We start from the raw sequence: 261,789 nt of genomic DNA, 5'->3' as shown, positions 1-261,789 counted from the left end.
GTTCCCACATGCTTCAAGAGGGCCACCATTGTTCCTGTTCCCAAGAAAGCTAAGGTAACTGAGCTAAACGACTACCGCCCGTAGCACTCACTTCCGTCATCATGAAGTGCTTTGAGAGACTAGTCAAGGAAAGAGGAATACCTAATTGAGAATGCTGTTCATCGACTACAGCTCGGCATTTAACACCATAGTACCCTCCAAGCTCGTCATCAAGCTCGAGACCCTGGGTCTCGACCCCGCCCTGTGCAACTGGGTACTGGACTTCCTGACGGGCCGCCCCCAGGTGGTGAGGGTAGGCAACAACATCTCCACCCCGCTGATCCTCAACACTGGTGCCCCACAAGGGTGCGTTCTGAGCCCTCTCCTGTACTCCCTGTTCACCCACGACTGCGTGGCCACTCACACCTCCAACTCAATCATCAAGTTTGCGGACGACACAACAGTGGTAGGCTTGATTACCAACAACGACGAGACGGCCTACAGGGAGGAGGTGAGGGCCCTCGGAGTGTGGTGTCAGGAAAATAACCTCACACTCAACGTCAACAAAACTAAGGAGATGATTGTGGACTTCAGGAAACAGCAGAGGGAACACCCCCCTATCCACATCGATGGAACAGTAGTGGAGAGGGTAGCAAGTTTTAAGTTCCTCGGCATACACATCACAGACAAACTGAATTGGTCCACTCACACAGACAGCATCATGAAGAAGGCGCAGCAGCGCCTCTTCAACCTCAGGAGGCTGAAGAATTCGGCTTGTCACCAAAAGCACTCACAAACTTCTACAGATGCACAATCGAGAGCATCCTGGCGGGCTGTATCACCGCCTGGTACGGCAACTGCTCCGCCCACAACCGTAAGGCTCTCCAGAGGGTAGTGAGGTCTGCACACCGCATCACCGGGGGCAAACTACCTGCCCTCCAGGACACCTACACCACCCGATGTTACAGGAAGGCCATAAAGATCATCAAGGACAACAACCACCCGAGCCACTGCCTGTTCTCCCCGCTATCATCTAGAAGGCGAGGTCAGTACAGGTGCATCAAAGCTGGGACCGAGAGACTGAAAAACAGCTTCTATCTCAAGGCCATCAGACTGTTAAACAGCAACCACTAACATTGAGTGGCCGCTGCCAACACACTGACTCAACTCCAGCCACTTTAATATGGGAATTGATGGGAAATGATGTAAAATATATCACTAGCCACTTTAAACAATGCTACCTAATATAATGTTTACATACCCTACATTATTCATCTCATATGTATACGTATATACTGTACTCTATATCATCTACTGCATCCTTATGTAATACATGTATCACTAGCCACTTTAACTATGCCACTTTGTTTACATAATCATCTCATATGTATATACTGTACTCGATACCATCTACTGTATCTTGCCTATGCTGCTCTGTACCATCACTCATTCATATATCTTTATGTACATATTCTTTATCCCCTTACACTGTGTATAAGACAGTAGTTTTGGAATTGTTAGTTAGATTACTTGTTGGTTATTACTGCATTGTCGGAACTAGAAGCACAAGCATTTCGCTACACTCGCATTAACATCTGCTAACCATGTGTATGTGACAAATACGATATGATTTGATGATTTGATTTGACAACATTTTTCTTGAGGCAAGCCAAAGTCGATAGCCAAAGTCTACTCCCCTTCGTCAGTGATTGGTCAACAGTAGGGATTCATCAGTAAAGTCTTTGTTGGTATTCAATGAGAGATGACTCGTTTTCATCCACATTTTACATTTAGAAATACTGCATCAAAGTAAAATGGTGACAAAAACGTCACAAAATGTTGTCATAATATATGCACAAACTCTTCCGAAATGTTTAGGCTGGGAGACTTGCAGGTACCTTTACCGGAGCAAAATTGCACAACTAAGATCTCCTTGCCAAAAATGTCAAAATCAAAGCCAGACACAGATTAGATTAGATTCATTCGGAGTATTTTAGCCTGCCAAGTGTATACAGGCTACGGCGTCTCAAAATGGACAAATAGTACAATCGGCGCTTTTTTCTCATTTTTCAAGCAGATGTCTTATGGGAGCAAACACTTTCGGTTTGCCTGGCCGACGTCGGTTAACCGCCAAACTGGAGAATGTTGACGTCTTAAGTCTCTCTGAATAAGAGCGTCTGCCTAAAGACTCAAATGTTTTAAAAAATGAAGACAAAGACCACCCAGCAGTAAATGAGTATTTGTAAAATGTATCGCATCATAAACTCTATGCTGAAGCGTATTCTTCCCAATGAATACTTATAAAATACTATAAAATTATGCATAAAAATACATGATAAAAAGTTCACAATATTTCTTCCATATTTGTGTTCAGACTTTATGCTGCCCGGGCCCTGCATGTGCCCTCCACATATTGAATTCTACTTGTTGGACAAGTGATTTTTCTCATCTCCCATGTTTTGAAGGTTGTAAAAGTCACCTCTTCACAAAATCAATCAATCTGGAGACATGTTCAGTGCCCTCTGGTCCCAACCCAGATATTTGATATGACAAGAGAACATTTCAAGTGGACAGTGGGCAGTGGTGGAGCGCCGAAACATGGACAACGATGAGCTGCTATTGATTAAAGTACTGCTAAAACAATTGGACAAATTAAACTAACGAGTATTTTGGGTAAATAGCAATACTGGAGGCATACCAGTAAGCAGATGTATTTTTGTTGGTTTCTGCAAACCTCTTTAGGAGCTGTATGTATTTGTTACTGTCCAAGAAAACAAATGTATTTCCTCTTCTTCTATCTTCCTTCCCCCATTATGTCTCTCTCAACCTCTCTCGACCTCTCCCTCTACCCCTCTCTCTCTCTACCTCTCTCTACCCCTCTCTCTCTCTCTCTCTCTCTCTCTCTCTCTCTCTCTCTCTATCTCTCAATCTCTCTACCCCTCTCTCTACCTCTCTCTCTCTCTCTCTCTCTCCCTCTACCCCTATCTCTCTCTACCTCGCTCTACCTCTCTCTCTCTCTCTCTACCCCTCTCTCTTTCTCCCTCTACCACTCTCTCTCTCCTCTACCCCTCTCTCTCTCTCTCTCTCTCTCTCTCTACCCTCTCTCTTTCTCCCTCAACCCCTCTCTCTCTCTCCCTCTACCCCTCTCTCTACCTCCACCTCTACCTCTCTCTCTCTCTCTCTCCCCTCTACCCCCTCTCTCTCTCTCTCCCTCTCTCTCTCTCTCTCTCTCTGTACTCTCTCTCTCCTCTCCCTACCCCTGTCTCTCTCTACCACTCTCTCTCTCTCTCTCTCTCTCTCTCTCTCTCTCCCTCTCCCTCTACCCCTCTCTCTCTCTCTCTCTCTCTCTACCCCTCTCTCCCCCTACCCCTCTCTCTCTACCTCTCTCTACCTCTCTCTCTCTACCCCTCTCTCTCTACCCCCTCTCCCCTCTCCCTCTCTCTCTCTCTGCTGAAACAGACATGTCTGACTAGACCAGCCATACCACCCATAAACCCACTCTCCTCACTTTATGACCTCCAAACTAATCACAAACCTGTCGAGCAGGAAGGTGATAGAACTAGAACAAAGCTGTTGACAAACACACACACACGCACACACACACACACACACACACACACACACACACACACACACACACACACACACACACACACACACACACACACACACACACACACACACACACACACACACACACACACACACACACACACACACAATCATAAAAATAAGCTTTACCAGAGAGAGGTGTTCCCAAGGGAAAATGTGCAGCCACCATGATAAAGAGGCAGATGAGTTGACTAATAATAGGTCTGTTTTGAGGTGAGTACCAAGGCAATTAGTGAGAGTCAACAGGTATTTCTGTTTACAGATAATTCACTTTGGATGCCTATAGACCCCGAACCCTCACTGAGTAGTAATCAGGTTGCTCCGGTTTATATATGGGAGAATTCCCTACGAATATTGCTGTGTTGAGGCTTAGTATTTCAGAGCGAGAGAGTGATGGAAGAGAGAGAGACAGAAAGTGGTATGGGCGTGTGTGTGTGACCATGTGGAGCCGTTTGGATATTTGTAGCAAGAGAAGAAGTCAATCAATACACAGATACTGAGAGGAAGAGAAGAAAAGGGGCAGATCAGATTCAATCTAAAGATAGCAGAGGGAGAGAATGTGAGAGACAGATATTGGCTTAGATAGTCTGTCAGAGGGAAAAGTCAATTTCATTGTCAAGTTGTCATATCACTGTACTCCAGTGGCGGCTGGTGGGAGGAGCTATAGGAGGACGGGCTCATTGTAATGGCTAGAATGGAATCAATGGAACGGAGTCAAACATGGTTTCCATATGTTTCAATATAAAGAATCTGTGATCTTTATGTGTTTGCTTGTGTGTGTGTATGTGCATACACATGCCCATACGTACTCGCTCTCAGTAAATATGTCAGTGGGCTGTCTGTGTGTTTGCACAGTGTGTACGTCAGAACATGCCTGTGTCAGTGTGAAATATAACATTTTAGGCTTGTTTAATGACTTCAGTTGCCACGGCAACAGCCTCCCATTGAAACCCATTCTACAGAGAGAAGAGAGAGAGATAGACAGGATTGGGGGAAAGACTGAGGGGAGGATGGGTAGATGGAGGGGTAGACTGAAGGGGGGTGGGTGTGTGTTGGGTGCAGCACAAAATGGATACTGTGCTCCTACCGTGTAGTGTAGGTATATACATTTTCTGGTTAGTTTGCTATGCATTACACATATAGTACAACTAATGCTTACTACAAAAACATAGGCAGACATAAAAATATGCGTGTGTACTGTGCAAGACATGGCACCAGCCAGCAACACATGAATAAGTTCCTCCAGCAGGAGAAGCGTGTGTTCAGACCAACGCTGTATGTAGACCATGGATTGATGAACCATGTGTTGAAGCCATCGGTCAGCCATATCGACACTCCCCAGTAGCACCAGCCCTCCATAGGAACGGATTTCAATTAAAAAGGACAAAATTACATGTATTGAAGTATTTTTTGTTGTAGTGGGGACAGTAGAATTAGTCATCTCTAAAAAATTATATATTGAACAAAAATATAAATGCAACATGCAACCATTTCAAAGATTTTACTAAGTTACAGTTCATTTAAGGAAATCAGTCAATTGAAATAAAATAACTAGGCCCTAATCTATGGATTTCACACAACTGGACTGAGTTTTTCCCTACAAAAGGGCTTTATTACAGACAGAAATACTCAGCTCATGAAACATGGGACTTTACATGTTGCGTTTATATTATTGTTCAGTGTACTTTGAGGAAAATGTTTATATACACTGCTCAAAGGGAACACTAAAGGGAACACTAAAATAACACAACCTAGATCTGAATGAATGAAATATTCTCATTAAATACTTTTTTCTTTACATAGTTGAATGTGCTGACAACAAAATCACGCAAAAATTATCAATGGAAATCAAATCTATCAACCCATGGAGGTCTGGATTTGGAGTCACACTCAAAATTAAAGTGGAAAACCACACTACAGGCTGATCCAACTTTGATGTAATGTCCTTAAAACAAGTCAAAATGAGGCTCAGTAGTGTGTGTGGCCTCCACGTGCCTGTATGACCTCCCTACAACGCCTGGGCATGCTCCTGATGAGGTGGCGGATGGTCTCCTGAGGGATCTCCTCCCAGACCTGGACTAAAGCATCCTCCAACTCCTGGACAGTCTGTGGTGCAACGTGGCGTTGGTGGATGGAGCGAAACATGATGTCCCAGATGTGCTTAATTGGATTCAGTTCTGGGGAATGGGCGGGCCAGTCCATAGCATCAATGCCTTCCTCTTGCAGGAACTGCTGACACACTCCAGCCACATGAGGTCTAGCATTGTCTTGCATTAGGAGGAACCCAGGGCCAACCGCACCAGCATATTGTCTCACAAGGGGTCTGAGGATCTCATCTCGGTACCTAATGGCAGTCAGGCTACCTCTGGCGAGCACATGGAGGGCTGTGCGGCCCCCCAAAGAGATGCCACCCCACCCCCACATGTGGACGTCGGGCCCTCATACTACCCTCATGGAGTCTGTTTCTGACCGTTTGAGCAGACACATGCACATTTGTGGCCTGCTGGAGGTCATTTTGCAGGGCTTTGGCAGTGCTCCTCCTTGCACAAAGGCGGAGGTAGCAGTCCTGCTGCTAGGTTGTTGCCCTCCTACGGCCTCCTCCACGTCTCCTGATGTACTGGCCTGTCTCCTGGTAGCGCCTCCATGCTCTGGACACTACGCTGACAGACACAGCAAACCTTCTTGCCACAGCTCACATTGATGTTCCATCCTGGATGAGCTGCACTACCTGAACCACTTGTGTGGGTTGTAGACTCCGTCTCATGCTACCACTAGAGTGAAAGCACTGCCAGCATTCAAAAGTGACCAAAACATCAGCCAGGAAGCATAGGAACTGAGAAGTGGTCTGTGGTCACCACCTGCAGAACCACTCCTTTATTGGGGGTGTCTTGCTAATTGCCTATAATTTCCACCTGTTGTCTATTCCATTTGCACAACAGCATGTGAAATTTATTGTCAATCAGTGTTGCTTCCTAAGTGGACAGTTTGATTTCACAGAAGTGTGAAATATATATATATATATATATATATATATATATATATATATATATATATATATATATATATATATACAGTTGAAGTCAGAAGTTTACATACACCTTAGCCAAATACATTTCAAACTCAGTTTTTCACAATTCCTGACATTTAATCCAAGTAAAAATCCCTGTCTTAGGTTCCCTGTTTTAGGTCAGTTAGGATCACCACTTTCACCATTTTAAGAATGTGAAATGTCAGAATAATAGCAGAGAGAACGATTTATTTCAGCTTTAATTTCTTTCATCACTTTCCTAGTGGGTCAGAAGTTTACATACACTCAATTAGTATTTGGTAGTATTGTCTTTAAATTGTTTAACTTGGGTCAAACGTTTCGGGTAGCCTTCCACAAGCTTCCCACAATAAGTTAGGTGAATTTTGGCCCATTCCTCCTGACAGAGCTGGTGTAACTGAGTCAGGTTTGTAGGCCTCCTTGCACGCACACACTTTTTCAGTTCTGCCCACAAATGTTCTACATGATTGAGGTCAGGGCTTTGTGATGGCCACTCCAATAGCTTGACTTTGTTGTCCTTAAGCCATTTTGCCACAACTTTGGAAGTATGATGCTGCCACACCCATGCTTCATGGTTGGGATGGTGTTCTTCGGCTTGCAAGCCTCCCCCTTTTTCCTCCAAACATAATGATGGTTATTGTGGCCAAACAGTTCCATTTTTGATTCATCAGACCATTTCTCCAAAAAGTACAATCTTTGTCCCCATGTGCAGTTGCAAACTGTAGTCTGGCTTTTTTTGGAGCAGTGGCTTCTTCCTTGCTGAGCGGCCTTTCAGGTTATGTCTATATACAACTCGTTTTACTGTGGATATAGATGCTTTTGTACCTGTTTCCTCCAGCATCTTCACAAGATCCTTTGCTGTTGTTTTGGGATTGATCGCACCAAAGTACATTCATCTCTAGGAGACAGACCGCGTCTCCTTCCTGAGCGGTATGATGGCTGCGTGGTCCCATGGTGTTTATACTTGCGTACTATTGTTTGTACAGGTGAACGTGGTACCTTCAGGCACTTGGTAATTGCTCCCAAGGATGAACCAGACTTGGAGGTCTACAATTCTTTTTAAAAAATTCTGAGGTCTTGGCTGATTTCTTTTGATTTTCCCATGATGTCAAGCAAAGAGACACTGAGTTTGAAGGTAGGCCTTGAAATGCATCCACAGGTACACCTCCAATTGACTCAAATTATGTCCATTAGACTATCAGAAGCTTCTAAAGCCATGGCAGCATTTTATGGAATTTTCCAAGCTGTTTAAAGGCACAGTCAACTTAATGTACCCACTGGAATTGTGATTGAACAATTTTTGAAAAAAAGAATTGTGTCATGCACAAAGTAGATGTCCTAACTGTCACAATCGTCTAATGAATTAACAGACCAAGGCGCAGTGTACGTAGAGTTCCACATGTTTAAGCAAATGAAACTCACAAAAACAACAAAGAAGAATAAACGATACATGACGCAAATGCAGTGCTCACAGGCAACTACACACAAACATGATCCCACAAAAAACGGTGGGGAAATGGCTCCCCAATCAGAGACAACGATAAACAGCTGCCTCTGATTGGGAACCATACCAGGCCAACATAGAAATAATTAACCTAGATAGGAACACCCCCCCTAGTCATACCCCGACCTAACCAAAATAGAGAATAACAAGGCTCTCTATGGTCAGGGCGTGATACTAACTGACTTGCCAAAACTATAGTTTGTTAACAAGAAATTTGTGGAGTCGTTGAAAAACGAGTTTTAATGACTCTAAGTGTATGTACACTTCCGACTTCAACTGAATATACATACTTCAACTGTATATATACTGTACAGATCACTGCACCTGTACATAGCCCATCTACCTACCTCATCCCCATACTGGTATTTATTTATTTATCTTGCTCCTTTGCACCCCAGTATCTCTACTTGCACATTCATCTTCTGCACATCTACCATTCCAGTGTTTAATTGCTATATTGTAATTACTTCACCACCATGGCCTATTTATTTCCTTAACTCCCTTATCTTACCTCATTTGCACTCACTGTATATAGACTTTTTGTTTTCTTTTGTTCTACTGTATTATTGACTATGTTTTGTTTATTCCATGTGTACCTCTGTGTTGTTGTATGTGTCGAGTTGCTATGCTTTATCTTGGCCAGGTTGCAGTTGCAAATGAGAACTTGTTCTCAACTAGTCTACCTGGTTAAATAAAGGTGAAATACATTTTTTAAATGAAAAAACTAAAAAAAAAAGATATGTATTAAATTATGTGAGCTAAACATAACAAAAACACACATATTATATATATATATATATATATATATATATATATATATGTGCTTTTTTATGTTACGCTCGCATAATTTACTTTCAATGTATGTATTAAGGCTAATATGGCTAATTGAGTGACTGTCAGTGACTGACATAACAAGAGAAAAACTGCTGAGGCACAACCACATTTTTTAAATGCATCTTGTGTATTCTACTATTCTAACTCTCAACAGTAATTATTTTTAATTTGTTCACTCTGATATGTCACGACCCACATTAACATGGTGCTTGCCTACGGAGCAGCAAGGGGAACTGCCCCTCCCCTCCCTACTTTCAGGCTATGCTCAAATCAACAAGGGGAACTGCCCCTCCCCTCCCTACTTTCAGGATATGCTCAAATCAGCAAGGGAAACTGCCCCTCCCTTCCCTACTTTCAGGATATGCTCAAATCAGCAAGGGAAACTGCCCCTCCCTTCCCTACTTTCAGGATATGCTCAAATCAGCAAGGGGAACTGCCCCTCCCCTCCCTACTTTCAGGATATGCTCAAATCAGCAAGGGAAACTGCCCCTCCCTTCCTTACTTTAAGGCTATGCTCAAGTCAGCAAGGGAAACTGCCCCTCCCTTCCCTACTTTCAGGATATGCTCAAATCAGCAAGGGGAACTGCCCCTCACCTCCCTACTTTCAGGATATGCTCAAGTCAGCAAGGGGAACTGCCCCTCCCCTCCCTACTTTAAGGCTATGCTCAAATCAGCAAGGGAAACTGCCCCTCCCTTCCCTACTTTCAGGCTATCCTCAAGTCAGCAAGGGAAACTGCCCCTCCCTTCCCTACTTTAAGGCTATGCTCAAATCAGCAAGGGGAACTGCCCCTCCCTTCCCTACTTTAAGGCTATGCTCAAATCAGCAAGGGGAACTGCCCCTCCCCTCCCTACTTTCAGGCTATGCTCAAATCAGCAAGGGAAACTGCCCCTCCCTTCCTTACTTTAAGGCTATGCTCAAATCAGCAAGGGGAACTGCCCCTCCCCTCCCTACTTTCAGGCTATGCTCAAATCAGCAAGGGAAACTGCCCCTCCCCTCCCTACTTTCAGGCTATGCTCAAATCAGCAAGGGAAACTGCCCCTCCCCTCCCTACTTTCAGGCTTGCTCAAATCAGGCTGCCCCTCCCTCCCTACTTTCAGGCTATGCTCAAGTCAGCAAGGGAAACTGCCCCTCCCCTCCCTACTTTCAGGCTATCCTCAAGTCAGCAAGGGAAACTGCCCCTCCCTTCCCTACTTTAAGGCTATGCTCAAATCAGCAAGGGGAACTGCCCCTCCTCCCTACTTTAAGGCTATGCTCAAATCAGCAAGGGAACTGCCCCTCCCTTCCCTACTTTCAGGCTATGCTCAAATCAGCAAGGGGAACTGCCCCTCCCTTCCTACTTTAAGGCTATGCTCAAATCAGCAAGGGAACTGCCCCTCCCTCCCTACTTTCAGGATATGCTCAAATCAGCAAGGGGAACTGCCCCTCCCCTCCCTACTTTCAGGATATGCTCAAATCAGCAAGGGAAACTGCCCCTCCCTTCCCTACTTTCAGGATATGCTCAAATCAGCAAGGGAAACTGCCCCTCCCTTCCTTACTTTAAGGCTATGCTCAAATCAGCAAGGGGAACTGCCCCTCCCCTCCCTACTTTCAGGATATGCTCAAGTCAGCAAGGGGAACTGCCCCTCCCTTCCTTACTTTAAGGCTATGCTCAAGTCAGCAAGGGAAACTGCCCCTCCCTTCCCTACTTTCAGGATATGCTCAAATCAGCAAGGGGAACTGCCCCTCCCCTCCCTACTTTCAGGATATGCTCAAGTCAGCAAGGGGAACTGCCCCTCCCTACTTTAAGGCTATGCTCAAATCAGCAAGGGAAACTGCCCCTCCCTTCCCTACTTTCAGGCTATCCTCAAGTCAGCAAGGGAAACTGCCCCTCCCTTCCCTACTTTAAGCTTATGCTTCTTTATTGAGGAAAATGTGCTTACTATGACTGTGATATGCAGTTGTCTTACCTTAAGATGAATGCACTAACTGTAAATCTCTCTGGAGCTAAATGACTAAAATGTAAATGTAGTATACTTTAGAAAGGATGCATTAAGGTGTCTAACAGAATAAATGTGACAAAAACAAATGAGGACATTACATGTATTTCTATAGCTTCCAAAATATATTTTAGTGAAGGAGTGCCAAGATGGAGGCACAGTGGCTTCAACACAGCACCCCTATCAGTCATCTAGTGTATAAATCATGGGTTCTGACAGACACAACTGTCTGTTCTTCTCTTGCATTGCTGTAAACACTGTCAGTGTAATGTGGCATTGTAATGTCAGTGTAATGTGGCATTGTAGTGTCAGTGTAATGTTGCATTGTAATGTCAGTGTAATGTTGCATTGTAATGTCAGTGTAATGTGGCATTGTAATGTCAGTGTAATGTTGCATTGTAATGTCAGTGTAATGTTGCAATGTAATGTCAGTGTAATGTTGCATTGTAATGTCAGTGTACTGTTGCATTGTAATGCCAGTGTAATGTGGCATTGTAATGTCAGTGTAATGTGGCATTGTAATGTCAGTGTAATGTTGCATTGTAATGTTGCATTGTAATGGCAGTGTAATGTTGCATTGTAATGTCAGTGTAATGTTGCAATGTAATGTCAGTGTAATGTGGCATTGTAATGTCAGTGTAATGTGGCATTGTAATGTCAGTGTAATGTTGCATTGTAATGCCAGTGTAATGTGGCATTGTAATGTCAGTGTAATGTTGCATTGTAATGTCAGTGTAATGTGGCATTGTAATGTCAGTGTAATGTTGCAATGTAATGTCAGTGTAATGTGGCATTGTAATGTCAGTGTAATGTTGCATTGTAATGTTGCATTGTAATGGCAGTGTAATGTTGTATTGTAATGTCAGTGTAATGTTGCAATGTAATGTCAGTGTAATGTTGCATTGTAATGTTGCATTGTAATGTCAGTGTAATGTTGCATTGTAATGTCAGTGTAATGTGGCATTGTAATGTCAGTGTAATGTTGCAATGTAATGTCAGTGTAATGTGGCATTGTAATGTCAGTGTAATGTTGCATTGTAATGTTGCATTGTAATGGCAGTGTAATGTTGCATTGTAATGTCAGTGTAATGTGGCATTGTAATGTCAGTGTAATGTTGCAATGTAATGTCAGTGTAATGTGGCATTGTAATGCCAGTGTAATGTGACATTGTAATGTCAGTGTAATGTGGCATTGTAATGTCAGTGTAATGTTGCATTGTAATGCCAGTGTAATGTGACATTGTAATGTCAGTGTAATGTTGCAATGTACATGAATAGCAGATCATTTCTCATTTAACTGAGTCTAATTTGGATGTGTATTTATGCATTTTTGTGAAAAGCCCTGGGACCGGTTTCCAAAAAGCATCTTAAAGCTAAGTTCATCCTTAAGGCTAAGTTCATCCTTAAGATGCTTTTGGGAAACCGGTCCCAGAACAAAGCACAAAACCTCAAGAGACATGCAGTGTTTTAGAAAACCGTGAAATTGTTCTCTTTTATTTGGCATCATGGAGTTTTTAGAAATTCTGTATTTACAATATTGTCATGTGGTGAGTTCTTTTAATTTAAGAATTTTATTTAAACGGAAATTTCATCCTTTGGATGAAAGGAAAACATGCTTTACTATCAAACTGTCAGTGTATTCTGTTTGGAATGCTGATGGTCTAGCTACATGCCTATGTGATCATCTTGACACACCCTTTGCCATCTGGCCTTCACAGGTTGCATGAGAGCACTGGTGGTAACCATGATTCTGCCAATAGAACAGTGGTGTATGTGTCTCAGTTCTGTCGGTGTATCCTCCCTTTATCCAGGCAGAGGCTCTCTTGTGTGCTCTTTGGAGGCATTGGGTACAGACTGATTGGACCACAGTGCATACAAACAGGTTCCATGCTACATCACCCAGACGGGACAGAGAACAGAAGTCTCAGTGATAAACCACCACTGTTTTACTCCCCACCCCCGCTTGTTTGGGTCTCAGACAGTGGCTCACACAGTCTGCCAGAGAACTTTGCTGTCTATAAAAGCTGAACACCTTTTGTGTGGTTAGAGCTCCCTCCCTTAGGCATACCTTTATGTATCGCTTATTACACAATTGTTGGAACGCTTGATCAGTGAAGTGATTTGATTTTACACTATATCAATACACACTGACCCGGCATGTGGTCTCTGTCATCAAGGCTGACCTCTGAAAAAGGGTCAATGAATTTACCGCCAGTCTCCCTTGCATGCTTCAGACTACACACACACACACACAGACACACACACACATAGGCAGCCAAGCATACACACACACACACACACAGACACACACACACATAGGCAGCCAAGCATACACACAAGCACACAGACACACACACACACCCGGGGGATCAGCGAAGTCACTCAAGCCTACCTATTCATCCCTGCTCTGTGAAGCGCTCAAATCAATTACTCCTGTCATCTTTTGAGGGCAAACAGCAGAAAAATAGCCCTCTTTATCCTTCCTTCCTTCTTTCCTTTCCTCCCCTTTTTCTTTTTCCCAATCTGTCTTTTCCTTTCCTTTGCCTGACTCATTAGTCTAACACTTGCATTCATGTTGTCGCCCGTTGTTCTCTTTCTTGGCTTTGCCTCAGTCACCAGATGCAACTCTGATAACTGGCACAGACTCACATGTCCTGACTCTTTGACATACGACATAACAATAGAATAACAATCCATACAGTATACATCCCTATGCTTGTTGTGACACGTCTGATACATGAGAACATATAGATATTGAAGCTGATTCCTGGGCATTATCTTTTTATGTGGGGTGTTTATTCAGTCTCACAGACATTACCACAAACTCATGAAGCAAAAACTATATTCACATGGTACATGGGAGCACACCTAGATCTTGCAGTTGCCAAATGATGCTGTTTGCTGAGGCTGTAACCGTGGCAACCCTTCAGTGCACCCCCTGGACAAAAACTATTTTGGTGCTGAGCTAAAATGCCTACATTTAATGAATTATGCATCTTTGTCAGATAAAAAGATAATCATGAATATTCCTGCATTATTCATTTTTTTACAATAATAATCAGACTCTCTAGATTGATGTTATTGTTATTTTTCTCTTTGTGTTTTTGTTTTCTAATAGTCCATCATTAGGGTGGTTGTAGTTACATTGTTCATGGTCATTTTACTGTGTGCACCTCTGTAATTGCTTGTGGGTGTTATTACTTTGAACTGTTAATCAATAGTTTGATCATTTTAATTAATACATGCATGGCTTGTTCATATGGATGGGGTGTTGAAACCATTGAGCATACAAATGATCTGTCAGCTGGTTTGCTGAATGACTGACATTAGACCTATATGACGTCAGCATATTGACGCCCGTCTCTGTTGCTACAGGTGGTGCCACCAGAGCATTGTGACTGAGTTGTGGCTGAGCACGACTCGAGATACAGTGCCTTCGGAAAGTATTCAGACCCCTGGACTTTTTCCACATGTTGTTAGGTTACAGCCTTATTCATGTTTTCCTCATTAATCTACACACAATACCCCATAATGACGAAGCAAAAACAGGTTTTTAGAAATGTTTGCTAATAAAAAAACTGATTTTACATTTGCATAAGTATTCAGACCCTTCACTCAGTACTTTGTTGAAGCACCTTTGGCAGCGATTACAGCCTTGAGTCTTCTTGGGTACGACGCTACAAGCTTAGCACACCTGTATTTGGGGAGTTCCTCCCATTCTTCTCTGCAGATCCTCTCAAGCTCTGTGAGGTTAGATGGATAGCTTTGCTGCACAACTATTTTCAGGTCTCTATAGAGATGTTCGATCGGGTTCAAGTCCGGGCTCTGGCTGGGTCACTCAAGGACATTCAGAGACTTGTCCCGAAGCCACTCCTGCATTGTCTTGGCTGTGTACTTAGGGTCGTTGTCATGTTGGAAAGTGAAACTTCACCACAGTGTGAGGTCCTGAGCTCTCTGGAGCAAGTTTTCATCAAGGATCTCTCTGTACTTTGTGTAACAGTATAACTTTAAACCGTCCCCTCACCCATACCCGGGCACGAACCAGGGACCCTTTGCACACACTAACAACAGTCACCCACGAAGCATCGTTATCCATCGCTCCACAAAAGCCGTTGCCCTTGCAGAGCAAGGGGAACCACTACTTCAAGGTCTCAGAGCAAGTGACGTCACCGATTGAAACGCTATTTAGAGCGCACCACCGCTAACTAGCCAGCCGTTTCACATCCGTTACACTTGCTCTATTCATCTTTCCCTCGATCCTGACTAGTCTCCCAGTCCCTGCCGCTGAGAAACATCCCTACAGCATGATGCTGCCACCACCATGCTTCAACGTAGCGATGGTGCCAGGTTTTCTCCAGACATGACACTGACTTTTGGCAATCCCCAAGTGGGCTGTCATGTGCCTTTTACTGAGGAGTGGCTTCCGTCTGGAAACTCTAACATAAAGGCCTGATTGGTGGAGTGCTGCAGAGATGGTTGTCCTTTTGGAAGGTTCTCCCCTCTCCACAGAGGAACTTGAGCTCTGGCAGAGTGACCATCGGGTCCTTGGTCACCTCGCTGACCAAGGCCCTTCTCCCCTGATTGCTCAGTTTGGCTGGGCAGCCAGCTCTAGGAAGAGTCTTGGTGGTTCCCAACTTCTTCCATTTAAGAATGATGGAGGCCACTGTGTTCTTGGGGACCTTCAATGCTGCAGACATTTTTTGGTTCCCTTCCCCAGTTCTGTGTCTCGACACAATCCTGTCTCTGAGCTCTACGGACAATTTCATCGACCTTATGAGCTCTACGGACAATTTCATCGACCTTATGCACTGTCAACTGTGGGACCTTATATAGACAGGTGTGTGCCTTTCCAAATCATGCCCAACCAATTAAATTTACCACAGGTGGACTCCAATCAAGTTGAAGAAACATCTCAAGGATGATCAATGGAAATAGGATGGACCTGAGCTCAACTTCGAGTCTCACAGTAAAGAGTCTGAATACTTATGTAAATAAGGTATTTCTGTTTTTAATTTTAATACATTTGCTAAAGATTCTAAAAACATGTTTACGCTTTGTCATTATGGAGTATTGTGTGTAGATTTCTGAGGAACTGTTTTTATTTTTTAAATCCATTTTAGAATATGGCTGTAAAGTAACAAAATGTGGAAAAAGTCAATGGGTCTGAATACAACAACACATACTGTCATTAGATTACAGACAGACAGACACTGTATCAGAAAGGTGTCTTGACAGTATCAAGAGAGCAAGAGAGGAGGAGAGGGGAGAATGTTAAAAGGCTTGGTACTACAGTAGGCTAGGAGAGAGAGAGAGAGAGAGAGAGAGAGAGAGAGAGAGAGAGAGAGAGAGAGAGAAACTCACCTGGAACATGACCCTGTACTGTTCCTCAGGCTTCTGAATCATACACATGTTACACCCCATGGTGTCCTGGACTCAGGCCAGGCGGGGCCAAACTAGTCCAGGAGAACAGTACCTTAAAACACCTCTCTCTCCCTTCGGTGTGGCAGTCAGAGAGCTCCCCACAGGTCCTGAGTGTCAACCCCTCTTATTTCAGGACACTGTGGATTATGGATATCAGAGTTTCTCTGTCCCCAAAAACAGGCTGTGTCCCTGTGTCCTGTTCCTATCCTCGTTCCAGATGTCAAGTTTTACAATCCAAACCTAATCCCTACATTTAAAAAAGGGTTTTGGGTGTCCTCCCATCTGTTTCTGTCCCCATTGCAGAGTACACATATCTTTGTTTGTCTTCATAAGCGTGGAGTGGTTATGTTCAGGTTAGGATTTGCGTGACTTCATCATGATTTTTGGACTGGTGAGTCAGAGGGAGGGAGGGGGGTGGGACTCAGAGATGAGTAAATTGACAAGGGAGCTGAGGATGGGTTGAAAGGACTGACAGTTGATCGGTGTTATTGGGTTGTATTGTATTTAAGACAGTCCATCATAACTATTCAATAATGATTCAATCACCTGTCAATAATAATCATGCATGTGACCTAGACCTAAAGTGTATGCAGCCTAATTCTGCATGATTTCTGTTGAACAGTCACCTTTTGAGCTGTCTCTCTCAACTAGCTGAGACTTTTTCCCCAATGGAACTCAACGTGAACTCGCCCACTCCTTTCCCTGGTCTCACGCTCAGCTCAGCTAATCCTCAGCACTCTTTTAAAGAAACTCTTTCAAAGTTTCAGATGCAATCAGGCACAGATATCAAATAACTTCTTGCCCTCTTTTTCCCCCAACACTCCCTCTCGATTTTCCCACCTTCTTCGCTTTCCAGGTTTAGAAGGATTGCTCAAGTCTGGCTTGTGTGATAAGTTATCCCTCTGACGGCCTTTTTCTCAGGTTTCACTTTTCTTTTGCTCTGGTACTTTCACCTATTCAGGATCAATGGACTCCTCAGTACTTTTTCATTGGTGCTTGGGGTCATTGACATCTTCTGGTTTACCTCCATTGAAACAGACCAAGAAGAGAGAGAGATAATCTGCCCACTGAACAATCTATCCTACTGCCTGAATCTCAAGCCCTGGCTGTTGAGCTAAGATTAGCAGTATGTATTGGCTACACGAAACCCAATAACACGCACACCTGCACACGAATCCCAGTGAGGCAACAACAGACGAGGAAACTGCTGTCTCAAATGCACCTCTCTGTTTGATGTTGTGTATCTGTCAGAATAACAGACACTAAGAACCACTTTTAGGATACAACTGTTTCACTGACACTGGTCTACATACAAAATGTTTATCATGTAAATTATCACTGTGGAGTGTTTGAGGAAACTAGACAGTTGTCTGCAGAAGGTGTGTGAGACAAACTGGTAGATTCAGCTTCAGGTGTTCTTTCAGGTTTCTAGCCAGCTCTTTTGACAGTTATGGCTCATTGATAAGCTAAACCAGGGCATTTCCAATTAACTGAAACACTGGAGGCTATTGATCTGGGGTGTCACTGAATGGAAAATTATAATTAAATTATAGGCCTGTTAGAGAACAGGAACCCTCCTACTCAGTCATGTGCAATAATCTATATCAAAACCTCTAAGGGATCAATTACATGTTGTGTTTTCAGGACTATTGGTGAAATCAGGACGAGTCAACATTAAGAACACCAATGATAAGCCATGTGTAAAATAATGGGATTTTCATTAGAAATATAAGGTTTAAGGGTCTTTGTTTTCCTCATTAAAATGTGTTGATGGAAAGTATGCCTCTTGCTCCTCTCTCATTGCTATCTATCATTCAATCCGTCCTTCACCTGTTTAAGTGGACTAATTCAGTGTATTGACTTCCATCCTGCACTCCTTCTCTCATTATCCCCTAAGATAATGCATGCTGAAGTGGAAACGTACGACATTATACTGTAACCGTGTAACCATTTACAGCCTGTATCTCTCCTGACTGTCTCGGTCTCATTACCTTTAACAGGTTAAACGTTTAAGTCCCATCAGCACTTCCTCCAGAAGGCCCTGCAATCTGGACATCACTCAACATGTTATGCTTTCAAAAGTTCACCTCTGCCCAGCCAAGCTACTGTCAAAAACAAGGTGTTAGCTGCTGTAATCCTTCCTCAAAGCCTCACTGACTGCACCTACCTATACTATCTCCAGACACTCAGTGTTATCCTTGACACTGGCACATACTCACAGTATATAACCAACTGCAATATAAAAGATCAACACACACACACAGAGACATGCACACACACTTGTAAAAAAACAACTCCCAGTCTGTCAGGCTAGGCAGTAAGCACCAGAGCCAATGCCAGTCTAGCTGTAGAACTGTGTCAGACAGTCACAGCAGGTGCTGAAAGCCAAACAGGCGTGTCAAATGTCCCAACGGTTCCTACGCTCTCTCCATGTTCAGTTCCACATTGAGCCTTTCATCGCATGAGGATGTACGCGAATTCTAATTCTGACCTGGCCACTATTGTAAAACCTCTAGTTTGAGACCCACAGTCTGTCATGTGAATGATCTGAGTCTAACAGGTATGGACTCTACAGATCCACGAAGGAAAGAAGGAGAGGAGATGTAAAATGTAGTGATGAGAAATGACAGAAAATTAGAGTATTTCCTCTTGCAGGACTTCTGCCACTCTATGTCCTCACAAACAAAAACAAAGCTTAAACTAGAGCCCAGAAAAAGAAAGTTCATCCATCTTCTACTGCAGGAAGAAAATAACATCAAATCAAGAATGTGAGGTACCAGATCTGCAGTAATAATCCACCTTTTGTCTGTTGGTCATTCTTTAAAAAATCCGCAATTAGAAACAAAAGCGTTGGGAGGGACAAAAGCGTCCATCCAGGTGGTTTATAGAGCCAGAGTGTAAAGCACACTGCCTCCCTCAGGTTGGACATAAATCCCAATCACCACACTCAGAAGATGATAGAAATCACTGACGGCTGATTGGGGGATTGTCTTGGCTTCTCCCCTCAGGCACGACAGTAAATGCACTCCCCCACTGCAGAGGGGAACACAAAGGCGTTCCTGCCCAGCGGTAAGGAGCCTGCTGATCCGCACACAGCACTATCAAGCATGTCTGCTACTGCTGAATAGGATTCTACTGGATGCAACACTGTTCTCTCTCTCTCTCTGGCTTTCCAGAGGTAGGCTCTGGCCCCCTCCCCTAGTCCCCCCATTTGCTACCCCTCCTCCCCCTCTTGCTCTCTCTCTTGCTCCCTTCTCTCTCCCTCTTTCTCTGTCTCTCTCTCTGTGGGAAACACAGGGCATGCTCCAGAAAGCCTGATGATCTGTTTTCACTATGCAGGTAGAACAGAGCTGAAGGAGAGAGAGAGAGTAAGCTACTACAATCTACATGAAATAATGAACAGTCAAGGAGCACTATCAATAAACATTTGTCAATATTCATATATAATGTGACATACTGTATGTATCCCTACAAGTATCAATTGCTTAATGATAAGGTACCAAGAATAATATGGGATAATGTACTGTACTAGACAAACAGAAATGGCCAAAGGAGGTAGAGAGCCTGTGAATTGAAATGAGTTGAAGCGCTGACACACAGAAGGAAGAAAATGAGAAGGAAAAGAGAGGGAGACAGAACAATTGGATAACAGGTGTATGATGGGATGGATTTAAAGATGGAACACAGCCAAGGAATGTGAAGTACATGACTGTGTGGGAGAGAGTGGGAGATGGAGAAAAAGAGGGGGTGGGGTGGAGACAGGGAGGGCTTTCAGCAGTACGGCATTCAAAATGCAAACAATACAAACCTGTAAATTCTAAAATCATGTGGATAACAAAAAGGTTTAAATGCTGTGTATATGCACCTGTTTTGTTTTCACAATACTTGTGTATTCCCTCAAGATATATATTTTCATTGACTTACCTTGACCCTCTCTCCCTCTCTGAATATCAAGCTGCATTTTAGTGCTGTTCATTGTCTAATTTAAATTTTAAACACAGCTCTGTCGGCACATTTGCAACAATCACACTGCCAATTCTTTTAGAACCAAGTAGAGCTATGAGATACAGACCAGGGGACGGGGCGGATTAAATCAGTGAATCCCTGTAAACTGAACACTGTAAGAAAGAACAAATATTAAAAATAAAATTATAGCCTACAAACAACTATTTAAAAAATGATATTTTTTACATTATTTCGGTATTTCTCTCCCCCTCTCCCCTGTCGTCCTCTCTCCTGTCTTCCTCTCTCCTGTCTTCCTCTCCACTGTCGTCCTCTCTCCTGTCTTCCTCTCCCCTGTCGTCCTCTCTCCTGTCTTCCTCTCTCCTGTCGTCCTCTCTCCTGTCTTCCCCTCTCCTGTCTTCCTCTCTCCTGTCTTCCTTTCCTCTGTCGTCCTCTCTCCTGTCTTCCTCTCTCCTGTCGTCCTCTCTCCTGTCTTCCTCTCTCCTGTCTTCCTCTCTCCTGTCTTCTTCTCTCCTGTCGTCCTCTCCCCTGTCGTCCTCTCCCCTGTCGTCCTCTCCCCTGTCGTCCTCTCTCCTGTCTTCCTCTCTCCTGTCTTCCTCTCTCCTGTCGTCCTCTCCCCTGTCTTCCTCTCTCCTGTCTTCCTCTCCCCTGTCGTCCTCTCTCCTGTCTTCCTCTCCCCTGTCGTCCTCTCTCCTGTCTTCCTCTCCCCTGTCGTCCTCTCTCCTGTCTTCCTCTCTCCTGTCTTCTTCTCTCCTGTCTTCCTCTCTCCTGTCTTCCTCTCCCCTGTCTTCCTCTCTCCTGTCTTCCTCTCTCCTGTCTTCCTCTCTCCTGTCTTCCTCTCCCCTGTCGTCCTCTCCCCTGTCTTCCTCTCCCTGTCGTCCTCTCTCCTGTCTTCCTCTCTCCTGTCGTCCTCTCTCCTGTCTTCCTCTCCCCTGTCTTCCTCTCTCCCTGTCGTCCTCTCTCTCCTTCCTCTCCCCTGTCGTCCTCTCTCCTGTCTTCCTCTCCCCTGTCGTCCTCTCTCCTGTCTTCCTCTCCCCTGTCTCTTCCTCTCTCCTGTCTTCTCTCTCCTGTCTTCCTCTCTCCTGTCTTCCTCTCTCCTGTCTTCCTCTCTCCTGTCTTCCTCTCTCCTGTCTTCCTCTCCCCTGTCTTCCTCTCCCTGTCTTCCTCTCCCCTGTCTTCCTCTCTCCTGTCGTCCTCTCTCCTGTCTTCCTCTCCCCTGTCTTCCTCTCTCCTGTCTTCCTCTCCCCTGTCGTCCTCTCTCCTGTCTTCCTCTCCCCTGTCATCCTCTCCCCTGTCTTCCTCTCCCCTGTCGTCCTCTCTCCTGTCTTCCTCTCTCCTGTCTTCTTCTCTCCTGTCTTCCTCTCTCCTGTCTTCCTCTCTCCTGTCTTCCTCTCTCCTGTCTTCCTCTCCCCTGTCGTCCTCTCCCCTGTCTTCCTCTCCCCTGTCGTCCTCTCTCCTGTCTTCCTCTCTCCTGTCGTCCTCTCTCCTGTCTTCCTCTCCCCTGTCTTCCTCTCCCCTGTCGTCCTCTCCCCTGTCTTCCTCTCCCCTGTCGTCCTCTCTCCTGTCTTCCTCTCCCCTGTCGTCCTCTCCGCTGTCTTCCTCTCTCCTGTCTTATTCTCTCCTGTCTTCCTCTCTCCTGTCTTCCTCTCTCCTGTCTTCCTCTCCCCTGTCGTCCTCTCCCCTGTCTTCCTCTCCCCTGTCGTCCTCTCCCCTGTCTTCCTCTCTCCTGTCGTCCTCTCTCCTGTCTTCCTCTCCCCTGTCTTCCTCTCCCCTGTCTTCCTCTCCCCTGTCGTCCTCTCCCCTGTCTTCCTCTCCCTGTCGTCCTCTCTCCTGTCTTCCTCTCCCCTGTCGTCCTCTCTCCTGTCTTCCTCTCCCCTGTCGTCCTCTCTCCTGTCTTCCTCTCCCCTGTCGTCCTCTCTCCTGTCTTCCTCTCTCCTGTCTTCTTCTCTCCTGTCTTCCTCTCTCCTGTCTTCCTCTCTCCTGTCTTCCTCTCTCCTGTCTTCCTCTCTCTCCCTGTCGTCCTCTCCCTGTCTTCCTCTCCCCTGTCGTCCTCTCTCCTGTCTTCCTCTCCCCTGTCTTCCTCTCTCCTGTCTTCCTCTCCCCTGTCGTCCTCTCTCCTGTCTTCCTCTCCCCTGTCATCCTCTCCCCTGTCTTCCTCTCCCCTGTCGTCCTCTCTCCTGTCTTCCTCTCTCCTGTCTTCTTCTCTCCTGTCTTCCTCTCTCCTGTCTTCCTCTCTCCTGTCTTCCTCTCTCCTGTCTTCCTCTCCCCTGTCGTCCTCTCCCCTGTCTTCCTCTCCCCTGTCGTCCTCTCTCCTGTCTTCCTCTCTCCTGTCGTCCTCTCTCCTGTCTTCCTCTCCCCTGTCTTCCTCTCCCCTGTCGTCCTCCCCTGTCTTCCTCTCCCCTGTCGTCCTCTCTCCTGTCTTCCTCTCCCTGTCGTCCTCTCCGCTGTCTTCCTCTCTCCTGTCTTATTCTCTCCTGTCTTCCTCTCTCCTGTCTTCCTCTCTCCTGTCTTCCTCTCCCCTGTCGTCCTCTCCCCTGTCTTCCTCTCCCCTGTCGTCCTCCTCCTGTCTTCCTCTCTCCTGTCTTCTCTCTGTCTTCCCTCCCCTGTCTTCCTCTCCCCTGTCTTCCTCTCCCCTGTCGTCCTGTCTTCCTCTCCCCTGTCGTCCTCTCTCCTGTCTTCCTCTCCCCTGTCGTCCTCTCTCCTGTCTTCCTCTCTCCTGTCTTCTTCTCTCCTGTCTTCCTCTCTCCTGTCTTCCTCTCTCCTGTCTTCCTCTCCCCTGTCGTCCTCTCCCCTGTCGTCCTCTCCCCTGTCTTCCTCTCCCTGTCTTCCTCTCCCCTGTCGTCCTCTCTCCTGTCTTCCTCTCTCCTGTCTTCCTCTCTCCTGTCTTCCTCTCCCCTGTCGTCCTCTCCCCTGTCTTCCTCTCCCCTGTCTTCCTCTCCCCTGTCGTCCTCTCCCCTGTCGTCCTCTCCCCTGTCTTCCTCTCCCCTGTCTTCCTCTCCCCTGTCGTCCTCTCTCCTGTCTTCCTCTCTCCTGTCTTCCTCTCCCCTGTCGTCCTCTCCCCTGTCTTCCTCTCCCCTGTCGTCCTCTCCCCTGTCTTCCTCTCCCCTGTCGTCCTCTCCCCTGTCTTCCTCTCTCCTGTCGTCCTCTCTCCTGTCTTCCTCTCTCCTGTCTTCCTCTCTCCTGTCTTCCTCTCCCCTGTCGTCCTCTCTCCTGTCTTCCTCTCTCCTGTCTTCCTCTCTCCTGTCTTCCTCTCCCCTGTCTTCCTCTCCCCTGTCTTCCTCTCCCCTGTCTTCCTCTCTCCTGTCTTCCTCTCTCCTGTCTTCTTCGCTCCTGTCTTCCTCTCTCCTGTCTTCCTCTCCGCTGTCTTCCTCTCCCCTGTCTTCCTCTCCCCTGTCGTCCTCTCCCCTGTCTTCCTCTCCCCTGTCTTCCTCTCCCCTGTCGTCCTCTCCCCTGTCTCCTCTCCCCTGTCGTCCTCTCCCTGTCTTCCTCTCTCCTGTCTTCCTCTCTCCTGTCGTCCTCTCCCCTGTCTTCCTCTCCCCTGTCTTCCTCTCCCTGTCGTCCTCTCCCTGTCTTCCTCTCCCCTGTCGTCCTCTCTCCTGTCTTCCTCTCCCCTGTCGTCCTCTCTCCTGTCTTCCTCTCTCCTGTCTTCTTCTCTCTCCTGTCTTCCTCTCCCTGTCTTCCTCTCCCCTGTCTTCCTCTCTCTGTCTTCCTCTCTCCTGTCTTCCTCTCTCCTGTCTTCCTCTCCCCTGTCGTCCTCTCCCCTGTCGTCCTCTCTCCTGTCTTCCTCTCTCCTGTCTTCCTCTCTCCTGTCTTCCTCTCTCCCCTGTCGTCCTCTCCCCTGTCTTCCTCTCCCCTGTCTTCCTCTCCCCTGTCTTCCCTGTCTCCCCCTGTCTTCCTCTCCCCTGTCTTCCTCTCCCCTGTCGTCCTCTCCCTGTCTCCTCTCTCCTGTCTTCCTCTCTCCTGTCTTCTTCTCTCCTGTCTTCCTCTCTCCTGTCTTCCTCTCTCCTGTCTTCCTCTCCCCTGTCGTCCTCTCCCCTGTCCCTCTCCCTGTCTTCCTCTCCTGTCTTCCTCTCCCCTGTCTTCCTCTCCCTGTCTTCCTCTCTCCTGTCTTCCTCTCTCCTGTCTTCCTCTCCCCTGTCGTCCTCTCCCTGTCTTCCTCTCCCCTGTCTTCCTCTCCCCTGTCGTCCTCTCTCCTGTCTTCCTCTCTCCTGTCTTCCTCTCTCCTGTCTTCCTCTCCCCCTGTCGTCCTCTCCCCTGTCGTCCTCTCCCCTGTCTTCCTCTCTCCTGTCTTCCTCTCCCCTGTCGTCCTCTCTCCTGTCGTCCTCTCTCCTGTCTTCCTCTCTCCTGTCTTCCTCTCCCCTGTCGTCCTCTCTCCTGTCTTCCTCTCCCCTGTCGTCCTCTCTCCTGTCTTCCTCTCCCCTGTCGTCCTCTCCCCTGTCTTCCTCTCTCCTGTCTTCCTCTCTCCTGTCTTCCTCTCCCTGTCTCCCCCCTGTCTTCCTCTCCTCTCCCCTGTCGTCCTCTCTCCTGTCTTCCTCTCTCCTGTCTTCTTCTCTCCTGTCTTCCTCTCTCCTGTCTTCCTCTCTCCTGTCTTCCTCTCTCCTGTCTTCCTCTCCCCTGTCATCCTCTCCCCTGTCTTCCTCCCCCCCTCCCCTGTCTTCCTCTCTCTCTCCTGTCTTCCTCTCTCCTGTCTTCCTCTCTCCTGTCTTCCTCTCCCCTGTCGTCCTCTCCCCTGTCTTCCTCTCTCCTGTCGTCCTCTCTCCTGTCTTCCTCTCCCTGTCTTCCTCTCCTGTCTTCCTCTCCCCTGTCTTCCTCTCTCCTGTCTTCCTCTCCCCTGTCGTCCTCTCCCCTGTCTTCCTCTCCCCTGTCGTCCTCTCTCCTGTCTTCCTCTCTCCTGTCTTCCTCTCTCCTGTCTTCCTCTCTCCTGTCTTCCTCTCTCCTGTCTTCCTCTCCCTGTCTCCTCTCCCCTGTCTTCCTCTCCCTGTCTTCTCTCCCCTGTCTTCCTCTCCCCTGTCGTCCTCTCTCTCCTGTCTTCCTCTCTTCCTGTCCTGTCTTCTCTCCTGTCTTCCTCTCTCTCTCCTGTCTTCCTCTCTCCTGTCTTCCTCTCTCTCCTGTCTTCCTCTCCTGTCTTCCTCTCCCTCTCCCCTGTCTTCCTCTCCCCTGTCGTCCTCTCTCCTGTCTTCCTCTCTCCTGTCGTCCTCTCTCCTGTCTTCCTCTCCCTGTCTTCCTCTCCCTGTCTTCCTCTCCCTGTCGTCCTCCTGTCTTCCTCTCCCCTGTCGTCCTCTCTCCTGTCTTCCTCTCCCCTGTCGTCCTCTCCCTGTCTTCCTCTCTCCTGTCTTATTCTCTCCTGTCTTCCTCTCTCCTGTCTTCCTCTCTCCTGTCTTCCTCTCCCCTGTCTTCCTCTCCCCTGTCTTCCTCTCCCCTGTCGTCCTCTCCCCTTCCTCTTCCTGTCTCCCCTGTCTTCCTCTCCCCTGTCTTCCTCTCCCCTGTCTTCCTCTCCCCCCTGTCGTCCTCTCTCCCCTGTCTTCCTCTCCCCTGTCGTCCTCTCTCCTGTCTTCCTCTCCCCTGTCGTCCTCTCTCCTGTCTTCCTCTCCCCTGTCTTCCTCTCTCCTGTCTCCCCTGTCGTCCTCTCCCCTGTCTTCCTCTCCCTGTCTTCCTCTCCCCTGTCTTCCTCCCCTGTCTCCTCTCCTGTCTTCCTCTCCCCTGTCTTCCTCTCCCCTGTCTTCCTCTCCCCTGTCGTCCTCTCTCCTGTCTTCCTCTCCCCTGTCGTCCTCTCCCCTGTCGTCCTCTCCCCTGTCGTCCTCTCCCCTGTCTTCCTCTCCCCTGTCTTCCTCTCTCCTGTCTTCCTCTCCCCTGTCTTCCTCTCCCCTGTCTTCCTCTCCCCTGTCGTCCTCTCTCCTGTCTTCCTCTCCCCTGTCGTCCTCTCCCTGTCGTCCTCTCCCCTGTCTTCCTCTCTCCTGTCTTCTTCTCTCCTGTCTTCCTCTCTCCTGTCTTCCTCTCTCCTGTCTTCCTCTCCCCTGTCTTCCTCTCCCCTGTCTTCCTCTCCCCCTGTCTTCCTCTCCCCTGTCTTCCTCTCCCCTGTCGTCCTCTCTCCCTGTCTTCCTCTCTCCTGTCTTCCTCTCTCCTGTCTTCCTCTCTCCTGTCTTCCTCTCTCCTGTCTTCCTCTCTCCTGTCTTCCTCTCCCCTGTCGTCCTCTCCCTGTCTTCCTCTTCCCTGTCGTCCTCTCCCCTGTCTTCCTCTCTCCTGTCGTCCTCTCTCCTGTCTTTCTCTCCCCTGTCTTCCTCTCCCTGTCTTCCTCTCCCCTGTCGTCCTCTCCCCTGTCTTCCTCTCCCCTGTCGTCCTCTCCCCTGTCGTCCTCTCCCCTGTCGTCCTCTCCCCTGTCTTCCTCTCCCTGTCTTCCTCTCTCCTGTCTTCCTCTCCCTGTCTTCCTCTCCCCTGTCTTCCTCTCCCCTGTCGTCCTCTCTCCTGTCTTCCTCTCCCCTGTCGTCCTCTCCCCTGTCGTCCTCTCCCCTGTCGTCCTCTCCCCTGTCTTCCTCTCCCCTGTCTTCCTCTCTCCTGTCTTCCTCTCCCCTGTCTTCCTCTCCCCTGTCTTCCTCTCCCCTGTCGTCCTCTCTCCTGTCTTCCTCTCCCCTGTCGTCCTCTTCCCTGTCGTCCTCTCCCCTGTCTTCCTCTCTCCCTGTCTTCTTCTCTCCTGTCTTCCTCTCTCCTGTCTTCCTCTCCTGTCTTCCTCTCCCTGTCTTCCTCTCCCCTGTCGTCCTCTCCCCTGTCGTCCTCTCCCCTGTCTTCCTCTCCCCTGTCTTCCTCTCCCCCTGTCGTCCTCTCTCCTGTCTTCCTCTCTCCTGTCTTCTTCTCTCCTGTCTTCCTCTCTCCTGTCTTCCTCTCTCTCCTGTCTTCCTCTCTCCTGTCTTCCTCTCCCCTGTCGTCCTCTCCCCTGTCTTCCTCTCTCCTGTCGTCCTCTCTCCTGTCTTCCTCTCTCCTGTCGTCCTCTCTCCTGTCTTTCTCTCCCCTGTCTTCCTCTCCCCTGTCTTCCTCTCCCTGTCGTCCTCTCCCTGTCTTCCTCTCTCCCCTGTCGTCCTCTCCGCTGTCTTCCTCTCCCCTGTCTTCTTCTCTCCTGTCTTCCTCTCTCCTGTCTTCCTCTCTCCTGTCTTCCTCTCCCCTGTCGTCCTCTCTCCTGTCTTCCTCTCCCCTGTCGTCCTCTCCCCTGTCTTCCTCTCCCCTGTCGTCCTCTCTCCTGTCTTCCTCTCCCCTGTCGTCCTCTCCCCTGTCGTCCTCTCCCCTGTCTTCCTCTCTCCTGTCTTCCTCTCCCCTGTCGTCCTCTCTCCTGTCTTCCTCTCTCCTGTCTTCCTCTCTCCTGTCTTCCTCTCCCCTGTCGTCCTCTCCCTGTCTTCCTCTCCCTGTCTTCCTCTCCCCTGTCGTCCTCTCCCCTGTCTTCCTCTCTCCTGTCTTCCTCTCTCCTGTCTTCCTCTCCCTGTCGTCCTCTCCCCCTGTCGTCCTCTCCCCTGTCTTCCTCTCCCCTGTCTTCCTCTCCCCTGTCGTCCTCTCTCCTGTCGTCCTCTCTCCTGTCTTCCTCTCTCCTGTCTTCCTCTCCCCTGTCGTCCTCTCTCCTGTCTTCCTCTCCCTGTCGTCCTCTCTCCTGTCTTCCTCTCCCCTGTCGTCCTCTCCCCTGTCTTCCTCTCTCCTGTCGTCCTCTCTCCTGTCTTCCTCTCCCCTGTCGTCCTCTCTCCTGTCTTCCTCTCCCCTGTCGTCCTCTCTCCTGTCTTCCTCTCCCCTGTCTTCCTCTCTCCTGTCTTCCTCTCTCCTGTCTTCTTCTCTCCTGTCTTCCTCTCTCCTGTCTTCCTCTCTCCTGTCTTCCTCTCTCCTGTCTTCCTCTCCCCTGTCGTCCTCTCCTGTCTTCCTCTCCCCTGTCGTCCTCTCTCCTGTCTTCCTCTCTCTGTCGTCCTCTCTCCTGTCTTCCTCTCCCCTGTCTTCCTCTCTCCTGTCTTCCTCTCCCCTGTCTTCCTCTCCCTGTCTTCCTCTCCCCTGTCGTCCTCTCCCCTGTCTTCTTCTCCCCCCCTGTCGTCCTCTCCCTGTCTTCCTCTCTCCTGTCTTCTTCTCTCCTGTCTTCCTCTCCCCTGTCTTCCTCTCTCCTGTCTTCCTCTCCCCTGTCGTCCTCTCCCCTGTCTTCCTCTCCCCTGTCGTCCTCTCCCCTGTCTTCTTCTCCCCTGTCGTCCTCTCCGCTGTCTTCCTCTCTCCTGTCTTCTTCTCTCCTGTCTTCCTCTCTCCTGTCTTCCTCTCTCCTGTCTTCCTCTCCCCTGTCGTCCTCTCTCCTGTCTTCCTCTCCCTGTCCCTCTCCCTGTCGTCCTCTCCCCTGTCTTCCTCTCTCTGTCGTCCTCTCTCCTGTCTTCCTCTCCCCTGTCTTCCTCTCTCCTGTCTTCCTCTCCCCTGTCGTCCTCTCTCCTGTCTTCCTCTCCCCTGTCGTCCTCTCCCCTGTCTTCCTCTCCCCTGTCGTCCTCTCTCCTGTCTTCCTCTCTCCTGTCTTCCTCTCTCCTGTCTTCCTCTCTCCTGTCTTCCTCTCCCCTGTCGTCCTCTCCCCCTGTCGTCCTCTCCCCTGTCTTCCTCTCTCCTGTCTTCCTCTCCCCTGTCGTCCTCTCTCCTGTCTTCCTCTCTCCTGTCTTCTTCTCTCCTGTCTTCCTCTCTCCTGTCTTCCTCTCTCCTGTCTTCCTCTCTCCTGTCTTCCTCTCCCCTGTCGTCCTCTCCCCTGTCTTCCTCTCCCCTGTCGTCCTCTCTCCTGTCTTCCTCTCTCCTGTCGTCCTCTCTCCTGTCTTCCTCTCCCCTGTCTTCCTCTCCCCTGTCTTCCTCTCCCCTGTCGTCCTCTCCCCTGTCTTCCTCTCCCCTGTCGTCCTCTCTCCTGTCTTCCTCTCCCCTGTCGTCCTCTCCGCTGTCTTCCTCTCTCCTGTCTTATTCTCTCCTGTCTTCCTCTCTCCTGTCTTCCTCTCTTCCGTCTTCCTCTCCCCTGTCGTCCTCTCCCCTGTCTTCCTCTCCCCTGTCGTCCTCTCCCCTGTCTTCCTCTCTCCTGTCGTCCTCTCTCCTGTCTTCCTCTCCCCTGTCTTCCTCTCCCCTGTCTTCCTCTCCCCTGTCGTCCTCTCCCCTGTCTTCCTCTCCCCTGTCGTCCTCTCTCCTGTCTTCCTCTCCCCTGTCGTCCTCTCTCCTGTCTTCCTCTCTCCTGTCTTCTTCTCTCCTGTCTTCCTCTCTCCTGTCTTCCTCTCTCCTGTCTTCCTCTCCCCTGTCGTCCTCTCCCCTGTCGTCCTCTCCCCTGTCTTCCTCTCCCTGTCTTCCTCTCCCCCTGTCGTCCTCTCTCCTGTCTTCCTCTCTCCTGTCTTCCTCTCTCCTGTCTTCCTCTCCCCTGTCGTCCTCTCCCCTGTCGTCCTCTCCCCTGTCTTCCTCTCCCCTGTCTTCCTCTCCCCTGTCGTCCTCTCCCCTGTCTTCCTCTCCCCTGTCTTCCTCTCCCCTGTCGTCCTCTCTCCTGTCTTCCTCTCTCCTGTCTTCCTCTCCCCTGTCGTCCTCTCTCCTGTCTTCCTCTCCCCTGTCGTCCTCTCCCTGTCTTCCTCTCCCCTGTCGTCCTCTCCCCTGTCTTCCTCTCTCCTGTCGTCCTCTCTCCTGTCTTCCTCTCTCCCTGTCTTCCTCTCTCCTGTCTTCCTCTCCCCTGTCGTCCTCTCTCCTGTCTTCCTCTTTCCTGTCTTCCTCTCTCCTGTCTTCCTCTCTCCCTGTCTTCCTCTCCCCTGTCTTCCTCTCCCCTGTCTTCCTCTCTCCTGTCTTCCTCTCTCCTGTCTTCTTCGCTCCTGTCTTCCTCTCTCCTGTCTTCCTCTCCGCTGTCTTCCTCTCCCCTGTCTTCCTCTCCCCTGTCGTCCTCTCCCTGTCTTCCTCTCCCCTGTCTTCCTCTCCCCTGTCGTCCTCTCCCCTGTCGTCCTCTCCCCTGTCGTCCTCTCCCCTGTCTTCCTCTCCCCTGTCTTCCTCTCCCCTGTCGTCCTCTCCCCTGTCTTCCTCTCCCCTGTCGTCCTCTCCCCTGTCTTCCTCTCCCCTGTCGTCCTCTCTCCTGTCTTCCTCTCTCCTGTCTTCTTCTCTCCTGTCTTCCTCTCTCCTGTCTTCCTCTCCCCTGTCTTCCTCTCCCCTGTCTTCCTCTCTCCTGTCTTCCTCTCTCCTGTCTTCCTCTCCCCTGTCGTCCTCTCCCCTGTCGTCCTCTCTCCTGTCTTCCTCTCTCCTGTCTTCCTCTCTCCTGTCTTCCTCTCCCCTGTCGTCCTCTCCCCTGTCTTCCTCTCCCCTGTCTTCCTCTCCCCTGTCTTCCTCTCCCCTGTCGTCCTCTCCCCTGTCTTCCTCTCCCCTGTCGTCCTCTCCCCTGTCGTCCTCTCCCCTGTCTTCCTCTCTCCTGTCTTCCTCTCTCCTGTCTTCCTCTCTCCTGTCTTCCTCTCCCCCTGTCTTCCTCTCCCCTGTCTTCCTCTCCCCTGTCGTCCTCTCCCCTGTCTTCCTCTCCCCTGTCGTCCTCTCCCCTGTCTTCCTCTCCCCTGTCGTCCTCTCCCTGTCTTCCTCTCTCCTGTCTTCCTCTCTCCTGTCTTCCTCTCTCCTGTCTTCCTCTCCCCTGTCGTCCTCTCCCCTGTCGTCCTCTCCCCTGTCTTCCTCTCCCCTGTCTTCCTCTCCCCTGTCGTCCTCTCTCCTGTCTTCCTCTCTCCTGTCTTCTTCTCTCCTGTCTTCCTCTCTCCTGTCTTCCTCTCTCCTGTCTTCCTCTCTCCTGTCTTCCTCTCCCCTGTCGTCCTCTCCCCTGTCTTCCTCTCCCCTGTCGTCCTCTCCCCTGTCTTCCTCTCTCCTGTCGTCCTCTCTCCTGTCTTCCTCTCCCCTGTCTTCCTCTCCCCTGTCTTCCTCTCCCCTGTCGTCCTCTCCCCTGTCTTCCTCTCCCCTGTCGTCCTCTCTCCTGTCTTCCTCTCCCCTGTCGTCCTCTCCACTGTCTTCCTCTCCCCTGTCTTCTTCTCTCCTGTCTTCCTCTCTCCTGTCTTCCTCTCTCCTGTCTTCCTCTCCCCTGTCGTCCTCTCCCCTGTCTTCCTCTCCCCTGTCGTCCTCTCCCCTGTCTTCCTCTCTCCTGTCGTCCTCTCTCCTGTCTTCCTCTCCCCTGTCGTCCTCTCCCCTGTCTTCCTCTCCCCCCCTGTCGTCCTCTCTCCTGTCTTCCTCTCTCCTGTCTTCTTCTCTCCTGTCTTCCTCTCTCCTGTCTTCCTCTCTCCTGTCTTCCTCTCCCCTGTCGTCCTCTCCCCTGTCGTCCTCTCCCCTGTCTTCCTCTCCCCTGTCTTCCTCTCCCCTGTCGTCCTCTCTCCTGTCTTCCTCTCTCCTGTCTTCTTCTCTCCTGTCTTCCTCTCTCCTGTCTTCCTCTCTCCTGTCTTCCTCTCTCCTGTCTTCCTCTCCCCTGTCGTCCTCTCTCCTGTCTTCCTCTCCCCTGTCGTCCTCTCCCCTGTCGTCCTCTCCCCTGTCTTCCTCTCTCCTGTCTTCCTCTCCCCTGTCTTCCTCTCTCCTGTCTTCCTCTCTTCTGTCTTCCTCTCTCCTGTCTTTCTCTCTTTTTGCCTCTCTCTCACCAGAGGGAGTCATTTGACCAACATAAATACCCTGTCAATATTCAGGACACTGTGTTAATCTAACACACACACACACACACACACACACACACACACACCTCAATGCGCTTACTCTTATAAAAATGCATAAATCAAAGCATGTATTTGTCCATAACACTGAAATACCATCACAAACCTTTGTCCGATACAGACCACACATAATAAATGTACTCATTGACTGGCTATGTATTTGGTAAATGGAGCCATAGACCCTCTCTGTCTGTCTGAGCCAGTTTGAAACAGGATTTCACGCTGTCTGTGTCTGTCTGACTGACCCAACAGGCTTACAGACAGTTCAGTTCAGCGTGTCTGAGTAAGCTGCAGAGCTCCCTACATTTTACTGAACACACACACACTTACACTCAGACCTCAGTCAGACTCGGTTATCCTCATGCGTCACCCTCTCCAAAACGTGAGGCTGCTGAAGATCTCTATCTTGACAAAAGACGTCAAAATACCAGCATAGAAAAACTGTCCAGAATATCAACTGCCTATTCTGCAAGACAGAACAAAAAGAGGGATCTATTTCATCACAGTGCATTCTTGTCTATCCTAAATATTAATGTTTGACATTTCACTATCCTTGCCCTCTTCATCTATCTAAAGGGCAGGTGTAGATAATGGGGCCTTGTCTGTTCTGCAGCTCTGACTTCTGTCTGTGGTTCATCTCATGACTTCAGTTCTTACTCTGCTCTGGCAATGCTCACACTGTGTTTCTGGTCAGTCTGCATGTCTATAGTTTGTCTGTTGGTACCATGTCCGCATTTTGTCACCATTACCTCTGGGTTCTGTATGTCTGTCAGCACTTTACCAGTCCTCTATGTGTGTCTGATTTCTATTGCCCTCCAGTGCAGTGCAATTTCAGTGTGGTGCATTGACATTGCTGTGCATTTTGCCTTACACTCTGCAAATATGCACATAATGGAACCAACTATAATGGAACCATTTCTGAATTTGCACATGCAGTACTTGTGTACATATACAGACCAAATATAGTGTGTACATACAGACCAGATGTCTCAGCGTTAAATAGGTAATGTAACAAATGCTAACATTGGGAAATGCATATACAGTTGAAGTCGGAAGTTTACATACACCTTAGCCAAATAGATTTAAACTCAGTTTTTCACAATTCCTGACATTTAATCCTAGTAAATGCCCTGTTTTAGGATTACCACTTTATTTTAAGAATGTGAAATGTCAGAATAATAGTAGAGCTTGGGTCAAACGTTTCAGGTAGCCTTCCACACGCTTCCCACAATAAGTTGGGAGAATTTTGGCCAATTCCTCCTGACAGAGCTTGTGTAACTGAGTCAGGTTTCTAGGCCTCCTTGCTCGCAAACGCTTTTTCAGTTCTGCCCACAAATTTTCTATAGGATTGAGGTCAGGGCTTGGTGATGGCCACTCCAATACCTTGACTTTGTTGTTCTTAAGCCATTTTGCTACAACTTTGGAAGTATCTTGGGGTCATTGTCCATTTGGAAGACCCATTTGCAACCAAGCTTGAGCTTGAACTGATGTCTTGAGATGTTGCTTCAATATATCCACATAATTTTCCTCCCTCATGATTTTATCTATTTTGTGAAGTGCACCAGTCCCTTCTGCAGCAAAGCCCCTCCACAACATGATGCTGCCACACCCGTGCTTCACGGTTGGGATGGTGTTCTTCGGCTTGCAAGCCTCCCCCTTTACCTCCAAACCATAATGGTCATTATGGCCAAACAGTTCTATTTTTGTTTCATCAGACCAGAGGACATTTCTCCAAAAAGTACAATCTTTGTCCCCATGTGCAGTTGCAAACCGTAGTCTGGCTTTTTTATGGCCGTTTTGGAGCACTGACTTCTTCCTTGCTGAGCGGCCTTTCAGGTTATGTCGATATAGGACTCGTTTTACTGTGGATATTGTCACGCCCTGACCTTAGAGAGCCTTTTATTTTCTCATTTGGTTAGGTCGGGGTGTGACTAGGCTGGGTACTCTAGTTTTTCTATTTCTATGTTGGCCTGGTATGGTTCCCAATCAGAGGCAACTGTCTATGGTTGTCTCTGATTGGGGATCATGTTTAGGCAGCCTTTTCCCACTGGGTTTTTGTGGGATCTTGTTTTTGTGTTGATGCCTGTGAGCTCTACCGAACGTCACGTATCGTTTATGCTTTATTGTTTTGTTGTTCGGTTCTCCTTAAAATAAAAAGATGTTGAACCGATCCCACGCTGCGCTTAGGTCTGAGTATGATTATGACGACGATCGTGACAGATATAGATACTTTTGTACCTGTTTCCTCCAGCATCTTCACAAGGTCCTGGTTGACTTGAATAACATACAAGATGAACTGGCACAGAGAGACCGGAAACAGGGATAAAAACACTGGGGAGAATACGCGACACCTGGAGGGGGTGGAGGCAATCACAAGGACAGGTGAAACAGATCAGGGCTGTCAACGATACCTGGAGTTGGTCTTGAGAAGTGCTGCCCGAGCTCTTCTCCAGGTACGTCGACAGCGGCGGACAAACATCTGGGCCGAGGGTACGCTGACCTCTTGTTTCGGGAAGAGTGGAGGTTGATACCCCAAAGAACACTCAAATGGAAAGAGTCCCGTGACCGAACAGGCAAGCGTGTTCCGTTCATACTCCACCCAGACCAGCTGTCGGCTCCAGGTAGTGGGATTAGTTGAGACCAGACACCTCAGGGTGGTTTCCAGGTCTTGGTTGGCTCGCTCCGACTGACCATTGGTTTGGGGATGGAATACAGATGACAGGCTGGCCGACAACCCAATAAAGGTGCAGAATGCCTTCCAGAACTGAGAAAAGAACTGAGGCCCCCAATTGGAGACCATGTCTACCAGGAGTCCATGGATCCGGAAGACATGCTGCACCATAAACTGGGCCGTCTCCTTGGCAGAAGGTAGTTTGGGGAGAGGGATGAAATGGGCGGCCTTGGAGAACCGGTCGACTACTGTCAGAATGAAAGTGTTGCCATCAGACGGAGGGAGCCCAGTGACAAAGTCCAGAGATATATGAGACCAGGGACGATGAGGAACCGGTAGTCGCTGCAGGAGGCCAGAAGGAGCTTGCCACAGAGTCTTATTTTGAGCACACACAGTGCATGCGGGGACGAAGGCAGAGACATCAGGGACCATTGTGGGCCACCAGAAATATTGACGAAGGAAGGCTAGTGTACGACGGGACCCTGCATGACAGGTCAGCCTGGAGGAATGAGCCCATTCCAGGACCCGGGACCGGATTGGGTTAGGGACAAACAGCCACTTTGCCGGGCCCCTTTCAGGTCCAGGCTGGGAGCGTTGCGCCTTGCGAACCAGGTTCTCAATACCCCAATCCACAGTGGCAGCAAGGCATGAGGTAGGGAGAATGGTGTCGGAAGTCAAGGGTGAGGCAGAGGAACTGTATAGGTGGGAGAGAGCATCAGGCTTCACATATTTAGACCCTGAACAGTAGGAAATTGTAAAGTTGAATCTGGTAAACAGGAGGGCTCACTGGACCTGCCTTGAGATGAGGCGCTTGGCTGAACGGAGATATTTCCAGGTTTTTATGGTCAGTCCAGACCAGGAATGGCTGTTCTGCTCCTTCCAGCCAGTGCCTCCACTCGTCCAACGCCATCTTCACCGCCAGGAGTTCTCGGTTGCCAACATCATAGTTCCTTTCAGCAGGATTGAGACGATGGGATAGGAAGGCACAGGATGAAGCTTCTGGTCCTGGGCAGATCACTGGGACAGGATGGCCCCCACTCTAACATCCGAAGCATCCACTTCCACCACAAATTGACTTGAGGGGTCCGGATGGATGCTGTAGTGAACTGATGCTTCAGGTCCATAAAGGCTTTGTTGACAGCTGGAGACCATGAGAACGGTACCTTGGGGGAGGTGAGTGCCGAGAGGGGGCCTGCCAGGGTGCTGTAATCCTGAATGAAACGGCGGTAGAAGTTTGCAAAACCAAGAAACCGTTGCAACTGCACCCTGGACGTTGGTTGAGGCCAATCCACCACTGCTTTCACCTTTCTAGGATCCATCTGAACATTGCCCTCAGCAATGACATATCCCAGAAAGGAGATAGAAGAGCGGTGAAACTCACACTTCTCAGCTTTCACACACAATTGGTTCTCCAGGAGGTGCTGAAGGACCTGTCTGACATGGAGTACATATTCTTGGGCAGATCGGGGAAAAACAGGATGTAGTCCAGGTAGATGAACACAAACCGGTTTAGCATGTCTCAAAGCACATCATTGACCAAAGCTTGGAAGACATTGGCGTTGGTGAGTCCAAATGGCAAGACCTGGTACTCATAATGTCCACTGGCTGTGTTGAAGGCTGTCTTCCACTCTTGCGTATCCGAATCAGGTGGTAGGCATTCCGAGGGTTCAACTTGGAAAACATGGTAGCCCCCTGAAAGGTTCAAACGCAGAGTTAGAGGAGAGGTAGGGGGTAACAATTTTTGACAGTGATATCGTTAAGTCCCCGGTAGTCAATGCACGGGCCAGGATCTTGTCCTTCTTCTCCACAAAGAAAAACCCTGCGCCGACAGGAGATGCAGACGGATGGTGCAGGGGCCAGAGATTCTTCTATGTACTCCTTCATAGCAATGGCCTCTGGTCCGGACAGACAGTACAACCGACCCAGAGGTGGTGTAGTGCCTGGGAGAAGATCAATGGCACAATCATAAGGACGGTGCGGGGGAAGGGAAGTAGCACGTGCCTTGCTAAACACTTCCAGGAGTTCATGGTACTCCATGGGGATAGCAGAGACATCCACAGTCTTGCTAACCTCCTGAGGAAGATGACTAGGCTGTGCTGCTTTAAGGCAGTGGGAATGGCAAAATGGGCTCCAACCCAGGATGGAGCTCGTGGTCCAGTCAATCACAGGATTGTGCTTTTGGAGCCAGGAAAATCCCAAAATAACCGGAACATGGGGGGATGCAATGAGGAGGAACTGTATGGTCTCACTATGGGTACCCGAAACCCGTAATTGAACAGGCACGGTACTATGGGTGACTTCCCCTATAGAGCGGCCGCCCAGTGCCCTAGCATCCATGGGGACAGAGAGAGGCTGAGTGGGAATACCAAGCTCCGAAGAAATAGTGGCATCCATAAAAGTCATCAGCCCCAGAGTCAATGAGCACTCGGAGAGACTTAGATTGGTCTCCCCACAGCACCCACTAGTGACAAGGGTTTCCTAATAGGGCAGGTAGCTATAAAATGTCCTGCCCCTCCACAGTACAGACAACAGTTATTATTCATCCTCTGTGAGCGCTCCCAAACTGATAGCCTAGTTCTTCCCAACTGCATAGGCTCAGGAGTATCCAACTGTTAGAGGAATTTAGTTCCCATGTGTTCATTAACCAATTAAATTAAAACACTCTGTCTGTTTATAAGAATTTGTAAGGTTATTATTTACATAAAATAGACAGAGACCAGTCATTAACATTAACCAATAGCGTTTATTCTCGAGAGCTCCGCTCATAATACCATGTACATTAGTTTATATACCTCACATTTCGTCATAAATGTCCCTCCTCCTCTTAGATACAATGGCAATATAGTTCACAAGCCTTCTCACATTGTCGGCCACCTGTTAAACAATCTACTACAAGCCCAAGGTCTCTCCCCTCCCTGGGTGGGGACAGAATGTCCTGTAAGGAACACAGTATTCCAGCCGGTCTGACGATAGCTCCATTCGTTTCTAACAAGGAACTGAAAGTCCTTGTTCTAATTCTTGACTAAAACTACACACTTTATTATATTCAGTGTTATGATTATAATAAGATTCATACAATCATACAGTGACAGGGTAGTATTCTGTTTAGTTCTAGTTCTACGTTGAATGTATACATAATTTAGTCATTATTCAAATAAATCCCATAACACCAACTCACCCATCGTAGATTCACGAGAGAGCTCAGGTGGCTTCGACTCCTGTCAGAAGAGCTGCCTTCGGAAACTTCCGGACTCCATAGGAGGTGAACGTGCCATATCGGGTGCATGAGTGTGCCCATGACCAGACCTCCTCTCACTCTTGCGTTCACTTAGGCATCCATCAATTTGAATAGTTAATGCGATAAGGGAGTCGAGGTCCACCGGCAGTTCCAGAGTAGCTAGCTCATCTTTTACCTCCTCAGATAATCTGTGCAGAAAAGTATCGAAAAGAGACTCTGGATTCCAGGCACTCTCGGCAGCCAACGTGCAAAAGTCCACCGCGTAGTCTGCCACACTACAGGAGTTTTGACTTAAGTCAAGCAGTTTGCTGGCTGCCTTTCTCCTGGATACCGGAGACTCAAAAACTTCTCGCCTCTGCCATGAATTCCTCCAAATGACCACAAATGGCAGATTGTTGTTCCCAAACTGCCGTAGCCCAGGAGAGCGCCCTTCCCGACATTAGCGTAATTATATACCCTACCTTCGATCGGTCTGACGAAAACAAAGATGGCTGTTGCTCAAAAATAAGCGAGCACTGAGAAAGAAAACCCCGGCAGGTACCAGGATGTCCCGAATATCGCTCTGGAGGAGATAAGCGGGATTCACGGGAAGTCGGGATAGGCTGTACAAACTCACCACAGATATGGAAGAATTACTGGGTGATTGAAGTTTTTCAGAGGTGGCAGGCAGCCTCTGAGCTAACTCCCTGATTTGCTCCATAATAGCCTTTAATCCATGGTTGTGGTGTTCCGTCAAGGAACTGACTCCTCATGTCTCCTAATGGTGGCTCCCTGCAGGGAGACAGTGTGGCGAAGCTGGTCCAAGTCTGCTGGGCCTGTCATGGCCAGTTCATACTATTATGACACAAGATGAGACCCAGATGCAGACACGGGAGGCAGATGGTTGGAGTCTTACAATATTTATTAATCCAATAGGGGAAGGCAAGAGAATGGTCGTGTACAGGCAAAAGGGTCAAGTCCAAAAGGTACCGAAGGGCAGGCAGAATCAAGGTCAGGCCAGGCAGGATGATCAAGCAGGTAGGAAAGTAGTCCAGAGTCAGGCAGGGGTACAGGGAAAAACACAATGGTTCACTTGACTAACATACAAGACCAACTGGCACAGAGAGACAGGAAACACAGGGATAAATACACTGGGGAGAATAAGTGTCAACTGGAGGGGATGGAGACAATCACAAGGACAGCTGAAACAGATCAGGGCATGACAATACCTAAACTGACAACTGAATGCATCTTCCGCAGAAATGTGTCTCTGAATCAGAGAGGTGCAGGGGGCTGCCATTATCACCTTCCATGTCTTCGGCACCCGGGGAACAGTGGGTTAACTGCCTTGTTCAGGGCCAGAACGACAGATTTTTACCTTGTCAGCTCAGGGATTCAATCCAGCAACCTTTCGGTTACTGGCCCAACACTCTAATCACTAGGCTACCTGCCGCCTAGATAGAGAGAAAGACAGAGAGAGAGAAAAATAGGAATGATGAAGTGAGAGACTCAAGATGAATGGTGAAGTGCAAGGAGAGGAAATCTACCTCTTAGATGGGTCCAGAGTACATTGGTTTAATCCACCTTGAATAGAGGAAGCTTTGGACAGAAGATGGGAGGATTCACAGTAATTAATTGTCTAGGGAAATAGGATCTATTATTGATTAATAGTTTAAGAGAGAAGATCAGGGCAAAGCCCCAGTCAGTCAGTAAATATGGGAAGTGGGGAAAGAGGACAATGTTATATATTCATGCCAGGCAAGGAACACATTTTCAAAAAAAGTTTCTGTATGAGAGCAGTGCAAAAATGCTAAGTTATTCAATCCGATTCAGTTCAATGGTTATAGTCTTTACGATGTCATTCATTTCTAAGAGGGCCTAGCAAAGTTCTAAGAACAGTTACTTCCCTGAAACAGAGATAGTGATCTTATTTCAGAGTCACACTGTTGATATAGAGGAGGAGAGGACAGATGATACTGTAGAGATAGTGTGTGAGAGAAAGCACAGTAGAGTGGCATCAGACAGAGAAAAATTGGATTATTCATGTGTATCACTGCAAAATGAAGAGACTGTTGTTTGGGTCATGTAAATGTTTTTGCTCCACTTAATAGCTTTGGATGCCCATCAAGCCAACTGAATTAGTCTGAGAGACAAAACAGAGGGGGAGACTATTCCCTACTGCCAATCCATCACTATTCTCCATTCCTTGTTTATCACTACTCTTCCCAGTCCCCTATTCCCATCTCATTTTAATAATTGTGTCACAACAGATGTAACGTGGTTACAGGATTCTGGAGGGAGGAGGTGGGGGGGGGGGGGGGGGTCGACAGGAGAAATGAGGGAAAAGGGATAGACGGGCCTTTTTGATTGTATCAAGATTCTGCCAGAGAGATAGAAAGAGGGAGAGAGAGAGAGAGAGAGAGAGAGAGAGAGAGGTGAGGAGAAATATGGTTTTCAGAGTTCTTAAATGAGTGATATCCAATATGTAGTACATATGACCACATTTCCTTAAATTAGAACCCAGCTGTGAACACTGCTCGTGGCATCTTAGCACTGAGAGGGAAGGAAAGTGGAAAAGAAAGAGGAAGAAGAACTGTGAGAAGTTATGAGAGAGGGGAATTGAGAGGGTGGAGAGTGAGACCATGAGTGAGGGGAAGAGAGGTGGGTGGACAGGAGCAGGGAGAGACTGAAGTAGCGGGGTGAGAGAATGTTTGTGGAGGGCAAAGACTGCACAGCATGAAAAAACAACGAGACAGAGAGAGAAAAGTGAAAAGTGGAAAGTAAGGAGGTGGCAGCTTTAGAGTTCTCCTTCCGGTGGGGATAGAGATTACTAGTAGCAGGCAAAAGGATGAGGGCTTAGAGAGAAATGACTAATGAAAGGAAGTGCTTAGAGGGACCACAACATGCAAGAGTCTTTAACTCCTATGCTTGGATTAATCCCTACTCTGACCCCTGTTCACAGTATCCGGAACCACATAGACCCTAAGAAACAGCCACAGGTACGACCACATCAGGTTCTATGGACACAATTGGAGGATAGGAGGGGATCATTTTATGAAATGAACTACAGCTACTATTTAAATGAATAGCTCATTAGATTTCCAAGGGAGACCTAGAACCTTGTGACCCCAGACTCATCTAAGTGTATAAACACGTCTACGACTTCAGGATCTCCGATGACATCTTCTCTTAAAGAGTCTATCTCTTCATCGCCTCTGTAGACTGATGTATTTTCCAATCTGTTTGTTTCATTTATATTTCAGCAGAGGGTTCCAGAATCAATACTCTGATGGCAACACCTCTGCTGGTGAATACATTTGCAGTTCTCTCTCTCTCTCTCACACACACACACACACACACACACACACACACACACACACACACACACACACACACACACACACACACACACACACACACACACACACACACACCTCGACACATGAAGAGGGAACCTTGAGAAAAAAAAATACCATTAATCCCCTCTCCCCCACCCTCTCTCCCTTTACAGTGATCTCACCTTAATGTGCTCCCCAGACACTCTCCTCCTCCTAAATGCCTGATCTCCAGCTCTTGCAGGGAGTTGCTCTGATATTAATGATACTGAACACAGACCTGGACCCTGAACTCATTTCAATTCACTGCAACATGAATGGACTCATTTTATTTCACTGCAGCATAGGCCTACACCATGCCTCGGACAAAATGTCATTGTTATTTGAAAGGCTCTACTATTAGCTTGAGCCAAATACATGGTGGGGGTGGAGACTGAGTAGCTGTCAAACTGAGGGTCCATAATATTAGTACAGATTGTTGGTGTAGCATAAGAGCTGGAGCGCTTGACAGCATGACAACAGAACACCGGAGTAATTCAGCTCTCAGTCAAACAGCAGGCTGTTAACAACCCAATGGGTGTTTTTTTATTTTTTTATTTGACCTTTATTTAAATAGGCAAGTCAGTTAAGAAAAAATTCTTATTTACAATGACAACCTACCAAAAGGCAAAAGGCCTCCTGCAGGGACGGGGGCTGGGATTAAAAATAAGAATAAATAAATAAATATAGGACTAAACACACATCACAACAAGAGAGACAACACTACATAAAGAGAGACCTGAGACAACAACATAGCAAGGCAGCAACACATGACAACATAGCAAGGCAGCAACACATGACAACACAGCATGGTAGCAACACAACGTAACACAACATGGTAGCAGCACAAAACCTGCTGGAAAATGTGGGAGCTCATCTGGTCATGACCTCCCTCTCTCTATGTTTGAATGTTTGACAGGGTAAAAGGTTTAACTCGCTTACCTTCATACAGGTAACTGCCTAAATTAAGGAAACACCAACATAGATTGTCTTAATCGGGCGTTGGGCCACCACAAGCCATCAGAACCGCTTCAACGCGCCTTGACATAGATTCTACAAGTGTCTGGACCTCTATTGGAGGGATGTTACACCATTCTTCCATGAGATAATCCATAACTTGGTGTTTTGTTGATGGTGGTGGAAAACGCTGCCTCAGGGTGTTGCTCCAGAATCTCCCATAAGAGTTCAATTGGGTTGAAATCTGGTGACTAAGATACACACACACACACACACACACACACACACACACACACACACACACACACACACACACACACACACACACACACACACACACACACACACACACACACACACACACACACACACTCTTTAAACCTCCTATGCTCATTTGAGACCCCTTTTTCAAAGTTACAGATCTCTTCTACTAGCCATGGTAAGCAAAATAACAGACACCTGGGCCTTTTTATACATGACCCTAAGCATGATGGGATGTCAATTGCAGTATTGGGGAGTAGTGAACATGTATTTCAAATAGTAATTGAACTACATTTAGCAGTAGCTTGGTGGGAGTTGAACTCAATTTAAATCTAGGTAGTGTTTTCAGTAGTTCATTACTTTGTTGCCATGTAGCGGTACAAAAATAAAATATGGGTGAAGAAGGCAAGAATTTGACTTTATTTTTCGGCATCAGACCTGCCTATTTTTCACTTGAAACATCGTTTTTTTGTTTGTTTAATAGGCTAAATTACACATTCTGTTTTTCTTAAAGATAGCTTTACTTCTCTGTCTCTCTCTTTCTCTTAATTCAATTAAATTCAATTTAAAGGATTTATTAAAATGGGAAATGTTTACATTGCCAAAGCAAGTGAAATAGATAATAAACAAAAGTGAAATAAACAATAAAAATAAACCAATTATTCAGTAAACATTACACACATTTCAGATGTCCATTATGTGCAAATAGTACAAAAGGGAAAATAAACATCTGTCTTTCTCTCTCTTAGCCAGTCCCACAGTCAGAGTTATGTGACCCCAGGCTGTGTCAGATCAATATATCATTAGTGCCAGCCTCTGCTTCAAAGCAAATCAAATCAAATGTTATTCGTCACATGCGCCAAATACAACCCTTCATTCCTCATTCAGGGGACCCCAGAAAGCTCGGCAATATCAAACCCCTCCAAGTCTTTCCTCCCCTGTAGTTCATGTTTATTCAGGTTTCTTTCTATTGCTCCCCTCCCCTTTGATATCTTCTCTATTCCTCTTTCATGCTCTACCTCTCCTTTCCACTGTTGGCCTTTATGCTGCATTAAGTGGATTTCTCTGAACCTACAGTTGACAGGGGAGAGGGTAACAAGAAATCAAGAGGGAAAATGAGAGATGAGGGAGCAGAGGGGAAGGGGATGAGGAGGCAGAAAGAGAGAGGAAATGGAGAGGATTTCTGTGTGCAGTGGAGGAAGACAGGGGTGCCTGAGAAGGAGGTAGGGAGGGAGATGGAGGAGAGTGATGGAGGGGGAGGGAAGACTGCCTGCCTTGCCTGGGTGAAATGAATTTGTAATTGCATTGTAGTGGCTCACCCCTTCAGCACATGGCTGACTGATGGCGTGGCAGACAGCTCAGTCTCTCCATGGCTGAGGCTGAGCCTGTGGGCTGTGTGGGACTGCCTGTGTAAACACAACAGCCTGTCAACATACTTTAACATGACAACGAGGTAACAACACCTCTAGACTGGATGGCAGACAGGTAATGGGAGAATAAGCACAAAGGTCATTGATGGCTCATAGGTAGAGGTGTTATATAAATTGGGGTCCTTTCGGTCATTGACTGGAAAGAGTAAGGTTGATGAAATGAACCGTAAAGCACAAGAGAGAAGGGAAATACTGACTTAATCAGCCAGGCAAGTGGGGAGTGTGGCAGCAATGAGGGAACAACAGCATGGAGAGGATGATTGTCCTCCCTCCTGTTACCTTTGTCGTGGAAATTTCCTCTATTTACCAAATCATGGGAGCAAACCACACACACACACGTCAGAGTTAGTTATAAAAGTCCATCTTTAATTATATGAGCTCTTATCACAATCCTGTGACTCTCAGATAAATTCAGTGTCTCCCAGTGAATCCTCCGAGAGCCCCCTTGCAATGCAACTGAGTTCCTTTAATAGCAAAGACACCCATAGTCAGACAGCATAGACATAATTCATCGTTCAGCTTTGTCTCCTTTCCCAAACCCCAGAAACCATAAACCAAATCCTCCATATCAACAGGCATATATCAAATTGTCATTTATATACAACCCACTCTAAATACAAACTCCTGGACAAACTCACGGAGAGGAGAGTGACCCTACAGGTCAACAAAGAGGGAGCATAGAATGATTCCACCCTCCTTTCCCCCCCATGAGAAAAGTAGGGAGTCACTGCCACACCGAAAATATATGTTTACACATGATGACACTTTGACCTCTCCCCTCTCTGCGGCCCATGCAACTTAGTCCTGACATAGAACAGATAACTGCCACCTCACCACAGTATTATACAAAAATACCATTCTGATGAGAAGTAACTTACACACATTTGATGAATATTAAACATCTTACAAATGTTACCAACAAATTCTGATAATTCCACGACATTCCCCTCTCGGGACTAAGTCCCTTTTGAAGAATCAGAATATTAATTACATACTCAATATTTTAAAATTCAAATCCCCTTAATGTCAAATACCTTAGCTTATATGTAAGCTTTCTCCCTTCTGAAACTAAGATTACAACCTTTATTCTACAAGACAACCTTGCACATGTTTTAATAACACAGAATAATCCATTTGAGGAAAAATAAAAACATAACATATTTATGCTCTTTCAGTTACATGAGAAACAGTGTCTAAACACAGGCCTCCTCACAACATATAGGACAGACATCCCTCTAAGTACTCATGCTCAGAAATATACTCAGGAATAGAGAATAGGGCAGTGAAATCATTCATATTCCAAATCATAAGTAACAACCCAACTATTTATCCAACATTCCTCAGTGATTCAAATGGGTCATTATCACTTAAAGTAAAAACCTCAATTTAACACACATCAATATTAGCAGATTTACATACAGTATAATTATCCCATAATTCTACTATTAACTTTTTTAATCATGATTATAATACAGATCAGTATCTCAATGCATTCTTAATCTAAATTACTACAATTTACATGGTGTAGACCTGATTTACATGGTGTAGACCTGATTTACATGGTGTAGACCTGATTTACATGGTGTAGACCTGATTTACATGGTGTAGACCTCTTCAATCAATCTGATACCACACAAGTATAAACTATTTTAATGGCACAGTTTGATTAAACCCCCTTACACAGGCACGGCATCTTCTGGCATCTTCGTTTTTCTTCAGATAGCTTTACAGTTCAAAGTGGACAGCCCATGATAATGTCCCAATTTCAATGTCTCATCCTTACCACTCATGTCTTGTCCATTCGTCAACCAATATACCAGCATCACAAGAAAATGTTAGAACAGATCTTTCTCCATGATCACTCCAAGTGGACTCCTCACAGTATGACAGAACCATGAAAGAAAATCAGTTGATAGCTTAGATCTGATACTGTACACCAATTTCTGGCTTGGTTCTTTTCTCTCTGTAGAAGTGGTTTGGAAACTCAGTAGAAGTGGTTTGGAAAGCCTCCTTCAATGCCTTTGTCTCTCTTCTTCAGCCAGGTAGAGGGGGTTTTGAGGTACACACACCATTCGGTCCAAATGATCTCTTCCATGCATTAAGATACCGTCTGATGTCACTTTTCATGATAACCTCGAAAGAACAGATCAGAACAACAGTTTAGTTCAGTTCATTAACTACATGATAAATGATTACTTTTACCAATTATTCTTAACACACATATCTAAACATATTTCACAGAGAATATCAAAACATTCTATTGAAACTATTCTTTCAAATTGGTTTATACTCCCCATCTCACTGTCAACTCCATCGTAGAGCCAAGGATCAAGAAATTAGACCTATATCTCTCGGGAATAGAACAAAACAAACACAACAATACAATACACTCAACAATACAATAAACTCAACAATACAATACACTCATTCACATATCACTTAAATTGTATAACTTCAATTCAAACCCTCAAAAAACTGAATCCTCCCCCATGTTTTACACACATCTCTCCGTAATGTAACGTAGAGTAATGTAAAACAAAACTGAAAACAAATATAAAACAACATTTCAGATAATCCTAATCAAATTAAAATCACTAAACTGAAAAAAACTCCACAAAGAAAAATGATTTAACCCTATGGTCATAGGAAAATAGACTTAAAGCAGCATACCCTTAGTTAAAAGTAATGCCCTACTCCCTCTTCACACTGGTCCAAATTACACATATGGATAAGAAACATATTTACCAATTACACAAATTATTTTTAAAGCAGTATTACAAATGACCATAATTTCATTATCCAAATGGCTTTCCAATGCGGGTGATCAAGCCACAACGGAAAGTCATCAGAAGGTCATAGGTTATACACAACCCTCCAAAGCAGTGTTTTGCACTATATGAAACCATTTGCAAACAATAATCAACTAGTTCCAAACATTTTCGTATTTCCATGTTCCCAGAACATTCCTTTATCAAAAGAATTTGCGTGTGTAATGAAAAGTCAGAAAATAAAATAAAAGTGCCCCTATAATACCTTTGCACTACAATAAAAAACTTCCCGGCCCCCTCCAATGTGGTAGTTTATGGCCTCCCTTCACTCACTCTCCCCAAGAGTATCGTCCCTGGACACATTCCAGAGAGAGACAGTGAAATATCCATTTTCCCGGAGAAAACACAAAAACACTTATTATTCATTTACACTACATCGATTCAAAAACTCAAACGTGAAACTATAAACCAAACCTAATGATAATTCCACTGTACCTCAAATCATTAATCATAAGTTTTAATCAAATCAATGTATATGCATGATACAATGTTTAATTAAGTTAAATCAACTCCTAAAAAAAACTCTTAATCAGCAACCTAAATAATTTCAATCTGTCGATATAAATGTAGTAAAAACCAATCCTGATTTTTTTAAACAAATCTAAAATCCTTCAAAAGTCGGTGCTGTCTCATCATCGTAAAATACAAATAAACTTTCTTTTTTTCCCCCCCACTGATATCCACAAAGGTCAATACTGTTCAGCACATCCATTAATGATCTTCCTTTAGTCTGTACAGGGTCTGAAATTCCAATGTATGCAGATGATACATTGATAAATTCATGCAAATAACAGACTACTAGGTTTTCCCACACAGAGTCAACCCTATCCCGCTACTCACACAGAGTAGTCCTATCCAGCTCACACAGAACGGTCCAACAACTATTACATACTCACACAGAGTAATCCTAAAGCATACATGGCTAGCACATTTAAAATAATTGGAATTCACCACGTTTATTTTATTTATTTTTTTATTTCACCTTTATTTAACCAGGTAGGCTAGTTGAGAACAAGTTCTCATTTGCAACTGCGACCTGGCCAAGATAAAGCATAGCAGTGTGAACAGACAACACAGAGTTACACATGGAGTAAACAATTAACAAGTCAATAACACAGTAGAAAAAAAGGGGGGAGTCTATATACAATGTGTGCAAAAGGCATGAGGTAGGCGAATAATTACAATTTTGCAGATTAACACTGGAGTGATAAATGATCAGATGGTCATGTACAGGTAGAGATATTTGTGTGCAAAAGAGCAGAAAAGTAAATAAATAAAAACAGTATGGGGATGAGGTAGGTGAAAATGGGTGGGCTATTTACCAATAGACTATGTACAGCTGCAGCGATCGGTTAGCTGCTCAGATAGCTGATGTTTGAAGTTGGTGAGGGAGATAAAAGTCTCCAACTTCAGCGATTTTTACAATTCGTTCCAGTCACAGGCAGCAGAGTACTGGAACGAAAGGCGGCCAAATGAGGTGTTGGCTTTAGGGATGATCAGTGAGAAACACCTGCTGGAGCGCGTGCTACGGATGGGTGTTGCCATCGTGACCAGTGAACTGAGATAAGGCGGAGCTTTACCTAGCATGGACTTGTAGATGACCTGGAGCCAGTGGGTCTGGCGATGAATATGTAGCGAGGGCCAGCCGACTAGAGCATACAAGTCGCAGTGGTGGGTGGTATAAGGTGCTTTAGTGACAAAACGGATGGCACTGTGATAGACTGCATCCAGTTTGCTGAGTAGAGTGTTGGAAGCCATTTTGTAGATGACATCGCCGAAGTCGAGGATCGGTAGGATAGTCAGTTTTACTAGGGTAAGCTTGGCGGCGTGAGTGAAGGAGGCTTTGTTGCGGAATAGAAAGCCGACTCTTGATTTGATTTTCGATTGGAGATGTTTGATATGAGTCTGGAAGGAGAGTTTGCAGTCTAGCCAGACACCTAGGTACTTATAGATGTCCACATATTCAAGGTCGGAACCATCCAGGGTGGTGATGCTAGTCGGGCATGCGGGTGCAGGCAGCGATCGGTTGAAAAGCATGCATTTGGTTTTACTAGCGTTTAAGAGCAGTTGGAGGCCACGGAAGGAGTGTTGTATGGCATTGAAGCTCGTTTGGAGGTTAGATAGCACAGTGTCCAATGACAGGCCGAAAGTATATAGAATGGTGTCGTCTGCGTAGAGGTGGATCAGGGAATCGCCCGGAGCAAGAGCAACATCATTGATATATACAGAGAAAAGAGTCGGCCCGAGAATTGAACCCTGTGGCACCCCCATAGAGACTGCCAGAGGACCGGACAGCATGCCCTCCGATTTGACACACTGAACTCTGTCTGCAAAGTAATTGGTGAACCAGGCAAGGCAGTCATCCGAAAAACCGAGGCTACTGAGTCTGCCGATAAGAATATGGTGATTGACAGAGTCGAAGGCCTTGGCAAGGTCGATGAAGACGGCTGCACAGTACTGTCATTTATCGATGGCGGTTATGATATCGTTTAGTACCTTGAGTGTGGCTGAGGTGCACCCGTGACCGGCTCGGAACCAGATTGCACAGCGGAGAAGGTACGGTGGGATTCGAGATGGTCAGTGACCTGTTTGTTGACTTGGCTTTCGAAGACCTTAGATAGGCAGGGCAGGATGGATATAGGTCTGTAACAGTTTGGGTCCAGGGTGTCTCCCCCTTTGAAGAGGGGATGACTGCGGCAGCTTTCAATCCTTGGGGATCTCGGACGATATGAAAGAGAGGTTGAACAGGCTGGTAATAGGGGTTGCGACAATGGCGGCGGATAGTTTCAGAAATAGAGGGTCCAGATTGTCAAGCCCAGCTGATTTGTACGGGTCCAGGTTTTGGAGCTCTTTCAGAACATCTGCTATCTGGATTTGGGTAAAGGAGAACCTGGAGAGGCTTGGGCGAGGAGCTGCGGGGGGGGGGGGGCGGAGCTGTTGGCCGAGGTTGGAGTAGCCAGGCGGAAGGCATGGCCAGCCGTTGAGAAATGCTTATTGAAGTTTTCGATAATCATGAATTTATCGGTGGTGACCGTGTTACCTAGCCTCAGTGCAGTGGGCAGCTGGGAGGAGGTGCTCTTGTTCTCCATGGACTTCACAGTGTCCCAGAACTTTTTGGAGTTGGAGCTACAGGATGCAAACTTCTGCCTGAAGAAGCTGGCCTTAGCTTTCCTGACTGACTGCGTGTATTGGTTCCTGACTTCCCTGAACAGTTGCATATCACGGGGACTATTCGATGCTATTGCAGTCCGCCACAGGATGTTTTTGTGCTGGTCGAGGGCAGTCAGGTCTGGAGTGAACCAAGGGCTGTATCTTCTTAGTTCTGCATTTTTTGAACGGAGCATGCTTATCTAAAATGGAGAGGAAGTTACTTTTAAAGAATGACCAGGCATCCTCAACTGACGGGATGAGGTCAATGTCCTTCCAGGATACCCGGGCCAGGTCGTTTAGGAAGGCCTGCTCACAGAAGTGTTTTAGGGAGCGTTTGACAGTGATGAGGGGTGGTCGTTTGACTGCGGCTCCGTAGCGGATACAGGCAATGAGGCAGTGATCGCTGAGATCCTGGTTGAAGACAGCGGAGGTGTATTTGGAGGGCCAGTTGGTCAGGATGACGTCTATGAGGGTGCCCTTGTTTACAGAGTTAGGGTTGTACCTGGTGGGTTCCTTGATGATTTGTGTGACATTGAGGGCATCTAGCTTAGATTGTAGGACTGCCGGGGTGTTAAGCATATCCCAGTTTAGGTCACCTAACAGAACAAACTCTGAAGCTAGATGGGGGGCGATCAATTCACAAATGGTGTCCAGGGCACAGCTGGGAGCTGAGGGGGGTCGGTAGCAGGCGGCAACAGTGAGAGACTTATTTCTGGAGAGAGTAATTTTCAAAATTAGTAGTTCGAACTGTTTGGGTATGGACCTGGAAAGTATGACATTACTTTGCAGGCTATCTCTGCAGAAGACTGCAACTCCTCCCCCTTTGGCAGTTCTATCTTGACGGAAGATGTTATAGTTGGGTATGGAAATCTCTGAATTTTTGGTGGCCTTCCTGAGCCAGGATTCAGACACAGCAAGGAGGGTCACTTAGACAAATCACACAGACGCACAGAATGAGGTCCTTCTTCCAATAGGGCTTCACCAAGTGCCGTGTTTCACCTAGAACACACAGACCCCCTGGCCCATCACCCCGACAGACCTCACCAAATCCCCACTGTGATCAATTCAGTGTCAGGAGGGCTCTTGGTCACTGGCAACCGGACAGCACAGAGTATCTTTTGAGTCCACTAAACCCCCAGATTACTCTCCTCTGACTCGGCCCTGCTTACGCCGCCAAGGTGCCTCCTTATAAAGGAATTCACGCCACCGATAATCGAGAATTTCAATAAGCATTTCTCTACGGCTGGCCATGCTTTCCTCCTGGCTACCCCAACCCCGGCCAACAGCTCTGCACCCCCCGCAGCTACTTGCCCATGCCTCCCCAGCTTCTCCTTCACCCAAATCCAGATTGCAGATGTTCTGAAAGAGCTGCAAAACCTGGACACATACAAATCAGCTGGGCTAGACAATCTGGACCCTCTCTTTCTAAAATTATCCGCTGCCATTGTTTCAACGCCTATTACCAGTCTGTTCAACCTCTCTTTCGTATCGTCTGAGATTCCTAAAGATTGGAAAGCTGCAGGGGTCATCCCCCTCTTCAAAGGGGGTGACACTCTAGACCCAAACTGTTATAGACCTATATCTATCCTGCCCTGCTTTTCTAAAGTCTTCGAAAGCCAAGTTAATAAACAGATCACTGACCATTTCGAATCCCACCGTACCTTCTCCGCTATGCAATCCGGTTTCCGAGCTGGTCACGGGTGCACGTCAGTCACGCTCAAGGTGCTAAACGATATCATAACCGACATCGATAAAAGATTGTTCTGCCGTCAGCCGTCTTCATTGACCTGGCCAAGGCTTTCGACTCTGTCAATCACCGTATTCTTATCGGCAGACTCAACAGCCTTGGTTTCTCAAATGACTGCCTTGCCTGGTTCACCAACTACTTCTCAGACAGAGTTCAGTGTGTCAAATTGGAGGGCCTGTTGTCTGGACCTCTGGCAGTCTCTTTGGGGGTACCACAGGGTTCAATTCTCGGGCCGACTCTTTTCTCTGTATACATCAATGATGACTCCCTAATCCACCTCTACACAGACAACACCATTCTGTATACATCTGGCCCTTCTTTGGACACTGTGTTAACAAACCTCCAAACGAGCTTCAATGCCATACGACACTTCTTCCGTGGCCGCCAACTGCTCTTAAACACTAGTAAAACTAAATACATGCTTTTCAACCATTCGCTGCTCACACCCGCCTGCCCGACTAGCTTCGCTACTCTGGACGGTTCTGACTTAGAATATGTGAACAACTACAAAATCCTAGGTGTCTGGCTAGACTGTAAACTCTCCTTCCAGACTCATATTAAACATCTCCAATCCAAAATTAAATCTAGAATCGGCTTCCTATTTCGCAACAAAGCCTCCTTCACTCACGCCGCCAAACATACCCTAGTAAAACTGACAATCCTACCAATATTCGACTTCAGCCATGTCATTTACAAAATAGCCTCCAACACTCTACTCAGCAAACTGGATGCAGTCTATCACAGTGCCATCCGTTTTGTCACCAAAGCCCCATATACCACCCACCACTGCGACCTGTATGCTCTAATCAGCTGGCCCTCGCTACATATTCGTCTCCAGACCCACTGGATCCAGGTCATCTATAAGTCTTTGCTAGGTAAAGCTCCGCCTTATCTCAGTTCACTGGTCACGATAACAACACCCACCCGTAGCATGCGCTCCAGCAGGTATATCTCACTGGTCATCCCCAAAGCCAACACCTCATTTGGCCGCCTTTCCTTACAGTTCTCTGCTGCCAATGACTGGACCGAACTACAAAAATCGCTGAAGCTGGAGACTTATATTTCCCTCACTAACTTTAAACATCAGCTATCCGAGCAGCTAACCGCTGCAGCTGTACATAGCCCATCTGTAAATAGCCCATCCAATCTACCAACCTCATCACCATATTGTTTTTATTTACTTTTCTGCTCTTTGCACACCAGTATTTCTACTTGCACATCATCATCTGCACATCTATCACTCCAGTGTTCATTTGCTCAATTGTAATTACTTGCTAGTACAAAAATGTACAAGTATGAATGAATACCTTATTTACATAAGTATTCAGACCCTCTGCTACGAGACTTGAAATTGAGCTCAGGTTCATCCTGTTCCCATTGATCATCCTTGAGATGTTTCTACAACTTGATTGGAGTCCACCTGTGGTAAATTAAATTGATTGGACATGATTTGGAAAGGGACACATCTGTCTATATATGTTCCCACAGTTGACAGTGCATGTCAGAGCAAAAATCAAGTACTGAGGTCGAAGGAACTGTCTGTAGAGCTCCGAGACAGGATTGTGTCAAGACACAGCTCTGGGGTGGAAAACCTGTTTTTACTTAGTCATTATGGGGTATTGAGTGTAGATTGATGAGGGGGAAAAAACAATTGAATGAATTTTAGAATAAGGCTGTAACGTAACAGAAATGTGGAAAAAGTCAAGGGGTCTGAATACTTTCCAAAGGCACTGTAGTAGTAAAGTTGCTCAGAAGTAGTAAGTAGTTGCAAAGTTGCTAATTAGATAAAATGCTAAAGTTGTCCATGATGAGATTCACATGATCACATTATATGCTCATCCATCCACCCCGACCAACCACCCTACATTCTTTTTTACCTTCAGTAACCTTCTGTTATGTAACCACACCACACCAAACCTAACATATCATACTAGTTTGAGTGTCCTGAATTTACATTTACTATGTTACATTTAGTATATGAGACCAGACTGTTTTGAGAGATGGAGAGAGCAATGGAGGGAAACACCATGTATGAATGATCACACTTGGAAGAGAAAAGAAAGATGGCAAATCACCTTGACTATGGCATGAATAACGCCGCAATAAAACAACAGAGTCGGGGTGCCATCTGGCCAGATGGGAAATGGACATCAAATATTGGTTATTTGAAATACCTTTCAGACCACTGTTTAGGTATTGAGAGACAGATGGGGATGTTTTTTTTTAAAGGAAGAGATAGATAGAGAGATGGAGATAGAATCACAGGACAAAAATAAGGATAACAGAGTCATGGTTATTGAGGGAATTTTTAGATTGGCAAGAAGAGGAAGGGGCAGATGGAAGAGTGTTACCTTGAGATAGAGGGAGGAGGGGTTAATGCTGCCTAGTTGTTTCTCTTCAGATACAAGCTGACGCAACAGTCCTTTTTTGAATGAGCCACTGAACCAAATTCTGGTTTGGATTGTTATGTAAACACAATTGAATAAATATTTACACACACACACAACATACTCTACAAGAGGCAGATTATCTATGCATCTCCACAGCTATGTCTCCAAACACATTCAATAGATAATGTATTACACAGAATGTTACAGTAGTTTAAGACACAGTTTTGTTCTAGACTAGTGTTAGTAGGGGTCTGCTGTTTCTCCCAGCATGACAATGAGAATAAAATGAAACATATATTGATTTAACTTTCAGAAGCAGCATGATAGATCAATTTTCACACTTGTGTCTGGAGTGCAGTCTATCAGAAGTCCCAGTTGCATTCACCCAGAACAGTACTGTGAAGCTCACCCAGGGGCATAGGTGCAGAGGGGTGGTGTTAAACTACTCCTATCATTCTCTCTCATGCACACACACACTCGAGCACACACTCGGGCATGCACACACACAAACAAACAAATGTGTGAACAGTACTGCCTTCTGATGTTTTGTGCTGTGTAGTGCTGGTTATGACTATACCATCTGAAATACCCAGTGACAGGTTATGTCTATGTTTATACACACTTTATTGTGGCCTAGTGGTTAGAGCGTTGGACGAGTAACTGAAAGTGCAAATCCCCGAGCTGACAAGGTACAAATCTGTCGTTCTGCCCCTGAACAGGCAGTTAATCCACTGTTCCTAGGCCGTCATTGAAAATAAGAATTAGTTCTTAACTGATATGCCTTGTTAAAAAAAATGGTGTGCTTCCTCTAGACCTATTTGGGTCAAAAAATTAAGCAATTTGTGTAATCCTAAATGATAGGGAGTATAAATCTTTTCACAACCATTTGTATTGTGCAGACAACAGTGACTTCTGGCGAAATATTTGAAGAACTGCATCAAGCACCAACTTGTGAGGGAGACTGACATTTTTAAAATTGTTCTTAAATTATTTGTTCAATTATATTAGTCTACACACAGATGTAATTTAAAAACATCTTACTTTCACGCCTGAGCAGAATTGATGCTCTCAAACACAGCAAAGACAAAGTACACGTTCACGGCCAGGTTGCAAGTTAGCCTGCACAGGCGCTAGTGGTCGTTATTTACCTGTCGTTTATTTTCTATTTTTTTTATAGTGAGCCGTCTAGAAACAGATCAATAGTGACCTCTATCGGCTGTTTAGGCTAGTTGCAGGTGTGTTAACGTGTAAAAAAAAACTACGCAAAACCTGTTATATAGATATCATCATATTGTAACTTGTTATATAGATCCACATCGATATTTTTAAAGGCGTATGCATGTACTGTAGGAACGGAACCAGTACAGCCATACGTACTGTAGGAACGGAACCATTACAGCCATACACGGGGACCAAAATTGGGTGCTTAAGTTTCTGGGGGAGTGAGTAAGTGATGCACCTAACATACAAAAAGCGCTCGACACTGCCATGAAAGTTGCATAGTTTGCTGTCGTTTGTGTAATTTCATCTGACACCTTTATAGCGTTAAACTTTATTTTCTGTAAGTATTTTTCAATTAACTGCCACCTCTTTGTATAACATATGTGTATATGAATTGCAGACGTGCAAATGTTGATGGTCCAGCAACCCTCTTGAAAAATCTGCCTCGTCGCTTTAGCTGCTTGCTAACTAACGATTAGCTACAACGAGCCAACACAAATGTTATTAGCTATACTAGCAAGCTATCCTAGGAAGCTAACGTTAGCTACAATCCACGCTCTTTCTTGATAGTTACAACCAGTCGCAGTGTCTTTCTGTACTTGACACGCATTTCAGTTTACAGTAAGTTTGTTTGAAGGTACGAAGATACACTGGGCAGCTGGCTAGGTGAATAATGGCTTAATACCGTTAGTTAGCTACATTGCAGTATTACAAATGGCTAAATATATATCATATATTTGCCCTATGGTATGGGCACATGTTTCATTGTTAACATCAAACTTCTTTTCTTTTTTTTTACTGTACTTTCGAGTTTTCTGTCCTTTTACCTCTAATTTATTTTGTGACTCATCTTTTTTGCCAGGGTTTTGGGTGGAGTAGGTAGACATGGCTGACCAAGAAATTGGGCCCGTTGGGTTGGGCAAGAGGGCTGCAGCAGGTGCTGCAGTTTTCAAAGTGCGCGAGGCTGCAATGGCTATTCTTCAAACAGAATCTACTGGTAACCTGAAAGTACAAAAACGGAGTGTCCCATCGACTCCTTTCATCGTACCAGAACCTTCCCTAAAACCATACAAGCGGCCCCCCACTCTGCTAATGCCATCCCAGTTGGAGGATTTACCTGTGAGGTGTGCGGCCAGAACTTCTTCTCTTTTCCTCAGATGGTGAGACACAAACAGTTCCACGACGAAGAAAGGCCCTTTCCCTGTGGTGTGTGTGGGAAACGTTTCCTGAGCCGCAGCCACTACACTGAGCACCAGCGGGTTCACACAGGGGAGCGCCCCTTTCCTTGCGACCAGTGTGAGCGCTCGTTCACCACACACCACAACCTAAAGCGTCACCACACCATCCATGCCAAAGAGGAGGCGTACCGCTGCCGAAAGTGTGGCGTACTCTTCTGCCAGCGTCACGAGTACCCCAATGGCATACCTCAACCTGACCTCGAGCCTCGACCTGGGTTCGAATCCATGCCCACGATGCAACCCACACCTCCCATTCAGGTCACACTCACACCCAAGCAGCTTAAGAAGCTTAACAAGAAGAGCCATAATCTCTCAACCAAACATGATCATTCTAAGAAGAAGAAGAAAAAGAGGAGAGTCAAGCATCCAGGCACAGCAGAGAAAGTACATTCTGTGCCTCAAGAGGAACTTTGGCCTGTGTTGTTAACTAGAGGAGAAAAATTTCAAAAAGTTGCGTATGACATCGAGGTTATTCTTTGATCCTGCATGATGAAACAAATGGGATAATCAGTTAGATCATGATTTTTAAAAACAAGATGAACATTGTTCTGTTTCTTCTCCACCCATGTGGATGCACTGTTTCATAAAAGGACTTATACCTCAACACTTGTTTTGCATCACATCATGATTTTGGTATTTATTCCTTCATTGAGTTTGAGAAAATAAGAACTTTCTCTCCACCAGTGATAATGATTAGAAAATATTTTGTCAAGCATTTAAAATGGTTAACAGTCCTCTGAAATGTTATGTTTTTTTTTTGTGGATATATTTTTTTGGATTATGATTCATTCATTCAATTATACTTGATCCATTGTGAAGAAAGGGCTAATTAGACTGTCTATACATTATTAAATGACTTGCTGTTAAACTATCTTACTCTTCTGTTACACATTCAAAACTCATTTTTATAACAAATCATGTTCATCCACTTTTTAGATTACGATCATGGAGGCCTGTAGTGTTTCTTGCTGGTTCTCAACCATTAAATTGTCCAGAAATTGCCCTCACCAATGTATGTACATGTAAATAATCCTGAGTTTTTTTGTTTATGAATTAGGAATATCTATAGTCCGTGTTAAGTGAATAATTCTGTTGAATTGGAGTAACAATTAAAGTTCCAGAGTCTATGTCAAACTGCTATGAAATGATATATTGTCTCTGATTTGAGTTCTGCATAACTACCTCAGGCTGTAGATTGTAAATATGTATTTAAAAAAAAATGATAATGGGTTTACTAATTTCTTGATTTAACACTTTACTATATATATATATATAAATGAATGATGTGGACACCCCTTCAAATTAGTGGATCGCGCTACTTCAGCCACACCCTTTGCTGACAGGCGTGTAAAATCGAGCACACAGCCATGCAATCTCTATAGGCAAACATTGGCAGTAGAATGGCCTTACTGAAGCGCTTTCAACATAGCACCATCATAGGATGCAACCTTTCCAACAAGTCAGTTTGTCAAATTTCTGCCCAGCTGGAGTTTCCCAGTCAACTGTAACTGCTGTTATTGTGAAATGAACATGTCTAGGAGCGACAACTGCTCAGCAGCAAAGTGGTAGGTCACACAACTCACAAAACGGGACCGCCGCATGCTGAAGAGTGTAAAATCGTCGGTCCTCGGGTTACAAAACTTACCAAGTTCCAAACTGCTTCTGGAAGCAACGTCAGCATGAGAACTGTTAATCGGGAGCTTCATGAAATTGGGTTCCATGGCTGAGCAACCGTACACAAGCATAAGATCACCATGCGCAATGCAAAGCGTCGGCTGGAGTGGTGTTCAGCTCGCCGCCATTGGACTCTGGAGCAGGGGAAAAGCGTTCTCTGGAGTGATGAATTGCGCTTCACCATCTGGCATTCCGACGGACAAATCTGGATTTGGTGGATACCAGGAGAACGCTACCTGTCCCAATGCATAGTGCCAACTGTAAAGTTTGGTGGAGGAGGAATAATGGTCTGGGACTGTTCATGGTTCAGGCTAAGCCCTTTAGATCTAGTGAAGGGAAATCTTAACGCTACAGCACACAATTATATTCTAGATGATTCTATGCTTCCAACTTTGTGGCAATAGCTTGGGTTGGCCCTTTCCTGTTTCGGCATGTCAATGCCCCCGTGTCGATATTGGTGTGGAAGAACTTGACTGGCCTGCACAGAGCCCTGACCTCAACGCCATCGAACACTTTTGGGATTCATTGGAACGCTGATTGCGAGCCAGGCCTAATCGCCCAACATTAGTGCCCGACCTCACTAATGCTCTGCATTGCTGCAAGTCCCTGCAGCAATGTTCCAACCTCTAGTGGAAAGCCTTCCCAGAAGAGTGGAGGCTGTTATAGCAGCAAAGGGAGATCAACTCCATATTAATGCCCATGATTTTGGAATGAGATGTTTGACGAGCAGGTGTCCACATACTTTTGGTCAGGTAGTGTATTTGTTTTTCTTTCTATCATGTCACGAGACTCCTCTTAAAGTGAATGTAGGCATGCATAGAAATATTGGCTCAGCTAACATAAAATACTGGTGTGATAAATACTGTAAAGTACTTTGTATCAGCCTCTGTATTACAGCAGACATGTCTATCACTTATCTTCAGTATTAAAAAAGGTTAAAGAGGCACCCATCTTGCTTCTCTATATCATGCTTGTCTTGCAACAACATGTAAACACTAAATTGTACTTATGTAAAACATAACATTTGATATGCATCAGCAGTGCTAGAAGTGGGTTATTACCATCACCAACTGTTATGGATCTAGTTCTGGGTCCTGAGCTTGACTAGCTCTAGTTAGATCCCTGTTTGGATATCGTCCAGAGATATGGACGGAGTAACGTTTACTATAGCTCTGTTGGAATAACTTTTATAACTTTGACACCTGGAAACAGAAGATGCTCTACGGGAATGACAGAGTACATCCAAATCATCTTGGCTCCTGGACTCTGTCCACGCATTTCAAGGCTGCGTTGAGACAATGACTTATCAATGACCCAAGCCCAGCTCCGATACCATTGTGTCGCTGAGTTGTAGTAATGCTGCAGCAAATATACATTATCCCAGGGGCGGTAGCAGTCACAATGTAAGTAACCTAGTTTATCAGCTCCAACATAAATAACATTCTCATGTCTACTTCTGATAAGCCTCCCAGTAAAGCAATAAATACAATAAAGCATCCCAGAAAAGTGTGAAAAATAGCCTACATAAACAGCCTACGAAACGAGGTTCAGAAAATCAACTTGCTAGTAACAGATGACATTCGTATTCTGACTATCTCTGAAACTCACTTAGATAATACCTGTGATACAGTGGTAGCAGTACATGGCTATAACATCAACAGAAAATACAGAAATGCCAATGGGGGAGGTGTTGTGGCCTATATACAGTGCCACATTTCTGTAAAGGTTAGAGAGGATCTCATGAAATACTATTGAAGTAATATTGCTACTGGTTCACCTGCCTCACCTAAAGCCCATTCTTTTTGGAAGCTGCTATATACCAAGTACTAACAGTCAGTGTCTGAATAATATGTGTGAAATGCTTGATAATGTATTTGATATCAACAACATTTCAATGTGACCTTAATATTGACTGGCATTCATCAAGCTGGCCACTCAATGAAAAGCTTCAAACTGTAACCAGTGCCAGCAACCTGGTTCAGGTTGTCAGTCAACCAAACAGCACAGGAATGAAATCATCAACATGTATTGATCACAACTTTACTAATGCTGCCGAAATCTGCTTTAAAGCTATATCCAAATCCATCGGCTGTAGTGATCACAATATAATAGCCATATCTAGGAAAACCAAAGTTCCAAAGGCTGGGCCTAATATAGTGTATAAGAGGTCATACAATACATTTTGTAGTGATTCCTATGTTGATGATGGAAATAATATTTGCTGGTCTGTGCTGTGTGATGAGGTGCAACCAGACGCTGCACTTGACACATTTGTGAAATTGCTTTTTTCTAGTTACTAATAAGCATGCACCAATTAAGAAAATGACTGTGAAAATTGTTAAATTCCTGTGGATTGATGAATAATTTTTTTTAAATTATGGTTGAGAGGGATGAGGTCAAAGGAATGGCAAATAAGTCTGGCTGCACGACCGATTGGCAAACGTACTGCAAATGGAAAAATCATGTGACTATACTGAATAAAAAGAAGAAACTATACTATGAAACAGATAAATTATATAAAGAATGATAATAAAAAGCTTTGGAGCCCCTTAAAGGCAAACTCAGCTCCATCATTCATTAAATCAGATTCATCTGATTGGCTCATTCATCACAAAACACATTGATACTGCCAACTACGTTAATGACTTTCATTGGCAAGATTAGTACATTTAGGCATGCCAGCAACATGACATGCCAGCAACAAATGCCGACACTATGCATCCAAGTATTACTAACCAAATTATGAAACACAAGCATTGTAATTTTGATTTCCAAAAAGTGAGTGTGGAAGAAATGAAACAATTATTGTTGTCTATCAACAATGACAAGCCACCTGGGTCTGACAACTTGGATGGAAAATTACTGAGGATAATAGCAGACACTATTGCCACTCCCATATCTTCAATCTAATCCTACAAGAAAGTGTGGGCACTCTGACCTGGAGTGAAGCAAAAGTCTTTCCTCTACCCAAGAATAGTTAGGCCCCCTTTACTGGCTCAAATAGCTGACCAATCGGCCTATTACCAACCCTTAGTAAACTTTTGGTAAACATTGTTTGACCAGATACAATGCTATTTTACAGTAAATAAATTGATAAAATACTTTCAGCACATTTATAGGGAAAGACATTCAACATGCACGGCACTTACACAAATGACTGATGGCTGAGAGAAATTGTCGATTAAAAAGCTGTTTTGTTAGACTTCAGTGCGGCTTTTGACATTATTGATCAAAGTTTGCTGATGGAAAAACGTTTGTGTTATGGCTTTAAACCCACAGCTACAGTGGGGCAAAAAAAGTATTTAGTCAGCCACCAATTGTGCAAGTTCTCCCACTTAAAAAGATGAGAGAGGCCTGTAATTTTCATCATAGGTACACTTCAACTATGACAGACAAAATGAGAGAAAAAAAATCCAGAAAATCATATTGTCGGATTTTTAATGAATTTATTTGCAAATTATGGTGGAAAATAAGTATTTGTTCACCTACAAACAAGCAAGATTTCTGGCTCTCACAGACCTGTAACTTCTTCTTTAAGAGACTCCTCTGTCCTCCACTCGTTACCTGTATTAATGACACCTCTTTGAACTTGTTATCAGTATAAAAGACACCTGTCCACAACCTCAAACAGTCACACTCCAAACTCCACTATAGCCAAGACCAAAGAGCTGTCAAAGGACACCAGAAACAAAATTGTAGACCTGCACCAGGCTGGGAAGACTGAATCTGCAATAGGTAAGCAGCTTGGTTTGAAGAAATCAACTGTGGGAGCAATTATTAGGAAATGGAAGACGTACAAGACCACTGATAATCTTCCTCGATCTGGGGCTCCACGCAAGATCTCACCCCGTGGGGTCAAAATGATCACAAGAACGGTGAGCAAAAATCCCAGAACCACACGGGGGGACCTAGTGAATGACCTGCAGAGAGCTGGGACCAAAGTAACAAAGCCTACCATCAGTAACACACTACGCCGCCAGGGACTCAAATCCTGCAGTGCCAGATGTGTCCCCCTGCTTAAGCCAGTACATGTCCAGGCCCATCTGAAGTTTGCTAGAGAGCATTTGGATGATCCAGAAGAAGATTGGGAGAATGTCATATGGTCAGATGAAACCAAAATATAACTTTTTGGTAAAAACTCAACTCGTCGTGTTTGGAGGACAAAGAATGCTGAGTTGCATCCAAAGAACACCATACCTACTGTGAAGCTTGGGGGTGGAAACATCAGGCTTTGGGGCTGTTTTTCTGCAAAGGATCCAGGACGACTGATCCGTGTAAAGGAAAGAATGAATGGAGCCATGTATCGTGAGATTTTGAGTGAAAACCTCCTTCCATCAGCAAGGACATTTTTCAAGTCTTTCAGCATGACAATGATCCCAAACACACTGCCCGGGCAACGGAGGAGTGGCTTTGTAAGAAGCATTTCAAGGTCCTGGAGTGGCCTAGCCAGTCTCCAGATCTCAACCCCATAGAAAATCTTTGGAGGGAGTTGAAAGTCCGTATTGCCCAGCAACAGCCCCAAAACATCACTGCTCTAGAGGAGATCTGCATGGAGGAATGGGCCAAAATACCAGCAACAGTGTGTGAAAACCTTGTGAAGACTTACAGAAAACGTTTGACCTCTGTCAATGCCAACAAAGGGTATATAACAAAGTATTGAGATAAACTTTTGTTATTGACCAAATACTTATTTTACACCATCATTTGCAAATAAATTCATTAAAAATCCTACAATGCGATTTTCTATATTTTTCCCCCTCATTTTGTCTGTCATCGTTGAAGTGTACCTATGATGAAAATTACAGGCCTCTCTCATCTTTTTAAGTGGGAGAACTTGCACAATTGGTGGCTGCCTAAATACTTTTTTGCCCCACTGTATATTGTGGATAAAGAGTTACTTGTCTAACAGAACACAGAGGGTGTTCTTTAATGGAGGCCTCTCCAACATAATCCAGGTAGAATCAGGAATTCCCCATGGCAGCTGTCTAGGCCCCTTACCTTTTTTCAATATTTACTAATGACCTGTCACTGGCTCTGAGTGTCTATGTATGACTCAACACTATGTACGTCAGCTACTACAGTGAGTGAAATCCCCGCAACACTTAAAAAAGAGCTGCAGTCAGTTTCAGAATGGCTGGCAAGAAGTAAATTAGTCCTAAATATTTCAAAAAGTAAAAGCATTGTATTTGGGACAAATCATTCACTAAACTCTCTACCTCAAATAAATCTTGTAATGAATAATGTGGAAATTGAGCAAGTTGAGGAGACTAAACTGCTTGGACTAATCCTGGATTGTAAACTGTCATGGTCAAAACATATTCATGCAACAGTAGCTAAGATGGGGAGAAGTCTGTCCATAATAAAGCTCTACTCTGCCTTAACAGCACTATCAACAAGGCAGGTCCTACAGGCCCTAGTTTTATCGCATCTGCACTACTGACTCCAAGCTGCCTATTTATACTACTAGCACACAGCTCCGACACCCATGCATACCCCACAAGACATGTCACCAGAGGTCTCTTCATAATCCCAAAGTCCAGAAAAGACTATTGGAGGCACACAGTACTACATAGTCCATGGCTACATGGAACTATTCTACATCAGGTAACTGATGCAAGCAGTGTAATTTTCTTTTTTTCTTTTAAAATATAAAAATACACCTTATGGAACAGCGGGGACAATGAAGAGACACAGACACACGCATTGATTTTTTTATCATAGATATGTGGGCTGATATAAAATGTAATGTCATGTAATAATTTAAATCGTATATAACTGCCTTAATGTTGCTGGACCCCAGGAAGAGTAGATACTGCCTTGGCAGCAGCTAATGACTCCTATCTCTCATATAAATATTGGTTAAACTGAATTTCGACTTTGAGTTTGAAGTACTATTCATGTGGTAAATGTAAACTAGGCTGTGTTTACAAAGGCAGACAAGTTCTGATGTTTTTTTCACTAATTGGTCTTTTGACCAATCACATCAGATCTTTTCACATCAGAATTTTTAAAGAGCTGATCTGATTGGTCAAAATACCAATTAGATTTTTTTTTTTTAAGCCCAAGTTTCTTAGTTACAGTGCATTCGGAAAGTACTCAAACCCCTTGACTTTCCACATTTTGTTACGTTACAGCCTTATTCTAAAATGGATTAAATCCCCCCCCCCCCCCAATCTACACACCATACCCCATAATGACAAAGCAAAATATATATATATTTTTGCAAATGTATACAACAACAAAAAAAGATATCACATTTACATAAGTATTCAGACCCTTTACTCAGTACTTTGTTAAAGCATCTTTTGGCAGCGATTACAACCTCAAGTCTTCTTGGGTATGATGGTACAAGCTTGTCACATTCTTCTCTACAGATCCTCTCAAGCTGCACAGCTATTTTCAGGTCTCCAGAGATGTTTGATCGTGTTCCAGTCTGGGCTCTGGCTGGGCCACTCATGGTCATTGAGACTTGTACCGAAGAATACATTTGCAAAAAAATCTAAAAAACTTTTTTCACTTTGTCATTATGGGGTATTGTGCGTAGATTGAGGGAACAATTGAATTTAATCCATTTTTAGAATAACTGTAATTTAACAAAATGTGTAAAAAGTCAAGGGGTCTGAATACTTCCCGAATGCACTGTATATAGACATAGACCATAGATATTGTCACTAATTTGATATTCCCTGGTCTCCCAAAGCCACAGTAGAGTTATTACTTTACTCACTATTAATTTGTACATTTGATTAACTTTGTTAGATTTTTTGCAAATCAATTGATCTATTATCTATCGATATGGTTCGTAAGGTTTGTCTGAGACAAAGCTATGCTCGCTGGAACGCATTTGCGAATCCATGACCAAAAGGATATCTGCAGGCGGAGCGTATTTTTCGCTGTATGCGTCCCATTGGTCGCATAATACCTGTACCGTATGTACCCTTTGTGATTGGGCATACAGTCAACGCCACCACTGGTAACAGTTGCAATTGATTTGCTAACTAACTGTATCGGGGCAACCAACTCCAATAATTGGCTGATTCCTCTAAAGCGACGCAGTTGATTGGTTAATCCGTTTGTATAGTAGCACTGGCTGCATATAATTGCTAAAGCAACTGCCGCTGATGCTATGACCTGGTGCTTGGTGTCGGCGTCACGCTACATCTGGACCGGCCGTGCATGAAGCTCATAACATTGTGTCAAGTGGTTACAGATAGAAGAAACGGACAAGTAAACCCATTTGAGGGAACAACTGACTGAAGGGTTTGGAGGTAAAACACATCATTTTCCTCTCAAAAATATAAGCAAATCTGGAATGATGCTGAGTCTCGTGAAAAAGCGTCTTTCTCCCTCTGGCGGTGTAGCGTGTTGGGCTCCGCTGACAATCCAGACACCACTGTGTGTAGGTATTTCCTTATCTGATCATGGTCGATGATTGGTGAGAAAGCATGGTCAGCGAATTTCATTAATAGCGGATAACTATCGTTATCAAGTGAGCACAATAATGGAAGACTGTACTGCTACGACCTTTGCAAACCGCAGCTGACGTCAGTGTGAAGACAACTGCACTGCGGATTAGGACGGATTTGTATGGCGCCAGCCTGCTAGCTAGCTATTTGTGAGTTGTGCCTTGTAAACCAGCATGCAAATTAATGTTGTGTGTTGTAGCTTGGGAAACAACATAAACCTGTCCGTTTGTGGAAGACCATTTGGGCCACTTATAGATTAAATGTACGATATATTGATATAGCAGAACAGCTTGCCTGGTACTGTCTGTAGTTGTCCATGAACGCACACAGCTGCCTGCATATCATATGCATTTTGTTGATGCACAGATGTCTTTTCCTACTATCACAGACTTGATAACTACTTTACTGAGGAACGACTGTGATATATGATTGTGCCCCTAGCTATTTTAAGATGAATGTATTAATTGTAAATCACTCTGGATAACCGCATCTGCTAAAGAACTTGCATTTAAAAAGTTAATATAGTTTAGCCAGTAACCCTGCTCTGCTTACTTTGTCAGCATGCACGAAGAGTGAACCTTCCAAGGTTCTGTGAATAGCATGATGGGGTCCTTCAGCCGACAGGAGTTCTTCCATGAGCTTGTGGAGGGCTGTCTTCTGCCCACCGCTCAGCAGGGCCTGGAGCAGGTCTGGCAGCTTCTGGTCATCTGCCTTCTATGCCGACTTCTCTGGATTCTGGGTGAGATTTCACATTCCTTTGTTTGAAACGTCACTTTCGGAATTTCATTGTCGCAGACATGAGTATTAGGATAGTCTTTTACGTTTTTGAAAAATGATTATATAGTACTGAAGAACTACATGCATGTGTTATGACTGTCTACAACTACATGCTCTTATTCTCTTCTGTGTTGTTGTTTTGTTGGCCTGGTCAGGCCTCCCATCCTATGTGAAACACCTGAGCACTGTGGCAGGAGGGTTCTACACCCTGTACCTGTTCTTTGAGCTCCACATGGTGTGGGTGGTACTGCTCAGTCTACTGTGCTACCTCATCCTCTTCCTCTGTCGACACTCCAGTAACCGGGCCACCTTCCTCTCCATCACCATCCTCATCTACCTGCTCATGGGGTAGGTATGCCTTCTCTGTTACCAGGCAACAACATACAACCTTTTTAAGCAAAGATGATTGATGATAAACAACTTGACTTAGTCCTTTTAGCTCCTAGTGGAGTAAACAGCCTCTAATTGGTCTACTGTTGACTTATCCAACCAGAGAGCTGCATATGATGGACACCACCACCTGGCACAAAATGAGAGGTTGGTTCATACTTTAATGAGTTTTTATATATATATATATATATACGGTACCAGTCAAACGTTTGGACACCTACTCATTCAAGGGATTTTCTTTATTTTTACTTTTACATTGTAGAATAATAGTGAAGACAAACTATGAAGTAACCAAGAATGTGTTGAACAAATCAAAATATTTTTATATTCTTCAAAGTAGGCACCCTTTGCCGATGATGACAACTTTGCACACTCTTGGCATTCTCTCAATCAGCTTCATGAGGAATGCTTTTCCAAAAATCTTGGAGTTGTCACATATGTTGAGTACTTGTTGGCTGCTTTTCGGGTGATTGTGGAGGCCTGTTCATCTGATGCAGCACTCCATCACTCTCCTTCTTGGTCATATAGCCCTTACACAGCCTGGAGGTGTGTTGGGTCATTGTCCTGTTGAAAAACAAATGATAGTCCCACTAAGCGCAAACCAGATGGGATGGTGTATCGCTGCAGAATGCTGTGGTAGCCATGCTGGTTAAGTGTGTCTTGAATTCTAAATGAATAAAAGACTGTGTCACCAGCAAAGCACCTGCACACCATCACATTTTCTCCTCCATGCTTTACGGTGGGAACCACACATGCAGAGTTCATCCGTTCACCTACCCTGCGTCTCACAAAGACACGGCGGTTGGAACCAAAAATATAACATTTGGACTCATCAGACCAAAGGACAGATTTCCGCCGGTTTAATGTCAATTGCTCGTGTTTCTTGGCCCAAGAAAGTCTCTTCTTATTGGTGTCCTTTTTAGTAGGGGTTTCTTTGCAGCAATTTGACCATGAAAGCCTGATCCACACTGTCTCCTCTGAACAGTTGATTTTGAGATGTCTTTTACTTGAACTCAGTGAAGCATTTATTTAGGCTGCTATTTCTGAGGCTGGTAACTCTAATGAACTTATCCTCTGCAGCAGAGGTAAATCTGGGTCTTCCTTTCCTGTGGCTGTCCTCATGAGAGCCAGTTTCATCATAGCGCTTGATGGTTTTTGCGACTGCACTTGAAGACTTTCAAAGTTCTTGAAATTGTCCAGATTGACTGACCTTCATGTCTTAAAGTAATGATGGACTGTCTTTACTCTTTGCTTATTTGAGCTGTTCTTACCATAATATGGATTTGGTCTTTTACCAAATAGGGCTAGCTTCTGTATACCACCCCTACCGTGTCACAACATAACTGATTGGCTCAAACACATTAAGAAGGAAATAAATTCCACAATTTAACTTTTAACAAGGCACACCTGTTAATTGAAATGCATGACTACCTCAGGTGAAGCTGGCTGAAAGAATGCCAAAAGTGTGGAAAGCTGTCATCAAGGCAGAGGGTGGCTAATTTGAAGAATCTCAAAAATAACATTTATTTCAAATTGGTTACCACTTTTTTGGTTACAGCATTATTCCATAAGGGTGAAGTCAGAAGTTTATATACACCTTAGCCACATACATTTAAACTCAGTTTTTCACAATTCCTGACATTTAATCCTAGTAAAAATTCCCTGTCTTAGGTCAGTTAGGATCACCACTTTTATTTTAAGAACACGAAATGTCAGAATAATAGTAGAGAATGATTTATTTAAGCTTTTATTTAATTCACCACATGTTTACATACACTCAATTAGTATTTGGTAGCATTGCCTTTAAATTGTTTAACTTGGGTCAAACGTTTTGGGTAGCCTCCCACAAGCTTCCCACAATAAATACATTTTTGTCCATGCCTCCTGACAGAGCTGGTGTAACTGAGTCAGGTTTGTAGGCGTCCTTGCTCGCACATGCTTTTTCAGTTCTGTCCACAAATTTTCTATAGGTTTGAGGTCAGGGCTTTGAGATGGCCACTCCAATACCTTGACTTTGCTGTCCTTAAGCCATTTTTCCACAACTTTGGAAGTATGCTTGGGGTCATTGTCCATTTGGAAGACCCATTTGCGACCGAGCTTTAACTTCCTGACTGATGTCTTGATGTTGCTTCAATATATCCACAGAATTTTCCATCCTCCTGATGCCATCTATTTTGTGAAGTGCCCCAGTCCCTCCTGCAGCAAAGCACCCCCACAACAAAATGCTGCCACCCCCGTGCTTCACTGTAGGGATGATGTTCTTCGGCTTGCAAGCTTCCCCCTTTTTCTTCCAAACATAAAGAGGGTCATTATGGCCAAACAGTTCTATTTTATTTCAGACCAGAAGACATTTCTCCTAAAATAATGATCTGGTGGTTTGGCTTTTTTATGGTTTTGGAGCAGTGGCTCCTTCCTTGCTGAGCGGCCTTTCAGGTTATGTCGAGATAGGACTCTTTTTACTGTGGATATAGATACTTTTGTACCTGTTTCCTCCAGCATCTTCACAAGGTCCTTTGCGGTTCTGGGATTGATTAGCACTTTTTGCAGCAAAGTAAGTTCATCTCTAGGAGACAGAACGTGTCTCCTTCCTGAGCGGTATGATGGCTGTGTGGTCCCATGGTGTTTATACTTGCGTACTATTGTTTGTACAGATGAACGTGGTACCTTCAGGTGTTTGGAAATTGCTCCCTAGGATGATCCAGACTTGTGGAGGTCTGCAATTTTTTTTCTGTGGTCTTGGCTGATTTCTTTTGATTTTCCCATGATGTCAAGCAAAGAGACACTGAGTTTGAAGGTAGGCCTTGAAATACATCCACAGGTACACCTCCAATTGACTCAAATGATGTCAATTATCCTATCAGAAGCTTCTAAAGCCATGACATAATTTTCCAAGCTGTTTAAAGGCACAGTCAACTTAGTGTATGTAAACTTCTGACCCACTGGAACTGTAATTAAGTGAAATAATCTGTCTGTAAACAATTGTTGGAAAAAGTACTTGTCATGCACAAAGTAGATGTCCTAACTGACTTGCCAAAACTATTGTTTGTTAACAAGAAATTTGTGGAGTGGTTGAAAAACGTGTCTTAATTAGTGTCTGAACTTCCGACTTCAACTATATTATTTTAGTTTTTATGTCTTCACTATTGTCCTACAATGTAGAAAATAGTAAAAATAAAGAAAACGCCTTGAATTAGTAGGTGTCTGAACTTGACTGGTACTGTGTATCCCCCAAAACCCAGTGAAAGATTCATTAACAGGTTACAGCTATTGTGTTGTACATGCGGTTGTACATGAAATATCATTGTTAATGTTTTCAAGTCTCACTGAGTTCTGTATCTGCAGGTTCCCAGATGGTGGTTGCCATGAAGGCCATTTCTCTAGCCTTTGACCTGGATCGGGGTGTGGTGGCTAATGTGCCTTCTCCTGTGGAGTTCATGGGCTATATCTACTTTGTTGGGACGATCATATTTGGGCCCTGGATCAGCTTTAACAGCTACAGAGAGGCTATAGAGGGCCGCAAACTGGTAAGTTCAATGTTAAGTCCTGTCTAGAGCAGAGGGATACGGAAGAAGATGGGTGAAGGATATTGAGAGATTCTCCTCGTCTTCCTCAGAGTTTCTCCTGGATATGGAAAGTGTGTGTCAGCTGGGTGAAGAGCCAGCTGTGTCTGATCACCTCTAACTGTGTTGCTCCCTACCTCTTCCCTTACTTCATCCCCATCTACGGAGACAAGCTGCTACGCAAGTAAGTGGATGACCTAACCTCTTATTGCTCTTGTAATGATTTACTGTAGGTCGTAGAATGCATCCACAGACATTGATGTGTGATCGTTCAAAGACAAGTGCAACGTAAATGTCTTTTTGTAGGAAAGATGTTTGAGTAATGTTTTTCTGTAGTGTAATGTGCACATTCTTATTTGTTTCTTTTTCTCCCTTGAAATAAATGTTCTTCCCTTGTCTCTATCCCCAGCAAAACAAAACGGAAGATCAGGTGAATATTTATCCGATTTAGTGACGATACAACATTCTCCGTAATTTATTTTATGTTGCATGTCCATTTCTAACTCACCAGCTCTTCCACCTTCCTGACACCTGCACTTCTTTATCCCCATCATTCCTACAACCGCGTCTCTGTCCTGCCCACTCATGCCATGAGACTTAAGAGTGAGTGTGTATCAGTTAAATGTATTAAATAAAATAAATGGTGATAACTGATTAACATTTTCCTTCAATTGTTTGCTGCGCAGAGCTTCTGTGGCAAGGTATGTTTAATGGCATTTATATTACCACGGAGAATTGTATTATTGTTGTTAGGTCCAATGCAGTAGTTTTAATCTCAATATTAAATCATTTCTGCTTAACAATTAAGTACCTTACTATGATTGTTTTCAATTAAATGTTCAAAAAGTAACCTAGAGAAGAGCAATTTCTCAAGCAAGAAAAATAAAAATGGACTTAAGGTGGAAAAGTGCAGTGTGAAGGTGCGACAGTGGGAAAGAAGTGCTCGTATGCACCTCTGCTCACATCAATTGCGTTTGGTTGGGGAATCTGGTGGGAGAACAAGTAAACATTTGAGTGGGGAGGAGAAAACTAGCTGTTATTGGCAGAAAGGTTGGGAACACTCTTTCTTATTGGTCTATTTACCACATTACCAGGCAGGCCAAAACTACATCCCAGCAAACAGCTCTTACACTAATAGGGCATTATCAAATATTTAAAACAATTTCACAGTATTAGTCCAACCTCAGTGTGGAAATTTATACAGCACAGGAAAATACTAGTGTGATTTGAGGCTTTTATTTTGACAGGTGTCTTCTAATCTAACCTTCCATTGACCTCTAGGTGGCTCCTGGCCTATGAGAATGCACTCTCATTCCACTTCAGCAACTACTTTGTGGGTTACCTGAGTGAGACCACCACCACTTTGGCTGGAGCAGGCTTTACTGAGGAGAAAGACAACCTCAAATGGTCAGGGCATTAAAGCATCATGGTAACTAGGCTTGGCATAGACGTGCCATAATTTACAGTGCATTTGGAAAGTATTCAGACCCCTTGACTTTTTCCACATTTTGTTACGTTAGTCTTGTTCTCAAAATGATCAAATTTCCCTCATTAATCTACACACAATGCCCCATAATGACTGTTCGGTTCTAATTCTCAGAGTAAAAAACTCAACGGACACTATGAAAGATTAACCAAGTTTATTCTTCACAGAGGATTAATACAGCTGCATTAGCCAAACACATTTTCACACAAGCACTGATTTAACCCTTCCGCCTAGGCTGAGTCTCCTCCTACACATCTGAACAAACATTGTATCACTGCTAGCCAGGACACTAAGTGATATGGGCCATACACCTTAACGTGGCCTGATCTTACCCCCCCCCCCCCCATCACTAATCCATGGCTCTCCCCTTATCAATGCCTGTCATGTGATCGCTTTCCGGCACTCAATATTTCAATAGGATACCTGATATAATGTAAACGTTATACATTACCCTCTCTCCCTCAGTGACATGAATAAATACATTTCATATTCTCAGAACCCAACATGACTAACCAAAAACAGGTTTTAAGATATTTTTTTTGCAAATGTATGTAACAAAGAGAAAAAATATCACATTTACATAAGTATTCAGACCCTTTACTCAGTACTTTTTGATGCACCGTTGGCCGCAATTACAGCCTTAAGACTTGGGTACGACGCTACAAGCTTCGCACACTTGTATTTGGGGAGTTTCTCCCAGTCTTCTCTGCAGATCCTCTGTAGCTTTCAGGTTGGATGGGGAGTGTTGCTGCACAGATTTTCAGGTCTCTCCAGAGATGTTTGATTGGGTTCAAGTCTGGGCTATGGCTGGGCCACTCAAGGACATTCAGAGACTTGTCCTGTAGCCACTCCTTCGTTGTCTTTGCTGTGTGCTTAGGGTCGTTGTCCTGTTGGAAGGTGAACCTTGCCCCAGTGTAAGGTCCTGAGTGCTCTTGAGCAAGTTTTCTTTAAGGATCTCTGTACTCTGCTCCATTCGTCTTTGCCTCGATCCTGACTAGTCTCCCAGTCCCTGCAGCTGAAAACATCCCCACAGCAGCATGATGATGATGATGATGATGATGATGCTGCCACCACCATGCTTCACCGTAGAGATGGTGCCAGGTTTCCTCCAGATGTGACGCATGGCATTCAGGCCAAAGACTTCAATCTTGGTTTCAGCAGACCAGAGAAGCTTGTTTCTCATGGACTGAGTCCTTTAGGTGCCTATTGGCAAACTCCAAGCGGGCTGTCATGTGCCTTTTTACTGAGGAGTAGCTTCTGTCTGGCCACTCTACTGTAAAGGCCTGATTGGTGGAGTGCTGCAGAGATAGTTGTCCTTCTGGAAGGTTCTCCCATCTCCCCAGAGCAACTTTGGAGCTCTGTCAAAGTGACCATCGGGTTCTTGGTCACCACCCTGACCATGGCCCTTCTCCCCTGATTGCTCAGTTTGGCTGGGTGGCCAGCTCTAGGAAGAGTCTTGGTGGTTACAAACTTATTCCATTTAAGAATGATGGAGGCCACTGTTCTTGGACCTTCAATGCTGCAGAAATGTGCCTCGACACAATCCTATCTTAGAGCTCTACGGACAATACCATCAACCTCATGGCTTGGTTTTTGCTCTGACATGCACTGTCAACTATGGGACCTTATATAGACAGGTGTGTGTGTGCCTTTCCAAATCATATCAAATCAATTTCAAGTTGTAGAAACATCTCATGGATGATCAATGGAAACTAGATGCACCTGAGCTCAATTTCGAGTCTCATAGCTAAAGGACTGAATACTTGTGCAAATAAGGTTTCTATTTTTCCCAAATGCACTGTAAATACCTTATTTGGCCCCCTCCTAGTTCTCTTTCCCCCTTCAAACAGCCCAACTGAAATGCATGTGTTTTATTCTCCAGGGATTTGACGATTGCCAGGCCCTTGCATGTAGAGTTTCCCAGGTCTATGGTGGAGGTGGCCACCTCGTGGAATCTGCCCATGTCCAAATGGCTCAACACCTGTAAGCTTTCTGTGAAATGGAACACATTTACAGCATTGTTACTCTGCCTATAAAAACCTTACTTTGAACCAAATACACAAAATTAATACAACTGTTATTTATATATTTAAAAAATTAATTTAATAAACTTCAGTTGCCTCTCTACAATTTTAAATGTAAAGCAGTGAAAATCCCAACTCAATTACTCCATTTGAACCGGAATACAAACTTGATTCCCATAAAACTGTTTCTGTCTGATCACCCAGATGTTTTTACCAGTGCTCGCAACCTTGGAACCTTTTCAGCCATCCTAGTGACATACACAGCCAGTGCACTTCTACATGTGAGTATGCACACGCAGGTGTGAGTGCAGGTGTGTAAGAGATTTTCTTACCATTGTCTCCTTTGGCCTTTAGGGTCTCAGCTTCCACCTGGGTGCAGTGCTACTGTCTCTCGGGTTCATCACGTATATTGAGCATGGTAAGTCTATAAAATAAATGTCCTGCTATTCAAAAATAGCCCTTTGCTAATTTTATTTAAGTTCCACGTTACCTTTCAATAATAACACTATTTACATCTGGAGAATAACCTTTGGTGACATAATTGATTGTTCATTAGTAATAAATCAACTAACTTGGCTTTGTGGCACAAAGCACAGCAAATTCTGAGTATGTATGACAGGATGAATCATTGTGAATTATATTTGATCTGCCTGAGACTATTTTATTTTCCTCTGTTCCAGTTTTGCGGAAGAGATTGGCAGCCATTTTTAATGCGTGTATTCTGTCAAAGAAATGCCAGCCAAACTGCTCTCACAAGAACAATAAGGTATGGTTTAAATATTTTATTTGTGTGATATTTATGCATAATGGGATTTTCATATGTAAAGTCTAAAAGATTTGTCAATATTGTCCCCATGCAAATGGTCCATTCAACATTTCACAATATCGCTTATACTTAAAGGAAAAATATACCCAAATCCATTCAGTCCTGTAATTTAGTGTTCAATAACACTGAACAATATTTTTTGTCAACAAATGTTTCATTTTGACGTTATAAGGTTGGTAGAAACATTTGCAATGGCAGATATACTTTTGAGGAGACGTTGCCCATGCTACGTCAATGGGCCGTGCAGTGCATTCTGGGACAAGGAGTTCTCTCCTGCAAGGAGTAAATAGGAGTATTGGGCGCTAGTTCAAAACCCAACATTAGCACGAATTCCGTCAACAAGAAGTAACACATTACAAATATTTCCCGAGATGTGAGATAATTAACTTGCTATTCATGATATCGCATAGCTTTGGGATCGTGACATTACGTACTTTCGAGGAAAATCCGCACCTTTCTCAACATATACACTTGACTTTGAGAAGGGATTGCGTGACGATTAGCTTAGCAACCGCCTGATGCAGCATGATAACGTGAACGCGATTGGTTGACAGTTTGCTGGGTGGGGTGTTAAACATTCCTTCATTCATTGGATTCCTATCTCCTTTCTATAATATCTCTGGCAATGGCACCATGTAATACACCCTGAACTAAATAGGAAAACTGTGCTAGACCCTCCATTAAATTCTATACAGTGGGGCAAAAAAGTATTTAGTCAGCCACCAATTGTGTAAGTTCTCCCACTTAAAAAGATGAGAGGCCTGTAATTTTGATCATAGGTACACTTCAACTATGACGGACAAAATTAGAAGAAAAAAAATCTAGAAAATCACATTGTAGGATTTTTAATGAATTTATTTGCAAATTATGGTGGTCAATAACAAAAGTTAATCTCAATACTTTGTTATATACCCTTTGTTGGCAATGACAGAGGTCAAACCTTTTCTGTAAGTCTTCACAAGGTTTTCACACACTTGCTGGTATTTTGGCCCATTCCTCCATGCAGATCTCCTCTAGAGCAGTGATGTTTTGGGGCTGTTGCTGGGCAACACGGACTTTCAACTCCCTCCAAAGATTTTCTATGGGGTTGAGATCTGGAGACTGGCTAGGCCACCCCAGGACCTTGAAATGCTTCTTACGAAGCCACTCCTTCGTTGCCGGGGCGGTGTGTTTGGGATCAGTGTCATGCTGAAAGACCCAGCCACGTTTCATCTTCAATGCCCTTGCTGATGGAAGGAGGTTTTCACTCAATCTCACGATACATGGCCCCATTCATTCTTTCCTTTACACGGATCAGTCGTCCTGGTCCCTTTGCAGAAAAACAGCCCCAAAGCATGATGTTTCCACCCCCATGCTTCACAGTAGGTATGGTGTTCTTTGGATGCCACTCAGCATTCTTTGTCCTCCAAACATGACGAGTTGAGTTTTTACCAAAAAGTTATATTTTGGTTTCATCTGACCATATGACATTCTCCCAATCTTCTGGATCATCCAAATGCTCTCTAGCAAACTTCAGACTGGCCTGGACATGTACTGGCTTAAGCAGGGGGACACGTCTGGCACTGCAGGATTTGAGTCCCTGGCGGGGTAGTGTGTTACTGATGGTAGGCTTTGTTACTTTGGTCCCAGCTCTGTGCAGGTCATTCACTAGGTCCCCCCGTGTGGTTCTGGGATTTTTGCTCACCGTTCTTGTGATCATTTTGACCCCACTGGGTGAGATCTTGCGTGGAGCCCCAGATCGAGGAAGATTATCAGTGGTCTTGTACGTCTTCCATTTCCTAATAATTGCTCCCACAGTTGATTTCTTCAAACCAAGCTGCTTACCTATTGCAGATTCAGTCTTCCCAGCCTGGTGCAGGTCTAAAATTTTGTTTCTGGTGTCCTTTGACAGCTCTTTGGTCTTGGCCATAGTGGAGTTTGGAGTGGGACTGTTTGAGGTTGTGGACAGCTGTCTTTTATACTGATAACAAGTTCAAACAGGTGTCATTAATACAGGTAACGAGTGGAGGACAGAGGAGTCTCTTAAAGAAGAAGTTACAGGTCTGTGAGAGCCAGAAATCTTGCTTGTTTGTAGGTGAACAAATACTTATTTTCCACCATAATTTCCAAATAAATTCATTAAAAATCCTACAATGTGATTTTCTGGATTTTTTTTTTTCTTATTTTGTCTGTCATAGTTGAAGTGTACCTATGATAAATTAAAGGCCTCATCTTTTTAAGTGGGAGAACTTGCACAATTGGTGGCTGACTAAATACTTTTTTGCCCCACAGTATTTCTCGGTAGGAATATCGCAAAAATATGATCAATGGCTCATTCGAAAGAAGATGTCCTCCGGAGTTCTGACATCGACCAGTATTGAAATATGACATGTGTGAAAACGTCTATCATCTAAAAGTTGTATTCCTGTTACCTTCCAGTGTAGTGAGAGCGACTATCAGGGTGCAGCAAGGATTTCTGCCTGCTTGAACGCCAATAAAAATGATGACCCAGGGAACATCACTCAAAGATGCACAAAAACATAACATTCAAAATGGGTGAACCTTTCCTTTAACCAATGCCAAAAAATCACCAATAAGAATGTTTGCAATCTCTTCTGCTCCTCCCATCCACACAGGTCCTGTGGGTGTACGTCATTAACGTAGCCTTCAGCACCCTGGCTGTCTTCCACCTGGCATACCTGGGCTCTCTGTTCAACTCCAGTGTTGACTACATGGATGATGATGAAGAGGTAACTATTTACTGAATGGTGTTGGTCTCTAAGACTGTCAAATGCATACATGACTCTGCGTCATCGTCAGATCTTTTAGAACGAAGCATTATGGTTGAGTTAGACATTTCAAACCCATGTCTACGTTCTCTCCCTTTACAGAGTGACGTGGCCAACCACACCATTCAGAAGTGGTCGGAGCTGAGCTGGGCCAGCCACTGGGTGACGTTTGGCTGCTGGGTGCTCTACCGCATCATCCTCTAAATGTGTGTCTGTGAGAGAGAGCGAGCTGGGGATATGTGAGAGAGAGCGAGCTGGGGATAGACGTGGAGAGAAATGAACCACCCCTTTGTACAGTATAGAAACTATTTTACTCAAGACCAACATGCAGTGCTCAGGACACCGCCTATCTACTTACTGTAACCTGCTGGTGACAAACTATTTTTGATACTCTTAAAATAATGCCCCACTCTTCCTTAATCGCTTAATTTAGTTTTTAATCACTTTTTGTTTGAGCTGCTGCATTCGTCCCTTGTGGAAAGACAGATCAGGATCTGCTATCTGACATCTCACTGATTCTCCATCAATATCCACCCTGTCAGCATGTCAGTGGTCATTCATTCACTCTTTAATGGACTGCTAAGAACTCGTTTTCAGAAGTGATTCCAGAATATGCCATTTAAGTATTGTTTTCCTGTTTCTCTATATTAGAAGGCTATATATTTTTCTATTACAACCTAATTAGTTATTACATCTGTAGAGTATGTAAATAAAACCCAGGTTGGAGATTAAGAAAGTTTCTGTTTGTATGACAGCACAAAGCATAATTATTAGGCAGCAACTTTCCTTTTGTGGATTTTAGTAGAAATATAATTTTTTATTTTATTTATGGAAATAATAATGTCAATTGGTGCCAAATGTTAGCCAGTTTTTCCATTGTCCTGTTAATAACTATGTAACTGTGATATATTTGACAAATTATTGTACTTCAGTCAAGAAAGAATACTAAAGTCTTTACTTGGTCAGTCAGAGTTCTTCATGTTGCTGTAAAGCAGATTATGAAAATACATAACTTCCTGTTTTTGATGCAAAATGAAGATGACGTTTGAAGTTGCATCAGTAACTAAAGGCTTTGGTCATTTTCTATATCCTGCTCTTTTTTTTTTTAAACATGCTTTTAAGGAAATTTATTATTTTTAATGGGATGCATACTACTCCTGAACGTACTGCACATAAACTGAATCGTACTGCTGCTGGTTATCCCACACATCCCATTCCTTACCGACAGATTCTACAGTATCTGTTATATTTACGTACATCTGTCCACGAGATATTAAATATACTATAATTTAGTAGGCTTTCCTGTAGAATACAAGGTTCAACTCATTTGCATTGCAATGCACAAGAAAATATTTTTATAGACCACAGCCTGTTTCCAATGTGAACAAATTAGTCATAGTGGGCAGAACAAGCAAGGAGGTTGGCAGAGCCAAGCACGAGCTAGTGAGATCCTATTGGCCTGTTCTAGCATGCATCTGCACATTTCGGTTAGGGAATGCGTACTCTGAAGTGTACAATAACTCAATTCGCCTTTGCACACCTAAACAAAGCATTTTTTTGTATTTTACTTTGATAAATGGGAAAGTCTACAAAACTTAGTTCACTTTGTTCATAACTGATTTATAGTTTTTGTATCAGAACTGTATTGAGATCAAATGTTTAATTTGCAGAATGGCCATCTCCTTCCATCTTCTCCCACTGCCGGCCGCTGGGCTTCCTCTCACTACCATATTTGGTAGTGAGTGGAAACAGCTAACGGATACTTCACCTTTATACATCTGGTGAAATATCTGTCTCATTGTTCTGTGGCACAAGTGCACAGCCTTAGCACACCACACCACCTTTAACCACTGTCCTAGTGAAATATTAATCTCAAGGGTTTGTTTTGTCGAACTTTTACATACAATATGTGTGAAGCTACTGAGGGAGACGTGATACTTTTTAATACATTTTGTATCAAACCTGAATCGCTATTTATCTTTGGTTCAAGTTTATGTGAAGTACTGTTAAAGGAAGCTACCTTGAGTAAGCAATTTCTGCCAAGCAGACACGTTCTTACGTCGCATTCAAAAACATATCTTGTGTGAACATGTAACAACAATAAACTGCTGGACTGAAATAATAGTTTATTTGCTTATTTACAAGAATGGTTTGGACTGTTACAGTTGATCAAAATAAGGAACTTTGGGTGGGAAGAGAGGGAACAATCGGGTAGATGGTCTCAGTTTCTCGGGAAGCTCAGATCATTGGCTGAGTTTGCCCTCGTGACCATCCATTTCCAAGCTTCCTACAATCCAGAGCAGACTGAGGGAGGGGAAACGGGGTGGGAAGAAAGGGCATACCCAGTGGATCACTGATGGATGGAAATGTGGGTCACTTTCTGCCCTTGTGAGAAGAGGTGAGCGTAGTTGTGTAGCGATGGCCTGTCTGCAGGTCCAGGGGAGGTTCTTCAGCCTTGTCTACCCCGAGGACCCCCATGCTTGTGATGGCAGGATCCCAGCAGAGTCTCCAGAGCCATCTTTACAAATACCTGGAAATTATTGCTTCTCTCCCTTCGGCTGTCCTAAGGGGGGATGGAACACCGAAAGATACCTTTAATGCAGACACACAACATGCAAAGTAGACGAGACCCTGCTTATCACATACTGTAGCATTGGGTGGGAAGAAATAGCCGACTATAATTGACTTGGTCCAGCTCTCAATCATTTGGAGAGCAAGGACTGGATTGAGTTGACTTAAACTTAGAAAATGACAACTCATATACATGAGGCTGTTTTAGACCATCCTCCTAACCTCAATCCTCTATTACTCTAATGCTTACCTCCTTGCTTTCTGTTATCTACTTTCTGATCAGCTTTCTTCGGTTGCTCCTTAGGACTCTGAGGTTGCTGAGGAGATTCATTGGGGGGGAAATAACTTAGACAAACTCAAACTTGAATGTTTTAATCTACAATGAATGAGAAGTTCTTGTTCTTACCTTGGTGGCTGATTTCTTGTCAGATTTGTTGCCTACAAACGAAGAAAGAATGTTGATTTATTAGTTTTTAAAATAACTCCCCATGATCCAGGAAAAGGGATGGTGTATTTTATTTTCCACCTTAACTGGGGAGGATGGGCTCGTGGTAATGGCATTAAATACAACAAACGGATTCCCATCAGCCTCCACTGTAATGTTCATATAGTCAATGTTATAGTCAATGTATGACTGTAGAGGAGACTGGGCACAAATAACACACTATTTTACCTTTATTTAACTAGGCAAGTCAGTTAAGAACAAATGCTTAGGGTGCACCACCCTATGGGCTTCCCAATCACAGCCAGATGTGATGCAGCCTGGATTTGAACCAGGTACTGTAGTGACACCTCTTGCACTGAGATACATTGTCTTAGCACAACTAGATGGATAGTCCCATATTCAGCTTTTAACTGAATAGAATAAAAAGACACACAGTATAGCATAGGCATGAATTCACTACATTATACACTACCCCGAGAAAAGCATTTATATATGATAATATTTATTTTATATATAAAAAATAGGCTATAATTAAAAAATATATAGGCTAACCAAATCATAAAATTTAACTTTACAAATAATACCTTTTGTTCCTGGCATTTTGGCTGCGCTCCATAGTCTGTGTGTCTTTTACAAAACTCAGTGCTTATGAGGCGTCCAACCTTCTGGCCTTTGCTGAGCTCAGGCGAAACGTCTGAAGGTGCGACCCAAACTCATAATCCCATCATTGTATGGACAATGCGCTGTAGAGCTAATTGTTCTCAAGTACAACAACAAGAAAGAGTTTTCATCATAGACTATATGTGTGTGTGGATACGCGCGTGCATGTGCGCGTGTGTGAGTTGTGTATGGTATGAGTTGGCATAATCTCTCTTGCCTATCTTGCAAGACGTTTTTAAAGCTGATGATTGCCTTAATATATTGTTTTATTTCCAAATGTGATTTCTAAAAGTTTCTAAATGTTGCAACTACATTTAAACCAGGCAGTTGATGTCCTCAACCGTGTTTCGTTAAATTATTAATATGAGTGAACATTGGCTAGGCTGTTTCCAACAGAGCGTCATTACATTGCAACATTTCATTGTCGTTGTTTATCATTATCAGGGACAGTGTTTTCTTCAGGAATACGCCATAGTTGCCATAGTTTCCTGGCTCATCAAAGACTGGACAAACTCTGCGTACATCTTTAGTGTACGTACATATTATTTGATTTGTAAATCATATTGATTAGGTTTAAACATAAAGCTGCATCAAACATGTTGTACAAGTCAGCGTAGCTGCGCACGTGGGCGGGATCAATAGTGTCATGATTTGACAGTTCGACCAATGACATCGATGGCAAGAAGCTAAGGAAGGAAGGAAGGTAGGTAGATAGATAGATAGATAAGCTGTTGCTGACGTTTTCTTCGACGTCTTTATTTACACACGTAATGGAAAATGACGTGGTTTGAATTGCATTTAGAGAATTAAACAAAATCAGTTTGCTAAGTAACATTTGAGAGCTGGGCGTTCAATTATGTCTCAAAGACATGGCTAGCAAGGTAGCTAGCTAGCTAACGCCGTTTTCTTTCTCACTGTCAAAGCTAGCAGGCTCCATCTCTGATGATGGCGTCTGTTGCTAGCTAGTTGACTATGACTTAGTAACTAGCTACCCTCTGAACACATTACACTACCCAATGCAGGCTTTCTTTGCCACTGTCTTTGAGACATTCATCGCTTGATTAATGTCGATCTAGCTGGCAGTGTTTTGTACCAGCCAATAACTCGTCTGTCTGTACTCTGGAGGTGAAAATTATTAGCCATCGTGTAGCCTACTCCCCTACCATTTATATAGGTATGTTGTTTATGTGTTTATAGATAGCTGACATCTGCCCTGGCCGTGGCTTCCCCTCTACCTTGACTGTTTGTGGAATGGCTGCAGTTTGGCAGCAGGTGTTGGCAGTGGACGCAAGGTAAGTCTCATTCAATAAACTGGTGGCATGGCATTGCCTGGTGGCCTCACAGTACTGATACAAATACGTTTACTGATACACATCTTGCATTGATTGCTGTCTAGGGCTAGCCTAGATAAACCAGACTGACCGCTGCTGAAACAATGGTGAGTGCAGAAGTCAGTCTGGTTAAACCAGGCTTGCCAAGCACCTTGATTGTAATTTAACTGCTGTTTGTATTAGTAAAAAGTGATACTTGAATAATGAATGACTCCATGTTATGTAGAGCTTATACAGCAGTCTGCTGTCCAGGCAAAAAAAATCTAAGGAATTGTTTCTCTCTCACTTCCCCCAATCCCTTTCACAGGTACAATGCATACCGCACGCCTACGTTCCCACAGTTCCGCACGCAATACATCCGGCGGCGCAGCCAGCTACTCAGGGAAAACGCCAAGTGTGGCTTTGAGCCGGGGCTGCGCAGGCATTACCTGAGGCTGCGCAGCCAGCTGCTAGCCCTGCGCTACGGGCCCCTGTCTGAGCAGAGCAGCTTCAGGGCCAGCAGTGTGCGCAGCTCCCGCACCACACTGGACCGCATGGAGGTTAGACTGAGAGCAAGGAGCAGAGGGAAAGAGAGAGAGAGACAGACAAAGACAATAGGCTACTGTCAATACACATTAGGTCAGTTGAGATGGTTGGAGGCAGACAGATGGTGTAACTGACACTAATAAGGATGCGTAGTAGGCACACTAAACTGACCACTTTAGTTGGGAGGAATAGATGGATTTCAAAGAGTTGGTGAGTTCATATAGGCCTACATTTGTCTCTGGCTAAGATTATTTGTTTTTTATATGGACGGCAAGTTCCTCACACTACTTATGGTTTTCTATCTCCCTATTTCTCCTTCTCTACTTCCCTCTTTCTTGACAGGATTTTGAGGAGGACCCCCGTGCTCAGGGGGCTCGTGGTCACCGTCGATCTGTGAGCAGAGGCTCCTACCAGCTTCAGGCCCAGATGAACAGGGCAGTCTATGATGAGAGGTAACCCCAGCAACCTCTCGCTCAACCCTACTGACCCCATTCATATTTTCGTCTCTGCTTTTGAAACACTGCATTGTTTTTTTATGTTTATTAGCACAGAATTTCCTTGAGTGATGGTCCGATTTGTAATAAATTATTTTCCCTGATTGGAAATGTGGGTGTGCAGGACCCCAGGTGCCTTGGTGCCAACCTCTGTGGCGGAAGCTAGCCGTGCCATGGCTGGGGACACCACTCTGAGCGAGAACTATGCTTTTGCTGGCATGCACCACATATTCGACCAACATGTGGACTCTGCAGGTGAGTGGAAAGTACAGTATGTGATGGCAAGATCAGTGCAAGGAGTGAGTATTTTTGTGTCTTATTCTCAAATTTTGTTGGGTTCCCTCCTTTCTAGTTCCACGGCTGCAGTTTGCTAATGATGACAAGCACCTCCTAGCCTGCTGCTCATTGGACGGCACCCTGTCCATCATGATCCTGTCCCCGTCCCCGCCCAGTGTGAAGGTCGTCCTGAAGGGTCATGCAGGTCCCGTCACCGACTTTGCTTGGTCCCTTAGCAACGACGTCATCGTGTCAACATCAAAGGATGGAACACTGCGTATTTGGAACACGGAAGATGGGAGGTGTATCCGTGAGGTCAGAGACCCGGAAGCTAGCGAACTGCTTTGCTGCACCTTCCAGCCCATGAATAACAACCTCACAGTGGTGAGTCCTAGTAGAAGCTCAGACAAAGTTTCTAACTCATACCCACACAATATCCACACTAGCATATCACTTAGAATACATGGCCAAGGCCAATACATTGCTTTATTCTAAGTGGTATGCTAGCTGTCCCTACAATGACCAAACTCTCTTCCTTATGGCTTTCCTGACCTTTACCAATGCTCACTCTGACTTCTGTTCAGGTAGGGAACAGTAAGCACCTCCTGCAGGTGGTGAACATCTCCACTGGGAAGAAGGTGAAGGGGGGTTCCAGTAAGCTGACGGGACGGGTACTGTCTATGTCCTTTGATGCCCCTGGGAGGATCCTGTGGGCTGGGGACGACAGGGGCAGCGTCTTCTCCTTCCTGTTTGACATGGCCACAGGTATACTGAGGAAAAACATGCCTACTTTTGATTAATTCATAATAATTGTATTAATGAAACCCAAAGTGCTAGGCCACAAGTATGGGACAGACAAGTGTTGTGTGTGTGACAACTCTGAATTTCAACTCATAGGGAAGCTGACCAAAGCCAAGCGGCTTGTGGTGAGTGAGGGCAGCCCAATCTGCAGCATATCTGCCCGCTCCTGGATCAGCAGAGAGGCTCGAGACCCCTCCCTGCTGATCAATGCCTGTGTCAACAAACTGCTACTCTACAGGTCTGTCAGAGAGAGCCAGAGAGCTAATCGTGCTCCATAATGCTCAAAATGCTTATACATATACTGAACAAAAATATATAAATGCCACATGCAACAATTTCAACGACTTTACTGAGTAACAGTTCATATAAGGAAATCAGTCAATTGAAATGATTTAATTAGGTCCCAATGTATAGATTTCACATGAGTGGGCAGTGGCACAGCCATGGATGGGCCTGTGAGTGCATAGGCCCACCCACTGGGGAGCAAGGCCTAGACAATCAGAATGAGTTTTCTCCACTAAAGGGCTTTATTACAGACATATATAATCCTCAGTTTCATCAGCAGTCCGGGTAGCTGATCAGACGATCCCGCAGGTGAAAAGGACTGATGTGGAGGTCCTGGGCAGGCATGTTTACACGTGGTTTGAGGTTGTGAGGCTGGTTGGATGTACTGCAAAATTCTCTAAAACGAAGTTGGAGACTCTTATGGTAGAGAAATTCATATTAAATTCTCTGGTAACAGCTCTGTTGGACATTACTGCGGTCAGCATGCCAATTGCATGCTCCCTCAACTTGAGACACCTGTGGCTTTGTGTTGTGTGACAAAACTGCACATTTTAGAGTGGCCTTTTATTGTCCCCAGCACAAGGTGCACTTTTGTAATCATGCTGTTTAATTAGCTTCTTGATATGCCACACCTGTGATTGTCTTGGCAAAGAAATGCTCACTAACAGGGATTTAAACAAATTTCTGCACAAAATTTGAGAGTAATAAGCTTTCTGTGCATATGGAACATTTCTGGGTTATTTGATTTCAGTTCATAAAACATGTGACCAACAATTTACATGTTACGTTTATATTTTTGTTCAGTATAGCTTGATTAACTACTGTGTCGTGCCCTGGAATGTGTGTATGTTATACCATTCATGTACTGTGTGCTGTTGATTGAACAAGGAGAGCATGATCCACTCTGCACATTGCATGCTGAGTTGAGTTTGACTGGTTCTCTGTTCCTCTCGTCTTTATAGAGTGGTGGATAATGAAGGCACTCTGCAGCTTAAGAGGAGCTTCCCCATCAAGCATGGCTCTCAGCCCCTTCACAGCATCTTCTGCCCTCTCATGTCCTTCAGACAGGGCGCCTGTGTTGGTATGAGCCCTTCAGCCTTACTCTGACTTTCACTCTATCTGCTATAAATGGGATAAATGAAAGTGCACCACACTTAAGAATATTGATTGTGTACTGGTTGCCAGTACGTCAACTCACTGAAGCCATAGTGTAGTTACTATATGTAACCATCTTCACTCAGTTATAGCAGGTCATAACAATCAGTTATAACAAATGTTCCCTCTAATTTGTTTCGGCACTGAGCAAATTTCAGGTCTGCTGAATTCTGTGCAAATTCCAGCATGCGTTTACTGTGAACATTGAGGCTGTACCCACTTTAAGTTACAGTTTGAACAGTGGCCATGTAGGTTACTGTGGCTATTTGATCATAATGTATACCATCAAAAACAATGGGGAAATGCATCCCATAACATTTTAACATGGAAATTGCTGTTCTATCATTCAGACTACAGTAGCAGCCAATGTGTGGTGTTCAATGTAGGCCTACATCCCATGAGACTTGAAAAAAACATGCAGGGCTTGACAGTAACCTGTTAATCCACTTGTCCTTCAGACAAGGAGCTGACTGAAAATGTTTTCTTTTATGCAAGAAACCACTTTACAAAATAAAATGCATTATTATTCCCATACCATTATTACAGAGAATCAAACAAATTATACTACCCTCTGCATATTGGCTACTTAGCTTGTTCAACCCTGTCTCAAAATACAACACTGCCACTTTACCGGACTGGCTTTTCAAAGATGTTTTGTGCTCTCTTGAAGCAATCACTCCACTTTTGCTGACTACAAATGATCTATAACAGGGCTAATAATTCACTAACTAGCAAAGGACATGAACAAAATGTGAACACAGGGCTCCATGCACCTCTTGCTTTGATCTCTAAACAAGCGCATCTACTCATGACCGCTCATGCTATAAACACAGTTCAGTTCAAAGTAAATGGCACAGATCCATATATGGCAATGGTTTATTTGCATATAGGCCTACTGCAGCTCTAGTTGTTTATGCCGTTTAGGCTGAGTAGTGCGTGTCAGTGCAATAGAGTCCTACCCCAATGCATTATTCCTACAATAAAATGTATTGCATGGTTTGTTTTGTTTAGTTATGTTGCATTGAAAGTGGCTAATGCATTGTTGTTCGGGACATTTTTGTAAATTATATTTCCATATTTTTAGCTAGGCTATATGATCACTCCGAAAGTAGATCTGCTGTTGTATTACTTGTGAGGCACAGCTGAGTGAGCATACATTTAAATTATTTGCTTTTTATTTTAATTTTACTGGGCTGATGGTGCCTGCATCTGATGGTCTGTCTCAGCGGAGGGAGAGAGCAGCAGACTGCGGGTCCACCTCTCAACATCCCTCCTCTTTCCCTTTCCTCCACTGACATTGACCAAAAAGGCACACCGTCTTCCAGCTGATGTGGAAACTCGAGTCGCACTGCATTATTTCTGCCTCATGCACAAATTCATGTTACTCCATGAACAGAGAAAGTGAAATGTTCCTCGATATTAATAAAGACCCAAGCCGCTAATAATAATAACAACGCAAGCCTATAGATACGTTTTCCTACTCATTCATTGGAAGATGGACTCCCGAGTGGCGCAGTGGTCTAAGGTGATACAGACGATTCCAGGCTGTATCACAACCGGCCGTGATTGGGAGTCCGATAGGGAGACGCACAATTGGCCCAGTGTTACTGCTGGACTGCTTGTTGTAGCCCTGAGTGGAAATGGGAAGAACGTATAATTTTATGGCTTATAAAAGTGTTGAATACAAACTTCAAAATGAACTCGCAAACAAAAACAGGAGCTCTTTGCTGTATTTGTTGACCGTATCTCACTAATCATGGCTTTTAACGTTTTGAAATCTCACAGTATCAACTTTGCTGTAGCTTTCTTTTATGCCTGCTACGTTACTGCAGACATGGTAATCTGAACCATCCGATTGGCCAGCGGTAGGCCTATAGTGCACTTGATTTGCTCTCTGGGCCCGCCTGGAAGGCAGAGTTTGTACCTTCAGACACATGACATGGTTCAAAATTCACAACAGTTTGCCTACCCAGCGTGCAGTTTAGAGGGAACTTTGGTTATAACAGATTGGTTTTCACAAGTATTCTCTCTTCCCTATTTTTCTCTTCCTTTCCACGACTTTTCTCCACTCTGTATCCCAGTGACTGGCAGTGAGGATGCCTGTGTCTACTTCTTCGACGTGGAACGCAACACTAAGGCCATAGTCAACAAGCTGCAGGGTCACGGTGGCCCAGTGCTGGATGTCAGCTTCAACTGTGACGAGAGCTTGCTGGCTTCTGCAGACTCCACTGGCATGGTTATCATCTGGAGGCGGGAGCAGAAGTGACCAACCACCAAAAGCTTCCTTCCATGCACTACAAAAAAAAGCAACTACCACTTTGAACCATCCAATCACTAGAATGCTAAATACAAGGGGCAGGGAAAGGATATCTGTGTTTTTAAGGCTGGGATTTAGTGGTTACTGTGAGTGTGGTCCCCGTGAACGCAGGAAAATAGCCTTTTTAAATATAGTCAACAAAGTGCGATCTAATTGAATCCCTGCCTAAGTTTTCAACGTAAAAGGGAGCACTGCTCCTCACGGCGGGTCCTGAAAGGTTTGCATGTGTCAAGTAGGACCTGTAATAGCGCTAACTACTTATTGTAAAGCATTAATATAGCAAAATACAATACAGTAGTATTAAATGACAGCTTTGTTCCTTTAAAGTTGCCCATTTTCCTTCAATCATTCCCATGTTTATTGTTCTACTGTGATGTGCATGGCTTTCTATCAAGAACCCATCATAGAAATCAGTACTGACATATTGGAATAACTACTGTGTGTGTGTATATATTTAACACAAAAAAAAAAACTTGATGGAAACTCAAAAGAACACCTTGTGTGTTTGTGAGAATTTGTGTGTTTGTATGTGCCTGTGGTGTCATTTTAATGTTATGGTTGCAAAGAAATATAATATATTTATGATATGCACATACTGAATAAAGTAGCCACTGTACATCTCACAGAGTTGAGTGTTAGTGTTACAATAGAGCTAGCCAGCTTGTAGTTTAAAAAGAAGGAAATGAGTTAACTCTGGATCATACAACCTTTACAAAGGGGGAAAGAATAGGGTTTTGGGAAGAACGCCGAAAATAAGGTGTGAAGTTAAGACAGGTTTAGGAGCTCTTACACGTTTTGTTCTATTAGATATCAGTTACCCTGACCATTATGAAGCCTTTGTTCTTTTTCTGATTACATAAATGCTTCAAAATTCACAAAAAAAAGACGTTCGCTGATTAAGATGATCTAATGGAACAACACGTTAAAGCGCTCTACGCCTGTTTTTACCATAGACCTTATTTTCCGCGTTTATCCTAAAACCCTACAAAAACTACCTTTTCCTATAGGCTTTGTCCAAAGAACCATGGCAGAGTTAGTGCCTACAAAAAAGACGCCATTACTATTGCTCTGTCGCAAAGTATAAATGTTTATGTTTTTCCACACGTGCGCTAGAAGTCTATTGGTCATTTGGGCTGCCTGTCATTCTATAATCGGATCCAACCATTGGCTAGCTAGACTTCCTGGGATTTTGGCGGTGGAGTAAACATGGCGGAAGATTTAAAAGGTAATTCTAGGGAAAATGTTGGATTTTGCTTACTTTCCTTCCGTAACAATAGCGGTTATACGACAATCACGCTTTTTTTTAAAAATACCATATAACGCGGAGTTGATTAGCGAAATGATGATGCACCACAGTGGTCGTAGCTATGCCATGCTGATTGTTTGATTTTCATTGATAAACAATAGTGACTATATCTACTATCACATTTTAAATAGTTAGCAACCTTGCTACTTAACGTTATGCACATACATAATGTTGAACATGTTTATAACTAAATGGAGTTATGATAGTTGTTGATCGAAGCGACCACAGTTGTGTTCTTTGTGTAACATTAGCTAACGTTAATTAACTGGCTTGTCACTCACTGCAGGCTGCCAAGTTGTATGTAAAGTGACAACGAGCCAGTTGCAGACACTCTGTCGTCATGAAGGGATTGTGTGCTTGGATCTGGGGGTCATCAGGAAACAAATGCACAACTTCGAGGTGGAGTACCTGTGTGACTACAAGAGGACACTTGTTCCTGGTAGGAAGACAGCCAATGCCACAGGAGTACCAAAGGTTAGAACAAGTTCTAGCTAAACTTTGGATTGATTTTGGTAGCTAGATATTCAATTGATCCAGCTTGCAGTGCTATACTCTGACGGACATCACAGGCAACATGAACTTGTTCTTTTCAGTTCTTAACTGATGTGGTGCTGTCACTGAAAGCATCCATCTGTACTTGAGAGAGAGAGAGAACTGCTCCCCTGCTCCAACCTCCAACCTGTATGTGTATGTGTGTCTTTCGGAGGGGTTGGGATAAAGCCGGAAGTCACATTTCTGTTGGCCTTGTGTACAATTGGACGTCTGAAGTGATCTTTGTCTACCTTGTCATAGGGGCGCCAGAGTTCAGTATGACTCCTTTCAACTGCTGTTTTTCTTCCTAGGAGCTAGAGTTCTACTTGGTTAAATGGAAGGGTTACCCAGATCACATGAACACCTGGGAGCAGAGGAAAAACCTGCGGTGTGTGGAGCTTCTACGTCAGTTCTGGGACGATGTCTTCCTGGAGCTGCAGAGACAGAAAAAGACTGTAGTCCCCAACCGGTTTGAAACAGAGCTGTCCTCTTACCTGGAGCAGAGGGCCAGGCATAGGCAGAGCCTGCAGAGGTGGGAGGCCCAGATCAACAGTGTTGGAGGCCTCACCAAACGCATCCTGGTCCGCAACCGTGTGGACCTGGAGGGCCCTCCGAATAACTTCACCTACATCAACAACTACAAGGTGTGCAAGGGCTTGTATATCACCAGTACTTTGTATCAATGACATGTTTCAACTGTAGTGATGTTGCCCTCTTTATGCCTGCGGTATTATGCATCAGCAATGGAGTACAAATATAAAAATATATGCTACCGGTCAAAAGTTTTAGAACACCTACTCATTCAAGGGTTTAAATTTATTTTTTACTATTTTCTACATTGTAGAATAATAGTGAGGACATCAAAACTATGCAATAACACATATGGAATCATGTAGTAACCAAAATAGTGTTTATTTGAGATTCTTTAAATAGCCCCCCTTTGCCTTGATGACAGCTTTGCACACTCTTGGCATTCTCTTAACCAGCTTCATGAGGTAGTCACGTGGAATGGATTTCAATTAACAGGTGTGCTTTCTTAAAAGTTCATTTGTGGATTTTCTTTCCTTCTTAATGGGTTTGAGCCAATCAGTTGTGTTGTGACAAAGTAGGGGGTGTATACAGAAGCTAGCCCTATTTGGACCACGTTCATATTATGACAAGAACAGCTCAAATAAGCAAAGAGAAACGACAGTCCATCATTACTTTAAGACATGAATGTCAGTCAATCCGGAAAATGTCAAGAACTTTGAAAGTTTCATGTGCAGTTGCAAAAACCATCAAGCACTGTGATGAAACTGGTTCTCATGAGGATCACCACAGGAATGGAAGTTACCTCTGCTGCAGAGGATAAGTTCATTAGTTACCAGCCTCTGAAATTGCAGTCCAAATACATGCTTCACAGATTTCAAGTAACAGACACATCCAACATCAACTGTTCAGAGGAGACTGTGTGAATCAGGCCTTCATGGTCAAATTGCTGCAAAGAAATCACCACTACTAAAGGACACCAATAATAAGAAGAGACTTGCTCGGGCCAACTAACATGAGCAATGGACATTAGACTGGTGGAAATGTTGTTCTTTGGTCTGGAGTCCAAATTTGAGATTTTTGGTTCCAACTGCCATGTCTTTGTGAGACGCGGTATGGGTGAACGGATGATCGCCGCATGTGTAGTTCCCACCATGAAGCATGGAGGAGAAGGTGTGATTGTGTGGGGGTGCTTTGCTGGTGACACTGTCTGATTTATTTAGAATTCAAGGCACTCTTAACCAGCATGACTACCACAGCATTCTGCAGCGAGACGCAATCCCATCTAGTTTGCACTTAGTCCCACTATCGTTTGTTTTTCAACAGGACAATGACGCAACACACCTCCGGGCTGTGTAAGGGCTATTTGACCAAGAAGGAAAGTGATGGCATGCTGTATCAGACGACCTGGCTTCCACAATCCCCCGTCCTGAACCAAATTGAGATGGTTTGGGATTAGTTGGACCGCAGAGTGCAGGAAATTCAGCCAACAAGTGCTCAGCATATGTGGGAACTCCTTCAAGACTGTTGGAAATGCATTCCAGGTGAAGCTTGTTGAGAGAATGCCAAGAGTGCAAAGCTGTCACCAAGGCAAAGGATGGCTATTTGAAGAATCTAAAATAAATGTTGATTTTTTGTTTTTTGTTTAAATAGTTTAAATATCTTCACTATTATTCTATAATGTAGAAAAAAGTTTTAAATAAAGAAAAACCCTTGAATGAGTAGGTGTTCTAAAACTTTTGCCCGGTAGTGTATATAGAAATCAAAGCTTTTTTCCTAGGTGGGTGAGGGCATTTCGATGACGACGATGGCAGTGGGGTGTGAGTGTACCAACTGTTTGGAGAACCCTGTGGGTGGTTGCTGCCCAGGAGTATCGGGACATGGCTTTGCCTACAACAAGTGTGGGCAGGTGAAGGTTAAGCCTGGGGAGCCCATCTATGAGTGCAACAATATGTGTCGCTGTGGACCAAACTGCCCCAACAGAGTGGTACAGAGAGGGATCCAGCATATCCTCTGCATCTTCAAAACAGACAACGGGCGGGGGTGGGGAGTACGGACCTCTGAGCGTATCAGAAGGCATTCCTTTGTCATGGAGTATGTTGGAGAGGTAAAAAAGACAACTTTGATTATAGAGACCACATATTTGGTGCTCGGTTTCTATTATCAGTAACATTTGACAAGCGAACATCAACATACTAACTCGTAGATTTCATCTCATGCAGGACTTGGTGTATCCTGGCTGTGTTATAGTGTAGGGTGATTCTCTCTTGTGATTGGCTGTGCTGTGTTCCATCCAGATCATCACTACAGAGGAGGCAGAGAGGCGGGGTCAGGTCTATGACAGACAGGGAGCAACGTACCTGTTTGACCTGGACTATGTGGAGGATGAGTACACTATTGATGCTGCTCACTATGGAAATGTATCCCACTTCGTCAACCACAGTGTGAGTAGTTCAAGTTCCATTTATTGCCGTTTGTAGGCACAAGTACATAGGCTAGATTGGAATTTCTCTGTGATAAGGCTATGTTTGAGTGTCCTAAAATAAAAATAAAAATCATCTTCACCTTTCCTACCTCTATCCCACAGTGCAACCCTAACCTGCAGGTGTATAACGTATTCATAGACAACCTGGATGAGCGACTGCCACGTCTGGCTTTCTTCTCAAACCGTGGTATCAGCGCTGGGGAAGAGCTCACCTTCGACTACAATATGCAGAGTAGGTTTCATCTGATAAATCATATCTCCACAGATCCTAAGATCACTGAAATTAAAGATATGGAAATACAGTGAAGAACTGCATTTTTGAGAGGATACAAAATGGATTAGGAATTCATATGCCTGATATAGAACAGATGGAAAGGACTCAGGGTAAGACTAAGGACCACCCATTTAGGTCATAGAGCAACCTGTTTCAAGATAACACAATCTATAATTTGGTCTGTCTTCTGTTCTTTTTCTAGTTGATCCAATAGATGTGGAGAGTACAAAGATGGACTCTAATTTCAGCATGACTATTTCACCCAAAAAGGCTTCTCTCGTGACTGGATCACCCAAGAAGGTTCACATGACTGGATCACCCAAAAAGGATCCTCTCATGATTGGATCACCCAAAAAGGATCCTCTCATGATTGGATCACCCAAAAAGGATCCTCTCATGATTGGATCACCCAAAAAGGATCCTCTCATGATTGGATCACCCAAAAAGGATCCTCTCATGATTGGATCACCCAAAAAGGATCCTCTCATGATTGGATCACCCAGAAAGGATCCTCTCATGATTGGATCACCCAGAAAGGATCCTCTCATGATTGGATCACCCAGAAAGGATCCTCTCATGGCTGGAACACCCAAAAAACGAGCGCGCATGGAGTGCAAGTGTGGGACAGACAATTGCAGGGGGTACTTGTTTTAGAGTTGCAGCAAGGACAAATTTATACATTTGACTTTTCCACGATTGTCATCATGACAATTCATTTATTTCTGGCATTTTAAATATATACTATGATGTCTGTGAATATTTTGCCCTATTTGATCATAATCTATTCATTAGTGTTTGGGGCATCTTTTATTTGTTTCTTACATGTTTAAAAAAATAAAATAAAAGTTGTTTGGTTTAAGTATACAACACTCAAATCCAATTTGTTTGCTATCCGATCTCATTGAATGTACACTACCTTTCAAAAGTTTGGGGCCACTTAGAAATGTTCTTGTTTTTGAAAGAAAAACACTTTTTGTCCATTATATAACATCAAATTGATCCGAAATACAGTGTAGAGATTGTTAATGTTGTAAATTACTATTGTAGCTGGAAACGGCAGATTTATATAAAAAAAATGTAATGGAAAATCTACAGAGGCCCATTATCAGCAACCATCACTCCTGTATTCCAATGACGCGTTGTGTTAGCTAATCCAAGTTTATCATTTAAAAGGCTAATTGATCATTAGAAAACCATTTTGCAATTATGTTAGCACAGCTGAAAGTGGTTGGGCTGATTAAAGAAGCCATAAAACTGGCCTCCTTTAGACTAGTTGAGTATCTGGAGCATCAGCATTTGTGGGTTCGAATACAGGCTCAAAATGTCCAGAAACAAAGGACTTTCTTCTGAAACTCGTCAGTTCATTCTTGTGCTGAGAAATTAAGGCTATTCCATACGAGAAATTGCCAAGAAACTGAAGCTCTCGTACAGCGCTGTGTACTACTCCCATTGGAATACAGGAGTGATGGTTGCTGATAATGGGCCTGTGTACACCTATGTAGATATTCCATAAAAAATCAGCCGTTTCCAGCTACAATAGTCATTTACAACATTAACCATGTCTACACTGTATTTCTGATCCATTTGATGTTATTTTAATGGACAAAATGTGAATTTCTTTCAAAAACAAGGATATTTATAAGTGACCCCAAACTTTTTTTGAATGGTAGTGTGTATATAGCAATGCATATACATGCTGAATAACTACTCTTCATTTTCATGTAATCATGTGTTGTACAACACTGGCGTGTGAAAGTTAAAAAGGTGTGTCCCACGGCTTCTTAGGAACAGGAGCCATTGATAGAGTTTGGAAAGTGCTTTATGACTGGGTTGCAATAGGCTGACAAGGCATCAATTATACGCTGTAGGCCTGTCACTCACTGAGGCCTCCTTCATTGGTGGATGGAGCTACCGCCCCTCATTGAGGTTGCAATATGTTACAAAGGCCACATTCCAATTGTCGGAACTCTTCCCAGTGTGCGTTCCAGTCATGTAATTTGACCAGACATTCCATAAAGGATGTCATTCAGTTGCCAAAGCTACACTGTATATTGAGCATGCTACTCATCTTGGTCCAGATCTTTCTGTAAATAAATGTCCTTTTTATTTTTAAGAGTAAAACTAGCTAAATTAATATTTTATTATACCCACTGAATGTTGAGCTCAAGTTGTTTTTCTTTCTTTAATTGCTAAGGATATGGGTCCTATTGAAACTTGAAGTCAGCACTCAGAAGCCAGATCAAAATGCATCAAAAGTAGACTTTATTGGTGAGTGGAAAAACAACTGCCACTTCAAATGCTCTACAAGAGAATATATTACAAAAGAATGCCAGGCCCCTAATCTTCAACCCCAGTTCACTTCTCAGTTTTAGTTTTTTTTGCCTAAAATGACATACCTAAATCTAACTGCCTGTAGCTCAGGACCTGAAGCAAGGATATGCATATTCTTGATACTTTTTGAAAGGAAACACTGTTTGTGGAAATGTGAAATTCATGTAGGGGACTATAACACATTAGATCTGGTAAAAGATAATACGAAGAAAAAAACATGCTTTTTTTTGTATTTTGTTTGTACCATCACTTTTGAAATGCAAGAGAAAGGCCTTAATGTATTATTCCAGCTGCAATTTTTGTCGATTTTGGCCACTAGATGGCAGCAGTGTGTGCGTGCAAAGTTTTAGACTGATCCAATGAACCATTGCATTTCTTTTCAAACTTTTGTATCAAGACTGCCCAAATGTGCCTAATTGGTTTATTAATACATTTTCAAGTTCATAACTGTGCTCTCTCCTCAAACAATAGCATGGTATTATTTCACTGTAATAGCTACTGTAAATTACACAGTGCCGTTAGATTAACAAGAATTTAAGCTTTCTGCCAATATCAGATATGTCTATGTCCTGGGAAATAATCTTGTTACTTACAACCTGATGGTAATTGCATTAGCCTACGTTAGCTCAACCGTCCCGTGGGGGACCCGCCGATCCTGTAGAGGTTTCAAGTCAGAACTAATTAACACTGAATTTCAAACATTCCATGATGGTAAAATAAACTACAAAATCAAACGGATCTTGTTCCAATGCACATGAGATTCTTTCCAGTCTAGACTGCAGTTGATCATAGCCTACACTGAGTGTACAAAACATATCATGGAAAGAGCAGGTTTTCCTAGACTGACCGGTTGAATACATGTGAAAGCAATGATCCCTTATTGATATCACTTGTTAAATCCTCTTCAATCAAGGTAGATGAAGTGGAGGAGACAGGTTAAAGAAGGATTTTTAAGCCTTGAGACAATTGAGACCTCGATTGTGTATGTGTGCCATTGAGGGGTATGGTAGTAAAAAAAAAGAAGATTGAAGTGCCTTTTGAACGGGGTATGGTAGTAAGTGCCAGGCGCACCAGTTTGTGTGTGTCAAGAACTGCAACGCTGCTGTTTTTTTTATGGTCAACGGATTCCCGTGTGTATCAAGAATGGTCCACCACCCAAAGGACATCCAGCCAACTTGACACAACTGTGGAAAGCATTGAAGTCAACATTGGCCAGCATACCGGTGGAACACTTTCGACCCCCTGTAGAGTCCATGCCCTGACGAATTGAAGCTGTTCTGAGGGTAATATGGGGGAGTGCAACTCAAAAGTTTTGTACACTGTATATCCTGCTATTTATGGTGACGTTGCAATCCCCTCTATTGAACTAAAGAAAATCAGTTTTAACATGTTAATGAGATAATCTACTGAGAATGTTCATTACTAGTATTACTACAAACCTGCTTCTCATACTGCATGTCTCTACACACACATCATCTGCACATTACAAATGAAACAAAGTTGTAATACATTTGCAAAAATAGTAGCGTCTGATAAACATTCTCTTTACAAAAAAAGGTCAGATAGGCATTTCTGTATGATACAAACAAAACACCCCAATCACACGATATAGTAGTGCATCATGTGATGGTGAACACAAACAGCTCATGGCGGTGCAGCTGTTGGTGTTGTCTAGTCCTGCTGTAGTTGGGCAGGTGGGCCCTCAGCACTTTCCTTAAGTCCTCATTGAGCAGGAGGCAGAAGATAGGGTTGACTCCTGCTTGGGCGAAGCTCATCCACACTGTGATGGAGAGGTACCTGTGAGGGATGGAGCAGGACTTGACAAACACCCTCCAGAAACAGGCCACTATGTAGGGAGCCCAGAGCACCAGGAAGAGCAGGGTGATGATGTAGAACATCCTGCCTAGCCTCCTCTCAGATCTGACCTCCTCCATGCCCAGCAGGCGCTGCTGCTGCTGGTTGTGCAAAGTCTGCCTGATGCCCAGCAGGGTGGGGGGCATTGGGCCTCGGCCAAAGCCTACGATCCAGTTGGCTGCTGCCTGACCCGTGGCACCCGGGCCGTGGAAGGTCCAGTTCTGGCTGATGGCTGGCATTAGCTGGACAGGCTTCATCTTGCGATGCTTGTATTCAAACAGCAGGAGTTTGGTGTAGAAACCGTGAGTGGCCAGGACCACTATGGCCAGCATGAGCATGAAGCCCAGAGTGTCATTGGTCTTAAGGTAGCGATGCTCGAAAATGCATTGGTCCTCGTCTTGAATGAACTTGTACGTACCCACGTCAAAGACAGGCGGAGACGCCATGGCAATGGCCAAAGTCCAGACCATGCAGATGATGGCAGCGCAGGTCCAGACCGTCATGCGTTTGGCGTAGAAGCGGTGGTGGGTGATGGCCAGGTAGCGGGTCACAGCCACACAGAACAGCATGAAGGCAGCGTGAAAACAGAAGAGCACAGCTAGGAAGGCCACCAGCTTACAGCTGAAGGCACTGTAGGTCCATGCTGAGCTGTTGTGGACAGACACCAGGACGAAGGGGAAGCAGGCAGCAGAACGGATGACATCAGCTAGGCAAAGGTCCAGCAGAAAGAAATAGGGGGCCTTGTGAAGGGCCCGGTCTCGGAGGACCAGCAGAGACACCAGCAGGTTGCCTGCTAGGCTGACACAGAGGATCAGGCCCAGGAACACCAACTTGACATAGGTGGACACGGCCGCAGCTGAGATTCCTTCACTGCTGGTGCTGCTAATACTACTGGCCCTCTGTGAGGCCAACACTGCCAGCAGGCTCCCTGGGCCATCTATGCCAAAGATCTGGGTCTGGTTAGACATGCCTTCAACTCTATGATTCTTGGGGTAGGGGTGCGAGGGTGATTCTACCCCCTCTCTCTCGGACCGACGCCACTCTTCCGCCTATGGCACGGCAGCCCTCCTATCGTCCGTCCTGGGGTTTTCTTCCTTTGTCCCGCCTCTTACAGGGATATGTGAGGATCCATTCTAGATAACAGGCTCATTTGTCTCCATTACATTTAGCACCTGTGAACAAAGAAACAGAAGACAGTGCATTGACACTAACTCCAGGAGGACATAGCTAACATATTTATACATTTACCAGAGAGCAATCATCTGTAAAACAGGCAGCCTTGGCTCATACCTTTGTCAGACCGATTCGGATCCATAAAAACAACAAGGAAAACTAAAACATGGCTTCCAGAAACGTGTGTTGGGCAACAGTGAGGATAACTCCACCTTCCTGTCTTTCTATTGCTGGGATCAAATCAGCAGTTCTCCAGCATGCCCGCTCCTTGGCGCTCTCAATAATTACCTTGCCTGTTGCTAAGATACAACAGCTCACATACTTTGTTCAGGAGTGTAGGTGTTTGAGTGCATGCATGGGGGTGTATAGGGGATGGAGCAGAGGACAATCAACCAGGTACAATAAGACAGACCACAATAGAGCAACTAATTCACATTCTAAATGTGAAAATAGTGTTTGTGCCAAAAAAAAGGGTACTTAAAATTGATTGTATGTGATTCAAAATACACTGTAAAATGGAAATAAAGTTACCATTTGGGCCTACAGCTGAACAAAGGAGTTGGGAAGCAGATGTGGGTCTATGAGTATATCTGAGAGTGATTGATTAACCTGTTGACTTCATAGAATATAAACGATACCCTAATATTTGAATACATAGGCCATGAACAATGTAGGCCTAAACGTAATACCAATATAGCAAGGAAATGTTTACATTGCATTGAAGAGGAAACTAGATTATTTTTTGCATATTAGAATACCATTACCCAAACATGTTGTAACTTAATTGTAGAAGCCGCAGGTACAATTAAGAAATCTAACTAACTGACCTTCGGGAATTCATTGTTGTGCCCAGCACTCAAACATTTAGCACCATGGACAGCGCCACACCAGCGCGAACTAAAACAAAGGACTGATCGCAGATTTATCAGCACCACTGCCACTGAACAGCGCCGCGCCCAGGCAACTCATATAACGATAAGGACGCACCTGTTGTTGGAGCTGGGTCTGCAGGGAGGCCTAAATAAATGGAAGATTATTGCAATACTGCTTTCATCCCAAATAAGACTGTGGATTTATGCAATCTTAATCATAGGCCTTGCTACTAATGACTAGCTTTGATTAGAAACATATTTCTGCATGAACTCAAATCACTTAATCAATGCGTTGACTTTTTATATGTTTTAAGTAATGCCCCGTGAGCATCCAGCATGAGAAAGAGATATAAACAGGTGGATCATCATTTTCCATTTGGTCATTTGATTCATATACAGAAATAACTTACCTTCGATTTCTGGGATTTGTAAAGATGCGGGAAACCTCAGTCAGAGAGGCGGCACTGACACTGATATTAACACATTCTTCAGTCAATATTGAAACGACCACACTCAAGATAGGCTATGTCTGTCCTCTGAGCGATGATACGATTCGGCCACAGGTAGCCTAATGTTCACTGAGCCTCTTAAACATAAGTTTCACACAGACAAAGGTTGTGTCCAATTTTCGTGTCCATCATTCCATGTCATTTGTACGATCTTCGGATGTATTGTCACGTCGAGGTAAATATAGAGTCTAAAGACAATTTAGGAGAGGTTACAGCACGTAGGCGGCTAGCTTCTATGCAGCCTGCAATACAACCTATCTTCCTCTATATCGTCAGATCTAAGACTTGACGAACGTCTTGACGCTCCTTGTTTATGCATTTCCATCCATCCGTCTTCAAAAGAACCTCGATGAATCTCTATTTTCATTATTTAGAAGTGAACGCTGTGCATTTATTAACCCCGTCATTTGTAGCCAGTCTGTTTTTTTTTGTCAGGTGAAGGTCCACATTGCATTTGTCTGCCTTATTCTAGCGGACCGCATTCGATTTGGCATATTGAAAATTATAATTATTGGAATTCCTATCACATTACGGTCAAACTAAAAAAGGTTGAGTATTTAAATAAATTAATGATTTTAAAGTAATCCCAATTAATTAAATGGCTGCTTGTGTGGATGCTGCTCGCCTATTCGCGGAGTTCGTCGGTTCTATTCGTAGGGGAGAGAGAGCGTCAGAGAGAGAAAGAGAGAGAGACTGAGAGCGTCAGGGTCATAACTAAATCTATGAAATACAACGCGATAAATTCAAAATCATTTAAATAAACACCTGAAAAAAAGTGATTAACGCATGTTTGGTATTTCTTGGATGGAGGGCTAATCCCTATCAACTCATGATTTTCCCTTGTACGGAAACATTTTTGGGGGAATTTTTGCAAATGTATTACAAACAAAAAACAGCAATACATTATTTTCATAAGAATTCAGACCTTTTGCTATGAGGCTCGAAATTGAGCTTTTTAGACATTTTTGCAAATGTATTAAAAGTACAAAACATGAATACCTTATTTACATAAGTATTCAGACCCTCTGCTACGAGACTTGAAATTGAGCTCAGGTTCATCCTGTTCCCATTGATCATCCTTGAGATGTTTCTACAACTTGATTGGAGTCCACCTGTGGGAAATTCAATTGATTGGACATGATTTGGAAAGGCTTACACCTGTCTAAATAAGGTCCCACAGTGACAGTGCATGTTAGGACAGCGGAGTCAATCACCACCTTCCGGAGACACCTGAAACCCCACCTCTTTAAGGAATACCTAGGATAGGATAAAGTAATCCTTCTCACCCCCCTTAAAAGATTTAGATGCACTATTGTAAAGTGGCTGTTCCACTGGATGTCATAAGGTGAACGCACCAATTTGTAAGTCGCTCTGGATAAGAGCGTCTGCTAAATGACTTAAATGTAAATGTAAATGTTAGAGCAAAAACCAAGTCATGAGGTCGAAGGAATTGTCTGTAGAGCTCAGAGACAGGATTGAGTAGCCCGGCAAACTGAGAAATCGGGTGAGAAAGGCCTTGGTCAGGGAGGGCACCAAGAACCCAATGGTCACTCTGACAGAGCTCTAGAGTTCCTCTGTGGAGATGGGAGAACCTTCCAGAAGGACAACCATCTCTGCAGCACTCCACCAATTAGGCATTTATGGTAGAGTAGCAAGACGGAAGCCACTTTTTGGAGTTTGCCAAAAGGCACCTAAAGACTCTCAGACTATGAGAAACAAGATTATCTGGTCTGATGAAACCAAGATTGAACTCTTTGGCCTGAATGCCAAGCGTCACGTCTGGAGGAAACCTGGCACCATCACTACGGTGAAGCATAGGTGGCAGCATCATGCTGTGGGGATGTTTTTCAGCGGCTGGGACTGGGAGACTGGTCAGGATCGAGGCAAATATGAATGGAGCAAATTACAGAGAGATTCTTGATGAAAACCTGCTCCAGACCGCTTCAGGACCTCAGACTGGGCCGAAGGTTCACCTTCCAACAGGACAACGACCCCAAGCACACAGCCAAGACAGTGCAGGAGTGGCTTCAGTATAAGTCTCTGAATGTCCTTGAGTAGCCCAGCCAGAGCCCGGACTTGAACCTGATTGAACATCTCTGGAGAGATCTGAAAATAGCTGTGCAGCAACACTCCCCATCCAACCTGACAGAGGTTGAGAGGATCTGCAGAGAAGAATGGGAGAAACTCCCCAAATACAGGTGTGCCAAGCTTGTGGCATCATACCCAAGAAGACTACCTGGCTGTATTCACTGCCAAAGGTGCTTCAACAAAGTACTGAGTAAAGGGTCTGAATATTTATGTAAATATTATATTTCAGTTTTTGATATTTTATAAATGTGCAAACATTTAAAAAAAAAAAAAAAAACGTTTTTTCTTTGTCATTATGGGGTATTGTGATGTCATTATGGGGTATTGTGATGTCATTATGGGGTATTGTGATGTCATTATGGGGTATTGTGATGTCATTATGGGGTATTGTGTGTAGATTGATGAGGGGGAAAAATGATTTAATACATTTTAGAATAAGGCTTTAATGTAACAACATTTTTGAAATAGTTAAGGGGTCTGAATACTTTTCGAAGGCACGGTATGTGTGAAAGATCAAACATCAGGACTTCGGAGTGGAAATACATTGTGACCATAATCAATTCTGAACACCCTATGTGTCATAGAAACTGTTACAAAGCCCAACAGTGATTATAAAACACCTCTATAAGAGTAAAATATCTTAAAGGTTAGATATTTTATAGCTATACAAAAATACTGTATGTTAACAAGCCAAAAAGGGACAAGACTGCCATCACTTTTGTCTGTGTAGTCAACAACATTCGCTGGGGGGCTACCCTGGCAAATTATCGACCTTTAAAGACTGATCTCAGTTTATAATGGCGGCTCTGGCCTCTGTAGCATGACACCGTGACTTCACTGCAATGCATGACCTTTTCAGTAATATCAGGAGCTCATGTTGCCTAGGGATATTTCCATTTGATCCCGGCCTGAGACACTTTGTGATTACCCTCTGTTCTAGCTGGCCAATCAGCTAGAGCAGGGTACCCCAACTGAATTTTGCCCGCTGGTGATTTTATTTTGTTCCCCAATTATTCTGAGCAAAACATTATATTAATATATTTTTCTTGTGAATTTTCATTGTTGGACACAAGACATAATCATTTCAAACCTTGCTTACATTTGTATATGATCACATGCGTGGAAATACTTGGGAACAGTTTTCCTTAATTAAAATCACTTGGATTTCCTAAATGATTATGAATTAGTCAAATTGTCTATCTATTTGGGCTTCAATAAGGGGCGGCAGGGTGGCCTAGTGGTTAGAGAGTTGGACTAGGAACCGGAAGGTTGCAAGTTCAAACCCCCGAGCTGACAAGGTCTGCCGTTCTGCCCCTGAACAGGCAGTTAACCCACTGTTCCTAGGCCGTCATTGAAAATAAGAATTTGTTCTTAACTGACTTGCCTGGTTAAATAAAGGTAAAATTACAATTTTAAAAAATTGCAGTCAATTTGCAGTCTACAAATGATTTGTAATTATGTTCCGGCCCCCTGACCATCCGTTCAAGAAAAATCAGCCCACGGCTGAATCTAGATCATGATCCCTGAGCTAGAGGCTGATAAAACATACTATTGTTAAACTATAGTCTTAAACTATATCAAAAAGTGTATTTAACGTTTGTCACAACTTTATGTGTGGTAGATTTTTATCAGTTAGTAATTTGTCTTGTGACTGTGGATGAAAATGGCTTACCTCAAAATGAGTACAGGTGTGATTTTGTGTGTCAGTATTTAGAATCATATTAATTAGAACAGAGCGAAAGAAAGAAAGAAGAAAAGAAAGAGATAAGATAGAAATAAAGACCAGCACATAGTTTATTCATCTGATTTTATGGGAACCATAATGCACCATACCCAGACATACACACACCGCAAACACATAAATCACTTCAAACATCCTTTCAGGTATCATCACAGTGAAGAGTTGTTAAAACTCAGTCAGTCTAATTTCTGTCTATCTAGATTTGTGGCTAGATAAATTGTGAAACTGTGTAGGCTTTAACTTGCATGAACTACCATCTGATAGCAGCAACAGTAGACTACTGTAAAAGGATTACCACAGCACACCACTATTCTAAAATGTGAGGACTGGCAATTCTCAGAGCACAAATGACAACATTTTGCATTAGGCAGTCATATAAACATACTTTATCTTGTAGCTACTGTCCTTACCCAAGGAACCTGTGTTTACCTTACAATCTACTGCTTCACCAGTTTCAGTCTCCCAGCCCAATCTAGAACATACATTCCGATTCCAAACAGCCGACAGTCACACTTCTCAACAATTCTTTGGATTTCCATGTTTTATACACAAAATCATACTCAAACCCTTTAAGAACAAAATTAGGCCTTAGTTTTGCATGGCTATGTTTTAACGAACTCAAACAGTTTTTTGACTAACTCTTGGCATGGAACACTGGAAATCCAATTAACTTCTCGCTACTTTTAACGAACAAGATCCCTTCTCTTTTGTGAAAACAAACAAAAATATACACACTTCCACAGGCACACATTTAAAATAAAACACCAGGAACCAATTGTGCACATAATACAACATTGTTTGGTAACATGAAAAGGCACTTAAAAAGGGGTTAAGTCACTTCACACGATTTAAAAGGAGGAACCCCTCAAAACACCTCAGAAACAGAGGGAGACAAGGAATAGTCCCATGAAGAGGAAGGTGCTGGGTTCATGAAGCCCGACGACGAGACCGATGGCCACACTCAGGAATATGATGGATGGGATCAGTGTCCTGTCCAGGGTCGGTTCAGCCTGGGGGCTTAGGGGCTTGGTGATCTGAGCCTCTGATGATCTGCTTGGTAGACCTGTTTCTGAGGAAACCTGGAAAGTCTCCTCCTCTTCGTCAGCCGAAGTAGCGTCTTCCTCATTTGAACTGCTAGTACCATCTTGGGTCATGGTCATGGATGACTCTGAGATGTTCTCTGTGACTGCAAAAGATAAGGTTTTGCGCTGAACTCCCAGAGGTGTCTGGCTCTCCAACCCAGGAGTGGTGTGTTCCCTAGCAGTGATGTCATCCTGCTGCTTAAAGTTGCCTGAGTCCTCAGAGAGCACAGCTGCCAGCTCGCTCAGGCCGGCTGCCACCCCTCGCTTGAAGCGCTGGTGAGACACAGGGTGGGATGTCTGTGAGATGTCAATGGGCAGCTCAGCAGTGTGGCTGGCCAGACTCTGGGTCATTCTGTCCTCTCCTGTGGGCCCAAGGTGTGTCACGGTCACCATGGGAGGGTGCCACGGACAGATGGCTACTGCATCTACAACTACACCTACTTCGCCACCTGCCTGGAAGCTCTCTAGCTTGGGCCCAACAGCCTCTAGCATCAGGACTCCATCTTCTCTGGCCATGCCGTCATCCATTGATGTCAGCTGCTTATCATCAGACTCTTCAGGGAGAGATGGGGAGGCCTCAGAGAAAACCTTTATCTGGGATTTGCTACCCTCTTCAGCTCTGCTGAGCTTACAGTGGGTGGAATCTGAGGGATGTTCTAGGCGACTTGAGGAGCTGGTGCTTGTCTCCTGAATTCTGAAGGACTTCTCATTTTCCTCCTCTGCATCTTTCTCTGCTTCCTGCCTTGGATCCTCCTCCACCTTTGACCCATGCTCCGGCACCTCGATCTCCACCTCCTCAACATCCTCCTCCTCCTCCACCAACTTCCCCACCACTACATTTGGTGTTGCAGAAAGCACACTCTGATATAAAACATCTTCCAGTGAAGAAGGCATGTTGGCTTGGATCTCCGTGTGAGGTGGGTCAAGTTCGGAGTGTGGTTCTGTGTGTTCCAGAGTGAAGGCTCCTCCCTCCTCCTCCTCTTTTTCCTCCTCATCAACATCTGAGGCTTCAGTCATGCTGCTGTGGAGAGGTGTTGGAGACGAGCTCCGAGGTGTGGAAGAACTACTATCTTTGGGCTCTTCCTGGGATGTTCCTCCTCCCATTTCCTCATTCTTGTCATCTGATGCTTCAGCAATGCTGACATGAGGTGGTGTTAGAATGTGCAGGTGTGTAGAGGGATTACTATCCTCCTCCTTCTCTTTCTCACCATCTAAGACTTCATCCATATTGCTGGGGAGAGGTGAAGGAACATGCATAGGTGTGGGGTGACTACTATCTTTGGGCTCCACCTGGAAGGTTCCTCCCTTTTCCTCCTTCTTGCCATCTGATGCTTCAGCAATGCTGATGTGGAGTGGTGGTGGAACATGTTCTTCTAATTCAGAGTCCAGTTTGGGTATTTCACAATCCAGTTTTAGTAATTCACAGTCCAGTTCCTGTGAAGGCTCTGGTTCAGTTGTCAGTTGGTTGGCTTCAGATGCTACAGGTTTGGATAGTACTTCATTGGCTTGTGTTGTGGATGTGGAAAACACATGAGGTGATTGTTTACCCAGGGATACAGTGGCACTGGACAGTGTTCCATCTGCTAATGGAAGGTCTAGGTTGGCTGGGAGAGGAGAACTGGGTATGTCATCGGCAGTCTGTAGGAATAACACAAAAATAAAGAAATAACAGTGACCACCATGGGAGCTTTTGGGTAGAATGGTTGCAGATCTGTTTGTTCTGTACAGCCAACTGCTAAGGTCATTGTTTGACATGACAAAGAATCTAAGAGTTAGCTATACAGCACAAATACTGTAGATCTGGTACCAGGCTAGCTTTGAGGCACAGGGACGAGTCACAAATTGTGTTGAACACTAATATCACCACAGAGGAAAAGCAACTCAATGCATACTGAACGTTTGGAATCCATGCTGATGTTATAAAACATTGTGGAGGACATATCATAAAAGGACAAATGTATGTTTACATGACCCATGCATTTATGTAGGAGACAAAATACACTGACAGCAACCAACAACCAATAATTATCTATCAATCTTAAATCCAAAATAATTGTGTTTATCTGTTCATCCAAAATAAATGGTACCAAATTAACAATTACACTTACCCTCAATGGAAGACTGTGCAACTCTCTCCCCCCAAAAAACTACTAATGATCTTATAGACATTAAAATATGGCAATTGTTCATTAGAAGGACAGTGGATGATAAGGATGAAACATTACATATATGGCTTCTAAAGAAACACGCACACACATATACAGGCTGTATAGATAAAACCATATGGACGTCATATGTTTTAGATTGAGTAAACACTTACATGACACTTGTTGAAACATCCATACCAAGACAATGGATCATTTGCTAATTCAAATTTCTAAGGCATGATACCCTTAGATTTATATTCTTTAGAAGAATATCAGTAAATATATTGTATGTAGGCTACGGTGGAGGCTGCTGAGGGGAGGTCGGACATTGGAACAGAGTCTTTTGGCTGGAATGGAGTGAATGGAATGATATCAAACACATAAAAACAATGTGTTTGTTGATACCATTCCATCAATACCATTCCAGCCATTATTATCAGCTGTCATCCACTCAGCAGCCTCCACTGGTAGGCTACTGATATACTACAATAGAATGGCTACTGTTACAGAAAGATCGTCTGTCATGACTGAGCCATTTGTGTTATTAAGAAATAGGTGGCAAATGATGAAACACTCAAACTCTGATGCAAAATCATGCACACATGGTGAATAAGAACTAGGGTTGAAAAATGTCCCGGTATTTTACAAATGTTCCATCCCGAGAATAAATCACTTTTCTCCCAGGTAACCTGGTATTTCCCACCAAATCTGGAAGTGTCATTAAAAGCATTATAAAGCATATATAGTTGAAGTCGGAAGTTTAAATACATTTACATTGGAGTCATTAAAACTAGTTTTTCAACCACTCCACACATTTCTTGTTAACAAACTATAGTTTTGGCAAGTCGGTTAGGACATCTACTTTGTGCATGACACAAGTCATTTTTCCAACAATTGTTTACAGAGAGATTATTTCACTTATAATTCACTGTATCACAATTCCAGTGGGTCAGAAGTTTACATACACTAAGTTGACTGTGCCTTTAAACAGCTTGGACAATTCCAGAAAATGATGTCATGGCGTTTGAAGCTACTGATAGGCAAATTGACATCACTTGAGTCAATTGGAGGTGTACCTGTGGATGTATTTCAAGGCCTACCTTCAAACTCAGTGCCTCTTTGCTTGACATCATGGGAAAATCAAAAGAAATCAGCCAAGACCTCAAAAAAACATTTGTAGACCTCCACAAGTCTGGTTCATCCTTGGGAGCAATTTCCAAACACCTGAAGGTACCACATTCATATGTACAAACAATAGTACACAAGTATAAACACCATGGGACCATGCAGCTGTCATACCGCTCAGGAAGGAGACGGGTCCTGTCTCCTAGAGATGAACATACTTTGGTGCGAAAAGTGCAAATCAATCCCAGAACAACAGCAAAGGACCTTGTGAAGATGCTGGAGGAAACAGGTACAAAAGTATCTATATCCACAGTAAAACGAGTCCTATATCGACATAACCTGAAAGGCCGCTCAGCAAGGAAGAAGCCACTGCTCCAAAACAGCCATAGAAAAAGCCAGACTACAGTTTGCAACTGCACATGGGGACAAAAATCGTACTTTTGGAGAAATGTCCTCTGGTCTGATGAAACAAAAATGGAACTGTTTGGCCATAATGACCATTGTTATGTTTGTAGGAAAAAGGGTGAGGCTTGCAAGTCGAAGAACACTATCCCAACCATGAAGCACGGGGGTGGCAGCATCATTTTGTGGTGGTGCTTTGCTGCGGGAGGGACTGGTGCACTTCACAAAATATATGGCCTCATAAATTATGTGGATATATTGAAGCAACATCAAAAGACATCAGTCAGTAGGTTAAAGCTTGGTCGCAAATGGGTCTTCCAAATGGACAATGACCCCAATCATACTTCCAAAGTTGTGGCAAAATGGCTTAAGGACAACAAAGTCAAGGTATTGGAGTGGCCATCACAAAGCCCTGACCTCTCAATCATATAGAAAATGTGTGGGCAGAACTGAAAAAGCATGTGCGAGCAAGGAAGCCTACAAACCTGACTCAGTTACACCAGCTCTGTCAGGAGGAATGGGCCAAAATTCACCCAACTTATTGTGGGAAGCTTGTGGAAGGCTACCCAAATGTTTGACCCAAGTTAAACAATTTAAAGGCAATGCTACCAAAAACGAATTGAGTGTATGTAAACTTATGACCCACTGGGAATGTGATGAAAGAAATAAAAGCTGAAATAAATCATTCTCTCGACTATTATTCTGACATTTCACATTCTTAAAATAAAGTGGTGCTCCTAACTGACCTAAGAGGGGGAATTTTTACTTGGGTTAAATGTCAGGAATTGTGAAAAACTGAGTTTGAATGTATTTGGCTAAGGTGTATGTCAACTTCCGACTTCAACTGTAAATATGTCTGGATTTGATTAGAGCTTTCATCAGCTTTGAAATGTAAAACCTGATGCTACCTGACCCTGATGAGCCATATATTAACGACATTTAATGAGTCCGACATTAACGACATTTAATGAGCCCGAGCCCAAAATATCCCAAATGATTGTGCCATTATCCAATACATATATGATATTGGCTACTGCACATTACCTGCGACAGAAAAACATAAAAGCCCATAGATGTAGCTAGCTATATGCGCTCTTGGGTAAATAAATTAAACTAGCTCCAGTAGGCTAGTCTTTTTGAGTGTGAACTGCATTACTGTACTGTATTATACTGTATTATATGGACTGGACTAACGCACATCGGGGCGGCAGGGTAGCCTAGTGGTTAGAGCATTGGACTAGTAACCGAGCTGACAAGGTACAAAATCTGTCGTTCTGCCCTTGAGCAGGCAGTTAACCCACTGTTCCTAGGCCGTCATTGAAAATAAGAATTTGTTCTTAACTGAATTGCCTAGTAAAATAAAGGTAAAATAAAAAATAAAAAACATCGTTCAAACCATGATAAAGCAGAAGACAACATGTGATTCTGGTGGAGCATATTCGGCCTACAAAGTTACAAGTATAGAATAGCGAATTTGATTTTCATTTAGAAATATAATATTTGTATAATTAGTAAGCTGACATATATACCTTTCATAGCATTCTCCCTAATGTTATTAGCCTACCTCCTTTTTCTCTCTATTGTTGCTTCATTCTTTCCTCGCTTTCAACAGTTAAATTTAATACATTTCGTTTTCCTTATTTTCATCATTCTAATGACATCCTTGAAAAATATAGGACTAGAATTAGACGCAGAAGGCTTTCACTTCTCTTCACGAAGATTGAATGGTTATGGGTCTGAATAAATAATTGACATAGCCTTCCGCCATCACACATTCGCTTTTCTTTCAAACTACCCGTTCTATTGGCTGCTGTATTTAACGTTCAGCAAAAAAGAGCTTGCGTTTCTCTTGGAATAGTCTATTGGTATAAGAAATGCAAAAACAAATGTAGTGGCAAGAAACAGTATGTGAACCCTTTGGAATTACCTGGACTTCTGCATGAATTGGTCATAACATTTGATCTTCATCTAAGTCACAACAATAGACAAACACAGTCTGCTTAATAACACACAAACAATTATAAATTTCCATGTCTTTATTGAACACACCGTGTAAACATTCACAGTGCAGGGTGGGGAAAGTATGTGAACCCTTGGTTTTAATAACTGGTTGACCCTACTTTGGCAACAATAACCTCAACCAAACGTTTTCTGTAGTTGCAGATCAGACCTGCACAACGGTCAGGAGGAATTTTGGAACATTCCTCTTTACAAAACTATTTCAGTTCAGCAATATTCTTGGGATGTCTGGTGTCAACCGCTCTCTTGGGGTCATGCCACGGTATCTCAATCTGGTTGAGGTCAGGACTCTGACTGGGCCACTCCAGAAGGCGTATTTTCTTCTGTTGAAGCTATTCTGCTGTTGATTTACTTCTGTGTTTTGGGTTGTTGTCCTGTTGCATCACCCAACTTCTGTTGAGCTCCAATTAGTGGACAGAAATCCTTGCATTCTCCTGCAAAATGTCTTGATAAACTTGGGAATTAATTTTTCCAAGGATGATAGCATGCTGTCCAGGCCCTGCGGCAGCAAAGCAGCCCCAAACCATGATGCTCCCTCCACCATACTTTACAGTTGGGATGAGGTTTTGATGTTGGTGTGCTGTGCGTTTTTTCTCCACACATAGTGTTGTGTGTTCCTTCCAAACAACTCAGCTGTAGTTTCTTCTGTCCACAGAATATTTTGCCAGTAGCGCTGTGGAACATCCAGATGCTCTTTTGCGAACTTCAGATGTGCAGCAATGGTTGTTTTGGACAGCAGTGGCTTCTTCCGTGGTGTCCTCCCATGAGCACCATTCTTGTTTAGTGTTTTACGAATCGTAGACTCGTCAACAGAGATGTTAGCATGTTCCAGAGATTTCTGTAAGTCTTTAGCTGACACTAGGATTCTTCTTAACTTCATTGAGCATTCTGCACTGTGCTCTTGCAGTCATCTTTGCAGGACGGCCACTCCTAGGGAGAGTAGCAACAGTGCTGAACTTTCTCCATTTATAGACAATTTGTCTTACCGTGGACTGATGAACATCAAGGCTTTTAGAGATACTTTGGTAACCCTTTCCAGCTTTATGAAAGTCAACCATTTTTAATATTGGGTCTTCTGAGATCTCTTTTGTTGAGGCATGGTTCACATCAGGCAATGCTTCTTGTGAATAGCAAACTCAATTTTTGTGAGTGTTTTTTATCGGGCAGGGCACCTCTAACCAACATCTCCAATCTCGTCTCAATGATTGTACTCCAGGTTGGCTGACTCCTGACTCCAATTAGCTTTTGGAGAAGTCATTAGCCTTGGGGTTTACATACTTTTTCCAACCTACACTGTGAATGTTTAAACTATGTATTCAATATAGACAAGAAAAATACAATAATTTGTGTGTTATTAGTTTAAGCAGACTGTGTTTGTCTGTTGTTGTGAGTTAGATGAAGATCCGATCTAATTTTATGACCAATTTATGCAGCAATCCAGATAATTCCAAAGGGTTCACATACTGTTTCGTGCCACTGTATGTCCAACAAGCTATTCTAGTCTAGCTTTTCCTGCATTGGACTCCAAGAGCTAAGGAGTGTTTTTTAAGGAAAGGCCAGCGAGGCACAGGTGCTTGCATATTGCGCAGAGACAGAGGCTATAAGTTAGACGCTTCTCATGAATAACCCATCATTATTTAGCTAAATATAATGCAAATACTGCATTGAATGTGTTACCTAAAAGAGGTAGGCTAGGAAATCTATATATAGGGTATATATCAATATAGAACATAATTATCTATTTGGATGCAATATGAATGGAGTTGATGGAGAGCGAGAAAGACTGAGAGAGACTGCTCCCTCGTGCACTGATTTAAAGCAACAATATTCAAGTGAAAGGCTGTTTTAAATTCTGGAGCTGCAATTAAAAACATAATCATCTTTACAATTAAAAAACAATGCCAGATGTAGATGGGTAAATTAGACACGGATTCTGTCTTTATATTAGTGTAAAATAGGCTATACTGCAGCAAATGTAGGCCTACCTATCACAATAAATAAAGTTACCAAGATGAGTTGACCCTGAGCGTTGATTCATCATGCAGAGGCCGTAGCCAGATTTAGGCATTGCATATCATTTAACAGTTCCATTTCACGCCATGCTGTTGCTATAAATACATTCTTATAATTTGTCTGTAATACCAACATGTTTCAAGCAGACCACCATAGTCCCTGTGCCCAAGAACACTAAGGTAACCTGCCTAAATGACTACTGACCAGTAGCACATCTGTAGCCATGAAACGCTTTGAAAGACTGGTCATGGCTCACATCAACGCCATTATTCCAGAAACCCTAGACCCACTCCAATTTGCATACCGCACCAACAGATCCACAGATGATGCAACCTCTATTGCACTCCACACTGCCCATTCCCACCTGGACAAAAGGAACACCTATGTGAGAATGCTATTCATTGACTACAGCTCAGCATTCAACACCATAGTGCCCTCAAAGCTCATCACTAAGCTAAGGACTAAACACCTCCCTCTGCAACTGGATCCTGGACTTCCTGACGGGCCGCCCCCAGGCGGTAAGGGTAGGTAACAACACATCCGCCACGCTGATCCTCAACACGGGGGACCCTCAGGGGTGCGTGCTCAGTCCCCTCCTGTACTCTCTGTTCACTCATGACTGCACGGCCAGGCACGACTCCAACACCATCATCAAGTTTGCTGATGACATAACAGTGGTAGGCCTGATCACTGACAATGATAGGGAGGAGGTGAGAGACCTGACCGTGTGTTGCAAGGACAACAACCTCTCCCTCAATGTGATTAAGACAAAGGAGATGATTGTGGACTACTGGAAAAGGAGGCCCGAACACGCCCCCATTCACATCGATGGGGCTGTAGTGGAACAGGTTGAGAGCTTCAAGTTCCTTGGAGTCTACATCAACAACAAACTAACATGGTCCAAGCACACCAAGAAAGTTGTGAAGAGGGCATGACAAAACCTATTCCCACACAGGAGACTGAAAAGATTTGGCATGTGTCCTAAGATCCTCAAAAGGTTTTACAGCTGCACCATCGAGAGCATCCGGACGGGTTGCATCACTGCCTGGTATGGCAACTGCTCGGCCTCCAACCGCAAGGCACTACAGAGGGTAGTGCGAACAGCCCAGTACATCACCGGGGCCAGGCTTCCTACCATCCAGGACCTCTATACCAGGCAGTGTCAGAGGAAGGCCCTAAAAAATGTCAGAGACTCCAGCCAGCCTACACATAGACGGTTCTCTCTGCTACAGCTTGGCAAGCACTACCCCCAAGCCTTAAGACTCCTGAACAGCTAATCAAATGGCTACCCAGACTGCATTGTTGGTTAAGGGCTTGTAAGTAAGCATTTCACTGTAAGATCTACACCTGTTGTATTCGGCGCATGTGACAAATACAATTTGATTGGATTTGATTATAATTTACCAGTTTCTCACAGTTATTTATCCCAGTTATTTATCCTGGGAAAAGGGAGTGGTGGTTTTGAGTGGTAAATTCCAGTAAATATTGGTAACTGGGTTACCACTATTCAACCCTAATAAGAACTGAAAGACAAATGATTACAAGTAGTAAAAACAGCTCATGCAGTTTGTGGCCATCAAGCGTGCACATTACCTAAATTGTGGCTGAAGCTTCAATGAGCTGTGAAATGAATTGTCATTGGAGAAAAAAAATATTAGTTTGAAAATTATTGCACTTTATTAGTCAATTCACCCATATTTAGGAACAGAACATATTTGCCACTACTTGTTGTCGCATGTCAAATTAAGAACAATTCTAATATAATTATTTTATGCCCTAATGAACGAAAAATCTAATATGGGCTGAAACCTAAGATCTAATGAATTTGCAGTTTCGCTGAAAATCATGCATTGATGTCAATAGGAGATTTATGTGAAAGTTTTAACTGGAAGTACAGTTCTCAAGTTAGGATTCAGCCATAATTGAATAAAATAACATAGTCTAGTTATTTAACCTGAAACTTTAAACTGTAACACTAACCAACACACTCTGGGATTCAATAAGGAGATAGCTAAACATGCATGAGATTGAATGCATAGAAATTACAGTGAAGTTTATGATTTCAGCCGATCTGCTGAGGGGAAGGCATTAACTACAGATTCATACATCTATGGCTCTGCTAGCTATGTGCCACATTCATTCATATCCATATTGCCATTCTATTCAATTAGCTGATGAAAATATTTACGACCATTCTTACAAATAATTTCTGCAGTTCTGTTATACTGTATCTACCGGTTTACACTTCATATTAAGTTGCTGTAACTGTACGGTAACCCTGTTATTATACTAGCATCAACATTGTACTAACATGTTATCACAACAATGCCTCTGATGGTGTGTGCCCCATTAAATCCTCGTCCTGACGATGACAAACTGTTCCAAACACGTATGAGGCCTAAGATGTGCATATCCAATGGAACTTTTCCAGGTGCTGAATTGACTGAACAGTTCAAGAAAACTGAATTCCTTTAACTGTACACAAAGTGCTCCTCTACACTTTCACAACCCGAGAGTGTCATCCCTAAATGTACCAAGATTAAATGTACAACATAGAGAATGTAGTATAAATATATGAATACAAGTTCAAAGATAACTGGTAAGAAATACTGATGAGTTATTCCACCGTTACCTCTATGTCAAGCTCTGGTTGAAGAATGACTGGACACTGAGGACTGGGCTTCAACATGTCTGGCACTGGCTTAGTCACCGGTTCATCTTCAAAAACAAAGGTCAACAGTTAATCACACTACCCATTATTCTAAATGTACACTTTCATGTAAAACTCTGTACGTACATTGTATGCATTGGACTGGCCTGAGAGGAAACAGTATGATTGAAACAGTGAATATAGCGAGAGTCAAAATAAGGATAGAAAAATGTCTCCTTACTCTCTCTCTTTTGTTTCATCCTTTTACAACTTTGTAATAACTCTGTGTGATAGTCACATGCAACACTCCTGCTTTACCTTCACCCTTCTCTGGGAACTGTGCAAAGTAGTCAGAATCCTCCATACTGAAAGCAAAGACATAACATGACTGTTAACCAATGGCACTGCAATGAAGACGCTCATGATCCTATTGTAAAGATAAATGTAAATATACATTTGATCAGCATGATCTTATGTTAATGTTTTTCAGAACACGGGACATACAGTGCATTCGGAAAGTGTTCAGACCCCTTCCCTTAATCAATATTTTGATACGTTACAGACTTATTTTTCCTCATCAATCTACACACAATGCCCCATAATGACAAAGTTAAAACTGTTTTTTTGAACTTTTTGCAAATGTGTCAACAATAAAAACCAGAATACCTTATTTACATAAGTATTCAGACCCTCAGGTGCACCCTGTTTCCATTGATCATCCTTGAGATTTTTCTACAACTTGATTGGAGTCCACCTGTAGATTGATTGGACATTATTTGGAAAGGCACACACCTGTCTATATAAGGTCCCACAGTTGACAGTGCATGTCAGAGCAGAAACCAAGCCATGAGGTCGGAATTGTCCGTAGAGCTCCGAGAAAGGATTGTATCAAGTCACAGATCTGGGCAGGCTACCATAAAATGTCTGCAGCATTGAAGGTCCCCAAGAACACAGTGGCCTTCATAATTCTTAAATGGAAGAAGCTTGGAAGAAGGGCCTTGGTCAGGGAGGTGACCAAGAACCCGATGGTCACTCTGACAGGTTTCCAGCATTCTTCTGTGGAGATGGGAGAACATTCTAGAAGGACAATCATCTCTGCAGCACTCCCAACAATCAGAACTTTACGGTGGAGTGGCCAGACGGAAGACACTCCTCAGTAAAAGGCATATGACAGCCATATGACAAACTTGGAGTTTGCCAAAATTTACTCTCAGACCATGAGAAACAAGATTCTCTGGTCTGATGAAACCAAGATTGAACTCTTTGGCCTGAAGGCCAAGTGTCACGTCTGGAGGAAACCTGGCACCATCCCTACGGTGAAGCATGGTGGTGGCAGCATCATTCCGTGGGGGTGTTTTTCAGTGGCAAGGACTGGGAGACTAGTCAGGATTGAAGGAAAGATGAACATCTTCCAACAGGACAATGCAGGGGTGGCTTTGGGACAAGTCCCTGAATGTCCTTGAGTGGCCCAGCCAGAGCCTGGACTTGAACCCGATCGCACATCTCTGGAGAGACCTGAAAATAGCTGTACAGCGACGCTCCCCATCCAACCTGACAGAGCTTGAGAGGATCTGCAGAGAAGAATGGGAGAAACTCCCACAATACATGTGTGCCAAGCTTGTAGCGTCATACCCAAGAAGATTCAAGGCTATAATCACTGCCAATGGTGCTTCAACAAAGTACTGAGTAAAGGGTCTGAATACTTACGTAAATGTGAATTTTTAATTATTTATGCATTTGTAAAAATGTCTAAAAAAATGTTTTTGCTTTGTAATCATCGGGTATTGTATGTAGATTGATGAGGGAAAAAACAATTGAATCAATTTAAGAATAAGGCTTTAACGTAACAAAATGTGGAAAAATGTTTTAATATTTTCCGAATGCACTGTAGGCCTACAGAAAGCATGGTTCTCACAGAGCCTTACTCTCACATCTCACACATTAGTGGAGTGGAGTGTTGGTTACTACTTGTTGAGTAATAGCCTACAAGATGGAAGCCAAGATAATCTTATACTATAGCACAAGACATATACCTCATGATCACTCTTGGAAATGCGGGTTGATACGCCTTCCTCCTGATCTTCGCGTTTTCCCTTTACCTACCATTCACTTGTCATTTCTCTGAAGAGTTTGGGTTGTTAATTAAGACCTAGACAACCAGGTGAGGGGAGTTCCTTACTAATTAGGGACTTTAATTGATCAATCAAGTACAAAGATGAAGCGAAAACTCACAGACACTTGGCCCTCTGTGGAATGAGTTTGCCATGAGTTAGAGGATCGCGGCTAGAAGGGATGCAGTTCATGTCAAAATGACGTCAAAAGTTGCTTGTTCGAGTCGCATCTGGGAGAATTTTCACATTTTAGTTAACCCTAACTATTTTCTTAATCTTAACCTAATTCTCCAAACCTGCCACGTAAATTCTCCTAACCTGCTACCCCTTTTTCTCCCCAGTTTTGTGGTATCCAATTGGTAGTTACAATCTCGTCTCATCGCTGCAACTGCCGTACGGACTCGGGAGAGGCGAAGGTCGAGAGCCGTGCGTCCTCCGAAACACAACCCAACCAAGCCACGCAGCTTCTTGACACAATGCCCACTTAACCCGGGAAGCCAGCAGCACCAATGTGTCGGAGGAAACACTGTACACCGTGCAACTGTGTTAGCGTGCACTGTGCCCGGCCCACCACAGGAGTCGCTAGTGCGCGATGGGACAAGGACATCCCTGCCGGACAAACCCTACCCTTAACCCGGACGACACTCGGCCAATTGTGCGCCGTCCCATGGGTTTCCCGGTCACGGCCGGATGCGACAGAGCCTGGACTCTTACCCAGAATCTGTAGTGGCACAGCTAGCACTGCGATGGAGGGCCTTAGACCACTGTGCTACTCGGGAGGCCCCCGAAAAGTCACTTCTGAAATTAGCTTCATCATTCAGTCAAAATCAATTTAGAGACATTGGCAGAAAACCTGATATTAGCAAGGGTCTCCAGTGTCAGGGGGTAGTGAAATAAGATATCGCATATAACAAATTGTGACAAAACAACTGGCAGAGGCAGTGGAAAATAACAGCCACAAGTGTATTGGTAACTGATTCTGTGGCCTAATGACCTTGATAAAGCAAGCTATTTTGGAGATTCTCTTCATGACTAGAGTCCTGTCCAGGGGGTGTACTTGTATATCAAGCTGCCTAAAGCTACAGAAATAGGAGAATCCTGCCCTATAGCTGTTGCTCAGACAAGGCTACTTACTTACTTCCCTAACATCCCGCATAGGATGGCAGATTTCACTCAAAAGGTTTCCGTTTAGTTAACTACAGAACCCATTTTTTAATAGGGGGTTTTCCGTGCCCCCCACCAAACACCTTTTTCGCTGCCCCACTTCTTTGTCCCACCTTTTCTCCTCTCAAGGCTGCATACAGGAGTAATGAAGACCCAGGTGACTGGATCCATCTATGTCCTATATCCCAGGAATACAGTCTTTTTAAGGGTTTTCAGGGGGAGATGACCCCCAAACCCCCTGACAACTCACACGTAGGATCACAAGTTTCATCATGTGTTCCATGCTTGTGAGTGTGAGATGCCAAACTATAACTCAGTAGCCTATGTTCCCATCCGTCTCAATGGCAAACCGCCATTGCAGACAGATGCCAAGTGTTGAGAGGCAGTGGAAAACTACAGAAATCTAGATACACTGTTTTTATATTATGCCTTGGGGTTTAATGATGGGGTGATGTTTTCCATTGATCACATGGTGGCAGTTGATGCATACACTGTGATGCACAATTGACAGCCAAATACGAGTGCGACAACCATCATTTTAAGAATAGAGGTGTGAATCAGACAATTGGTCATTTATGAGAGAAGGACACTTTCTATCTATCCATCTAGCCTATCTATCAGGCTACACTGTGAATGAAACGATCCTGTCAATGAAAAGGAGAGCCCTGCAGACGATCAGATTGCTTTGGAGGAATAAGGCCAAAAAGAGCAATAAGGGGAGGAGTCAGGTAGAGCCTCAGAGATGACCTATTCCATTGAAACCGGATTGGGTTGATGTCAACTGTGGTTTTCCATTGAAAGGTCAGGGGTAAGTGTCAGAGAACGGCGGGGCTGAAAGTGACACCTGCCTTGTACAAGCTATTTCGATCCCCCTCACAGCTCATACACCCCTGGATTGCTGGCATTCTGAGAGTGTGTGTGTGCATGTGTCTGCCATCTCCGCCCCCCTTCAATGTACTGGAGACTGGATCACAAAATATAACCTGGTTGAAATATTATGAGATTGTCCCACAAAAACCACTGATGCAAACCAATCTGATTTTGCATAACTGCACTGGTTGGGTAGGCCAATTATATTGCAATGTAAGTCACTGTCTGCAACCAACCACTCTGTTAAAATGAGGTGCTTTGTAACCCCAAAACTAGTGATAACTGAGCAGCCACTCACTCAAAGGAGGACAAACCTTAAAGGGATACTTCAGGATTCTGGCAATCTACTTTCCCACAGTCAGATGAGTTTGTGGATACCATTTTTGTCTCTGCGTGCAGCGTTAGTGCAATTGTAAACTAGCATTAGCGCAATGACTGGAGGTCTATGGTAACTGCTAGCATGCTAGTACGCACATAGACTTCCAGTCAATGCGTCTAATGCTAGTTAGCATTGACTCACAAAACTGCCTCTGTAGTATTGTAGATGAAGGGCTTTATTGACAAAATCCCGAAGTATCCCTTTACCTTTGCAGGTGTATTGAGACACATCATCCTGAGATGTTTTGAAACATGACATGGGGTGTGTTGTAACTTCACTTAATCAAGTGTTGTGCAACACCTTGCCAGGACCGGGAGCACTACCAGAAAAGGTTGAAAACACTGTGTTGGTATTTCAAATTCTGCAGTTCTATGAGAGGGGTTATGGAAGTCCAGCAGCTGTTCAAACAAGGCAGGGCAGATATTACTGTTACCCGACTGGGTGCCACTGCCATCTCTTCCTACATTTAATCTGGCATCATGTTCAGTTCAGAATTAGATCCCTTCTCTTTTGGTGCCATTTCCTCTCTCTAAAGCTTCAAAACAATATTATTATGTTTCACATCCTGTCTAGCGCAGAATTAGATACCTTCTTCGGGAGCATTTTAGCTGATGAATGTATCTGATAATTTGCCAGTTTATCCCATTTTCGCAGGCACTGCTGAGCACAGTGCTCAATCCACCAGCAGTAGCTGGAGGTTTTAAAGCAAGGATTGCAGGATACTGTATTTGCCTCTACCATTAAAAGTTGGAAATGTGGGAATGGGACGTCTCATTATTGATCATCATTTTGCCTGATGGTTTTGATATAATTTAATCATGATCCATTACACCTCATGACAAAAAAAGCTGCTTATTACTAATATATAAGTATACTTTTCTTTCTTCAAACGTGCATACAACATTGTGTAAAATAATCATAAAGTAAAAATAAAAAAACATTACTCACAATCCAAGATTTGGCAAGATAGGAAATGCAAGGAGATTAAAACCAGCCGTCTAATTAGTTCAATCACTAAATGTTCTCTATCTTCGTTTATCCTCATAAATAAATCTACTTACATTTTGAGAAAGATATTAAGTTGGATGATTTATTTGGTAAAATGAAATTAAGAAATCATTGAAATTAGTTGAATTAATTATTATTAAAGACATGCTCCGGAACTTTGGCGATAAATAAATATTTTTTTAACCTCCCGCTTTGGGCTGGATGTGTCAATGTGTAGTTCATACATGCACAATCTCTGAGCAGAATCACTGTGTACCTCAATTAGCTTGGAAGCTATGTTTTTTCTGGAAGCTGTTCTGCGCCATTTTCCCTCACGTGCGCCAGACCCCTAGCAATTGAAGTTCTAGCCAATGAGCTTCAGCCGCTCGCCATTTCAGTGACAGCTAGCAAGATGCATACACAGCAGAGTGAGCGAGACAGCAGTGACGTGGTGCACATATCTGTTCATATGTGACGTAGTACGCAATTCTCGGGGCCACTTTTGGCTCGTGAGCAGTACTTTCAGACCTACTGGCTAAAAAGTACACAAAAGTACTGGAGAATCTCTTTACGTACACGTTGGTGGGTTTACATTCAAACACCCTCCAAACAACAGCTCTCAGGAAAGATGCACTTCTTTTCATGGTTTCATCACACAATCATGGTGTTTTGAGTATTTCTATTTTTACAGTGCACTTAGAACAAGTGTTCCTGGAAGAAGTGGTCCTGAGACCATTCACCCTGACTTCCTCACAACCCCTTAGACAACTTTCCTCACTGTAGTAGCGACCACAGTAGTCCCTCAAAACTATTATCAAATGTGATTCATGTGAAAGTGTAATAGCAGATTGTATTATCATCTTATTATAGGCTTGCTATTATCTTCCATTCCTTTCCATGTTTGCATTCCTTAGGCTTAGGCTATAGGCCTATTGTACATAGCCTACAGTAAGTAGGCCTATGTCTATTTTGTTTGACGTCAACAGATTGATAGGATGCTTGGATGATGATCAAGGGAATTTACCTGTAACTGCTTTCAGTTTTCAGGATACTTGTAAGGTCTGGCATATCAAAAGGGCTAGCTTGTGCTACATCGTCTTCGTAGGACACGAGAAGAGTTACCGCGTAATTCATGTGCGAGTTGTTCGCCCAGTAATCGCCATCTGGAGTTTCGTAACGGACAACAAACTCAATGCGAGCCCCATGGTGAAGATACGGTGGGCAGAAGGAGAGCTTGGAGGAAAATTTATCAGTCTCACCGTCGCCCTGGACATAATCTGCTGGACAATCAAAGTAGGTGCTCCAGCTGTCCATAGTTGATCGAATGCACACAGTTTTGTTAAATGAAATATTAAGCACTCGGATAAACACGATAAATGCCAAGGGCTCGTCTTCAATAGGTGACACACTCTCCACCTCTACTTTATTAATGTGCACTGCTTTCGTCAGGGCAGCGGCAGTGGGAATGGTCCACTCCGGGTTTATGCGGTAGGTCGGTTCACGGATTTTCGGTCGGTATTTTGCCTCCTCTTCTTCCCACCTGGCATCATCCTCATCATCCGAATCAAATTGGACGAATTCCTTAACATCGGTTAGGTCTCTACCTGTTGTATCGGCAAACGACACTCTCCTGCTGGGAATTGCATCTTTGATTTTCAGATACTCTGCGGTCTCATCATAGATGGACCGTCCGCGTTTCCTTGGGATAGGAGAGCACCTGGGGATGAGACGCACGTTTGTCTCCTCTCTGTCTTCGTATTCTTCATCCGAATTACACTGGCCTTCGTCATAACACCCTCCTTCTCCGGATGACCCCTCTTTCTTCACCTTGGTGAAAAGACCCTCCTGGGATGGTATGGTTAAAAAAGACATTTTCTCGGCTATTCACCCTTCGAGTCGACTGTCAACAGCACCGGTCAGAGGATAGAATCCAATAGAATCAAGTGGTATGGGTTTGTACAGCTTTAACCCAGCGTTACGAACAGAACTGCCACTTATCCTGAGTTTCAGAACGTGTTGTACAGCATGGCGGCAATGGAGCACTGAGGAGCATGTGCTAGTCTCTATAATACCAACATTTGTGGCTCGTACAGGGTAGTCCTCCTTGTTTAGAATACCTTAGCTGGAACTTTAGTTAGGTCTTATTCCCAGAGGAATAACCGTCTAATTTTAGCTGTGTATTGCCTGCTCCAAATTTGCTATTGAAGTTGGTACAACCCTGGACTGGCGACTCCACCCTCTGTTTCGGTTTGCCGAGACCGTACACGCCCACCTCCAGGCTACTACACTCTGTTCGGAAACATGCTTTAATATTCATAAATCATATTAGACGGAAATCAACCACGCCTAAACAGTGCAAAAGGATATTATGGTCAATCCTAATGTTTTCTTCTGTATTATTCTTATTATTGGGCTATGTAATATGCCATAACAAATTACAACAGTATTGTACATCAATGTTAGATTTGTTTTTAAGTTCCTTTACATTACCTGAAGGGTTTCCCTTCTGATCGAACCACAGGATGTTTTTTGTTGTTGTATTATGATTTTTCAGTCCTTTACTCTCTGTGAATGGAATATTCCCATGATGTCACATCATGTTCTTTTTTATTATGTAACGTCACATTGTGTCACAATGGGCTACAGTGTATTTAAAGGGCTCTTGGGATGCCTATCATAATGTGATGCTTCCTCAAATAGCCATATTTTCCATTACATTGTTGTATTTAAACATACGACAATAAGCACATAACCTACGGTAGGCTATAGGTTACAATATAATATGTAGGGAATTTTAATTTCATAATTCTACAGAATTTTTTATTTTGTTGCTGAGAATTTTCTTGAAATGCAGATGAGCTTTGTGATTGACATAAATTCACTGAAAACCCATGCTAACACATGGTTATAACAGTATTGCATTTTTCATGTAGCCTACTTTTGGCCAGCTAATAGCCTAACCACCGATCAAGTAACATTATGGACTAAACGTTCAAATCCTGTTACAGCAGGATTATTTTGCTGTGACAATATAGGTCCAATTAAGATTCCCTTCACCAGTACACCACCGCCACCAGCCTGTACCAGGCAGGAGGGGTCCATGGACTCATGCTGCTTACGCCAAATCCTGACTCTGCCATCAGCAGGACACAACAGGAACCGAGATTCGACAGACTAGGCAATGTTTTTCCACTTCTCAATTCTCCCAGTGTTGTTGATCGCGTTCCCACTGTAGCTGCTTCTTCTAGTCGTCTGCTGCAATAGCCCATTCAGGACAAGGATCGATGAGTTGTGCGTTCCAAGATGCCGTTCTGCACATCATTGTTGTACTGCGCCGTCATTTGTCTATTGTTGGCCCACCTGTTAGCTTGCACCATTCTTGCCATTCTCCTTCGACCTCTTTCATCAACGAGCTGTTTTCGCCCACAGGACTGCCGTTGACTGGATGTTGTTTGTTTTTCAAACCATTCTCAGTAAACCCTCGACACTGTCGTGTGTGAAAGGCCAGGAGGGCTGCCATTTCTGAGATACTGGATCCGGCGCCTGACACTGACGATCATACCACGCTCAATGTCACTTAGGTCACTCGTTTTTCCCCTTCTAACATTCAATCGAATAGTAACTGAATGCCTCGATGCCTTACTGCCTGCTTTATAGAGCCATGGCCACATGACTCACTGTAGGAGCAAACCATTTTCGTGAATGGGATGGTGTACCTGATAAAAGCGCCGGTGTGTGTAGGTTGTATGACATGTTTGATCTAAATAATCATAGCTAGGCCTATATGGATAATCAAGCATATTGTAGACCTTCCTAGTACAAAATAATATACTGTCTTGTGCTCAGTTATTGATGGTAAATGAATGGTGTGGTTATCATTCTCATACTCCATAGACTCCTTGTTTTGGATCATTACTCCATCTGATCCACTAGGTGGCATAAGTAATGCTGCCATTCACCTTTGTGTCTCTGTTATGATCCAATAATAGTTGCCTGGCTATCCATCCACATTGCTCTGCCACCTGAGCAACTGAATGCAAGTAAGGTTGAATCGTCAGGCAAAAATAATAGGCCTATTTCAAAATTTGTGCTGACTACATGAATGGAAAGCTAGTAGGTTGGCTATGCAATAATGTAATTAAAGAGAACATCATTGGTACAAGACTCTATCAACTTGGTCATATTCAATATTATCAGAGACCATAACTTGGACTGGAACAAAAACAGGGCCAAGTTGCTCGATACCTGTGTTATAACACTTAAGTTACTACAGTGATAACATTGTTGTCATGACATTGATGTAACTATACTCCCTTGTCAGGTGCCATGTGCAAGCATTTTGCATGATAAGGGGAAGCCGGTGTTCTAAATTGATGTTGAATTTGATATTGCTTTCCTTTCTCTGTCCTCGAAAATCAGCCTCTCATCTTTCGAGCAGGCAGCACATGCAACTTGACATTGTTTCTCCATATACTATATTTTAATAATCGGTAATAATGAGCAAGTTTCAATTGCTGGTAGGCCTACAATGAAGTGCAAAATGATTCCTAACCCAACGTATTTTTCAATTCACATATCAAGGTAAGGCTACATTGTAGGCCAGAAAAAAAATCATCCTATCAAAATAGATCGAGTGTCGGGGTACTGCATACAATGTCAGTGTACGTGTACGTGCGCGCTCCCTAGTACTGTAAATATGCAGCGCAGCTTCTGTTGGTAAAGCTGGCTCACTCAAACATACCTCCTTTGTATGATTGGTGGATATGTTTCAGCGCGGCGTACTGTAAACCAATCAGCGGATTGTTTTCCTATCTCGTAACGTAATAAACATCGCGGCCGGAGAAATAGTGAGGGAAAGGAGAAATGTAAAACATTTCAGGACTCTATGGAATTATAAACCAGGATTTTATTCAATATAATACTTTTAAAATAATAATAATGCACAATTAGTGCTAAATTAATATAGTGCTTTTAAGAGAACGGGACCTAGTTGTAACACGAATAACACACGCAAGGTAAGCTAGCTAGCTAGCTCGCGCTACAGTACTGTAGGCCTCTAGCTAAATTTACGCGGAAAAGGAACTTGCTAACTGTTTATAGAAAATACGCTCGTAGTAGCTAGCTAGTAATTTGTGCAACGAACAAGGTAGCTAGTTGTATCTAGCTATTTAAACACTTCCACTAACGTTACCCTCTAGGCTAGTTAACTAATTTGTAGGCTATTGCGTTAGCTAGCGCAGCAGACTAATTGGCAAAAATGAGCGAAAAAACGAGGTACAGCAAAAAGTCTGCAGACTCCGCACCGAAGAAACGATGTCAGTCCGACGAGCAGGCTGGCCAGTCCCCTCTTCCAAGTAAGTTAGCCAAAGTGGACGGCGAGGTGTCCAGTGAATTACCATCGAATTCTCATGGAAACAAAAATGGGGAAGATGGCGATAAAGTACCAGCCATAGAAGAGAAGAATGGAAATGAGGAGAGTGGACTAGATCTGAAAAAGGGACCCGGGGGGGGGATTTGTGCAGCTGTCACTGCCAATAACCCATCCAGCGCTGATGCACATGTCAGCGCCGTCAACAGTGCTCTTGTATCGGGTGCACCAGTCTCTAGCGATGCAAAGGAAGTAAAAAACCTGGGAAGTGCTGGTGCTGGAGATTGCCGACCCTCAACTTCACTGGACCAGTCTGATTCGGCCGCTATAGCAGCCGCCGAGGCACTTGCTAGTCTCACAGGAGCAGCTACGGGTGAAGAGGTTAAACAAAAGTCATTTTCCTCAAAAAAAGTTGGACATTATGAGAGAATGGGACACAAAGGTAAGCGTGGTGACCAGGAGTCCTCAAAGGAACAATCAAAACCTGAAAGGGGTCTTCACACACAGGCAGCAGCGGCAGACAGCTCTACCTCACTGCGTGGAGTTGACAGGGAGGATGCCGAGGACATGCCCGATGAGGAAGACGACTCAATACCCGGATCTTCGTCCACACCGAGTTCCTCTTTCCCTTCAGATAATGATGATGATGACGGGGAGTGCGCTATAGTGTCAGTGAAGATGGCCCCGGAGATCCGACAGTCAGTGGCCCTTCTGGCGCAGGTACAGATGAGGCTAGACGCTCTGGAGAAGAAAGGTGCGCGGCTCCACCAGCGGCTAGAGCTGAAACTGAGCCGCCAGCGCCGTCCACACGTGGACCAGCGTAGCTCCATCATACAGGCCATCCCTGGCTTCTGGGTCACGGCAGTATCCTTTTGAATACTCCTACACACACACACACACATGTATGTTGTTGATTGTGAGTGTGTTGGTATGTCACATTTATTTTTCCCTTGGCTCAAAGCTCAACAGTTATTGAACCACCCTCATCTCTCTGCTCACATTGACAAAACAGATGAAGGTGCTCTCAGTTACATGACCAACCTTGAAGTAAGTAATTAATCACAGCGAAAATGTAATGATTCTTTAAAGTCTTCTGAATAAATGTTCTATTGCTCCCCTGAAATGAAAATGTATTCTTGTCTCCTCCTTAGATTGAATCCTTCAAGACCAACAAGCTTGGTTACAGAATCGGGTTCCACTTCAAACGGAATCCTTACTTCCAGAACAACATCATCGTGAAGGAGCTCCACCTTGGAATGACAGGTGAGGGACAGATCCGGTTGTCATATCTATCTTGCTAGGATGCCACATTTTACATGGGCCAGGTGTCCCTATATCTTTGACAAGTGTAGATGTAGAGGTGTAATCAGGTATCGGGTGTAAATGAGGCCAATTATGATGATATCCTTCCCCTGTTATATGTCCTCTCACAGGATCTCCAGTGTCTTTCTCCAACCCCATCCTGTGGCACCGCGGGCAGAACCTGACGCTTCACAGTGAGCCCAGGAGGTCGGGACGCGGCATCTATCAGACCTTCTTCAGCTGGTTCAGCGACCACGCCAGTCCTGGCCGGGACGACATAGCACAGGTAACGGCATGCTCACTGCCAGGCATAGGTTGAGAGCTGGTGCACAGTCTAACATGCATGGAGTAATCCAGCAAAGACGCATTGCACAGATCCACTGGTGATCACACAACTGACTTTATTTTAGGCTCTGTATATAACATTTACGGTTACTGCACTATTCCAACACACTCTTCTTCTCTCTTTGTTCCGTGTGAATCTATAGATTCTGAAAGATGACCTTTTCAGAAACCCTCTCAGATACTATTTGACTCCACTGTGGGAACCCAGGCAGAATGGCAGGTAAGCAGCCCAACAAAACCTATTGTCGTGGAACTTAGCTCAATAAGGACTTTCCATCTTCATGATACTATTACCATTTTATTACCACTTTATTATGTGCTGTAATGTAGCCTAAAACACTGCCAAACACTTTTATAACTCTTTATTATTAAGCATTTTGTGTAAAAGAAAAAGAAATGGAAGGTCTTTTGATTGTTCTAACTATCACAACATACGGTTCCAACAGCACCAGTGGGCCCAAGCCAGCTGACAACAGCAACAGGGAGGATTGTGTGGTGATCTCTGACTCGGATGATGATGATGATGATGATGAAGAAGAGCAGGCTAAGTCTGGGCGAGGTCTTAGCAGGGAAGAGGAGAATGAGGATGAGCACGAGGAGCATGGGGGCCGAGATGCAGGTTAGTCAGTACTGTAATAGAGCTTTAGAAGCCCATGATTCCAGTCCGTTAGGGCTACACTGTCTGCTGGTTTACAGAAAAGACAATGTGATGAGTCAGGTTTTATGCTCCAACACAGATGTACATAACATATGCTATGATTCCAGTCCTTTAGGGCCACAGTGTCTGCTGGTTTACCTCTGCTTCCTGAGAAATGTGTATACGTGTGTAGTAAGATGTCCTTGTATGAGTAATCCAGGTGAAACTGAATAGACAGCGAATATGTCCTCAGAATCAGATGAAAGCCCAGAGGAGGATGATGACGGAGAGGTTGCAATAGACGGTAAGACATTATCCACGAGCAGAAATGTTATTATGGAGGGTTGTTGGATCTGTTGCTCGGCTTTGCAGCTCAGTTCAGAACATGAAGTCATTGTTTAGATGAAAGTCTATTTATTTCAATGGTTCAGGAAGACTGTGATTTTGAAATGCCAACTCAGCAGCATATTCTGCAAAAAATTCAAGGACTGTTTTTACTTTAAATGCAAGAGCCGTTTTGTACAATCATTGGAAGTTATATTTTGGAAGATTATTGGATTAAGGGGTGCTTTGTCTATTTGTGTATCCATTTTGGTTACCTGATACTTCAATCCACCACTTACTGTTTTCACCATTCACACAAAATTGCACAACAGAATTATATTCCTACTCCTGGGCTTTCACCATAATCCAGTGTTAAACCCCTCTGTTTATATCCCATACTAATCACCCCATTGGCTCAGAGTGGGAAGCCCATTATAAAAGGTCTGATCATCTCCATTCCCCAGGCTCTGATGACAGCGACCAGGATGCCAGAGATGATGAGGACTCATCATACGGCGAGAAGGATGAAGAGGTGGACGTGGAAGACGTGGATGAATCACGAGGTCGCGAGGTCAGAGACCAAGATAAAGAGGAGGATGTTGAGGTGGACGAAGAAGAGGATGAGAGCTAAGATCGTTTGTTCTTTCCAATTTCCTTTTTTTCTTATTATGCACAAAATATCAATTATTGTTAATAAATTCTAAATGCTTGACTGCATTTTAAAATCAGGGTAAATAAAAAAAATCCAGGACACCATGTTTTGACTGTATATTTTACTGTAATCTTTGTTGGATTTAAAGAAAAAAAACTTTTTTTTGGTAAAGATTCTTTATTACTGGGGTCTCAAATTCGAAGGATTGTAACTTAATCATGCATTAGATCTTGACTCATTCATTCAGTTTACTCTTATTGTTAGGGCTACTCAACACAAAACGAAAATAATACCAGTACAATAATATTCTACGAGATTTGAGACCCCAGATTGAATGTTGTTAATACTGCCAAGATTTGGTAGAATCTCTTGTTGCAAATGGTCCAATAAAACAATACTATATATTTTACTGACCGGTATCAGTGATCACGTCTTCAACTCAATTTATCTTGAACTTTTCCTATTGTAAATCTGATCTTTGACGAGGTAAAAGGGAGATTTTCGGAGAGGTTGTAATATTATTCCCAACACATCTCGGATGCACTTCCTACTGAACCAAATCTTGTTCTCAGGGATGACCTAGTCGTGAGTGTTTTCATGGAAGGAAACCGTATACTATATAATGTTTTCTCACACTCCTGCCATTGTTTGGGTGTATCTGTGTAAAATAAGTTTACTCTACAGTAGTTTGTGTTATTTTAATAAGGTAAATATAGGTAATATTTCCTGTGTTTTCACGCCTTTCCTATCATAAACTTAGTGTGTAGCTGTGCACCCATATTAATTAATATTCACACATGTTTATGTTTTTCAATTCTTTAAGTATATTTTAACATTCATTGAGTTATTTGGGTGGAATCCCACATTTTTGTAACATGAATTGTAATATTTTGAGCTTGTTGCATCCATGCATTCAACATTTTTTGCTTTTGTGTCACTTTTAGAAACTGTTATCGTCACATTTTTGTGTTTTTTAAATAAATAAGTGTCTATCAAAGTAAGTCAGAATGATGACCTTTAACAGTTTGAAAGATTCTGTATAGAGCAAATATTTGCAGTGACTGTTGCCTCAAAGGCATTGACGAGTGTGGTCCGACAAAGTAACAGAACTGTAGCCCAGGGCAGCTCTTAAAAGTACTGTAACAATGCTAGCTAGTGGTTTTATGTTGTTTCTTTTCCACACAGACTGATGGCATTGGCATGTACATATTTAAACTTAACTTTGTGTGCAGAGTTTGGATCTGTTAAGCTTAAATCATTACCTGTAGCCATCTGGAATTTGACAAATACGGTATATTAACAAAAAGTAATATTTTGTGTGCTGAATTATTTTATAGTATGCTATAGTTCTGAAGAAAACGTGTTTTGTTTTTTAAGATATAATGTCTGCATTTTGAATCCAATTTAATTAAATAGCAAGTTATTTATTTTTGCTTGCTGGTTTTTGTTGTCTGAGTTTTAGTAGTTAGGTAAATACAACCTTCTGTACTGAATATATTGCCAAACCAGAAGATGGCAGTATACAACTGCAAGGATACATGGTATCACAACTCACAAAATCACAAAACTGCTTTTGTAACCCAAGTGATGTACAATTAAGAAAATAGAAAATAACAAAAAGTATTCTAAATCAGGAATATAGGCCTAATGTGTATTGAACGTAACAATCCCTGCGTCCATTGATGAGTCAGCCAGATAGTATGTATAATACTGTGAATATCAGTATGAAAGCTTTATACTCAAGATGACAAATGACTTTGACATTATGACAGTAAAGACATACTGTTGTTTGTAAATTATGTTTAGGTTGGCCTATTCTTATAGGAACAGGCAAAGGGCTTTGAAGACACCAACAATATCAGTGTATCATTTATGGAGGATGTCAACCAGTGTCACAGCTTTGACATGACACAGGTCAGAATGTGATATCACTTTTAAAGCTGTGTTTATACAGGTAGCCCAATTCTGTTATTACTTTCACTAATTGGTCTTTTGAGTTCAGCTCTGAAAAAGATAAGATGTGAAAATATCTGATGTGATTGGTTAAAATACCAATTAGTGGAACAAATGATGGTATTGGGCTGCCTAAACGCAGTATTCGGATTCACGTTAGCTCTTGGCTCTGCAAATAGCCTCAGGCGGGGCATTTTTGGACAGGCCCGGACAAAGGAACAGCGGCAATGTTGCAATGGTTCACTTAAACCCTTGATTCCAGTTTTAATGCACAGCTATAAATGTTCCACTAGCAAAAACCTGTCCTGCTGTTAGCTCCAGAGCACACTGAGGCATGCAGACTAGGAGGGGCACTTACTATTAATAAAAGCAATGGGGAGAAGATACAGCATACGCACACCATCAAAGGATAACACAATGACAAACCCAATATCTCTGCCTCATCTTGTTTAATCTCTCATCCCACTTCTATTCAGCCCAGGGGATTACTGTAGCACCTCATGGGCTTTAGTGCAAAACCACAAATGCTTTTATGTGTGAATTAATTGAGGTGGTTTCCACAATATTGATTATGGCAAACAGACTCATAGATTGCAGAGAAAACAAGGTAATTCAGAGACTGGAGCTTATTTGTGGTTGGAGCAGCACGTGTTACGGCTTTGTTTTATAACGGGTGGCAGACCGAAGACAACCCTCTGTTAGATTCCCACTGGTGTCAAGTCAATGTGACTGAACATCTCCTTGTTATGTAAGTTTGATGTCTAACTTCTCTGGTTTCATCAGGGATTTTACTGACTCATCAGGCACTTATAGGATCCTTGTCTGAAGAGGAACCTAAAATGATGTATGACGGGATATGCTCATCCATGGTACATAAGTCATCTTTGCATTTTAGTACAACATGGTGAACCAAAAGTGCCAGATACTTTAGAATGTGTATGCATGTGTGTTTTCACCACCCGTCATAGTATGTGCTATGCTTCATTTGTGGTAAGTAAGTTATGGGAAGTTCAACTGAGCAAATGAAAGTGTGGACAGGAAGAGCGAGGGAGTGAGATTGGAGAGCAAGAAGGAGCGTGGGAGACACTGTGCGGTGGGAGATATATGATTGGAGTGATTAGCCTCAGCCTGCCCTCCCAGGCCCTGACAGATATGCACAGCAGATGGATGACTGTTATCTGAGAGATCACAGAAAGCATGATGACTGCTCTGCCCAGTCACAGAGAGATGCATGATCTCACACGCTTGCACACGCTCTCTCTCTCTCTCTCTCTCTCTCTCTCTCTCTCTCTCTCTCTCTCTCCTCTCTCGCACACATACACAGACACATTTGTGCACACACACACACTTGCACACACATGCATGCATGTGCACACACAGGCTTAACACAAGCTTAACACACTCCTACAGTACATTATGCTGTGCACTCCACAGGCTGTTGTATACAGAGAGAAGCATCCTCTGTCTCCCATTAGTTTGCCCTGACTGATTTATGTTAGAAGACAATGAGTTTACACACAGTGTGAGCGGACAGGAATTACAATGCAGGCACTATTATCTTCCCATAACAAAGAAACACACCTGGGGATGGATGATTGGAGAGAGAGAAAGAAAGAGAGATGTTACCAGGAATAATTTGGTTGATTTTCATTTTGATTGAAGTAGAGGAAAAGAGAGCTGATTGAAATAGAATATGCTTATGTGGACCCACTGCTCAATATTCCTTGTCGCTGGTGTGAACAACATTGGAGAGTGAGAGTGGCTCAGTGCATGCAGTGAGTGCTATTCTCACTTCAACAGCTTGACTTCTCAAAGTGGATCTCCGTAAGGTAGAAGACACATGTAAACATGGGAGGGGATTGTGGCACCAGTAAGATGAAGTGGAGGTCTTAATGCATGTTGAAAAATAACAGTTCCCTTTGGACCCTTATTTTCCCAAAATCCTGCCATCTTGGATCTTTAATGAGCCTTGGGAGCATTAGCATGCTTATCCATTCTGCTCCCACCAAGGTGACAGATTTAACTCCCAAGACAGATGCACTGTACTTTTACTCATCCCTACAAGCATTTTTCACTATCCTTCATTTTTTCAACCCCTTGTTTCTTTCTTCTCTTTAAAAAAAAAAGAATTATTCTTAAACAGCTGTCTATTTTCCCAGCTGCATTTTATAGAGAGGGAGAGTGCCAGTCTTGTCTTCTGTGCAGATGGTGACTGGATAGCTGGCTATGGCTTCGTGAACATGTGGCATACCAGCGGCCATACACATGCAGACAGACAGAGCTTCAGAGGGAAACTGCCGCCTTCCTTCACTGTAAAAACCTGCAATAACCTGGCTTCCAGTTCCAATACTGTACAAGTGCTGACTGGAATGTATGAGCGCCACGTATGCACTGTTCCTGTCAAATAGGTTTTCACAACTTCATTTAAGCATGAAGCTTATGCATGTCACTTACATCACCTTTTCCACTATCTTCTATTATCACTTGACTTTCTAAGTAAAAGCTCCTGTTGGTATGAGGATAGTCCTGAATGATAAAATGTGAATAAAATATTGTCCTTCAGAAAATAAATCAGATCTATTTCCAGACCATCCATCAGTATAATAATAGGTTTTATTTTCTCTCAGGTCTTTGGTTTTGTCCATGTTATTTTGATTGATGTGTCTCTGCCTCTTCTCAGGGTCAGAGGTGCTGTTTGAGGCTCTGTGGGCTGTCTGTCTTACAAGGTTTTCAATTCCACAGTAATCACATGGCACATTACCTGAGGGTCAGATAGCGAGGTCCAGAGACACAGACAGACTACAGGCGTCCATGTCCATTGCATGTGTTATGTTTGCAGGTGTACTCTTCCTTTTGAAGGAGATGTCTACAAATGGAGACTATCTAACGCACTTGAGATGTGTAATTGTTGTGCAGTTATGGGTTTTATGGACGAACGCAGCATCTGCTCTTCCACTGTACTGTTTCTTTGACTCATATTGAAAAAGTGTCCTTTCAAATCACAGCAATAAAAATATGATAAAAAAAAATACTCTTCCTGTGCACATACACAGATGTTAACAGAAGGCAAAAATGTCATTCCCACTATTAGGGTGGTGGCGGTGACCACTACATCTACACTATCTTACTCAGTGGGCATGGGGCCGATAACCCATTGAGAGGACCATATCAGTCACATTAGTGGTGCCCTGTAAAGCAGTGGGAGCCGGTCAGTGTGGTGTTGTCCATGGCTGCTCGGAGTACAGAGAACGTAGTACGAAAACCTGAGCTCAGCGCTGACTCATGACTCATTTCCTCAGCTGGAAAGAGAAGGATGCCTCCCACAGAGCAAGACAGAAAATAGCACAAAGACCTCACTGCTCACTCACAACCTGGATGTACTGTAATCTGGACACACCAGTGTAGAGAACGTTTGGCCGAAGCCTAAACTAAAGTAACCCAAAGTTCTCCATCTACTGCTTTCCCAATGAGCCAGGCCAACCAGAACGATGGGTATGAGTGAGAGTGTAAATAAATTCAGCATCCAACTGCAGACCTAGGGAGGGAACGAGGGCAGATGGGAGGGAATATATTCCTGGAATGAAACACAGCCCTGTTCAGTACTGTACTGACGGGGAACCTGGCTGAGAAGTTACTTGGCACACTATTTGGCACAGGATCTGTCAATTTCTAAATCAAGTGTCAACTCTTTCCATGTGAAACACAACGATGTGCAAATCAAATGCAACTCTGAATGTGTAGTGCAGAGATGCCACTATCTGAAACGGTTAAATCCTAGCCTTTCTTATTTTTATACATCCCTGTGCCTTTTCATCTTCTGTGTGCCTGATGTGTCAGTCAGAGCTTTCCACAAAATCAATGGTGGAGAGAAGAGAATGGTGCTTAGTAATTTCAGGCTTTGAGCTGGTTTGAAAGAGTGAATGTCTTATTTAAATTGCCCCCTACTGGTTACTTTGTGACCGTTGTCGTGAGCCCAGGAGTCGGTCCATCAGGAATTTGAGTAATCTTTAGGACTCTCCTGGCTCTCATGTGGAGCTGAACAGCACTGAAGATATCTTTCACGACACAGCATGGGGCCTCAATTTACTGTGACATCGGAATGACTACAGTATTCATGTAACCTACTGTATATGCACAACCAAGGTGTAGAATACAATAGCCTAGTTAAAGTCTATGGGGGCAATATACCATTTGAAAAAATAGACTGACATGGCCTTTTAATTTCTAAATCACTAATGTATTTTGTCCATGTACTGACATTTTAGAATTAAATGTATTTTCATAATTTTGAATTGAAGTTCATTTCAATTCCCTGTTTACTTTAGCCTAATATACATTGGACAGACGTTTCTTTCTCCTACCAACATCAAGTCGGTTTAAAGTGGGACAAGTTGAGCTTTACCCTTGTACTGTAATGATGACAGAAGTAGGAGGGAGGGAGCAGGAGGAGGAGGGTGAGGAGGAGAGGGGGCAGCCCTCCAAACACCTGCAGTCACAGACCTTCACAGCACAGGACCCTCAGGAGGAGAGGACATATGGACCTACATTAAGCTATTTACTTCTTTTCGGGTGGATGAGGGATATGGGAGTAAGACAACGTTTGTTAGAATGATAATTTTATAATCCTTGATCGGAAATCTATGTTATATTTTTCATGTTGTTTGTGAATAAATCGAGAGAGACGTTAGAAACGGTGTCTCTCTATGATATACAGAGGTATAATTTATTGAACGTTTAAGCATTACATACTTTTCCAAACGCATTTTCGTTGTTTTCGTGTGGGACTTTTCATCTAAGGAATGTAGCGATAACATCTTATTATGTGAGTTACGGGTCTCCTACACCAGCGGGTTAAAAAAGGGAAAAAATAAGGTAGGCTACTTTGGCAAGTTTCTCCATAAACTGTTTCTTAACATCACAAGTATTTGTTTGTTTTTTTAGTCAGTGTGTTGAGGGACCAAAGTAATTACCAAGAACGAGGGGTAGCCTACATATGGAGAGAGCGTCTACTCGCTGTCTTTTCATGTGAGTTCACAGGTAACTGCGATGTTATCAGGAGCCAGTGATCGTCATGGTCATGAAATGCATTCCTGCATAATATGCGCAGTCGACTGTTCATATTTTTTCACCCTCAAACATTTACAAGATTAAAACATTTACAAGGAAAAAAAGTGAGAAAGATTATTGTAAAATTATGTTCACAGGACACAATTTAAACCATAAGTCAAACTTTTGGTCAGTGAGAAAATGGACCATGTCAAATATAATGTTAGGTTTATAATGTTAGAATAAGTGCTTTATAAACCACAGCTTAATAATTATGGCTGGGCACAAATTTCAGCACTCAGGGGAAAATATCTAATTTATTTATAGTCTATGAAGTTCTATTCATGAAGTTTTATGAAGTGCTTCAAATAACTTAATTTAATGTACTCCCTTTTGTATTTTTTTAAATTCTAGCAGATGTAGAAATAGTCTGTGGCCTACTTGATACATTTGGTTAGAAAATATAACTGCATTTCAGGGCTCATCTGAAAAGTACACCTTTTGGGGGAGAATTTAATGGACATTATGGACACAGTTTTTAGTATTCATAATTTATACAAGATGCTCTTCAGCAAAGTACAGATACTACATAATGAATGCTGACATAAAAGTAAAACAGTTACCTGCCAACACCCCCAAACTGTCAGAAAGGGTTTTCAGATGTCAAACTGTTTTTTTTGCCAGCTATTTATTTTGAAATATGCATGAGGGGTGAAATTCAGTACTGGTAATGTACAGTATGTCACAGTATGGCTGTCTAGCTGTCTCCCATGCACTCACTCAGACTCTTACAGGCATTCACACATTGATAAAGAGCTCTCTCTTTCTCCTTTCTTCTCTCTCTCTTTCTCTCTTTCTCTCTCTCTCTTTGACATACACACACACACACACACACACACACACACACACACACACACACACACACACACACACACACACACACACACACACACACACACACACACACACACACACACACACACACACACACACACACTAATGATGTGATGTTCTCTTTCAGATCTTTTTCTGCCTTAGTTATGGCCAAGACAGCAACTCGGACCGTACTCCTCCTGTTGAGTGTATGTGTTTGCATCTCAGGCCTCCAACAGTCTGCTCCAAGGGTACGGCTGTCCTTCAAAGGTGAGCTACCTGACCAGAACACGCTCACAGACACACAGACACACAGACACACAGACACACACAGACAGACAGACAGACAGACAGACAGACAGACAGACAGACAGACAGACAGACACACAGACACACAGACACACAGACACACAGACACACAGACACTGCTCATCTGTCAGCTGGGATGGCTTCCAGGCCAGGTTGGTTCAGTTATTTCTTATTTGGCCTGAGGATTTCAGAAAGTCTTGTGGGTTACTGATTATTAAAGATTATAAACATTTCCTTCATAATCTAAGAATTGGTTATTCGATCTGCTAGACTAGCGGGTGAACACTGCTCGGTGAATAGAAGTTTAGGCATTGTGTTCTAAAGTTATTTCTGTAAGTGTAACCTGGATGAAGGCTTCCATCAAATAATGATGAAAGGTTACAGTGATTACCACATGCTGTCGTCACTCCTCGGTACACACACACACACACACACACACACACACACACACACACACACACACACACACACACACACACACACACACACACACACACACACACACACACACACACACACACACACACACACACACACACACACACACACACACACACACACACACACACACACACACACACACACACTAGCTATCTACCTTTTCATTGCACCACAAGGGGTGACTCACCTGAAAGAACTGTAAATCATAATTATCTGCATGATTCAGGTGTATAGAATTTCTGTTCAGGTATACCACAACATCATGACGGACGTGTTGGGAGCAAGTTGAGTCCCTTACAATCAGAATTATATGTCTGGCCTGAGAATTTGGACTGTCATGATCTCTATTAGTCAGCATGCGATTTGGTGTAGAAGCTTATTATGCCATGAGAAATGAGAATTTGAGTAGTATCTTTAGAATAAAATGATTTAATGTTGACGTATGTGGCTCTAATATAGGTATGAGAAGATCATGTACATTGTGAACATATTGCTGTAAAGCATAAAGGGTCCCAGTTTAATACGAAGTACAACTTATAAAGGCTTTATATGGCATACATAAAGGCTTCATAAGCACTACATAATTGTTTCACAAATCATCTATAAGTGCATGTCATAATCTATAAATGGTGTATAAACATACATAGTGTGTTATGTTACATTTGACAATTCACCCTGAAGTGGGAATGGCTATGTCATCCTTTATACACCATTTAGAGTATGACATATGCTTATAGATGATCTGTGAAAAATGTATGTAGTGCTTATGACGCGTTTATGTATGCTGTATAAAGCCTTTATAAGTGGGACCCTATAAAGATGTTAAAGAAGTCTGTGGTCTTTCAATTGATCCTGCTGATGAAAACTACAGCACTGAGAGTATAAACTGTTTGCTAAATGAGATTAGTGTTGAGGGTCAGATTAGCAAAACATTGTGTTTGTTTTCAGGCTATGGAATTAGCACCCTTAGTTCAAGTATGTATTAGTTTACTTGGTTGCAATGTGGTAGGGAATGTCACAAAAGTTGAGCCCACACACCAATGTTTGCATAATGTTTGCTAAAAGTAAGGGTAAGCCTGGTAATATAACCAAATGGAATTATATTCAATTGCTTTGATACTGTATTGATTTGGATTGCTGTGGATGATATTAGATTTATTATCTGCTTGCTGCAACTGTCCCACAATGACTGCAACCAATCTCTGTTAACACTGTAAAGAGCTCACTGATATTGGTAGTCATTCAAATCCACCACTAGAACACAATAATCTTCTCCTCATTTCCAAGAATAGGCAGAACAGTGGGATGTGATCCCCTGTCCTGTGTTCCTGCCATTCCAAAGATTGATTGTTCATTGTTTGCGATAAGGTTGTGCATTGTTCCATAAGGCATTTTTTTTGTCGGGGAGGGGGGGGGGGGGGCATCTGACTGATTCTGAGAAAGACTGGGACTGTGTGACTGGGACACGGGGACTGGATTTGTTATTTTATTTAACTAGGCAAGTCAGTTAAGAACAAATTCTTATTTTCAATGACGGCCTAGGAACAGTGGGTTAACTGCCTGTTCAGGGGCAGAACGACAGATTTGTACCTTGTCAGCTCGGGGTTTGAACTTGCAACCTTCCGGTTACTAGTCCAACTCTCTAACCACTAGGCTACCCTGCCGCCCCATGATGACTGGGACTGGTGACTGGGACTGGGTGGCTGGGACTGGGACTGGGACTGGGTAAGTGGGACAGAAGGACAGGACCACTGGAGACAGATCAAGATTGTTAATTATACTGAACAAAAATATAAACGCAACATGTAAAGTTGGTCCCATGTTTCATGAGCTGAGATAAAAGGTCCCAGAAATGTTCCATATGCATGAAAAGTTTATTTCTCTCAAATTCTTTGCACAAATTTGTTTACATCCCTGTTAGTGAGCATTTCTCCTTTGCCAAGATAATCACAGGTGTGGCATATCAAGAAGCTGATAAAACAGCATGATCATTACACAGGTGCACCTTGTGCTGGGGACAATAAAAGACCACTCTAAAATGTGCAATTTTGTCACACAACACAATGCCACTGATGTCTCAAGTATTTAGGGAGCGTGCTGACTCCAGGAATGTCCACCAGAGCTGTTGCCGAAGAATTTAATGTTCATTTCTCTACCATAAGCCACCTCCAACGTCGTTTTAGAGAACTTGGGAGTGTGTCCAACCAGCCTCACAACCTCAGACCACTTGCAACCACACCAATCCAGGACCTCCACATCGAGATTATTCACCTGCGGGATTGTCTGAGACCAGCCACCTGGACAGCTGATGAAATTGAGGAGTATTTCTGTCTGTAATAAAGCTCTTTTATGGGGAAAAACTCATTCTGATTAGCTGGGCCTGGCTCCCAAGTGGATGGGACTATGCTCTTCATGTTTCCTGGTTGATGGGAACTGTGTCAGAGGAAGGGACTAAATAAAGGTTATTCCAGTGACCTAGAGTATGGATATGGGTTTTTAAGTTGTCTTCTGCATTATGGAGACAATGATTTAAAGCCTCACTTTTCCTTACTTACACTGAGTGTACCAAACATTAAGAACACTTTTCTAATATTGAGTTGCACCCCTCCTTTTGCCCTCAGAACAACCTAAATTTGTCAGGGCATGGACTCTACAAGGTGTTGAAAGCGTTCCACAGGGATGCTGGTCCATGTTGACGACAAAGCTTCCTACAGTTGTATCAAGTTGGCTAAATGTCCTTTGGTTGGTGGACCATTCTTGATACACACGGGAAACTGTTGAGCCTGAAAAACCCAGCAGCGTTGCAGTTCTTGACACACTCAAACTGGTGCGCCTGGCACCAACTACCATACACTGTTCAAAGGCATTTAAATATTTTGTCTTACCTATTCACTCTCTGAATGGTACCCATACACAGTCCATGTCTCAGTTGTCTCAAGGCTTAAAATGGTTTCTTTAACCTGTCTCCTCCCCTTCATCTACTCTTGAAGTGGATTTAAAAGGTGGCTTCAATAAGGGATCATATCTTTCACCTAGATTCACTTGGTCAGTCTATGTCATGGAAAGAGCAGGTGTTCTTAATGTTTTGTATACTCACTGTACATTACACTAAAATGGTGTGATCTGGACATTTTTCTTATGTCTTTCATGTCTGGAAGTGGTTTACCTGAATCAAATGCGGTATGATGACACATTATGTGTTTGTTTATCAGATAGTGCCAACTGACGTTGTTTATGACGGAGAGGATGAGAGCAGCCATGTAGGGGCCCAGGGGTGTGGCGTTTCTAGTTTTAGCCTAGGCTGTCAGTCCACTTTTCCCCAGTGGATGAAGTGGACGGAGGTTTGCCAGAGATGCTTGTTATCCTGTGCAGATCCGATTGCGCAGCAGCTTATTTTAGCAGCACATTGACTGCATCCTGTTAACAGTATTCAGACAAACAGTCACCTCAAAGGAAGACGGCAGAGCACTTTGATGTAAACACAGATGTCCTTACTCCGGCCAGGCTAAAACAGTATATGTGTACTTCATGCTGATGTTTGTTCACAAACCTATGCCAAATGCCACTTATCATCTGTCCCACATGGGATATCTGTGTTTTGTACCCTACTTAGTAATTACATCATAGCACTTAAAAGTTTGAAAGCTATTTTACATTGGTCAGTTTTATTTCACCTTTATTTATCCAGATACCACCCGTTAAGGTCAAGATACTTATTTTACAAGGGAGACCTGGCCAAGCGGGCAGCTCCAGTAGAAGCAGTCATTATGAGGACCTGATACGGGGAGAGGTGAATGAAGAAGGGACCTGATTTAAAGCATTTACTTAGAGTTCATCTGACTGTGTCCTCAGAGACCTGCAATAACAACCACAAAGTGGCACGGTACATTCAGTCAATGCCACAAACTCAATCAGAAGCTTGAAACACATAAAATATTTAATTCTTAAAAGCTTCTGGAATACGTCCTGAGATGAGCTAAATTGAGCCATTCACACATTTTCTGTTACTTTGACGATGGTGTTAGTCTATGTTCAGTAAGTGCTGCTGAGAGTGAAAAATGAAGCACTTGTAGTCATTATCAGGGAAATGTCATGTGACAGATTCAAAGAAATAAGCAGAAAGAAGTTATGGCTCCCCCTGCTGGATATTACAATTGTACCATTCTCTTGCTACAGAACTTATTTTACATGTGATTTACACTAAGTTTGTGTCTCTGTGTGCGTGTGTCTATGCATGTGTGCGTCTATGCGTGTGTGTGGGCTGGTGGGTCTCTCTCCTCCCCAGAGTTGTTGGACACCAGAGCAGCACGGCCCTTCTCCTTCTCCTTCAACACCAGTGACTACCGCATCCTGCTGATGGATCAGGACCAGGGCCGTCTCTACCTGGGCAGCCGGGAGTACCTGGTGGCCCTGGACATGCACAACGTCAACAAGGAGCCACTCATTGTAAGAAGAACACACATAAACACAACTCTCCTTTATGAAAGTTTAATGTGGTGGTAAATGTGGTAGTTTAATGTGGTAGTAAAATGTGGTAGTTTAATGTGGTAGTAAAATGCGGTAGTTTAATGTGGAAGTAAAATGTGGTAATTTAATGTGGTAGTAAAATGTGGTAGTTTATGTGTAGTTTAATGTGGTAATTTAATGTGGTACTAAAATGTGGTAGTTTAATGTGGTAGTAAAATCTGGTAGTTTAATGTGGTAGAAACATGTGTAGTTTAATGTGGTAGTAAAATGTGGTAGTAAAATATGGTAGTTTCATGTGGAAGTTAAATGTGGTAGTAAAATGTGGTTGTAAAATATGGTAGTTTCATGTGGAAGTTAAATGTGGTAGTTTCATGTGGTAGTTTAATGTGGTAGTAAAATGTGGTAGTTTAATGTGGTAGTACAATGTGGTAGTTTAATGTGGTAGTACAATGTGGTAGTAAAATGTGGTAGTTGAATGTGGTAATTTAATGTGGTAGTAAAGAGACCTCAAGTAAAATGCTATTTTACTGTGTGTGGTATCATTTTTAGCTTTGTGGTCTTTCCCTGACAGATCCATTGGCCAGCCTCTGACAAGAGAAAAGGGGAGTGTCGGATGACAGGAAAAGGAGGACAGGTGAGAATAACTTGTCTTTGTGAAAGACCCCTGGCCTCTCTCCTTACAGGATGAACTAATGATGTCCCACTTTCATGGGTCTATTTCACAGTTTTGAAAGAGATAGCCTTGTTTTTTTTCATTCAACAACAATTGATAACATTCCCATATCTGTGTACACACACCAGGGTGAGTGTGCAAATTTTGTGCGTATGATAGAGCCATGGAACCGTACCCACCTGTACACCTGTGGGACCGGAGCCTACCAACCCATCTGCACCTTCATCAACAGAGGCTGGAAGGCAGAGGTGAAAGGTTCAATATGCCCAAAATCATTCTAAATGACATTCAACTGCAGCATATCTGCAAGCTCCGGTTTACTAAACACTCTAGTACTCAAAACTAGGCCACAGATCTGAGCTCTATTTGTCTATATGCTTTTGTCATTTTATTACATTTGATCCTCATCTGGCTTTTCTGGTCCCTCTCTTTCCAGGATTATGTGTTCAGACTGGTTCCTGGATTTCTAGAATCAGGGAAGGGCAAATGTTCCTACGATCCTTTCCAGGAGAACATTGCTGCTCTTATCAGTACGTTTCACCTCACTTATGAATAAACTTAATAGACTTCCCAAAACCGAAAACAACAGGTCCTCTCACTTTCACTTTTTCCTAACCTCTCCTCTCCACCTCTCCCCTCCTCTCTCTCCTTCTCCTCTGCAGATGGGAATCTGTATGCAGGTGTTCATGTAGACTTCATGGGGACAGACCCAGCCCTCTTCAGGACCATGGGGGGCAGAACAGCAGTCAGGACAGAGCAGTATGACTCCAGGTGGCTCAATGGTGAGTTACTACACCTGAAAAAGAGCACCACTTTGTAAGGATGGACTCCGAAAGAGGTGTTGTTTTATGGTCCTTCTAGCCGGATACATATATAAGAATAATTGGCAAACTGCTGGTAATGAACTCTGAGAACAACTGCACGTTTCTCTTTATTTCATCACTCACACCTCTCTCTCTCTCTCTCTCTCTCTCTCTCTCTCTTTTCTCCCACCCCTCTCTCTCTCTCTCTCTCTCTCTCTCTCTCAGAGCCTGTGTTTATTCAGATTCAACAGATACCTGACAGTGCAGAGAGGAATGATGACAAACTCTACTTCTTCTTCCGGGAGAAGAGTTTGGATGCAGGGGGAGGGTCCAGCCCCAGTGTCCTGGCCAGAGTGGGACGAGTGTGTCTGGTGAGAGTTCAAATGTTCATACTCTCCTCCAGACAGTAACATATTCTGAATGGCAGTCATAGTGGATCATTTATGGCTCAATGCTTAGAGGTAAAAAATATGTATAATACCGTGATACACTTCCCTTAACTCTTTACCTTACCTTTATGTTACTTCCTTTCCTTCTCTTCCCTCATCCCAGGATGACGAAGGGGGTCAGAAGTCCCTGGTCAACAGATGGACCAGCTTCCTGAAAGCCCGCCTCATCTGCTCTGTGATCGGAGACGATGGGGTGGAGACCTCATTTGATGAACTGAGTGAGACAGACCTCAATGAAAGATTTACTAGATCATTAGTTATAATTAGTCTATGGGTCTGAGTCTCTCATCTGCAGGAAGGTAATTTTCTGTCTTCCAGGGGATGTTTTCATCCAGCCCACGCAAGATGAACGCAACCCTGTGATCTATGCCCTGTTCACTACTGCTGGGTAAGGTCACCATTATATCCTTCTTACATCACCTTTTATACTTCCCCTTTCTCCATTCCCCTTCTGTCTATACCCTTCCTGCTGTCACTGCTTCGTGGTTTTGTACTTTCATATAGCAGCTGTAGGTTTACCTCTCTCCCCTTTCTCCATCCCCCTTCTGTCTATATCCTTCCTGCTGTCACTGCTTCGTGGTTTTGTACTTTCATATAGCAGCTGTAGGTTTACCTCTCTCCCCTTTCTCCATCCCCCTTCTGTCTATACCCTTCCTGCTGTCACTGCTTCGTGGTTTTGTACTTTCATATAGCAGCTGTAGGTTTACCTCTCTCCCCTTTCTCCATTCCCCTTCTGTCTATACCCTTCCTGCTGTCACTGCTTCGTGGTTTTGTACTTTCATATAGCAGCTGTAGGTTTAACTCTCTCCCATTTCTCCATCCCCCTTCTGTCTATATCCTTCCTGCTGTCACTGCTTCGTGGTTTTGTACTTTCATATAGCAGCTGTAGGTTTACCTCTCTCCCCTTTCTCCATCCCCCTTCTGTCTATACCCTTCCTGCTGTCACTGCTTCGTGGTTTTGTACTTTCATATAGCAGTTGTAGGTTTACCTCTCTCCCCTTTCTCCATCCCCCTTTCTGTCTATACCCTTCCTGCTGTCACTGCTTCGTGGTTTTGTACTTTCATATAGCAGTTGTAGGTTTACCTCTCTCCCCTTTCTCCATCCCCCTTCTGTCTATATCCTTCCTGTTGTCACTGCTTCGTGGTTTTGTACTTTCATATAGCAGTTGTAGGTTTACCTCTCTCCCCTTTCTCCATCCCCCTTCTGTCTATACCCTTCCTGCTGTCACTGCTTCGTGGTTTTGTACTTTCATATAGCAGCTGTAGGTTTACCTCTCTCCTCTTTCCTCCACTTCCCTGGTTGATGCTTACTGGATTCCTCATTCTCTCTTTCTCCCTTCTTTCTCTCCCAGCTCTGTGTTCAAGGGTTCAGCAGTCTGTGTGTACTCCATGGCTGACATCCGCAACGTCTTCAATGGACCCTTCTCCCACAAACATGGTCATAACTACCAGTGGACCGTTTACACGGGCAAGATTCCCTACCCTCGCCCTGGCACAGTAGGTTTAGACCTGTTACTCACTGCAACCAATCAATACATTACACACAAATTCAAGTGATTCTCACCTCTGTCGATTCATACAATGTATTGCTTTCTCTCTCTCTCTCTCTCTCTCTCTCTCTCTCTCTCTCTCTCTCTCTCTCTTCTTCAGTACACTTCTCCTTCCTCCCCCTCTCTACTCTGTACGCCTCCAGCCATGGCTGACCTTCTTCTGTCAACCCCTTCTCCCTCTCTTTCTCTTTTTGTTACTCAAAAATATACAACCCCTCTCTTACTCCCCCTAGTGTCCAGGAGGAACATTTACTCCAGGTATTCGTACCTCTAAGGACTTCTCAGACGAGGCAGTGAACTTTATGCGAGCCCATCCCCTCATGTACCACCCTGTGTACCCTATCCACCGTCGCCCCCTGGTGGTGAGGACTGGTGTGGACTACCGCTTCACAGCCCTGGTGGTGGACCAGGTGGACGCCGTAGACGGCCGATACGAGGTGCTCTTCCTGGGCACAGGTGAGAGGCTCTCCGTCCCAGGGCAATTGGCTGACTGAAGGACTTCATTGCTTGTTCGAATTTCACATTTTGTATTTTGTCCAAATTCTTGTTCCAGATCGTGGCACTGTCCAAAAGGTCATAGTTTTACCTAAGGACCCGAGCACCATGGAGGAGCTCACCCTGGAGGAAGTGGAGGTTTTCAGGGTATGCCTATAATGATTATCCAAATATTGTTTAAGTTATAGCAAAAGTCTCCAACCACTGTCCTTGGACATTCATTCAATGGTTGTGCTCTGTAGATCCTGATGTGAGACATTACATTTAATTACAGACACATGCTGCTGTCAAAACAATGAAGATATCATCTAAAAGGGTAATCTGAACTCTTGATTTCCTTTTATTTGTACCGTTTTGTCGGGGTTAGATCAGCTTTACTATTGCAGATAGATTGTGGCTTCTATCAACGTAAATGTCTGCCTCATTTCCAATCCCCCAAACTCTCTCTTTGTTAATAAACAGGAAATACTAGAGAGATATTGTTGATACTGACCTCTTGTTTTCATTGTCATTATAGCAACAGCTGTATGTGTCATCAGAGGCGGGGCTAACTCAGGTGTCTCTCCACCGCTGTGGGGTGTACGGGAGGGCCTGCTCCGACTGCTGTCTGGCACGGGACCCTTACTGCGCCTGGGATGGGGAGAGCTGCTCTGCTTTCACCCCCGCCACCAAGAGGTCAGGACCACAACACACACCACAACACGTCATCTAGCATCAGTGGAAGGGGTGTCATGATACATTATAAGTCTTCTTTACTGTGTCTGTACTTGAACCCTGCTCTCTCTCTCTGTTACCCAGGAGGAGCCGAAGGCAGGATGTGAAACATGGGGATCCACTGCGACAGTGCAGAGGCTTCAATGCCAAAGGTTTGTCAAGACACTTTCATCTTCAGAATTCAGAGTGACACACATTCAAATCATGTAATAATTTTAAAAATGTGCAAGGAACTGGCATTTAAAATAATCTCCCTCCTCCCTCCTCTGAACAACTTCCCCTCCTTCAGTGGAAAAGCGTCTGAGAGAGACAGTCCAATTTGGTGTGGAGGGGAGCAGTACATTTCTGGAGTGTCAGTCTCGTTCTCCTCAGGCCACAGTCAAGTGGCTCTATCAAAGGGGAGGAAGAAGGAAAGTGGTAAGGAAGAACATACAGGTTTCTATTTCTTCTCTTTGAAAAGCAACCAGTATTATTCAAATACCAAATTCAGATCACATTTACACTGAGTATACTAAACATTAGGAACACCTTCGTAATATTGAGATGCACCACCGCCACCCCATTTCAACAGTTATGTTAAGTTGGCTGGATGTCTTTTGGTTGGTTGGTGGTCCATTCTTGAAACCCACAGGAAACTGTAGAGTGTGAAAAACCCAGCAGTGTTGCAGTTGCAGACAATTGTGACATGGATTGTGTATGTGTGCCATTCAGAGGATGAATGGGTAAGACAAAATATTTAAGTGCCTTGAAATGGGGTATGCTAGTAGGTGCCAGGCGCAACAGTTTGAGTGTGTCAAGAACTGCAACGCTGCCAGGTTTTTCACGCTCAACAGGACTCTACAAAGTGTCAAAAACTTTCCACAGGGATGCTGGCCCATGTCCACAGTTGTGTCAAGTTGACTGGATGTCCTTTGGGTGGTGGACCATTCCTGATACACACGGGAAACTGTTGAGCCTGAAAAATCCAGCAGTGTTGCAATTCTTGACACAAACTTGTGTGCCTGGCACCTACCGCACCCCATTTAAAGGGACTTAAATATTTTGTCTTACCCATTCACCCTCTGAATGGCACCCATACACAATCCATGTCTCAATGCTTAAAAATCCTTTAACCTGTCTCCTCCCCTTCATCTAAACTGTGGATTTAACAGATTTAAGTGACATCGATAAGGGATCATAGCTTTTCTCTGGATTCCTCTGGACAGTCTGTCATGGAAAGAGCAGGTGTTCTTAATGTTTGTACACTCAGTGTATATTGTAAGCTATTTTTTTTGGGGGAAATTATATTATTTTGTACTAATATAATTGCTCACAGAGAGAGATTTTTTTTCTCTCAAAAAGATATGGGTCAAAACTTTTGCCACCCCTGTTTTCAATATCTTTCAATACCTCACCTCTTGAGGATAACTGCACTGAGATGTTTTTCAAAATGTTATGAGACTGGAGGGATCAAAGATGGATCTTAGATATTAGACCATTCGTTCATACAGAATCTTTCTAGATCCTTGATATCCGTTGTCTGCTCCTATGGACTGTGTGTTTTAAGAATGGTTCACCAGCCAAAGGACATCCTGCCAACTTGACACAACTGTGGGCAGTGGTGGAAAAAGTACCCAATGGTCATACTTCACTAAAAGTAAAGATGCCTTCATAGAAAATGACTCAAGTAAAATTGAAAGTCGCCCAGTAAAATACTACTTGAGCAAAAGTATCAAAAGTATTTGGTTTTAAGTATCAAAAGTAAATGTAATTGCTAAAATATACTTAAGTTTCAAAAGTAAAAGTATAAATCGTTTAAAATTCCCTATATTAAGCAAACCAGACTGCACCATTTGATTGTTTTTAATTTAATTTACAGAGAGCCATGGGCACACTCAGACATCCTTTACCAACGATGCATGTGTTTAGTGAGTCCGCCAGATCAGAGGCAGTAAGGATGACATGGGATGTTCTCTTGATAAGTGTGTGAATTGGACCATTTTCCTGTCCTGCTAAGCATTCAAAATGTAACGATTAAAAGTTGTAAAAAATATAAATAGTAATGTAAAGTACTGTACAGATACCCCAATAAACTACTTAAGTAGTACTTTCAAGTATTTTTAGTTAAGTACACAACTGACTGTGGGAAGCATTGGAGTCAACATGGACCAGCATCCCTGTGGAACGCTTTCGACACCTTGTAGAGATCATGCCCCGATTAATTGAGTTTGTTCTGAAGGCAAAAGGGAGGTGCAACTCAATATCATAACACTCTCTCCCCCTCACTACCATAACACTCTCTCCCCCTCACTACCATAACACTCTCTCTACCTCACTACCATAACACTCTCTCTCCTCCTCACTACCACTCTCTCCCCCTCACTACCATAACACTATTTCTCCCCCCTCACTACCATAACACTCCCTCTCCCTCACTCTCTCCCTCACTATCATAACACACTCTCTCTCTCTCACTACCATAACACTCTCTCTACCTCACTCTCTCCCATAACACTATTTCTCCCCCTCACTACCATAACACTCCCTCTCCCTCACTCTATAACTCTCCCCCCTCACTACTCACTACTACCATAACACTCTCTCTCCCTCATGACCATAACACTCTCTCCCCCTCATGACCATAACACTCTCTCTCCCCCTCACTACTAACACTACACATACCACCATAACACTCTCTCTCCTCACTCCACTACTCACTACTATAACACTCTCTCCCCCTCATGACCATAACACTCTCTCCCCCTCACCACCATAACACTCTCTCCCTCACTACAACACTCTCCCTGCCACTCACTACCATAACACTCTCTCCCCCTCACTACCATAACACTCTCTCCCCCTCATTACCATAACACTATGACCATAACACTCTCTCCCCCTCACTACTATAACACTCTCTCCCCCTCACTACCATAACACTCTCTCTCCCCCTCATGACCATAACACTCTCTCTCCCCTCACTACCATAACACTCTCTCCCGCTCCCCCACTCTCTCCCACTCACCATAACACTCTCCTCACTACCATAACACTCTCTCCCCTCACTACCATAAAACTCTTTCCCGCTCACTACCATAACACTCTCTCCCCCTCACCACCATAACACTCTCTCTCCCCCTCACTACCATAACACTCTCTCCCCGCTCACTAACATAACACTCTCTCCCACTCACTACCATAACACTCTCTCCCCTCCCACTCCTCTCCCCTCACCATAACATACCATAACACTCTCTCCCCTCACTACCATAACACTCTCTCCCCTCACCATAACACTCTCTCCCCTCACTACCATAACACTACTACCATAACACTCTCCCTCACTACCACTCTCTCCCCTCACTACCATAACACTCTCTCCCTCACTACATAACACTCTCTCCCGACTACCATAACACTCTCTCCCCCTCACCATAACCTCTCTCCCCCCTCACTAATAACACTCTCTCCGCTCACTACCATAACACTCTCTCCCTCACTACCATAACACTACTACCATAACACTCTCCCCCGCTCACTACCATAACACTCTCTCCCCCTCACTACCATAACACTCTCTCCCTCACTACCATAACACTCTCTCCCACTCACTACCATAACACTCTCTCACTACCATAACACTCTCTCCCTCACTACCATAACACTCTCTCTCTCCCCCATAACACTCTCTCCCCTCACCATAACACTCCCTCTCACTACCATAACACTCTCATCACTACCATAACACTCTCTCCCCCTCACTACCATAACCATAACACTCTCTCCCCTCCCATAACACTCTCTCCCCCTCACCACCATAACACTCTCTCTCCTCACTACCATCACTCTCTCCCCCTCATACCATAACACTCTCTCTCCCCCTCACTACCATAACACTCTCTCCCCCTCACTACCATAACACTCTCTCCCCACTACCATAACACTCTCTCTACCATAACAAACACTCTCTCCCCTCACCACCATAACACTCTCTCCCTCATTACCATAACACTCTCTCTCCCCTCACTACCATAACACTCTCTCCCCCTCACTACCATAACACTCTCTCCCGCTCCATAACACTCTCCCCTCACTACCATAACACTCATCTCCCATAACACTCTCTCTCCCCCTCACTACCATAACACCATAACACTCTCTCCCCTCACTAACACTCTCTCCCCCCTCACTACATAACACTCTCTCCCCCTCACTACCATAACACTCTCTCCCCCTCACTACTATACCATAACTCTCTCTCCCTCACTACCATAACACTCTCTCCCCTCACTACCATAACACTCTCTCCCCCCTCACTACCATAACACTCTCTCCCCCTCACCATAACACTCTCTCCCCCTCACTACCATAACACTCTCTCCCTCACTACCATAACACTCTCTCCCACTCACTACCATAACATTCTCTCCCCCTCACTACCACAAAACTCTCTCTACCTCACTACCTTAACACTCTCCCTGCCACTCACTACTATAACACTCTCTCCCCCTCATGACCATAACACTCTCTCTCCCTCATTACCATAACACTCTCTCTCTCCCTCATGACCATAACACTCTCTCTCCCTCACTACCATAACACTCTCTCTCCTCACTACCATAACACTCTCTCCCACTACCATAACACTCTCTCCCCCTCACTACCATAACATTCTCTCCCCCTCACTACCATAACACTCTCTCTCACCCATCACTACCATAACACTCTCCCTGCCACACTCACTACTAACACTAACATAACTCTCTCCCCCTCATGATAAAACCACTAACACTCTCTCCCACTACATAACACTCTCTCTCCTCACTACATAACATTCTCTCCCCTCACTACCATAACATTCTCTCCCCTCACTACCTCTCTCTACCTCACTACCTTAACACTCTCCCTGCCACTACTATAACACTCTCTCCCCTCACCATAACACTCTCTCTCCCCCACTACAACTACCATAACACTCTCTCCCTCCTACCATAACACTCACTACCATAACACTACCATAACATCTCTCCCCTCACTACCATAACACTCCCTCTCCCTCACTACCATAACACTCTCCCTGCCACACTACTCACTCTCTCCCCTCACCACCATAACTACTAACATCTCTCCCTCATTACCATAACACTCTCTCTCTCACTACAACACTGACCATAACACTCTCTCTCCCCCTCACTACCATAACACTCTCTCCCCCTCACTACCATAACACTCTCTCCCCTCACTACCATAACACTCCCTCTCCTCACTACCTCTCTCCCCCCTCACTAACATAACACTCTCTCCCCCCTCACTACCATAACACTCTCTCTCCCCTCACTACCATAACACTCTCTCCCCCCCCCTCACTACCATAACACTCTCTCTCCCTCACTACCATAACACTCTCTCCCCTCACACTAACACTCTCTCCCCTCACTACCATAACACTCTCTCCCCCTCACTACCATAACACTCTCTCCCCCTCACTACCATAAAATAACACTCTCTCTCCCTCACTACCATAACACTCTCTCCCTACCATCACTACCATAAACACTCTCTCTCCTCACTACCATAACACTCTCTCCCACTCACTACCATAACATTCTCTCCCCCATCACTACCACTACCAAACTCTCTCTCCCTCACTACCATAACACTCTCTCTCCCTCACTACCATAACACTCTCTCACTACCCCATCACTACCACAAAACTAACTACTAACTTACCCCCTCACTACCATAACACTCACTCTCCCCACTCCATAACTACTATAACACTCTCTCCTCCTCACTACCATAACACTCTCTCTCCCCCTCACTACCATAACACTCTCTCTCCCCCCTACCCCTCAGCTCAACCGGGACAGAGAGTATCTGAAGACACCCCAGGGAATCCTTCTGAAGTCTCTCAGCCAATCAGACGCTGGTCTGTACCATTGCCTGTCCACGGAGAACAACTTCAAACACACGGTGGCCCGTGTGGCGCTGCGCATCCTGGACCGAGACATCGTGGTGGCCCTCACCTCCCCTGACGATGACCCCATGACCTCCAACAGCCCTCCCAATGGGCGGGGGGGACAACATGACGCTCAGCAGCCGAAGCACCCCCCAACCCTCCCTCTCACAGACACCACATCCCAGCCAGAAATCAAGTTGATCCACCAGTACTGTCAGTCTTACTGGGAGCAGCTAGGGCTCAAGCAGCAGAAGCCCAAACGCACCTCCAGGAGACACACAGAGAGCCAGGAAACCCAAGGCAGATAGAGGACTGGACTTCTCCAACACTAGCCAGCCAGAAGACTCCACATGATAGACTAGAGATCCATGTTTGACACCAAACATGAGCTTTGTCTCCCTTTGTATGGTGGTGGTGACACCCTCACACACCCCAGTATCTCAGTATAGAAATGTAATATATTGATATGTGTATATATCATATGATAATAATAGATCCGTGGTTTATTCATGTATAATAATTAAAAAGCGTTTGTCTTTGCATTCTTTATTCAGTTTGGAAATGTGTACATCTTATTGTTCAACATTGAGAGATAGTAATTGTATGGTATGATGTATGTATTTGTCTACTAAAACCATTTGTGATGGTGTAATTGTGGTGACTCTTGCGCTCTCTAACGCCTTTGTGACCTATGTTTGTTTATATTTGCACAAAACACACAATATCTACATGTAGAAGATTAGGACGGGAAATCATATGTGTGCATAATATTAGTTTTAATACTACATTCCAGTAATATCAGATATTTGAATGGGAACAGGTAGAAAGAAGACTGTGTGTAGAAGACCTCACCATCTTTTATAATGATATTGAGCAACATACTGTAATGTAATGTACATACTCAGCATGAGTCCTACACTGGAAACGTTCAAACGACAGATATAAAAAGATATGTTATCCCATCTAACCTTCTCTGTCCTACGTTCTGTTGATTTATTTAACCTTTGGGCCTTTCACACAATCCTTATCTGTAGCATTCTTCAGGTGTACATTTTCCATTGTTCCAGCATTCACGGTAAGATAAAAATCTGCGGTAGAGCATGGATCTTCAGCGCTGCAGACTTAATCTAGGCCTAAATCTAACTGGATCAACCTAACTTTGAAGTCCATGGTTACAGAGTGGAAAATTATACAGTACGGAATGCACTTATCAGTCGTCCCATTCATCATCATCTTCATCATCATACCCTCCTTCTTCATCACCTTCATCTGAAACAGAAGAGAGGAATGAATATCTGTTATGCAGAGATTAATTTTAAGATTCAAGAGGACAAGCCACAATGCATTTGTTTTAATTTACACATTTGTAGAATGAATGAATGAAAGATTAGGATGAGAAGGTGCTCACCAGAGGAGTGAATGACTTTACTCCTCTTCTGCATGACCATCATCAGAGCTCCTACGATACCCTCTGAGTCTTCCTGGGCAGGCGGAGGTGGCTCAGGACTGTCTGTGACCTGGGACACACAAAAGGTCAAAGGTCAATGATAATGTAAACTGAAATATGTAGACTTAAATCTCACTGACAAAGACAATTTTGTATTTGAACAAGTTGGGTTTACGTTTTTGAGCTTCCTTCCCAGGCGGATCTGATCCAGCAGAGCTCCTCTTCCACCTCCACCTTCATCTCCACCTCCACCTCCACCTGAAGATGCAGGAGCAGGTGGTGGGGGACCTTTACAGGCGGGAGGAGGAAAGTCTCCAGAGCTCTGGGCTGGGGGAGGCGGGGGAGGAGGAGGTGCTGGGCCTCCTCGACTGGGGGTGGATGGAGCAGGAGGAGGATGTGCAGGCATGGAGAGATGGTGACCAGGGGGAGGGGGAGGTGGAAGAGAACTATGGGACACAGAGGGTGGAGGTGGTGGGAGTCCACCTCGGCCGCCTAACGGGGGTGGAGGTGGCAAGGCTCCACGTGAAGGAGGGGGCTGGGAGGGGGGCGGGCCACGCCCTGGCTGTCCTGGGACAGGGGGCAGGGGGCCAGAGCGACCTCCCCGTGGAGGAGGAGGGGCAGGAGGGGAGGAACAGCTCCCTGGTACTGGGGGAGAGGACCCTGCCTACCAGGCGGAGGGTGAGGAGGCCCAGGACCTATATGAAATGGGATGACAAAACAGCAACATTTTGGATTACAAAAATAGTTTGATTTACATTTAGTAATAAAATTATATAACAGAGTACACCAGAACAGTAGCCTACAGTGAAGTACAATTCAATACATCCACTGAAGTGATGATGAACTTCAGACCAGTAGACAGACACTCAGAATGACACTCACCAGTGTTCATGGCCTTTTTGACTGCCTCCATGCCGCCTGAGTTCTCAATGACTTGTTGGATGAGTTGGGAGGTCTCCTCATCCTTCAACTCAGCCTCACTGATCCCAGCACAGGACAGCAGCTTCTTCAGATCAGGGTCCAGGTTGTTGGGGTCCCAGCCCACATGACTCACATGTCTGAGGAGGGGAGGAGAGAGAGGAAGAGGAAAATGCACCTGAATGAGTGGCACACTTGGATACAATCCTGGATTTGTAAATTAAGCAAATTGAGGACAAACAATTTTATGACAAGTTTTTATTTAGTTAAATGTGTTGTGATAGATTATGAAGGCTTTAGTTAACTGCCTGCTTATATGTGTGCAGTTAGTATCCACTCACTTGAACCCACTGGGTGCTCCAATGTCTGCTTTGGAGAGTTTACTGCTCTTCTTCTTGTCCTTTTTCTTGTCCTTCTTTCCCTTACTGACAAAGGCAGGGGCAGGTACAGGTGTGACGGAGCGGTAGCGTGAAGCCTGGATGTCTGGGTTCTGGATGTCCATGGTGACCATGGAGGGAGAAGTGGGACTGCCAGGTCCTGCTTTACAATGGAAGTGTCCATGTATAAGTCACACTATATGTCTCTCTTGGGTAAAGATATATTGTCAGAGATGTGTAGTGTATATGTTTACAGTTTAGATATTGGGTCAGTTAGTTATTGTGCCTGAGGTAGATATATACTACTGTTCAACAGTTTGGGGTCACTTAGAAATGTATTTTTCTATTAAAGAAAAGCAAATTTTTTTGTCCATTAAAATAACATAAAATTGATCAGAAATACAGTGTAGACATTGTTAATGTTGTAAATGACTATTGTAGCTGGAAACAGCAGATTTTTTATGGAATATCTACATAGGCGTACAGAGGCCCATTATCAGCAACCATCACTCCTGTGTTCCAATGGCACGTTGTGTTAGCTAATCCAAGTTTATCATTTTAAAAGGCGAATTGATTACTAGAAAACACTTTTGCAATTATGTTAACACAGCTGAAAACTGTTGTGCTGATTAACGAAGCAATAAAACTTGCCTTCTTTAGACGAGTTGAGTATCTGGAGCATCAGCATTTGTGGGTTCGATTACGGCTCAAAATGGACAGAAACAAAGACCTTTCTTCTGAAACTCGTCAGTCTATTCTTGAAATGAAGGCGATTCCAAATTGCCAAGAAACTGAAAATCTCAAACAATGCTGTGTACTTCTCCCTTCACAGAACAGCGCAAACTGGCCCTAACCAGAATAGAAAGAGGAGTGGGAGGCCCCGGTGCACAACTGAGCAAGAGGACAAGTGCATTAGAGTGTCTAGTTTGAGAAACAGACACCTCACAAGTCCTCAACTGGCAGCTTCGTTAAATAGTACCCACAGCTACAATAGTCATTTACAACATTAACAATGTCTACACTGTATTTCTGATCAATTTTATGTTATTTTAATGGACAAAAAATGTGCTTTTCTTAAAAAAAAAAAAAGAGATTTCTAAGTGACCCCAAACTTTTGAACGGTATATATTTAGTCATTTTTCTATTGAACCTTTATTTAAGTCAGTTAAGATCAAATTATTATTCACAATGACGGCTTACACCAGCCAAACCCTAACCAGGACAAGGCAATTGTGCGCTGCACTATGGGACTCCCGATCACGGCCAGTTGTGATACAGGCTGGGAACGAACCACGATCTGTAGTGACGCCTCTAGCACTGCGATACAGTGTGTTAGACCGCTGCACCACTTGGGAGGCCAGGTATAACACATTCAATGGAATGAGGGATACTCACCTTTACCAGGAAGTGGAGGTCGTCCCCCTCCGTCTGTAAGTAAAACACACAGAATTAGTTCAGGGAGAATACAAGGGTTATTTTGGGATTACTTCAGATAAAGGCCTCAGTGTAACTCAGTCTTACCACTGGAAGGCAGGGGGCGATGTTTCTTCTCTGACACTGTGAGAGGGAAGGAAGGAGGAACAAGAGGATGCCAGTTGAGCTCATACCTACACATCTTCACCACAACCTTTACTTTGAAATGCCACAGCTACCCTCCATGGAACCACACATTACAATATCTGTTATGTTTTCCAGTGTCAGAGATATATTAGTTCAAATACAGTGCATTAGGAAAGTATTCAGACCCCTTCACTTTTTCCACATTTTGTTATGTTACAGCCTTATTCTAAAATTGATGAAATACTTTTTTTCTCTCATCAATCTGCACACAATACCCCATAATGACAAAGTGAAAACAGGTTTTTTGAAATTGAGCTCAGGTGCATCCTGTTTCCATTGATCATCCTTGAGATGTTTCTACAACTTGATTGGAGTCCACCTGTGGTAAATTCAATTGATTAGACATAATTTGAAAAGGCACACACCTGTCTATATAAGGTCCTACAGTTGACAGTGCATGTCAGAGCAGAAACCAAGCCATGAGGTCGAATTAATTGTCTATAGAGCTCTGAGACAGGACTGTGTTGAGGCACAGATCTGGGGAAGGGTACCAAAACATTTCTGCAGCATTGAAGGTCCCCAAGAACACAGTGGCCTCCATCATTATTAAATGGAAGAAGTTTGGAATCATCAAGACTCTTCCTAGAGCTGGCCGCCCGGCCAAACTGAGCAATCGGGGGAGAAAGCCCTTGGTCAGCGAGGTGACCAAGAACCCGATGGTCACTCTGACAGAGCTCCAGAGCTCTTCTGTAGAGATGGGAGAACCTTCCAGAAAGACAACCATCTCTAAAGCACTCCACCAATCAGGCCTTTATGATAGAGTGGCCAGACGGAAGGCACGTGACAGCCACTTGGAGTTTGCCAAAAGGCACCTGAAGGACTCTTAGACCATGAAAAACAAGATTCTCTAGTCTGATGAAACCAAGATTGAACTCTTTGGCCTGAATGCCAAGCGTCACGTCTGGAGGAAACCCGGCACCGCTCATCACTTGGCCAATACCATCCCTACGGTGAAGCATGGTTGTGGTAGCATCATGCTGTGGGAATGTTTTTCAGCGACAGGGACTGGGAGACTAGGATCAAGGGAATAATAAAAAGAGCAAAGTACAGAGAGATCCTTGATGAATACCTGTTCCAGAGCGCTCAGGACCTCAGACTGGGGTGAAGGTTCACCTTCCAACAGGACAACGACCCTAATCACACAGCCAAGACAATGCAGGAGTGGCTTCGGGACAAGTCTCTGAATGTCCTTGTGTAGCCCAGCCAGAGCATGAAAATGGAGAGACCTGAAAATAGCTGTGCAGTGACACTCCCCATCCAACCTGACAGAGCTTGAGAGGATCTGCAGACAGTAATGGGAGAAACTCCCCAAATACAGGTGTGCCAAGCTTGTAGCGTCATACCCAATAAGACTCAGGACTGTAATCGCTGCCAAAGGTGCTTCAAAAAAGTACTGAGTGAAGGGTCTGAATACTTGTGTAAATGTATATTTCATTATTTTCTAAAAAACAGTTTTTGCATTGTCACTATGGGGTGTAGGTCTATGAGGATGTAGGTCTAAATACTTCCTGAATGCACTGTATGACTCAAATACAAACATCACCCCACTGGGCACACACTGGTTGAATCAACGTTGTTCACACATCATTTCAATGAAATTACATTGAACCAATATGGACTAGACGTTGAATTGACGTCTGTGCCCAGTGGGACAGTTCACCAGTAGCCAACATGGAGAACATAGTAGCCTAATATACAGTCTGATGTCATGTCAATCCTATACCAAAAAACTCAACACAATTTTCTGTCTTTGATTCTATAACAAATGACCCTGACCTTGACGGTTTCTCTGGTTGATCTTCTCATCAACTGCACTAAGGAAGGTTTCAGCCTCCTGTTCATCTGCAAAGTTCAGCCCCACTTGGCAGTCCTGCATTGGATTGGAGAGAAACATTTGGATAGGCTCATGAAAAGACAAAAGTAAAATCACTCATCTTAGGATTTACAGTCAAGCCATCATCATGAGTATCCAGGGCATATTAATGTAGAGGAAGATACGCTTGCTTACATCTGCAGCGAAGGTATGGAAGAATGGCCGGGCACAGTGATAGACCATTTGGTTATAGAGCTCCTGCTCCCAGATCAGCTGTCCTTTCTGGGAAAAGCCAACTGTTAATATACCTGAAAGGCCAACACTTCTTCAACTCATATCTTCATGGGAAACTTTTCAACAGTGGATCAACAAATGGTCCTTTTCTAGGCTGGGTTACTGTATATGCACTTTGTGACGTCTGTTGATGTAAAAATGGCTTTAGAACTACATTTGATTGATTGATGAATATTTTCCATCATTGTGACTGACAGTGTATGTTCCTGTTACCTTGACATCGAAGAGGCGTATGAAGTAGGAACGGCGATGGTTGTCCTTGACGAAGCAGGCCACCCCAGTTTGCTGCAGGCTCCAGCAGGTGGGACTGTGGGGCAGGGCCATGTACAGCTGTGCTACGGTAGTGGACAGGGACTACACACACACACACACACGCGCAGGATATTTAATTATACTGAACATAAATATAAACGCAACATGCAACAATTTCAGAGATTTTACTGAGTTACAGTTCATATAGGGAAATCAAGTCAATTGAAATAAATTCATTAGGTCCTAATCTGTGGATTTCACAGGACTGGGAATACAGGTATGCATCTGTTGGTCATAGATACCGTGGATCAGAAAACCAGTCAGTATCTGAAGTGACCACAATTTGCCTCATGCAGAGTGATACATCTCCACATAGAGATGATCAGGCTGTTGATTGTGGCCTGTGGAATGAAGTCGCTCTGGATAAGAGCGTCTGCTAAATGACTTAAATGTAAATGTAAATGTAATGTTGTCCCACTCCTCTTCAATGGCTGTGTGCGAAGTTGCTGGATATTGGCGGAACTACAACATGCTGTTATACACGTTGATCCAGAGCATCCCAAACATGCTCAATGGAGGACATGTCTGTTGAGTATGCAGGCCATGGATGACCTGGGACATTTTCAGCTTCCAGGAATTGTGTACAGATTCTTGCGACGTGGAGCTGTGCATTATCATGCCGAAACATGAGGTGATGGCGGCGGATGAATGGCACGACAATAGGCCTCAGGATCTCGTCACGGTATCTCTGTGCATTCAAATTGCCATTGATAAAATGCATTGTGTTTGTTGTCCGTAGCTTATGCCTGCTCATACCGTAACCCCACCGCCACCATGGGGCACTCTGTTCACAACGTTGACATCAGCAAACCGCTTGCCCTCACAATGCCATACACGCGGTTGGATGTACTGTGTAATAATCAGCTTCTTGATATGCCATTCCTGTCAGGTGGATGGATTATCTTGGCAAAGTAGAAATGCTCACCAACGGATGTAAACAAAAATGCAAAAAAATTTTTTTGAAGGAAATACATTTTTGTGCATATGGAACATTTCTGGGAACTTTTATTTCAGTTCATGAAAAATGGGACCAACACTTGACAGGTGGCTTTTATATTTTTGTTCAGTATAGTTTATATGTATGTTGGCTCTAGATAAGTGCACATCAGAAAAGTGCAAACTCTATTCAAGTGAATTCAAATACATACTTGTTCTACTTACTGTAGTGTGTGTGTGTGTGTGTGCTCAGGTTAAGTTCAAACATTTAGGACAATCGGAAGTCTTTATCCGGAATGGACTGTACCAGTCCAACAGAAAGTGTCTGCCATCTGTCAGACCTAAGTTACCTGTGATGAGTGCTTTAAGCAGCAGGTACTCAGTGGTTTGGAAAGTTCTTGAGTAGTTTTCATAGCAAAGACCTGTCCCCAATAATGACATCACATTCTCTGTGGTAGGAATAATATTTTGTTAGACTTGTCAACTACCACTGCAGGCATCAATAAGGGATCATAGCTTTCACCTGGTCAGTCTGTCATGGAGAAGGTGTTCTCAGTGGTGGAAAAAGGACCCAATTTTCATACTTGAGTAAAAGTAAAATACTGAAAATGACTCAAGTAAAAGTGAAAGTCCCCGAGTGAAATACTACTTGAGTAGAAGTCTAAAAGTATTTGGTTTTAAATGTACTTAAGTCTCATAAGTAAAAGTATAAATGATTTAAAATGTCTTATTTTAAGCAAAACAGATGACAACGATTTCACGTTTTTTACATTTACAGATAGTCAGGGGCACAGTTCAACACTGAGACACAATTAACAAACAAAGCATTTGTGTTTAATGAGACTGCCAGATCAGAGGCAGTAGGGATGACCGGGGATGTTCTCTTGATAAGTGTGTGAATTAGACAATTTTCCTGTCCAGCTAAGCATTCCAAATGTAATGAGTACTTTTGGGTGTCAGGGAAAACGTAAGGAGTAAAAAGTACATTAATTTATTTTGTTAAAAGTAAAAGTAAAAGTTGTCAAAAATATAAATAGTAAAGTAAAATACAGATACCCATAAAAGCTACTTAAGTAGTACTTAAAAGTATTTTTACTTTTAACTCTCAAGTGGCGCAGTGGTCTAAGGCACTGCATCTCAGTGATAGAGGTGTCACTACAGACATCCTGGCTTGAATCCAGGCTGTATCACACCTGGTCATGATTGGGAGTCCCTTAGTGTGGTGCACAATTGGCCCAGCGTTGGCTGGTGTAGGCCATCAGTGTAAATAAGAGTTTTGTTCTTAACTGACTTGTCTAGTTAAATACAGGTAAAAATGAAACACTTTACACCACTGGGTGTTCTTAATGTTTTGTACACTGAGTGTACAAACTGCTGCCTCTAATTCTGTTACCAGAGGAAGTGGTTTACACCACAATTTCCTGTCATTCACTCATGCCCGTTTAAAAGTCAATGTGTAGAGACTCTTGGTGTACATGCAAAATGTTTAATAGTTTGAATTTCTAACAATAGATATTACTTTTAAAGTTGCCAAATATCTAGATGACATCTAATGAAATTGCCATGCACTAAATAAAACACATCAGAGCCACAGTTGAAGGGGTTAATTCAGTCATTTATATAAAAGTGAAACAATAATGATGAGACTGAAGCAGTGGCAACCATAAATTTGCCCAATCATATCTTACTGTATACATGGACCTTGTTAATAAAAGGCTATATTTAAAACACGGAATATGCCAGAATAACCTTTATTTATTTGTTTGCTATTTAACACTTAGACATGTGCTACTACCGCACCAACCTGCCTAAAATACACCTACATACCAAATAGCCACACACCATCCAACCAGGTCTCCTCCATGCCAAACATCAACCAGATAGTTTCCTACATAGGCCTACCAAGTACCTACCATCCAAACACCAAGTCTCCTAGTCTACATACCAACCATCCCCTCCCCTCCCTCATTCCCAGGAAAGACTTACAGCACACCTCCTCCCCAGCAGGTCTTCCAGCCTCTCATTCTCCTGTGGGCTCAGCAGAGAGCTGGGACTGTACTCCTGAACTCCTTTAGACTTAGATCCCCGACTCATAGTCCCCTCTCAGAATATCTACTTCGTATCAAAACTGAGCTGAGCATTGACGTGCCTCTGTCCTCTTCCTCAAACAGGCACTGACTGTTAGAATAACAAGTTGAAATGGTGCAGATGGTTTCTCTTCTGCCTTCTACAATGTGTTACATGCACACCAAGATTCAGAGCAGGAAATGGACAACCACAATTTTTTTCCCCCTTTCTCTCGCTCATAATGCTGATCATGGTTGAGTGGTGTTACTTATATTTCATGGTCTGACTATGGAGTTTCTTAAGTTTTAGTCATTGTTCCATTGCTAAAAATGGCAAACTCTTCTCAGGTACTCAATTTACGCTACTCAGACCCCAATTTTCAATGGGACATTTATTAGAAAAGAGAACGAATCAGATTCAAAACATTTAATTACATGAAACTTTTAATGGACAAATAACAAATACATTTTTTTAAGACCAAATACATTTTAAAAAACAGACTCCATTCTCTCTAAAAAATGTTGGTCCATAGTTCAGCTTACCACGTCTGATACAGGACTCAGTTTGTCTGAGATCTCAGACTTACTCAGAAAAGCCAAGTCTAAAGATAGCAGGAGACATTGTACTACTTCTGCTCTTGAGTCTGACTGACTAGTGAAGCTGAGGACAGTATTTGTGTGTGTTGAGTGGACATTAGCGTGTATGCTCACACAAACAGCCCTTTCCATTCATATTCATGATGACTAGGAGTACATGTTTTGTATATACAACATGATAGATATAAACAATAGAAAAGTTTTAAATATCCAATTCAAGTTACTGGACATAATATAGAGTTTAAATTAAAGCTTGAAAATTAAACAGTCATGAATAATTGGGAGGGTTTCTGGCATTATCACTGCTGATAACTGCACTCATAGGAACATCTCTGACTGTTATCCTAACATGAGTTTGGTATCATGGAACAACTAACAAGAATGATCACATCTGGAGGCTCTGGAATCAATACACCTATCACTATGTATGAGCATAGGGCAAAAACACTGGATTTGATTGCACTAAAAATAACACAGTCATTGCTGAATGAATGACAGGAATAGAGCAAATTACATAACATTCTGTAATCTTGTTTGAAAAGTCGAACTTTACCAGAAAGAGAAAATCTGCAGAATGCCAGAATATTAGATGCATTTGATTTCCTTACGTGTACAAATATCTCACTGAAGATTCAAGGGAGGTAGATGAGGAAGGTAATGATGACTTTGGCAATGATGAAGCCATTTATTGGTACACTTATAAAATACTATCCTTACCCTTAGAAGACAATTACAATGGTTTCTCATTGTTTCTAGTGTCAAAATAGTACACATTTCACTTAAACCTGTTGTCACAGTGACAACTATACTAGTGCCTCAAAACAACATCCTGAAAGCAAACCACAATGTTTGTCACCTCAGAACTGTTGCTTTGTGTTGTTATGATGCTGGTTCTGTTTCTTCACCACATGGAGCATAATGCCATCTTGTGGGGGAAGTTAAATTATACACTGAATAAAAATATATGGAACATTTCTGGGATATTTTATTTCAGCTCGTGAAACATAGGACCCACACTTTACATGTTGCGTTTATATTTTTGTTCAGTATATATTATTTTCCATGTCCAGCCGAGACCCTGTCATTTGGATATGGTGAAATAATGGGCACGTCGGGGAGAATTTGATGTTTGGGAGAGCTTTGGTTGGCATTTTGGTATTCTTGTTTATTGTTGTCTGTTGCTAGTGTCCGCCTCCACTCCGAGACTCTCCGGACACCCAATCAATAATGATGAATGACGTACTCATCACCATGAAGATGAAGCCTAAGACGGCAAAACAGGAAGCCTGCAGGGAGAGAGGTGGATGACAGCGCATTTTCTGACATTAATTCATATAGTAAGCGTGACTGTAATTACTAAAGACTATTTACTGCTACATCGCTAAAGAAGATGAGACAAAGGATTGAGGTTTTACCATAATCTTTGGTTTGGATTTTAGAGGTTCCGTTTCTTCAGGAACAATCCTGATGTAGAAGATTCCCGGGAGGATGAAGATCAGGCTGGGTGCAGAGGTCGCCCCTGGGTTGGGAAGGGGGAATAGATGGAGAGAGGGAGTGGGGAAGGGAGGGGTGAAGAGGTGGAGGGAAGTTGAATGTGAAAATGTTCTATAGGAATAAGACTATTAGAGGTCATAGTTTCTAATTTGGATAACAATAGTCTGTGAATCTAAACTAGGTTTGCATTGAAACTAGAATCATTTTACAGGTCTCTGTCTCTGCACACTTACCGATGATACCGAAAATGTCTCGGATGGTGGGCACGAAGATGACCAGTAGATTGACGATGATAAGGAGACACACAGCGATGGTGATGTGGCGAGCCCAGTGGAAGGGCTTCTCAGGGAACAGCAGCTGCAGCAGGGCCCTGCGGATCTAAAGAGAGGTGTGGAGGGACAGAGAGATGTCACCAGACCTGTATCATACACCCTGGCTACGTCCTAATTGACACCCTATCCCCTACATAGTGCACTACTTTTAACCGGAGTCCTGTGGGCCCTGGTCAAAATTAGTGCACTATATAGGGAATAGGGTGTCATTTGGAACAAAAACCATGTCTCAGGAGAAGCATGTCAGATACGTTCCTGAAACCTGTCAGCCAATTAGCAACCATAGCAGAAGGGTATTGCAGGTCAAGAGCTTCATTATCCTCCTACTGACACTGCAGTGACTTCAGAGTAAGGATGCATTATTGTAACATTACTGGACCCTTCAAGCCAATATAAGACTGCATAAACACAAGCCAGCACACTCTGTTCTGGTAGCTGTTGCCCACCTCTACCTGCTTGTAATTTGAGTCTCACCGGAAAGAGAACCACAGGGACAGTAAGAGTAACAGCCACCAGCACAGCCATACGCACACACAGGATCAGTGTGTCCAAGGGGTCCACTTTAATGTATGTATGAAGGAGCTCGGACTCTACTCCACCTAAAACACAGAGAAACAGAGAATGGTGGTTATACTTCAAGACACACATGTATGCTTTAAAACAGTCATAACCATACGTTCATACACCAGTTCTCCAATTCCAGACTTCTCAATAGGGTAACAACATAGTAACAACATGAGTGAACAGTCTGAACATAATTAGTACTTCATTATTCTCATTGCTACAGGAGCGGTGTCTTACCAAAGAAGGTAAGGTAACCGAAGATAGCGGTTAGACCGTACATGACGAACATGGCCAGAATGGAGATGTTGGCAACTGTTTGCATGCGTTTCTTGGTGGCACTAAGGTCACAGTGGACAGACATAGATTAGTACCTGAATATGACAGTAGAGTCTACTGTAGTATGTGTGTGAATCATAGGAATATGTGTTGCATCTCTAATCTCAATTGTGTCAGATCATGACTTACTCTTGTAGCTCTGTGTAGATGGGAAGCACCTCAGGATGGCAGACAAAAGCAAAAGCCAGGATAGGGATGGTATATGCTGTCTGAAGGAAATCAAACCATGAATTAAAAATGGTTCAAATGTATAAACATAACTAGACGCTCATTTGAGTGTAGTAAACACATACAGTACCAGTCAAAAGTTAGAACACCTACTCATTCAAGGGCTTTTCTTTATTTGTACTATTTTCTACATTTTAGAATAATAGTGAAGACATTAAATAACACATATGTAATCATGTAGTGACCAAAAAAAGTGTTAAACAAATACATTATTCAAAGTACACTGTCATAACTCTCCTGTGAAGATCTGTATATACAGTTGATGTCGGAAGTTTACATATACCTTAGCCAAATACATTTACACTTTTTCACAATACCTGACATTTTATCCTAACAATTCACTGTCTTAGGTCAGTTAGGATCACCACTTTATTTTAAGAATGTGAAATATGAGAATAATAGCAGAGAGAATGATTTATTTCAGCTTTTATTTCTTTCATCACATTCCCAGTGGGTCAGAAGTTTACATACACTCAATTAGTATTTGGTAGAATTGCCTTTACATTTTTTTTTTACTTGGGTCAAATGTTTCAGGTAGCCTTCCACAAGCTTCCCACAATAAGTTATTTTGGCCCATTCCTCCTGACAAAGAAGGTGTAACCGAGTCAGGTTAGTAGGCCTCCTTACTAGCACACGCTTTTTCAGTTCTGCCCACACATTTTCTATAGGATTGAGATCAGGGATTTGTGATGGCCACTCCAATACCTTGACTTTGTTGTCCTTAAGCAATTTTGCCACAACTTTGGAAGTATGCTTGTGGTCATTTCCCATTTGGAAGACCCATTTCCGACCAAGCTTTAACTTCCTGACTGATGTCTTGAGATGTTGCTTCAATATAGCCACATGATTTTCCATCCTCATGTTGCCATCTATTTTGTGAAGTGCACCAGTCCCTCCTGCAGCAAAGCACCCCCACAACATGATGCTGCCACCCCTGTGCTTCATGGTTGGGATGGTGTTCTCCGGCTTGCAAGCGTCCCCCTTTTTCCTCCAAACATAACGATGGTCATTATGGCCAAACAGTTCTATTTTTGTTTCATCAGACCAGAGGACATTTCTCCAAAAAGTATGATCTTTGTTCCCATGAGCAGTTGCAAACCATAGTCTGGCTTTTTTATGGCGGTTTTGGAGCAGTGGCTTCTTCCTTGCTGAGCGGCCTTTCAGGTTATGTCGATATAGGACTCGTTTTACTGTGGATATAGATACTTTTGTGCCTATTTTCTGCAAGGTCCTTCTCTGTTGTTCTGGGATTGATTTGCACTTTTTGCACCAAAGTATGTTCATCTCTAGGAGACAGAACACGTCTCATTCCCTGAGCGGTATGACAACTGCGTGGTCCCATGGTGTTTATACTTGCGTACTATTGTTTTTACAGATGAACGTGGTACCTTCAGGCGTTTGGAAATTTCTCCCAAGGATGAACCAGACTTGTGGAGGTCTACAAATGATTTTCTGAGGTCTTGGCTGATTTCTTTTGATTTTCCCATGATGTCAAGCAAAGAGGCACTGAGTTTGGAGGTAAGCCTTGAACTACATCCACAGGTACACCTCCAATTGACTCAAATGATGTCAATTAGCCTATCAGAAGCCTCTAAAGCCATGATGTCATTTTCTGGAATTTTCCAAGCTGTTTAGGGAGAGTCAACTTAGTGTATGTAAACTTCTGACCCACTGGAATTGTGATACAGTGAATTATAAGTGAAATCATCTGTCTGTCAACAATTGTTGGAAAAATGTACTTGTGTCATGTACAAAGTAGATGTCCTAACCGACTTGCCAAAACTATAGTTTGTGGAGTGGTTGAAAAACGAGTTTTAATGACTCCAACCTAAGTGTATGTAAACTTCCAACTTCAACTGTATATAGCTGTTTTTAGCTGATTCATGATTTATGATGGTAGGATTTGTGCAGATATCCAAGGGTTTGCGACGTTCAAGAATGAGACTGATGAAGAAATAATACATTAATAGACGACTGTAAATGATAAGATAATAAAATATCTGAAGAGTTGTATTCGGGAAATTGCAACTCTATAAACAACATTTTCCCGTGGTGCCTTCCTAGTTAATTACTATTCCGTGATTTGTTTAATCAGGGAATAATTATACATAGAGAATTGATTTGATAATATAAAGGTCTTCACATTTAATGACAGCAAACGCTACGACACTTGGAGCCCCTGTGCGAGGAATCTAAGATAGAATGAGGCATTTATTTTGATTCAGCCTATATAAAATTGAAAAGCAGATTACATTATGCACCCACATTATGTTATACAACATGGGAGGTGTGTTGCCATTTGAACAATACAAGGAGGTTTCCTCCATCTTGTTTCTCTGACATAGTAATAGTCAAAGAAGCAATAAAACTGGCCTTCCTTAGACTAGTTGATAATCTGGAGCATCAGCATTTGTGGGTTCGATTACAGGCTCAAAATGGACAGAAACAAAGACCTTTATTCCTGAAACTCGTCAGTCTATTCTTGTTCTGAGAAATTGCATGAAAAAAATTGGTAAAATAGTACCCACAAAACACCAGTCTCAATGTCAACAGTGAATAGGAGACTCCGGAATGCTGTCCTTCTAGGCAGAGTTCCTCTGTCCAGTGTCTGTGTTCTTTTTCCCATCTTAATCTTCTCTTTTTCTTGGCCAGTCTGAGATATGGCTTTTTCTTTGCAACTCTGCCTAGATGGCCAGTATCCCGGAGTCGCCTCTTCACTGTTAACATTGAGACTGGTGCTAAATATGGAACTGCATTTGAAAACTGAACAATTAAATGTAATTGCAAAAACTTATGACAACGAACGAGCACAAACTCTTCAACAAAATCGTCTTCTACAGGAACAAAATAGTTTTTTTACAGGAACATCTCGATTTAGTCAAAACTAAATATGAAGATGTCCACGCCAAACTATACAATCGGTGACTCAATGTCATATTTATCCTGATACCAGATTCTAATTGACGCAACCCTAACACAATGCAACTAGTAAAATGCTCTAATCACGTGTTCCGGTAGGATAACATTTTAGAATAAATTGCCATGGTTAACTGGTCCCCTTGAGTACCAGTATCAATGCCAGCACAGTGAGTCCAACAACAATCAGTAAGAGGATTATAGACCTCACAAGTCAAATTGCTATTGATAACAGTGATAGAGGAGTTAGTAGTCACTCAGATTGCAACACGTGTATGGGAATCTCCAGAACACTCTTCTGATGGTTAAAACACATGCCACTCATAAATAGAACCCTCCATTCAGGAGGAAAGTTATTAGAAGTAATGAATCATGATCACACCGCGTACGACTGGTTCAGTACTTAGGGAGTAATTCCGTTGTGAGGTTAGCTATGAAATAGACTCCTTCATACCTACCACCACTGCAATGGTGTAAGACACATTGACGTGTACTAAAACTACTACAGGTCCCCTTAACACGTCTGGAGGCATTGACCTGGAAATGATCTGATGACGTCAGACTCATTCTGAACAGGTTGCAGCCTACCCGGATACTTGGTTTCTTTAACTTGGTATGTGCGCTTGTGTAAGCACAAACGCAGATGTACAACTGAACATTTCATGTGGATTTATGCTTGGATCACTTAAGGGTCCGAACAAAATACCAGCCTTAGTAGAGTTGAAAATGTACTCTGAGGCCTTTGACTACATCTACAGTACTCACCAGTTTCTCCACAAGAGGTCCATAGGTCATCCCTGTAGACTGCCCGAAGCTGGTGTCTTACAGCTGTAGCCTAGAATCACCAGCCTGGACGACCAGGCGACGTTTCCATAACCACGATCACAATCCGGACATCCACTGCCCATCCTTGTGGCTGTCACACCCTGATCTGTTTCACCTGTCCATGTGATTGTCTCCACCCCCCTCCAGGTGTTGACGAAATCTCCCCATTATCCCCTGTGTATTTATACCTGTGTTCTTTGTTTGTCCGTTGCCAGTTTGTCTTGTTTGTTAAGTCAACCAGCGTCTTTGTTCTCAGCTCCTGATTTTCCCAGTCTCTCTTTTTCTCGCCCTCTTGGTTTTGACCCTTGCCTGTCCTGACTCTGAGCCCGCCTGCCTGACCACTCTGCCTGCCCCTGAGCCTGCCTGCTGTCCTGTACCTTTGCCCCACCTCTGGATTATTGACCTCTTCCTACCCTGACCCTGAGCCTGCCTGGCGTCCAGTACCGTTGCCCCACCTCTGGATTATTGACCTCTGCCTACCCTGACCCTGCCTGCCTGGCGTCCGGTACCGTTGCCCCACCTCTGGTTTACTGACCCCTGCCTGCCTTGACCTGTCTATTACCTGCCCCTGTTGGAATATTAAAACATTGTCAATTCGACGTGTCTGCATCTGGGTCTAACCTCGATTCCTGATAGTGGCGGCCTGCTCCATTTACAGAAATTCTACCCTGGTCGACCACCAGAGGGGGACCGCAATGGCGATCACCAATCAGATCATTCCCTGGCCATTCTTGTGGTGCTTTATAATTCATAGAAAGCCTACCTGGGTCAACCACCAGAGGGGGACTGCAACGGCAATCCCCAACCAGGACATTCCCTGGCCATTCTTGTGGTGGTTTGCAGCTGTCCGAAATCCTACCAGGGTAAACCACCAAGGGGGGAACTGCTATGCTGATCCACAAACAAGGACATCCAAGGTTAATTCTTATGGTGGTTTGCAACTTGCAGGATCCTTTCAACTTGAACCCACCAGAGGGGGACTATCATAACTCTCCTAGATCTGAAGATCTACCGTGGGTTCGCTCTACAGCGCCCTCTCTCTCCCACAGAGGTGGCAGGGGCTGCTTTATGGTGGTCATAAAATACTCTGCTTCTGGGCTCAGTAATATCGAGATTGTGAAACACAGAGAGACACTTGGACATCAAAAGGTTAAATAATTGAAAAGTGTTTCTGTATTCCAATCAGTTGGGTGGTCCATGGACACTTAAGGAACAGTCATATCAAGTTTAATTTGGTGACCTCAAGAAGGACAGGAGACACACATTACTGTTTCTTTGTTTGTATACACTTATGGGGTTTGCATCTGAATGTTGTATAAAATAAATGATTGAGTATATAGGAATACTTTTGGAAAGATAACAATGTGATCTTAGTCTTCTAAATGAGAGTTGTTTTTCAGAGTAAATTAGGATCAGTCAGTGGCCACGCCCCCGTGAGCACAGACATTTCACGGCGTCATGGAACGCCCCCTTTTCTACTAAGTATAAAACCCTCTTCCGACAAAATTTATATTATTAAACCAGAAAACATGGAAGCTGTCGCTACATGTTGAAATGGTTGGCAACTCTACCAAAGGACAAGACCAGAGAACGTGGAGATCATTCCCACGTTGAAATGGCTAAGAAATCTACAAACTAAAGAACAATTATTCTGGCTGCATCTGTTTAAGTACTTTAGTCTGGTAAACGCAACCAGTCGAATGACCGAATGGTACTCTGGCGTATCCATTATAACAAGCTACAACTCCGAAAGACTTTGATCTCTGGTGGACAAACCAGAGACTTTCTGTTGGCAATCTATCCAGCAGACAGACCGATGATTGCAGAGAGGGACAACAAAGGCATATGCTCATAAATATGTAAATTGCAAATTATTTTTAGAATGAGCGGTTGTTCATGTTCAAAGTATAAGAATTTCCATGAGTGTAGTGTATGTACTGGGGTCCCCTCTGAGTTTCCCGCTCTTGAGCTTGTCCCACCCCTTTCCTTTGTCTACCAAGCCAATTTCAGTGGCACTACAAAGTAGAAAATAGTAAAAATAAAGAAAAACCCTTGAATGAGTAGGTGTGTCCAAACTTTTGACTGGTACTGTATATTGCCATAACAAATCCATAATCTTATCACAGCTAGATTGTCTGAGACACAAATCTAGAAAACTCACAATCAGAAATTGCGCTATTTAATGTTAAATACAATGTCTGCCTGTATTACATGTCTCTTCCTCTCTGACCTGCGTGTTGATGGTGAATAGCTGTGGTTCACAGAAGTCCCCATCAGAATTGACATAGGCCGGGGTGACGAATGAGTGGTTACCAAGACTCTCCATCAGGGCGTACGCTGAGTGGTTACTGTGACTGGTTATTTCCTCCAGTGGACACGGGATGTTGAATTTCTTATAGATCACCTAGTGGGAGTAACCAACTGACTGTTTAGTCAAACACTGAAGACTCCAGCCACCCAAGCCACAGACTGTTCTCTCTGCTGCTGCACAGCATGTGTTACCAATGCACCAAGTCTGGAACCAAAATGACCCTGAACAGTTTCTACCCCCAAGCCATAAGTATTCTAAACAAGACTGCTAAATAGCTAATCAAATGGATACCCAGACTACCTACATTGACCCTTTTTTGCACAAACTCTCTTCCTCTGGCTCTGTGCACACACACTGGACTCTACCCACACACACGTACACACGCTACATACACCCACGTGCACACACTGTACATGTATTCTGACGCCACACAAACAGACTCACTTTCAAACTACATCGCTACCTCAATTACCTCATACCCCTGCACTTGTTTAATTTTTATTTTTATCTTTAACTCTGCATTGTTGGAAAAGGATTCGTAAGTAAGCATTCCACTGTTAGTTTACACTACGAAGCATGTGACGAATACAATTTGATTTGATTAGCCTGGTCCCAGACCTGTTTGTGCTGTATAGCTAACTTGTAGGGTTGTTGACCATTACAACCATGGGAGTTGGCAAGCGAGCAGAAACAGATATGGGGCCAGGCTATGTATTGTTTAGTTGGATGGGAGATGGGTTAGTTGGTTGATGAAGAGGACTCACCGAGATGAGGAAGAAAACCATACAGGACAGAGAAAAGCCACTGGTGTAACCAAGGTAACCTGTGAGGTGATAACAGAAGATCACGTTGTGTTGAAATAGAGACATTTCGTGTTATTCTGTGCATGTTTCATCATCACTACTAGCATACTACAACAACAAAAAAGTATGAATATAGATTGTGAAGTGAAATGAGGGATGGTCTAAGACATGGAAACTTACCAAGGTGTCTCATGAGTGAGAGTGGAAAGATGATGATGATGCTTACAATGATGATCAGGTATCTCCCATCCAAATACCACTCTCTGACAGAGAGACAGCAAGAACACACAAACTATACAATATAGCCAACTTTCAGAACAATCTATCAAATTCACATTTTAAATGCTCCTGTTTTAAAGCCTGCATTATGAAATAACAGCAACAACTGCCTTCTAGAGACACCTACCCAGTATTTTCCGTCAGGCCCAGAATGGCCTGCATGACCAACGGGAGCTCAGACTTCACAATGAAGAGGTAACTGGACATCGCTATGGGAAACGCAAAACAAAACTTGTTTACACTTGTATATTATGTCACTTAAGTCATTAGACCTTCTATGACAGGAGCAATTTCAGTGGCACTTGTACTTAAGTAAGTACATACATGAGGCTTACATACAATAACATAAGCCAATCATGACCTGCCGGTGACATGCTGTACTTTACCTCCAATGTTGTGCATGGTGATGATGGAGCCCGCCAAAACCTTGCCTGGTTGTCCAAAGGCACGGTGCCCTAGCTGCTCATAGGCACGGATGCCTGAAAGAACACACGCATGCATGTCAACCTTTGAAGAGCAGTGGGCTAAAACCAGGCTCACACAGAGTGTTTCTTGGTAGTCTTAAACAAATAACATCAAATTGATCAGAAATACAGTGTAGACATTGTTAATTTTGTAAGTGACTATTATAGCTGGAAACGGCTGATGTTTTTTGGAATATCTACATAGACATGCAGAGGCCCATTATCAGCAACCATCACTCCTGTGTTCCAATGGCACGTTGTGTTAGCTAATCCAAGTTGATCATTTTAAAAGGCTAATTGATCATTAGAAAACCCTTTTGCAATTATGTTAGCACAGCTGAAAACTGTTGTCCTGATTAAAGCAGCAATACAACTGGCCTTCTTTAGACTAGTTGAGTATAAGGAGCGTCAGCATTTGTGGGTTCGATTACACCTTCAAAACGGCCAGAAACAAAGAACTTTCTTCTGAAATTCATCAGTCTATCCTTCATCTGAGAAATGAAGGATATTCCATGTGAGAAATTACCAGAAACTAAAGATCTCGTACAACGCTGTGTACTTCTCCCTTCACAGAACAGCGCAAACTGGCTCTAACCAGAATAGAAAGAGGAGTGGGAGGCCCCGGTGCACAACTGAGCAAGAGGACAAGTACATTAGAGTGTCTAGTTTGAGAAACAGACACCTCACAAGTCCTCAACTGGCAGCTTCATTAAATAGTATCCGCAAACCACCAGTCTCAACGTCAACAGTGAAGAGGCAACTCCGGGATGCTGGCCTTCTAGGCAGAGCTGCAAAGAAAAAGCCATATCTCAGACTGGACAATAAAAATAAAAGATTAAGATGGGAAAAACAACACAGACACTGGACAGAAGGCCAGCATCCCGGAGTCGCCTCTTCACTGTTGACGTTGAGACTGGTGTTTTGCGGGTACTATTTAATGAAGCTGCCAGTTGAGGACTTGTGAGGCGTCTGTTTCTCAAATAATTGTAGGCTATATTACGAATGTTCTTTGTTTAATTTTAAAGATAGGTATCTTGGTAAAATATCAGCATCTTACCTACAACTCCTGCACTTCTCAGGAGGAGGTGGATGGAATAGGCTGACAAAATGGCGATGAATAGCAACAGGATACTGAAACCACAAACAAACATAAATTACAACCTTGATTTCTTAACATTATAAAGCTCTGCAATTAACATACATTCTCTTAATCAACATATAATTTACCTTTGGCACAGCCTCATCAATGGCTTAGTAGTCTCGCGGTACCAGACATCACGCCGCAATGGCTAATGACTCAGTAACGCTGTTGACCCAATTTCTCTCGCTGTTGTACTACTAGCTATGAATGACCATCACAAGTGTGAATCATTTGTGACGCAGATCACCCGCCTGCTAGTCCATCCCTCCCAATTCCCAATGGACACACATGACTGATCCAGGAAGACCTGCCTTTGATCTGATCACTACAAGCTATTTATAACCACAAATCTGATTTAGGAGAGCAGCGTGTGTAAGAGCACTACACAGACTGAGCGAGCAAATAGGCCATCTCTCATACTCAGATACAGGAAGCGACTGAGAACACACATAACACAGATCAGGCCAAACCATATCCTTCGAACCCCCATTGTGTGTACAGATGTAAGATCTTAATATGATCACCCTGTTGCAGGAGAACTGCAGGAAATGTAAAACTTGTAGGGCTCTATTTTCAGCTGGCGCAAGTGCCAAACGCACGTTAGTTTGCAATTTCAGCATGTAAAAACTGGCATTTTCCACCAGATTCAGCAATTTACCTGTCTAACATCAGCTCGCTTGCTCTGAGGTGTGGCCTTGAACACAAGCGCAAAAATGACAATTTTCTGCAGCACATATCGTGAGCCGTGACAGCCGTGACAGCCTTAAGCTCATGGAACAAGAGAGATGTGATCTTTGTGCTGGTAACCATCGTATTAATAAACATAAAAAACCAAATGTTTTTTCCATTTGGTTTCATTTGATTAAAAACCAAGCATATAGCCACTGTTTTCTTGTCCTGCCCAATGCATTCAACAAGTAGCCAAGCCTATCAATAAAGGATTTGGCTCGTGAGACTGCCTTGATATAAATCTTACATCAAAAAACTTTATTAAAAGATCATGTTTGGGAGAATCAAAAGAGTGACATCCCCTTTTTATTGTATTGTATAGGCCTACAATATTTGAGCCAGCTCCCATCTTGGACGTGCATAAAAACCACTCCATGTAGGCTACATGTATATATGCACATCATGAAATGAGAGATGACATTGCTTGATTGTTTGCTGTTTCACATGATAAAAAAACAAGCCCTCCTTAGGCTATCGTTACCGTAGGTGTATAGGCTATAACGAAGACTGATTCACCAGCAATCCGTTTTCTTTTATATCCTGTTGACCCCAAGCTATTTAGAACTATAGTTAGTTATCTTTAGTTAAAAAATATATATCCTGTTTTCATTTTATTTGACTTATTAGAATGATTCACTGTCTGGCCTTTATGGTGAACATCCAGCGCGCATGCAATGCAATTGAGGAGCCTTTTGCTATTTCTGCAGAAGTGTGAATGCGATCTGTAAGATGGTTCCATTATGTTTACAGAACATTATATTTGGGAGCAGTTAAACAGTGAGCGGACATTCTCTTTATATTGGATCTTTGTCCAGTTTCTTGGCATAAAATCCTCCATGGTCTGCATTGTCTTAATTAATATGATCCGCCCACAGGGAAAACAACAGATAGTCCCACAAAAATTCTAAAGGAAGTTTGTTCTGAAGTGTGTGTCCTATATCTGAGAGGTATAAGAAAGATCAGGAAACATCGTTTTTTATTTGTTTCACATGTATTTATCCCCTTATTTTTGTCATTAAAGTCTCCATATATACTATACTTCCATTTTTTTTAAATGAACTTGTACTGGGGGACCTTCAGACAAGTCTTGTGATGCCTATGGGCTTCCTATAACAAATCATGAAATGTACGTGTTTGTGAGAGTCTCACCTTCCACAGAGGGGTCATATTAGTGTGTAGCCAAAACTGTTCGGACGCTTCAGACAAAAGTTGGCAGATCGGCTGTACCGACTTCAGACGAGTCCCAAGATGCTTGTGGGGGTCATAGAGCAAAACGTAGAACACCATCTTGTTCGTGAGAGCCTCATCTTTCCATAGAGTTTGTGGGTCAAACCGTTCAGATGCTAAAGGTGATTTTGTGTTTCATGGTCTGACCGACACTGCTCTAACTCTGTCACCTTTCATGGTCTGACCGACACTGCTCTAACTCTGTCACCTTTCACAGCAGATGTCTCATGGTCTGACCGACACTGCTCTAACTCTGTCACCTTTCACAGCAGATGTCTCATGGTCTGACCGACACTGCTCTAACTCTGTCACCTTTCACAGCAGATGTCTCATGGTCTGACCGACACTGCTCTAACTCTGTCAACTTTCACAGCAGATGTCTCATGGTCTGACCGACACTGCTCTAACTCTGTCACCTTTCACAGCAGATGTCTCATGGTCTGACCGACACTGCTCTAACTCTGTCACCTTTCACAGCAGATGTCTCATGGTCTGACCGACACTGCTCTAACTCTGTCACCTTTCATAGTCTGACCGACACTGCTCTAACTCTGTCACCTTTCATAGTCTGACCGACACTGCTCTAACTCTGTCACCTTTCACAGCAGATGTCTCATGGTCTGACCGACACTGCTCTAACTCTGTCACCTTTCACAGCAGATGTTTCATGGTCTGACCGACACTGCTCTAACTCTGTCACAGCAGATGTCTCATGGTCTGACCGACACTGCTCTAACTCTGTCACCTTTCACAGCAGATGTCTCATGGTCTGACCGACACTGCTCTAACTCTGTCACCTTTCACAGCAGATGTCTGATAGTCTGACCGACATTGCTCTAACTCTGTCACCTTTCACAGCAGATGTCTCATGGTCTGACCGACACTGCTCTAACTCTGTCACCTTTCACAGCAGATGTCTCATGGTCTGACCAACACTGCTCTAACTCTGTCACCTTTCACAGCAGATGTTTCATGGTCTGACCGACACTGCTCTAACTCTGTCACAGCAGATGTCTCATGGTCTGACCGACACTGCTCTAACTCTGTCACCTTTCACAGCAGATGTCTCATGGTCTGACCGACACTGCTCTAACTCTGTCACCTTTCACAGCAGATGTCTCATGGTCTGACCGACACTGCTCTAACTATGTCACCTTTCATAGCAGATGTCTCATGGTCTGACCGACACTGCTCTAACTATGTCACCTTTCATAGCAGATGTCTCATGGTCTGACCGACACTGCTCTAACTCTGTCACCTTTCATAGCAGATGTCTCATGGTCTGACCGACACTGCTCTAACTCTGTCACCTTTCACAGCAGATGTCTCATGGTCTGACCGACACTGCTCTAACTCTGTCACCTTTCACAGCAGATGTCTCATGGTCTGACCGACACTGCTCTAACTCTGTCACCTTTCATAGCAGATGTCTCATGGTCTGACCGACACTGCTCTAACTCTGTCACCTTTCACAGCAGATGTCTCATGGTCTGACCGACACTGCTCTAACTCTGTCACAGCAGATGTCTCATGGTCTGACCGACACTGCTCTAACTCTTCACAGCAGATGTCTCATGGTCTGACCGACACTGCTCTAACTATGTCACCTTTCATAGCAGATGTCTCATGGTCTGACCGACACTGCTCTAACTATGTCACCTTTCACAGCAGATGTCTCATGGTCTGACCGACACTGCTCTAACTCTGTCACCTTTCACAGCAGATGTCTCATGGTCTGACCGACACTGCTCTAACTCTGTCAACTTTCACAGCAGATGTCTCATGGTCTGACCGACACTGCTCTAACTATGTCACCTTTCATAGCAGATGTCTCATGGTCTGACCGACACTGCTCTAACTCTGTCACCTTTCACAGCAGATGTCTCATGGTCTGACCGACACTGCTCTAACTCTGTCACCTTTCACAGCAGATGTCTCATGGTCTGACCGACACTGCTCTAACTATGTCACCTTTCATAGCAGATGTCTCATGGTCTGACCGACACTGCTCTAACTCTTCACAGCAGATGTGGAAGTGCAACATTGGTGGATGCGGTAGATTGAGACGCAGCCAACGAAAAACAAACTAATATCTCTAGTTTAAACTGACACATTTTTTATTTATTTTTAAATTAAGCTAATTAATTTCCGCGGGGTCAGCGGACATCAACTCTCGGGGGTGTTAACAATATATTTCCATATTGAAGCCATGCGGTTAGGTTTCTTACAATGTTGACAGCAGACATGTTCAACATATTTATATTTATGGATAGGCCTACGTACATTTAGTTTTTTTTTCTGTAGGCAATTTAACAAACTAGGCTATAACGGACTAACATTCGAATTGGAGTTGATGACAATGCGGGAACATAAAATAACGTAAATAGACAACATGAAGCAACCACATATTTAGCCATGGAACACATTCTGATTGGCAGTGTGGCCAGTTCTGAAGTTTGTCATTTCCACTTTGAAATTTCAGACTTGATTTTCCCTTACAAAATAATGTATCAACTCCGACAACAATGCCCATTAATTATAATCCACATAATAATTCACATTTACTTTTGCTGCAGTGTAATATTCCTGCTGTAGTAAACTGGCTCAAATAAAGGCACTAAACTTGCCGACCCCTCTTTCCTGTTAAGTGTGTTCGGGTATGTTGGCCACACCTGACATTAATGAGTTCTTGTTTTCTTTGAAATGGGGTCTGTTTGAGTAGATTAAAATGAATAACTTTGTATGAGTTAAAAGAACATGGCATGCTAGCTTCATCCTTGTGGCACAGTGAACTAATTCCAAGGATAGGGAACAGAAGATCATAGGTTCTAATCTCACTGATGCTGTGCCACAATAAAAAATAAAATGTGTTTGCATAATTAATGCTTAAGCAAATGAATTTCCATGTGTCATATCTGTGCTTGGAGTTCAAAACAGTTAACCCGAACAAAGCTAGCAGTCTAATTACCCTCAAATGACCTTAATTTCCGTTCTCATTCCATAAATTAAACCTGTCAGGGAACCATAGTAAAACATTCTCAGAACCTCCCTGCAACCTAAAAATGTACAATCCCAGAACAGGCAAAATGTCCACTTCCATTCTCAGAATGTTTAAAAAGCAGTCAGGAAACACATGGCTTCTTTCCCAGAACCAATGGGAAACCAAAAACGTAAGTTCCAAGGAACCAAATGTGCCAGCTGGACTGAGACTAGTAGAGTTGAGCCTTTATAGTTGTAATTGACCAGGTTAAACACTCAACAGACTTCTCAATAATGTACACACAGACAGAAAATCAAACCCACAATAGACCTACTCTTTTCTTGTAAAATAATCAAAATGTTTCCCTTTATGGATCTGCCGGTGAAGCACTCGGTCTAGTGTGGCCTGGATAGTCTCATCATTATAGTGTCATCACAGCATGATGATACTATAAACACAACCAGTGTCATTCTTTAACCCTATTGGGTATATAGCCTGGACCCAGACACACACAACAACAGCGTTCTGATCTGAGGTCATAGTAGAGTTGTGACATCAAGCCTTAGGGAACCACGGTGATCTTGACAAAAACAGGAGGACTAGTGTGACTTGTGTTGTGTTGGCATGGTTACTCACAGGAAGAGGATGATACCGGTATTGGACATAGCGTATGCTAATCCCAGAATTCCACTGCCCATGATGGCATTGCTGAGATTGAAGATGGACATTCCAAATGATGTCTTACCCTCAAACTAGGGTGGGAAAAAAAGGAAAGAATCACACACACAATCTGAAACACAATACAGTATCTAGCTTTAGTTGTAACATTTTACATAAAGTTATTTTTATATCACAATATAATTACTCTCATACAACAGACCTCTGATGCTTACACTAATGACCTTTAAACTAAGGCTGAGCACTCACATCAGTGAACTGAGGTGCCTTTATTCCTGGCCTCGTCCCTGGCAGGAACTCATCCCGCTCTGCCATAAACTCCAGACCATCAAACCTTGTGCGAAAAGAAACACATTTAAAAACATGAAAGCTGTGGTCCCACTGTGGCACTACACATGGATATAACAAAATCCCAATGGCATGGCTGTGAGTAATTATATGCAGACAGGTATAGCCTGTTGATGCATTTGTGTTCAGTGTTAGGGTATATGGTGTAGCCAGAGACTTACCCTTCTTCTAAATTCAGCTTATCTGGGCCAAGGTCTCTGCTATGTTGCCCGTTCATCTTTTGGAGCTCCATACTTCTCCCTACATCCATGGCTGTGCTGGGAATGAAGATCACATGGGCTAAGAAAGAGCCAAGTCTCAAATGCAACCTATGGAAATTCTGCCTCAGATTGTTATTTTGTAATACTTGAAGGGGGTTCTAAAGTGAGCAGAGGAACACGACCAACATGTTATAGCAATCTGGTGCCCAACTGTATAGTCGTTGACATACACAATCATTGGTTGATGCATGCAACATCTAAGCAGTGAAGGCGACCAATACCTGCAGTGCTGCTCGTGGCAACGTCACTGAGTCTACCTTTAAATTCAAGTCAATCTCAGTGTGATGTGACAGATTCAGAAGCTTTAAAATGGAACATAATTCATGATGGTTTTTATTTGAGTTAGTTTTGTAGTCGAAGATAGTATTTTCAGTATCAGTTTTGTTTTTCAAACGGGTTTGTCAATTATTTTATTTTGGTTTTCTAAATAGTTTTTTATGATTAGTTTTTGTTTCAGTGCCAGTTTTAGTTTACTATAATAACCTTGATACTTTGTTAAACAAACACCTGAAGGATAACTGTTTGACGGTCTATATTTGGCTTTTAGAATAAACGAGAAGTTGTGGGTTGCCAGACAGAAAGTCTGTTGTGGAAAGCAGCGATCTAATGTGGAAAACATGGTACGGGTGTAAGAAGAATCTAACAACTGGCATCAGGATAAAGCTAATGAAATGTATAAAGTCATGACATTGGACTAAACCTAAACCGTGGCAGCTGTTTGAATCAACTATTCAATCTCACCTGACCAGTCAGTAGTTTACTTATGACCATGGAAAGGAAAGGCCTCTGGGTTCGGAGAGAAATGCTGGACAGTGAACACAATGCTAAACATGATTGATTTTTAGCATCATCTCAAAGAACTTCTTTCACCCTCAATCATACAGGACTGTGCTCTCTGTGTGACATTTAACATGAGATAACTGTACTTGTAGTGTAGGTTGTTTTGAGGATCACTCTTAGACTGAGGAACCAGACCCAACTATCCTAACAATTGTTTGACGAACCAAAGAGCGTCCACAACACGGAAAACCTATTGACAAGATAAAGGGAAATACTGTTGAAGCATGGGGAGAAATGTAAAGCTGTTTAAAACGTATGTGCCGGGAAAAGCTTTAAATAACAACTGTTGTCAAAGGACTTAATGTTATGCTAATCTGCTCTGGGCAACACAACGCAAGCATGGAGAGTAGTTCCTGTGATCACAATTCACACTCCCTACTCTCACTGCCACTGTGTCATGGGTCGGAGCCCTAAACTCTCTCAACTCTGATGGCCTCTGACCCCTAACCTTTGGGGACTGACTGCCTCTATGGACATTGTGTCATGAAAGCATGAACCTGACTGAAACTTCCCTAATCACTGAAAAATCCCTCTTCACTAGAAACAGAGCATGTTACTGGCTGTAGTCCAACAGTAGTAATCTATCAGGAAGGCAATAATGGGCTGCTGTGAAAAGACCACTAATTAAGAGTTAGTTAGTGTTAGCCCCAGGTGCCTAGCTTACTAGCTTCAAGGAAAACCAGACCAGAACAGCTTCCTAACCAAATGTTTCACTTCCTAGGAACCACCATGATCAACCAAAACACAACAAACAAGGCCCAGGATTGGTGCATTTATAACCAATTGTCTGTCTGCGATGTACTCACATAAGAGTTTTGTCTTTGGCTTTGGTAAATGTTTTATTGTATTACCAAAAATTGGGGTGAATCACAGTTGTCATTTGAGTTTGTTATGGTTGTTGTTAATTATGAACTAACTATACAAGGCTGTCATTTGAAAAATCAACAACATTAACAGTTTACTATGGGTCATATATGCTTTTTATCCTTTTGAAAATGAGACAAACTAGACAGAACTGGTTGGCTACTAGTTAGCTACCAGTTCTGTTTTAGTGTATTTGTAATGAGCAGGAAAGAGACCATGACTCCATCCTTTAATGAAGGGTTGATCACCCAGGGTTTATAAACCAACCACATATGAAACATTTAATTTCAGTCATTTAGCAGATACTCTTGTTCAGAGCGACTTACAGGAACAATTAAGGTTAAGTGCCTTACTCAAGGACACATCGACAGAGTTTTTACCTAGTTGACTTGGGAATTCGAACCAGCAAACTTTTGGTTACTGGCCCAACGTTCTTATCCACTAGGCCACCCAAAGATTCTTTACAAAAAACACCTCCAAACATGCTTATAACCTATTCCTTTGAAACGCTACGCCAGTATTGCCAAATAACATTACAGCATGTGGTCTATGTGAACAGTTAATAAAACAGTGTCTGATACTACCAGTTTACTAAGCTATTAAGACATTAGTAGATAAAACCACCAGTGTGCCATGAGACTCCCAGTCCAGTCCACCACAGTAGCAGTGCTGTGCTTCAGACTCCTAACACATGTCCTTCTGATGCAAGACCGCCTCTCTATTGACAGTTGCCCTTCCCTTGTTTTAATAGCTCACAATACTACTACAACAGTCTACTACAACTCACACAGCTACTTACTCAGATAGTGGAGAGGAACTTCTGTTTCCTTTACCCTAAAATGGATATCCCTTTATAATCCACCAATTTCTGTGTTCTTAACATCCACTGGGGACTTTTTTCCCCTCTATAAAGCTCCTAGGGCTGAGGAAGGGAGACAGAGAGAGAGCTTAGGACATGCTTGAGAGGTAGCAAGGGAGAGGGAGTCTGATAACAACCCCTCCCCTCTTTAACCCTATGTTAAACCTGTCTGTTCTTTCACAGGTAGTGTTGACTTCCAGCCTGATTGAAAATAGAATCTAGTGGTAGCTACAGGTCTACATTCAAGAGATCATGTTTAACTTTATGGATGTGACAAGAGCAAAACATTTACCGTATATTTTCCATATTTATGGTCCATAACTATGAAACAACATGGAAGCCAACAGTACAGTATAATGATGGGGAACAAAGTAATACTATCAAAATGAGTAGTAAGCGGTGCCATTTGAGGTGTTCTGAAAGAAAGTGTGGGTGGTACTGGGTAGATGGGGACAGCGAGGGAGTTGCATCCTGCTAGAATAGATCAAGGCCACATCGCCTTAATTAGCTTAGGAGATAAGTGCTTTTTTAAGGTTACCTGCATGTACTTCTGCTTTAAGACTGTAAACATTCCACACGCTAACACTTGATCATGTGCCTGAACACAGATGGACACACATTTAGGCCTACGTAGACAGAGACAAGCAGTGTTGAACTGAATACATAGATGAAATGATCTTACAATCCTTGGGTTCTGCTTGGGAGAATGCCAAACCTCTCATCCAGCCTTAGAACACATGCAACATGTGCTGTAGGTCATTTATTTAGCTGTTAAAGAGGACATGGACTAGTCTGTCTATGTTCTGGTATGTGTAGTTTAACTCAATGGTGGCAACGTAAGTTCAAAGTAAGTCAGTCAGAGATATGAGTTTTGCCAGCACACCCAACCAACACCCACATTCTCTTTATCTACCAATGACATACAGTATGTTTCTTGATGTGTTGTAAGAGGGTCACCACTACCACCAATACAAAAAGAAAACAGTTTGCATTGAGTGAAAGGGACACTTTCAAACACATGTAGGTGCAGTACCAGGCTATGAAACCAGAGGTACAGAATATGACCAGAGGGGTTGCTGGTTCAAATGGAGCATCATTGGACTAAAAAAGTAGAGTAGGAATGGAAAAAGTATCCACAAGCATTCCATAACCATCAAATCAAATATTTCACTTTGTTCAGGTCCATTGCAGTATGTTCTTCTAGTGTTCGACAATTGTAAATCATCCTTCTGAAATTTGACTGACTTCACCACAGCATTTCTTTAGACGAGGGCTGATATTCAATCAAAACTGCATTTCGGTTAACACACAATGAATATGAATGAGTCTGTTCTGTTTAATTAAAACATCAACAACAAAATCATATTAAATTATGCATGGTTTTCCCAGTGCATGTCATCTCAGTACGTATAACCAAATTGAATGTCACATAAAGAATAACTTTAAATAATCTGAACTCAAATTTACAGTTTACGTCATCGTAATTACTTTTAAGGTTGTTACTATCGCTACTATTGCTAAATTCAATTTCAAGACCCACATGGCAGACAGCAGCATGGTGTCAGATAGTAGACAGCAGGAAATGTTTTTGTACTCACCTCCCAACTGGGCCAGACAGCTCCTCAGACCACCACTGCCTAGGCAAAACACAACCGTTGAGCCTCCCACTTATGGGTATATATGTGTGCGTGTGTGTGTGTGCATGTGTCTTCAATATAGAATCTGTAACATCTAATGCCACAAAGGGATGACTATGAACAGACAGTGGGACAGCAGCAAGTTAGTTTGTATTCCTGTAACAATAACCTACTGTATGTAATGAAATACATTCTGTTTCTGAAATGTACCCCTGACAATGCAGTGATATCCACTTTGCAGCTCATGTTTTTTATACCTGTGCTGCAGCATAGGGAAACTTTTTAACAACTGTCTTTACAACCTTGCCGGAGGACAAACTAGTTTGTTATCAAGGACAAATGAGTGTACTATTTTAAGAACCTAGTTTGCTAGGTTTCTCACGTTCTCACGTTTGCTAGTAAATCGTGTGTAGAGACGGACCAAGGCGCAGCGAAGGTTGAGTTCCACATCTTTATTTCTAAGTGAAACTTAAGCAAAACAAAAACAAACAATAAACAACCAACGAAACGTGACTAAGTGGTGCACAAACACAAAACAATATTCCACAAACACAGGTGGGAAAAACAACTACTTAAATATGATCCCCAATTAGAGACAACGATTACCAGCTGCCTCTAATTGGGAATCATACAAAATCACCAACATAGAAAAACAAAGCTAGAAACCCACATAGAAATAATAAACTAGACTAATCCCCAGTCATGCCCTGACCTACTCTACCATAGAAAATAAGGTCTCTCTATGGTCAGGACGTGACAAAGCAAGACTGGTGTGGTAACCATACAAATAAAATGTATAGTATAACTTTATTGTGGTAACGCAATACTATTCTTTTAGGGATGACAATGGCACAGAGGAGGTGAAGCCCCTCTTCATGGTCAAGATGCTCCTGCTGGTCATGATGAGGGTGAGGCCTTCCATTCACACAACACGGCCCATCTCAGCCATATAGCCATGGATGGCCAACCTGACTCTAGTTTTACCCTGAATCAGTAGCCAAATAGTGTCCACAATATAATCCCTGGTAGTTTGACCTCATCCCTGGTAATCTGATCTCATCCCTAGTAGTGTGATCTCATCCCTAGTAATCTGACCTCATCACTGGTAGCTTGACCTCATTCTTGGTAATCTGACATCCCTGGTAATCTGACCTCATCCCTGGTAGTTTGACCTCATTCCTGGTAATCTGACATCCCTGGTAGTCTGAACCTATCCCTGGTAGTGTGACCTCACCCCTGGTACCTTGACCTCATCTCTGGTAGTTTGACCTCATCCCTGGTAATCTGACCTCATCCCTGCTAGTTTAACATAATTTCTTGTAATCTGACATCCCTGGTAGTCTGACCTCATCCCTGGTAGTGTGACCTCATCCCTGTTAGCTTGATCTCATCTCCAGTAGTTTGACCTCATCCCTGGTAGTTTGACATCATCCATGGTAGTCTGACCTCATCCATTATAATCTGACCTCATCCCTGGTTATCTGACCTCATCCTTGGTAATCTGACCTCATCCCAAGGTACTGTGACCTCATCCCTGGTAGCTGCAAACGGGGGATGACAGCCCTGCTTTCATAAGCCATTAATTGATCTGTTACTTTTATAACACTGCAAACCATTAGTTGCAACATTTTATTGAAGTCTTCATTATTTGTTAATCAAATTAAAAGTTGTGGTTTAAGTATTTAAAGATGTAAAATAAAATACATGATTTGAATTTGAATAAGTGTGTCAGCCTCTCCACTAATCAAAATCAAATAAAAATGGCAAAGGTCCATAAAGATGGACAACTTTAGATAGATAGTTTGCATAGATTGTCTAGATGTGTCAAATTTTTTCAAAAACGCTTTCAAGGGGGCCTTGACTGTCACGCCTTGGTCATAATGTTTTGTGTTTTTCGTTATATATTTTGGTCAGGCCAGGGTGTGACATGGGTTATGTGTTGTGTTCGTATTGGGGTTTTATAGCATTGGGATTGTGTATGATTAGGGGTGTGTCTAGTTAGGCTTGGCTGCCTGAGGCGGTTCTCAACCAGAGTCAGGTGATTCTCGTTGTCTCGGATTGGGAACCGTATTTAGGTAGCCTGAGTTTCACTTTGTATTTGTGGGTGATTGTTCCTGTCTCAGTGTAGTGTTCACCAGATAGGCTGTAATAAGTTTCACGTTCCGTTTGTTTTTTGTATTCTATAGTTATTTCATTCATTAAAGACATGAGTAACCACCACGCTGCATTTCGGTCCTCTCTTTCAACAAACGAAGAACGCTGTTATATTGACTCCAGTTCCATACAAGACATTAATGTTTCTCACATGAAAACAGCTGTTAACATGACAAACAGTACATACAGATGTAGGATCTTAATTTGACCAGAATTGTCAAAACCAAATAATCCAGAAGCAACATGATTTGAAGGTTTAGTCAATGTTGCGTCACTGTGGATGGCTATTAACTGGCCAAATCCACAAATAATCACATTTTATTAAAGAACGTCATTTTCATGGAATGTGCACTAAGTTACCTGTGGCGGTCAGTGCCATTTAGGATGAGGGATGACAATTTGTTTTCATGAGCATGGACTTATTTCTATTACAGCATATTGGATGACTCTCATTCATATTCCATTCAGCCTAAGTTAGAATACCTCATGATAAACTGCAGACCATACTATTTACCAAGAGAGTTTTAATCTACATTTTTCATAGCTGTGTATTTACCATCACAAACTGATGCTGGCACTAAAACCGCACTCAACGGGATGTGTAGGGCCATAAGCAAACAAGAAAATGCACATTCAGAGGCAGCGTTTCTTGTTGACAATGATTTTAATGCAGGAAAACTGAAATCCGTTTTACCTTGTTTTTACCAACATGTCAACTGTGTAACTAGAGTTGACAAAACACTAGAGAACCTTTACTCCACACAGAAACGCATACAAGGCCCTCCCTCACCCTCCCTTTGGCAAATCAGACCACAACCCTATCCTCCTGATTTCAAGCAAAAACTCAAACAGTAAGTACCAGTACCGCTTCATCAGACCACAATACAGAAGTGGTCAGACGCAGCGGATGCTAAACTACAGGACTGTTTCGCTAGCACTGTCCTGTATATGTTCTGGGATTCATCCAATAACATTGGGCTTACCACATCAGTCACTGGCTTCATTAGTAAGTGTATCGACGATGTCGTACCCTCAGTGACCGTACACACATAGCCCAACCAGAAGCCATGGATTACAGGCAACATCTGAACTGAGCTAAAGGCTAGAGCTTTGATGCCACACATACACCCACATGCTGATGCCACATATACACCCACACACACATACACCCACATGCTGATGCCACATATACACCCACACACACATACACCCACATGCTGATGCCACATATACACCCACACACACATACACCCACATGCTGATGCCACATATACACCCACACACACATACACCCACATGCTGATGCCACATATACACCCACACACACCCACATGCTGATGCCACATATACACCCACACACACATACACCCACATGCTGATGCCACATATACACCCACACACACATACACCCACATGCTGATGCCACATATACACCCACACACACATACACCCACATGCTGATGCCACATATACACCCACACACACATACACCCACATGCTGATGCCACATATACACTCACACACACATACACCCACATGCTGATGCCACATATACACCCACACACACATACACCCACATGCTGATGCCACATATACACCCACACACACATACACCCACATGCTGATGCCACATATACACCCACACACACATACACCCACATGCTGATGCCACATATACACCCACACACACATACACCCACATGCTGATGCCACATATACACCCACACACACATACACCCACATGCTGATGCCACATATACACCCACACACACATACACCCACATGCTGATGCCACATATACACCCACACACACATTCACCACATATGCTGCTGCTACTATCTATTATATATTCCGTTGCCTAGTCACTTTACCCCTACCTATATGTACATAGTTACCTCAGTTACCTTGTACCCCTGCACATTGATTCAGTACTGGTATGCCATGTATATAGCCATGTTGCTTTTACTCGTTATTGTATTTAACTATTCACCGTGTGTCACTATTCTTCCTGTTACTATTTCAATTATTATTTAAAACAAATCTTTATCTTAACTCTGCATTGTTCAGAAAAGTACCCATAAGAAAGCATTTCACTGTTAATCTACACATGTTATTTACAAAGCATGTGACATGTTATTTCATTTTATAATTGTATATATATATCTCATATGACCACTTTTTCATGAATTTGATGACATACTGTAAGCTTGAAGCCCATTTAAAAACTGTACGGGAACAAGGAAGTAGGTGAGACTTTCATAGGGTATTAAACAGTCAAAACACTAGACCTAATTAAATATCCAGTTACTTCATCATTTTTATGTGCTGCCTGAGTGAGCTCTGTCATATTAATTAGTGTTGAAATATTTATACGTTTATGATTCAAATGATGTCCCTTCACTTCACCGATTCATGTAGCCCTCTAGTCCAAGTCAGTCCCACAGAGCACCATGTACTCCAGTCAAGCCCGCTCAGCCTCAAACTCCAGACTGTTGCTCAGTAGACACTCCTCTGGTCCCGAACGGATAAAAGATGCATCTCCACTCTATATGTGGCAAACACAAACACACACGTCACATTTCCCCCCCATCCACATGAGTGTAATGTAAGATTATGAATGATACTGCAACACTCAAAATGTGTAATGACTGGTTTTGTAAAGGTTTTATGAATGCCTTGTGTATACCCCCTTCAAGTAAAGTTGAGTGTTTTTACAGCAACCAAAACCATTCTGTGATTTTATTGAACCAGGTACTTCAACAGTGTAAATAGCACACTGTGGCTTTGATTGAATCCTAACAAAGATCTAGATAACTCAAATTCAATTTCATGCTACGACATCGATCTATGATTTACACAACAGCCTAAGTCACAAGCACAGATCTCAAGTTAGGATTTTATTCGGCCCTCAGTGTTGACATTCACACAGGCTTCCAGCACTCACCACCATAGCAGAGATGAAGACTTCCCGCCCATTCCAAAGGCCACTGGGGCGCTGGGCACTGCAGTGCTTGGTTGCATTCCCCATGAGGATGTCAAACACTCGAATCTCATGGCCGTTATACAACAGCTCCTCCTATAGGGACCAAGCAATCATTACATGATCAGAACCCCTTTCAAAATTGCAGGAGGTCATCTTTATGAACTAACATCAGAAAGTAGCCAAATACAGTTAATTCGGGAAAGTATTCAGAACCCCTGAGTTTTCCCACATTTTGTTAAGTTACAAACTTATTCAAAAATTGATTAAATTGTGTTTTCTTTCTCATCCAGTGGAGCAGCCACTTTACAATAGTGCATCTAAATCTTTTAAGGGGGGTGAGAAGGATTACTTTATCCTATCCTAGGTATTCCTTAAAGAGGTGGGGTTTCAGGTGTCTCCGGAAGGTGGTGATTGACTCCGCTGTCCTGGCGTCGTGAGGGAGTTTGTTCCACCATTGGGGGCCAGAGCAGCGAACAGTTTTGACTGGGCTGAGCGGGAACTGTACTTCCTCAGTGGTAGGGAGGCGAGCAGGCCAGAGGTGGATGAACACAGTGCCCTTGTTTGGGTGTAGGGCCTGATCAGAGCCTGGAGGTACTGAGGTGCCGTTCCCTCACAGCTCCGTAGGCAAGCACCATGGTCTTGTAGCGGATGCGAGCTTCAACTGGAAGCCAGTGGAGAGAGCTGATACACAGCACAAGTCATTATGGGACCCCCTCCCCTCTACTGATACACAGGATACATTACATACATTACATTACACGGTACCCCACTTAAAACCCTCCCCTCTACTGATACACAGCACAAGTCATTATGGGACCCCACTTAAAACCCTCCCCTCTACTGATACACAGCACAAGTCATTATGGGACCCTCCCCTCTACTGATACACAGCACAAGTCATTATGGGACCCCTCCCCTCTACTGATACACAGCACAAGTCATTATGGGACCCCACTTAAACCCCTCCCCTCTACTGATACACAGCACAAGTCATTATGGGACCCCACTTAAACCCCTCCCCCTCTACTGATACACAGCACAAGTCATTATGGAACCTCACTTTAAACCCCCCCTCTCTACTGACGAACAGCTGAGTATAATCACTGTGGAACCCCACTTAAACCCCCTCCCTCTCTACTGACGAACAGCTGAGTATAATCACTGTGGAAGTGGACAACACTAAACCCCCCCTCTCTACTGATGAACAGCTGAGTATAATCACTGTGGGACCCCACTTAAACCCTCCTCTCTACTGATGAACAGCTGAGTATAATCACTGTGGAACTGGACAACACTAAACCCCTCCCTCTCTACTGATGAACAGCTGAGTATAATCACTGTGGAACTGGACAACACTAAACCCCCTCCTCTCTAGTGATGAACAGCTGAGTATAATCACTGTGAACTGGACAACACTAAACCCCTCCCTCTCTAGTGATGAACAGCTGAGTATAATCACTGTGGAACTGGACAACACTAAACCCCTCCCTCTCTACTGATGAACAGCTGAGAATAATCACTGTGGAACTGGACAACACTAAACCCCTCCCTCTCTACTGATGAACAGCTGAGTATAATCACTGTGGAACTGGACAACACTAAACCCTCCCTCTCTAGTGATGAACAGCTGAGTATAATCACTGTGGAACTGGACAACACTAAACCCCCTCCCTCTCTAGTGATGAACAGCTGAGTATAATCACTGTGGAACTGGACAACACTAAACCCCTCCCTCTCTACTGATGAACAGCTGAGAATAATCACTGTGGAACTGGACAACACTAAACCCCTCCCTCTCTACTGATGAACAGCTGAGTATAATCACTGTGGAACTGCACAACACTAAAACATGATCCTTTCCTCAGTCTATATGTTCTTCGCTCTCTGTCCCTTCCCAAGACATGATGAGAGATATTTATGTCACAAACATGCATGTACTTTTGTTGTCATGGTTTCGGTATAATCATAACAGTGGTAGCATTGCTAATATAATCATAACAGTGGTAGCATTGCTAATACAATCATAACAGTGGTAGCATTGCTAATACAATCATAACAGTGGTAGCATTGCTAATACAATCATAACAGTGGTAGCATTGCTAATACAATCATAACAGTGGTAGCATTGCTAATATAATCATAACAGTGATAGCATTGCTAATACAATCATAACAGTGGTAGCATTGCTAATATAATCATAACAGTGGTAGCATTGCTAATATAATCATAACAGTGGTAGCATTGCTAATACAATGACGAGTATGCATTGTCTGGCAGTCAAAGCTGCGCGAACTGTATTTCAAACTAGACTGTTTTACTGGTCAGTAAATCAGTAATTGTGTAGACCATCGTGCTGTTCCAGTATTCAGTGCTGTATGTGCTGAAGCTGTTGTATAGAACAGACCAAACAAACAGAGAGTCATTTTATTTATATTTTATTTGACCTTATTTAACTCGGGCAAGTCAGTTAAGAACAAATTCTTATTCACAAAGACGGCCCACTCCGGCCAAACCCAGACGACGCTGGACCAATTGTGCGCCGCCCTGTGGGACTCCCAATCACGGCCGGATGTGATACAGCCTGGATTCGAACCAGGGTGTCTGTAGTGACACCTCTAGCACTGAGATGCAGTGCCTTAGAACGCTGCGCCACTCAGGAGCCAAGTCACACAGGACATTGGTTTCAAGCGTATGTGTTATTTAAGCACACACACACACACACACACACGCACACACACCACCATTCTTGCAATAACCGATACAGCTGTTTCTACACACTGCTACACTACCCTCCCCACCTGTGTGTTGTCGACCACGACCACCTTCACTGCCTTCACTCCCCATGATATGGTCAATTAGCCTTTATATGTTAATTGTTTATGTTAATTGGTGTAAATGGGAGTTGCCTGTGGATTTCACAGACTGTAAAGTAATAAGCTGTTCATAAGATGGGAGTGGGATTTTCGGAGGGAGAAATGTATACCTGAAGAGGGAGAGGGGCTTGTATAAATGGATAAAGAGGGAGAGGGGGCTTGTAAAAATGGTTAAAGAGGGGAGAGGGGCTTGTATAAATGGATAAAGAGGAAGAGGGGCTTGTATAAATGGATAAAGAGAGGGAGAGGGGCTTGTATAAATGGATAAAGAGGGAGAGGGGCTTGTATAAATGGATAAAGAGAGGAAGAGGGGCTTGTATAAATGGATAAAGAGAGGGAGAGGGGCTTGTATAAATGGATAAAGAGGGAAGAGGGGCTTGTATAAATGGATAAAGAGAGGGAGAGGGGCTTGTATAAATGGATAAAGAGAGGGAGAGGGGGCTTGTATAAATGGATAAAGAGAGGGAGAGGGGCTTGTATAAATGGATAAAGAGGGATAGGGGCTTGTATAAATGGATAAAGAGGAAGAGGGGCTTGTATAAATGGATAAAGAGGGAGAGGGGCTTGTATAAATGGATAAAGAGGGAGAGGGGCTTGTATAAATGGATAAAGAGGGGAGAGGGGCTTGTATAAATGGATAAAGAGGGAGAGGGGCTTGTATAAATGGATAAAGAGGGAGAGGGGCTTGTATAAATGGATAAAGAGAGGGAGAAAGGCTTGTATAAATGGATAAAGAGGGGAGAGGGGCTTGTATAAATGGATAAAGAGGGAGAGGGGCTTGTATAAATGGATAAAGAGAGGGAGAAAGGCTTGTATAAATGGATAAAGAGAGGGAGAAAGGCTTGTATAAATGGATAAAGAGAGGGAGAAAGGCTTGTATAAATGGATAAAGAGGGAAGAGAGGCTTGTATAAATGGATAAAGAGGGAAGAGAGCCCTGTATAAATGGATAAAGAGGGAAGAGAGCCTTGTATAAATGGATAAAGAGAGGGAGAAAGGCTTGTATAAATGGATAAAGAGAGGGAAAAATGTGTTTTAGATATTTTTACAAAAGTATTAAAATAAAAAAACTGAAATATCACACTTACATAAGTATTCAGACCCTTTACTCAGTACTTCATAGAGTAAAGGGTCTGAATACATTGCACCAATATTTTCAGCTCTCTCCAGAGATGTTCGATCGGGTTCAAGTCTCCCGAGTGGCTCAGCGGTCTAAGGCACTGCTTCGCAGTGCTAGAGTCGTCACTACAGACACTGGTTTGATCCTGGGCTGTATCACAACCGGCCGTGATCGGGAGTCCCATAGGGTGGCGCACAATTGGCCCAGCATCGCCCTGGTTAGGGTTTGGCCGGTATAGACAGTCATTGTAAATAAGAATTTGTTCTTAACTGACTTGCCTAGTTAAATCAAGGACACTCGGAGACTTGTCCCGAAGCTAATCCTCCATTGTCTCAGCTGTGTGCTTAGGGACATCGTCCTGTTGGAAGGTGAACCTTCTCCCCAGTCTGAGGTCCTGAGCGCTCTGGAGCAAGTTTTCATCAAGGATCTCTCTGTACTTTGCTTCGTTCATCTTTTCCTCGATCCTTACTAGTCTCCCAGTCCCTTCCCCTGAAAAAAACGGCTGTATTTGTATTTATTATGGATCCCCATTAGCTGCTGCTTCCTGGGGTCCAGTAAAATCAAGGCAGTTTATACCATTTATAAAACATTACAATACATTCACAGATTTCACAACACACTGTGTGCCCTCAGGCCCCTACTCCACCACTACCACATATCTACAGTACTAAATCCATGTGTATGTATAGTGCGTATGTTATCGTGTATGTGTGTCTGTGCCAATGTTTGTGTTGCTTCACAGTCCTGCTGTTCCATAAGATGTTTTTTTTATCTGTTTTTAAATCTAATTTTACTGCCTGCGTCAGTTGCTTGATGTGAAATAGAGTTCCATATAGTCATTGCTCTATGTAGTACTGTGCGTCTCCCATAGTCTGTTCTGGACTTGGGGACTGTGAAGAGACCTCTTGTGGCATGTCTTGTGGGGTATGCATGGGTGTCCGAGCTGTGCACCAGTAGTTTAGACAGATAGCTCGGTGCATTCAACATGTCAATACCTCTCATAAATACAAGTAGTGATGAAGTCAATCTCTCCTCCACTTTCAGCCAGGTTGACACGCATATTATTAATATTAGCTCTCTGTGTCCATCCAAGGGCCAGCCGTGCTGTCTTGTTCTGAGCCAATTGCAATTTTCCTAAGTCCTTTTCTTGTTGCACCTGACCACACGACTGAACAGTAGTCAAGGTGCAACAAAACTAGGGCCTGTAGGACCTGTCTTGTTGATAGTGTTGTTAAGAAGGCAGAGCATCGCTTTATTATAGACAGACTTCTCCCCATCTTAGCTACTACTGCATCAATATGTTTTGATTCCTCACCAATCCAAGGGGATTTAACAGTTTCTACAGTAATTTTCTTAATGGGTGTGTGCTTATTAGTAACTGGAATAGGTTGTTTTATAAATGTGTCAAGTGCAGCGTCTGGTTGTTCCTCATTACACACCACAGACCAGCAAATATTCTTTACATCAACATATGAATCACTACAACACTTCTTGTATGACCTCTTATACACTATATTAGGCCCAGCCTTTGGAAATTTGGTTTTCCTAGATATGGCTATTATATTGTGATCACTACATCCTATGGATTTGGATAATGTTTTAAAGCAAATATCTGTGGCATTAGTAAATATGTGGTCAATACATGTTGATGATTTAATTAATGTGCTGTTTGTAACTACCTTGGTAGGTTGACTGCTAACCTGATCAGGTTGCCGGCACTGCCGGCACTGGTTACAGTTTGAAGTTTTTCATGGGCAGTTTGATGAATGCCAGTCAATATTTCAAATCACCCAGAACATATACTTCTCTGTTGATATCACATACATTATCAAGCATTTCACACATATTATCCAGATACTGACTGTTATCACTTGGTGGTCTATAGCAGCATCCCAAGAATGGGCTTTAGGTGAGGCAGATGAACCAGTAGCCATATTACTTCAACAGTATTTAACATAAGATCGTCTCTAAGCTTTACAGGAATATGGTTCCTAATACATCCTTATCATTTATCGCCCCTCCAGGTTCCTCGGAGAGTTCATCAATGAGCTTGATGCCTTGATAAGCTCCTTTCCTGAGGACGGCTCACCTCTCACAGTTCTGGGCGACTTTAACCTCCCCACGCCTACCTTTGACTCATTCCTCTCTGCCTCCTTCTTTCCACTCCTCTCCTCTTTGACCTCACCCTCTCACCTTCCCCCCCTACTCACAAGGCAGGAAATACGCTCGACCTCATCTTTACTAGATGCTGTTCTTCCACTAACCTCGTTGCAACTCCCTCCAAGTCTCCGACCACTACCTTGTATCCTTTTCCCTCTCGCTCTCATCCAACACTTCCCACACTGCCCCTACTGGATGGTATCGCGCCGTCCCAACCTTCGCTCTCTCTCCCCCGCTACTCTCTCCTCTTCCATCCTATCATCTCTTCCCTCTGCTCAAACCTTCTCCAACCTATCTCCTGATTCTGCCTCCTCAACCTCCTCTCCTCCCTTTCTGCATCCTTTGACTCTCTATGTCCCCTATCCTCCAGGCCGGCTCGGTCCTCCCTCCCGCTCCGTGGCTCGACGACTCATTGCGAGCTCACAGAACAGGGCCCGGGCAGCCGAGCGGAAATGGAGGAAAACTCGCCTCCCTGCGGACCTGACATCCTTTCACTCCCTCCTCTCTACATTTTCCTCTTCTCTCTCTGCTGCTAAAGCCACTTTCTACCACTCTAAATTCCAAGCATCTGCCTCTAACCCTAGGAAGCTCTTTGCAACCTTCTCCTCCCTCCTGAATCCTCCTCCCTCCCCCTCCTCCTCTCTGCAGATGACTTCGTCAACCATTTTGAAAAGAAGGTCGACGACATCCGATCCTCGTTTGCTAAGTCAAACGACACCGCTGGTTCTGCTCACACTGCCCTACCCTGTGCTCTGACCTCTTTCTCCCCTCTCTCTCCAGATGAAATCTCGCCTTGTGACGGCCGGCCGCCCTACAACCTGCCCGCTTGACCCTATCCCCTCCTCTCTTCTCCAGACCATTTCCGGAGACCTCCTCCCTTACCTCACCTCGCTCATCAACTCATCCCTGACCGCTGGCTACGTCCCTTCCGTCTTCAAGAGAGCGAGAGTTGCACCCTTCTGAAAAAAACCTACACTCGATCCCTCCGATGTCAACAACTACAGACCAGTATCCCTTCTTTCTTTTCTCTCCAAAACTCTTGAACGTGCCGTCCTTGGCCAGCTCTCCCGCTATCTCTCTCAGAATGACCTTCTTGATCCAAATCAGTCAGGTTTCAAGACTAGTCATTCAACTGAGACTGCTCTTCTCTGTATCACGGAGGCGCTCCGCACTGCTAAAGCTAACTCTCTCTCCTCTGCTCTCATCCTTCTAGACCTATCGGCTGCCTTCGATACTGTGAACCATCAGATCCTCCTCTCCACCCTCTCCGAGTTGGGCATCTCCGGCGCGCCCACGCTGGATTGCGTCCTACCTGACAGGTCGCTCCTACCAGGTGGCGTGGCGAGAATCTGTCCTCCACACCACGTGCTCTCACCACTGGTGTCCCCAGGGCTCTGTTCTAGGCCCTCTCCTATTCTCGCTATACACCAAGTCACTTGGCTCTGTCATAACCTCACATGGTCTCTCCTATCATTGCTATGCAGACGACACACAATTAATCTTCTCCTTTCCCCCTTCTGATGACCAGGTGGCGAATCGCATCTCTGCATGTCTGGCAGACATATCCGTGTGGATGACGGATCACCACCTCAAGCTGAACCTCGGCAAGACGGAGCTGCTCTTCCTCCCGGGAAGGACTGCCTGTTCCATGATCTCGCCATCACGGTTGACAACTCCATTGTGTCCTCCTCCCAGAGCGCTAAGAACCTTGGCGTGATCCTGGACAACACCCTGTCGTTCTCAACTAACATCAAGGCGGTGGCCCGTTCCTGTAGGTTCATGCTCTACAACATCCGCAGAGTACGACCCTGCCTCACACAGGAAGCGGCGCAGGTCCTAATCCAGGCACTTGTCATCTCCCGTCTGGATTACTGCAACTCGCTGTTGGCTGGGCTCCCTGCCTGTGCCATTAAACCCCTACAACTCATCCAGAACGCCGCAGCCCGTCTGGTGTTCAACCTTCCCAAGTTCTCTCACGTCACCCCGCTCCTCCGCTCCCTCCACTGGCTTCCAGTTGAAGCTCGCATCCGCTACAAGACCATGGTGCTTGCCTACGGAGCTGTGAGGGGAACGGCACCTCAGTACCTCCAGGCTCTGATCAGGCCCTACACCCAAACAAGGGCACTGCGTTCATCCACCTCTGGCCTGCTCGCCTCCCTACCACTGAGGAAGTACAGTTCCCGCTCAGCCCAGTCAAAACTGTTCGCTGCTCTGGCCCCCCAATGGTGGAACAAACTCCCTCACGACGCCAGGACAGCGGAGTCAATCACCACCTTCCGGAGACACCTGAAACCCCACCTCTTTAAGGAATACCTAGGATATGATAAAGTAATCCCTCTCACCCCCCCTCCCCCTGAAAAGATTTAGATGCACTACTGTTCCACTGGAGGTCATAAGGTGAATGCACCAATTTGTAAGTCGCTCTGGATAAGAGCGTCTGCTAAATGACTTAAATGTAATGTAAATGTAATATAGACCACAACACCACCTCCGTTGGCATTTCTGTCTTTTTGGTAGATGTTATAACCATGTATTGCTACCACTGTATCATCAAAGATATTATCTAAGTGAGTTTCAGAGATAGTCAGAATATGAATGTTATCTGTTACAAGCAAGTTATTGACTTCATGGACCTTGTTTCTTAGGCTACTTATGTTAATAAGTAACTTATGTTAATAAGTAGCCACCAGAGAGGGAGACAGGACCGAGGACGAAGACGCAAGTACCTCCGGATCCGATCTTGATTGGGAAGCCACCAAGGACGAAGGCGCCGGAACCTCTGGATCTAGAGCTGCAATGCTGTTTCTGGTCTGTGTCAGTTCCGGGCTCAACATCTCCATGGAGACCCCCGTTGCCAGAGGCCGCCTTTTTCGACTTCCATGGCGAGTGACATACCTCCATGGCTGGTTGGTTGGGTCGAGGACAGCTCCGTTTTCCAGGGAAGGGGGAGACCCCTTCAGGGATAGAATTAACAAAAATGTATTCTCAGCAAGCACACCAATTGATCGTTCCGCTTTTCCTCCAACATGGACTTTTTTTGGCACCATTGTTCGGTGCGGCTGGGGGGGAGCAGGAGCGGCTGGGGGGGAAGAAGAGGAGGGGAAGGAAGCACGCCTTATGACCAGAGTACAGGTCCAGAGGGGAAGGCCGCAAGGAAGGAGGAGGAGCAAGAAGCGGCGGATGGAAGAGAGAAGGAAACGGAAGGCACGGGAGTAGGAGAACCAGGAAAAGCGGCGGAAGAAGGCAACCGAGTGGAGGAGCATGAGAGAGAAGAAAGCGAGGGAGGAGTGTTGGAGAAGGAGACGGTGGAAGAGCAAGTGGACTGGGGGGAAAGTGCCCTGGTGGAAGAGATGAGGGGTATGGTGGAGGAAATTTCATCTTGGTTTCGCCTGTAGCATCAGTTTTGTGGCACTCACAGATAATATCCTTGCAGATTTGGAAACGTCAGAGTGTTTTCTTTCCAAAGCTGTCAATTATATGGGGCGGCAGCGTAGCCTAGTGGTTAGAGCATTGGACTAGGAACCGGAAGGTTGCGAGTTCAAACCCCCGAGCTGACAAGGTACAAATCTGTCGTTCTGCCCCTGAACAGGCAGTTAACCCACTGTTCCCAGGCCGTCATTGAAAATAAGAATGTGTTCTTAACTGACCTGCCTGGTTAAATAACAGTAAAAAAAAAAAAAAATGCATAGTCGAGCATCTTTTCGTGACAAAATATCTTGTTTAAAACGGGAACGTTTTTTTTATCCATAAATTAAAAGAGCACCCCCTATATCCAAGAAGTTAAGGTGAGGATTAGGGCTTTTATAATAGGGTATTGCAAGAGGAAAAAAAGGGAGGAGAGGAGGGAGGTGGATCGTATCCAAAGGTTAATTGAACTCGAGTACGAGGCAGGCAACCTCGGCGGGTCGTTTGACTGGGAGAGATCCGCAACCCTAAAGGCGCTGCTCAGGGAGTTGCAGGAGCGGAAGGCTAGAGCTTTCCTGGAGCGTGCGCATAGTGGCTTTCTAGAACACAATGAGACTTGTTCTGCTATGTTCTTTAAGTAGGTTAGGGCCAGACAGAGTAGGAAGGTAATGCATGGCGTTAGGAAAGAAAATGGTAGTATAGTTATAGAAACAGAGGATATGGTCAGGGTGACAACTGATCATTTCCAAGGTTTATTTAAGGAAAGGGAAATAGATGTAGAGCAGGGAAATGTGTTTTTAGAACACTTGTCCAGGCGGTTGCCGGAGGACATTAGAGAAGTGATGGAGGCCCAGATTTCACTAGAAGAGGTTGAGAGCGCTCTTAGGAGGATGGGAAAAGGGAAGGTGCCTGGGATGGATGGGCTGCCGGTTGAGTTTTATCTCAAGTTTTGGGGTATACTTGGACCAGTGGTCCTCGAAGTCTTGAAGGCCATCCTTGAGACGGGGGTCCCAGGGGGATCAATGGCTGTTGGTGTGCTGTCACTTTTATATAAAAAGGGGGAAGTAACAGACCTTGGCAACTGGCGGCCGTTGACCATGCTGTGTGTAGATTACAAGCTACTTGCAAAGGTTTTAGCAGACCGGTTGCGCACAGCCCTTCCCTACGTCGTCCATGAGGATCAGACGTGCGGGGTAGAGGGCCACTCTATTAGATGGAACCTACAGTTAATCAGGGACTCCATCGCTTGGGTTGAAGATAGAGGACTGCCTTTAATGGTAGCAGCGCTAGATCAGGCGAAAGCCTTTGATCGCGTGAATAGATCATTTTTATTCAGAGTGTTAGGTTGATTAGGATTTGGGGAGAAGTTCATAGGATGGATTCGTACATTATATGTCGGAGCGGGGTGCCGAGTTAGTGTAAATAGTCACTTGGGTGACGTTTTTGACCTCTCGTCTGGGGTCAGGCAGGGGTGCCCACTCTCGGCTCTCCTCTTCGTTCTGTACATGGAGCCTCTGGGGGCTGCCATTAGGGAAGACACAGGGGTGGAAGGCTTGTTGATCCCTGGAAGTGGTGGGCTGTGTGTTAAGATGACGCAGTATGCTGACGACACTTCCTTGCTGCTGTGCAAGGACTCGTGCCTGACAAGGTCCCTTGCCATCTTTGGGGATTTCACCCGAGCGTCGGGAGCGGTTCTGAACCATGCAAAGTCTTCAGTCAAGTTTTTCGGAAGATGGCGTGGTAGAACGGATGTGCCCGGGGGGTTATCTCTCTGTGAGGGGGCCCTGAGGATTCTCGGGGTCCATTTTGAGACTTCCGGCTCAGCGACGCTAAACTGGAACATGCGCAATGTGGAAGGCTAGGTATTTGTCTTTTATGGGCAAAGTCCTGGTCCTAAAGGTGGATGTGTTGCCGTCTCTTTTGTATTTGGCGTACATCTACCCATTGCCGGCTTGTCTGAGGAGGCCTCTAGTGAGGCTTGTGTTTCAGTTTATGTGGAGTGGCAGGTGCGAGTGGGTCGCCAGGGCACGCATGCTCTGTCCCATCGGGGAGGGAGGTAGGGGGGTACCACATTTCCCCCTCAAGCTGGACGCAATTTTTGTTTCTTTCTTGTTAACGGAGCTTGCTCATCCAGTGATACACCTGTCCAGGACTCGTAATGGTGTGGTCTAACACGGGTCCTCGGGCGGAACAGCTGCCGTGGCACTTTGGTCATGCAGCCAAGTGGTTGCGTGCGCACCCTGAGGTTGAAGTTGCCCGAGTAGGTTTAGATCACAGGCACCTGTACGAGGAGGTCAGAAAGGCAGGGAGTCCGGCGCCTGTAGTGGGCATCTCGGAAGTGGTCTGGGAGGGAGTGCAGGCGTGTGGTCTGGACAACAGGCTCAAGGACCTGAATTGGTTGAGCCTCCATAAGTGCTTGCCGGTACGTTCCATCATGTACCGGTATAGTTTGGTGCAATCCCCCACCTGTCCAAGATCCTCTTGTGGCAGGGAGGAGACTGTGTGCCATGTCTTTTGGGACTGTGCCTTTGCCGGAGTAGTATGGGCTAGGGCACGGGTGTTGTTAGGTTTGGTAAGGGGGGATTTTGTATTGACGTGGGCCAGGTTAGAGAGAGGTGTAGGGAGAGCGAGAGGGACGGATAGGGACAGGTTTCTGCTCTGGCTTCTCATGAGTCTCTTTAAACGGGGCTGTGGGAAGCAAGGCAGAACATGGTGAAGACAGGGAGAGATTGGGGGTGGAAGGGATAGTGAGGAGGGTGGAAGGAGATTTGAGGGGAGGATGAAGAGGGAGGAGAGGAAGTGGGGGCAGCATGCTGCTCGGGAGAGGTGGAAGGGGGGTTTAGGGCTGGGTGTCATTTAGATTTGTAAGGGGATAGATTAGGGACGGGAGATAGGGAAAGGTAGTTTGTAGGGTGACGGGGAGGGAAGATGCTCCCCTGAGGTTTTGTTTGGGGTTTTTGTTTTGTTTAGTTAAATTAAAATACCATTGTTGGAGTATGTATGAAAATTATGAGTTGTAAAGAATGAATGGTATTGAAGGTAATAAATTATTTTTTATAAAAAAAAAAAATAAGGCTGTTTTTAGGTTTTCACGTTACGTTTATTGTTTTTGTATTGTTCATGTTTATCTTTTATTAAACATGTATCGAAATAACCACGCTGCATTTTGGTCCTCCTCTTCTTCGACGGAAGAAAACCTTAACACAAAGACAACTACCCACAAAATACAAAAGGAAAAAAGGCTGCCTAAGTATGATTCCCAATCAGAGACAACAGTAGACAGCTGTCCCTGATTGAGAACCATACCCGGCAAAAACATAGAAACACAGAACATAGAGTTTCCCACCCGAGTCACACCCTGACCAACCAAACATAGAGAATAAAAAGATCTCTACGGTCAGGGCGTGACATCTCCAAACTTCTTTTTGTTTTGTTTTAAATTCTCTAGAACTAATTTCGGTAGCATTTTGGCATGTTTTTCTACAGATTTAGAACATGAAAATGTATAAATTTATAGAGCAAACATAATCCCTTAACTCTAGCACAGCAAATACTTCAATTGTTAAAGCATATGTTGCAGAACAGTGATTAAAATATATTATTATAAATTTGATAATATATTATTATAAAATTGACAAAAAAAGATTCACTCCATCAGCGACTGAGCTGACAAGCCACTGACAGAGTTGACGACAGATCAAAACAGACATATTTTTGCCTCAAAAAATGTAAGTTCAGTACAAACATTTGTAAAATATAGAAACTGATTCATTTGAAAATCTCCAATAAAAACACAACCCTTCCATCAGATCTTGCAGATATATCAGCCCTCTGACGGAGTTGAAGCTAGACAAAAATCTGACAGAGTTTGTTGCTTTATTTAGTTAAAACTTAATTAAATGTAACATATTTTAAACAATATTCATATTCTATCGAGCAGATGGAGTTGACAGTTCATGGTTGTGAACATGGGGATTTCAATATTGTTTGTTTAAATCTATCATTACAGATTAATATAGGATTTTTGACAAATCTGAACGAGTTGACCAAATCTCCGGACACATCTTTTAGAAATCACAGTTTTGAGAGAAATAATCTTTAAAGCCACAGAGGGCTAATTTGAACACTTATTTGTAAAGTTTGAAATTGGGGTTCCAGACAAGGGCATTTCCAGGCATAGAGCCCCACCCCCAAAATCCCCAAACAAATCTTTCCCTTAAAAACTTACCATAGATGTAGATTTTAAGGTCAAATAATGCAGCAAAACATTTTTTTTTCAACTTGAAAAAAATCAAGTTTCCCTGCCAGACAATGATTGTCCCGACTTTCAAGAATCACTGTGAGGCTGAGAAAAAAATGCTGCAGCTAATTTCCTGTAATTCTAATCATTTATTTCATGGCTTATGACTTGTTCATATGCTACAGTACCAGTCAAAAGTTTGGACACACCTACTCATTCAAGGGTTTTTATTTAATTTGACTATTTTCTGCATCGTACTTCATTTAAACACTGTAAAAATATTTTCTATTGTGCTATTGACTGAACGTTTGTTTATTCCATGTGTAACTCTCTGTTGTTGTTTGTGTCGCACAGCTTTGCTTTATCTTGGCTAGGTCACAGTTGTAAATGAGAACTTGTTCTCAACTGGCCTACCTGGTTAAATAAAGGTCAATTTTTTTTTTTAAATCATAGAATAATAGTGAAGACATCAAAACAATGAGCTAACACATATGGAATCACATAGTAACAAAAAAGTGTTAAAGAAATCAAAATATATTTTATATTTGAGATTATTCAAAGTATCCACCTCTTTGCCTTGATGACAGCTTTGAATACTCTTGGCATTCTTCAGGTGACTGACTACCTCACGAGCTTCATGAGGTAGTCACCTGAAATGCATTTCAATTAACAGGTGTGCCTTGTTAAAAGTAAATTTTTATCAGGTGTGTTGTGACAAGGTAGCGGTGGTATACAGAAGATGGCCCTGTTTGGTAAAAGACCAAGTCTATATTATGGCAAGAACAGCTCAAATAAGCAAAGAGAAACGACAGTCCTTCATTACTTTAAGACATGAAGGTCAGTCAATGCGTAAAGTTTCAAGAACTTTGAAAGTTTCTTCAAGTGCAGTCGCAAAAACCATCAAGTGCTATGATGAAACTGTCTCTCATGAGGACCGCCACAGGAAAGGAAGACCCAGAGTTAACTCTGCTGCAGAGGATAAGTTCATTAGAGTTACCAGCCTCAGAAATTGCAGCCCAAATAAATGCTGTTCAGAGGAGACTGTGTGAATCAGGCCTTCATGGTCAAATTGTTGCCAAGAAACCACTACTAAAGGACACCAATAAGATGAAGAGACTTGCTTAGGCCAAGAAATAAAAGCAATGGACATTAGACCAGGGCAATTCTGTCAACTGCCATGTCTTTGTGAGACACAGAGTAGGTGAACAGATGATCTCCGCATGTGTGGTTCCCACCGTGATGCATGGATGAGGAGGTGTGATAGTCTGGGGGTGGTTTGCTGGTGACACTGTCTGTGATTTATTAAGAATTCAAGACACACTTAACCAACATGGCTACCACAGCATTCTGCAGCGATGGTTTGCGCATAGTGGCACTATCACTTGTTTTTCAACAGGACAATGACCCAACACACCTACAGGCTGTGTAAGGTCTATTTGACCAAGAGGGAGAGTGATGGAGTGCTGACTCAGATGATCTGGTCTCCACAATCACCTTACTTCAACCAAACTAAGATAGTTTGGGATGAGTTGGACCGCAGAGTGAAGGAAAAGCAGCCAACAAGTGCTTAGCATATATGGGAACTCCTTCAAGACTGTTGGAAAAGCATTCCAGGTGAAGCTGGTTGAGAGAATGCCAAGAGTGTGCAAAGCTGTCATCAAGGCAAAGGGTGGCTACTTTTTTATCTCAAATCCAAAATGCTGGAGTAGACCAATTAAAGTAACGAGTAAAGTGTCGAGTGAAAATCTCACTTTGTAAAAGTCATATTGATGATGTCATCCTTGTGAGGAGGATCAGCGGTATACCCATGTTAATAATATCTTTAATGACCGCTATATGCCCACACCATTCTGTTGTTGGGGTATGCCCACATCATTCCAACACAGAACTATTGCTTTTTAAACATACTTATTTACCTTCTTTTTTAAAAACTATTTCACTTATTGTAATTAATTGGTCATATTTCATAGAAATCTGGAAACAATGGACAGTTACTTTAAAACATTTTAGCTTCACTGTCCAAATAAATACTTACGGGAGTGCAATTTGTTTCCCTTTTACTGATAATATATAGTGACGGTCACATGATCATAGAAAAAAACACTAGTAGTATGCTAAAGGTATAAACAGGGATACATTTCAGCAACAAAAACACAACGACCGTCAATCATCCCAGAGAAATCTTTGACTGCGTCTATAAATCGCAAAAAACAGATAACTATAGATTAGGATCTTTCTTCTAGAAACAATTGCATACAATAAACTACAGTAGATCAACTGATAACGTACATTAGCCAGAGGCGGCAGAGAAATGTAGGCATCATGTCTGCTTTGACCACTTAAAAAATATGGTCTTTGATATGACGTCGTCTTCAGAATGGTGTCTCGTCCGCAACAATAAAAAATAAAAAAATCCCATCACGGAACTTTGATTGAATAAAAGTCCCTCACATAATAGAAGTGTCAACAACCTGTATTTATGATATGAAAGAAAATGAATCTAAACATTAACAATGCTTGACATTTGTTCATATTTAAGACATTTACATGATTTAACCTTGAAACATGTTTTAAATGTAAAGAATAATATTTCTGTATACAGTACATAGGCTACTAGCACTGTACACGAAAAACAGTTGTGACTCCATAAAACCATTGTCCAGTCTACTCACTAGAGGCCCTAGAATACAAAACAGGTACATTTGAACAAAGCAAGTGTTGCTGGACTTTTACTGTGGTCAACGAGCTTAAAGTGGGGTGCCCGGACACTATAGGGTACAAATATAGCACTGTACAGGAAAAACAATCCATTGTGTGTGTGTCCATAAAAACATGGTCCAGTCTACTCAGTAGTCCCTAAAATACAAAACAGATTAGTTTGAACAAAAAACTAGGTCATAGGAAGCTTTATGTCAACCTTTGAACAGTGAGACACATCCCAGCAAACATGCCCACATTGGCATGATAGAAAGGTCTGGAACCCTGTGTTGGACTTTGTGGGCTAGCCCGTGGCCAATGGGATATCAGCACCATGGACAGCTACCGTTCAGAATGTAATGTTGTAAGCCTATCTTCGATTATGTGGTCCAAAAACACATTGTGATTCCATATTTTAGTCTATTAAATGAAGACAGTCTCTCAGCGACTGCCAGGGAATGATGGCCGAAATACTGCACAAATGCTTCAGTTGCAGATACAGGTGTTGCTCATTATGTCCCAATTTATACCGGTAAGCCAAGGAGTCTCGTTTGGAACTGCATGAGAGGAGTTTCAGGTTTCAATGTCACATGCACAAGTACAGTGAAACACATTCCCTGCGAGAGGAAGTGAGGGGAGGGGGGGGGGGGGGCTCGGTTGGGGAGGAGAGAGAAACTGCATGGGAGTAGAAGCAGATACTGTAAGTATTGGGAGTTGCTAAGTAGGAGTAAGGCCTTGCGATGTTCTGTTCCACAACACAACCAACAAGATCATCACTATGAGGAGTACATGGGGGAATATTCATTCAGAAGTCAGATTATTACCTACAGCAGGTTTTCAAATTCCCTACTACAAATAGATACATGTTAAATGAAAAGACAATGAAGCTCTGTGTCCTAACATATTACAGATGTTTCATCAAGTAAGTTTAATGATGATGTCATCTCTATTGCACTCCACACTGCCCTTTCCCACCTGGACAAAAGGAACACCTATGTGAGAATGACTACAGCTCAGCGTTCAACACCATAGTACCCTCAAAGCTCATCACCAAGCTAAGGATCCTGGGACTAAACACCTCCCTCTGCAAATGGATCCTGGACTTCCTGACAGGCCGTCCCAGGTGGTGAGGGTAGGTAGCAACACATCTGCCACGCTGATCCTCAACACTGGAGCTCCCCAGGGGTGCGTGCTCCAGTCCTCTCCTGTACTCCCTGTTCATCCACGACTCCAACACCATCATTAAGTTTGCCGACAACACATGAGTGGTAGGTCTGATCACCGACAACGACGGAAGACTAAGGTGATAATTGTGGACTACAGGAAAAGGAGCACCGAGCACGTCCCCATTCTCATCGACGGGGCTGTAGTGGAGCAGGTTGAGAGCTTCAAATTCCTTGGTGTCCACATCAACAACAAACTAGATTGGTCCAAATACACCAAGACAGTCGTGAAGAGGGCACGACATAGCCTATTCCCCCTCAGGAAACTAAAGATTTGGCATGGGGTCCTGAGATCCTCAAAAGGTTCTACAGCTGCAACAGAGAGCACCCTGACCGGTTGCATCACTGCCTGGTACGGTAATTGCTCGGCCTCCAACCGCAAGGCACTTCAGAGGGTAGTGCGTACAGCCCAGTACATCACTGGGAAAAAGCTGCCTGCCATCCAGGACCTCTACACCAGGCGGTGTCAGAGGAAGGCCCTAAAAATTGTCAAAGACCCCAGCCACAGACTGTTCTCTCTACTACCGCATGGCAAGCGGTACCGGAGTGCCAAGTCTAGGACAAAAAGGCTTCTCAACAGTTTTTACCCCCAAGCCATGACTCCTGAACAGGTAACCAAATGGTTACCCGGACTATTTGCATTGTGTACCCCCCCCCAACCCCTCTTTTGCACAGCTGCTACGCTGTTTATCTTATATGCAGAGTCACTTTAACTATACATTCATGTACATACTACCTAAATGGCCCGACCAACCAGTGCTCCCGCACATTGACTAACCGGGCTATCTGCATTGTGTCCCACCACCCGCCAACCCCTTCTTACACTTCTGCTACTTTGTTCATCATATATGCATAGTCACTTTAACGATACCTACATGTACATACTACCTTAATAAGCCTGACGAACAGGAGTCTGTATATAGCCTTGCTACTCTTTTTTCAAATGTCTTTTTACGGTTGTTTTATTTCTTTACTTACCCACACATACCTTTTTTTCCACACCATTGGTTGGAGCCTGTAAGTAAGCATTTCACTGTGGGGTCTACACCTGTTGCATTCGGCGCACGTGACAAAAACGTTGATTTGATTAAACATATTGATCTGAGAATAAAGTTGTCATCAGACAAAAATATATGACTTTTTTGGGGCCGTCTTACCTAGAACTTCTATAGTAAGGTGACCAATTTTAATGGAAACTACTGCCATCAGCACTGTGTTGTAAATGAAATAGTGGAAATAGAAATAATATGGGGACTCTAATGGTTGCACAAGAGCCTCCTCAGCTCTTGACATGCAAAGTTGAAAGACCACAAATACAAATGTATATTCAGAAGCATAGGAAGGATATGAAACCTTGGCATACCCAACTCCATATTTGAGCTCTATAGAATGATTAATTACATTGAGATAATTGTAGAAATATTGATGCAGACCTATGATGATCATACTTGAGACCTGCTACCATCTAGAGTTCATAAAGAACACAAGGAATACTATTTTCTGAAAAGAAACACTGTATATTCATGCTGCACTATAGATGAAGAGAAACAGATCCATTGTAATTTCATACACACCAACAGAATCTTTGGGATGCTTGTCATGTGGTGAGAAAGGCCCCAATGTGATTACGTGAAATACATTAGTGAAGTTAAAACATTTATAAAACTACTGTCTTTATTTGACTAATATATCAAACAGATTAACAATGCTTATAAAAACACCACATGGAGGAAATGTCAGTGCGTTTCTACGGCATAGTCACTATTTTCCTTTATCCACCCAAGAAAAGTAGTTACAGCGAGCCTCGGGATTGGATGCATGGCCCTGAGGGCGGTTACACACAAAGAACTGCTTGCCCATGTTTGGACCTGCCTTCTTGACTGTGCGGAGTACACAGGGTTCCCCATGAGCCTTACAGGGGGGCGGTGGAGGTGGCCCACGCAGGACCGTCTTCCAGAACCCGCCCAGTGAAGCCCCCTTCCTGGGACATGGGGGGTCTACAGTAGCCAGGGCTGCATCCTTCTCCTGGTTTTGACTATTGACACTGGCATCCTGTATGTTGCTGCCCGGTACATGGACTTTGTCTCCCATACAGACACCCTGGGGATATTCTGTGCACGGCGTGCCTGGAATTGATGGAACATCTTGTCCTGCAGAATGTCCTCCCTTGAAGGTATGTGGTTGTGATGGGGTCACTTCATTTCTCTCTTCTCCCCTCTCACACTGACTCACAGGGTCTTCCCTGGTTGGGGCCACAGGTATGGATTTGGGCTTGAAAAAGGCTAGGAGGTTGCCCTGGGGCTTTGGGGTAGCCGCCTTCAGTGTCATAATCTTTTTGCTCTTTGGGACACAAGATTCCACTGCCAACTTCCGTTTCATTCCAGTGGAAGTGGTCCCTGCTGATCCCAGTGGATTCAGGTTCTCTCGGGTCTCCCCAGTCTCCTGAGATCCTGGTAGTGGGTCCCTGCAAGCCTCTCTGGCAGGTTGTTGTTGGTCCATCTTGACGAGGAAGCGTGAGAGTTTCTGCTGCCTGCCAGCGAACTCTGGTAGGTTGCGGGTACAGAGGGGAGGCAGCTTGGCGCTGGACATGAGGGGGCAGCACAGTTTCCCCCAGACAGGGCAGTGATCAGACCCCTCCACCTCTGGCATGATGTCTGCTGCCACAAACCCCATTTTAACCAAGGGATGGTCTGCGAAGATGTAGTCGATACGTGTGCCATAGTTGGTCTGCCTGGCTCCAGTCATAGTGTTCCAACAGGTGAAGGCCTTGGAGCGTGTTGGGTGAAAATGGCGGAAGGTGTCCACAAACTTGCCGCTGCGGAGGGGTTTTGATGAGGTATTCTCAGACTCCTCATTGTTTTTTTCATACTCCTTTCCTTCACTGTCATCAACCAGTAAACCGTTTAGCCATTTCCTCCCGGGGTGATCCTCAAAATCCTCCTAATAAAAGTAAACAGATAGGAGTAACATCATCAGCTATTAATAAACAGAAGTCAAAACTCAAAAGTAAATGTGATTTATGTCTGAATGAAGACATCAAACCTATCACCTGAAAGAATTCTGATTACTTCACTTACTATGTAATCTGGGTCACAGTGATCTATGGGCCGGTGGGATGTATTCACATCTCCCAAGATGATTACATGGCTGGGTGGACCGGTCACAGAAAACAAGGAGAAATTAGACTTCCAATAAAACGCATTGAACAAATCTCATATCAGTTTGTCCCCTATTATGATACCCACCCAACCCAAGTCCTCCTGCATATAGCCCACTCACCTCCCAGCTTCTAAAATTGCTTCAGCCCGATATTGAAGCAGCTTGTAGAACTGCAGTTTGAAATGTTTACGTTCAGGCTTTTCTGGGTCAGCTCGTGGGCAGTATACATTGATAACCGTAACTGTTTCAGGTGTGTCTTCACACCTGTGAAAAAGCAAGTGGGCACACAAAGAAACACTCAGATCATTGGGGAAACACAATAGCTTTTCAGTGCCACAACAGGTTAACAATTGATACAATCCATGACATTACTTCAGAAAACCTAAAGAATAGCATGGGACAAATCATGTGATAAAGGTCTATTTTTTTCCTCCGTACATGACTCTGTGCTGTGTGAGAACAGCCCTTCCCTCGTTGTCCAGGAGCTGCAGCTCCTCACTGGAGAACTCACTCGAGTCACCATAACATCCAATGGTCCCCTCGTGGTTGGTGGTCAGCAGACCGGTCAAGCCCTCTTCTGCAGCAAATGGGGTGGCACTGTCTTTGCAGTAAGTAGCAACTCCTATTTAATAAACAGATTAGGGAGGTACATACTAATGTAGGAATGTGATGGCACAATGGGAGAACATAGGACTCAAAACATCCTTTAATATGGAATACTATTTCTGTTCTTTCTTTTTTTGTCAGGAATTTGTGATAATGGAACTAATGGACCAATGCAATCCATGGGAACTAATTCAAAAACAGACCAGAGACACTGTTTCAGGGGACCCAAGGGTCATTGTGTCTTGCTCTCTGATATAAAAGGGATTATGTGGCTATGACTGAATCTGGGCTTGCGTGATCCTCAAGCTCAATACTTTGGAAAATTATGAATGGTCCCAACCTGAGTAGCCACTACGTCCACGACTAAAGCTGAAATATGAGTTATAACCTTCAACAATAGCAGTCCTCTCATCCAGCAGGTCTCCTGTCACAGACAAACCCAGGGTGACAGAATTAGTAGCTAGCCTAGCTGTAACATTGTCAGAGTTCAAATTGTAGCAGAGAATCTTACATGTATTGTACAATCACATATTTATCATATATTCCGTTACATTATCAAGTTAGCCCGAGTGCCAATCTGTTTGCCCTAGCATGCCTGCCAACTCGTCACTCAAACTATACTGTAGACTAAAATTCTTACTTGTTACTTTTGTCTCTTGGACACATACGATGTCAGCATCCAGCGACTCAAGCGCATTTTTAATTCCGCCCTTGAATGTTCTTATGCCATTAATGTTCCAACTGACAATCTTCATGGTTTTACGACACTCGTGACCAACTTTTCACATATTTTTTACAATTTGCTTTCCAAAAATTGTACTTGAAACGTGACGACTGGATAACACGGAAGTGACCCGGAAGTACGTCAATCGAATAAGAACATTTTCGACAGAGTTTCCTAACCCAGAGGCACAAAATCGCTACACTTCCGGGAAAGCTTGCAAAAACAAACCAAGCAGACCAGGCCAGGGTTTGAGAAGTCAACGAGAGAAATGAACAATTCTTCCTCAGTTGTTAAATTTTCTTAATCTAAAAACACAACATAGATAGGAGCCAATGCACTATGCAGAAATCACTCCACTATTACCTGGTTGCTAAAATTAAAGTAGTTCGCCCTAATTTCAGTTTGTGCTCCTCCCTTGGACTAGATTGATTCATTAAGGTCACTGATTAGTAAGGAACTCACCTCACCTGGTTGTCTAGGTCTTAATTGAAAGGAAAAAAACAAAAAATAGTTGACACTAGGCCCCCCATGGAATGAGTTTGACACTCCTAGTGTCGAGAATCATTGTACCATCTAAACTAGAGGTCGGCCGATTATGATTTTTCAACACCAATACCGATTATTGGAGGACCAAAAAAAGCTGATACCGATTAATCGGACGATTTAAAAAAAATGTATTTGTAATAATGACAATTATAACAATACTGAATGAACACTTATTTTAACTTAATATAATACATCAATAAAATCAATTTGCCTCAAATAAAATGAAGAAAGTAAAAGTGCAATATGTGCCATGTAAAAAATCTAACGTTTAAGTTCCTTGCTCAGAACATGAGAACATATGAAAGCTGGTGGTTCCTTTTAACAGGAGTCTTCAATGTTCCCAGGTAATATATACCTGGGAGCATATACCCTGACTCTGCGTGCAATGAACGCAAGAGAAGTGACACAATTGCACCTGGTTAATATTGCCTGCTAACCTGGATTTATTTTAGCAAAATATGCAGGTTTAAAAATATATACTTCTGTGTATTGATTTTAAGAAAGGCATTGATGTTTATGGTTAGGTACAGTCGTGCAACGATTGTGTTTTTTTTCCCACAAATGCGCTTTTGTTAAATCATCCCCCGTTTGGAGAAAGTTGGCTGTCTTTGCTAGGAAGAAATAGTCTTGACAGAGTTCGCAACGAGCCAGGTTAGAAGGCAATATTAACTAAATATACAGGTTTAAAAATATATACTTGTGTATTGATTTTAAGAAAGGCATTGATGTTTATGTTTACACTGGAGCAAGACAGTCTTTTTTCGCAAATACGCACCGCATCGATTATATGCAACGCAGGACAGCCTAGATAAACTAGTAATATCATCAACCATGTGTAGTTAACTAGTGATTATGATTGATTGTATTTTTATAAGATAAGTTTAATGCTAGCTAGCAACTTACCTTGGCTTCTTACTGCATTCACGCAACAGGCAGGCTCCTCATGGAGTGCAATGTAATCAGGTGGTTAGAGCGTTGGACTAGTTAACTGTAAGGCTGCAAGATTGAATTCCCGAGCTGACAAGGTAAAAATCTGTCATTCTGCCCCTGAACAAGACAGTTAACCCACCGTTCCTAGGCCGTCATTGAAAATAAGAATGTGTTCTTAACTGACTTGCCTAGTTAAATAAAGGTGTAAAAAAAGGTGTCCAAAAATAACGATTTCCGATCTTATGAAAACTTGAAATCGGCCCTAATTAATCGGCCATTCCGATCAATCGGTCGACCTCTAATCTAAACCGCTGTGAAATATATTTTCCATAACCAAAAATATTTTATTTTCAGCTGTTTTAAGCTGATGTACACAACTAAGAGTAAAATGTGCAAAAAACGAAACTTAAGAACGGGAAGCACAGAAGCATAGAACACATCTACTACCTTCTTAGATTTGCTTTTTTGAAAGAGACAAATTGACACGTTTTCATTTTCGTCAAAATCAACTTTTTATCTAAGGAGTTTCTTTGATTTGGCGGCCTGCACATGCACAGTTTGGAGCGAGATAACAGTTACTGTTGACCCGATGACATGTTTCTGCACATGAGATTAGCTAGCCAACGTCGCCATGACATCGCATACAAGTGTGATCTGGGATTTCTATTGGAAAAGCAGTTTTTGTCTATCTTTATACTGTACTGTCTTTGGTCAAAGTACATCTGCATTGCTTGCTCTTTGTGGTTATATAAGCACTTTGTAACATTGATTGATTGATATGTGATAGAGCGGTCAGGAGACGTTCTGTGGACCCTTCGTGTCCTGAAGTAATTTAGCCATTCATTGTAGTGATGGCAATCTTTAGATGGTTTGGAACGTCAAACTGAGAGTGGCGTAGCGGTCTAAGGCACTGCATCTCAATGCTAGAGGTGTCACTACAGACCCTGGTTCGATTCCAAGCTGTATCACAACGGCCGTGATTGGGAGTCCCATAGGGCAGCGCACAATTGGCCCAGCGTCGTCTGGGTTAGGGTTTGGCCAGGGTAGGCCGTCATTGTAAATAATAATTTGTTCTTAACTGACTTGTCTAGTTAAAAAAGGTTAAATAAAAATAAAAGTGGAGGGAGTACATGGTCTAGCATGTCTCTCGAGGAGGCTAAAAATGGATTTTGGCATGGAAAAGTTGAATATTTTCAGGAGTTGGGTAATTGGTTAGAGGTGGATTGGAGGTTGAAAAGATTGAGTGAGGCAGAGGATAGGTTTCAATCTGTTGAAGCTAGAAATAACAAGGGAGAGGGTGGGTATATTGAGGAAGATTGGTGTCAGGTTTAAACAGAGTGAGCCGGACCCCAGTTCGAGCTCTGGAGATGAAATGGAAGGGGTAGAAGGTGTTGTGAGGAACTTGGTGCCCGAGCCTTGCATCGATGGTCATGGTCATGATAAAGATATGTTTGGTCCAGTGGGAGTGGGAGTTTTGAAGAGGGTGGGACCAGGCCTTTTGTGATGTTTGTTGGTGTTTCTTCAGATTAGAGGGAGCAGGTGCTCCATGTGACGTAACTTGGGGAAAGACCTGTATCTTGCTTTGTGTTTCAGTACATGGCACCATTGAAGGGAGTGATTTCTGGGGTAGTGTTAAGTGTGAGGGGCGATCAATTTAAGTTGAAGATTCCTGGTGTTTGTGATGCCCGCCATTTGCTGCGATGCACATTCTGTGGGGAGTTATGCTGTTAGAGCTTTTGTGCCGAATACACTGCCGTGTTATAGGTGCCAGATTTATGGGCATGTCACAGCAGTGTGTAGGAGGGAGATTCTAAGATGTGGGAAGTGTGCAGGAGGATATGGGACTGAGGAATGTGTCGTTTTGGTGGGAAAAGTTATAAATGGATCACTGGAACTTCAACAATCAAAGTGTATTTGTCATGTGCGCCGAATACAACAGGTGTAGACCTTACAGTGAAGTGCTTACTTACCAACAGTGCAATTTAAAAAATAAAATAAAATAAAGGTATTAGGTGAACAATAGGTAAGTAAAGAAATAAAAACAACAAATCAAATCAAATCAAATGTATTTATATAGCCCTTCGTACATCAGCTGATATCTCAAAGTGCTGTACAGAAACCCAGTCTAAAACCCCAAACAGCAAGCAATGCAGGTGTAGAAGCACGGTGGCTAGGAAAAACTCCCTAGAAAGGCCAAAACCTAGGAAGAAACCTAGAGAGGAACCAGGCTATGTGGGGTGGCCAGTCCTCTTCTGGCTGTGCCGGGTGGAGATTATAACAGAACATGGCCAAGATGTTCAAATGTTCATAAATGACCAGCATGGTCGTATAATAATAAGGCAGAACAGTTGAAACTGGAGCAGCAGCATGGTCAGGTGGACTGGGGACAGCAAGGAGTCATCATGTCAGGTAGTCCTGGGGCATGGTCCTAGGGCTCAGGTCCTCTGAGAGAGAGAAAGAAAGAGAGAATTAGAGAGAGCATATTTTATTTTATTTTTTATTTTTTATTTCACCTTTATTTAACCAGGTAGGCTAGTTGAGAACAGGTTCTCATTTGCAACTGCGACCTGGCCAAGATAAAGCATAGCAGAGTGAACAGACAACACAGAGTTACACATGGAGTAAACAATTAACAAGTCAATAACACAGTAGAGAAAAAAAAGGGGGTCTATATACAATGTGTGCAAAAGGCATGAGGAGGTAGGCGAATAATTACAATATTGCAGATTAACACTGGAGTGATAAATGATCAGATGATCATGTACAGGTAGAGATATTTGTGTGCAAAAGAGCAGAAAAGTAAATAAATAAAAACTGTGGGGATGAGGTAGGTGAAAATGGGTGGGCTATTTACCAATAGATTATGTACAGCTGGGGTGGCCAGTCCTCTTCTGGCTGTGCCGGGTGGAGATTATAACAGAACATGGCCAAGATGTTAAAATGTTCATAAATGACCAGCATGGTCGATTAATAATAAGGCAGAACAGTTGAAACTGGAGCAGCAGCACGGCCAGGTGGACTGAGGACAGCAAGGAGTCATCATGTCAGGTAGTCCTGGGGCATGGTCCTAGGGCTCAGGTCCTCCGAGAGAGAGAAAGAAAGAGAGAAGGAGAGAATTAGAGAACGCACACTTAGATTCACACAGGACACCGAATAGGACAGGAGAAGTACTCCAGATATAACAAACTGACCCTAGCCCCCCGACACATAAACTACTGCAGCATAAATACTGGAGGCTGAGACAGGAGGGGTCAGGAGACACTGTGGCCCCATCCGAGGACACCCCCGGACAGGGCCAAACAGGAAGGATATAACCCCACCCACTTTGCCAAAGCACAGCCCCCACACCACTAGAGGGATATCTTCAACCACCAACTTACCATCCTGAGACAAGGCTGAGTATAGCCCACAAAGATCTCCGCCATGGCACAACCCAAGGGGGGGCGCCAACCCAGACAGGATGACCACATCAGTGAATCAACCCACTCAGGTGACGCACCCCTTCCAGGGACAGCATGAGAGAGCCCCAGTAAGCCAGTGACTCAGCCACTGTAATAGGGTTAGAGGCAGAGAATCCCAGTGGAAAGAGGGGAACCGGACAGGCAGAGACAGCAAGGGCGGGTTCGTTGCTCCAGAGCCTTTCCGTTCACCTTCCCACTCCTGGGCCAGACTACACTCAATCATATGACCCACTGAAGAGATGAGTCTTCAGTAAAGACTTAAAGGTTGAGACCGAGTTTGCGTCTCTGACATGGGTAGGCAGACCGTTCCATAGAAATGGAGCTCTATAGGAGAAAGCCCTGCCTCCAGCTGTTTGCTTAGAAATTCTAGGGACAATTAGGAGGCCTACGTCTTGTGACCGTAGCGTACGTGTAGGTATTTACGGCAGGACCAAATCAGAGAGATAGGTAGGAAGACAGTGAAAAATAACAGTAGCGAGGCTGTATACAGTAGCAAGGCTATAACAGTAACGAGGCTACATACAGACACTGTTTAGTCAGGCTGATTGAGGTAGTATGTACATGTAGATATGGTTAAAGTGACTATGCATATATGATAAACAGAGAGTAGCAGTAGCATAAAAGAGGGTTTGGCGGGTGGCGGGACACAATGCCGATAGCCCGGTTAGCCAATGTGCGGAGGCACTGGTTGGTCGGGCTAATAATGTTTAAATATCTTGCATTACTCATCTCATATGTATATACTGTATTTTATACCATATTTTGCAGATTGCCTATGCCACTCTGTCATTGCTCATCCATATATTTATATGAATACGTTCCTTACTTAGATTTGTGTGTATTAGGTATTTGTTGCGGAATTGTTAGATTACATGTTAGATATTGCTGCACTGTCGGAACTAGAAGCACAAGCATTTCGCTACACTCGCAATAACATCTGCTAAACATGTGTATGTGACCAATACAATTCGATTTGATTTGTCAACTGTAAGGGTGTCCATGTTGCTGGGATCAGAGGTGTCCGGTGCGAGAGAGGCAGGTTGAGGTGGCCAGGGTCAGAGTAGAGCAGAAGATGTTGTATGCTGAGGCAGTGAAGAAAGTAGTGTAGGTTGGATGAAGGGTGAGGGATTCTGAGAGGATTCCTGTGAATAGTAGATCTGTAACAGGTCAGAGGGATAGGCAAATGAGTGATACAGCCTATGTTTCAGTAAGGTCGGCTTCTTAGCGTTCATAGCAATGGTTTTAAACTGTACTGCAGAGATGGAACGTAAGTCACACAAAATAGATGTTGTTGTGGCAGCTGCAGAGAAGTACCTGGGGGTACGATATTTGACTTCAGAAGAGTTAGAGGGTGTGTTGAGTGGTAGTGTCCCGTCCTCTCAGGTCGTTGGCCTGGGGTAGGATCAGATCGGGTTAAAGTAATAGAATTAGGGCATAGCCGTGGGAAGTAGGGGTTCTGAGGGTGCTGCAGCAACCTCTGAAAAATCGGAATAAAAAATATATATAAATTTAACAAAAAAAATCACAAAAGCACCGGGCCTAATCGTCCTGCATTAGCAGACCAGTTTTAAGTGTAGAGTTAGTTGGTAGGGTAATTAAAATTATATTTAAACATTTTCCCATTTCCCCATTTTGTATCACAAAGTGTAATGAACTGATACTATAGTTCAGTTGGGGACATAATGCAACTTGTTGGATGCCAACCCCTGTTAAACTCCACAGAAGAAGAAGAAGATTGCGATCTGTAGAGTTGCTATTTTAACTAGTTTTCTTGTGTCACTTAAGTCGTGACATTCCTGAATTACTCATTATATTATTAAAGTCTGATTTAATCAACATATACAATAGTCAGTTGAGGGTAGAATCACTATATATCTCATTGAGCAAAGCGGGGAGAGGCTGCCTGTTGTCACAGTTCCAAGACCAGTCAGAAACTCCCATCTAATGCCACATTCAAAACTACTGGGAATTGGAAACTCGGAAATCTACGACTTCCCGACTTCAGTGCTTTCAAGACAAATGGGAACTTGAAAAGAAATGAGCTCAGACTGGGAAAAATCGTTTTGAGTGGTCATCCAACTCTGGTTAAGTAGTAGTAATGATGGTGCTTTCAAGACAACAGGGACTCGGAAAAAAACAAGGTCAAGTCATGACGTCAATTTAAGCCACTAGAATGTGTTTGCCCTCAGGCTTGGAGGGAAGCAAAAGTCATTCCGCTACCTAAGAATGGTAAAGCCCCTTTACTGGCTCAAATAGTTGACCAATCAGCCTGTTACCAACCCTTAATAAACTTTTTGGGAAAAAATTGTGTTTGACCAGATACAATGCTATTTTAAAATAAACAAATTGACAACAGACTTTCAGCTTGCTTATAGGGGAAGGACATTCAACAAGCACAGCGCTTACACAAATGACTGATGATTGGCTGGGATAAATTGATGATAAAAGATTGTGGGAGCTGTTTTGTTAGACTTCAGTGCGGCTTTTGACATTATCGTTCATAGTCTGCAGCTGAAAAAACGTGTGTTATGGCTTTACACCCCCTCCTATATCGTGGATAAAGAGTTACCTGTCCAACAGAACACAGAAGGTGTTCTTTAATGGAAGCCTCTCCAAGCCTCTCCTCTCCAGAATCAGGAATTCCCCAGGGCAGCTGTCTAGGCTCATTACTTTTTCACTATTTACTAATGACATGCCACTGGCTTTGATAAAAAGCGAGAGTGTCTATGTATGCGAATGACTCAAAACTATACATGTCAGCTACTACAGCGACTGAAATGACTGCAACACTTAACAAAGAGTTGCAGTTAGTTTCAGAGTGAGTGGCAAGGAATAAGTTAGACCTAAATATTTCTGAAACTAAAAGCATTGTATTTGGGAAAAATCATTCACTAAACCCTAAACCTTCTACCTTCTTAACAGCACTATCAACAAGGCAGGTCCTACAGGCCCCAGTTTTGTCGCACCTTGACTACTGTTCAGTCGTGTGGTCAGGTGCCACAAAAAAGGACTTAGGAAAATTGCAATTGTCTCAGAACAGGGCAGCACGGCTGGCCCTTTGATGTACACAGAGAGCTAATATTAATGTCAACCTGGCTGAAAGTGGAGGAGAGATTGACTTCATCACTACTTGTATTTATGAGAGGTATTCTGTATTTTCTTATTTATACCCTTGTTTCATTTTGCTAGACATGTTTAATTGTACCTTCTTAACAGCACTATCAACAAGATTGTTGATAATTTTGTATTTATTTATTTTTTCCTTTATTTAACTAGGCAAGTCAGTTAAGAACAAATTCTTATTTTCAATGACGGCCTAGGAACAGTGGGTTAACTGCCTGTTCAGGGGCAGAACGACAGATTTGTACCTTGTCAGCTCGGGGGGTTTGAACTTGCAACCTTCCAGTTACTAGTCCAACTCTCTAACCACTAGGCTACCCTGCCGCCGTATAGTGAATAAAAATAAAAAAAAGTTTATGCTATTCCAATAAGAAAATGAGAACATGGATCAGAAGCATGCAACGAGTTGTATGCGTTGTTTTTAACTGTTTATTTGACATTATCTTTGGAATGAAAGCTTTTTGTAACAGAGTAACAATTGATTTGATAAAATATAATTATCTGTGTGTCTGTCTGTAGCATAGAGATAGATAGAGAACTCTAGTGCCCAAACCCCTGTTTTAGCATGATGACTTTCACCATTTTGAAGTAGTCAACTGGGTTGAGACTTCTTCATCCAGGTCACCAGTAGGTATCAGCCAATGAACTATACTCGTGCACAAACACTCCATAACTGCAGGTGGCACTAAATCGCCAACCTTGGCTTTATACCTGTTCAAACAACACACTCCAGGACTGTGTGCACCTTTTCAGTTTCTTTGCCATCTCATAAGAAGTAGTAAAATAAGAAGATTATTGACTACTTCAAAACAGGGGTTGGAACCAAAATTATTGTCAATTTTTACATTCTGAACAGAACCATATTTTTTTCAACCTAGCAAAAAAAACGGTTCTGAACCGTTTAGAGCCCCCCCAAAAAGTACCTGTTTATGTCGTTCCTTTCTATTCCTTTTTAAACCTAAGATTTTTTATATATATTTTTTTACATTTAGCTCAACATTAAATAACCACTAATCAGTGCTGATAGAGCAGCTTACTATGGAGTTGGCAAGCAATAGCCTAGTGGTTTATATGTGTGATAGACAGAAAAGTGTACAGAGCAAGATGAGACTTACATTTTGTGGGTGGGGAGAGAGCAAGAGAGGGAGGATGAGGCTTGGCTTGAAGCACTAAGAATCTTGTTATGCTATGCATTATCTGAATTAGGCCCACAGAATTATATCTACAGATGAGCGGCTTCTATGAAGTAACTTTGAATGTCTTTGAACTTCTGAGAGTTGCCTTAACAATGGACTAGAGCTATTGTTAGCAAGATAGCTAGCTAGCTAACAAGCTTGTGTGTGCAGAGCAGCACCAGAATAAAATATACATCTTACCTTTTTGTAGTTAATAAATCAAATGTGAAATGTGATAACTATAGTATCCTTAACTAGCAGTGAAAAAGTTAATAAATTATTCTCTAATTAAAAATCTCTCCCTAATTTCTGAATCACGCTTGTAACTTCGCCAGTAGGATACAGTAACCTATCCTTCGCAGGGGGTGAGGCAGGTAGCATAAACAGACTATAAAATATTTCCATCTGACAGACAGGCACTGGAATATGTTTCTGAGTGACAGAGTCAGGGCTTTGTATAGGTACTTTGTTGCGTTTTTTGTGGGACTGAAAAAAACATGCCAGGGACTAAAATAACATGATTAACCGTTTCCCAAGCTTTTAAAATAATGGTTCTGTTCCGGAACTGTATAGATCACCTTCGTTCCCAGTTCTGATTCTGTTCCTCAAAAATGTAGTTATTTTTTCTGTTCTGTTCCCTGAACCGGTTCCAACCCCAACTTCAAAATGGATTCAATGTCACTGCCCGTACTCTCACAGACGCTATAGTAGTACAGATTCAATGATGCGATGTCTGTAAGTCTATGGTCTGTAGTCATTCCAAATGTTGTGACACTGGACGTTGCTAGGGGGCAGTCGTTCACTGGTCTGTGTCTACTCACTCTCGTTGCTTCGGCGCGCAATGACTTTCAAAGTGCTAACTCAAGCTAGAAAGCAAAAAGCACATTGGCTGGAAAACCGGGGCGGTTAGCTTGTCCACACAAACTCGACGACGAAGTGTCAAATTTTCTCTGAGGGTTGCCGGTTAGCTTAATTTCGACACAAGATTTTGAAATAACCAACTGTACTTTTGGCCACAAACGTGAATCGATATTGGAGGTAAGTAATTTAGTTAGCTATGCGCTTGATTGCTATGTTAGCGGCTGAATTCTAGGTAGACAATTAGCCTAGCTAGCTAGTCTGACCACAGATAGCCAGAAGTCTTTGTTTTGACAGTTCTGACAACTAAGTAGTGTAGCTAGCTAAGAAAATGGGAACGTTGGCTAGCTATCTGCGAATCTCCATGTCTGGTGACGTTAACTGTTAGTTCGCTTTAAGAATCAATTTAAAGCCATAACTAACACGTTAGCTATTTCGCTAACTACTGCTAACAAATTAAATATAATTGTATTGGTCCCCTACACATAATTTGCAGGTGCACCGAAATGCTTCTAGCTAGTTTCCAACATGGTTGGCAAGTTAACGTTAGCCTATAAGCTGATTTGAATGCCTGCACACAGTAACGTTAGCTACAGACGGACAGTTACATTTTTCTTTACCATGGCCTTTACCCTGACAACAAAGATCACAAGTAAAGTGACTGAGAGGAGCCAGTTAACCTCATCTAACGTTAATCACATAATCTGACTCTTGACCGTCTGTGACTGGGCTGCCAAGTTTATTATTCACTTCACGCCATTTTAGCCAGTTGTCAGCTGCCAGCAACTCTTAAGATAGCAAATCATATTGTTAATCCTCAGGTTAGTTTGAAGTTGCTTTCAACTCATTGGTTACTATTTGTGACTGAACTGTCCGATGAAACAATCAATGTTCCTGTGCTGTTTCCTTCCTCATCCCCCACAGCAAGCAGTAATGAGGCAGGAGGATTGAAAGAGGAAGCAGGTGTCTCAAGCGGAGTATTGGGGAAGGAGGTGGAAGAGGACAAGATGCTTGAGGAGGCAGGCCAAGCAGGGGCGGAGAGGGATGAGATGGAGATGGGGGGCAATGACCTGAGGGCGGAGGTGGTGAGGCTGAATTTGGAGCTCCGGGAGGCCAATGAGGAGAAACTACAGGCGGCCCGTTATGGCTTAGTGGTGCTGGAGGAGAGTGCTGAACTGAAGAAGAAACACACCCAGCTGGAGGAGGAGTATGAGACCCTCAAACAAGAGCAACAGCAACTCAAAGAGGTCAGCAGAAATGTTCAATGTCTATAGCTATACCAACCTTAATTCCAACCTTAAAGCTACTACTACGTGTACATGGTGGTGACATTTTCTGTGATAGATTTTGTATTGCTTTGTCTAATCAGGCTCCACACTAACTACTTCATTGTGAACAAGTTTTTAAATTTTTGATTTGATCTATTTCACCTTTATTTAACCAGGTAGGCTAGTTGAGAACAAGTTCTCATTTGCAACTGCGACCTGGCCAAGATAAAGCAAAGCAGTGTGACACAGACAACAACACAGAGTTACACATGGAGTAAACAATAAACATGCCAATAACACAATAAACAAGTCAATGACACAGTAGAAAAAATAGTCTATATACAGTGTGTGTAAATAGGCCATAGGAGCGAATAATTACAATTGAGCATATTAACACTGGAGTGATAAATGAGCAGATGATGATGTGCAAGTAGTGCCAGTCACACGTTGCTCTGTATTGACCAACCTAGGATTAGCCACACAATGGACTTCCTGTTAGGACAGAAGCTTTTAGCTAAACTGTTCTAAACAAAGAAATAATCACAATCATAATGTTTGGCCGGGAGTTGTTCTTAATCCAGTGTTACGTAGAAATGTATGAATTGCCTACTGAACATTTGATAGGTTCCATGAAGATATTCTATCGTCTTGAACTCTTGTTACTAACTTGGCTGAATGACAGTTTCCCCAAGACTCAAAGAGACCTAGCCTAGGGTTCATATGAATCATTCAGTTTGTGTGATAGAGGAGGACAGGTCGGTTTCTGCTCCTGTAGTGTCGTATGATGTTGATGTGTATAGATGTGATACTGTTTAGTTCTGCTAGGGATCTGTGATGGAGGGATGAGGACACATTAGTCAGCATATCCCATGTTGGAAGTGGAAACTGGAATTAATTTTAAGCTGCTCTGTTGAATGTAGACTGCATGGCATTAGAGGGGTGAACAGGGCAGGGAAAGATATTATTCATAGCACGCAAATCATTATCACTAATATAAAGGTTAAGCGGCATTCATGTAAATAAATCATCTCAAAATGTATATTGTGAAGGAACATACAATCACATTCTGACTATTGCTTTTGTTAATTCATTATTCCAGCTAGTAGCATCCAACATAGACCCTGCACAAATAGGGCTACTATTCTGTTTTAAATGCCTCATTGTAAAGTACAATTATCACTTTCAAATGTATGCTAAACAAAAACAAATGATTTCAAATTTGAACAAACCCTAACTCTTGTGCACAGTGACGGCTGAACAATTTACACAGGGAAAAAAATAAAATTTTACTGGAGAAACTGTGCAGAATTACAGTAAAACTCCCTCAGTTTTATTGTTACCAAACTTTGTATCTTCAGTTTGTCCTGTAAATGTGTTTTTATAAAATGTTCAGTGTAAATTGTTAAATTAGTCCTTGTGCATAGTTCTGTGGTTTGTTAAAGGCCCAGTGCAGTCAAATTTAGTTTCCCTGTGTTTTTTATATATATTTCCACACTGAGGCTGGAATAATACTGTGAAAATTATGATAATGCCCTTTTAGTGTAAGAGATGTTTGAAAAGACCGCCTGAAATGTCATCCTGTTTTGGTGGATGGAAGTTTTGGCCTGCCTGGAGACATCACCAGGTGGTAAATTAGTTGATAGACCAACAAGACACTTCCAAACCTCTGCCATAACAGCTAATTTTCAGTTTTCCCCTACCCACTCAGGCCACTCCCAGACAGTCCTAGCAAAATACTTGCTTAATTAAGGAATTTCTGTTTGCTACGAATCTATTTGTTTCTTTTTGACCATTTTAAATGAAAACACAGTAAGGTACTTATTTGTTACCCAGAAATAATTTTATATTATGATTTAAAAAAAAGGTTGCATTGTAGGGCTGGGAAATATATCTATTGAATTCGATTAACTCAAATGTATATTTTTGCGTGATATTCCAAATGACCGTATCACAAGAATCAAGTTTTTATTTTTCCTTTTCATGAGCGTTTGTCTGTTTTTTTATTTTTATATTTTATTTTTGCATTTTCCAATTAAGAACATTCAAAACAAAAGTGAAAAGATATTAGACAACGATAGGACAAAGTGACAGTAACAGACGAGCGTAACAAAAATAAATTATAATTATATAAACAAACATACAATAATAAAAAAATAACGAGACATTGGATCACCTGCCGTAGGCTACATATTATACATTACGTGTGAAACATTATGTGAGGATTATATATAGATTCAATCAATGAGATGTGGGGGGAGATTCTCCATATAGTCAAAAGGTTGCCAAATTCTGTAAAATGTCTTTAACTTATTCCTCAAGCAGTAAGTGATTTTCTCCAAAGGGATACAACTATTAACTTCCGAAAGCCACATTGCAACTGGTAGGGAGGAATCCAATTTCCATTTCAAGGCAATACATTTCTTGGCAATCGCTAGCAATATTTCTTTTAGCTTTATTAGTATGGCTTTGCCTAAGATTGGTGTTAGTAAAGTTACCCAGTAGACAGACCTCCGGGTCTAAAGGGAATGCAACCCCGTGAATTGAGGATATGGTATCGCATACCCCCTGCCAGAAACCGTGTAGTTTTGAACACTGCCAAGTGGAATGGGAGGAGATATCTGGGTTGAACCTGTGCAGTCTAGATGGAGCGTTTGTCTGTTTGTTCTGTCTTTTTGGTCTTGTTTCCTTCGCTCTTTCTGTGCTGTGTGCACCTTACCATTTACACCAGAGATCTGTTTATAATGACGAGATGCTCATGTCTACCCTAACAATGGGAGTCGTTGTCCCAAATGTGGGAATGCAGGCAATAAGCTAAGATCCAAAATAAGTTCATAAAAATGTATTGGGCTTATTTTGGACCGATTTTTGGCGAGATTGAAACCCCTCGCTTCTTCCTCTCTGTTTATACAAACACACCAAGCCCCTCCCCCTGCCACTCACAACAACAAATATGAGAGATCACTTCTTCTTCTCTGACAAGCGGTTTCAACTCCCTATTTGCATTTGATGTTTAGTCCAACATAATTGGTCATATGGACACTGAAACACATTGAAACATTTTACTATAATAGAGAAGTTAACGATACCCTTTTAATGTCTCAGCTCCGCCAATTGCGACACTACTAAAAGGGGATTGTCAATGAACATTGATTCTGGGAAATGTATGCTCAGTTTGTCACGCACGGCATTGCGGTACCATGTACTGCTTGCAGCATTTTAAACCAAAGACTTTTATACTATGTGTCTAGTCTGTGTTTTGTAAATGTGCAATAAGCGTAAAACATAATTCTATAAGGAATTGGCAACCTGTTCTCATTCTGAGAAAAGTTAGGTCCCTTGATTTCAACATCTGAACAAAGTGGACAGGTTAGCATGCTGTTCAAACTGTTCGGAGATGGACAGTAGGGTGTGTTCAATTTAAACTGTTATGCCTTGTTAGCTTGCAAATGGATCCAAGTCAACTTGAATATAAAGATTAACTGGCAACTCGCTAGCAGGTGGCCTTGTGCTTGAGAGATTGTTTGAGACCTGTGTCTATAATGCCTGCTACAAAAAGTTTATTAGTGAATGTGCATTAAGCATGGTTCAGGTAAAATTTGTAACAGAAAGGCCATTTACTTGAATGTAAATAAGTGATTATTGCAAAAAACAGGTTAAACTGTTTATATACAATTAATTCAATTATTAATGGTTCTTATGCAGGGTTGGAAATTACACCTTCCAAATCCGGGATGATTTTTGTCATTGGCTGCTAAGAATGTCTGTTTCACCAGCCACGTTGGCGGGTGGTCACACAACATTTGGGAATATTTTTTTGTCCGAATGCCATATGCAGAAGTTTGGTTGAGTTGACAAGATGGCTAAGTGTGACTTTTTTCCCTCATGTTTTTTTGACCAGTTATATAATTTTGTTCGCAGCTAGGTTGTTTTTTAAATAGTTTTAGTTATCCTCAACTTTCTGCTGCTTAGTGGTGGGGAGTCGACTCCAAAATAATTGATTCCTTGCCCATCGCCTCTCATTTCTGGGTGTCAAGCTTCGATTACGCTAAGAACTGACTCCTCTAAGATTCAGTATATTTGCAATTGAGGAAACTTGTTGCCGTAGGCTACTTTCAAGAATACTGTCACATTTTTTACAGCAGAGAGAGAGAGAGAGGGGAGGGGCGTAGGTAGGCATGTCGGCCACCAGGCAGACAGTCAAAACCATGCATCGGTAATCAAAAGATGTATAGGCTATCGCAATGCTATGTCTCTCAATTTCTTGACTTGCAATGTTTCGCGCAAGTTCACTAAAGTACGGCCTATCAACAAATAGGCTAAGCTATTCTACATGGAACAGACCGAAGACCAAACACACTAGTGTTTTTCATAGCAAAGAGCAGGTGAGCCAGGGGGAGGGAGGACCAGGGCAAGCAGACACAGTCGGAACTGTGCGCCTAGGCTATATCTTGGTAATCTGTATCTTGCAATGCGTATATTCACCTAAAGTATATATTAGGCTATCAATGAGTATGGGTAAGCTATTCCTTATAATGTCAGTGAATTGAAGTTGAACATCGCCAAATGCATCAGTTTAATTAAGCCTAAATCTGCAATAAAAAGTATTGTGCCTATATTTTATTTAATGAAACCCTGGCTGGCTGTTGATGTCCTAGGTCAGGCTCTCCAACCCTGTTCCATGAGAGCTAACTTCTTGTACGTTTTCGCTCCAACCCCAGTTCTAACTAACCTCATTTAGTTTATCAACCAGCTAATTATTGAATCAGATGCGCTAGATTAGGGTTGGAGTTTTTTTCAAAAATGAAAATACTGCCCCCTAGTACCAACAGGTTAAAACACCCAAATACTTTAATTGTTCTCAAATTTATTTGTTTGCTTCTACATTTCTATTTAGGAGCACATCATCTACTCTCCCCAATTTAGATCTTGTCTAATCGCTGCAACGTTCCAATGGGCTCAGGAGGTGAAGGTCGAGTCATGCGTCCTCGGAAACATGACCCGCCAAACCGTGCTTCGTAACCCCCGCCCGCTTAACCTGGAAGCCAGCCGCACCAATGTGTCGGAGGAAACATCGTTCACCTGACGACTGGGGTCAGCCTGCAGGTGCGCTGCCCGCCACAAGGAGTCACTTGAGCGCGATGAGCCAAGTATGGTTATGGCCGGTTGTGATACAGCCCGGGAATGAACCCGGGTCTAAAGTGACGCCTCTAGCACTGCAATGCCTTAGACCACTGTGCCACTCGGGACAACCTTTTTATTGTTTGTCAAAAATATTTTGGCTGTTAGATTATTGATTATTTTTTTATCCATCTGCCACAGCGGCTGGTGGACCACAAATAAGATTTCCCTACCTGGTCTTTGGAAGATTTATATTTAGCCTATGTATAACTTCATAAGCCCTTAATTTATTAGATTATTGCTGACTGTTTGAAAAGCAGTGTTTTTTTAACCTTTTTAATTGTACAACAAAGCATATTTAGAGGACATTTTAAAAGATCTAGATATATATTGTGACTCGCCCATAAATTTGAAAAAATTGGGATATGGTTTTTTAGGACGTATCGCCCAGACTTACTGCATTGGGCCTTTAAACTTTGAAATCAATGTTTTTTGTTTGGTATACATTTTAAAGTGGAGTCTCAGCGTAATTCTGTTACAATGGAACTGCCCATCATGCATTGCATGTTGTGAGTAAATACCATATTTTATGTAACTGCATGTTCAGCAAAGGTTGCTTGTTCTCATTTCTTTAGTAAATTACATAATCGGACCAGTAGGACAGATTATTCTTAATTTTTAAAAATTATTATTACATGTCCGAAAGCTGATGTCACTTGTCAGCCCCCAAAAAGGCCAGAAACACCTTTGGCAGAAAAGGGTTGAGTACATAGCAGTTTTTTCTACGCTTGCCCATAGACGAGAGGAATCATGACATAGACAAAACACCCAATATATTTAGTGGAGCCAAATATTTTCGAATAGCCTATTGAACTCTGCTGTGGCATTGAAGTGTGTGCCGAAGTCAGTGACACAGTCAACGAGCCTGGGCTGCAGAGCAACTCTGATGTCCTCAGAACTGGATCATTATAAACTGATTCACATGTTTGTCTCATCCTCTTCTCTTATTAGGCTACTATATGCATTTTAGGTAGGTTACACATTCCTAAAATAATATGTAAATAGACTTAGACCAAATAGGCATTTATTTCATGAGCTTTTCTCAGCTGTATGTAGCCTGTTTTCTTTTGACTTGTCATCTTGATATTTGTTGTTAAATTTCACTTATGGCCCAATATATTTGTAATTCAAAAAAAAATATGAGAAGAGCATGGACTCCGACTTCCATAATTATTCCCATTTAAAAGCTGCAACTTAAACACTATTAGACTAGTTTTGAAAATATTCTTCATAAATGTATGGTTTTATGATATTTCAGATATTAGGCTTTTGGTCGTTTGATTCGCAACGGCAAGGAGGGATTTTTTTTCTTCTGGTTTCGCGTGCATCATTTTTGTCTTATAAGTGCTTTGCTCAACTGTAAGCTTTGTTCAAATTTCTCATTCGATTTTTAGATCTTGCTATTTGTCCCATCTCATTATTACCATAGGCCTCACATGTTTTGGGGTTATTCAAAAACAACTTTGAACTTTCTGAGGGCCTAGAACTGATCATGAAATAGCGCGGTAGGATAAACCTATCATGTGTTAAACTGAAAGAGTGCCTTACTAGGCCAAGACATATTCATAGAAAATGTAGAGAAAATAGACCATTTGAGTTTCTATAACAATATGACACCTGAGTGTCCGCTATAGAAAATAGACTTCGGCTATTGGCCCAGATCGTCCTACGTTTATTGGAGAGAGAAAATAACAAAACATTTTTGACCGGGACTTTTGCACTGCCTTGTTGAGACTAGCTCTGTCTAAAATGTTTTCTTCATCCAATTCTGATCAGAGTAATTGTTTGATATTGGTATATTTTCTTTTACTGAAAACTATTTTGTGGTCTGATTTATTTTTTATTTTATTTTTGATATGTACTTGTTCTGGACAAGCCTTAATGTCAAGCCCTGACTAATCATGAGATATAGGCCTATTTACCACCACCGTAATACGTTTTGACGTTGAATGAGTCAACGGGTATTTCGCCTAGTGTAAGGACCAAATGATATTAGTGAGGTAGAGTCCAGCGAGAATAGAATGAAGTTAGGCGAAAGGGTTTACATGTCTGTGCTCGGCATGTCCTTGTTAAGAGATTACCGATGCTAAGGGATTGTTTATTTCTGTAAATCAAATTGTATTGGTCACACACACACATTTTGCAGTAGTGTTCCTAGTGTCCCTTTATTAAAGTGGCCAGAGATTCCATGTCTATGTAGATGGGCAGCAGCCTCCAAGGTGCAGGGTTGAGTAACCGGGTGGTAGCCGGCTAGTGATGGCTATTTAACAATCTGATGGCCTTGAGATTTACGCTGTTTTTCAGTCTCGGTCCCAGCTTTGATGCACCTGTACTGACCTCACCTTCTGGATGGTAGTGAGTGTGAATGCCAAACGGGTGCTTCACAGTGATACGTCCGGTGAAATATCTGTCTCATTGTTCTATCTGTGGTTTAATTGTTTTAAATACACCATCCTGTCCGTCTGCAACCTGTTTGAACAACAGTCTGTTCACTTTGTTTAGGTTATGAAATCAAGTGGCCTACCTGGATAAGAAGATTAGTATTTCTAAGAATGAGAATGGGTTGTCAAGTCAATTCCTTATATAAAAGCATGTTATGCTCATTGCACATTTATAAAACACGGACTAGACTGCTAGCACCCAACAGTATGTGGCTAAAATGCTGCTACCGCACGAAAGAAACAGAAAATAAATGTTCCACAATCATGTTCTTTGATACTCCCATTTTTGTAGGGTCTGCTATGTTCTAAATTTGGAACTTGAGACATGTAAAGTGTTTCGTTAGAAGGGAAATCGACTGATTTCTGATGGACCAAACATCAAATGCAAATAGCAAGTTGAAACTGCTTGTTGTCAGAGAGGAAGAAGTGATCTTTTGTCTTTGTTGTAGAGTGGCAGGGGGAGTGGCTTGGTATCTGTGAGCGAGTGGGAAGGTGCACAGTTTACTCAGCACAGAAGGAGCGAAGGAGATACAAGCATTTGAAATATTGCGCTAAAACATAAATTCAAATTAGTTTGATATATATCATACCAGACTGGTTTGAGCTAGGGCAGTAGCAGCACCAGGCAGTCTCAGTAGTAATCCTTCCCTGGCTAGTGACATGGGGCGTTGTCCTTGTGCATGGCTGCTCAACAGACATGATTAGAGACAGCTTCTCATGAGATTCTACAATCTTTTTCCTACCATGTCCAATCCATCTAACCCTCACACATAGTCATGGCCAGTGGTTCGGTGTGTGGCCCATATCCTTTAGTGAGAGTTTATTTCATTGACTGATTTTCTAGACAGACTGGTGATGTCAACTGTCATTTGAAAGAATATATTCCTCTTTGGCTTGTCCCATAGATTAATCTGGTTTGTAGTACCACATTCTCAACTGAGGAAATGTTGGCCTAAGTTATGCATGGGATGTACTCAAGACTGCTCAGATTTCGACAGCTGGTTTGTGGAGTCCTATTTCCACTGGCACAGATATACATCTTTGTTGTTTAGGTTCTAAGTAAAAAGTGCTGTGTTTTCAGTAGATGTGCCACTTGGCACTGTGTTGTAGTTTTCACTCCAGTGATAGACCTTATGCCATACAGACCACCATATGGTGGTCACGCAACCAACTACAAATAAATGGTGCCTTTTTTTGCTTTTGTCTGTCTGTTTGTAGGCTCTGGCAGAGTCTACGTGACACCGAAATGAATGCCTATCTCTTTGCTTTGTCTCCGTCTGTGTGTACTAGGCTCTGTCAGACTCTGTGAACCACCACAAGCGTGCAGCAGCAGATGGGGAGACCCGGGAGGAGTGCCTGCTGCAGGAAACTGCCAGCAAGGAGGCTGCCATGGCAACCAGCATGGCTGAGCTTCAGGTCGAGTTACGGCAGGGGCGTATCACTCTGGGCAACGCTCACGCAGAGATCGACCGTCTGGCTGGCCTCTCATCCCAGCTAAAGAAGGTATAAATATACGGCCTATCCATTCACTGAGATACTGAATGCTTTACCCACCAATATTTTCTTGCATATGGAAAGATAAAACTCTATTTAATGTAATTTGTTAGTCTCTCCATTCAACTCAGATGTAGGTATTCCTAGTATTAGTCAAATAAGGAATTACTTTACACCCTTAATTCCTGCTAGTCTCTTGTGTTTTAATGTTTAGTAAGGAGCAATGTGCAGTGCTTCCATAACGTTAATGTGTAATTAGTTCCACTGAGAGTGTGTTTGCGTTCACAGGAGTGTGAGTGTTGGGAGGCGGAGAAGGGCCACATGAGGAATGAGATGAAGGAGTATAAGGTGCGGGAGCTCCAGCAGCTCCAGGACAACAGTGAGCTGGAGGAGGAGAACACCTGTCTGCAGAAACAGGTGTCTGTACTCAAGGAGAACCAGGTCAGAGTCTCTCCCTTCTCACCTCACTGATAATCAACCATAGAAATAGAATGAATAGAAAAGGTGTCTCCATTCAAGTCAATTTAATTTAACCTTTATTTTTATCAGGGAGTCACACTGAGACCAAGGTCTCTTTTACAAATGAGCCCTGAATTACAGAAAATACACACATCAAAATATAAATACAGAATGCAATCAGAAAGCTGGCATAATGGGTAATGATGGACACTTAAGTGTACAAAACATTTGGAGCACCTTCCTAATATTGAGTTGCACCCCCTTTTGCCTTCAGAACAGCCTTAATTGTTTGGGGCATGGACTCTACAAGGTGCCAAAAACGTTCCACAGGGATGCTGGCCCAGGTTGACTCCAATGCTTCCCACAGTTGTCAAGTTGGCTGGATGTCCTTTGGGTGGTGGAACCTTATTGATACACGGGAAACTGTTGAGCATGAAAAACCTAGCAGCGTTGCAGTTCTTGACAAACCGGTGCGTCTGGCAACAACTACCATACCCCGTTTAAAGGCACTTAAATCTTCTGTCTTGTCCATTCACACTCTGAATAGCACACATACACAATCCATTTCTCAATTGTCTCGCGGCAAAATAAATCCTTCTTTAACCTGTCTCCTCTCCTTCATCGACACTGATTGAAGTGGATTTTAAAGGTGATATCAATAATAGATCATAGACTGACCAGGTGAATCCAGGTGAAAACTATGTTATGGAAAGGTGTTCCTAATGATATATACGCTCTTGTGTGTCCACCTCATTTTTAAGAAGTCTTTTAAACGACTAAACCCAAACGTGGAAACTATAGATATAACTTCCTCCGCGCTTGTGCATTATCATAATTCATATGTGCCTCACTAGAAATCCTTGCATTAGCATTTCTGTTAGCTGATACGTCATGACAAAAAATAGCATATTACTGTCCTGTTAATGTGCCTTGACCTTGAAGCCTAAACTGTAGAGAGAAAAAGAAAACTAACTGATCCTAGTGGTGGCCCAATCGCAGGCAGGCAAGTTATTTCAAAATGAATATGCATTCAAAACCCCAGGCTTTTGAAAGGTTATTCAAATGACACGCTATTCACTGCAGTTGACAGCGTAGACTAGAGTTTTGTACTCACTTGAAAACAATAATAACATTCTCCATTACATTGTCTTGTTGTAGCCAAGGAGGATATATTTCTTGTCCCTAAAAAAACTGAAACGATAGGTGAGCTTTTCGAGCTGCGTACCCGGGAACTGTGAGGGAGTGCACTCAGCCCACATAGTGAAGGCTACCTATGATTTTGTTATCTGATTAACATTCACTGCGTTATTAAGAATAATATTGAGCTTATGAATTATGGTCTAATATGCATATGCTTCTACTTACGCTATAGGCTAGACCTCGATCCTGTCTTTGTTCTGTTGCACAATTACGCACCTGGCCTCTCTGCTGCAACGACTATTCCTTTTTAATCTTGTGGAGTCCCAGGAAAAGACAGATTACAAAAGCTTGTTGGACACTTATTTCGACTTATTTCCTTTAGCCTACTAATAGCGTATTGGAGGAGAGATTGCTCTTGCTTGCTAAATTTAAAATAGGCTACAGCATTAAAGGAGAAGCCCATATTTTCCTGTCTTACTGCCGTGCTGCATCCTGATGAAATAGGCCTACACCATATGAGTGGCCTGCTAATGTACCTTTCTGGTTCTTCTAAACTGTCGAGGAATAGATCCAAACTGATCCAAATATGCAGTTATTTCGGGGGTTATTCAAATGAGCCTAAATCACTTCAGTTTACAATAATTGTGTATTCACTTGATAACAATAATACATTCCTCATTGTGCTGTGTTATAGCCCAGGTATAGCAATTTCCTTGTAGAAAAATGTAGGCCAAGGCCTAATTAATAGTGGAGCTTTGCGTGCCCGGGGACCGCAGCCTGGCGGAACGCACTACAGACCTGCCATTTCATACTCTGTTAACTTAAAAAAAAAAATCTTACACTTTGATATGGAAAGCGTTTGTTGTTGAATACAAGTTACTATATTTTTCATTAGGCCTGTATGTACAGTGCATTCGGAAAGTATTCACACCCCTTGACTTTTTCCCACATTTTGTTGCGTTACAGCCTTATTCTTAAATAGATTTAAAAATATATCTATCTCATCAATCTACACGCAATATCCCATAATGACAAAGCAAAAACAGGTTTATAGACACACTTGCAAATGTATTAAACATTTACAACTGAAATATCACATTTACATAAGTATTCAGACTCTTCACTCAGTACTTTGTTGAAGCATCTTTGGCAGCGATTACAGCCTTGAGTCTTCTTGGGAATGTCACTAAAAGCTTGGCACACCTGTATTTGGGAAGTTTTTCCCATTCTTCTCAAATCAAATGTTATTTGTCACATACACATGGTTAGCAGATGTTAATGCGAGTGTAGTGAAATGCTTGTGCTTCTAGTTCCGACAATGCAGTAATAACCAACGAGTAATCTAACCTAACAATTCCACAACTACTACCTTATACACACAAGTGTAAAGGGATAAAGAATATGTACATAAAGATATATGAATGAGTGATGTTACAGAAAGGCATAGGCAAGATGCAGTAGATGGTATCGAGTACAGTATATACATATGAGATGAGTAATGTAGGGTATGTAAACATTATATTAAGTGGCATTGTTTAAAGTGGCTAGTGATACATTTTTTACATCAATTTCCATTATTAAAGTGAGCTGGAGTTGAGTCAGTATGTTGGCAGCAGCCACTCAAGATCTGTCAAGCTATTTTCAGGTCTCTCCAGAGATGTTAGATTGGGTTCAAGTCCGGGCTCTGGCTGGGCCACTCAAGGACATTCAGAGACTTGTCCCGAAGCCACTCCTGCGTTGTCTTGACTGTGTGCTTAGGGTCATTGTCCTATTGGAAGGTGAGTCTTCACCCCAGTCTGAGGTCCTGAGCACTCTGGAGCAGGTTTTCAACAAGGATCTCTCTGTATTTTGCGCCATTCATCTTTCCCTTGATCCTGATTCCCTCTCGCTGAAAAACATCCCCACAGCATGATCCTTCCACCAGCATGCTTCACCGTAGGGATGTTGCCAGGTTTCCTCCGGACGTGTCGCTTGGCATTCATGCCAAAGAGTTCAATCTTGGTTTTGTCAGACCAGAGAATCTTGTTTCTCATGGTCTGAGAGTCCTTTAGGTGCCTTTCGGCAAACTCCGGCAAACGAAAGTGGGCTGTCATGTGCCTTTTACTGAGTGGCTTCCATCTGGCCACTCTACCATAACGACCTGCGTGGTGGAGTGCTGCAGAGATGGAAGAATCTTCCAGAAGAACAACCATCTCCACAGAGGAACTCTGGAGCTCTGTCAGAGTGACCATTGGTTCTTCTTGGTCACCACCCTGACCTAGGCCCTCCTCCTGATTGCTCAGTTTGGCCGGGCGGCCAGCTCTAGGAAGAGTCTTGGTGGTTCCAAACTTCTTCCATTTTAAGAATGATGGAGGCCACTGTGTTCTCAGGGACCTTCAAAGCTGCAGAGCATTTTTGGTACCCTTCCCCAGACCTGTGCTTTAACAAAATCCTGTTTCTGAGCTCTACGGACAATTCCTCCGGCCTCCTAGCTTGATTTTTGCTCTGACATGCACTGTCAACTGCAGGATCTTAGGTAGACAGGTGTGTGCCTTTCCAAATCATGTCCAATCAATTGAATCTACAACAGGTGGACTCCAATGAAATAGTAGAAATATCTCAAGGATGATCAATAGAAACAGGATGCACCTGAGCTCAATTTGGAGTCTCATAGCAAAGGGTCTGAAAAACTTATTCAAATAAGGTTTTTCTGTTTTTAAAAAATTTGTAATACATTTTCAAAAATGTCTAAACCTGTTTTCTCTTTGTCATTATGAGGCATTGTGTGTAGATTGAGGGGGAAAATGTATTTAATCAATTTTAGATTTTCTGGATTTTTGTTTTAGATTCCGTCTCTCACAGTTGAAGTGTACCTATGATAAAAAATTACAAACCTCTACATGTTTTGTAAGTAGGAAACACTGCCGATTTTGCAAGTTATCAAATACTTGTTCTCCCCACTGTGTATATATATATTTAGCATTCTGTTGGTGGCACGAATTTTATATAATAATTGAAATAGAAAAACTTGGGGGGAAAAGTGTTGAATCAAGTGTTGTTTTTTTGTACCAGTTCATGAAATATCATCGGGAATATATTTTTTTGCAACCTGTATGGCGCAGCTGTCACCATTTTTGTCCTCAACTGAAACTGGTATATTTTTCTATTTGTGCCAATTCCTTTCGGCCAATTTGTATCTTTAATATATGGCCGGCAAATAAGTTCCCTGCCTTCTCCCTTTTACACTTGCCTCTTCCATTTTTTTTGGTAATGTTGCAATCAGTTGTTTGTAAATTTGGATTGAGCACATATTCCCATAGCTGCATATGTGACATAACTCCTCTGATCCTATTCATAATATCATTAATAAATATAATATTATTATTATTATTTTTTTTTTTCCATAATTTATTTTATTTTATATTAATCATTATATTTGCGTTTAACCATAACATTTGTTGTAATATTTGTTTTATATTTTTTTAATAATTGTAACTAGCTTTGTATAGCTTGTTTAAGAAAGGGAAATACTTTAAACAACATTTCATTTTCAATTAGTTGGAAATGAGAAGCTATCTGTATTAAGGCAAAATGGCAATATAAAAAAAGGATGAGCCTTAATCTACTGGGAACCATTTTGGGTTTAAGTGTAACTTATGTATGAGTGAAGCTTTTAGTGAGAGGTTTAACGCTTTAAAATGTAAACATTTTAGCCCCCCAAACTCATATTCATTATCAATAGGCACGTTACATTTGTCTGGCTTAGCATTCCAAATTAAAATAAATATTATTTTGCAGAATTCTTTCTATTTTTGCTAACTTTCTATTGAAATTGATTGTGGTAAGTTCATTTATATTTTTGAGATGTGAATACCAAGTATGTCTACTTCACCATCTGCCCATTTTATTGGTAAACTGCAAGGTAGTGTAAACACTTTTTATTTTTATTTGTAATTTTTTACAATCCATACGTAATATGGTTTTAGTCCAGAGAGGCTAGAAAAGTGATCAAGATCTTTAATGAGACTGCAGGGATCCAGATTGCAGACTTAAGAAAACACTTGTCATCGGCATACATTGACACTTTTGTTTTTATCCCCTGGATTTCTGACCCCTTGATGTTTGGTTTTTATCTAATTTTAATAGCTAGCATTTCAATGGCCATAATAAGTAGATATGGAGACAACGGACAGCCTTGTTTTACTCCTCTTAAAAGCTCAATACTTTGAGAAGTAACCATTATTTACTATTTTACATCTGAGGTTGCTGTACATAACTTTAACCTATTGTATAAAAGATTCACAGAAATTAAAGTAATCCAGGCATTTATATATTCTAGTCATACTTTATCAAACGCCTATTCAAAATCTGCTGTGAAGACCAGTCCTGGAATCTTTGATATTTCATAATGTTCAATTGTTTTCATGTAAATGATCTCCAATATATCGTCCATGTAAATAAAACTTGTCTGATCAGGATGAACAATATCTGATAAAACCTTTTTAATTCTGTGCACTATGCATTTCGCCAGGATTTTCGCATCACATTATTGACGTGTTAGAGGCGTAGACTGGATCTTTATACTTACCACCTGGGTCCTGTTTTAGTAGTAATGAAATCAAACCTGGTTGAGTACCTGAAAGTCTACCATTTATATAGGAGTAATTAAAACATGCTAATAATGGATCTTTGAGAACATCAAAAAAGGTCTGATACTGGTATACCATCAAGCCCAGGTGTTTTTTCAGACTGGGGCAATAAAATATTTTATAAGTTCCTCTTCTGTAAGTTGGCCTTCACGCAGGTCTTTCTGTAAATTTGTTCATTTTACATTATTATTATGAAAGAAATCCTTAGTTAACATCATTCAGTGGAAATGGAGACTTGAAAAGAAAACATGCAGAAAATATTTTGCTTCCTCTTTCAAAATTATAATATGGTGACTCATGAATGACTCCATTTAACGAGTTTCTGTAAATTATTTTTGGTAGCATTTCTATGTTGAAGATTAAAAATAAAATAAACGGTTGTGCGTTTTACAATTTTCCATCCAATTTCCTTTATTTTTGTAACAAATGACACTTAATCGTTCTTGAATAAGTACCTCCATTTCTTTGTTTTTCCTCTAACCTATTTTGTGCCTCTAGTACAGTTTCCATTACCATCTACCTGCACTGTTACTTCCTCTATTTCCTTTATTAGTCTAATCTCGTTTGACCTAAACTGATTTTGTTTTAATGAGTACTGTATTGAATGGCCTCTAAAAGTAAATGTTAAGTGTCCAATACAATAAGGGGATCTGCTGTACATACAGCGGGGAAAAAAAGTATTTAGTCAACCACCAACTGTGCAAGTTCTCTGACTTAAAAAGATGAGAGGCCTGTAATTTTCATCATAGGTACACTTCAACTATGACAGACAAAATTAGAAAAAAAATCCTGAAAATCACATTGTACGATTTTTAATGAATTTATTTGCAAATTATGGTGGAAAATAAGTATTTGATCAATAACAAAAGTTTCTCAATACTTTGTTGGCAATGACAGAGGTCAAACGTTTTCTGTAAGTCTTCACAAGGTTTTCACACACTGTTTCTGGTATTTTGGCCCATTCCTCCATGCAGATCTCCTCTAGAGCAGTGATGTTTTGGGGCTGTTGCTGGGCAACACGGACTTTCAACTCCCTCCAAAGATTTTCTATGGGGTTGAGATCTGGAGACTGGCTAGGCCACTCCAGGACCTTGAAATGCTTCTTACGAAGCCACTCCTTCGTTGCCCGGGCGGTGTGTTTGGGATCATTGTCATGCTGAAAGACCCAGCCACGTTTCATCTTCAATGCCCTTGCTGATGGAAGGAGCTTTTCGGTGATTTGAAATATTTTCCACACACATACACAGCTATGTGTAGTCTGCTTGGACACTGGGTCCCTGCTCTCCCATGCTGAATTGCCTGCAGCCACAGGGCTCTTTTTGCAGGCTCCATTTCCCTATGTGGGATTTTTGACCTGGTTACATGTACATGGAACAACACAGCAGCATTTTGGCATGTTTTGTTATTTTTGTATAACCAAAAATGAACTGCGAAGTTGGTTCTTTTACACTGGGGGGTCAGTGGGAAAGAATGTTTGTGGGCGTGGTCGAGGGGAATTCCTTATTATGACATGAGTATCGACTCAGACTATTGCGAGCGTACCCATGAGTTTACCAGTCAAATTGACTGGGTTAGAGCTTCCAAGCCCATTCTATTCATTGTATTTCTATGTAATCAACACTCGGGTAACACAGAGCCGTGTTCAGTATGAAGAATTTTTTTTGAAACTGAGGATATAGCTGAACTTGTCCAATATGATTGTAGTTTTCTATTGAATGAAGTTTAACCGCAGTGTGCCCTACTGAACAAACCCTGGTCTCCCATCAACAGCCAGTTTGGGACTTGGGCCAGAATACTCCTACTCTTCCCAAAAAGGGTCATGGAATGCATACCCAGATTTACTCAGAACCTTGTGTAACTGCTGAAAAATGTGCCATGTCATACCAAACAGTAGAAATGTGTTTATTTCTCAATGGACAATAGCAGGTTCCAGATCATTCTGTGGTCGGGTTGGTTTCTATTCTTCCTGTCCATTTGAGTCTCCATCTCCTGCTGGGTTTAGTGTCTGAGGGTTCTTTCCCAGTGGTTCATGAACACTGTCTGGTGTATGTTCTGAGTTTGGCTGACAGTGCCTTGACTGTGTTTGCCCCTGTCAATCTGTCTTGACACACAGTCATTTTTGTGGAGTCATCTCAGTTGATGTGAGACAATGGCATCGCTCCAGTGGGACTTCTCAGTGAACAATCAGGAGAGATAAGATTCTCATCCTGGTCACGCGTAAGCCTACTGTAAATGTGACGTAAACTGTGCTAACTCGTTTGTCATTTTACTCATGAGTTGGCCAAGTAGTGCGGATCAATTATTCAAAAGTTTAAAAAAATATATTTTTACCAACTGCCAGCCATAAGTAATCGATGTAGAACATTCCTGTTGATGTTCTATGGTCAAGAGTAATAATAATCTATGCATTTTACAGTTACACATTCCTAGTCCAGTACCACCCAACAGACATTACAAGATAACATTCACTTTTATTGTCCGGAACATTCAAAACACTACTAACACAGTGTAAACATACTCAGGCCTATTCTGTCCTCACATGCCCGCTCGTTTGTCATCTGCAGGTGGAGTTTGAGGCGGTGAAGCTGGAGCTCACCCACAAGGAGGAGCAGGACGAGGTTCTCAGGGCCCAGCTGGAGGAGGCGGCGCGGCTGAGGGAGATCGCTGAGCATCAACTGGACGAGGCCCTGGAGGCCCTGAAAGAGGAGCGGGAGCAGAAGAACAGCCTGAGGAGGGAGCTATCGGCCCTGGCCCTCAACCCCTTCGACTCTGTGGGCAACCTGGAGCTGCACCTGGAGCAGCTGGATGACAGTGGCGATAGCGGAGGGGGCCAGAGGAGCTCTGAGGACCAGGAGCACGACCAGGACAGTGGTTACAACAATGGCCCAGGGTCTGGTTGCGCTCCTACTAATCCTAACCCCAAGGCAAACGGGCACGTCCAGCGCTTCTCCACCCCCAGGAACAGTGATGTGTTCCTGAGGCCTGCCCCTGGCCTGGTGTCTGACCTTCTCAGTGAGCTGCACCTCTCAGACAGCCAGAAGCTCAAACAGCAGCTCATGCAGGTACACAATGGGCTCATATCCACAGAGATTCCATTAAATTACTATATGCAGGTCTAGAATTTCATGGTCACTAAAGATCCCATGGCACTTATTGTAAGAGTACGGGTGTCAACCCTGGTCTCCTGGCTAAATTCCCAATCTTATACCATCATGGCCATCTAATTATCCCCAGCTTCCAATTGTCTCTCTCATACCCTCCTCTACCCTGTAAATATCCCCCAGGTCGTTGCTGTAAATATGAATGTGTTCTCAGTCATCTTACCTGGTGAAATAAGGGTAAAAATATATATTTCAGGACGCAAAGGCCATCTACTAGGGCACCAAGGCCATTAACCAAAATAGCCAATTACATTTATTTGAAAACTGACAAACACTAGATATTTTTTTGTTGAATTTCCAACCCTTTTCCTCCAATTTTGTGGTATCCAATTGTTAGTAGTTACTATCTTGTCTCATCGCTACAACGCCCGTACGGGCTCGGGAGAGATGAAGGTCGAAAGCCATGCGTCCACCGAAATCCAACCCAACCAAGCCGCACTGCTTCTTAACACAGCCCGCATCCAACCCGGAAGCCAGCCACACCAATGTGTCGGAGGAAACACTGTGCACCTGGTTAGCGTGCACTGCGCCCGGCCCGCCACAGGAGTCGCTAGTAAGGGATGAGACAAGGATATCCCTGTCGGCCAAACCCTCCCTAACCCGGACGACGCTAGGACAATTGTGCGTTGCCCCATGGACCTCCCGGTGGCGGCCGGCTGCGACAGAGCCTCGGCGCGAACCCAGAGTCTCTGGTGGCAAAGTTAGCACTGCGATGCAGTGCCCTAGGCCCTTTACTAGCTATTCTTTTAACCTCTTGGAAATACCTATCCCGTATCGGTGAGAATTGTCATCAACTACACTAATTAGCATAGCGCAACGGTCAAAACATATTACTAGAAATTATTCATATTCATGAAATCACAAGTGAAATATAGTGAAACACTGCTTAGCCGTTTGTTAATCATCATCTCAGATTTTGAAATTATGCTTTACAGCCAAAGTAAGACAAGCATATGTGTAAGTTTATCTATAGCCAGCATAACATTATGTCCAGCTAGCAGCAGGAAGCTTGGTCACGAAAATCATAAAAGCAATCAAATCAACCGTTTACCTTTGATCTTCGGATGTTTTCACTGACGAGACTCCCAGTTAGACAGCAAATGTTCCTTTTGTTCCTTAAAGATTATTTTTATACCCAAAATACCCCCGCTTGTTTGTCACGTTATGTTCAGAAATCCACCGGAAATAGCGGTCACGACAACGCCCCCCAAAAATCTAATTATATCCATAATATTGACAGAAACATGGCAAACATTTTTTTATAATCAATCCTCAAAGGTGTTTTTCAAATATCTATTCGATAATATATCAACCGGGACAATTGGCTTTTCAGTAGGAGCGAGAGGAAAAATAACTACCTCTGTCTTTTACGCAAGAATCACTCTGAGAGCCCTCAGCTGGCCACTTACGCAATGTAGTCGTTTACGCTCAATCTTCAACATAAAGTCGTGAAACTACGTCAAAATGCTGTAGACACCTTAGGGAATACGTAGGGAAAGGAATCTGGTTGATATCCCTTTCAATGGCCAATAGGGGTGTATAGGAAGACAACGGTTTCAAAATCAGAGGCACTTCCTGATGGGATTTTCCTCAGGGTTTCGCCTGCAGTATCAGTTCTGTTATACTCACAGACAATATTTTGACAGTTTTGGAAACTTTAGTGTTTTCTATCCTAAGCTGTCAATTATATGCATATTCTAGCATCTGGTCCTGAGAAATAGGCAGTTTACTTTGGGAACGTTATTTTTCCAAAAATAAAAATAGTGCCCCCTAGTTTCAAGAGGTTAAGAAAAACATGCTGTACGTTAATGTACATAAATAATTTGCCTTCGTGTAGGTGATAGCCAATGATTATTGGCTATAGCCTGTCATGTCCAGAGCGATGCTGACATGGAGGCGCTTGAAAGTGTGTGTGTGTGTGTAGAAATACATACATAGATCCATACATACATAGAGTTGAAGTTGGAAGTTTACATACACTTAGGATGGAGTCATTAAAACTCGTTTTTCAACCACTCCACACATTTCTTGTTAACAAACTATAGTTTTGGCAAGTCGGTTAGGACATGTACTTTGTGCATGACACAAGTACATTTTAACAACAATTGTTTACAGACAGATTATTTAACTTATAATTCACTGTATCACAATTCCAGTGGGTCAGAAGTTTACTTACACGAAGTTGACTGTGCCTTTAAACATCTTGAATATTCCAGAAAATTGTGCTTTTGCTGTTCGTTAGGCCTACTCATCTTGTTGGCTGACAAAGTACACGTGGACAGTTTCTAACATCTTCAATATGCACCTAGGAGTTCAATAAGAGGGATGCGTGCAGTTGTGTCCCGATATCTGTCTTCACTTGTAGCCTGCTTCGGAGCTGTGATGCCTGTGAGAAGGATCACGTGACGAACATTGGCTAATAAGAATGTAGATATTTGAGAGAGCCTTGTGAGTGAGAGGTGCTTCTGAGCATGACGATTGGCAGCTGGGAGAAGGGAATTATAATGATTATGTTCATTGATTATTATAATTATAATGATTATGTATAATGTATAATGATCATTATGTATAATGATTATGTAATGTATACTAACTCACTTCAAGGAATCATCTGTTTACATTTTCTTTCAGTGAAGAATTGTTTAAATGCAACCACATTGAAACAGACATGGCCTGTAGACCACGTGTCAGTGCCTAGATGTAGCTCTGCTCTAATTCTGCTACTTGTCCTTTGGGCTTGTACTTTCTATGAGATTATGAAGGTTTCAGGCAGGTTAGCTTTGCATGACTGAGAGGCAGGCCTGCTATGTTTGCTGTTTCCGCCTATAGACCACATCCTGCTACAAATAGAATTGGATCACTCAATGAGTCTCTCTCGTGACGCTACTGACAGTAAAGGTTCAAATGGCTCAACAAAGACCGTATTGCACATTAAATTGGCACTTTCCTACACGTTCCTATAGCTCTGCTCAGTCTTTCCTACACGTTCCTATAGCTCTGCTCAGTCTTTCCTACACGTTCCTATAGCTCTGCTCAGTCTTTCCTACACGTTCCTATAGCTCTGCTCAGTCTTTCCTACACGTTCCTATAGCTCTGCTTAGTCTTTCCTACACGTTCCTATAGCTCTGCTCAGTCTTTCCTACACGTTCCTATAGCTCTGCTCAGAACTCTTGTTGCCGTTGGTCTACTATTTCCATTATGTAAGTAAATGCCATGCTTGACTTGTACTGAAATAGGTGCTTGCACTCATTTTGAGTGCCAGTATTGTTTATATTTTATGTGCAATGCATTTGAGCTAATATTCTGTAAGAGGTGCAGGGACTCGAGCACTAGAAAATGTGAGGTGCCGGTACGTTCCAGTGAGTTCCTGCTCAAGTCCAGCACTGTGTAAATGTATAATGCACTTAGCTGGGGCTTGGTATTGCTGTTGCTCAACACAGGCCCATTAGGTGTTATAAGAGTACTTGAGTGGGTTGAGCCAGTGCTGCTCCACTACATGAATAATAAATTAGTTGAATGAAAAGGCACTCCAGGGCGAAATGTATGTTAACAGTCTAAGAGAATATCTCTTGTCTCGCTGAGAAGAAATATCAACCTGCTGAAATATATAACTGACATCACTTGTCTAGTGCTGAATGTGTTGTTCTGTGCAGTCGCCTGAATTCTTGGTACAGTACAGTAAATAATCTGTCAGGAAACTCGAAATGAAAAATGCCATGTTTTGCTATACATTTAGCAATCTATGAAGCAAATACCTGTTTTAAGCAATGGTTTTGGAACAAAGTGGCACTTTTAAAAGCTGGAAAATATGTAATTCATTCTGTTATACACTACCAGTCAAACGTTTTAGAACACCTACTCATTCAAGGGTTTTTCTTTATTTTTACTGTTTTCTATATTATAGTGAAGACATCAAAACTATGAAATAACATCTGGAGGAATCATATAGTAACCAAAAAAGTGTTAAACAAATTTATATTTGTGATTCATCAAATAGCCACCCTTTGCCTTGATGACAGCTTTGTACACTCTTGGCATTCTCTCAACCAGCTTCATGAGGTAGTCATCTGGAATGCATTTAAATTAACAGGTGTGCATTAAGTTAATTTGTGGAATTTCTTTCCTTGGTGTTTGAGCCAATCAGTTGTGTTGTGACAAGGTAGGGGTGGTATACAGAAGATATCCCTATTTGGTAAAAGACCAAGTCCATATTATGGCAAGAACGGCTCAAATAAGCAAAGAGAAACGACAGTCCATTACTTTAAGACATGAAGGTCAGTCAATCCAGAAAATGTCAAGAACTTTGAAAGTTTCTTCAAGTGCATTCGCAAAAACCATCAAGCGCTATGATGAAACTGGCTCTCATGAGGACCGCCATAGGAAAGGAAGACCCAAACTTACCTCTGCGGCAGAGGATAAGTTCATTAGAGTTACCAGCCTCAGAAATTGCAGCCCAAATAAATGCTTCAGAGTTCAAGAAGAGACATCTCAACATCAGCTGTTCAGAGGAGACTGTGTGGATCAGTCCTTCATGTTGGAATTGCTGCAAAGAAACCACTACTAAAGGACACCAATAAGAAGAAGAGACTTGCTTGGGCCAAGAAACGTGAGCAATGGACATTAGACCGGTGGAAATTTGTCCTTTGGCCTGGAGTTCAAATTGCAATTTTTTTGTTCTAACCCCCTTGTCTTTGTAAGATGAGGTGTGGGTGTACGGATGATCTCTGCATGTGTATTTCCCACTGTGAAGCATGGAAGAGGAGGTGTGATGGTGTTGGGGTGCTTTGCTGGTGACAGTCTGTGATTTATTTAGAATTCAAGGCAAACTTAACCAGCATGGCTACCACAGCATTCTGCAGCGATATGCCATCCCATCTGGTTTGGGCTTAGTGGGACTATCATTTGGTTTTCAACAGGACAATGACCCAATACACCTCCAGGGTGTGTAAGGGCTATTTGACCGAGAAGGAGAGTGATGGCATGCTGCATCAGATGACCTGGCCGCCACAATCCCCCGACCTCAACCAATTTCAGATGGTTTGGGATGAGTCTCTCAACCAGCCAACAAGTGCTCAGCATGTGTGGGAACTCCTTCAAGACTGTTGGAAAAGCATTCCATGTGAAGCTGGTTGAGAGAATGCCAAGACTGTGCAAAGCTGTCATCAAGGCAAAGGGGGGCTATTTAAAGAATCTCAAATATAAAATATATTTTGATTTTGTTGAACAGGTTTTTGCTTCCTACATAATTCCATATGTTATTTTTTGATGTCTTCACTATTATTATACAATGTAGAAAATAGGAAAAATAAAAACCCTTGAATGAGTAGGTGTTCTAAAAGTTTGGACCGGTAGTGTATATTTAGCAGTCCTTTTTTCTGTTCCTCTCTTTCTCTAGGCTGAGCGGGATAAGACTGGTCTGGCCAACACTGTCCAGGACCTCCAGAGGCAGTTGGAGCTGTCCCAGCAGGCCTTTAGTGAGCAGGAGGACAAGGTGGGCTCCCTGACCCAGCAGCTGGAGGCCGTACAGCTGCAGAAACACATCCTGCCCCAGGGGAAGGCAGCAGGTGACCGGGGGGACAGCAGCAGCAGGACCCTGGAGAATGGTGCGGATGACTACGACTATGAGCTGGACGTAAAGAGCGCTGAGGTGTTGGAGGCTCGGATGAAGGCGGCCGGCGAGGAGCTGCTGAAGCTGCGTGAGGAGCTGTCTCAGGCAGGGAAACGTTACTCGGCCCTGGAGCAGCGCTGCCGGCAGGAGAAGGAGCGATGGAGGGGAGAGGCCCATGAGCTGGCTGAGAAGATCCGCCAGTGCATCAAGTCCAGCCGGCAGGACCAGGAGCGCATCAGCGAGCTGGAGAAGGAGATCGGAGCGACGAGGAAAGTGGCTACTGATTCTGAGGGTCATCTCAGCGTGGCACAGGAGGAGCTGCTGGCCTTCTCTGAGGAGCTGGCCAACCTCTACCACCACATCTGTGTGTGCAACAACCTCACGCCCAAACGCGTCACCCTGGACTACTACCGCGACGGGGCCAGGGGGCAGTCAGGGGGGAGCGGAGGGAGGTCCAACCACCTGCACCCCCATCACGGACGTAACAAGCGCCGCTCCAACGAGTTGTTTGCGAAAGCAGTGCACGGAGGGGATGGAGACAGTAGGCCTGGTACTCCCCAGGACTCCCGTGACAACTCCCCCTCGACACGCTGCTCCTCCCCCGCCCCAGTCTGCCCTGGCTCCCCCACGCTGGACTTCAGGGACCCCTCCAACGTACGTAACCTGGTGGCTGTCATCCGCTGCCAAATCAAACACCTCCAGGTACGAGTGCCGCCGCCATGTTGTCTTCCACTAAACATACATATTTAATGGAGAGTTCATTTAATAAACACACGTTTCTTTTTATCTTTTACCAGATCTAATGTGTTATAGTCTCCTACATTCATTTCACATTTCCACAAAATGTTTCCTTTCAAATGGTACAAGAATATGCATATCCTTGCTTCAGGTCCTGAGCTATATGCAGTTAGATTTGGGTATGTCATTTTAGGCAAAAATTGAAAACAAGGGTTGGATCCTTAAGAGGTTGTCATAGTATGCCGTGCTGAATTCTGGTCCCACGGTACAGAATGTATTATTTGGCTTCTTTCAGAAAGCTGTTAAGCAGAATGTCTGGCGCTTGGTATTATTTGGGAAGTAGATATCTGGGAACTGTAGTATAGTAGACTAATAATACTACATGAGAGATATTTTGGATCATTTTTACATTGCTTTAGTTCGGTGGAAAGACCTATTCAGACACAGGTGTTTCCTGAGTGCTCCATCATGTCAGTGAAACTGAAAGTATGCTGAATAACATCACTAAGGCAATAAGCACTCGTCATGCCTGTTTCCCTCAGGTGGCGGTGGACCTGTGTCGCCACCGGGGCACGCTGCCCTATTCGGGAGGGATCAGCTGTGGAGGGGAGCTGGAAAGTGAGGCCCTCACGGAGGAGGTGCTGAAGCTCAAGTCTCTCCTCAGCACCAAGAGAGAACAGATTGCCACTCTCAGGACTGTCCTCAAAGCCAACAAACAGGTAATGTACAACAACAAACAAGGTCTTGCAATGGACACGTCAAGTTGAACACGCACACATACACACACAACCATCAGACTCAGATGGGTCACTTACTGTGTAACAAGATGTACCGACGTGACTATCGTAATTGGTCTTACCAAATGGTCATCAATGATGTGTAGTTCTATTTTTGTCTTGAAAATAAGTTTAATCTATTTTTTCATTGAGGGTCTGGGGCTGACTGACTCTCAGCCTGACGTGTCCATGACCTGTAATCCTCAGACCAGAGTCACTAGATAATGTCCTGACTCGATAACAACTGAACATTCAATCAGACTTTTCCTCTGGTCTTTCTCTCTATTTTGTTTATCCTGTTCTGTTTTCTTGGCTTGTCAAGAAAGCCTTGGGTATCTGACCCATAGCCACACCAGTAAGGTCTGTCTTCTGACTGCTAGAACCATCAGTCTGCCTGGAGGGGATGTTCCTCGTTCAATTGTCTCATATTTGTTTGCGATCTATATTTATTTTTCAATGAAAAACAAATGATATTCCCTAAAAAGAGGGGGGAAGGGGTGAGTGAGACATGATTGGACGGTCTGAGTGTAGACTGAGTCAGAGAGGGAGTATGATGACGTCTTCCTCAGAGATCTTCCAGTACACTTCTCCTTCCTCCCCCTCTCTACTCTGTACGCCTCCAGCCCTGGCTGACCTTCTTCTGTCAACCCCTTCTCTCGCTCTCTTCTCTCCTTCCCGCTGTCTCACACACACACACAAACTCTAAGGCTAATCTCTGCTCGATTAGGCGAGCGTCTCTGTCACGGGTTAGCCTCTGAATTCAGATGTCTGGTGCTCTTCTATTCTACTGCCACAAAGATTCAGACAGATTCAGAACTATGATGTTTTAATAAATTACTATCATAAAACATGTGTGGTTAACCTTTGTTCCCTTCTAGCACAGTTATGTAAATATGGCCGTTATTTACATTGTAGTCATTTACCAGACACTCCAGAGCGACTTACAGTAAACTTTAGAATGAAGATATTTACCAGTTAATTGTTTGTAATTTGCTTTGACAGGGTCGATGCTGTATTTCTTGTTTCTGTTTAAATAAAGGGTTGATATTTTCATTGCTAAAAATATGTCCCATCTGCCATTTTTTTTTAAATGTGCGTTGCACTAACAGATGAGAGGTCAACTTTGCCATCTGTTATGTACTTGATGTATTTTCCCCAGCTGTAACAATGAATCCTAATGTTTCTATTCCAGACAGCAGAGTTGGCTCTGAGCAACCTGAAGACCAAGTACGAGACAGAGAAGAGCATGGTGTCTGAGACCATGGTGAAGCTGAGGAACGAGCTTAAGGCCCTGAAGGAGGACGCTGCCACCTTCTCCTCACTGAGGGTGATGTTCGCCAGCCGGTACAGTCATTTATATACTGTCCTTTTTTATATTCCCAATCACCAAGAATAACAGCAATCTAGAGACCTGAGTTGGAGGAGTGCAGTAACCTCTATTTGTTTAACAATTTAAAAACAGAAATCAGCATCACAAGTGAATACACTGTATTTCAAGTCTGAGGAAACACACACAAAAAGGATTTCAGTTGTGTGTGTCAATTGGTGATGTGCTGCAATCAAAAATATACATATTGCATGATGTCCAAATTCCTGTTAGGCTTACTCTGAGATTAGCGTTACAGGCCTATTTTCTACCCAGCTGCACATCCACAGACTAGCTTCCCTCTGCTGCTGTGAGCAGATCTACACCTGACAGTAGACACTCCAGTGGAACTAATTGTTCTCCATCTTTAAGCAGCTAATCGTCATGTTTGTGCTCCTGTGGCTCATGTTTAGATGAGACAGTCAGACATTCCATGACATGGTAGACTAGAGCTTGGCTGCGACCCAAATGGAACCCGTTCCCTAAATGGTGCTCTACTTTTGAGCAGAGCCCTAAGGCCCCTGGTCAAAAATAGTGCACTAAGTAGGGAAGAGGGTGCTATTTGGGATGCATGCTAGAGCTTCCGCCACTACAGTGTCATCTAATCAGATTACCCCTCTGCAGTCCGCCACAATCCCTCTCCTCACGTGCAGGTTAGCACTCACGTGCTACTGCTCTGTTTGGAGCCTCAGCCTGGACCGACCTGTCCATCGGGTCAGGGAGACTCTCCACGCAATGGCCCCTTCTCCCCCTCTACCCCGCCTCCAACAGTCTCTGTTGGGAAAGCTGCTAGCAACCAAGAGTGGACTGAGACCGAGTTAACCTGTGCAGAGCCTGCGTCACGTGTGATACACTGTTAGTTGGCAGGCAGATGTGTTTTTCAGTGTTTGCATGTATGTCCTGAACTAGTGTGTGGTGGGACAAAGGCATTTGTTATTTGTGATCGTCTGTCATTGCTTGCACAGTTCTGTACGGTATTGAATACTGTAGCTACTGTTACTGTAGTGTTTCCACATGTGTATGTGTTGTTTTTAATGTATCTGTGTGTTACTATTAGAGGGGTGTTAATTTAGCGATTGTTCAGTACTGCAAGCTCAGAAGGGCTTTCAAGGAAAGGAGTATTTTCTCTGAATATGCTTTTTTCCCCCTGGAAAGACATTAAGCTCTGTCTCTTCACTAGGCATTAAATGAGCTGCCATTTGATTAAGCCTGGTGTTTGAAAGGCCCTATAATGCAGGGTGTGGCAGAAGCCTACAGTCTGCTGCTACGGCCAGAGACCCTGACTGAAATTTGATTTGGGAAATGTTTTGTAATGGTGCCATCATGTGGTAATATAGAGTGCCTCAAACTCAAATTATTATTCAACAAATTCAGAAATGAAATGTTGCTTTCTTTGTATTTTCTTGGGTTTCTCTCTTCTCTTGGGTTTGTCCCATGTGATCTTACTGTCTGTCTTGTCTCATAAATGGCTGTCATCTTCCTCTGTGTGTTTGTTTGTCATAGCTGTTGAGATGATGAGCAGTACATTATTCAGATAATGTTTTCTATGTGTGTACAGTTTGTATAACTTTTATCTGTCTAACATGTCTACTAAATGTGTGTGATTGTGTTGCTCTAACATGCATGTGTCTCCAGGTGTGACCAGTATGTCACCCAGCTGGACGAGATGCAGAGGCAGCTAGCAGCGGCTGAGGATGAGAAGAAGACCCTGAACTCCCTGCTCCGCATGGCCATCCAGCAGAAGCTGGCCCTGACCCAGCGCCTGGAGGACCTGGAGGCCCCTATGTCCCCCCACGGCCTCGGCAACAGCCCTCGCCGCGTCAGGGCCAAGGAGCTGGGCACCAAAACGGGCCGAAGCCCCCGGCGCAACAGCCCCGTACGGAGCAGGAACAGTCCCCGCTCCAGCCCAGTCCTCACCAACAGTGTGTCCAGCACCGCCAGCCACCACTTCCGAGCCCTTACCCACAGCCTCCACACCAGCCCTGTAAGAACCCGGTCTTCCTCCACCACTACCTCCTTCCATCCTGACCCTCTTCCTCCTATATATACCCCTTCCTCCTCTACCCGTACCACTCCCCGACCATGCAGAGCAGCCAAGCTCCCCAGGGATGCCACGTTCATTAGAAGTCGTAGTGTCACTGATGTGTTCCGAGCAGGGTTGAGTCCTTGGGAGGAACAGGATGACACCCAGTCTGACTCCTGTAGAGGTTCTTCCAGCTCCCTGGATAGCGTAGTCTTTGGGAGGGCTCTTGTAAGGGGTGCCAGATGGGCTTCAGGCCCTAATCATGAAGATACCTTTTTCACCAATCACACTTTGTGCTCCTCGTCCTCTGCCTCCAGAGTAAAGTCTTCCTATTCCAGATCGATAGAGAATCTGGCCACTTCCAGGTCTCTCTTTATCCCTTCTGTCAACGTATTAGACCCACAAGGCACTGTTAAGCCAGTGTTGAAGCCAACCTTGGAGGTTTCTGTTCATAGAAAACAACAAAACGTTGTTTACAAATCAAATTCTTCAGAGGTGGTGTCCACAAGATCTTCTCCAACCCCAATGTGCCTTACAGCAGCTCCCCTCTCTCTCCCAAGTCAGTCCAGTAGGACCAGACGGGCCCCAGGCTCAATCACAGAGTCGTTTGAGTAGGCCTAGTTATAGGGGCACCAGTGATCCTCTTCACCCACAACCAGCCAGGGCTCGTAGTTCACAGCCCAGAGGATCACGCTCACACAACCAATGACCCTTTGGAGTTTTATCAGCATAAGTGCTCAAGAATGTTGCCCAAGTTATTGAAAGTAGACATGCAAAATACATTGATTGTCTACTGATGGCACCACAGTCTCATAACCTCTTGTTAATACTTACTCTTTTTATTTTTATTTTTTACCTGTTGTCTTAACCAATTGTTGTGCTTTGTGGATCAGTGACAGTATCCTTTTTCAGTTTTGTTTTGGTCCGTCGGTTTATTACTAAATGTCCTTTTTATGTCTCTGTCTCCCCCTGTGTCTGCAGCGGTAAAACCAGTCAGTCGTCACGATCCCCCCAGTCCTCCATAAGAACCGTGTTCTCCATGTCCACCTCCTGAAACACCGCCTTCCCTTCCTCCAAACACATCCTCTTCATCCCAGACCTCCTGAGTCAACTCCCAGACCTTTCTACTCTACTCATCAGACCCGGTGGACTGGCTGCCCTTTCCGTTTCTCCCTTCCATCTTCCTACCCTCTGTATGGACCCAAGATGCCTACCTGCATGCAACCAGGAAGGGAGAGTTAAAGAAGAAAACATACTCTGATTTTATTTATAATGTTATGAAGTAAAGGACTGTTTTTCTGACCTACACAGTATTATTTACCCTTTCTTTCAAACTGAAAACCCTGTCCTGCTGTTGATGTATATTTATGCAAATATATTCCATTTTGATGCTGCTGCAAGTTTTTTGACACTAGTGAAGACGTTTAGCCTGGCAACATGCTGAACTCTGTCTGGCAACGTTCTTCTAGTGTCAGGCAGCATCCCCCCTGGACAACTGCTGCATAGCGTGACCTCCATGTCAGACAGCATCCCCCTGGACAACTGCTGCATAGCGTGACCTCCATGTCAGACAGCATCCCCCCTGGACAACTGCTGCATCCCTCCATGTCAGACAGCATCCCCCTGGACAACTGCTGCATAGCGTGACCTCCATGTCAGACAGCATCCCCCCTGGACAACTGCTGCATAGCGTGACCTCCATGTCAGACAGCATCCCCCCTGGACAACTGCTGCATAGCGTGACCTCCATGTCAGACAGCATCCCCCCTGGACAACTGCTGCATAGCGTGACCTCCATGTCAGGCAGCATCCCCCCTGGACAACTGCTGCATAGCGTGACCTCCATGTCAGGCAGCATCCCCCCTGGACAACTGCTGCATAGCGTGACCTCCATGGCTGTGTCTGAAATGGCACCATATTCCCTACTGTATATTGTGCACTACTTTTGACCTGGGCTCATGGTGATTTGGTTGAAACTAGTGCAATAGGTAGGGAATAGGTGTGCCGTTTTGGTTTCATGGGCATTTTAAAACACAGCAGCCTTACTAATCATAATTGAAATACTAAATGCACACTGAAGAGTCCTGTCTCTCTGGTGTTTTGAGGTTTATTTATTTAGCTCTGCATCTTCTACTGGCGGTAACTGTTAAATCCTTCTCTTTGTCCTGTGACTTACCTGACTGTTTGGCTTTGGCCTACCAGCCATACCCTTCAGTCAGCAGATCAATATCACTGATGGAAATTATTCATCTGTAGCCTCAGCACTTCAGGTTTATATCACAGTTGAATGAACTAGCTAACAAAAAGATGGGAGATATTTGACGGGCATGCTTCATTTCAAACTATGCAGATAGCTCTGAGACTGAAGGCCCTGCAGACTGCTGTTTTCCAGGACCTGAGTAAGGAGGGCCTCAAAGGCTGACGGTTCCATAGAAATAGAATTACGAGAACAGACATCTGTTTAATTATATTTCTATGGATTCTAACTAATTAATTTCCCTCTCGTCTCCTGGCAGCAGGGTTGCAGTGGTCGTGGGTCTTCTAATATAGTGTTCCTACTGGACCACACTGCCAGCCTCCTACAGTGCAGGGTCCACGGTGGGGCACATCCACCTTTATATCTAGTAGCCTTAGTGATTTGGCAATTTGTTTTATAATTTACAAATAAATAATAAAACAACAGGCTCAAATCAACTTGGTCCAGGTGGGTTTCCGTGCTGTGTTTAGTGAAGGTCAATACATCATGCTAATTGGGGGTTCCAATGTTGAAAACAGTGCCTTGGTTTTCCTCTTGCTCCAGTCATTTAATGTTTAGACTAAATCACCTTTTTAAATATGTTGAACACTGTTGTAGTGATGAGATGTGTAGTTAAGTTTTTATATGATTATGGAGCTTTGTTTAGCTTTTCGGGAAACTAATAATAGGCTCTTTGGTATTTGTTGTAGTTTGTACATTTCTTTGTCCTTAAACCCTCCCTCCTGTTTTCTCACTCTTTCACAAATGTGTTTGTACAGGTAGGTGTTTTGTAAATGTAACTGATCATCATACGTCTGTATGTGTGGACAAAATGAATTAGTACATTTATTTTATTTGGCGATAGAACCTAATATGCCCAAATGGTCTGCATCAATTTCTGTGTATGTAAAGTAAGTTCATTTTGTTGACCTGTGAACATCTTATTGTGTGATGGAGAATAAAGCAACACCACTGTCAGTAATTCTTGGGTTGATGACATTAATCTTACTGTATGTTTTCTTTGCCTTTATGATTAATACTTAAAGATCCTTCCCCTAATATGAGGTAATGCATCTTTTGAAGCAAGTTGTGTCCAATTTATTTGATGTTTCATTTGTTACATTGGATTTGCCCAACTTATTGTAATTGGTTCAATGAACTCCAGGCCCTTCTCCCTATACCGGGGGCGTAGAGGGAAGTTAAACCTGTTATATCGGCACATTTATTTATCTGTATTCAGCCAGCAAATTCATTGGTTCCTTTTTATAGTAATTGTAAACAATACCGGTATATTTGTATGCATTGGTTCTGACGTTTTTTCTTCGAATAACCTGCAAAAAAGTGGACATCGCACTGGGCTGTGCATTAAAGAAAATGGTTGAACTAATAGAGAGAAGAAATGTAAAGATCAGGGCTGTGAATTAAATTACAGGTCGGCAGCGATACCTTTACCTGCTGCTTCCTCGACACCTGCCGCTCAGACATTAGGTTGGAGGCAAGAAGCGCCCCGAGGAGCCATGTCCGGACGATCGTACTCCTCCACTGACCCAAAAGCAGATCATAGGACATACCTATGGGCACGTTGTAATGAGAGGAAACGGCTTGTGCACGATAAGTAGTAGAGTAAACTCAGTTTTCCTTTGTCAGAAATCCCCACTATCACTCTCAACGTCAGGTAGGCTAAACTTGAAGGGATTCCCATCATTTGTAATGTGCATCCACTTATGGTGACATATATCGCTTCTAATGTGCAACTACAGCCATTTGGGTGCTGATGGGGACGGATTCAGTACTCTCCAGCCACTGATGTCAGTTTTGTCATCTGTCGGTTGAAGACTATGCACAAGGATTGTATCAGTTCATCCTCTTCTAGACTAGTGCTGTAACAGTTCATCCTTCCTTAGGTTTTAAAGTGGGTCAAACATGACAGCTGGATGGCAGTCCTGTCAGTTATTGGTCTTGTTCTGAGAAAATTAAATTGTTGAAACTAACACTCATCCAGGGAATATCAAAACAACCTCAGGACTAATCCCAAACCCCTGCAGGGCAGGCCATGGTCTGACACGCTCATTTACACACTAGCCATATGATTGCATATTTTGTTTCATTATCTGGTCACTAGATTATAGCATCATTATGTCGGCACACACACAGCAAAACCCCGGGGTGCTACTTTGGTTTTAGAAGTGGGGGGGGGATATAAACATATTTTGTAAATGATCATTTAGGATGAACACTCCAAACAGCCTACCCGACTGCTCGGAGGCTTCCGCATGGGCCTAAAGTACAACGTTGCCTCGTTTTGTGTCACATTGCAATTATAAAACGGGGGGGGGGACATGTCCCCAGTGAAAGTTGCGCTCCTGGCAAAACCCTCACTATAAAGACACAAGAAGGGTCTTGATACTCTAGGGGTAGAGATAGACTCGAGAATGAGGTTACCAGTTAGATATGGGAAATCTATCATGTTGACAGCCAGCTGCTGTCACTCCTGTCTTATCTAAAAGGCTGTGACCCACTTATCTGTTATAGGCAGCTCCAAATTAAATGTGGCCCTGTGGTCATATTCCAGGAATTTTGTGACCGATTGGGAAACTGATGTTGGCCATCTTTTTAATCTGAGTCTGTGTGTTTGCTGTGTAACTGATATGATTGCTCAGGAATAACAGAGCAAAAAAAAAAAAGATGCATTGTTGAAATCCTTACAAATCACACAAAATAAGTCAGTAATTTTGCTAAACTTTTTGGTCCAGTGATCTATCTTATAAACACATTCTGCTGTTTGTTTTTGTGTGTTGGCAAAAGTAAATTTGCCTCTTCAAATCCTGTACAGTGTTTCAAATGTCTTACCCCATATGACTTCCCTGTAATCCTGTTGTTGCATGGCTAAAATTTGTTCTTTGCTTCAGGTACATAGTCCACAGGTACATAGTCAGCTAGCCTACTTCAGCAGTACTGTATCATTTTAATCATTTTAGTCAATAAGATTCTTGCTACGTAAGCTTAACTTTCTGAACACTCGAGACGTGTAGTCCACTTGTCATTCCAATCTCCTTTGCATTAGCGTAGCCTCTTGTGTAGCCTGTCAACTATGTGTCTGTCTATCCCTGTTCTCTCCTCTCTGCACAGACCATACAAACGCTCCACACCGCGTGGCCGCGGCCACCCTAATCTGGTGGTCCCAGCGCGCACGACCCACGTGGAGTTCCAGGTCTCCGGTAGCCTCTGGAACTGCCGATCTGCGGCCAACAAGGCAGAGTTCATCTCAGCCTATGCCTCCCTCCAGTCCCTCGACTTCTTGGCACTGACGGATACATGGATCACCACAGACAACACTGCTACTCCTACTGCTCTCTCTTCGTCTGCCCACGTGTTCTCGCACACCCCGAGAGCTTCTGGTCAGCGGGGTGGTGGCACCGGGATCCTCATCTCTCCCAAGTGGTCATTCTCTCTTTCTCCCTTACCCATCTGTCTATCGCCTCCTTTGAATTCCATGCTGTCACAGTTACCAGCCCTTTCAAGCTTAACATCCTTATCATTTATCGCCCTCCAGGTTCCCTCGGAGAGTTCATCAATGAGCTTGATGCCTTGATAAGCTCCTTTCCTGAGGACGGCTCACCTCTCACAGTTCTGGGCGACTTTAACCTCCCCACGTCTACCTTTGACTCATTCCTCTCTGCCTCCTTCTTTCCACTCCTCTCCTCTTTTGACCTCACCCTCTCACCTTCCCCCTACTCACAAGGCAGGAAATACGCTCGACCTCATCTTTACTAGATGCTGTTCTTCCACTAACCTCGTTGCAACTCCTCCAAGTCTCCGACCACTACCTTGTATCCTTTTCCCTCTCGCTCTCATCCAACACTTCCCACACTGCCCCTACTCGGATGGTATCGCGCCGTCCCAACCTTCGCTCTCTCTCCCCCCGCTACTCTCTCCTCTTCCATCCTATCATCTCTTCCCTCTGCTCAAACCTTCTCCAACCTATCTCCTGATTCTGCCTCCTCAACCCTCCTCTCCTCCCTTTCTGCATCCTTTGACTCTCTATGTCCCCTATCCTCCAGGCCGGCTCGGTCCTCCCCTCCCGCTCCGTGGCTCGACGACTCATTGTGAGCTCACAGAACAGGGCTCCGGGCAGCCGGCGGAATGGAGGAAAAACTCGCCTCCCTGCGGACCTGACATCCTTTCACTCCTCCTCTCTACATTTTCCTCTTCTCTCTGCTGCTAAAGCCAATTTCTACCACTCTAAATTCCAAGCATCTGCCTCTAACCCTAGGAAGCTCTTTGCAACCTTCTCCTCCCTCCTGAATCCTCCTCCCCTCCCCCCCCTCCTCCCCTCTCTGCAGATGACTTCGTCAACCATTTTGAAAAGAAGGTCGACGACATCCGATCCTCGTTTGCTAAGTCAAACGACACCGCTGGTTCTGCTCACACTGCCCTACCCTGTGCTCTGACCTCTTTCTCCCCTCTCTCCAGATGAAATCTCGCGTCTTGTGACGGCCGGCCGTAACAACCTGCCCGCTTGACCCTATCCCCTCCTCTCTTCTCCAGACCATTTCCGGAGACCTTCTCCCTTACCTCACCTCGCTCATCAACTCATCCCTGACCGCTGGCTACGTCCCTTCTGTCTTCAAGAGAGCGAGAGTTGCACCCCCTTCTGAAAAAACCTACACTCGATCCCTCCGATGTCAACAACTACAGACCAGTATCCCTTCTTTCTTTTCTCTCCAAAACTCTTGAACGTGCCGTCCTTGGCCAGCTCTCCCGCTATCTCTCTCAGAATGACCTTCTTGATCCAAATCAGTCAGGTTTCAAGACTAGTCATTCAACTGAGACTGCTCTTCTCTGTATCACGGAGCGCTCCGCACTGCTAAAGCTAACTCTCTCTCCTCTGCTCTCATCCTTCTAGACCTATCGGCTGCCTTCGATACTGTGAACCATCAGATCCTCCTCTCCACCCTCTCCGAGTTGGGCATCTCCGGCGCGGCCCACGCTTGGATTGCGTCCTACCTGACAGGTCGCTCCTACCAGGTGGCGTGGCGTGAATCCGTCTCCACACCACGTGCTCTCACCACTGGTGTCCCCCAGGGCTCTGTTCTAGGCCCTCTCCTATTCTCGCTATACACCAAGTCACTTGGCTCTGTCATAACCTCACATGGTCTCTCCTATCATTGCTATGCAGACGACACACAATTAATCTTCTCCTTTCCCCCTTCTGATGACCAGGTGGCGAATCGCATCTCTGCATGTCTGGCAGACATATCAGTGTGGATGACGGATCACCACCTCAAGCTGAACCTCGGCAAGACGGAGCTGCTCTTCCTCCCGGGAAGGACTGCCCGTTCCATGATCTCGCCATCACGGTTGACAACTCCATTGTGTCCTCCTCCCAGAGCGCTAAGAACCTTGGCGTGATCCTGGACAACACCCTGTCGTTCTCAACTAACATCAAGGCGGTGGCCCGTTCCTGTAGGTTCATGCTCTACAACATCCGCAGAGTACGACCCTGCCTCACACAGGAAGCGGCGCAGGTCCTAATCCAGGCACTTGTCATCTCCCGTCTGGATTACTGCAACTCGCTGTTGGCTGGGCTCCTGCCTGTGCCATTAAACCCCTACAACTCATCCAGAACGCCGCAGCCCGTCTGGTGTTCAACCTTCCCAAGTTCTCTCACGTCACCCCGCTCCTCCGCTCCCTCCACTGGCTTCCAGTTGAAGCTCGCATCCGCTTGCAAGACCATGGTGCTTGCCTACGGAGCTGTGAGGGGAACGGCACCTCAGTACCTCCAGGCTCTGATCAGGCCCTACACCCAAACAAGGGCACTGCGTTCATCCACCTCTGGCCTGCTCGCCTCCCTACCACTGGGAGGGAAGTACAGTTCCCGCTCAGCCCAGTCAAAACTGTTCGCTGCTCTGGCCCCCAATGGTGGAACAAACTCCCTCACGACGCCAGGACAGCGGAGTCAATCACCACCTTCCGGAGACACCTGAAACCCCACCTCTTTAAGGAATACCTAGGATAGGATAAAGTAATCCCTCTCACCCCCCTCCCCCTTAAAA

The 261,789-nt window shown here is 43.4% G+C and overlaps 12 protein-coding genes and 2 long non-coding RNA genes across 24 annotated transcripts in view; 7 read left to right on the top strand and 7 right to left on the bottom strand.

Annotated features, from left to right (window-relative positions):
• The window catches only part of LOC115132333 (PDZ domain-containing protein 4-like), a 39,370-nt gene extending 19,889 nt beyond the window's left edge, over window positions 1-19,481 (bottom strand). The window contains 1 exon segment of the mRNA XM_029664893.2: window positions 16,314-19,481. Coding sequence (XP_029520753.2) covers window positions 16,314-16,373 — 60 coding nt within the window. The 5' untranslated portion in view covers window positions 16,374-19,481.
• Window positions 19,482-55,273: 35,792 nt separating this feature from the next.
• Window positions 55,274-57,611, top strand: LOC115132832 (uncharacterized). Its single transcript, XR_010464406.1, has 2 exons — window positions 55,274-55,579; window positions 56,102-57,611. It is a non-coding gene; the product is annotated as an uncharacterized LOC115132832 (long non-coding RNA).
• Window positions 57,612-65,247: 7,636 nt separating this feature from the next.
• LOC115132332 (protein-serine O-palmitoleoyltransferase porcupine-like) lies at window positions 65,248-79,570 on the top strand. Its single transcript, XM_029664890.2, has 15 exons — window positions 65,248-65,419; window positions 66,178-66,356; window positions 66,550-66,742; window positions 66,888-66,931; window positions 70,127-70,308; window positions 70,398-70,528; window positions 70,754-70,774; window positions 71,031-71,045; window positions 71,626-71,751; window positions 73,713-73,813; window positions 74,059-74,135; window positions 74,209-74,272; window positions 74,535-74,620; window positions 77,296-77,409; window positions 77,551-79,570. The coding sequence occupies exons 2-15, from the start codon at window positions 66,218-66,220 to the stop codon at window positions 77,650-77,652; spliced, it is 1,395 nt and encodes a 464-aa protein (XP_029520750.1). The 5' UTR covers window positions 65,248-65,419; window positions 66,178-66,217; the 3' UTR covers window positions 77,653-79,570.
• A 2,160-nt stretch (window positions 79,571-81,730) lies between these two features.
• On the top strand, window positions 81,731-88,931 carry LOC115132330 (WD repeat-containing protein 13-like). Of its 3 annotated transcripts, none has more exons than XM_029664886.2 (10): window positions 81,731-81,827; window positions 82,322-82,416; window positions 82,763-82,994; window positions 83,323-83,432; window positions 83,599-83,729; window positions 83,827-84,134; window positions 84,335-84,515; window positions 84,648-84,789; window positions 85,799-85,917; window positions 88,073-88,931. In XM_029664886.2, the coding sequence occupies exons 2-10, from the start codon at window positions 82,376-82,378 to the stop codon at window positions 88,255-88,257; spliced, it is 1,449 nt and encodes a 482-aa protein (XP_029520746.1). In that variant the 5' UTR covers window positions 81,731-81,827; window positions 82,322-82,375; the 3' UTR covers window positions 88,258-88,931. The 3 variants fall into 3 exon arrangements, with proteins under 3 accessions (XP_029520746.1, XP_029520748.1, XP_029520745.1); XM_029664888.2 differs by lacking the exon at window positions 81,731-81,827 and adding an exon at window positions 81,838-81,891; XM_029664885.2 differs by lacking the exon at window positions 81,731-81,827 and adding an exon at window positions 81,898-82,005.
• A 92-nt stretch (window positions 88,932-89,023) lies between these two features.
• Window positions 89,024-94,299, top strand: LOC115132329 (histone-lysine N-methyltransferase SUV39H1-like). 3 transcript variants are annotated; one of them, XM_065020799.1, is made up of 7 exons: window positions 89,024-89,533; window positions 89,901-90,053; window positions 90,457-90,789; window positions 92,454-92,780; window positions 92,971-93,117; window positions 93,261-93,390; window positions 93,635-94,299. In XM_065020799.1, exons 2-7 carry the CDS (start codon window positions 89,955-89,957, stop codon window positions 94,084-94,086), a joined length of 1,488 nt encoding a protein of 495 aa, XP_064876871.1. In that variant the 5' UTR covers window positions 89,024-89,533; window positions 89,901-89,954; the 3' UTR covers window positions 94,087-94,299. The 3 variants fall into 3 exon arrangements, with proteins under 3 accessions (XP_064876871.1, XP_029520743.1, XP_029520744.1); XM_029664883.2 differs by having other exon boundaries at window positions 89,901-90,088; XM_029664884.2 differs by lacking the exons at window positions 89,024-89,533; window positions 89,901-90,053 and adding an exon at window positions 90,115-90,295.
• A 1,378-nt stretch (window positions 94,300-95,677) lies between these two features.
• On the bottom strand, window positions 95,678-100,799 carry LOC115132831 (probable G-protein coupled receptor 173). Its single transcript, XM_029665567.2, has 2 exons — window positions 100,073-100,799; window positions 95,678-98,789 (listed from the first exon to the last, which is right to left on the bottom strand). Exon 2 carries the CDS (start codon window positions 98,583-98,585, stop codon window positions 97,383-97,385), a length of 1,203 nt encoding a protein of 400 aa, XP_029521427.1. The 5' UTR covers window positions 98,586-98,789; window positions 100,073-100,799; the 3' UTR covers window positions 95,678-97,382.
• Window positions 100,800-104,035: 3,236 nt separating this feature from the next.
• On the bottom strand, window positions 104,036-123,161 carry si:ch211-167b20.8 (uncharacterized). Of its 2 annotated transcripts, none has more exons than XM_029664881.1 (4): window positions 121,974-123,161; window positions 115,757-115,803; window positions 115,421-115,506; window positions 104,036-106,720 (listed from the first exon to the last, which is right to left on the bottom strand). In XM_029664881.1, exons 1-4 carry the CDS (start codon window positions 122,819-122,821, stop codon window positions 104,876-104,878), a joined length of 2,826 nt encoding a protein of 941 aa, XP_029520741.1. In that variant the 5' UTR covers window positions 122,822-123,161; the 3' UTR covers window positions 104,036-104,875. The 2 variants fall into 2 exon arrangements, with proteins under 2 accessions (XP_029520741.1, XP_029520742.1); XM_029664882.2 differs by lacking the exon at window positions 121,974-123,161 and adding an exon at window positions 121,227-121,385.
• A 2,580-nt stretch (window positions 123,162-125,741) lies between these two features.
• Window positions 125,742-131,004, top strand: LOC115132327 (protein SET-like). 3 transcript variants are annotated; one of them, XR_003864055.2, is made up of 8 exons: window positions 125,742-127,181; window positions 127,287-127,364; window positions 127,469-127,580; window positions 127,751-127,905; window positions 128,108-128,184; window positions 128,411-128,583; window positions 128,822-128,905; window positions 129,390-129,437. XR_003864055.2 is itself a non-coding variant. In XM_029664879.2 (8 exons), the coding sequence occupies exons 1-8, from the start codon at window positions 126,207-126,209 to the stop codon at window positions 129,554-129,556; spliced, it is 1,788 nt and encodes a 595-aa protein (XP_029520739.1). In that variant the 5' UTR covers window positions 125,745-126,206; the 3' UTR covers window positions 129,557-131,004. The 3 variants fall into 3 exon arrangements, 2 of the variants coding, with proteins under 2 accessions (XP_029520740.1, XP_029520739.1); XM_029664879.2 differs by having other exon boundaries at window positions 125,745-127,181; window positions 128,855-128,905; window positions 129,390-131,004; XM_029664880.2 differs by lacking the exon at window positions 129,390-129,437 and having other exon boundaries at window positions 128,730-128,848.
• A 5,120-nt stretch (window positions 131,005-136,124) lies between these two features.
• Window positions 136,125-153,837, top strand: sema3ga (sema domain, immunoglobulin domain (Ig), short basic domain, secreted, (semaphorin) 3Ga). The gene is made up of 18 exons (XM_029664873.2): window positions 136,125-136,402; window positions 137,598-137,719; window positions 142,485-142,645; window positions 143,238-143,300; window positions 143,468-143,587; window positions 143,776-143,869; window positions 144,002-144,121; window positions 144,368-144,513; window positions 144,695-144,809; window positions 144,910-144,979; window positions 145,944-146,088; window positions 146,375-146,597; window positions 146,695-146,783; window positions 146,911-146,952; window positions 147,154-147,311; window positions 147,435-147,502; window positions 147,640-147,767; window positions 153,186-153,837. Exons 2-18 carry the CDS (start codon window positions 137,617-137,619, stop codon window positions 153,594-153,596), a joined length of 2,256 nt encoding a protein of 751 aa, XP_029520733.1. The 5' UTR covers window positions 136,125-136,402; window positions 137,598-137,616; the 3' UTR covers window positions 153,597-153,837.
• LOC115132326 (actin nucleation-promoting factor WAS-like) lies at window positions 153,819-163,221 on the bottom strand. The gene is given in 12 exon segments (XM_029664876.2): window positions 153,819-154,557; window positions 154,697-154,805; window positions 154,911-155,389; window positions 155,392-155,430; window positions 155,618-155,793; window positions 155,995-156,193; window positions 157,426-157,458; window positions 157,552-157,587; window positions 159,427-159,520; window positions 159,659-159,745; window positions 159,971-160,111; window positions 162,992-163,221. Coding segments are annotated over 12 exon segments (1,560 nt in total). The 5' UTR covers window positions 163,100-163,221; the 3' UTR covers window positions 153,819-154,498.
• Window positions 163,222-163,483: 262 nt separating this feature from the next.
• LOC115132324 (sodium-coupled neutral amino acid transporter 3-like) lies at window positions 163,484-184,214 on the bottom strand. Of its 2 annotated transcripts, none has more exons than XM_029664871.2 (16): window positions 184,087-184,214; window positions 181,485-181,580; window positions 181,225-181,309; window positions 180,934-181,049; window positions 175,278-175,351; window positions 174,143-174,235; window positions 173,884-173,965; window positions 173,658-173,740; window positions 173,439-173,497; window positions 172,594-172,767; window positions 166,524-166,603; window positions 166,296-166,396; window positions 165,969-166,093; window positions 165,396-165,540; window positions 165,084-165,187; window positions 163,484-164,954 (listed from the first exon to the last, which is right to left on the bottom strand). In XM_029664871.2, exons 2-16 carry the CDS (start codon window positions 181,571-181,573, stop codon window positions 164,850-164,852), a joined length of 1,515 nt encoding a protein of 504 aa, XP_029520731.2. In that variant the 5' UTR covers window positions 181,574-181,580; window positions 184,087-184,214; the 3' UTR covers window positions 163,484-164,849. The 2 variants fall into 2 exon arrangements, with proteins under 2 accessions (XP_029520731.2, XP_029520732.2); XM_029664872.2 differs by having other exon boundaries at window positions 181,485-181,575.
• Window positions 184,215-210,294: 26,080 nt separating this feature from the next.
• On the bottom strand, window positions 210,295-213,272 carry apex2 (APEX nuclease (apurinic/apyrimidinic endonuclease) 2). Of its 2 annotated transcripts, none has more exons than XM_029664867.2 (6): window positions 213,044-213,272; window positions 212,744-212,827; window positions 212,236-212,419; window positions 211,918-212,061; window positions 211,716-211,785; window positions 210,295-211,578 (listed from the first exon to the last, which is right to left on the bottom strand). In XM_029664867.2, exons 1-6 carry the CDS (start codon window positions 213,156-213,158, stop codon window positions 210,400-210,402), a joined length of 1,776 nt encoding a protein of 591 aa, XP_029520727.1. In that variant the 5' UTR covers window positions 213,159-213,272; the 3' UTR covers window positions 210,295-210,399. The 2 variants fall into 2 exon arrangements, with proteins under 2 accessions (XP_029520727.1, XP_029520728.1); XM_029664868.2 differs by having other exon boundaries at window positions 212,792-212,827.
• Window positions 213,273-215,107: 1,835 nt separating this feature from the next.
• On the bottom strand, window positions 215,108-245,393 carry LOC135572568 (uncharacterized). 2 transcript variants are annotated; one of them, XR_010464404.1, is made up of 4 exons: window positions 245,163-245,393; window positions 242,344-242,521; window positions 217,458-217,684; window positions 215,108-217,047 (listed from the first exon to the last, which is right to left on the bottom strand). It is a non-coding gene; the product is annotated as an uncharacterized LOC135572568 (long non-coding RNA). The 2 variants fall into 2 exon arrangements; XR_010464405.1 differs by lacking the exons at window positions 242,344-242,521; window positions 245,163-245,393 and adding an exon at window positions 219,379-223,057 and having other exon boundaries at window positions 217,458-219,221.
• Window positions 224,225-255,090, top strand: LOC115132322 (protein bicaudal D homolog 2-like). The gene is made up of 9 exons (XM_029664866.2): window positions 224,225-224,464; window positions 233,395-233,607; window positions 233,887-234,039; window positions 242,390-242,887; window positions 248,382-249,296; window positions 249,875-250,051; window positions 251,301-251,452; window positions 253,110-253,458; window positions 254,479-255,090. Exons 1-9 carry the CDS (start codon window positions 224,225-224,227, stop codon window positions 254,482-254,484), a joined length of 2,703 nt encoding a protein of 900 aa, XP_029520726.2. The 3' UTR covers window positions 254,485-255,090.
• Window positions 255,091-261,789: the final 6,699 nt, after the last annotated feature.

Source organism: Oncorhynchus nerka, linkage group LG7 (genome assembly GCF_034236695.1).
Source record: "Oncorhynchus nerka isolate Pitt River linkage group LG7, Oner_Uvic_2.0, whole genome shotgun sequence".
Classification (NCBI taxonomy): Eukaryota; Metazoa; Chordata; class Actinopteri; order Salmoniformes; family Salmonidae; genus Oncorhynchus; species Oncorhynchus nerka.
Note: the sequence above shows the minus strand (reverse complement) of the source record. Positions and strands in the feature narration are given on the sequence as shown.

Coding starts and splice junctions, on each gene's coding strand:
- LOC115132327 (XM_029664879.2), top strand. CDS start 126,207: ATGAGCGAAAAAACGAGGTACAGCAAAAAGTCTGCAGACTCCGCACCG. Junction 128,185..128,410: donor GAACCCAGGCAGAATGGCAG/GTAAGCAGCCCA, acceptor CGGTTCCAACAG/CACCAGTGGGCCCAAGCCAG. Junction 128,906..129,389: donor CGGAGAGGTTGCAATAGACG/GTAAGACATTAT, acceptor TCCATTCCCCAG/GCTCTGATGACAGCGACCAG.
- LOC115132332 (XM_029664890.2), top strand. CDS start 66,218: ATGATGGGGTCCTTCAGCCGACAGGAGTTCTTCCATGAGCTTGTGGAG. Junction 66,357..66,549: donor CCGACTTCTCTGGATTCTGG/GTGAGATTTCAC, acceptor TGGCCTGGTCAG/GCCTCCCATCCTATGTGAAA. Junction 66,743..66,887: donor CTCATCTACCTGCTCATGGG/GTAGGTATGCCT, acceptor TTATCCAACCAG/AGAGCTGCATATGATGGACA.
- LOC115132831 (XM_029665567.2), bottom strand. CDS start 98,585: ATGTCTAACCAGACCCAGATCTTTGGCATAGATGGCCCAGGGAGCCTG.
- LOC115132324 (XM_029664871.2), bottom strand. CDS start 181,573: ATGGATGTAGGGAGAAGTATGGAGCTCCAAAAGATGAACGGGCAACAT. Junction 173,741..173,883: donor GGCCTGACGGAAAATACTGG/GTAGGTGTCTCT, acceptor TCTCTCTGTCAG/AGAGTGGTATTTGGATGGGA. Junction 165,541..165,968: donor TCCCTGTGGTTCTCTTTCCG/GTGAGACTCAAA, acceptor ACCTCTCTTTAG/ATCCGCAGGGCCCTGCTGCA.
- si:ch211-167b20.8 (XM_029664881.1), bottom strand. CDS start 122,821: ATGTCTTTTTTAACCATACCATCCCAGGAGGGTCTTTTCACCAAGGTG. Junction 115,804..121,973: donor AAAACTGAAAGCAGTTACAG/GTAAATTCCCTT, acceptor CTTTGCTTTCAG/TATGGAGGATTCTGACTACT. Junction 106,721..115,420: donor AACCAGAGCTTGACATAGAG/GTAACGGTGGAA, acceptor TTATTCCTACAG/ACTGCCGATGACATACCCAG.
- apex2 (XM_029664867.2), bottom strand. CDS start 213,158: ATGAAGATTGTCAGTTGGAACATTAATGGCATAAGAACATTCAAGGGC. Junction 212,420..212,743: donor TGGACGTAGTGGCTACTCAG/GTTGGGACCATT, acceptor TTTATTAAATAG/GAGTTGCTACTTACTGCAAA. Junction 212,062..212,235: donor CTCACACAGCACAGAGTCAT/GTACGGAGGAAA, acceptor GCTTTTTCACAG/GTGTGAAGACACACCTGAAA.
- LOC115132330 (XM_029664885.2), top strand. Junction 82,995..83,322: donor CCACACTGGACCGCATGGAG/GTTAGACTGAGA, acceptor CTTTCTTGACAG/GATTTTGAGGAGGACCCCCG. Junction 83,433..83,598: donor AGGGCAGTCTATGATGAGAG/GTAACCCCAGCA, acceptor GTGGGTGTGCAG/GACCCCAGGTGCCTTGGTGC.
- sema3ga (XM_029664873.2), top strand. CDS start 137,617: ATGGCCAAGACAGCAACTCGGACCGTACTCCTCCTGTTGAGTGTATGT. Junction 142,646..143,237: donor TCAACAAGGAGCCACTCATT/GTAAGAAGAACA, acceptor TTTCCCTGACAG/ATCCATTGGCCAGCCTCTGA. Junction 147,312..147,434: donor TTCACCCCCGCCACCAAGAG/GTCAGGACCACA, acceptor TCTGTTACCCAG/GAGGAGCCGAAGGCAGGATG.
- LOC115132322 (XM_029664866.2), top strand. CDS start 224,225: ATGCTTGAGGAGGCAGGCCAAGCAGGGGCGGAGAGGGATGAGATGGAG. Junction 249,297..249,874: donor GCCAAATCAAACACCTCCAG/GTACGAGTGCCG, acceptor TGTTTCCCTCAG/GTGGCGGTGGACCTGTGTCG. Junction 251,453..253,109: donor AGGGTGATGTTCGCCAGCCG/GTACAGTCATTT, acceptor ATGTGTCTCCAG/GTGTGACCAGTATGTCACCC.
- LOC115132329 (XM_029664883.2), top strand. Junction 92,781..92,970: donor TCATGGAGTATGTTGGAGAG/GTAAAAAAGACA, acceptor TGTTCCATCCAG/ATCATCACTACAGAGGAGGC. Junction 93,391..93,634: donor CTTCGACTACAATATGCAGA/GTAGGTTTCATC, acceptor TTCTTTTTCTAG/TTGATCCAATAGATGTGGAG.